This window comes from Aotus nancymaae, unplaced genomic scaffold (genome assembly GCF_030222135.1).
Source record: "Aotus nancymaae isolate 86718 unplaced genomic scaffold, 86718_ANA_hifiasm-v0.15.2.pri h1tg000002l, whole genome shotgun sequence".
NCBI classification, from domain to species: Eukaryota; Metazoa; Chordata; class Mammalia; order Primates; family Aotidae; genus Aotus; species Aotus nancymaae.
This window is the reverse complement of record NW_026988413.1, coordinates 18503669-18747461: the sequence shown is the minus strand read 5'-3', so window position 1 is coordinate 18747461 and position 243793 is coordinate 18503669. Positions and strand designations below refer to the sequence as shown.

General features: G+C 45.0%; 3 protein-coding genes, 3 non-coding genes and 1 pseudogene across 9 annotated transcripts; 1 reads left to right on the top strand and 6 right to left on the bottom strand.

Annotated features, from left to right (window-relative positions):
- Positions 1 to 1585: 1585 nt before the first annotated feature.
- ATP6V0A4 (ATPase H+ transporting V0 subunit a4) lies at positions 1586 to 95243 on the bottom strand. 4 transcript variants are annotated; one of them, XM_064373023.1, is made up of 21 exons: positions 95196 to 95243; positions 67612 to 67745; positions 65306 to 65384; positions 64926 to 65020; positions 59053 to 59178; positions 58496 to 58590; positions 56222 to 56348; positions 52188 to 52270; positions 51437 to 51530; positions 48810 to 49022; positions 45718 to 45868; positions 43699 to 43838; positions 40745 to 40902; positions 34708 to 34801; positions 28931 to 29049; positions 25387 to 25603; positions 21000 to 21101; positions 14026 to 14157; positions 9768 to 9885; positions 4722 to 4893; positions 1586 to 2146 (listed from the first exon to the last, which is right to left on the bottom strand). In XM_064373023.1, exons 2-21 carry the CDS (start codon positions 67726 to 67728, stop codon positions 2053 to 2055), a joined length of 2526 nt encoding a protein of 841 aa, XP_064229093.1. In that variant the 5' UTR covers positions 67729 to 67745; positions 95196 to 95243; the 3' UTR covers positions 1586 to 2052. The 4 variants fall into 4 exon arrangements, with proteins under 4 accessions (XP_064229093.1, XP_064229087.1, XP_064229100.1 ...); XM_064373017.1 differs by lacking the exon at positions 95196 to 95243 and adding an exon at positions 83115 to 83173; XM_064373030.1 differs by lacking the exon at positions 95196 to 95243 and adding an exon at positions 83115 to 83173 and having other exon boundaries at positions 14026 to 14151.
- On the top strand, positions 95115 to 104086 carry TMEM213 (transmembrane protein 213). Its single transcript, XM_012447586.2, has 3 exons — positions 95115 to 95307; positions 98458 to 98529; positions 100277 to 104086. Exons 1-3 carry the CDS (start codon positions 95226 to 95228, stop codon positions 100444 to 100446), a joined length of 324 nt encoding a protein of 107 aa, XP_012303009.1. The 5' UTR covers positions 95115 to 95225; the 3' UTR covers positions 100447 to 104086.
- Positions 104087 to 126569: 22483 nt separating this feature from the next.
- KIAA1549 (KIAA1549 ortholog) lies at positions 126570 to 235703 on the bottom strand. The gene is made up of 21 exons (XM_012447576.2): positions 235677 to 235703; positions 213732 to 216419; positions 209392 to 209480; positions 208116 to 208293; positions 205992 to 206122; positions 203912 to 204095; positions 200268 to 200327; positions 198891 to 199039; positions 193424 to 193601; positions 188873 to 189057; positions 175412 to 175608; positions 173555 to 173670; positions 170465 to 170479; positions 165014 to 165219; positions 163386 to 163609; positions 162142 to 162295; positions 155043 to 155360; positions 144930 to 144976; positions 133696 to 133853; positions 128887 to 129032; positions 126570 to 126925 (listed from the first exon to the last, which is right to left on the bottom strand). The coding sequence occupies exons 2-21, from the start codon at positions 216136 to 216138 to the stop codon at positions 126671 to 126673; spliced, it is 5397 nt and encodes a 1798-aa protein (XP_012302999.2). The 5' UTR covers positions 216139 to 216419; positions 235677 to 235703; the 3' UTR covers positions 126570 to 126670.
- Positions 140103 to 144558, bottom strand: LOC105713776 (small ribosomal subunit protein uS15m-like; annotated as a pseudogene).
- LOC135274275 (U6 spliceosomal RNA) lies at positions 156403 to 156509 on the bottom strand. Its single transcript, XR_010342118.1, has one exon. It is a non-coding gene; the product is annotated as a U6 spliceosomal RNA (small nuclear RNA).
- Positions 170181 to 170287, bottom strand: LOC135274288 (U6 spliceosomal RNA). The gene has a single exon (XR_010342140.1). It is a non-coding gene; the product is annotated as a U6 spliceosomal RNA (small nuclear RNA).
- Positions 188035 to 188153, bottom strand: LOC135274562 (5S ribosomal RNA). Its single transcript, XR_010342360.1, has one exon. It is a non-coding gene; the product is annotated as a 5S ribosomal RNA (ribosomal RNA).
- Positions 235704 to 243793: the final 8090 nt, after the last annotated feature.

Sequence of the window (243793 nt, the reverse complement as noted above, 5' to 3'; positions counted from 1 at the left end):
ATTTAATCAGTTCTTCTGGAACTTTACGAACAGCGAAAATTTAGAACTGGCCAGGCGTGGTGGCTCACACCTGTAATCCCAACATTTTGAGAGTCCGAGGTGGGTGAATCACTTGAGGACAGGATTTCAAGACATAAGCCTGGCCAACATGGTGAAACCCCATCTCTACTAAAAGTACAAAAATTAGCCATGCGTGGTGGTGGTTGCCTGTAATCCCAGCTACTCAGGAGGCTGAGACTGGAGAATTGCTTGAACCCCAGAGGTGGAGGTTGCAGTGAGCTGAGATCGCACCTCTGTACTCCAGCCTGGCCCTGAGACAGAGTGAGGCCCTGTCTTTAAAAAAAAAAAGAAAAAGAAAAAAAGAAAAGAAAATTTAAAATTAAATACTATTAAGTACTTTGTAAATTATAAAAACACTACCAAAAAAGATAATTATACTTAATTCTACTGGTATAGTTACCATAAAGATAATAATCCACATGGATAAAGGCTATTCAGACAAAATAGTCAGTGAGGCCAGGTGCTCACACCTGTAACCCAAGCACTTTGAGAGGCTGAGGTGGGAGGATTGCTTAAGCCCAGGAATTCAAGACCAGCCTGAGCAACATAGTGAGACCCTCCTACCGACAGCACCTCTACAAAAAACTAAAAAATATTAGCTGGGCAGGGTGTATGCACCTATAGTCCCAGTTACTCAGGAGGCTGAGGTGAAAGGAATATTTGAGCCCCGGAGGTTGAGGCTGCAGTGAGCTGTGATCACACCACTGCACTCCAGCCTGGGCAAGAGTGAGAGCCTACCTTTCTCTATATATATGCAAACATATATACATATATATATCTTATTTTGTATATCATATATACATATATATGTGTATATCATATATATATGTATATACGTACATCATATATATATATATCTTATCGGGCTCTTAGGAGTTTGCTAGTGCAGGTACTTAAGAAATGACTAATGACTCTGGGGCCCACAGAGCCAGAGAGTAACAGGCCAGACCGCCTGTCAGCCGGAGAGCCAGGTGCTCTCCCTCCCAGCACACCAATTCCTGAACTCGTCTCCCAATCTCTTTCTCCAGCATAACGTGCATGGACAGTAAACAAATGATGATATCATGTTACCACACTTCATTTCACAGGATTTAGCAATCCAGAGAGACACGGGGGAGGCCCTCCCTTCAAACAGAGAACATGATCTGTTCTTCCTCAGTGAAAATTCATGAGAAAGTTTCTAAGCTTGTAATACTTAGCCCTCAACAAGGGAAAAAGGTGTTTGAGGAAGGAGGAAATGAGGAAATGGAATTCGCGTGATCCTTCTCTGGGATTAGTGTGTGTAGCTCTATTGTTCAGCTTTGGCCTATAATTGTCCATACTAAATGGTATGGAATAATTTTTTCTTTTTTTTTTTTTGAGACGTAGTCTCACTGTCACCCAGGCTGGAGTGAAGTGGTGCAATCTCAGCTCTCTGCAACCTCCACCCCCAGGGTTCAAGCTATTCTCCTGCCTCAGCCTCTGGAGTAGCTGGGATTACAGGCCCTTGCTGCCACGCCCAGCTAATTTTTGTATTTTTAGTAGAGACAGGGTTTCACCATGTTGGCCAGGCTGGCCTCGAACTCCTGACCTTGGATGATCCACCCACCTTGGCCTCCCAAAGTGCTGAGATTAGAGGCGTCAGCCACTGCGCCTGGCCGAATAAAGATATCTTAAGGAAAAAGTGAAAGACTCAGATGTTTATTTTCTCAAAATAATATTTAAAATATTGCAAGAAGACATCTGTTTAGTATTCTCCCCTCATTTCTCAATTACTTTATTATTTGAGAATTAATACCCCACACGAAGACAAAATAACTTGCCAGTCATTCCTCTCTGACATGATTAAGTCATACCCAATCCACACGCTGATATCCAAATAATACATAGCTTCATGCTTCAGGTGAGCCAAGAACAATCTTTCCATTGAACGCCATGCACAGGCTGATATCAAAGACAAGACTGAACTTCTTTCATTGGCACAGAGACCGCTGCGGGAGGTGTGGCCTCAGCCTACTCCTCAGCTGTGCCATCCAGGATGTGTTTAAAGGAGAATGGGGAGAACTTGTAACCATCCCCGACATAGAACTTGTTCTGGAACTCGACCCTGTTGTCGAGGGGAGGGCATGGGGTGAGAAAAAGCAGATTGAAACACATCAGTCAGAGGCTGGAAGGTGGAGGGAAGGAGGAAGCAGAGCATTTGTAAAATCAAGCACAAGGTCAGAAGGGTCGGCCACGGAAGGCACCCAGGCTGACGGCTGCCATGAGAATCCTGAGGATTTTTTTTCTTTTTTTTGAGACAGAGTCTTGCTTCATCGCCCAGGCTGGAGTGTAGTGGTGCGATCCTGGCTCACTGCAACCTCCGCCTCCCAGGTTCAAGAAATTCTCCTGCCTCAACCTCTCAAGTAGCTGGGACTATAGGGGCATGCCACCATGCCTAGCTAATTTTTATATATATATATATATATATGTATATATATATATATTTTTTTTTTTTTTTTTTTTTTGAGATGGAGTTTCTCTCTTGTTGTCCAGGCTAGAGTGCAATGGTACGATCTTGGCTCACCTCAACCTCCACTTCCCAGGTTCAAGTGAGTCTCCTGCCTCAGCCTCCCGAGTAGCTGGGATTACAGGCTCCTGCCACCACACCCAGCTAATTTTTGTACTTTTAGTAGAGACAGTGTTTTGCCATGTTGGCCAGGCTGGTCTCAAACTCCTGACCTCAGGTAGTTCAGCCGCCTTGGCCTGCTAAAGTGCTGGGATTACAGGCATGAGCCACCATGCCTAGCCTAATTTTTATATTTTTAGTAGAGACAGGGTTTCATCATGTTGGCCAGGCTGGTCTCAAACTCCTGACCTCAAGTGATCCACCCACCTCAGCCTCCCCAGATGCAGGGATTACAGGTGTGAGCCACTGCGCCCAGGCCATGAATCTGAGGATTTTTTAAGCCCTTCTCTCACATGTCTCTGACCGCCTTCCCCTTCCCCTCCCCATCAATTCCTCAGGCCTCTCTGCTTGTGGGCTCATAGCCACAATGTAACAACTCTTCCCTCCTGCGAGAGCTTCCCCACCCCCATCACAAGCCAAGATGCCCTCACTGTTCAGCACTGCCTAATGCCATTTTCCATTTCCATCTAATTCTAAACTGTGAGACTCACAAAGACCCTGAACCTGTACTTTTTGTAACTTACATAACTGGTATCATGTAGTATCATTTATGTTTTATTAAGTTATGGAGTTCGGTTCATCTCCTCAACGACATGGAGGAAAATGATGACATCACAGAGGCAGGGGAAGCTGTGACTCTCCTCACTCAGAACAGGAAGTATAAAGGCTTCCTTATGAACAGTGGCCATAGAGCGAGGAAGAAAACATTAGGGCAAACTGGGTACCGTCTGTGCAGCTGAAGGGCATGTACCACACACTCAGAATTTTTGGCTGAAATGTAACTTGGAAGACAACCAGAGGTCTGAACACATTTCCGTATTCATCAACCTAGTGACGACGGCTGATTGTCACTGGATACATCTGTGTGTGTCCAGGGCTTCCTGTGAGCGTCTCCCTCCTGGTGGTACCCTCCTTCTCTTTCCACTTTTGAGACTTTCATACCTTGTTGGTATAACTCCTGCACTCAGCAACAAGAGCCAAACATCCCAGATTCACCAGGCACAGTGGCTCGCGCCTGTAATCCCAGCACTTTGGGAGGCTGAGGCGGGTGAATCACTGGAGGCCAGGAGTTTGAGACCAGCCTGGCCAACATGGGGAAATCCCGTCTCTGCTAAAAATATAAAACTTAGCTGGGCGTGGTGTTGGACACCTGTAATCCCAGCTACTCAGGAGACTGAGGCAGGAGAATCGCTTGAACCTGGTAGGTGGAGGTTGTAGTGAGCCAATATTGCACCACTGCACTCTAGCCTGTGCAACAGAGCGAGACCCTGTCTTAAAGAAAGAAAAAAAAGCCAAACATTCCAGATTTGCTAAGCGTGCCTTCTCTGAGCCTATCTCAGATGCCACCTTACCAATACTTGGAAGTGTCACTTGGTTAAAGCCAATTATAATAACAAATGAACACTGATCATCTAAAAGGGAAGGAGTAAATGAAAACTAAGATTTAGTGTAGATATGAGTGTCTGAGTAAGTACGAATGAGTGTGTGTGTGTGTGTGTGTGTGTGTGTATATATATATATATATATTACACCATTTAATTTTTTTTTTTTTTTTTTTTTTGAGACGGAGTTTCGCTCTTGTTACCCAGGCTGGAGTGCAATGGCGCGATCTCGGCTCACTGCAACCTCCGCCTCCTGGGTTCAGGCAATTCTCCTGCCTCAGCCTCCGGAGTAGCTAGGATTACAGGCACGCGCCACTATGCCCAGCTAATTTTTTGTATTTTTTTTTTAGTAGAGACGGGGTTTCACCATGTTGACCAGGATGGTCTCGATCTCTTGACCTCGTGATCCACCCGCCTCGGCCTCCCAAAGTGCTGGGATTACAGGCTTGAGCCACCACACCCAGCCTACATAATTTAATATCATACCAACAGATGACTGAACTAAGGCTCCAAACAGGTATGTAAGCTGCTGATGTCACACACAGGTCAAGCTTTGAACCCAGTCGGCTGGCCCCACAGCCCACCCCCTTTCCCAACACCACATCAAGCTTCCATGGGACAACCATCCTTACCAGTGCAGTCGCAGGGCGTGCAGAAAAGCAGAAAGGCCCTCCATGATCAGAAGGATGGCTACTGTCAGGACAGCAAATACGGCAAAAATAATAAAAACCCCGACGATGCCTCCCCAGCCTCGCACGTGAAGGCCGTTGTTCATCACCATGGTCCAGAGCACTTCAGACAGTTCTGCAAGGTGAGAGAAACCACTGTGGTTATCTTGCAAATGCAGATTGTTATTTATTTTTTCATCTTTTTAATTAAAAATATTTATATATATATATTTTTAAAATAGAGACAGGGTCTCACTATGTTGCCTAGGATGGTCTCCAACTCCTGGCCTCAAGCAATCCTCCTGTTTCAGCCTCCCAAAGTGCTGGGAAATCAGGCAGGAGCCACCACGTCCAGCCCAGATTATTATTATTATTATTATTTGAACAGGTTCTCACTGTTATCACCCAGGCTGGAATGCAGTAGTGCAATTATGGCTCATTGCAGCCTTGACTTCATGGGCTCCAGTGATCCTCCCACCTTAGCCTCCTAAGTAGCTGGGACCACAAGAATGTGCTGCCACTCCTCTCTGTCAATTTTTTTTTTTTTTTTTGAGACAGAGTTTTATTCTTATCACCCAGGCTGGAGTACAATGGCATGATCTCAGCTTACTGCAACCTCCGCCTCCCAGGTTTAAGTGATTCTCCCACCTCAGCCTCCTGAGTAGCTGGGATTACAGGCACCCACCATCATGCCTGGTTAATATTTGCATTTTTAGTAGAGATGGGGTTTCACCATGTTGGCCAGGCTGGTCTCAAACTCCTGATCTCAGGTGATCCACCCACCTCAGCCTCCCAAAGTACTGGGATTACAGGCATGAGCCAACGCGACTGGCCTTGTTAATTTTTTTTTAATAGAGAAGGGGTCTTCCTATGTTAGCCAGGCTGGTCTTGAGTCTTGAACTCCTGGACTCAAGTGTTCCTCCCATCTCAGCATCCCAAAGTGCTGAAATTACAGACATGAGCCACCATATCCGGCTATAAGTGCAGATTATTTTTACATTATAATCCTAAATCTGCACCTCCTATGATTCAACAATTCCACTCCAAGGTGGAGAAGTTGGGCACGTGTGCGCTAGGGCATTGCACGAGATTGTTTCCAGAAACTTTGTTCCCAAGGGTGGAATTTTCATCAAGAGGAAACCAGACAAATACGTGGAGGCATATTATTCACCAAGGAAAGCAAGCAAACTATAGCTACTGGTGGCAAAATAAACAACTACCAGTAACACAATTCATACGCAAAAAAGCAAAACCATACAAGTCGTTAAAGATTGAATGTTTGTGTCTCTCCAAAATTTGTACGTTGAAGGCTAACCCCCAAAATGATGGTATTTGGAGACAGAGCTTTTGGGAGGTGATTTGGGTTAGGTGAGGTCCTGAGGGTGAGGCCCTCATATTGGAATTAGTGCCCTTATAAGAAGAGACACCAGGCAGCTTCCCCTCCATTTCTCTCTGTCTCTGTTCCCCTCTCTCCACCATGTGAGGACCCAGGGAGAAGGCCGCCATCTGCAAGCCAGGAGGAGGGTCATCACCAGAACCCAATCTTTCTGGCTCCCTAATCTGGGGCTTGCAGCCTCCAGAACTGTGACAAAATAACTGTCCACTGCTAAGTCACCCAGCCCAGGGTGTTTTATTATGGCAGCCTGAGCTAAGACGTAATTCTATTCACATAAATTCAAACAGATGCAAAACTACACTAAATTGCTAAGGGATAAAAGCATGTTAAAATGCACAAAATTTGCTATTATAAAAGTCAAGAGTGTGGTCAATGCCATGTGAGGATACAGGGAGAAAAAGAAATCCTCCTGACTCAGCCTCCCAAGTAGCTGGAACCATAGGACTACACTTGTTTAATTTTTTTTTTTTTTTTTTTTTGAGACGGAGTCTCACTTTGTAATAACCTACCCTGGGCTAGCATCACTGACTCCATCTTAGCTGTAAACTCCAACCTGGCTTCCTCCTCCCTACTACAGTCCCCTCGGGTGCATAACTGGGTCATGCTGCACTTAGAAGCATTGAAGCATACTGTTCCTAACACTTGTCACCATTGTAACCGCATCCTGCCTGGCATACCCGCCCTCCGCTATTGTAAGAAAAAGTTTCCCTTTGATCATTGTGTAGAAGGAGCCTAATTGCCCCCCTTCTTGGACCACTTGTGCCCGCAGCCCCTTCCTCTAACCTGCATTTCTGCTTCTGTAAAATTCCGCTTCAGCTAGGTACTCCCCTCCCCTACCTAAATCAAAGTATAAAAGATAATCAGGCCCCTTCCTCAGGGCCGAGAGAATTTTAAGCGTTAGCTGTCTCTTGGTCGCTGGCTAATTAATAAAGGACTCTTAATTTGGAACTCAGAGCATAGCGCATTCCTTCTAACTCGCTCGGTTACAACAGCTTTGTTGCCAGGCTGGAGTGCAGAGACGCGATTTCAGCTCACTGCAACCTCTGCCTTCTAGGTTCAAGTGATTCTCCTGCCTCAGCCTCCCAAGTAGCTGGTACTACATGCCATCACGCCCAGCTTGGCCAGGCTGGTCTCAAACTCCTGACCTTGTAATCTGCCCAACTTGGCTTCCTTAAGTGTTGGGATTACAGGCGTGAGCCACCGCGCCCAGCCTTCCCCATTCTTCTGCATTACCTCTTTAAGCAACTGTGTCAGTATGGAGTGGAAGCCACATCCAGCAGGGACTTCTGGAATGACCCAATGGGTGAACCAGGCCTGGCAGCCATGAACCATATGGGTTTTCAGGAATCAAATGACCCCCTCAGTGTACATGGGCTGGACAGAGGACACCCTGACACATAGTGCCAAACTCTGGCCCAGAGACCAAGAATACCAAAACTGCTTCTCCTGTCTCATGTAGACTCTGCCCTATTCTGACTCAAGTCCTCCAGCTATTGCGGCCTTGGAGCTGAAGACCAACATCACCACCACTGACTGCACGAAGTGCTGAGATCCACTTTAAGGAGCAAAGTGGGTGACAGTCCTGGGATAGCCACTTCACATGAATGCACAGCACTGAACAGGAGTCAAAACGTGCTTGTGGGTATCTGTGCTATAGGCACTTGTAGGGCTGAGTGTGTGGATCTGAGCATTCAAGTGCACATGAAAGTGTGTGTGTGTGAGTTTGTGTGAGGAAACGAACATAGCCTGAGCTGTGAAGGTCACACAAATGCTGAGCTCTGGAGTCTGAATAATCAGACATACTTTGTTGTTGTTGTTTGAGGTGGAGTCTCGCTCTGTTGCCCAGGCTGGAGTGCAGTGGCTCGATCTCAGCTCTTCACAACTTCCGCCTCCCGAGTTCAAGCGATTCTCCTGCCTCAGTCTCCCAAGCAGCTGAGATTACAGGCATACGCCACCACACCCGGCTAATTTGTTTGTATTTTTAGTAGAGACAGGGTTTCTCCATGTTGGTCAGGCTGATCTTGAACTCCTGACCTCAGGTGATCTGGCTGCCTTGGCCTCCCAAGATGCTGGGATTATAGGCGTAAGCCACCGCGCCCAATTGTTGGGGCTCGGATCTTTATCAAAATTATATTTCCAATGCCTGAAATCACAGCAGTTTGGGAGGCTGAGGCAAGAGGATTCCTTGAGGCCAGGAGTGTGACATTAGCCTGGGCGCATAGTGAGACCTTGTCTCTTTTAGATAGACAGACAGACAGACAGATGATTGATTGATTAATTGATGAATAATAGACAGATACATAGATGATAGACAGATAGATGATAGATGATAGACAGATAGATGATAGATAGACAGATGATAGATAGATAGGTAGATGATAGATATATAGATGACAGATAGATAGATTGACAGACTGATAGATAGATAGATAGATAGATAGATAGATAGATAGATAGATAGATAGATAGATAGATAGATAAATTGTATTTCTGGGCCTGGCCCAACTGACCCTGGACTGCTGTGCATTCACAAAGGTGGTGAGCACTTCCTGATGGCCAGCTCAGCGGGCAGCCAACTGACTCCCAGCCATGCTCCTAATCAAAGCAGGCCTTCTCTTACAGGTCAGCACCTTGCAGGACGGCATGGTAGCCCAAAAAACAGGTTGCCCCATCCCCAAAGATGTCCACATCCTAATCCCAATAACCTGTCAAAATGTTATATTACATGGCAACAGCAGACTTGCAGATAAGATTAAGCTAAGAGTCCTGAGAGTGGTTGTCATCCCGGATTATCTGGACACTCCCAAGGTCATCACTAGAGTCTTTGTAAGAGGAAGGCAGGAGAGTTGGAGTCAGAGAAAAAGGAAATTTGATGCTGGAAGTAGAGACTGAAGTGATGCGAAGAGGAGCCACGAGCCACAGCGTGCAGGCAGCCTCCAGAAGCTGGAAAGGCCAGGAAACGAATTCTCCCTGCAGCCTCCAGCAGGAACACGGCCGCCCACGCCCTGATTTTAGGACTCTGGCTTCAAAAACTGGAAGACAACAAATTCGTGTTGTTGGTTTTCTGTTTTTTGTTTTTTTGCTCTGTCACCCAGGCTGGAGTGTAATGGTGCAATCTTTGCTCACTGTAACCTCTGCCTCCCAGGTTCAAGCAATTCTCCTGCCTCAGTCTCCCGAGAAGCAGGGGTTACAGATGCCTGCCACCACGCCTAGCTAATTTTTGTATTTTCAGTAGAGACAGGGTTTCACCATGTTGGCCAGGCTGGTCTGGAACTCCTGGGCTCAAGAGATTCACCTAAAGTCTGTCTCCCAAATTTCTAGGATCACAGGTGTGAGCCACCGCACCCAGCCAATTTAAAACTTGTGTTGTTTTAAGCCACGAGGGTTTGTGACAATTTGTTACAGCAGCAGGAGAATATTAATACATAGAGTGACCACCCCAGCAACGTGCAGCCAGACCCACGGAAAAGGCACCTCTGTCTAGGAAAGAAGAGCCGTTCTTTTGGCAAACATCCACAAACAACTCGAGAAGGCTCCTTTACCTCCAAATACATTGCACCTATTTCCTGGGGTGTGGGGGAGAGCTACTGCCCCCTGTTGGGCAGCTCACTCACGTGCATGAGCCAGGCTGAGGGCCCAGAGCCGCAGGTAGGAGGCTGTGTTTGAGATGCAGCCCAGGCAGTACTCGATGGTGTGGATGGCCTGGTGGACAAAGATGTCTCCAAAGTTGAACTGAAAGACAGAATTGTTAACTTTACTTCATTGAGAACTTTCTTTTTTGTTGTTGTTTTCCTTTTTTTTTTTTTTTTGAGATAGTCTCACTCTGTCGCCCAGGCTGGAGTGCAGTGGCACGATCTCAACTCACCGCAACCTCCGCCTCCCGGGTTCAAGCGATTCTCCTGCCTCAGCCTCCCAGGTAGCTGGGACTACAGGCACGTGCCACCACGCCAGGCTTTTTTTTTTTGTATTTATAGTAGAGATGGGGTTTCACCATGTTAGCAAGGATGGTCTTGATCTCCTGACCTCATGATCCGCCCGCCTTGGCCTCCCAAAGTGCTGGGATTACAGGCGTGAGCCACCATGCCCGGCCCTTCATTGAGAACTTTCTATACAAAAGTTATTAGAAATGATGCGAAGATGAATAAGACATGGGCTTTGCTGTCCAGACACTTTCAGCCTAAGGGAAAAGAAATAGTAACAGACTTGGAGAAAGAGAATTATCAGCATGAAGTCGGGTATGTTATATGTGCATTAATGTCCCTAGCAATGGCTGAAAAAAAGCTCAAAGATGCCATCTGGGTGGTAAGGGGAGATGAGGTTCGTGCTGTGCCAGGAAGGCTGGGTAGGGATGTGATCCTGAAGGAGAAGAAATTGTTCCTGAGGAGGAAAAGGATCCCTGGTTGGGAAAAAGCAGGTGGCTGGGAATATCACCAAGTCAAGTTGGAAAGGAAACAATCTGGCGGGGACTGGGAGCTTGGTTAGGTGAGGAATAGAAGACAGTGCTCCTGTGTGGAAGTTTCTAGAAATGCAAACTAGCGTAAAGTGAAAGAAACAATCTGGATGCAATGAGGAGCCACAGAGGCAGAACTGGTAGCATCATGGATTAGAGAAGGGACAGCCTTAAAGAAAAAAAAAAAAAAAAAAAAAAGGACACTTTGGTGATGAGCTCAGTAATACAGGAAAGAGGCGAATAACACAGAACGAAGACAGCCATGGCGCCTTCTCCCCTCATGCTCTCTGATGTGACAGACAGTTTTTTGGGGGGAGGGCGCAGGGTCTTGCTCTGTCACCCAGGCTGGAGGGCAGTAGCATGATCACGGCTCACTGCAGCCTTTACTTCCCAGGCTCAGGTGATCCTCCCACCTGAGCCTCCCGAGTAGCTGGGACTACTCGGCGTGCATTACCACACCCAGCTAGGTTTTGTATTTTTGTAGAGATGGGATTTCACCATGTTGCCCAGGCTTGTCTGGAACTCCTGGCCTCAAGCAATTTGCCTGCCTCAGCCTCCCAAAGTGCTGGGATTACAGGCGTGAGCCACCATGCCTGGCCACGAGGGACAATTTGACTGGTGCTGTACCTGCCCTCAAGTTGCTCACAGCCTACTCAGGAGAATATATAGAAGAGCTCCCATGCCACACTCTGGAAGCACAATGACCAGGGCATGCTGTGGTATCGTGGGAACACAGAGAAGGCCCCTTACCCACTCAGGGCCAGGGCGGCCAGGGCTTTGAGGCTCCTAAGCCTGAGTAGCTGGAAAAATGGCATTGACAGAGGAGGGGAGCAGTTGGGTCTCCCACATCCTGAGTTTCAGATGGCAGTGGGCCTCATCAGTAGATGCTCAGCACATGGGAGTACAGGTGGAACTACGGGGGCTCAGAAGGAAAGTCCAGACTGGAAATGAACTCCCGAGACCACATCTGCAGGAGAACAGAGGAGATCAACAAGGGAAAGTTCAAAGAAAGAGGCGCTCCCAGCCTTGGGAAACATCTTCATTCAGAGATAAAGAAACAAGGCTGGGTGCGGTGGCTCACGCCTGTAATCCCAGCACTTTGGGAGGCTGAGGCAGCTGGATCACTTGAGGTCAGGAGTTCGAGACCAGCCTGGCCAACATGGTGAAAGCCCACCTCTACTAAAAATACAAAAATTAGCCGGGCATGGTGGTGCATGCCTGTAGTCCCAGCTACTTGGGAGACTGAGGCAGGAGAATCGCTTAAACCCGGGAGGTGGAGGTTGCAGTGAGCTGTGCCACTGCAATCCAGCCTGGTTGACAGAATGAGACTCTGTCTCAAAAAAAAAAAAAAAAAAAAAAGAGAGAGAGAGAGATAACAAAACAAGAAACTGATGAGGAAAGGAAAAGATCAAAGAAAAAGCAGCTGGGCCTGGTGACTCGTGGTTCATGCCTGTAATCCCAGCACTTTGGGAGGCCGAGGCAGGCAGATCACCTGAGATCGGGAGTTAAGACCAGCTTGACCAACATGGAGAAACCCCATCTCTACTAAAAATACAAAAAAAATTAGCCAGGTCTAGTGGTGTGCAACTGTAATCCCAGCTACTTGGGACGCTGAGGCAGGAGAATCGCTTGAACCTGGGAGGTGGAGGTTGCAGTGAGCCGAGACGGTGCCATTGCACTCCAGCCTGGGCAACAAGAGTGAAACTCCATGTCAAATAAAAAAGAAAAGATCAAAGAAGCTGGAGCAGTCACGCTGCAGTCAAGGATGTCTGCAGAGGGAGACATCCAGTAAGTAAGGAAGGAATGGGGGTGCAGTCACTGATGTCCGAGGTTATGGGGACAAGACAAAAATGAGAACCTTGATTCAGCAATGCAAGCAGCTGTGAGGAACTGAAGGGATGTGGATGGGCAGAGATGGACGGAGTAGGCAGAGTCAAGGTCAAGAAGAACTGTGTAAGAAAGAATTCATCTTGGCCAGGTGTGGTGGCTCATGTCTGTAATCCCAGCACTTTGGGAGGCCAAGGCAGGAGGATCACTTGAACCCAGGAGTTCAGAACCAATGTGGGCAACAAACTGAGACCCCACCTCTACCAAAAATTTTAAAAATTAGCCAGGTGTGGTGGCATGCACCTGCAGTCCCAGCTACTCGGGAGGCTGAGGCAGGAGGATCGCTTGGGCTCAAGAGATCAAGGCTGCTGTGAGCCACGATTGTGCCACTGCATTCCAGCCTCAGCAGCAGAGCAAGACCCTGTGTCAAAATAGTAACAACAATAATAATAATTAACCTTCCTGAACAGGACTGGCTTTGTCTTGGCTCCTGGGAGGTAACCTTTAAACCACTGGCATTTCCCACGTGAAAGGCTCTTTGTTATTCATGCTGGGCCCCGTGACCGCCCCTGATGGTTTATGCTAACACAGTGGCTGAAGCTGGGCACCTCATAGTTGAAGTGGGGTCTGGCCACACTAGACCACACACAGCTATCAAGAGAAAACTTTTTAAAATAAGTAATTAACACCACAAATGGAGCCATTTATAGCATCTCTGGCCCTCATGGGAACTCAGTCACCACTCCCAAATTAGAACAGAGCTCCAGTTAAAGCCTCCAGCCTGGGATTCGTAACTGTGTCTGACTTCAGTCAACACATGGGACAGACAGCTGCCTTCATCTGGGAGGATGTGGCACAGGCTCCTGAGGGGCAGTGGCTGTCCTTGTACAGGCAGGGGCAGGGAGGGATGAGGGAACAAAACCATTTATGAATTCACACAAGAGGCAGATAACGTTATAGAGATCGTAGTGGGCCGGGCGCAGTGGCTCACACCTGTAATCCCAGCACTTTGGGAGGCTGAGGCGGGTGGATCACCTGAGGTCAGGAATTCAAGACCAGCCTGGCCAACATGGTAAAACCCCGTCTCTACTAAAAACAAAAATTAGCCGGGTTTGGTGGCAGGTGCCTGTAATCTCAGCTATTTGGGAGGCTGAAGCAGGAGAATCGCTTGAGCCCGGGAGGCAGAGGTTGCAGTGAGCAGAGATTGGCTCACTCTAGCCTGGGCGACAGAGCGAGACTCAGTCTCAAAAAAAGAGCTCATAGGGGCGTGGTGCTGAGTCAAGGAGGCCTCGGTGACATGCAGGACCTTCTATGTCACTAGATCTGAGGCTGATATTCACCCCACACTTATAGATGTAGCAGTACTTGGACTAAAATATTGAAATGTGCCCAGATTGGCTGATAAATCGCTGTTCGGATCCTCTTAGACCAACTATTAGATTCCCTTCCCTGAGACTTTCCCAGCCTTCCAGGACTCAGCAGTGACAGGGCTGCTGCCCAGTAGGGCCCTCCATACCCACCCAGCTCTACTGCCTGTGTCCATTCTAGAATGTGTATAAACAGGAGTCTTCCTCTGGGGCTCTCGTCCCAGATACCTCCTCCTCCTCATGGTTGTCCTGAGTCCCGTGGGCATCTGCAGAAGTCCTCTGGCCAGAATTGCTGGAAGGGCTGAAGCTGTCACCTTCAATGTTCTCAGTGACCTCTTCTTGGATCCTGGACGCCTGCAGCTGACAACAAGCAGGAAAATGAGGAATGCGCTCAACTCACCCTGAGAATTCTAACAATCCTACACAAATAAAGGGTCTCTCCTCAAATCCTACCTATGTATCAGACACTGTTCTAAACACTACACTAGCTCGTTAAGCCCTCACAACAACCATTTTATGTAAGCGCGATTATCACCCTATTTTACAGAGAATTAAGCTGCAGCACAGAAAGGTTAAGCAAAGTGCCCAGTCAGGCACAGTGGCTCACGCCTGTAATCCCAGCACTTTGGGAGGCCGAGGCAGGCAGATCAGTTGAGGTCAGGAGTGCAAGACCAGGGTGGCCAACATGGTGAAACCGTGTCTCTACTAAAAATACAAAAATCAGGCCAGGTGCAGTGGTGCCTGTAATCCTAGCACTTTGGGAGGCCAAGGTGGGTGGACCACCTGAGGTCAGGAGTTTGAGACTAGCCTGGCCAACATAGTGAAACCCTGTCTGTACTGCAGATACAAAAATCAGCTGGGTGTGATGGTGTGTGCCTGTACTCCCAGCTACCTGGGAGGCTGAGGCAGGAGAATCACTGGAACCCAGGAGGTGGAGGCTGCAGTGAGCCAAGATCACGCCACTGCACTCCAGTCTGGGTGACAGAGTGAGACTCCATCTAAAAAAAAAAAAAAAAAAATTAAAGGCCAGGTGCGGTGCTGAGTGCCTATAATCCCAGTGCTGTGGGAGGCCAAGGTGAGAGGATCACCTGAGGCCAAAAGTTCAAGACCAGCCTGGGTAACATAGAGAGATCCCATCTCTATAAAAATGTAAAAAATTAGTCAGGCATGGTAGCACATGCCTGTAATCCCAGCTACTCGGGAGGCTGAGGCAGGAGAATGGCTTGAACCTGGGAGGTGGAGGTTGCAGTGAGCCGAGATCACACTACTGCTCTCTAGCCTGGGTAACAGAGTGAGACTCTGTCTCAAAAAAATTTAAAAAAAGGAAAACAAATGTGCCCAAGATCATCCAGCTGGCAAGGCTGGTGAGTAGCAGAGCCATGATTCAAACCCAGCTGCCTGACTCCAGGGCATGCGCTTTTTCTCCACAATGCTCCAGAATGTGCCAGATTATGTAGTCTTGACAATAAAGCAATGCAAATACTAAAGTGCCTTTCCATTGTCAGAAGAAATATACACAGTCATAAATCATCAGTCATACCTTCCATGTAGCCTTGTGAAATTAACTATGAAAATAGCTTAGGAAAAAATTCAAGGAAAAAAAAAAATCTAGGCATAGTCACCATTCAACTTGGCCTGGCCTGGTTTTACCCCTAAATTTGAATGGTATATTTCTTTCAAGTCACCATGAAGCTTAATGTTCCATGTCCAGAGTTTTTCTAGAATGATTTCATGGGAGGGATATTGTAAATTAGGCATCAACATATTTGTCCCCTTCTTTCCTTTTTTTTTTTTTTTTTTTTGAGAAGGAGTTTTACTCCTGAGTAGCTGAGATTATAGGCACATGGCACCGCGCCCAGCTAATTTTTGTATTTTTAGTAGAGACAGAGTTTCACTATGTTGGCCAGGCTGATCTTGAACTCCTGACCTCAGGTGATCCACTTGCCTGGGCTTCCCAAAGTGCTGGGATTACAGGTGTGAGCCACCGTGCCCAGCCAGGACCCTCCTTTCTTTAGCAGGTCTGCATTCAACATTTGCAGGGCTCTGGGCAAGGGCGAAGACGGTAGTTCACAGGCCATGTGTTGAAATATTTAAAAGTTATACATCAAGCCAACAAATTCCTAGATAAATTATGTTCTATGCTTAAGCCCAGGAGTTCGAGATCAGCCTGGGCAACAAAGGGAGATCCCATCTCTAAAAAAAAATGTAGCCTGGCTTGGGGGTACCCCTGTCCCAGCTACATAGGAGGCGAGGGCAGGAAGATCTCTTGAGCCTGGGAGGCTGAGGCTGAAGTGAGCCTTGTTTGCACCACTGCACTCCAACCTGGGCGACCAAGCAAGACTCTGCCTCAAAAAAAAAAAAGTGTACAGTGGGGGAGGGGCAGTTCTCACCTCCTAGCTTAAAAAATAAATTCTTGTAAAAACTGGGAAGTCTCTGTTCAAATTCAGAATTTACGCCACGCCATGGCAGCGTGGGAGCTGGCCCCGGACCAGGGATCCTTCTTTTCACCTCTGGTTTCATCCTGTATCATGAGGACCTTGTATGTGTACACAGACACCCCCACCCAAAATGTCTACATTCCACCCACATTCCCCACAGACAGCTGTCCCCTGGCTACCTAGGGACTCGTGGTGCCCATGCCAGTGGCCTGGTCTGCCCTCAGGAGACTGAGGAACGAGGCCTCTGTAGGACCCAGAAGTTGGCTTAGGTCCATCTAGACAGGAGTTCAGGGTGCCAGGTGCCAAGAGCCGGCTTCTGGGTAAGTCTTTCCCCAAGGCCTTGTGGTTCTTTATCCCACGGGGGGATGTGGCTCAAGTTAACATTTTATTTGTCATCTGGAAATCCTATTTTCTCTCTCCTTCTACTTAAAGAAGAAAATATCAAAGGAAAAATATATTATGGTTTCTCCATTTCTATCCTTAAACGCTAACCCTTTCTGCTCATTATGCTTGAATTAGTTAAAATGAACATGAATAATTCTGTAAAAGTGTGATATTGGACTTTTTTTTTTTTTTTTTTTTTGAGATGGACTTTCGCTTTTTCACCGAGGCTGGAGTGCAATGGCACCATCTTGACTAACTGCAACCTCTGCCTCCGGGGTTCAAGCGATTCTCCTGCTTCAGCCTCCTGAGTAGTTGGGATTGCAGGTGCACGCCACCATGCCCAGCTAATTTTTATATTTTTAGTAGAGACAGGGTTTCACCATGTTGGCCAGGCTGGTCCCAAACTCTTGACCTCAGGTGATCCACCACCTGAGGACCTCCCAAAGTGCTAGGATTACAGGCGTGAGCCCCCTCGCCTGGCCGATATCGGACTTGAGAATCTTAGTGACTATCTTCCTTCCAGATAAGACACAGTTGCCGTCCTCCCACTAAAATCTCACAAGGCTTAAGCTGGGTGCCGTATGAAGTAAAACATACAGCAATCAGTGTAAATAAGTATAAGTAACCGGCAACTTTGTAAAAACACACATGGCTGGGAACAAGGGCTCACACTTATAGTCCCAGTACTTTGGGAGGCAAAGGCAGGAGGATCACTTGATGTCAGGAGTTAAAGACCAGCCTGGGCAATATAGCAAGACCTCATCTCTACAGAAAAAAATTTAAAAATAGCCAGGCGTGGTGGTGCGGGCCTGCAGTCCTAGCTACTCAGGAGGCTGAGGTGGGAGGGTTGCTTGAGCCCAGATGAGTCAGCTATGATCGCACCACTGCACCCCAGTCTGGTCAACAGAGCAAGACTCTATCTAAAAATACATATATAAAATTTTAAAAAATTAAAATTTTTGCCAGGAGCAGTGGCTCACACCTGTAATCCCAGCACTTTGGGAGGCCGAGGCGGGTGGATCACAAGGTTAGGAGTTCGAGACCAGCCTGACCAACATGGTGAAACCCCGTCTCTACTAAAAAAAATAAAAAATACAAAAATTAGCTGGGTGTGGTGGCACATGCCTGTAGCCCCAGCTACTGGGGAGGCTGAGGCAGGAGAATCGCTTGAACCTAGGAGGTGGAGGTTGTAGTTAGCTGAGATTGCGCCACTGCACTCCAGCCTGGGCAACAAAGAGAGAGACTCCATCTAAAAAAAAAAAAAAATTAAAACCCATGTGCCGAAAGGTATACACAAGGATGTTTATAATATCATTATTTGTAATTTCTAACACCGCAACGTTGGATGAGAGAGGACAGATCCCAAAGAAGACATTTGGATGATTTCATTCACATAAAGTTCAAGAACAGGCAAAATGAACCAACAGTACTGGAGGTCAGGACAATGTTTGCTCTTGGGATAAGAGTGACAGGAAGAATGCACAAAGGGATTTTTTGTTTATTTGAGATGGAGTTTCATTCCTGTCACCTAGGCTGGAGTGCAATGGCAGCGATCTCAGCTCACTGCAACCTCCACCTCTCAGGTTCAAGCGATTCTCCTGCCTCAGCCCCCCAAGTAGTTGGGGTTACAGGCACCCACCACCACGCCCAGCTAATTTTTGTATTTTTAGTAGAGACGGGGTTTCATCACGTTGGCCAGAATGGTTTCAAACTTCTAACCTCAGGTGATCCACCCATCTCAGCCTCCCAAAATGTTGGGATTACAGGCGTGAGCCACTGTGCCTGGTCAGGACTTTCAGGTTCTAAGGATGACCTGTTTCTTGATTTGAGTGCTGGTGACATGAACACATTCATGTTGTGATACTTCACGGATTGCTGCCTTGTTATTCATGCACTTCTCTGTATGTTATTTATTTCAATAACATTTACCATAACAAATGCACATGTCAACATGGAAATTTTAAATAGAAACACAGTTATTTCACTGTGACCTGAGACGTGGGAGTATGAGGGAACCTGGGTTCACAGCAGCAAGATGGAAGGGGAAACAGAATGTGGGGTGCCCAGTGGCTGGCCACAGGGCTCTCGGAAGGAGATGTGTACTCATTGGCTGCCCACAGGGCATGCCACCAGGGCCATGCCACAGCGGCCCTCTAGTGGAGAGGTTCCCAGGACACATTCTGCAGGAACCCAGAACCTAGGGTTATAGGAAAGGCTAATTAATAGACAGGACCCCTGCTCATATCACCTGAAGTCCATCAGAACAAACTGTTTATGTATTAGGTCTGTAAGATTTCACAAAGGAGAGGTGGAGAGGGGCAAATAACACCACTATAGAACCATCTGTTGAATGGAGATGTTTCTAACATGAAAAAGAAACACCAGGACCCTAAGCAGCAGCCTGAGGAAACAGTCAACAGCCGTGCATCCCTAGGGCCGAGGAGACAGGAGCTTCAGTTACCAGTCAGTTTCAGAACTATCATCCATGAAAGCAGACTAGGAAAACCCTCTCTCTCCCTCCTTCCCTCTGCTTATGTCATCTGGCGGAGCTAAGGAGAAATCTACCACTTTGAGATCAGCAACTGTTTAAAGAACTTGTGTGGTGCAGAGCAAGACAAGCTATTATCTTACAGTCCTGGGACTCAGGACAGGCTGCAGCAACCCAGCTCTTGGCTTATGGACAGATTTAGATCCTAGAAAAAAAATTATAGTCACTTGAGGCCATGAGTTCGAGAGCAGCCAGGCAGGATAGTGAGATCCCATCTCTACAAAAAAACAATGCTGAGGCAAGTGGCATGCCTGTAGGCCCAGTTACTTGGGAGGCTGAGGCAGGAGGATGGCTTGAGCCCAGGAGTCAGAGGCTACAGTGAGCTATGATTGTGCCTGTGAATAGCCACTGCACTCTGGCCTCAGAGACAGACAGAACTTGTCTCTAGAAAAAAACAAAACCAAATAAAAAAACTTGTGTCTACTTCTCCCAACAGGTATTTGTCACCCTCTTTGAAACAGCTGGTCACCTATCTGGACAAGCATCCACCTCAACAGCCCTCAACCACCTTGATCTTTCGCCAGTAGGCCAAACAATAACCAAGTCTTCCTTGCTTTGTCTTCCTCTTCATGAAAATCTCATATAGATCATGTTTCAGCTAAGCTTTGGAACTAGTTCAGACCGGCAAGAAATAAGGAGACAGTGGGAGGAGAGGCAGGTGACAGAGAAACAGGGCGTCACATAGGGACAAACTTCCTCAACTCAAGTCTCGTCATGTCTAAGTCCCTGACTCTGCCGCCCTCCAGCTCAGTAGCCAACAAAGATCTTAGAAAAACAGAATTGAATCTGAACACATCTACAACCATTTAAAACATACATGGTCTCAGCACATTCCACTTAACCGTTTGTACCGACAGAGGAAAGCAGAGAACGACCATCTCAAATCGTCTGTGTTATAGCTAGACGCTGATGTCCTCTGGAAGGTTAATCTTCCTAAATCCTATTTGGTTCAGCATGATATTAAACTCTGCTTCACCCCCTGAGTACATATGAGGCTCAGGGGCAGTTTAGACAAAAAGAGAAAGCGTGCTCAATCTGGTACTTGGCAACAGGAAAAAAATCACAAATAAACAAGAACCGACCTAATTCAATTTGTTTACTCTTCTAATTCTCTGACACAATCTGTAACAATAAAGTCTCATAACCTTAGAATATTAATGAAAAACAACTTTTAATATTTGTTTTACATAATAAAATATTATTTATGACTAATAAAACCACCGCATTCAGATCCTTATAAATCATTAACTACCACTAGATTCAACACACATACACCCTGAACAGAGTCTTCAAGACATAAGATTTATTTTATTTTGAGATGGAGTTTTGCCTTTTCGCCCAGGCTGGGGTGAAGTGGTGCGATCTTGGCTCACTGCAACCTCTGCCACCGCCCCGCCCCGGGGTTCAAGTGATTCTCCTGCCTCAGCCTCGTGTATACTGGGACTACAGGTGCGTGACACCATACCTCGCTAATTTTTGTATTTTTAGTAGAGACAGGGTTTCACCATGTAGGCCAGGCTGGTCTTGAACTCCTGACCTCGGGTGATCCACCTGCCTAGGCTTCTCAAAGGGCTAGGATTACAGGTATGGGCCATCGTGCACGGCTAAGACATAAAGTTTAAACGTGCTTGCCCTTAATAGAGCATCTTGCTGGAAATAAGAGGACCCAGTGGAAAAGTCTAGCTCCATAGAAGGAAACATACGCCAGGCAGGTCAGTTCCTCAACACCATTCTTTGGCTCTGGCAGCCCAGCATTCTCTCTAAACCCCAGATTTTTCTTTCCAGAAACCCACATTCCTATGCAAAGTTGGGTGAACTGAAACAGCCCTTACCCGGGATTTCCGAAGACTGGCTCTAAGAATGAACGGCTTAATCAGAAGCATCCACGGCACAGAGATCAAAGCCATAACCACAAAGAAACTTTGGACTTCTTGCTGCAAGACCAAAATGGTGAGATTCCCATCATTTTCACATGACAGAACAGCATGTCTTACATGAAAAGTGACCTCACTACCGGTCACTTCACTAGCACTTTATTTTGAGAGATCTAAAACATTTCAGTGAATCCATTCACCTTCATATCTGGCACATTCTCCTTTCAGATAGAGAAATATCTGTCCAGTGTGTCCAATGCTCAACACAGGGTGGATGCTGGAAACTCACTCTCTGTATTCCTTATCTCTGAGGAGCTGCTATACCATATGTAACCAGTCTTTTGAACAAGAAGTACACATAATAAAGGCATCCCTTGTCTTCAACTCTGTTCCATGGGGTTCTTTTTCACCTGGGTCTGGATGAAAACTATGGCAGGCCTCATGACTTCACCAATCACTCAGTGGTACTCAAAAGTCCTTGGGTCGCTTTAAGTCACAAACATTATTCAATCGGTATTTTTTTTCTTTTTTCAAACAGAGTCTCACTCTATTGCCCAGGCTGGAGCGCAGTGGTGCAGTCTTGGCTCACTGCAACCTCCACCTCCTGGGTTCAAGCGATTCTCCTGCCTCAGCCTCCCGAGTAGCTGGGATTACAGGCCCCTGGCACCACACCCAGCTAATTTTTGTATTTTTAGTAGAGACAGGGTTTCACTGTGTTGGCAAGGCTGGTCTTGAACTCCTGACCTCGTGATCCACCCGCCTCGGCCTCCCAAAGTGCTGGGATTACAATCGTGAGCCACCACGCCCAGCCTCAATCGGTAATTTTCTATTTTGAGTCCTAGATAATTATCTGAGCTCTCTTGCTCCTATCTCTTTAAAAAAAAAAAAAAAAAGAAGTTCCTCACAGTTGATACCTGACTTTCACCCCTTCAATGTGGGTGAGTTACCCAACAGGCTCCGGGATACCCACTTTGAACTCACTCTCGGTCTCTCTCGCCTTCCCTTTGGAGAGAGGCATCTGCAGTGTTCAGGCCTCTGCTGAAACCCTGGAAGAGTCCCTGTTATCTTCCTGCTCCAGATCGCCTTTCACAGCCTCATGCCCCTGCCTCCTTTTTCATACACACCCCACCGACCAGTTTAGAGGAGTGACTCACAGCTGCTATGGTCAAAAGAACCAGAAGGCTCAGAAGGCTCGGTCAGAGCGGCTGAGAAGGACTGAGAACAGGGTGCTCGAAGGAAATAGAAAAACGTTTCTTGAGCCTTCACGTTCCTCCAAGCGTTCTGACCAAGGTGGCAGTAAATGCTAGGAGATGAAATTATCCCAACTGTAACAAAGTTTACCCTGAAATAGTGGGAGCACTATTTGTTCCATCTTCCCCCTCACTCCACTTTCAAATGTCCAAAAGAGGAAGGGAGACCATGGGAACCCAGGCTGAACTTGCCCGTCCTAGCACCTGCACGCGATGCTGTCTCATGGCCCTTTGTCCATTTTTACACAACAGGATTTCCCCCCGATGATGTACCATGCAATGGTGTGTGTGCACGCGCGCGCGCGTGTGTGTGTGTGTGTGTAGCTATCCTCTGATATTCAAAGACAGGCAGGACAATGTTGGAAAGGGACTTTTTTTTCTTTTGAGATGGACTTCTGCTCTTGTTGCCCAGGCTAGAGTACAGTAGTGAAATCTCAGCTCTCCAGAACCTCCGCCTCCAGGGTTCAAGTGATTCTCCTGCCTCAGCCTCCTGAGTAGCTGGGATTACAGGCATGCACCACCACGCCTGGCTAATTTTGTATTTTTAGTAGAGACTAGGTTTCTCCATGTTGGCCAGGCTGATCTCAAACTCCTGATCTCAGGTGATCCACCCGCCTCAGCTTCCCAAAGTACCAGGATTATAGGCAGGATCCACCTCTCCTGGCCTGGGAAGGGACTTTATTAACTTGTATTGTCTCTGCCAGCTGCACAACCCCAACGTGAGGTTATGAAAACTTCAAACTGTGTCAAGATAATTAATCTTTATACTAGGGTGTGGGGAAACCAGCCAACTCCACATAATGCTTTTAAGGAGAAAAAAACCTGGAAAAGCCATGCACTCCCTGTGCAGTGCTCAGTGCACATTCCAGACTAAGCGAGGCCTTCAGTCTCAATGAAAGTGGTTAGTACACGGACTATTTTGGTGAATCTGAGTTCTCTGCCTTAAAATAGAAGAATTATTTGGGAAATCCAAACAAACATTCATTTAGATCCAGCACTGAGTAGATGAACCTTCAAAATGCATTCAGTTCATGCCAACATGCTGGGTATGGCTCACGGCTACCATCTATGGAGGACAAAATGGTCCCCAACGGTCATCGGTCATGTGCCTGTTTCTTCTGATTCTTCTTCTTTTTTTTTTTTTTTTGAGACCAGTCTCGCTCTGTCACCCAGGCTGGAGTGCAATGGCGTCAGCTTGGCTCACAGCATCCTCTACCTCCTGGGTTCAAGCGATTCTCCTGACTCAGCCTCCCGAGTAGCTAGGATTACAGGTGCATGTCACCATGCCCACCTATTTTTTTGTATTTTTAGTAAAAATGGGGTTCCACCATGTTGGTCAGGCTGATCTTGAACTTCTGACCTCGTGATTCACCCACCTCAGCCTCCCAAAGTGCTCGGACTACAGGCATGAGCCACCTCGCCTGGCCTCTGATTCTTATCTAAACTCATTCCTTATGAAAATCCAATTACAAGGCATTTTTTCTTCTTCTTATTGATACTCAGTTAGGGAAAGAGAACACAACTAGGAATCAAACCCATGAGGAGGGGCGTGGCCATAGAAGCATGACATTAAATGGGACATCCAAGGCGCAATCGCCAGCAGAAAACCTTCACAATGAAGGGCAGCTGGCCTTGTGGAACAAGCCATAGGGCTCCATCCAGAGGAATCAGCACCTATATAAATTGGTCTTTTTTAGTGAAAAATCTACCCTCAGATAATATGATCAGGTTAATCACTGGCAGAGGCCCGGGGGAAAAAGCTACTGTTACTTATGTTATCAAATAACTACACACTGGGTTATTTTTCTATCCCGCTCCAATAGGATTTTTATATCTTTTAAAAATAAAATATTGGCTGGGCGTGGTGGCTTACACCTATAATCCCACCACTTTGGGAGGCCGAGGTAGGCGGATTACCTTCGGTCAGGAGTTCAACACCAGCTGACCAACATAATGAAATTACATCTCTACCAAAAATGCAAAAATTATCTGGGCCTGGGGGTGGGTGCCTGTAATCCCAGCTGCCTGGGAGGCTGAGGCAGGAGAATCGCTTGAACCCGGGAGGCTGAGGTTGCAGTGAGCCAACATCATGCCACTGCACTCCAGCCTGAGTGACAGAGTGAGATGCCATCTCCAAAAATAAAAAAGAATAATAAATAAATAAATAAATAAATAAATAAAATATTAACTTGCTAACAAGGCTAAAAGAAATGGAAGAAATCAGAGTGGCAATAATTGGGATGAACTGTCTCTGGAAGAAGAGCAAAAAATAAAAAAAACAGCAGCTCCCACCAGCTTTGGAAACTCACAGAAGAGCAACAGTTTGATTTGTCATTTTCCAGAAACGATCTATCCATGTGAATACAGGGCTTTTTCTTCTTGATTCTGTTTCAATTATTATTCTTGTTAATTTAGCTAGAGTTCACTCTTTGGATTAAAGATTATTAAGTATTAAGGTGCCATATAGAACACTTTACAGTTCCAAGTCCGTCAATGTGAAGAGTTTTTTTTCCTTTCTTCATAGCCCATGTAGAAGACAACCTTCAACCTCTCTGCAATAATCCCTCTCATGTATTACCCCAACAAGAACTGCTGGAGCCACACCGTAGTCCGCAGTGCTTGTGCCTTCATTTAATAAGACCCTCTTGAAATGTAAAGGATGTAACACCCTTCACTGGATGCTAAGATGGCTCAGTTTTACAAATAACTACTCTTTGCAACACTCAAGAGCAGGAGAGAGGCCAAGTGCAGCGGCTCATGCCTGCAGTCCCAGCACTTTGGGAGGCCAAGGTGGGTGGATCACTTGAGGTCAGGAGTTGGAGACCAGCCTGGCCAACATGGTCAGACCCTTTCTCTACTAAAAATACAAAAATTAGTCAAGCATGGTGGCACACACCTGTAATCCTAGCTACTCAGGAAGCTGAGGCAGGAGAATCGCTTGAACCCGGGAGGCAGAGGTTGCAGTGAGCCAAGATGGCGCTACTGCACTCCAGCCTGGGTGAGAGCAAGACTCCATCTCAAAAAAAAAAAAAAGAGTAGGAGAGAAATTTTACATAAACGAGTAAATAAAAGAAGACTTAAAAAAGCAGGAATACCTGATATTTGTAGAGGGGTGCGTTAGAAGAGTCACTGTAGTTAAACAGAAACATGTTGATGAAGTGGATGAGGATGCTGGGGGCATGCTGAGACACATGGACGTCAAAGTGGCACCATTTGAAAACGATCATGAAAACCAGGTATCCAAACAGACACAGGATAAAAATCATCTCAGGGATAAATTGCAGAATGATGTTGAGAGTTCTTCTGAAGTATCTGGGGGTGGAAAACACACACATACACAAGACAGAATATCAAGGGAACATTAGGACTTCATTATTCTCTCAAAGCACAAAATGCATTTTTTTTTTTTGCAACGGAGCCCCACATCCCCCAGCAAACAGCAATCCTGAATTGATACATAGAAAAGAATACAAAAAGGAAATACTGTGCTTTTGCACAAAAGAGTCAGAGAGAACCATGGTCTAGAAGTAACATCTAAAGCAAAGGTCACGCCCACACAGAGAGGGTGGTGATCTGACCACAGCTTCGCATGCAGACCTAGCTCACAGTTGCACATTCAAAGGCAAGAGGATAGAGAATGGGGGACTTGGAAGCTTTTTCCTAAGAACGCTCTAAGATAGGGCTCGGCAAACTGTGGCCCGCAAGTCAATTGAGCCTAACACCTGATTCTGTACAGCCTGGAAGTTAAGAATGGTTTTTACATTCTTAAATTGTTGAGGTGAAAAACTCAAAAGAAGTCAGGCACGGTGGTTCCAGCCTGTAATCCCAGCACTTGGGGAGGCTGAGGCAGGTGGATCACGAGGTCAGGAGTTCAAGACCAGCCCCGGCCAACTTGGTGAAACCCCATCTGTACTAAAAATACAAAAAAATTAGCCAGCCATGGTGGCGTGCACCAGCAATCCCAGCCACTCAGGAGGCTGAGGCAGGAAAACTGCTTGAACCTGGGAAGTGGAGGTTGCAGTGAATCGAGATCGCGCCGCTGCACTCCAGCCTGGGCGACAGAGTAAGACTCCATCTCAAAAAAAAAAAAACCCAAAAGAATATTTTGTAATACATGAAAATTACATAAACGTCACAATTCAGTGTTCACAAATAAAATGTTCTTGGTGCACAGCCACGTTCACTTGTTTACGTATTGCCTACGGCTGCACTCCTACTACGACACCAGAGCCGAGCACAGATGGTCCCCAACTTACCACAGTTCAACTTATGATTTACGATGATACCCATACAACCCTTCTGTTTTTCATTTTCAGTGAAGCATTCAGTCAATTACATGAGATGTTCAACTATTATAAAACAGGCTTTGTGTTCGTTGATTTCGCCCAGCAGTGTGTTCATTTAAGTGTTCTGGTAACATTTTAAGGTAGTCTAGGCTAAGCTATAATGTTTAGTAGATAAGTGTATTAAAAGCATTTTCGGGTCAGGCACGGTGGCTCACGTCTATAATCCTAGCAGTTTGGGAGGCTGAGGCGGGTGGATCACTTGAAGTCAGGAGTTCAAGACCAGCCTGGCCAGTATGATGAAACCCCATCTCTCCTAAAAATACAAAAATTTGCCGGACGTGGTGGCGCACACTTGTAGTCCCAGCTACTCAGGAGACTGAGGCAGGAGAATCACTTGAGCCCAGGAAGCAGAGGTTGCAGTGAGCCAATATTGCACCATTGCACTCTAGCCTGGGCAACAAGAGTGAGACTCCATCTCAAAAAAAACAACAAAAACAAAGAAATTGATGTGTAACTCACCCCCTCCTTCTGCTGTGAGAACTGACAAAGTTCCAGGTGGGGGCTGCCCAAGCCTTGGGGGGCCCATGATGGACATGTGTTGGTCTTAAGCTACTGAAATTTGGAGGCTATCTGTTACTCACAATAGCCTAACCCATTCTGAGTATGTATTCCCATTCTGTAAAAATAATCATCTCAGACACATTAAGCAATGACTGACTCTATGATCACGCAGCTACTAAGAGGTAGAACCAAGACTTAAACTTCTGATTCCAAACACTTCATCATTTCTGTGGCGCCATGGTGTCCCCGCACCGCTCACCTCCATAGAGGTGGGATCTCAACAGCGCCTACAAGTCAACAGCCATGTTCACAAAAGGCACGTGTGAAAGGCACATTTGAAGCTGTTTGCAAACATTTATACCTTTACCATAAATAAGCTTAAGATGTTTTCCAATGATGGATCTTGATAGAAGGAAAAGAACAGACATGGCACCATCAACAGCCAAAGAAGTGACAGAAAGGCTGCTGCCAGCAGGAAGAAATGTTACCGAGTGGAAGGCAGGACCTGAGGGCATCACGGCCAAAATTCACATATATTCCTCTTGGCCCATTTGGTGGGATCTGAGCTTGGAGACAGCACCAATCAAGGCCTTTCAGGTTGGGGAGAACACAAGATGCTGTGGGATTTCCAGTCTTTTTTTTCTTTTTTGAGATGGAGTCTCACTCTGTCACCCCAGCTAGAGTGCAATGGTGTGATCTCAACTCACTGCAACCTCTGCCTCCCAAGTTCAAGTGATTCTCCTGCCTCAGCCTCCCAAGTAGCTGGGACCACAGGTGCCTGCCACCATCCCTGCTAAATTTTGTATTTTTAGTACAGACTGGGTTTCACCATGTTGGCCAGGACGGTCTCGATCTCTTGACCTCCTGATCCACCCGCCTCGGCCTCCTGATGTGCTGGAATTACAGGCATGAGCCACTGTACCTGGCCTTTTTTTTTTTTTTTTTTTTTTGAGACAGAGTTTCGCTCTTGTTACCCAGGCTGGAGTGCAATGGCGCGATCTTGGCTCACCACAACCTCCGCCTCCTGGGTTCAGGCAATTCTCCTGCTTTAGCCTCCTGAGTAGCTGGGATTACAGGCACGCGCCACCATGCCCAGCTAATTTTTTTTGTATTTTTAGTAGAGACGGGGTTTCACCATGTTGACCAGGATGGTCTCGATCTCTTGACCTCATGATCCACCCGCCTCAGCCTCCCAAAGTGCCGGGATTACAGGCGTGAGCCACCGTGCCCGGCCTCCTTTTTTTTTTTTTTTGAGATGTAATCTTACCCCGTCAACCAGGATGGAGTGCAATGGTGCGATCTCAGCTCACTGCAATCTCTGCCTCCCAGGTTCAAGTAATTCTCCTGCCTCAACCTCCCGAGTAGCTGGGATTATAGGTGCCCGCCACCACATCTGGCTAATTTTTGTATTTTTAGTAGAGATGAGGTTTCACCATGTTGGCCAGGCTGGTCTTGAACTCCTGACCTCAGGCGATCCACACGCTGGCTTCCCAAAGTGCTGGGATTACAGGTGTGAGCCACTGTGCCCAGCCTCCAGTGTTTTTTTGAACCCTCAAGTATTCCTTGGGCCAGAGGAGCACTTACCTTGGAGAGACTCTGCTCAGGAGAAACGGAGGTGCTGCCATTTCCAGCCAACCAGCTTGTGTTGGCTCAAGCCAAGATGCACAGGAAAGTGCCCCTTACAGGTAGAAAACTTGTACAGAGAAATGCAGGTCCCAAGCCAGTGGTTCTGTCACCATTCATCATCAGTATGATTAGACAGAACAGGCAGAGAGTGAATCAAGAAACTTACATGTGATTGAAAAGACTGAGGATGACACCAAAAACCATCTGGACGATTCCCAGGACCACCGACATCTTCATTTTATAGGAGTTCAAAAATGTGAGTTTGTTTGAAGCCAAGTTCCAAATCTGGACGAGAAATGGGACAAAAAAAAACCACATGAGAGAGAGTCTTAGAAGTTCGACTGGAGTTGAGGGCCACAGCACAACTCTCCCCGAGCAAATCGCTCGGGAACTGCACTTTCATGTTTCAGTCCCACTCAATACATGCATTTTGGTCTCCAAAAAGGAAAAAAGGATGAAGCCCTTTATAAATGCAACTTTAATGACAAAAATAACAGGATCCTTCGGGCTATTATCATAGCATGAAGCACTATGATGAAAATAGCACATATTTTTCTCCCCTGTTTTGCTAGAGGAAAACAGGGGAGAAAAACCCTACGTGAAAAGATAATTTGGGAGGCCAAGGCGGATGGATCAGTTGAGGTCAGGAGTTCGAGACCAGCCTGGTCAACAGGGTGAAACCCCGTCTCTATTAAAAACACAAAAATTAGCTGAACATGGTGGCACGTGCCTGTAATCCCAACTACTCAGGAGGCTGAGGCAGGAGAATCACTTGAACCCGGAAGGCGGAGATTGCAGTGAGCCGAGATCATGCCACTGCATTCCAGCCTAAGCAACAGAGTAAGACTCCAGCTCAAAAAAGGAAAGATAATCTGTACCATTATGCAAAGATCTCAAACTTGCCTCAGTTTCCTTCATCATGGCCTAGAGATCACTGGCCCATGGATGTATCCAATCCTTTTAAACAATACCACCTCTTACTCTGAAAGTCTATAGTGCTTCACGTTACAAAGCATTTCCCCAGGCCCTTCTCAAGAAGCCGTTCCTGTAATCAGTCTTTGTAAGCACAATGGGTCAGATGCAGTTCCTGCCTTCTACACAGCCCCTGTTTTAAACAGCACCGCCAGGTGGGGATCATGTGTACCTGTCCTGCCCCAAACGATACCGATGATACTGACAAGAGAAGAAAGCACACTGGGTGGTCGTGCAGGGGGCAGGTGGGTGGAGGGGGGTGGTTGGGATCTGACGCTGGCTAATGACCAGAGTTGCTAATATTCCTCTTCCCCATTTAAATCTCAGCAGCCCCACAGTCTCCACTCTTACTCCGTGGAAATGGTTCCAAGTCCTTGCTCCTTCCCCTGCCCCACCTGAACTTGAGGTACATCCCAAATTGTCTTCAGGCTTCCTCTGGGACATGTCAAAGGCGACAAAGGTACAATGTCATTCTCACCTTTGCTCCTAAATGACTTCCTCCTCTAAACTTCTTTGCTTCTGTTAAGGGGCCAACATCCAATCAGACACAACCTCAAACACAATCATGTTGCTCCCTCCATCACACATACACACGTGCTCACACGGTCGGGTGATAATTTGCACTGATTCTTCCTTTGCAATGACCTGAGCTAGGCCGGAGGGGCACCCACTGAGGAGGCAGTGAGGGCAGGTCTGTCTGCTAGGATACTTTAGATCCAGCCAAATCTGACATATTAAAAATGTTGGCCAGGGGCAGTGGCTCACGGTTGTAATTCCACCACTTTGGGACGCTAAGACAGCAAGATCACTTGACGTCAGGAGTTTAAGACCAGCCTGGTTACAACTGAGACCCTGTCTCTACAAAAACTTTTTTTTTTTTTTTTTTGAGACAGTCTTGCTCTGTCACTCAGGCTGAAGTGCAGTGGCATGATCTCAGCTCACTGCAACCTCCACCTCCCGGGGTCAAGCAATTCTCCTGCCTCAGCCTCCTGAGTAGCTGGGACTACAGGCGTGCGCCACCACGCCAGGCTACTTTTTGTATTTTTAGTAGAGAAGGGGTTCCACCATATTGGCCAGACTGGTCTCAAACTCCTGACCTCATGATCTGCCCGCCTCAGCTTCTCAAAGTGCTGGGATTACAGGCGTGAGCCAACGCACTCAGCCTCTACAGAAACTTTTTTTAAAAATTAGCCCAGCATGGAGTGGCATGTGCCTGTAGTCCCAGCTGCTTGGAGGCTGAAGCAGGAAGACTGAGCCCAGGAGGTCAAGGCTGCAGTGAGTCATGATCATGCCACTGTATTACAGCCTGGGCAAGAGAGCAAGACCCTATCTCTAAATAAATAAATAAAAATGAAATTTTAAAATGTTAATAGTTAAGTACCAAGCACATACTAAGCAATTTAGATATGTGTATCTCATTTAATTCCACTAAAAACTCTATGAGATATAGGTATTGTCATTTTACAGATAAGGTAATTTATTACAACTTCAGGAAGATTAAGTTACTTATACACCTAGGAAGAAATGACATAAGAATAACTAAAATTCAAGGACCATTTGCCACATTTGTGCAGCAGACTCTGTTCTGGGGGGTTTACGTGTAAAAATAATTTCTTTTGCTGAGCAGTCCCAGGAGTTAGTGCTATAATGTATTTATTTATTTTGAGATGGAGTTTCGCTCTTGTCGCCCAGGCTGGAGTGCAATGGCGCAAGCTCGGCTCACTGAAACATCTGCCTCCCAGGTTCAAGCAATTCTCCTGCCTCAGCCTCCGAGTAGCTGGGATTACAGGTACCTGCCATCATGCCTGGCTAATTTTGTATTTTTAGTAGAGCAGGGTTTCACCCTGTTGGCCAGGCTGGTCTTGAACTCCTAACCACAGATGATCCACCTGCCTCGGCCTCACAAAGTGCTGGGATTACAGGTGTGAGCCACCCCACCTGGCCTAGGGCTGTCATTATATGCATTTTATAGGTGAGGAAACAAACAGAGAGATGTTAATATGCTCAAACTCACAGAGCAAGTAAATAGAAAAGCAAAGATTTAAACACAGACATTCTGATTCCTGTGTGAAGAGCTCAGACTCTTAATCATTTTATTATGTTCATTTGTCATAAAATTTGCAAAAACACCTGAGGCCAGCTATGAGGAAGGCCAAATATTTCGTGATTAGATTCACAGATAGATGCCAAATGCAGTCAGTAAATGCACTGTAGAAATTAGTGTTATATAAAAGGTAAGCCCTTATTAATATACATATGACACAAGTACTAATATAGGCACAGACATTGATATGGCTTGGCTGTGTCCACCCAAATCTCATCTTGAATTGTAGCTCCCATAATTCCCATGTGTTGTGGGAGGGACCCGATGGGAGATAATTGAATCACAGGGGTGGTTTCCTCCATACTGTTCTTGTAGGAGTGAATAAGTCTCATGAAAGCCGATGATTTTATAAGGGGAAATCCCTTTCACTTGGTTCTCATTTTCTCTCTTGCCTGCCGCCATGTAAGATGTGCCTTTCACCTTCGCCATGATTGTGTGGCCTCCCTACACTATCTCTTTCTTTATAAATTACCCAGTCCTGGGGATGCCTTTATCACCAGCCTGAAAATGGACTAAGACAGACATGTTCTGTTAAAGTGGTTATCTCTGAGGAATAGGACTGCAGGAACCGGAGAAGTAGGAAAGGAAAGGCAACTCCTGCTTTGCTTTTCTTTGAGACAGAGACTGTCTGTGTCACCCAGGCTGGAGTGCAGTGGTGCAATCTCAGCTTACTGCAACCTCTGCCTCCCAGATTCAAGTACTTCCTCAGCCTCCTGTGTAGCTGAGATCACAGGCATATACCACCCCATGCTGGCTAATTTTGGTATTTTTACTTTCTTTTTTTGAGATGGGCTCTCACTCTGATTGCCCATGCTGGAGTACAGTGGCGTGATCTCAGCTCACTGCAACCTCCACCTCCTGGGTTAAAGCAATCCTTCTGCCTCAGCCTCCCAAGTAGCTGGGACTACTGGCATGTGTCACTGTGCCCAGCTAATTTCCGTATTTTTAGTGGAGGCAAGGCTTCACCAGGTTGGTCAGCCTGGTCTTGAACTCCTGACCTCAAGTGATCCACCTGGCTCGGCCTCCCAAAGTGCTTGGATTACAGGTGTGAGCCATCACATCAGGCCAACTCCAGCTCTTTGTTATATAATGTTTTGTGTTGTATAGATTTTTTTTTATCACATATATGTACTATTTCAGGATAGAAAGGCCAGAATTTTTCAAAATTCTAAATGTTCCTAGGAACAAATTTCATTATTTTCAATATCCCACATTCTCTTTCACCCTGATGTATTTTCTTTCTTATCTAACTTGTGGGCAGATGACAAAATTGCATGCAGAGCAGAAACTCAGGATCACTCAGCTCTGCGATATGAAATACTGTAGCCCCATGCTGCCTGAGGAGCAGAAATGGACAGGCAGGATTTGCTGATGAATTAACCGTGGGCCACAGAGGGGAGAGACAAGACTATCGGAGCAATGAGATTCCAAACCAAGGAAGATCAACCAGACCCTAAGATCATCCCTCTAGATTCCTTCTCCACCTGCTCACTAAACCTGAAATGCCTTTGACCACAACAAAGTCTTGCAGGCCACAAAAATAATTCAAATTGGTTTTTAACACTTTCCAACTTACAAACCAGCCTTCAAGGACTTCACCACTTTTGATAAAACTTAGAATGCAAGTGTGCCTGGATGGCAAGCATAAACAAATCTCTGGCAAAGTTTCTGTTTTCATAAAGGCGGGGAGGCAGGAGACAGCAGGATGACCCAGGAAGACTTAAGAGGAGGTGATGCGCACGACAAGAGAGACTGGAGAACCAATTTTAGGGCTAGTACTATTTACTCCCAACTGTCAGCAACACAAAGTGAGGTCTCAGGTTCTCTCGTACAAAGAAGAGAGCTTAGAAGAAACATTTACAGACATTTGCCAAGTTCAGTTTTAGTTCAGTTCATGCTCATTTGGAGCATAAGGCCGCCACCTGGTGGCAGCATGCACTGGGCCAATATAAATAAATGGCTTTACATGAATGGGCATGTGTTATGGCTCCTCAAAACCCCTTTACATCTACAGGCTTTGAGGAAGTATCATTTTGCTTAGCTCGAATCTAGTTGACTGAGATATATATAACAAACAAATAAAATGAAGCAAATACTCTTTTAAAAAAAAGTGTCAATTCTGTGCAGTAAAACAAAACAAAGCCAGGCGCAGTGGCTCATGCCTGTAATTCCAGCACTACGGGAGGTGGATCACAAGATCAGGAGTTCAAGATCAGCCTGGCCAAAAGAGTAAAACCCCATCTCTACTAAAAATATAAAAAATTAGCCGGCTGTGGTGGTGGGCACCTGTAGTCCCAGCTACTTGGGAGGCTGAGGCAGGAGAATTGCTTGAACCCAGGAGGCGGAGGTTGCAGTGAGCTGAGATCACGCCATTGCACTCCAGCCTGGGCGACAGTATGAGACTTCATCTCAAAAACAAAACAAAACAAACATAAAAGCAAATCTACACTTTTTTAGAAAAAAGGAAAATGTTTCCCACTGCAAGAAAATATCAAGCAGGGAACTTGAACTTGATTAGGATGCTAAATAGCTTATCTAATATGCATACTTCCCAGGCAATCAAGTGCCTTTTAAAGAAGCGATTATTAACCACCAGGGATGTAATTGATGGAGAAAGAGGCAGATGTTTGGGGAACTGCATGGAAAATGGGGCCGGGTAGAGGGTGCAGATAGAATATTTATTTGAATCTGGCTCTGTGTGTTACAAAAACCTCAGCAAAAGTTATTTTATCTCAACACAAGTTTGTTGATTTGACAGGCTTTGCTGGCCTTCTCTTCTCTATCCAGAGGTCTCTTCCACAAGACAGTTGTGGAATATTTAAAATATTTATTAAAAATAAATATTTAACCCAAGACGACATTATTACCGGATCAATCCCAAATGGGTATGGATTTCCAGAATACACTCCTGGTATGGCTGGGTCCAGCTGCAGATACGGATTTTCCTCCATTACATGAGTGCTTTAGAGAGAGAAAGGGAGAAAAGCAAAAATGAGCAACCAGAGGCAGAAAAAAATGCTATAGAACCACCAGTCACGAACTTGCCTATCAAAGCCCCACTACTGATGCAACTCATCAATTTGGTTGATTCAATATCTTCTATGCATCAAGTATTGCCCTAAGCACTGAGGAGACAGAAATTACCATCTGGCCCCTAAGGAGGTCACAGCCTGAGTTTCCAAAGAGATCTCAGCCTGATGTGCTATAGTAAAGAAAATCAGGGCCAGGAGCAATGGTTTACACTCATAATCCCAGCAGTTTGGGAGGCTGAGGCCGGAGGATCCCTTAAGCCCAGGAGTTGAGACCAGCAGGGTGTGGTGGCACATGCCTTTCATTCCAGCTACCTGGGAGGCTGAGGCGGGAGGATTGCTTGAGCCCGGGAGGTCAAGGCTGCAGTCAGCCATGATCACACCACTGCACTCCAGCCTGGGCAACAGAGTAAGACTCTGTTGAAAGGAAAAAAAGAGTGGGGAGGGGGAGAAGGAGGGAAAAGGGAAAGAGAAAGGGAAGGAAAAGAGAAAGGAAAAGGAAGGGAAATCAGGACTCATACTACATCAGAAATAAGGTAGAAGGCAGGGATTCTGGGAGCATGAAGGAAAGAAACCCCAGCCCACGGACATGCTTGGGAAGTCTCCCCTGGGAACATGGGGGCTGTTTCTGAAGGACAGATTGGTGTTTTACATATACACCTCAACTGCTATGAAACTTACCTCGAAAAACATGTAGCCCATAGACTCTTTAAATCTGTGTCCCTTTACACCCAGAAGCATGCATGTGAATGGGAAGAAATTTCTTTTTTTTTTTTTTTTTTTTTTTTTTTGAGACGGAGTTTCGCTCTTGTTGCTCAGGCTGCAGTGCAATGACGTGATCTTGGCTCACTGCAACCTCCGTCCCCTGCCCCCCACCTCGCACCCCAGGTTCAAGCAATTCTCCTGCCTCGGCCTACTGAGTAGCTAGGATTACAGGCATACACCACCACATCCGGCTAATTTTTGTGTTTTTAATAGAGATGTGGTTCACCATGTTGGTGGTCAGGCTGGTCTTGAACTCCTGACCTCAAGTGATCCACCCACCTCAGCCTTCCAAAGTGCTGGGATTACAGGTGTGAGCCACTGTGCCTGGCCCAGAAATTTCTTACTCTTTACCTTTGCAAGCCTTAAGGGGATGAGAATATTGAGTTAATTTTTTTTTTTTAAATAACCTGCATCTGTGGAAGGGCCCAAGGAATGAGGATTTGAAATGATGAAGAACAGGCCTGGCATGGTGGCTCATGCCTATAATCCCAGCACTTTGGGAGGCTGAGGTGGGTGAATCACTTGAGGTCAGGAGTTCGAGACCAGCCTGGCCAACATGGCAAAATCCTGTCTCTACTAAAAATACAAAAATTAGCTGGGCACTGTGGCACATGCCTGTAATCCCAGCTACTCGGGAGGCTGTGGCAGGAGAATCACTTGAAACCAGGAGGTAGAGGTTGCAGTGAGCTGAGATCACACCATTGCACTCCAGCCTGGGCTACAGAGCGAGACTCCATCTCCAAAAAATAAAATAAATAAAACAGAATTTAAAAAATAATGAAATGATGAAGAACAGACAGCAGACAGTCTTGCCAGGCTGCCTAGAAATACAGTCCCTCAGCTGGGCGCAGTGGCTCACGCCTGTAATCCCAGCACTTTGGGAGGTCAATGAGGGCGGATCTCTTCAGAGTAAAACTCTGTCTCGAAAAAAATGAAATACATTCCCTCCCTTCCGCAATGAGGCACTGGGGGCCTTAGGTAGCAGTTGAGGGAATCGGGAAGCCTGGCCCTACTGTCCTGGCCTTCCATATACAGTGGCAGCAGCTGACTGTGACTCAGTCTCCCAGTCACGACCCCCATCCTAATGGCATGTGTCAGTGCGGACAGCTGGATTTCCACAGTAGAGAAGTGCTTGCGTATTCACAAAGAGGAAAGTCACCCCAGACAGGAGGGAACTGGCCTGGCACCCACGGCTAAGCCATCATGTCTCCTGCTGAGCAGAAACAGCTTCACAGAACACCACCGTCAGACAAGGCCACCTGGCGACTCCGACAGAGAGAGAAAACAAGATCATTCCACAATCACACCCGGATACAGGCAGAAAGAAGGACACGGTCCAAATCACAGAACGACCCAGCATCCCCGCATCCTAACACAGGCCAAACGCCCTAAGCCCTTTCTAACACCCTCCCAACAGAGATGGTTTTCCCAATGGTGCACCTTCTCCCTCGTCGAGTCAATACGCCCAACTCCAGTGACTGCAGGAATGTTTTCAGTGGCCTTTCAATCATCAAGGAAGCAGGCTCAAAACCCAGGTTGCAGCTGGTGACCAGAATCAGCTCACTGTGTACTTCAGCTGTCATTTTCTTCTGCCACACTGATAATGAGGTTCTTCCTTATACTACTGACCCTTCACATGTGCCTGAGCATTGCTCCAATTCAAGACCAAAGAGTCCTGAATTGGGGAAGAAGTCATTTGCAGATGCAGAAGAGAACAACATTCACACCAGCCAGGCACGGTGGTTCATGCCTGTAATCCCAGCACTTTGGGAGGCCGAGGCGGGTGGATCACTTGAGGTCGGGAGTTTGAGACCAGCCTGACCAACATGGAAAAACACTGTCTCTACTAAAAATACAAAATTGGCCGGGTGTGGTGGTACATGCCTGTAATCCTAGCTACTTGGGAGGCTGAGGCAGGAGAATTATTTGAACCCAGGAGGTGAAGGTTGCAATGAGCCAAGATCGTGTCATTGCACTCCAGCCTGGGCAAGAGAGCAAAACTCTGTCTAAAAAAACATAAACAAAACAAAAGAACAACATTCATACCCACGTCTACAGAATGATAACAAGACAGTTAACTTGGGCCTTTCGCAGTCACACTCCAGGGGAAATGGAATTTCATGTTGGTAGTCTGGTGAAATTATGCAGATTGAACATGTTTCAAAACTCATCTCAGCCAGGCGTGGTAGCTCACACCTGTAATCCGAACTCTTCGGGACGCCAAGGTGGGTGGATCACCTGAGGCCAGGAGTTCAAGACCAGCCTGGCCAACATGGTGAAACCCTGTCTCTACTAAAAATACAAAAATTAGTTGGGCTTGGTGGCACACACCTGTAATCCCAGCTACTTGGCAGGCTGAGACAGGAGAACTGCGAGAACCCAGGAGGCTGAGGTTGCAGTGAGCCAAGATTGCACCACTGCACTTCAGCCTGGGCCACAGAACGGACTCCATCTCAAAATAAAAAATAAAAATAAAAAATAAAACTCATCTCTATACTTACGACTTTAAATCTAAAGAGCAGAACTAAGTGTAAGAATGTACATGTTTGTTTGTTTGAGACGGGGTCTTGCTGTATTGCCCAGGCTGGAGTATAGTGGTGCCATCCCGGCTCATTGCACCCTCAACCTCCCAGGCTCAAATGATCTTCCTGCCTCAACCTCCCGAGTAGCTGGAACCACAGGCATGTGCCAAGGAGCCCAGCTAATTTTTTTTTTTCATTTTATATAGAGAGACAGGGCCTCCCTATGTTGCCCAGGCTGGCCTTGAACTCCTGGGCTCAAGCAATCCTCCCACTTTGGCCTCCCAAAGTTCTGGGATTACAGGTGTGAACCACTGTGCTTGACCTAATTTGTTTTTACATTTATGGAAGTTTTGTTTTGTTCTTTTGGGCATCTCTTTAGAATACTAACTGCAAAGCAAAAAAAAAAAAAAAACAAAATAAAAAACACACAGCTATAGCTGTCTGTATGTCATTCTGGAAAACGTTTTATCCTTTATTTTTCTGTGTTTATTTAAGGTGGGGAATCCCATCTCTACTTCAGGGAACTTAGGCCTAGCAGAGAAACGAGAAGGGACTGAATTAGAATCTCCGTGCCCCACAATGAAGATTGCTACGGTCTCTTGGAGGCTCTCTGTGCCAACATCAAGCCCCTCAAATGCTCTCAGGAAAGCTCTGTCAAAAGAAAACCAGGATTGGGCCAGGCACGGTGGCTGACGCCTGCAATCCCAGCCCTTTGGGAGGCCAAGGCGGGTGGATCACGAGGTCAGGAGATCTGGCCAACACAGTAAAACCCCGTCTCTACTAAATATACAAAACTTAGCCAGATGTAGTGGCATGCACCTGGTAGCCCCAGGTATTCAGGAGGCCGAGGCAGGAGAATTGCTTGAACCTGGAAGGCAGAGGTTGCAGTGAGCTGAGATCACGCCACAGCGCTCCAGCCTGGGCAACAGAGCAAGACTCCGTCTCAAAAAAAAAAAAACAACCAGCAACACAGGATTGAATCTTTTCTAACTGAAAAACTCTTGGATAAAATTCATTGTTCATTCTGTCCCTCATTTATGATGTTCACGACAGATTTTGGTGAGCAAGTAAAACCCTAAGGTTCCTTCCTTGGGAGAGGAGTAACGGGAAAAGAGATTGTGAACAGTCTACCCAGCTCAGCCTTCTCTTTTGCTCGTCTTCTCTCATCTGTTCAAATCGAAGTTCCAGAATGAGGTGGGGAAATCTTAAGCTGACCCAAAGAAACCGGGCAGAGACACATGTTAGGAAATATCACCAATGACATGTAGGTTTCACAAATTAGCCCTCACGCTACTATGGGACTCTCGGGTATGTGATGCCCACAGCCTAAGATTCCCCCCAAAAATCACAAGGCCGTCGCGATTTCTGCTTGTTCGCTTCACAGTCCCCTGTCCTCCAGAGTCCCCTGTTCTCCTCAGTTCATTAAACTGACCTACCTCTCAAACTCTAAAATCTTCCTCCCTCCCCATACAAGTCTCCATGCCTGAAAGGTTGTGCTTCCATTCTAAAGACTGCGTGTCTGCTGAACTGTATAAAATCACTGTGGAACGCACAGGGGAAGTGTGGACCGCGGGGATCTAGAGAGCTTCCAGGCCTCCCTATCCTACAGTCCCCAACCCCCCACTCTGACAGCCACAGGACAAATCCAGGGAGACAGCATTGCAAAACCAACCCCTTCCTCATTTGCATTTTTTTTGTTTTTGAGACAGAGTCTTGGCTCTGTTGCCCAGGCTGAAGTGCAGTGGCACGATCTTGGCTGACTGCAACCTCCACCTCCCGGGTTCAAGTGATTCTCATGCCTCAGCCTCCCGAGTAGCTGGGATTATAGGCACGCACCATCATGCCTGGCTAATTTTTGTATTTTTAGTAGACACGGGGTTTCACCATGTTAACCAGAGTGGTCTTGAACTCCTGACCTCAAGTGATGCTCCCGCCTCGGCCTCTCAAAGTGCTGGGATTACAGACATGAGCCACCACGCCCAGCCTCTCATTTGCTTTTGTTTGAGACAGCATCTTGCTGTGTTGCCCAGGCTGGAGTGCAATGGTGTGATCGTAGCTCACACAGTCTTGACTTCCTGGGCCCAAGCCATCCTCTTACCTCAGCCTCCCAGGTAGCTAGGACTACAGGCCAACATGCTTGGCTAATTTATTTTTTTCTTTTATTTATTTTTTTATTTTTTTGGAGATGGAGTTTCACTCTGTTGCCCGGGCTGGAGTGCAGTGGCATAATCTCAGCTCAGTGCAACCTCTGTCTCCCAGGTTCAAGTGATTCTCCTGCCTCAGCCTCCTGAGTAGCTGGGATTTCAGGCTCCCCTACCACCACACCTAGCTAATTTTTGCATTTTTAGTGAAGACGGGTTTCACCATGATGGCCAGGCTGGTCTCAAACTCCTGACTTCAACTGATCCAACTGCCTCGATCTCCCAAAGTGCTGTGATTACAGGCGTGAGCCACCGTGCCTGGCCTATTTGTTGAATTTTCAAGTGCACCTCTGAGTTGAGCTAGGAGTAGACTCTCCCTACCATGAAAACAGCCACCGAGGCCACCTGGCTGGCCAGCGAGTGCACCATCTCTGTCCATCAACTCACTTCCAGGTGGCGTTTCTGAACATGGGTTGGACACTCCAAGAAGAGCCGAAGATGTTCAGAGACTTGGAGAAGCAGTCATTGTAGATCAAGCCCGTGTAGATGGAGAAGATGCCCATCAGGAGAATCAGATAGCGCCCGTGGAAGAAGGTGTTCCAAATCTGGCCTCAGAGAGACAGAGAGGATGATTGTCAGTGGGCTCTGAACGAGACCCCGGAGGGAAGCATGCCACAGGATGTCTCCAGCTTCACCGGCACAGGTACCCTTGGGGTGGGCCACATGACACGGCAGACATCAATCACCCAGATAGGAAGAACACAGCGTCCTGGTTTTTGGAACATATAGGTGCACCAAAATGTCCTAGACTGGTATTTGTTATCGCGGAAATAAAAACCATATAGGCAAAAATTTGCCAGGTGTGGTGGTACATGCCTGTAATCTCAGCTACTCAGGAGGCTGAGGCAGAAGAATCACTTGAATCTGGGAGGTGGAGGCTGCAGTGAGCCAAGATCGTACCACTGCACCCCAGCCTGGTGACAGAGCAAGACTTTGTCTCAAAAAAAAGGCCAGGCATGGTGGCTCACACCTGTAATCCCAATACTTTGGACATTGGGAGGCCGAGGCAGGCAGATTACCTGAGGTCAGGAGTTTGATACCAGCCTGGCCAACATGGTGAAATCCCGTTTCTACTAAAAATTAGCCAGATATGGTGGTGTGCACATTAGTCCCAGTTACTTGGAAGACTGAGGCAGGAGAATCACTTGAACCTGGGAGGCAGAGGTTGCAGTGAGCTGAGATCATCCCACTGCACTCCAGCCTGGGTGACAGAGCAAGACTCCATCTCAAAAAAAGAAACACATATAAGCCTCAGCTCCTTCCATCATGCCTGCATCAGAAAATAAACTAAGGGCAAGCATGGCCTCATCTGCTTCGGAAGGGACCTGAAAGTAGGTGGCTTTGTCTCAGGTGCTTCCAGGAGACAAGCACTGACCTGGCTTCTCATGGCTGCTACGTTTATGACAAGTCAGATCTATACTCATTTTGTGACTTGTCACTGTAGAGTCCCTGTCTGACTATGTCTGCTGAGAAGCATAAGGTGCTTTCTCATAATACTGAATGATGTGTGCCAGTCATTCCAAGCGGTGCTGAAGGGTAACTCTGAAACTCAAAATGTTTACCATAGAAAACTACATCTGTTAAGCTTGGCATGGAAAAATATATTGGTCATAGATGAATTCTGCCCACTAACCTGGACATCGCTAACCTAGCTGTAATTAATTCAACCTGTAATCAAACATTGCAGATATTCCTTTTTTTTTTTTTTTTTTTTTTTTTTTTTTTGAGACAGAATCTTGCTCTGTCACCCAGGCTAGAGTGCAGTGGCATGATCTCGGCTCACTGCAACCTCCACCTCCTGGGTTCAAGTGATTCTCCAGCCTCAGCCTTCTGAGTAGTGGGAACTACAGGTGCCCGCCACCATGCCTGGCTAATTTTTGTATTTTCAGTAGAGGTGGGGTTTCACCATGTTGGCCAGGTTGGCCTCGAACTCCTGACCTCAGGTGATCCGCCTACCTTAGTTTCCCAAAGTGCTGGGATTACAGGCGTGAGTCACAGTGCCTGGCCTGCAGATACTGTTAAAATCAGAGCACAGCTAAAACATATTTCCCCTTTTTAAACTTAAAAGTGATTAACTTCAATTAACTGTTAAACTTTTTTTTTTTTTGAGACAGAGTCTCGCTCTGTCACCCAGGCTGGACTGCAATGGCGAGATCTCGGCTCACTGCAACCTCCACCTTTTGGGTTCAAGAGATTCTCCTGCCTCCGCCTCCTGTGTCGCTGGGACTACCGGCACCTACCACTATGTCTGGCTAATTTTTGTATTTTTAATAGAGATGGGGTTTCACCATGTTGGCCAGGTTGGTCTCGAACTCCTGATCTCAAATGACCCACCCACCGTGGCCTCCCAAAGTGCTGGGATTACAGGCATAAGCCACTGCGCCCGCCCAGCTAATAAACTGTGAACCAATGCACCCTCTTGAGTTGTCCCAGCCTTCACAGCACTCTGCGAAGGGACCTCGAGAAAGGCAGAGAAACTTGAAGCTAAGAGTGGGAAACGATAGGCAGGGTTTCTCAGTGTTCAAAAGAACCCTGGTCCCAGGCTGCTTCTGCCAGGAACAAAAATATTCATGATATTTTAAGGAAAAACAATACAAATACTGTGCACTACTTGATGCCAGTTTTTGAAAAATTGGTGTATACGCACGAAAAAAATAGAAAGATATCCAAAACCATTCACTGTGATTTTTCTCTAGGTTACCAGATGGTTGCATTTCTCTAATTTTTACAATGATTATGTATTGCCTTTTTTTTTTTTTTTTTTTTTTTGAGACGAAGTCTTGCTCTGTCACCCAGGCTGGAGTGCAATGGCACAATCTCGGCTCACTGCAACCTCTGCCTCCCGGGTTCAAGTGATTCTCCTGCCTCAGCCTCCAGAGTAGCTGGGATTACAGGCATGGGCCACCACGCCTGTTTTTTAGTAGAGACGGGGTTTCACCATGTTGGTCAGGCTGGTCTTGAACTCCTAACCTCGTGATCTGCCCCCCCACTCCACCCCAGACTTCCAAAGTACTGGGATTACAGGTGTGAGCCACAGCGCTCAGCTGTATTGCTTTTATAATCAGAGAAAAAAATCAGGGAAAAAAAAATACATAATGAAAAAGAAAAATTGATGCATTACCAAGTCATGAACAAAAACTCAAAAATGCTAAAAGGAACAGCAGCAAAGCATCCAAAGGAATTACCTTGGCCAGAAGCTCTAAGTTAATTTTGGCTCTTTTTTACTTTCCTTCTTTCCCTTATTTTTCATAAAAACGTGTTATTTCTATGGTGAAAACCACATACAGATTTTCCTATTCTGAAAATCAATGAGGCAAGACAGTCAATGGATACTCACTCACCTCATTGTCCGTCTTCTGGGAGAGCAAGCGTCTCTCATTCAGAATCATCCAAAGCGCAGCCAGGAGCATCACAGTTCCGTGACCACAGTCTCCAAACATCACAGCAAACAGGAATGGGAATGTGATAATGGTGTAGGGGGCTGTGGAGGGGAGACGCACAACACCTGAGGCCCCAGCACAGCTTCCCTGCCACAGCTGCACAATCTGCACGCTGGTTTCCTTAAAACTTTCTGCTTGTCTTTTCTCACCTTCTCGACCCTGACACTTGCTTAGCTGCCACATAAATGAGCACATCTGTTTCTAGGCATTCTTTTTTTTAATTTTTTTTTTGAGACAGGGTCTCACTCTGTCACCCAGGCTGGAGTGCAGTGGCACGATCATGACTCACTGCAACCTCCACCTCCTGGGCTCAAAGTAATCCTCCTACCTCAGCCTCTTGAGCAGCTGGAACTACAAGTGTGTGCCAGCATGTCTACCTAATTTTTAAAATTTTTTGTAAAGATGAGGTCTCCCTATATTACCCAGGTTGGTCTTAAACTCCCGGTTTCAAGCAATCCTCCCACCTCGGCCTCCCAAAATGTTGACATTACAGGTGTGAGCCACCGTGCCCAGTCCATGAGTAGGTAATCTTAGTCCCCACTCTACAGATGTGCTGAGGCATAGAGAGGTTAAGTGACTTGTCAAAAATCACAAAGACTTACCAGGCGCAGTGGCTCATGCCTGTAATCCCAGCACTTTGGGAGGCCAAGGCAGGCGGATCACCTGACGTCAGGAGTTTGAGGCCAGCCTGGCCAACATGGAGAAACCCTGTCTCTACTAAAAATACAAAAAAATTAGCCAGGCGTGGTGGCACATGCCTGTAATCCCAGCTACTCAGGAGGCTGAGGCAGGAGAATCGCTTGAACCCGGGAGGCTGAGGTTGCGGTGAGCCAAGATCATGCCATTGCACTCCAACCTGGGCAACAGAGCGAAACTTGGTCTCAAAAAAAAAAAAAATGACAAAGTCGAAAAAACTCGTAAAGTTTGATGGAACTTAAGATCAGTTTTCTCTTAGTAGGTGCTTTTTATACTCTTCTCCACGCGCATCTTTTGCCTGTTTCTCCACCATTCACATGCACCACACACCACCAGCAGTTTGCTCGCAGGGACCCTCAACCCAGGAGGCTCCGGCATTACAGGTCACAAATTAGACTGGGTCTCAGGCTGGAGAAGAACAGCGCTGTGCACTGCTTGGATAAAGGGTATCTAGTCCACCCTTTTGTTTTATTTTATCTATTTTTTGAGACAGGATCTCACTCTGTCGCCCAGGCTGGAGTGCAGTGGCATGATCTCGACTCACTGCAACCTCTGCCTCCTGGGTTCAAGCGATTCTCCTGCCTCATCCTCCTGAATAGCTGGGATTACAGGTGCCTGCCACCGTGCCCTGCTAATTTTTGTATGCTTAGTAGAAACAGGGTTTTGCCATGTTGGTCAGGCTGGTCTCGAACTCCTGTCCTCAAGTGATCCACTGCCTCGGTCTCCCAGAGTGCTGGGATTACAGATGTGAGCCACTATTCCCAGCCCACTCTTTATTTTATTAACCAAGCCTGCAAGATCCCACAGCTTAGGACACCAAGAATCGAGTCTTCTAAGTTCTGTGTGCTTGTGTCTTTCCCACACAATAGCTACAACAGTGAAGATGCCAAGATAAGGCCCTCATCGAATTGGGGAAGGAAACAATTACTGACTTCAGCTGCCTGATGAGGTTGTAGTTTAAGGGCAAACAGGTGAAGACAAAGAACAACTCTTTCACCAGTCGGCATTTATAGACGACACCCCAGGGTATTAGGAAACCGAGCAGGATTTAGGAATCCTTCCACTTGCCCCTACTATCCTACTTCTTTCTCCGATTCCCACAGCTACTAACCTAGCCCCAAGCCTCACAGTTTTAACAAGTTCACCTCCTCAGTCACTCAGGGGTACATCTTACCCAGTTTCCACTTTCAAGCTGCCCAGTTGTGCAATTTACCAGATCTTTACCTGGGTTTATCTCCCGGTAGCTGCCGACGCCATATGCATCGACGATATTCTGGAAGCCAGATGTGAATTTATTGGTCCTGTTAAATGTGGGCGGGGCTGTTTTAGATTGCACTGTGGTCATGATGGGGGCCATGGAAGAGCCACTTAGTTCCTGCAAAAAAAAAAAAAAAGGCAACAAAGACGTAAGGAGAAGAGTCTTGGGCTGGGTGTCACACACACAAGGTCACAGTCCCAGCTCCTGCCGTCTCTCACTAAGTAAACTTGGGGCAATCCCTTGATCTCTCTGAGACTCAAGACCTCATCTGTAGAGAGTTAATACCTTCCCAATACTTATCCAATCCACCTCACAGGAGGGCTGTCAAGAGAATAGAGAGTCTCTGGAGTCTCTGACGATCTCCCCTTTCCAGCTCCTGTAAATGCGAATGTTATGACTCGTGGCCCTCTATGCTTCCCCTCTCTCTGCTTTCTCAATTCATCCCTCTCTTCCAAATGGCCTTGACCCTTCCCCAATTTTTTCCTAAGTGCCTGCTCAGACTTCAAACTCCAATGTGTCACCAACACCACAAAATCCAGGAGCCTAAACCTGCATCCATCAACTTGCCCCAAAGCCAGGTCCCTTCCTGGGTGAGAACAGCGCCATGTCCTCTCTCCTCCTTCAGCACAGCCTCCATTCTCCCATATTCCTAAAACCTTAGAATCATGGATGTGTCCCTTCTCTGCTTTCAGTCAGTCGATCACCCACCGAGGCTTGCTAATCCTCCCTTCGGAATCCTCCCTCCAATTCCCACAGCTATTGCCCTAGCTCCAAGCCTCAGCCTCTCCGCCAGCCTCTCCCGTCTCCGTTTATCTAACACCCTGATTGCTTAAGCACTCTTTTAATAAAACAAACAAAAAAGAACTATTTTACTCATGTTACACTTCTGCTTTAAAATATTCAAAGGCTGCCTATCCCCTAAAGAATGAAATCAAAACTCTTTAGTCTGCTGATCAGGACTACTTAACAATATTGCCTTAATCCCCCATTCCCGCCTTCACCCCTCCCCACACGTTCCCATGGAAACTGGCCATGTCTGCACTAGCCACCTCTCTCCTCCACTCACTCAAGTCTTTTTTTTTTTTTTCCTGAGACAGGGTCTCACTCTGTTGCCCAGGCTGGAGTGCAGTGGCACAATCATAGCTCACTGCAGCCTTGACCTCCTGGGCTCAAGCAATCCTCCCGCCTCAGCCTCCCAGAGTGCTGGGATTACAGGGTGAGCCACTGCATCTGTTCTACGTACTTGAGTCTTTTTGTTTTCTGGGGAATTTTTTTGAGACAAAGTTTTGCTCTTGTTGCCCAGGTTGGAATGCAATGGTGTGATTTCGGCTCATGGCAACCTCCACCTCGCGAGTTCAAGTGAGTCTCCTGCCTCAGCCTCCCGGGTATTTGGGATTACAGGCATGTGCCACCATGCCTGGCTAATTTTGTATTTTTCGTATAGATGGGGTTTCTCAACATTAGTCAGGCTGGTCTCAAACTCCTGACCTCAAGTGATCCAACCACCTCAGCCTACTAAAGTGCTGGGATTACAGGCGTGAGCCACTGCGCCCCGCCTCCACTTACTCGAATCTTAACAATTCCTAGTGCTCCCTGTCCAGGAACCACACAGCCACTGCACACCCAGTAGCACTTGCCATCTGCATACCTAGTGGGACCTGACCCCAGCTGGACGAGTGCTCACCGTCCCACCTTCAATCCTCCGCTGCCTTCAGGAGGCCCCGCTCCACCCCACCTCCCTCCACCTGCTCCCTGACCAGCCTTCCACCAATGCGCGCATGCTCCCCTTCCTCAGGGATGCACCCCTGCCCTACTCAGCCTGGTTGAAATACTTTTTAAGTGCCCCATTTAGGTGGTTTTTGGACCATGATGTAGGGACATGGGAGGGTATGAAGAACAGTTTCTCTATTCAAATCCTGCCTCCGGGCTATAGGACTGAGGTCAGGTTACTTCTACATTCTGTGCCTCAATTTCTTTATCTGCACAAAGGAGATAAAGAAAGTTCCCGCCTTCTAATCCATTCCTTCGGCAAGGCCTTTACCTTCAGACACCTCTGCCTGAAAACCCTTCCTCCCGCCTCCAATTTTCCCATGGTATCAATGCCACCCACTAGGAAGCGGCCACTTTAGATACCATGAGACCCCCTGCAGGGCAGGCTTCCCACCCAGCTAGTTCCCCATTGGCGAACCAGCTGCATACCACCCAGTCCTCAATCTATCAGTTTCACTCCTGCCACCCTGTGAAATGATTCAAACAAGCTCATCACATCCTCCTGCAGGAACAAAAGGTCACCTCACTCTCTTTCACTACAGAGCTGCCTCTGCCGGTTCACCCGGCTCCCAAGCGCCGTTCCCAAAGGCAAGCCCTGTGTGGCCCTACATGGCGTGCGGTGTCCTCGGTGTCCTTCTCCCCTGGGCTCTGAGTATGAGTGACTAAACACAGTAATCCCAGCTACTCGGGAGGCTGAGGCAGGAGAATCACTTGAACCCAGGAAGTGGAGGTTGCAGTGAGCCGAGATTGTGCCACTGCACTCCAGCCTGGGTGACAGTGAGATTCTGTCTCAAAAAAAAAAAGCTCAATATATACTCACAAAAGTTCAAAAAATGGTGAACAACTGTCAAACACTGAAAAAACAAAGGAATTTCTTTTTTTTTTTTTTTTTTGAGATAGAGTCTTGCTCTGTCGCCCTGGCTGGTGTGCAGTGGCAGGATCTTGGCTCACTGCAACCTCCACCTTCCAGGTTCAAGCAATTCTCCTGTCTCAGCCTCCTGAGTAGCTGGGATTACAGGCACACACCACCACAGCTGGCTAATTTTTCATATTTTTAGTAGAGATGGGATTTCACCATGTCGACCAGGATGGTCTCGATCTCCTGACCTTGTAATCCGCTTCTTTCATGTCCTCGAGTTGGGCTGAGAACTGAAGACACAATGATGAAGAAAACAATCCTACCACCAAGTCACTTGTGAAGTTCATGTGACCCGTGACGCCGACACCCTCTGAGAGCCCAGCAGAGGGACTGACTCATCAGACCCTCCCAGCTTCACCTGCCACGCACCATGCCTTGCTCCAGCGCCCTCTTGATACGTGTGGCATCTGCCACCGGGAACCAGATCTCAGCGATGACACACTGCTGGGTGACGTCGATGTTGCACATGTTGAGGATGTGGTAGACGGCCTTCATCTTCTGCACCTTGATGAGCCAGGAGTGCCAGTTGGCAGCCGCTTCCTGCAGCAGGCACTGGCGGTGAGACTCTGTTTGTGTTATGACCTACACGAAAAACAACGCACAGGACACAGGGAACATTCCTAGAGCTGTTCACAGCAGGCTCCTTTGACCTGTGGCTCTCACCTGACCTTTAATTCTCCTGAGCACCTTTATCTCCCCTACCAGAGGCTCAAACCCTTAGGCAGAGATTATATCTTCCTTTTCCTCTAAATTCCTCATAGTCCTATTGTTATGGCGTTGAATCGTCAAAATAAAAGATAAGTGGAAGTCCTAAACTCTGATACCTGTGAATATGACCTTTTTGGAAAGAGGGTCTTTGCAGATGGAATCAGGTTAAGATGAGGTCATACTGGATTGTAATGGGCCCTAATCCCATATGACCACTGTCCCAATAAGAACACTAGGAAGAATAGCATGTGACAATGGAGGCAGAGACGGAAGGAGGCGCCCACAAGCCAAGGAATGCTGAGGATGGCCACAGCACCAGAGCTGGGAGAGGCAAGGAGGGAGCTCCCTTCATGTCTTTGGAGGGAACATGGCCCTGCTGACACCTTGATTTCAGACCTCTGGCCTCCGGGACCCCGAGAGAATAAATCCCTATTGTCTTAAGCCGCCCAGCTTGCAGTAATTTCTTACAGCAACCCTAAGAGATTACTACATCTACCACATCCCTTTATATACATAATCCCTCCAATAAATGACAAGTGAATGAATGAAAGAAGGAAGGAATGGATAATCTGGCCCACACAGAATTTATTTAATGGAAATCGTCTTTATGTTTTGTTGATACAACAAACAGGGTAATCTGTTTCAGGCTCTAAGATTAATGAGAGCCATGAGGCCCAAAGCGTCTCACAAGCCCAGTACTACCTGTCACTTAGCAGTGTAATGCCACCTGGCCTGGGGATTTCCAGGAAACAAGACCACCTCAGCACAGATGTGACTTTCAGAAGCCAAATGCCTCAGCATCAGATAGTGTCTAAGATTCATCATTGGCAGAGACTGAACCAAAGGAAAGAAGCTGTCCCTGCAGAAGCCACTCAGCTGGGATCACCTGAACCCACCGACACAGCAGCTACCAAGTCATACTAAATCTAAGCATACGTTTAGCAGAATTTCTTTTCTATTCTCCTCACAAAGTTTTCATAAAATCAAGCATGGAGTATCAGGGGAAAAGGATTTCAAGGATAATGGCTTCAGGGGAAACAGTCTTCTTGACAAGTGACAAAGAAGGAATAGAGAGGATTAAAAAATTAAACACAGATTTTTCTGGAAAACCCTCCATGCTAGCCTAAGAGTTTTGAAAGATACACACACCTAGTTTCTTAACATACTTCTTGAGCATCTAAAACTGTGTTGACTTCTACCATAGCCACATGCAGCTACTAAATTTTATTTATTTTATTTCCTTTTATGTTATTTTATTTTGAGATGGAGTCTCGCTTTGTTGCACAGGCTGGAGTGCAGTGGCACAATTGGCTCACTGCAACTTTTGTCTCTTGGGTTCAAGCAATTCTCCTGCCTCAGCCTCCCGAGTAGCTGGCACTAGACTACAGGTGTCTGCCACCACGTCTGGCTAATGTTTTTATTTTTAGTAGAGATGAGGTTTCACCATGTTGGCCAGGCTGGTCTTGAACTCCCAACCTCAAGTGATCCACCCACCTCAGCCTCCCAAAGTGCTGGGATTATAGGCATAAGCCACCACACCCAGTCCTAAAATTTAAATTGAATTAAAATTAAATAAAAATAAAAACTCAATGACTTAGTGGCACTAGCCATGTTTCAAGGGCTCAGTAGCCACATGTGGCTCATCACTGCAACATTGGACAGCACAGGCCACGTGGCCCTTTCATCACAACAGAAAGTTCTATTGCACTCTAGCACTGATGAGAACTTTCCAGCTGAGGGAGGCCCGGCTTTTTTCAGTGATCACTTTCAAAGCTGCTGTGATTGAAGAGAGCGTTCTGAGTGTCACCCTGGATGGTGACAGACTTTACAAAGGAATTGAGTTTGGGATGAATGAACGTTCACACGGTGAAACTAGACTGACTATTTTTACAGAATTAATCAGTCAGCTTAAACAGCGGGGCAATTCAGTGGGAAAAGAATCAGTCAAACTGGTTGTTCAACTTAATTGGCTGGGTGGTTGTATCATAGATATGGTCTAGGCTGAGGATGGAAATAAAGGGTGGCTTTTATCAGATCGGAGTGGCCACCCGAAGGCTGACTAGGGCTGTGGTCAATTCTGAGCCTGGGCAAAACATTCTCAACCTGTACCATCATCCCCTCTAGCTCATCTAACAGTTTCCCAGTTGTGAAACCTTCCACAGCCACAGCCAGAAGGCATAGCCAGCATTCCAGCCAGACTCCCAGCGAGAGCCGCGGGGGGCAGGGCTTTATGGAAACAGTAGAGGCGGCAGCCCCCTTCGGATCAGGAGCCCGAACCCTTCACTCACAGTGATTAAATCTTCCAGCCTCACATTGACGCTGTCCAACATCTCTCTGCGCTCCACAGCGGGCTCCGGGCAAGGGTAGACTGTGGCTCGAAACCTGTGTTTAATATATTCCAAGGGACACAGGTGGGTTCTTGCTACAGAGCATTCTGCACCCCCTCTTCTGCCAAGACATCATTTGCTGACTTTGGTTAGAGGGTCAGCCTATCCTAGAATAACTGCATCTTTGGCCACTGGAAAAGGAGTCCCAGTCATAAGCGTTCCCAGTACATCACTGTGCTGTGAATTGAGGCTGCAGTTCTGTTACATGAATGAGCTTCATTCAAACCATAAGATCTGCGAGTTGTCAGGTAAATAAGACTGCAGGCTGGACTTGCCTGTTCCTTTTAGAATCTATTAATGTATTAATATCCTCTGCACTGAGTCACTTCTGCTTCTATGGAGCTACATGTAACATGATTCTATAAAATCAGAAGCAACTTAGCCATGCAGCTGGCTTACTCTTCAGCAGCTGATGAAGAGTCTAAGATGGAATAAACCGAAAGGGGGACCGTGTCCACTTTTAGTTACCCTCACATTCTGCGTATTCAAGTTCTCCCTATTCATATTCTCGCAACTATTACAAGTCAGCTGGGGCTGACTTTTATGTGAGAAAGTTACTGACCTCTAGAAGCCACAGTCATGTGCATTTGGCATTGCACGTCTCTTTACCTGGCCCAAATCCCTGAAGAAAGAGCCATTCACTCCCTCTTACCCATCACAGATCTTCTTGATTTTCTGCCTGAGCTGCTCTCCTTGATAGAATATGATGAATATGTTCTTCTGAATTTCTTCTCTCTGGAAAATCAGAATAAGTTAAAAAAAAAAAAAAAAAGGAAGAAGGGGGTTTCTTTTTGGTTAAAATATAATAGAGAGAAATGTAAAGTCCTGTTTTTAGGCTTACAAAACTCATAAATTTAAAATTGGGAAACTGTAACTTTCCCCAGTTCATCTAAGTTCATGGCTCACAGTTGAGAGCAGGGCGGTCCAGAACTTCACAGAGGCTGATGCAGCCTTTAGGTGAGAGGCTCCCTGTTCCCTATGCTGGTTGGACCACAGCCAGACCTCATATTCAGCTCTAAGCCCCGCACTTAAGAGATGTGATAATAAACAAGAAAACATTCAGAAGAGAATATCGCAAGGCTTGAAGCGAAGCTAGCTGGCTGATACACTGGCTCACCGGAGTTAATTAACAACACTGACATTTTGGGGATGAGTAAGTGTTTGATATTTAACAAAGGTAAAGCCATGCCCAAGTTTTGACTCATACATACAGTTGCTCAGATTTTTTGACTCACAGTTGCTTGTGTGCCGTAAGATTGCTGCTTACATCGCACCTGTCAAGTCCAAGTTGGACAATTCTCAAGAAAGGAAGAGGTGTTCCACAAGCATACATGCAAATGTTTAACTCTAACTGTAAGCAGAGAAATGTGAACCGAAACAATGCATTCTTTCACTCTTATTTAGTTTGAGGGGGTAAAGGTAAAATTACAAAACCCAGGCCAGGTGCAGTAGCTCACACCTATAATCCCAGCATTTTAGGAGGCTGAGGTGGGTGGATCGCTTGAGCCCAGGAGTTCAAGACCAGCCTGGGCAACATGGTAAAATCCATCTCTGCAAAAAATACAAAAATTAGCCCAGTGTGGTGGTGCACACCTGTGGTCCCAGCTACCAGGGAGGCTGAGGTGGGAGGACTGCTTGAGCCCAGAAAGTCAAGGCTGCAGTGAGCATATCACTATACTCCAGCTTGGGTGACAGAGTGATATCCTATCTCAAAAAAACAAAAAAAAAACCCACTGCTGGAAAAGTTGTGACGAATCTAATAGACTCATCACATACTACTCAAGGCAGTAGAATCAGAAAAATCACTGAAAGACCATTTGTCAGGGGCCATTGTGTGTCATTAAAATGCACACACCCTTTAAGCCAGCAATCCTACTTTCCTTGAATTTGTTTATTATGGAAGTAATTCAAAAGCAAATAAAAATCCACATGCATAAAGATGCTCATAATGGTGTCTACATTCTGGAGAAAATTAGAAATAAGGTGTCCAAAATACATGGTTAATATCACAGCAACTCAGTGGAAACATGAGGCATCCCTTAAAATACTATCAAAATGAATCCTCTCTGTAACAGTTGCCTACAGGAGCAGGTAGGGATGTTTCAGGATTTTCAGAGCTGCTGTGTTACATCATTTCCAAAAGGTTTCTTTCTTTCTTTCCTTCCTTCCTTCCTTCTTTCTTTCTTTCCTTCCTTCCTTCTTTCTTTCTTTCCTTCCTTCCTTTTTTTTTTTTTGAGACGGAGTTTCACTCTTATTGCCCAGGCTGGAGTGCAGTGGCATGAACTTGGCTCACTGCAACCTCTGCCTCTTGGGTTCAAGTGATTCTCCTGCCTCAGCCTCCCGAGTAGCTGGGATTATAGGCATGAGCCACCACGCCTGGCTAATTTTGTATTTTTAGTAGAGACAGGGTTTCACCATATTGGTCAGGCTGGTCTTGAACTCCCGACCTCCAGTAATCCGCCCACTTAGGCCTCCCAAAGTGCTGGGATTACAGGCGTGAGCCACCACATATGGACTCAAAAGGTTTTTTTGCCCGTGGAGTCTACCCTGGTCCTTCTCTGAATCTCTTGGGTTTTCTTTTCTTCTGATCCACCAGAATCAGGAATCTGTTCTAATCTCATGATTCCCATTTGGTGACCTTCAGCATCCATGTTCATCTTTTTTTTTTGAGTCGGAGTTTCGCTCTTGTTACCCAGGCTGGAGTGCAATGGTGCGATCTCGGCTCACCGCAACCTCCGCCTCCTGGGTTCAGGCAATTCTCCTGCCTCAGCCTCCTGAGTACCTGGGATTACAGGCACGCACCACCATGCCCAGCTAATTTTTTGTATTTTTAGTAGAGACGGGGTTTCACCATGTTGACCAGGATGGTCTCGATCTCTTGACCTCGTGATCCACCCGCCTCGACCTCCCAAAGTGCTGGGATTACAGGCGTGAGCCACTGCGCCTGGCCCCATGCTCATCTTTTTCTAGATGCTTATGCTTTCTCTCCCACCATGACTGTTACAAGTCAGAACAGGATTATGAAAAGTGATGATTCAATGTCAAATTTAAAAACTAATCTTTACAAGAGATGCATAGTAATATGGGGAGGGATCGCATATTAGGTAAAACAAAGAGGGGAAAAAAATTTCCATATATACTACAATCATATAAATTTATACCTGTCTATGGCCACAGAGAAAAATAGTACAAGAGCCAAAATAAAAATAAAGACATTAAATTGATGATGGGGTTTCTCATTTTTTTCACAATCTTTCTTATTTTAAATTTCATTTATTTTAAAGTTGTTTTTCATCAAAATGAATTTTGTTGTTTTTCATTAATTTTTTTTAGGCCAGGTGTTGTGGCTCACGCCTGTAATCCCAGCACTTTGGGAGGCCGAAGCAGGTGGACCATGAGGTCAGGAGTTCAAGACCAGCCTGGCCAATATAGTGAAATCCCATCTTTACTAAAAATACAAAAATTAGCTGGGTGCAGTGGCACGCGCCCGTACTCCCAGCTACTCGGGAGGCTGAGGCAGGAGAATTGCTTGAACCTGGGAGGCAGAGGTTGCAATGAGCCGAGATCATGCCACTGCACTCCAGCCTGGGCAACAGAGCAAGACTCTCAAAAAAAAATTTTTTTTAAATTTTTTTAGCCTTTAATCTGAAAAAGATTATAGACACTCATAAATAAGCCTAGTTTCTTGGAATTAAAGAGTAAGTGGATTAAATATGAACTGGAAGGTAAGACAGCAATACCCAGAATTCAGCAACATTCCCAGCAACAACTGCATGGCACTCAGGGACGAGCCCCTCAAAGCCTTGTTGTTTGAAGTGTGGAATCTATTGGCAAATATATCATCAGTGTTCTCTGGGAGTTGAAAGAACTGCAGAGTCTCAGGACCCACACAGACCCACTGAATCAGAATTTGCTTTTTTTTTTTTTTTTGAGTGAGTCTCACTCTGTCACTCAGGCTGGAGTGCAGTGGTGCGATCTCGGCTCACTGCAACCTACATGTCTCGGTTCAAGCGATTCTGCTGCCTCAGTCTCCCAAGTAGCTGGGACTACAGGTGTGTGCCACCATGCCTGGCTAATTTTTGTATTTTTCATAGAGACAGGGTTTCACCATGTTGGCCAGGATGGTCTTGAACTCCTGACCTTAGGTGATCCACCCACCTCAGCCTCCCAAAGTGCTGGGATTACAGGCAAAAGCCACTGCACCTGGCCTTTTTTTTTTTTTTTTTGGAGAGAGAAAGGGTTTCACTCTGTTGGCTAGGCTGGAGTGTAGTGGCGTGATCATCACTCACTGCAGCCTTGACCTCCTGGGCTCAAGCTGTCCTCCCATCTCAGCCACCCAAGTAGCTGGGACTATAGACGCTCACCACCATGCCCAGTTAATTTTTGTATTTTTAGTAGAGATGGGGTTTCACCATGTTGGCCAGGCTGGTCTCGAACTCCTGACCTCAGGTGATCCACCCACCTTGGTCTCCCAAAGTGCTACGATTACAGGCATGAGCCACTGCGCCCAGCTAAAATATGTATTTTTAAAAAGGAACAAAGTAAAAGGAAAGAAAAGAAAGGAGAAAGAAAGAAAATAGATATTAGTCTCATCAAACTAAAGACTCCATGTTTTGGGAGAACAAAGTGCTTCTAGTGAGGGCTATGGAAGCCTCAGAGAAAGTTCTCGCAGCCCGAGGTTCCCACCGTGACAGGATCCTCCAGAGGGGTGTCCATCTCACTGAACTTCAAGAAGATGTTTCCTCGGCAAACTCGCCACAGCAACCGCTCAAAGGAAGCCATCCTCTCCCTGTTGATCACACCGGCTATGAACCTAGGCAGCCAGAAGGGAAGGCATTCCTGAGATACAGGGACTGGGGTGCAGAGAGAAGGCCCTGCAGGATGTGAAGACGGACCACGAAAGGAAGGGCCATTCAGTCTGTGAGCAGAGGGACACCGACACAGCTCTACCGACAGGGATCCCAAGGCCACCCTGCATCCAGCCCCGACCTGCCCCACGTCCCTTTGACCTTTTGTTTTCTTTGATATCTTGAAATTTCCTTAATCATTCCAATACTATATCTTCACTAATTGCAGCTGAGAATATGATAGACCAGCCGGGCATGGTGGCTCACACCTGTCATCCCAGCACTTTGGGAGGCCATGGTGGGCAGATTACCCAAGATCAGGAGTTTGAGACCAGCCTGGCCATCATGGTGAAACCCTGTCTCTACTAAAAATACAAAATTAGCCAGTCGTGGTGGTGAGCGCCTGTAATCCCAGCTACTTAGGAGACTGAGGCAGGAGAATCGCTTGAACCTGTGAGGCGGAGATTGCAGTGAGCCAAGATTGCGCCATGGGCACTCCAGGTTGGGCAAAAGAACGAAACTCCATCTCAGAAGAAAAAGAATATGATAGACCATCCATGGCTAATGGTAGCAAATACTCAACAGTGGTCTCTATGCATTTTTCCAAAAATATTTTAATACTAAGAGGGAAACATACACTGATGTCTATATATCTCTGGTTTTCCCATTATCCAAGAATATAGCTAACTGCTGACTCAAACTTCTCATGTTAGCCAGTGACTTTCACCGGCTTATTACTTTAAATGTACATTGATCCTGCTTTACCTTCTGATCAAATATTTTCAATAAACATTATTTTTAATTCAAATTTAATGCCTAGTGCCTCAAATATCAGGCCCTCAAATATCTATTGAATAAATATCATAAATCCCAAACTCACAACTTTCAGAAATGCTTTCAAATGCATCAATTTCACTTAGACACTGAACAAAATTCCACCATTTGAATCACCACATTATTTTCATGGCTATCACACATCGTATTACTGCTTCTTGGAAATAACTTGATTGCTTAACTATCCCATTTCTTTTTTTCTTTTTTAATTAAAAAAATGTTTTGTAGACATAGAGTCTTGCTGTTTTGTCCAGGCTGGTCTCAAACTCCTGACCTCAAGTGATCCTCCTGCCTCAGCTTCCCAAAGTGCTGGGATTACAGGCATGAGCCACCACATCTGGCCTCCATTTCTAATTACATTTAAAAACGTATCCCAGGCAACACAATGAGGCCTCATCTCTACTAAACATTTTTTAAAAAGTAGCCTGGCATCGTGGTGAGAGTGCCTGTGGTCCAGCTACTTGCGAGGCTGAGGCAGGAGGATCGCTTGAGCCTGGGAGGTCAAGGCTGCAGTGGGCTATGATGGCACCTCTACACTCCAGCCTGGGCAACAGAGCAAGACCCCATGTCAAAAATAAAATAAAAATTCAAACTCCAAATGCATTTTATTATCAAAGTAATATTTTATTTTATTTTCTTGAGCTGGAGTCTCACTCTGTCACCCAGGTTGGAGTGCAGCAGCATAATCTTGGCTCACTGCTACCTCTGCCTTCTGGGTTCAAGCAATTCTCCTGCCTCAGCTTTCTGAGTAACTGGGATTAAAAGTCCATGTGACCATGCCCAGCTAATTTTGTATTTTTAGTAGAGATGGAGTTTCACCATGTTAACTAGGTTGGTCTCAAACTTCTGACCTCAATCGATCTACCCACCTCAGCCTCCTAAAATGATAGGATTACAGGTATGAGCCACCACATCCGGCCCCCAAAATAGTATTTTAAAGAGAAAGGAAAAACGTATGTCCCCATAGCCTTGTTCCAACGCCAGGGAAGAGTTGTGATAACCATCTCAACAATGGGACCCACAGTTTCCCATGTGGGGGCAATATAAACATTTCAGTCTTCAGGCTCAAGAAGGCTAGCATCACCACTAACAAGAAATTAACACCATTTCCGACTTCACCAACCTAGTAAGTTACATGTGGGTTTATTTCTCAGCAAAGGCTTTGCATCCATAGGAAACAGTCCCCATTCCAGCGGCTATTTGTTCCCCCATTCATTCACTCACTCAGAAATCACACGCCAGGACCAGGGACCCATCTACACAGAAGAGTTACACTAACCCCAACTTTCCAGTCATATATGCAGGCACCACTTTCAACTCCAGGAGGCCGGAAGTGTCCTCAGTAAAGAAATCATCAGCTAGATTGGTTTCCGTCTGAAAGTCAAAGCACTATGATTTTCATTTAAATATATTTAGGGAGACTCAAAAGGCACCCACACCTCAAGATTTCATCTGGTTTTAGTAAAGCATTAATTTTCCACAAAAAGTTAACACAAGTCAGAAAACAGAGTGCTGGCCTGATCAAAAAGCTTCCCTGATCTCTTCCTACCAAAACCCTAAAACTTCTCAAACCAACTGCTGGGCTTGGTCCTGACTTCCCTTTCTGCCTGAGCCATTTTAAGTACATACATTTTACTGAACACCATTATATTTTTGCCTTCAATTCAACCAGCACTACAATTATTCCACCCAAAATACTCTCCCGCCCTTACCAATAGCCCAGCCATGGAACAGAAACAGAGCGATTTACTCAAATCCCAGGCCAGCCAGTTTCCAAAATGGAAATCTGAGGTTCTGAGGAACAGCCCCTTTAGTAAATCATCCCCACATGACCACCTCAAAGAAGTCCTGGGTTTTCTTCAGGAGGTATTTCAGTTCCGTCAGTTCTAGGAAGCTTTTTTTCAAAGCCTGCTGATTCTGGTTGGCTTCCTGTAACTCTCCTTCCAGTTTTTCTAGAACAGTCTGTGCCAGAAGGAAAAAGAACGTAAGCCAGCAGAAAGTACTATGACATTCCTAACATAAATTACCCACAACAGATGACTTAAAAAAATCAAAGGTATCAGCACATAACATGATTGCGGACTCTTAAGACACACACACACAGACATACACACACAGACACACACACACAGACATACACACACAGACACACACACAGACACACACACACAGACACACACACATAGACACACACACACGTGCACACTCTCTTAGGAATTCCACCACCATATGAGAGGATTAGGAAGTACTTGGAAGAGTGGATGGCCACTTCATGGAGAAGTCAAGACATTTTGGCAAATCACGCCTCTCCTCATTTAAAACACTAGGCCAGGCCGGGCACGGTAGCTCACACCCGTAATCTCAGCACTTTGGGAGGCTGAGGTGCACAGATCATTTGAGGTCAGAAGTCGAGAACAGCCTGGCCAACGTGATGAAACCCCATCTCTACTAAAAATAGAAAAATCAGCCATGCATGATGGCATGCGCCTGTAGTCCCAGCTACTTGGGAGGCTGAGGCAGGAGAATTGCTTGAACCCGGGAGGCCAAGGCCGCAGTGAGCTGAGACTGTACCACTGCACTCCAGCTTGGGCGACAGAGCAAGACTCCATCTCAAATAATAATAATAATAATAATAATAAATATAAAACTAAAAATAACTTCAGAAACATAAACCAATATGGAGTCTTAAAATAGAAAATGAGGGGCCGGGTGTGGTGGTTCAGCCTGCAATCCCAGCACTTTGGGAGGCTGAGGCAAGCGGATCACTTGAGGTTAGGAGTTCAAGACCAGCCTGGCCAACATGGTAAAACCCCGTCTTTTAAAAATACAGAAATTAGCCAGGCGGTGATGCATGCCTATAGTCCCAGCTACTCGGGGAGCTGAGGCAGGGGAATCGCTTGAATCTAGGAGGCAAAGGTTACAGTAAGCAGAGATTGTGCCACTACACTCCAGCCTAGGTGACAAAGCTTTTTTTGAGACTCAGTCTCAAAAATAAAATATATATACATACACACACACACACATATGTATATATATAATATATATGAAATGATAAAATAATAAGTTGCAGAAGAATAAACAATATAGTTCCATTTAGAGAAAATTTTTTAATGTATAAAGCTACATCATAAGTTATTTAGAAAAATAAATATGTAATAAAACTACGAAGAAATAAAGAAAAATACAAAAATTAGGATAATGATCTTGAAGGGAAGAGGGGAAAGGAGATCAAGGAGGGTGAGGAAGGGCACCCAGGTTTTCATGAGTGTCCCTGTGGGTACTGATACCTTACACAGGGCAACAGACAACCTTACAGGTATAAAAAGAATAAAAATTCTACTAATTTCTTTGGGAGGTCAAGGTGGGTGGATCACGAGGTCAGGAATTCGAGACCAGCCTGACCAACGTGGTGAAACCCCATCTCTACTAAAAATACAAAAATTAGCCGAGCATACTGGTACACGCCTATAATCCCAGCCACTTTGGAGGCTGAGGCAGGAGAATCGCTTGAACCTGGGAGGTGGAAGTTGCAGTGAGCCAAGACCGTGCCACTGCACTCCAGCCCGGGTGACAGAGCAAGACTCCATCTCAAAAAAAAAAAATTATACTAATTCAATTTAATGTTCAATAGAAGCAATAACAAATCCACAACAGGAGTGAAACTATAGAACCGTTGTACCCGCGCGAGTCAAGGAATGCGCCAAACTCTGAGATTGAATTATGAGTCCTTTATTATGCTGGTGACCGAGAGGTGGCTAACGCCCAAAATTCTCTCGGCCCCTAAGAAAAAGTTAGGTGGTCTTTTACACCCTAGTTTTGAAGGCGAGGGGGGAAACCTAGCTGAAGCAAATTTTTCACAAAAGCAGAGTGAGCAAAAAAGTTAAAAGATAAACTGGTACATGAGACAGTGCCAGGTGCGAGGGGTAAAGCTGTCATGAAAAACATACAACTTACAGATAATGGGGGCTCTGGGCGCTCGACAGCACCTGCATTCCCAGGCTCTGCTGGTACCACTTAACTCAGCCTCTTATCAACAAATGCGTTCCTGGAGGTGCCCAGTGTCAGCCCGCCCCAGCTGCATACTACAGTTACATACTTAATGGTGGGAAAATAACTAAAATGAAGAAGCTAAGATGGAGTCTGTCCGGCTCAAGGAGCTAACGTAAAGCCTGAACAGCTTTTAGTCTGAGTAAAAGAGAGAGTTAGTTTTAGCTGGCAAAAAACAGGTTATCACAGAACAAAGACAAAACCTTAAAGGGAAAAAAAGGACATATATCCACAAAGGGGTGATCATTGAACCAGCATCAAATATTATGAGAAAAATTGAGTGACTATGTGTCTTAAGGTGTCAAGTGTAACTGTCATCTGTAGCTTGCACACCAAGGGGTAGTGGGGAAGGGCTGGCAGGTATTTCAGAAAGACGGGAAAGGGAAGGGAAGTAAGAAACAGAAGGAATGATATAGCCCAAAAAGCCAGTGAATCAGCAATCACAATAAATGGGAATGGAGTAAGGTCACCTCTTAAAGAGATCATCACACTAGATAGTTTTCAGTCCATCTAAGACATCCAAGAGATGCTGTTAACAGAGTTTTTTTGTTTTTTGTTTTTTTCAGACAAAGTCTCCATCACCCAGGCTAGAGTGCTGTGGCGCAATCTTGGCTCACTGCAACCTCTGCATCCCAGGTTCAAGTGATTCTCCTGCCTCAGCCTCCCAAGTAGCTGGGATTACAGGTGTGCATCACCAGGCCCAGCTAATTTTTTTGTATTTTTAGTAGAGATGGAGTTTCACCATGTTGGCCAGGCTGGTCTTGAAATCCTGACCTCAAGTGACCCACTGGCCTCAGGCTCCCAAAGTGCTGGGATTACAAGCGTGAGCCACCACGCCTGGCATAAAGAGATTTTTTCAATAACAATAAAAAATGATAATCTTGTAAATGTTAGCTCCCCCTGAAATGCTTAGGATTAGACAAAATTGAATTACTATGGAAAATTTCAAACACACACTAGCAGAGCAAATCCCATCCACCCATCATCTAGCTGCAGTTACACTCCGTTCCGTCCCCTCACAGAACCAGCCATTATCCTGAATTTTGAACACTGAATATAATGACACAAAGTTGGGGAGAAAAGTAAATCTCCATTTCCTAATCATCTCCTCTCTCCACTTAATGATACCAAAAAATAATGCTGCCATTACCATACATAATGGATATGTAATCACATAAAAATATACCTGCATGAGAATAACGCCTGAAAACAAGGAAAAGTCATGGTAGTTTCTGCTGGGATGGCTCTTTTTTTTCCTTCCTCCTGAATTAGTATTTCCTCTAGGACTGTTATAAAAGACCTTTTAGAAACTGACAAGGCAGGGACCCAGAGCCATTGGTGTGCTCTTGCCAAAGGATTCGACTCTCTAGCAATGCTGGGGGAACACAGCTAACTGCAGGATTAGTCATATCCATCGACCACCAAATCAATCCCCGTGAACAATGAATGGCAAAAGATATTACTCTCCTCATTTTATGCTGGTGTTTTTTGTTTTTGTTTTGAGACAGGGTCTCACTCTGTTGCCCAGGCTGGGTACAGTGGTGTGAGCACAGCTTACTGCAGCCTCAACCTTCTGTTAGCCAATATCCTGCCTTAGCCTCCCAAGTAGCTGGGACCACAGGTACACACCACCACATCCAGCTAATTTTTTATTATTATTATTTTTTGTAGAGACAGAGTCTCACTATGCTGGGCAGACTGGTCTCAAACCCCTTAGCTCAAGCAATCCTCCCGTCTTGGCCTCCCAAAATCTTGGGATAACAGGCATGAGCCACCATGCCCAGCCCTGGTGCTGTTTTAATTTCATTTTTACAGCAAATAACATTCAGAAGAATAACACTAAGGAAAGACTTGTGCACACATCTGATTGCCCCTTATCCAACTATTCCTACAAAGGTGTAGAGCTTTAACACCTTAAAATAGCATGCTAGATTTTTTTTTTCTTTTTTGAGACACAGTCCCGCTCTGTCACCCAGGCTGGAGTACAGTGGGGTGATCTCAGTTCGCTGCAACCTCCACTCCTGGGTTCAAACGATTCTCCCACCTCAGCCTCCCAAGTAACTGGGATTACAGGCATGAGCCACCACATCTGGCTAATTTTTTTTTTCGTATTTTCAGTAGAGATAGGGTTTCACCATGTTGGTCAGGCTGGTCTCAAAACTCCTGACCTCAAGCAATATACCTGCCTCGGCTTCCCAGAGTGCTGGGATTACAGGTATGATCCACTGAGCCTGGCCTATTATGCTAGATATTTCTTTTAGTCTATGGGCATGGTGGTGCGTGCCTGTAATCCTAGCTACTCAGGAGGCTGAGGCAGGAGAATCACTTGAACCCCGCAGGGCGGAGGTTGCAGTGAGCCGAGATTGCGCCACTGCGCTCCAGCCTGGGCGACAGAGCAAGACTCCATCTCAAAAGAAATATGACAAGGTCCAAAATATTTTCTACAAGATGGCAATCTAATATTTTGATGTGAGTATCAAAATTTATACTACTGATGGCTTTAAATTTTTCAAGAATTTGAAGTTATCTTCAAAGAAAAAAAAAATCCCAGCTAGAGAAAAGGCTCAGCTCAGTGAAGCCTTGCCTACCTGCCTATACCCTGAATGAGGATATAATAGCTGAGGATATTCCACCGCTGAGGATAAAATAGCTGCTTTTTTAATTAAGCCCCCCAGGGTCCTCCATGGTCTGGCTCTGCCTATCTCTTTACTTCCTCTCCCAGCCCTGCCCCTCATTCCTGTTCCCACCATCTGCTCTACAAGCCCTTGGAGGACACGGTCATGTTTACTTTTCTCTAAGGTACCTCGCACATGGCAGGGATTCAGTGTTTTTTGTTTGTTTGTTTTTAGACAGAATCTCTCTCTGTCACCCAGGCTGGAGTGCAGTGGCGCGATCTCAGCTCACTGCAACCTCTGCCTCCTTGATTCAAGTGATTTTCCTGCCTCAGTCTCCCAAGTAGCTGGTATTACGGGCACCTGCCACCATGCCTGGCTAATTTTTGTACATTTAGTAGAGACGGGGTTTCACTATGTTGGCCAGGGAGGTCTGGAAGTCTTGACCTCATGATCTGCCCACCTCGGCCTCCTAAAGTGGTGAGATTACAGAGGTGAGCCATCACGCCCAGCCAGTATTCAGTGTTTTATAAAAGACAGAGGGTAAGGAAATAGAAAAGGAAAGGAAAGAGGGAGAGCCCCAGCAGCTGAAATGGCCTTGAAAACGGAAGTCTTCTCCCAGTTGACCTATAGAAGCCAGTCAGAGGAGCGGCCTCCATCTAGAATGGGTCCAACCCATCAGCTGCTTCCCCAGACAGAGAATGAGAAAACATCCATTAAGCCCACAGTCAGCCCATTCAGCAGGACCCCATAGATGACTCCACTGCCTGTAAGAATCATAAGCCCACAAAAGCAATCACTCCTCAAAGTGGGCTAAGCTTCCCTCAGGATATGCTGAGAAAGGAAAACAGCTCTCACCGGACTTAAAAACTGCACACTGGGATTTTCCTGGGGCCTTCACCCTGAGAAGAGGACAGTCATGCAAGCCTGCCGCCTCCGTGCCTTCAGCAACCAGGCACGGGACCTGCGAGCGGCTCTCAGAGCTTTCAAGGAGACAGGCTTCATGACTGTCCTTAGCTTGGGAGGCCAGCAAAGTGGAGAAGAACTTACCTCCAGGGTAATCATTTCCCGTGGGAGCGGGGTCGGTGGGCATTTCTCAGGCAACTGAACTGCAATCTCATTTTGCATCTCATCTTCCAGAAAATCTGAGGAGTGAAAACCCACCAGAAACCCCAAGGTGACTGTGTTTCCTCATGACTAAGAAACGAGTTCAAGCAAGATGTGTGCCTTTCGCTCACCTCAGCTGCCTGAATTGTCCCAGGAGCTGCCACAACTCCTGGATCCCACCCCCAACCTCCCCCATTCCCTCCAGGTGGGCCTCCAGGACCACCTCAAAAAGTATTGCAAATAGGGACACATTTGTTAACGTGCAAACTCTTAACCCCCTTGCCAGTTCACATTTGAACAGTAAGCAAAAAAAATTGGCTTACGGAGGATTCTCTCCAGTGATTCACACCTTCTGACTTCATTCACAAATTTCCTTTGAAAGCTGTTCACATTCATATTTAACTAGGGGAGGAAAAATCACAAGACACACATTAGTAGCAACAGCTGCCAATATATTCCTTTTGGTTTGTTTTTTATTTTTTTTTGTTTTCTTTTGAGACAGAATTTCACTCTTGTCACCCAGGCTGGAGTGCAGTAGTGCGATCTCAGCTCACAGCGGCTTCCACCTCCTGGGTTCAAGCGATTCTCCTCCCGAATAGCTGAGATTACAGACACCCACCACCACGCCCGGCTAATTTTTATATTTTTAGTAGAGATGGGGTTTCACCATGTTGGCCAGGCTGGTCTCAAGCTACAGACCTCAGGTGATCCACCCACCTCAGCCTCCCAAAGTGCTGGGATTACAGGCGTGAGCCACCACACCCAGCCCCCTTTTGGTTATTTTATTGTCTTTTTAATGCTAGAGAAGTTGCTGGAATTATCTTAGGAATACACACTTCCATGCACAAGACAGGTGAGTTACAGGCAAAACGCCTTGGTGTGTTGTTTTTTTTTGTTTTTTTTGAGACGGAGTTTCGCTCTTGTTGCCCAGGCTGGAGTGCAATGGCGCGATCTCGGCTCACCGCAACCTCCGCCTCCCGGGTTCAAGCAATTCTCCTGCCTCAGCCTCCCGAGTAGCTGGGATTACAGGCGCGCGCCACCATGCCCCGCTAATTTTTGTATTTTTAGTAGAGACAGGGTTTCACCTTGTTGACCAAGATGGTCTCGATCTCTTGACCTCGTGATCCACCCGCCTCAGCCTCCCAAAATGCTAGGATTATAGGCGTGAGCCACCGCGCCCAGCCGCCTTGGTGTTTTTATACTCAATCGCCCGAATGCTTCAACTTTCACCCTACCGTTTCTAAAAGAAACAAAGTCCTGGCCAGGTGCAGTGGCTCATGCCTGTAATCCCAACACTTTGGGAGGTCGAGGCTGGTGGATCGCTTGAGCCCAGGAGTTCGAGACCAACCTGGGCAACATAGCGAGTTCCTGTCTCTATAAAAAATTACAAAATTAACCGAGCGAGGTAGCACGCACTTGTAGTCCCAGCTACTCAGGGGGCTGAGGCAGGAGGATGGCTTGAGCTTGGGAGGTCGAGGCTGCAATGAGCTGTGATTGCGCCACTGCACTCTAGCCTGGGAGACAGAGCAAGACGCTGTCTCAAAAAAAAAAAAAAAAAAATTGGACTTAATCAAAATTTAAAATTTTTGTGCATCCAAGGACACTATCAAGAAAGTGAAAAAATTCCACAGCATGGGAGAAAGTCACATATCTGTTATTTTCAAATCATGTATCTTTCAAATCATATATCTGTCACAGGAAGGAAGGAGGGAGGGAGGGAGGGAGGGAGGGAAGGAAGGAAGGAAGGAAGGAAGGAAGGAAGGAAGGAAGGAAGAAAGAAAGAAAGAAAGAAAGGGACCTCCCTCATCTAAGTTTACCTTATTTCTCTGGCTTGGCTATCTAAATGAGCCTGAAAATCCTCAATGGGGTCATGAAAACGACCAGGCCTTGAAGACTACACAGCTCCATGTAATGTATCACAGTCATCAACAAAACTTCAACTCTCAGCTCAGCTCAATAAACGTTATTGAGGACCTGCCTCATACGAGGTCCTGTGTGAAGAACTAGGGATGTGAAGAACAAGATATGATCCTTCCCTGCAGGAGCTTAGCTCTGACCTTGACCTTAGTGAAGAAGTAAAGAAAGACTGATTTTCTAAATTAGACTAAGAGTTTGGTGAGGATCTAAACTGCCCCTGGGAAATGATACTCCAATGTCATAATCAAGACACCCCAACCCTAGAATATCACTCTGGACCTCAACCCCGAGTATTACAACCAATTCTGGACTCCAGAATGCTTTGTCCTCGACTTCTCGAGTCAGGAAAAATAGTTTTTATGGTTAGAACAAGGTTTGGTAATCTACATACTCATTGGCTATATTCAATGTTTGAAAATGCTACACAAGAAAAAAAAATTCCGTGACATGTAGCATGTAGTGATTGCATTAGAGCTTCAAGACGTTCCTATAGAGGAGACAGGCACGGAGGGAGGAGTCACACATTTTTTAATGACTTGCCTGGTCATGACAAATCCCAGCAATAAGCACTAGAACTACAGAATTTCATCAATTTCAGCTCACGGCTCCTCTGCCTACAAAATGGTTACTGTTCACCACAAAGAAGTGTTGTGCAAGAGTTATCTACTCCCGCCCCTGCCTTCCTCTTATCTCCGAAGAACTCAGTACCTACATCTTTGAACTGAACCAATCCCAGCTCTCCGAGCTCAGCCACACAGCAATATGCAGCTTCCACCTGGAGAAACAGTTGTGACAAACACATCTCCTCGCTTCGAAACACAGACGACATCTTGGCCCAGCCTCGGTCTATAGGAGAAAAAGATATTAACGTTTAAGGTAATAAATGTGTGAAAACCTTAGGACAAATTTTTTTTTTAGACGGAATGTCACTCTTGTTGCCCAGGCTGGAGTGCAATGGCGTGATCTCCACTCACTGCAAACTCTGCCTCCCAGATTCTCCTGCCTCAGCCTCCCGAATAGCTGGGATTACAAGCATGCACCACCACGCCTGGCTAATTTTGCATTTTTAGTAGAGACGGGGTTTCTCCATGTTGGTCAGGCTGGTTTAGAACTCTTTACCTCAGGTGATCTTCCCACCTCAGCCTCCCAAAGTGCTGAGATTACAGGCATGAGCCACCACACCCAGCCTGGATGAAATGTTTAATTTAAGATAAATCAAAATCTAACTGGGAAAATAAATGCATTAGCAATCACTCCTGATTTGGGGAGACTTTTTTTTTTTTTTTTTTTTTTTTGAGACAGAGTCTCACTCTGTTGCCCAGGGCTGAAGTGCAGTGGTGCAATTTTGCCTCACTGCAGCCTCAACCTCCCAGGCTCAGGTAATCCACCCATTTCAGCCTCCTGAGTAGCTGGGACTATAGGTACATACCACCATGCCCTGCTACGCTGATTCCAAAAATATAAACAAAAACAAGACAGCACTTTATGCCCTCCATCAGACTGGCAAAATATTATACTTTATTTTCAAAACAGAGTCTTGCTCTGTCACCCAGGCTGGAGTGCAGTGGCTCAAACACAACTCACTACAGCCTCAATCTCCTGGGCTCAAGAGATCCTCCTACCTCAGCCTCCTATGTAGCTGGGACTAAAGGTGTGCACAACCACATCTGGCTAATTTTTTAATTGTTTTTGTTGAGACTGATCTTGCTGTGTTGCCCAGGCTGGTATTGAACCCCTGGACTCAAGTGATCCTCCTACCCTGGTCTCCCAAAATACTGAGATTACAGGCATGAGCCACTGCACGCGGCTGGCAAAATATTTAGAAATACGACTAAAGACTTGGGTTGTAGAGAGTATGAGAAAACAGGCCCTTTCATACACTAGAATGTCACTCCGGAACTCAATCCTGGGTATCCAACCAACTTTGGATTACAGAATACTTTGTCCTCAATTTGTCTAGTCAGGAAAAATAGTTTTTGTCATCAGAACAAGGTTTGGTTAATCCGTATGCCTATTGGGTATATCCAACGTTAAAGTGTAAATTCTTTGTAGCTTTTTCAGAGAGCAATTTATCAATGTCTATCAAATCTTATATCCCTCATACCCACAAATCAAGATTTCCACTGCTATTTATCCAGACAGACCTGGATATGTAGGGAGAAACAGATGAATGAGGATGTTTCTTATAACATCGTATGTAATAATTATAATAAATGGATGTAACCTAGATATCCATCAATAGGAGAATGATTAAATAGAGCCCTGCACAGTCAGCAGGAATAAATCTGTATGTCCTATATATGGAAGAAGGACACCCACGGGTGAGTGGGGGAGGGGAATGCTGTGAGTTAGGTTAGCCAAAACTGACCTGCAAGATACAGTTCCACATACAGTCTTAAGTGCGTATCGACGCTGCTGATTAAAAAAAAAAAACTAAGACTTACACTCCTGAAAGGGGAATTTCAAACATATAGACCGAAATAGATTAAAACATCCACCATGCTCTAACAGATGGCACATCCAGAGTTTAACTGTGAAACTGGGAGATGATCTCCAAGCCAGTGCCACCAGCCCGCACACAGCATACACAGCCAGGAAACCCAGCCCCGGTGCGTCAGAGGCCTCCCAACAGCAATCAATGCATTCCAAACCCTGGGGTGTAGCAGTTTGTCACTCCTGAACATTTCTCCATTCCTTAATAGACCATCAAAGTCATGCTGTCCGTTGGACTGCCTCCAGTGTCACTTGAGTGACAGGAGGCCGGGAAGGACACCTCCCAGGGGTTGGAAGGAAGTGAAGCTCTTCCCAATGGCTCAGTTGAAGGCCGTATGAGAGCCAAGGGCAGGACGAGGGCACAGAAGCTATTCCCAAAGATCCTGATGGCCTTCCTGCTGCCAAACCACACTGTTTCCCCCCAAGTCAACCTTCTGGAAGAACTTCCACACCTCCAGAGTCGATTTAATTTGATCATGTACAGAGTATCTCCTGGGCCGATCCATTGTCCCGGTTCCTCACAGGACCAACTCTAACGTCCTCAAGCTGCCCAGCCAACGGCTGCAGGACCTGGCCTTCTCTGTGTTCTCCTCCAGCTTTGGCCTCTCCAGGGACCCTGCGTTTCTCCCCAGCTCCCACCCCCTTCAGGACCTTTGCCCAGGCTTTCCCTGGGTTTGGAACCTCAACCTCATCCTCTCCACCGTCCATCCCACGCCCAGCATGACCCTGTTACTCCTCCAGTCTCCATGTAAGGATCTTCTTCCTCCACAAGCCTTCCCTGGCACCCCCAGCACCCCCAAGGAGCTGAGCCCCCTCCTACATGCTCCCAGAAGAGCAATCATTTGCAATCGCTTGTTTAACTCCCTGGATTCTCCACACACAAACCAGTGAAGTCCATGAGGCTAGAAGCTGCCCTGTTTCCACTCCCACACCGGTCTAGGTCAATAGGACCACAAACTGGGCGCTCCAGAAGCATTTTCCCATGTGTGGACCAGAGGATAAACAACATCCCTCAAGAATTGCATGGTTTGGCCCCATATTTGTACCTTTTGACTTCAAGATGAATTCAAAGCTTTCCTACTGCCCTGTCTAGTAACTACAGCCAAGGGAACATAGACCAGAGACCCCAGGCATTTGCTTCATGCAGACCAAAAGCACAGCATCAACACCCTTCTTACCCCAGCTTCCTCCAGGCCGGTCCTGGGTGGGGGTCTGGGGTAGACAGTGGTTTCCCCGACCTGATGCGGCGGACCAGGAGCCACAAGTCTGGCGGCCCTACGGGCTTGCCAGCAGTCCTGGGCGGAGCTGCAGCCGGTGAATCCACAGGTGGCCTCCCCGCAGCGCCCCTCCCGGCTCCTTCTCCTACCAGGCTCCCAAAGAGCCAGGAGGCGGCTCTGTTGTATCAACACGGACCTGTTGTGGGTGAGGACAAACCTGCCCCACCGGCCAGCCCGCTCGGCCCCGCTCCCCTGTGCCCTCTGCCATGACCTTAAGTCCTCAGCAGGAAGCATTCATTTGTTTTCTAATGAAAGTAACTTGCCCCTCAGGAAGCTGAGGGTTGAGGACAAGATTCTTGGAGGCTTTAAAAGGACCCCGGCAAACCAAAACATCCCTTTAACTTGTAAAAACAAAATAACGTTTAAAAACGGGGCCTCGGAGGCTAACACGGGTAATTCTAGTATTTTGGGAGGCTGAGGCGGGCGGATCATTTGAGGTCGGTCGTTTGCGACTGACCTGGTCAACATGGTGAAATCCTGTCTGTACTAAAAATACAAACAGAAATGAGCAGAGCGCTGTGGCGCGCGCCTGTGCTCCCAGCTACTCAGGAGGCTGAGGCAGGAGAATCGCTTGAACCCAGGAGGCAGAGGTTGCAGTGAGCCGAGATCACTGCACTCCAGCCCGGGTGACAGAGCCAGGCTCCATCTCAAAAATAAAAACAATACAAAATGAAAAAATAAAGATAGTTTTGGAAAATAGAAAAATCACACCATCCTATCAACTATTAACCAAAACATTCTACTTTCAAAGAAGAATAGAAGACTCCTTATGAAATGCCCAATGGCTAAAATTCAGCTTCCGCTGTGGCCCAGGTAAAAAGAGACAGAAGCAAATGTGATATGTGCCCTTTTCCTTCGGAGGGGGTCTTGTCTTTTCCTACTATTTGATAGACGGTGGGTGGGGCAGAACAAGCCAATTAAATAGTTTCTCTTGCCCAGGGGTGGGGCGGCTGCAACAGACACTGCATCTTTTTGAGTGAGCTTTGCTTCTCCAGAGCAATGGCACAGATCCCCTGCGGGGATTCTCCCCTGCGCCCCCCAGGGGGCCTTAGAAGGTACCCCAGAATGAGTGAGGGGCGTCCTTTTTGTTTTTTTAACTTTTTAGTATGGAAGCATTAAAACACCTGCAAAAGTACAGAAAATGGTACAGGGAACCCCCATGTCCACCTCACTCGGCCACGGCAGTTAGTTAATGTTCTATCATCTACACCCCGCCCACTTCCCCTACCCACCTCTGAATATTTGGAAGCAAATCCCACACATATTATTTCTTTCAAAAATATTTCAGCATCTATCTCTAAAAGATAAGGATTCTTTAATACACACACACACACACAAAATACCAGTCACTCCTAAAATTCAATAATTCTTAAATTTGCCTTAATATCAAATATCCCATCAGGATTCCAATTTCCTAGATTGTCTGAGATTTGCATTTTTTTTAAGAGACAGGGTCTTGCTGTGTTGTCCAGGCTGGAGTGCGGTGACACAAACACCGCTCACTGCAGCCTCAACCTCCTGGGCTCAAGCGATCCTCCCACCTCAGCCTCCTGAGTGGCTAGGACTACGGGTGTGCATCACTATGCTTGACTAATTTTTTTATTTTTATTTTTATAAAATATTACAACATAAAGATAGGGGATCACTGTGTTGCCCAGACTGGCCTCTAACTCCTGGCCTAAGTAATCCTGCCACCTCTGACTCCCAAAGTGCCGGGATTACAGGTATGAACCTTGCCTGGCCAAGATCTGCATTTTTAATAAGCTCCTCAGGTGATACTTATGCGTGATCATATTAGAACCATTGTTTAGAGAACACAGAGTGAGAAATCAAACTTTAGCTTGGGAAGCAGCTGGGTGTAGGCGGTTTGGGAAAATCAGCTAAGGAGACACAGCAATTGTGAACCTGGGCACTGCAGCCCCAGGCCTCTGAGGGAGCAGGTGTTCTGTACTGAGGCCCCAGAGGAAGGGAGCTGCTTGGGTTTGAGAGGCAGAGCTGCACCCGCCCATCCAGCCAGGGCGGATCCGCCCAAGAATCCAGACTCACCTGGATGGCGTTCCAAAGGCTGAACTCAAGATTTGCAAAGGAGAGCAGGAAGATAAGAACTGAAAACTGCAAAAAGGCATTACCAGTGTTCACTCTACCTCTCCCTTTGTATGAGCTCCGGAGGCACTAGGAGCCCTGGCCTCAATTCGGGCCTCCCACCCCGCTCACCCTCATCCTGCTCTTCCCCAAGGCGGGCATTTGCGGTGTCTCCCAGCCAGTGGGTGGGGCAGTAGTTTTTAAACGTCTGGGTGCTCAGAAACCACCCAGGAACATAAGGGAAAAATAGTACATCCTAATGGTTAAGAGCAGAGGCTCCGGCCCAACAGCCAGAGTCAGGATCCCAGCTCTGCCATTTACCGTGCATGACCTTGGGAAAGCTATTTAACCCCAGGGCCTCAGTGACTTTATCTGAAAAATAGAAGAGGCTTACTTAGAAAGTGGAAATAGAGCGGGATGTGGTGGCTGACACCTGTAATACCAGCGGTCTGGGGACGCGAGGCCTGCGGATCACTTTGAGGCCAAGATTCAAGACCAGCCTGGCGAACGTGGTAAAACCCCCACCCCTTCTCTACTAATAATATAAAATTAGCCAGGCGTGGTGGTGCACACCTGTAGTCCCAGCTACTCAGGAGGCTGAGGCGTGAGAATCGCTTGAACCCAGGAGGTAGAAGTTGCTGTGAGCTGAGATCACACCACAGTACTCCAACCTGGGAGACACAGTGAGACTCCCTCAAAAAAAACAAAAAAGAAGTATGTGCGTGGGATGTCAGACTAGGAGACTGAGGCCACACCACGTGAGGTCTGCAAGACATGTGAAGTCTTCTGGGCCAATTAGAAATTTGGCTTTTATTCTAATAGCATTGGGAATCCCTTGGAAAATTTTAAGCAAGGGAATGGTATCACCTGGTTCACATTTTTAAATATATTACTTTGCGCCAGGTGCAGGGTGGCTTACACCTGTAATCCCAGCACTTTGGGAGGCCAAGTTGGGCAGATCATGAGACCATCCTGGCCAACATGGTGAAACCCCAACTCTACTAAAAATATAAAAATTAGCCAGGCGTGGTGGCGCGCGCCTGTAGTCCCAGCTATTCGGGAAACTGAGATAGGAGAATCACTTGAAGCCAGGAGGCAGAGGTTGCAGTGAGCCGAGATTGCACCATTACACTCTAGCCTGGGGACAGAGCGAGACTCTGTCTCAAAAAAAAAAAAATTACTTTGGCTTCTGCATCTGGAAAAATGGAGTAGAAATGCTTTTTCTTCCCAGTCAGTAAAAATAAAAACCCTGTAGAGTATATGCACAGAGAACATAAGCAGACTATGAAAGATGGACAGAAGATAAACCCTCTAGGAATCTCAAGATGCAAGGAACAACACAGAGGTTGAGTTCTCTGGGTTTTCTTGTTACTTCCTACAGATTGAGCCGAAGCGGGCAGATTACCTGAGGTCAGGAGTTCAAGACAAACCTGGCCAGCGTGGTGAAACACCGTCTCTACTAAAAATACAAAAAGATTTAGCAGGGCATGGTGGCGGGCGCCTGTAATCCCAGCTATGCAGGAGGCCTGAGGCAGGTGAATCACTTGAACCAGGAGGCAAAGTTTGCAGTGAACCGAGATCACGGCACTGCACTCCAGCCTAGGCGACAAAGCGAGATTCCATCTCAAAAAAAAAAAGGAACATACATGACTTCTGTGTTTAGACTTAGGTCCCATCCCCACGACATCTCACATCTCATTATATATATGTGCAAATATTCCAAAATCTGAAAAAAATCTAAAACACTTCTGGTCTGAGCATTTCAGATAAGGGATAGATCAACCTGTATATTCCAGACTCAGTGCAGCAGAAGCCAGCAACATGTGCAGCAGAAAAGTTCCAGAGAAAGCCTGCTCACTCCAGCAAAAGGACCAGGAAAAGCGCAGCCTACCAAGAAAGAAAACTTTCAGAGAATCAGCACTCGAACCTAGCTAAACGCCACCCCATTGCCAGCAAAGCCCAAGTGGGGAGCCTAGCCTTCCAGGCTGCGTGGGGAGTCTGAATGTCAGCCCCACTCTGTGGTAACAAGGCTCCCTTGTTCACCCCTGTTGGGGGTGTCAGAAGAAACCTAATCAGAACTGTTACCCCACCCATTGGTAATAAGCTCCCCTCCCCATCACTGGTGGTGAACATCACATGCGACGCAGTAATGAGGCATCTCCGCTCCTCTAGCCCAGGTGGTATCAGCAAAGATCTGGTGAATAGAATAAAGTGGGAGAAACACTCTACCAACTTTAAGGCTTACTGTAAGCACCAGTAATCAATACCGTAGTATTGAGCCAGGTGCGATGAGTTGCACCTGTAATCCCAGCATTTTGGGAGGCCAAAATAGGCGGATTGCTTGAGCTCAAGAGTTTGAGACCAGGCTGGGCAACTCAGGGAGACCATCACCTCTATGAATAATAATAATAAAGATATTAGCCAGGTTTGTGGTGTGTGCCTGTGATTCCAGCTACTCGAGAGGCCAACCTGGGAGGAGTACCTGAGCCTGGGGAGATCGAGGCTGAAGTGGCCCACGATCATGCCACTGCACTCAGCCAGGGTGACAAAGTGAGACTCTGTCTAAAAAAAAAAAAAAAAACTAAGGCGAGCTCAGGGAGGACAGAAACCTCCCGTGGAGCAGAAGGGCAAAAGCTCACCTGATCTAGATTTTCAGCACAAATACAAACTGTGAAAGCGGGGCCTCACGATCCTTCTGACCTTTTGGGTTTTAAGCAGGAGGTGTCAGAAATTTTATCTTTTTTCTTTTAAATTGAAAAATAATAATATTTAAAAAAAGAAAAAAAAGATTGTGGTATTGGTGGAAGGATAGACACATAGATGGAATATCTTCTTTACTCAGTCTACCAGTTCAAATGCTAATCTATTCGAGAAGTACTCTCACTGGCACACCCAGAAACAATGCTTTACCAGCTATGTGGGCATCACTTAGCTCACTCAAGTTGACCATAAAAATAACCATCCTAAGTCCAGCCCTTGTCAACTTGGCACCTATACGCAACATTTTTTTTTTTTTTTGAGACGGAGTGTCGCTCTGTCACCAGGCTGGAGTGTAGTGGCGCGATCTCAGCTCACTGCAACCTCCGCCTCCAGGGTTCAAGTGATTCTCCTGCCTCGGCCTCTGAGTAGCTGGGATTACAGAAACGCATCATCACACCTGGCTAATTTTTTTGTATTTTTAGTAGAGACGGGGTTTCACCATGTTAGTCAGGATGGTCTTGATCTCCTGATCTCGTGATCCGCCCGATCCCAAAGTGCTGGGATTATAGGCGTGAGCCACCGTACCAGGCCCTACACAACTCTTAAACCACATTTAATTTCCAAATAAAGACAATGATAGGGTTATAATTCCATCCAACACGATATGACTAAAACTGCACTAATCTCTTCCCCAGAAGAGGTGGTAAACTCCTTGAGTGGTGTTTATTCTTCTCCTGTACCCCATAATTTCATTACTATGATGTAAAATTAACAATACTTAAATACTGATATGAAATCAATACACCTTATGTTTCATGATAAGGGGAAAAGAGAGAAAACTGCTTAATATGTGTATACATATGCACAAGTGTGTTCATAAAAAATAAGGGAAAAGGCCAGGCGCGGTGGCTCACGCCTGTAATCCCAGCACTTTGGGAGGCCGAGGCGGATCACCTGAGGTCAAGAGTTCGAGACTAGTCTGGCCAACATGGTGAAACCCTGTCTCTAAAATAAAAAAAATAATAATAATAAGGGAAAAGTTTCTGATTGATGATGATAGTCTTTGTTTCTGGAACTGGCGATGTGGTTGTATCGAGTTTTTATAACTACCTATACTACAGAATACCCATTCAATATTCCCTTTACCTTCAGCAAGCACCTCAGCTGGTCATGGTTCTTTTTTTTTTTTTTTTTGAGACAGAGTCTCACTCTGTTGCCCAGGCTAAAGTGCAGTGGTGTGATCTCGGCTCACTGCAACCTCCTCCTGAGTAGCTGGGATTACATGCACCCGCCACCACGCCCAGCTAATTTTTTTGTATTTTTAGTAGAGACAGGGTTTCACCATGTTGGTCAGGCTGGTCTCAAACTCCTGACCTCATGATCCGCCTGCCTCAGCCTCCCAAAGTACTGGGATTACAGGTGTGAGCCACCGCGGCCGGCCCTGGTCATGGTTTTTTACCGGGTGGAGTGACCCGAACTTTCATTCCTGAAGAGTGTGGGCCATTTGTAGTCCTGCCTGGCTGGTGTTGTTGCAGCTTCCCATTGACCTTAATTAAAGAGCAGGGTCACACTAAGAGATGCAGTAAGGCAGCAGTCCCCAACCTTTTCGGCACAAGGGACCTACTCTGTGGAAGACAATTTTTCCACAGATGGCTGGTAGGGGATGGTTTTGGGATGAAACTGTTCCATCTCAGATCACCAGGCATCAGATTCCTAAGCAACACACAACCTAGGTTCCTCTCATGCACAGTTGACAATAGGGTTCACGCGACTATGAGGATCTAATGCCTCTGCTGATCTAACAGGAGGTGGAGGCTCGGGTGGTAATGCTCACTCACCTCCTGCTACATGGCCCAGTTCCTAACAGGCCATGGATTGGTACCAGTCTATGGACCCCCAGTACCATAGCTGGCTGATCACCCCAGGGGAATAGTGCCATCTTGAGGGCTCAGTATTGGTCTCTACTGCTGGCAGATTGGGCACTCAGGAGGGGCCATAGCCAGGTTGGTCTTGGCGAGTGGAAGTCCATGTTTCTGAGCCCATGAGCATCTCCATCCCTACCACCATGGCCACTTTGTTCATGAGCCCATTGGGCAATGTCAGGGATGGCTGGGGAAAGAGTTTCGGACCAGCCCGGGCAACATAGTGAGACTTCATCTCTATGAAAGTCTGGGCATGGTGGTGCATGCCTGTCGTTCCAGGTACTTGGAAGCTGAGATGAGAGGATCAATTGATCCCAGGAGGTCAAGACTGCGATGAGCTGAGATCACGTCGCTGCACTCCAGTGTGGTGTGACTGGACTTCGTCTCAAAAAAGCCAGACTGTCTCAAAAAGAAAAAAGAAAAATAAAAATAATAAAATTTTGGTGAGAAGGCCCATAAATTTTTGTCTAATTTATTCCTCTGAATCCAAATGTCTTATCAATAAGTCTATGATAGTTGTTATTCTTGCTCACTAGGTCCAATCAGTATATTGTCATCAGTGTAACAGAACACTGATATTTTATGAACCAGAGAGATGATCAAGATCCTTGCAAACTAAATGATGGCACAAGACTAGAGAGTTGATGTTCCCTTGAGGTAGGACAGTGAAGGTGTATTGCTGGCCTTGCCAGCTAAAAGCACCCTGCTTCTGCTGGTCCTATGGACAGGTGTGGAGAAAAAGGGATTTGTGATACAAAATCTAAACTAGTTCCAAGAAGGCTTTTTTGTTGTTGATTCTTTCAAATTTTCTTTCTTTCTTTCTTTCTTTCTTTTTGAGACAAGTCTCGCTCTTGTCACCCAGGCTGGAGTGCAGTGGTTCGATCTTGGCTCACTGCAGCCTCTGCCTTCCAGGTTCAAGCAATTCTCTGCCTCAGCCTCCTGAGTAGCTGGGATTACAGGCACCGGTCACCACGCCAAGCAATTTTTTTTTGTATTTTTAGTAGAGACGAGGTTTCACCATCTTGGCTAGGCTGGTCTTGAACTCTTGACCTTGTGATCCACGCACTTCAGCCTCCCAAAGTGCTGTGATTACAGGCATCAGCCACTGCGCCCAGTCTCCTTCAGATTTTCTATATAGGCAATGAAGTCATCTGTGAATAAAATTTTACGTCTTCCTTCCTAATCAGTATGGTTTTCATTCCCTTTTCTTATGGCATTAGTTAGGACTCCAGTATGATGTGAAATGGAGTGGCGAGGGAGAATGTCCTTGCCTTGTTCTTAATCTTCTCAGCAATTGTTTTTAAGAAGTTTTCTCTCTCTCTCTCTTTTTTTTTTTTTTTTTGTAGAGTTGGGATCTCACATTGTTGCCAAGGCTTGTCTCAAACTCCTGGCCTCAAGCAATTCTCCCACCTTGGCCTTCCAAAGTGCTGGGATTACAGGTGTGAGCCACTGAGCCTGGACTCCAGTAATTTTTAACAGTGTCAGGCCGGGCGCAGTGGCTCACGTCTGTAATCCCAGTACTTTGGGAGGCTGAGGCAGGTGGACCACGAGGTCAGAGGTTTGAGACCAGCCTGACCAACATGGTGAAACCCTATCTCTAAAAAAAAAAAAAACAGCATAAAGAGGACCTGAGACCAAAACACTGGACAACCACTAGCCTGAGGAGCGGAATGTGTGTATGAGTTTCCTAGGACTGTGGTAGCAGAGTGCCATAAACCAGGTGGCTTAACCAACAGAAACGTATCACTCAGCCCTGAAAGTTGGAAGTCTGAAATCAAGATGGCAGGCAGGGCTGGTTCCCTCTGAGGGGTGTGAGGAAGAACCTTCCATGTCTCTTGCCTGGCTGCTGGTGGTTGCTGGCAATCTTTGGCATTCCTTGGCTTGCAGAAGCATCACTCCAAACTATGCCTTCACCTTCACATGAGTGTGTCTGTGTCCAAATCCCTTTTTATAAGGACACCAGTCATATTGGATCGGAGGCCCACCCCACTCTGGCATAATCTCATCTTAACTAATTACCTCCACCAAGACCCTGTTTCCAAAGACGGCCACATTCTCAGCTCCTCAGGGTTAGAACTTCAACATATGAATGGAACGGGGTGGCACACTTCAGCCCATAGCTAGGGAGAGGCAATGGGGGTCTAAGCCTGAGTACAGAAAAACTCCAGGATTTCAAGGCTGCTCAGAGGGGATGTGGGCAGCAGAAAAGTCCCTTTTTAAAGTTTATTTTCTTGTTAAAGAATAAATTATAAGTGTGCTAATAGCTCTTTGTCAAGCCCTATCCTGTGTAGTTGTTAGACATGCTGTGTTTACAGGCACATAGTAGATTCTATGTCCTTGTACTTTAACCAAGATATGTGTGCTGGACGTGCTCACAGGCATGTCCCAGCTCTCCACTGCTTTTACCTGTTTAGAAAAGTTTTAAGTTGTTAGCCAACCAGGTTTTAGTTTAGATTGTGAGGTCTGGCTCCAGTCAATGAAGATCAGACATAGCAGTAAGGACCACTCCGAATGAGTAAGGGACAAATTTGTGTATTTTTCTTTATTCACTGTACTCTTGTGGCATGATGGCTAGCAAGGGTACTCTTCCTGCAGTTCAGGAAGTAAAAATTAGCTGAAAGATCCTTTGTCTCAGTGCTAATTTTTCTTTGCGGCACCAACCAGGAGACAAACAAGAAACAGAGGGAGGAGGATAATCAGAAGAATGAGAACTCAAAAGAAGAAAATGTCTCAAGAATCATGGAGTGTTCGTGAAGGGGAGAGCTGAGAAGGATCTGGAGGTTACTGAGGACCCCGTGGATCCACTTCAATGGATTGAAATGGGCAGGATTCAAAGTAGGAACTGGGGACTCAAAGTCAGTGGCGGGTGAAGAAAAGATGGGCACAGAAATTGGCCAGACATGATGGCTCACACCTGTAATCCCCGTACTTTGGGAGGCCAAAGCGAGAGGATCGCTTGAGGTCAGAAGTTCAAAACCAGCCTGGCCAACATAGTGAAACCCCCACCTCTACTAAAAATACAAAAATTAGCCAGGCGTGGTGGTGCACTCCTGTAATCCCAGCTACTCAGAAGGCTGAGGCAGTAGAATTGCTTGAACCCAAGAGGCGGAGGCTGCAGTGAGCTGAGATCATGCCTGGGCAACATAGCAAGACCCTGTCTCTATTAAAAAATTTTTTTTAATGTAAAATTTAAACAATGGGGCCAGGTACATGGCTCATGTCTGTAATTCCATCACTCTAGGAGGCTGAAGCAGGAGGATTGCTTGAGCCCAGGAGTTTGAGACCAGCCTGGGCAGCATAGTGAGAACCCCTCTCTACAAAAAAATTTAAAAATTAGCTGGGCATAGTGGTGCACACCTGAAGTCCTAGTTCTCAGGAGGCCGAGGTGGGAGAATCACTTGAGCTCGGGAGTGCAAGGCTGCAGTGAGCCATGACTGTGCCACTGCACTCTAGCCAAGGTGACAGAGTGACACCTTGTCTCAAAAAAATAACTTTTTCAATGGGAACGCCCACTTTTTCTGACTCATGATGTACATTTGAGACAATCTCTTTGAACCATGACGTCTTTGACATTTTACTAGAAGTTTCCTGTCTGAGCTCAATTTTTCTCTGTGCAACATTTCATAGCATTGCTGATTCATGGAAAATTGAAACAGGCCAAGCATTAGCAAACACAGTCCGATCTGTCCAAAACCAGAGTCAACTTTCTTTTTTTTTCTTTTTTTTTTTGAGATGGAGTCTTGCTCTTGTCACCCAGGCTGGAGTGCAATGGCACAATCTCAGCTCACCGCAACCCTCCACCTCCCAGGTTTAAGCAATTCTCCTGCCTCAGCCTCCCAAGTAGTTGCGATCACAGGCCTGCACCGCCATGCCTGAGTAATTTTGTACTTTTAGTAGAGACGGGGTTTCACTATGTTGCCCAGGCTAGTCTCAAACCCCTGACCTCAGGTGATCCGCCTGCCTCGGCCTCCCAAAATGCCGGGATTACAGGAGTGAGCCACCGCACTCGGCCCAGAGTAAACTTTCTAAGCTCCCTATGTGAACCTCAAGAGTAAAGGAAGAAGGAAAGGAGGAAAGAAGAAACGAACTTAGCTCTGGCCCCCAAAAGGGTGTCCATTGACAGGTGGGATATAGATGATTTAGTTCAATACACTCTTGCAGAAAAGGTACAGTGAGGATAAGTGACTTGCCCAAAGCCACATAATAGTCTTATTTCTCTAATTGTGTCATTGAAAGTCATCCTCTTATGAATCCTTAAATAGAATATTTGTATATACTCTCAAAGTCAACTCAATCAATACTTTGAAGGAAAATAATACTTCAATTCAGCATTAGGTCTCGAGAGAAACAACTTTCTTAGGGCAGAATTGATCCTCTATATTATCCAAGTGAACACTGCTTTGGACATTTGGTGTTTCATGCCACTGTTACCATTCTTTAGACAAGGCTGGGGCACACTGCCAGTTCCAAATGCTTTACACTTGGCCTCAAAGGTCCCTGGCAAGGCACTTTCATGCCCTGAGGACTTTCTACAAAATGGCTTTTGAGGGTTAAGAGATGAGCATTCCACTTATGTTCCTTTAAAGTGGGCATTCCTTTAGACACAGGGCTTCCTGTGTTCTCATCCTTGTAACCAGGATTAGGAAGATATTGTGCACGATCACGTGTTCAGCTGTACAAGATCAATTTACAAGAGGATGACAAAGGATAAATAGAGAGCCAGCTAAAATATTTGCAAGAAATTTAATCCAAAAATAATAATCTAGCTGGAAAAGTGACAATCTGAGTTTTCTAAAAACAGCGTCTAATTTTTCTGAACTGAATTCTCACCAGACTGCCTTCATTCAAATAATTGATTTTATCACCCACTCAAGTTGAATACTTTTTTTTTTTGAGACAGAGTCTCGCTCTGTCACCCAGGCTATAGTGCAGTGGCGTGATCTCAGCTCACTACAACCTCCACCTCCTGGGTTCAATCAAGCGATTCTCCTGCCTCAGCCTCCGGAGTAACTGCGACTACAGGTGTGCGCCACCACACCCAGCTAATTTTTTATATTTTTAGTAGAGACAGGGTTTCACCATGTTGGCCAGGCTGGTCTTGAACTTCCGACCTCAAGCAATTTACCTGCATCGGCCTCCCAAAGTGCTGGGATTACAGGTATAAGCCATCGAGCCTAGCCAAGCTGAATACTTCTTCATCTTTGGCCAGGCACTGACTCCACCACCCACCATCCATTACAGTACGCACTCAGACAAAGTGCTTGAGACAGAAAAGAATGATCGGAGGTTGCTAAAAAAAGAGGGCATGACATTCAACTTCTTCCATTGTATGCGCGCACACACACACACACACACACGTGCAATTGAATGCAATTCATTAATAGTAAGGTCCAAGAGTTTGTGAATCAGCACACTGAGATCAAATCTACGGATGTTGGAACCAGGATCATCCGAGCCATGCACATTTCCACTTCCTCCTGGCCATGACCTTTTCCAGGAAGGTGTCTCAGTGCTCACTGCTGCCATCCAACGTCAGCGGGGCCCTCCCTGCTTTTCTACCACTTTCTATCCTCTAGATCACATCCTAGGACACAGAGCCCTCCCAGTGGCTCTCAGACAGCTCCGTTCTCATCCACCCTCCACTCCTCCCCACTCCCCTCAGCGCACGACCACCTCATTCCTCAGAAGATCCTCCTCTACCACGGAGCCCTCCAGCTTTCCTCTTCTCCACCTCAGCGTACCTTGGCTGTGTCTCTTTCTCTTCTTCTCTTCAGAGCAAAGCTGCTTTACATTCCTTTCATTCCTGTCTTCAACTGGAAATGAGATTTAGTAAAATGAAGTCTTATCATAGAGAGAATAGAACGGGCTGGGCTCGATGGCTCATGCCTGTAATCCCAACACTGTGGGAGGCCGAGGTGGGAGGATTGCTTGAGACCAGGAGTCTGAAACCACCCTGGGCCACACAGCAAGACTCTGTCTCTACAGGAAACAAACTTAGCTGGGCTCACGGCGTGCACCATAGTCCCAGTTACTCAGGAGGCTGAGATGGGAGGATCATTTGAGCTGGGGAGGTCGAGGCTGCGGTGAATGAAGATTACACCGCTGCTCTCCAGCTTGGGTGACAGAGTGAGACCTTGTCTCAGAAAAAAAAAAGAGAGATAACAGAACGCCCTGAAGTTTATCATGGATGGATTTTTTACCTATAGCCTAAGGTTTAGAGAGCGAGAGAGAAGAGAGAGAGAGAGAGATGGACTCTCACTGTGTTGCCCAGGCTGGTCTCAAACTCCTGAGTTCAAGCACCCTTCCCACCTCGGCCTCCCAAAGTGTGGGAATTACAGGCTTGAGCCACCATACCCAGCCCTCGCCTAAGTTTTTCACTTGAGAGCACCGCCCTAGTTCTTTGCGTTTTCTATAATAATATTTACACTCAATTACACAAGTAAGTTTCATACTGGGATTTCCACCTCCACTTTCTAAAAAAGAAAAAAAAGAATTTAAATGTAGTGGCTTGTTTCTCTTCTTTCTCCACTTAATATCCTGCATTGACTACAGAGTCATAGAAATCTACCACTGGAAGAAACTTAGGGATCATCTCATTCAGCCTCCTCACTTTAGAGACGAGAAAACAGAACTCCAGGGAGCGGATGCAATTTGCTTGAGGTCCCGCAGGTAATTGGTGGCAGAGCCGGAAGCAGAACCCAGGGCTCTGCATTTCAGGGTCTTTTCGTGCCATCACTATAGCTTTTCAGTTGTTTCTCACAGTACTTATGCCTGTGTGTTAGGAACTATATATAGCAATCCCCTTCTGGGCAGCATGTATCCCCTCTGCAGAGTCCTGTGGACCCCAGAGTAAAGTCCCCTCACAAAGGATGGAAGGCATAATTCCCCCAGATTTTCCCCCTTGTGTTCCCCTCCTAGAACGTCGCATCAATGCCAAGGTTACATGACTTCTCCAAGGTCACGCTAGGCATGGTGGTGCATACCTGTAGCCCCAGCTACTCAGGAGGCTGAGGTGAGAGGATCACTTAAGCCCAGGAGTTTGAGGCCATAAGAAACTGTGATTGCACCTGCGAATAGCCACTGTAGTCCAACCTGGGCAACATAGCAAGACCCTGTCTCTAAATAAATAAATAAACAAAATGAAACATATGGGCAAAGCATTTTCAAAAAAAGAAAAAAGAGGTCAGGCACGGTGACTCACACCTGTAATCCCAGCATTTCCAGAGGCCAAGACGGGAGGATTGCTTGAGCCCAGGAGTTCGAGACTAGCCTGGGCAACAGAGCAAGACACTGTCTCTACTAAAAATAAAAAAATTAGCTGGGTGTGGTGGTGCATGCCTGTAGTCCCAGCTACTCAGGAGGCTGAGGCAGGAGGACGATTTGAGCCCCAGGAGGTGGAGGCTTCAGTGAGCTGTGATTGTGCCACTACACTCCAGTCTGGCAGATAGAGTGAGATTCTGTCTAAAAAAAAGGAAAAAGAAAAAAATAGAAAGAAAGACAATGAAAGAAGTTTTAGAAGAGGCCAAGAAACACAGTGGGAGAGAGATCTTTGGATGTTGGGAGGACGGGGCCAATCTTGTCTATCTGGTTCCTTTCAGTTTTATGTGAACAAAACTGGAGAAGAAAAATCGGTGGAATGTTTATCACAAACCTGCAGCTTATTTCCAAAAACCTTAGCTTAAAGTTACTCTTTGCGAACACACATCTCTGTTTATTAAACAAAAGATGAATCTGACCACAGGCTCAGCTTGTTGTGCCAACAGAAATATTTCGCACAAATGATAAGACTAATTGTAGGGAACCAGAAATTGCCAATCACAGAGTTGAGAGCTGAAAAGACCTCCCTTCCAATTGTGTATTAACTTCACCTTAAAATGCCCTTACCTGTTTGATGCCGGTAACTCACAAACTTTTCTACCCGAGCTATCCCACAGAAGAATGGGCTGTCTTAAAAATTAGTGAGAAACTGGTCACTTGAGGCATTTAAGCAGAAGTCGAACTAACAACCTTAAGAAGCAGGACAGGTCAAAGGCAGCTGTACGAAACTCTGTAACATCCTACTTTCTTTATAGGAAGGTGATACGGTTTGGCTGTGTCCCCACCCAAATCTCATCTTGAATCGTAGCTCCCATAATTCCCACTTGTGGTGGGAGGGACCCAGTGGGAGGTAATTGAATCATGGGGGTGGGTCTTTCCCGTGCTGTTCTCCTGATAGGAAATGAGTCTCAGAGACCTGAAGGTTTTATAAATGGGAGTTCCCCAGCACAAGCTCTCTTGCCTGCCCCCATGTAAGATGTGCTTTTGCTTCTCCTTTGCCTTCTGCCATGATCATTCGGCCTCCCCAGCCATGTGGAACTGTGAGTTCATTAAACTTGTTTCCTTTATAAATTACCCAGTCTCGAGTATGTCTTTATTAGCAGCCTGAGAACAGGTTAATACAGAGGGCATTCTTCCGAGGTTAAAGATTGGCCCAGATGGTCTCTGAGGTCGTTTTCCAACACTGAGATTGTAACTGCAATTCTATGTTATATCCTGTATCTTCTTTCTAGTCTTCTTTGTGTCCTGACCATTCCTGGATATGTCTGTACATTCCATTGTGACCGTGAGCACTCCAAGAGCAGAGGCTATGATAGGCAGTAATCTGTACCGTGTGAAACTTAAAATGCAAGGTTTTTTTTTTTTTTTTTTGGGTCTTTTTTTTGAGACAGTCTCACTCTGTTGTCCAGGCTGGAGTGCAGTGACACAATCTCAGCTCACTGCAACCTCCACCTCCTGGGTTCAAGTGATTCTTCTGCCTCAGCCTCCTGAGTAGCTGGGATTACAGGCACACACCACCACACACAGCTAATTTTTGTATTTTTAGTAGAGATGGGGTTTCACCACATTGGGCAGGCTGGCCTTGAATTCCTGACCTCAAGTGATACACCCGCCTTGGCCTCCCAAAGCGCTAGGATTACAAGATTCCCTGATATTGAAAATTTTTCCCAGGTAATGGGACAGATACATAAAATGTGGTCTATCTGTTTCATTGTCACTATATTGCTTTCCTGTGAAATACTTGTTGAAAATGTATTAACTTAGGCCATGCACACTGGCTCACACCTGTAATCCCAGCACTTTGGGAGGCTGAGGCGGGTGGATCACCTGAAGTCAGGAGTTCGAGATCAGCCTGTCCAACATGGTGAAACCCTGTCTCTACAAAAATACAAAAATTAGCCAGGTGTGATGGCGGGTGATTGTAATCCCAGCTACTCAGGAGACTGAGGCACCAGAATCACTTGAACCTGGGAGTCAGATGTTGCAGTGAGCCAAGTTCACATCATTGCACTCCAGCCTGGGTGACAGAGCAAGACTCCTTCCCAAAAAAAAAAAAAAAAAAACAATATACACATTCATTATTTTAAAATGGAAACACAAAAAAGTATTAAAAAGAAAATTGAAACCACCCAAAATTGTACATCCTAGATATGACCACTACTGACATTTTGAGAGGATGCATTCCAAACATTTTTCATTGTATATGTGTATATATTACAAAACTGGAATTATTTTGAGATGTAGATTTATATCCTGCTTTTTCTGTTTTGTATAATACAGCAAATGTTTTCCCAAATAATTAAATGTTACCCAATAATTTTTCGTTGTTGTTGCTGTTGTTTTTTTGAGATGGAGTCTCGCTCTGTAACCCAGGCTGGAGAGCAGTGGTATGATCTTGGCTCACTGCAACCTCTGCCTCTTGGGTTCAAGCGATTTTCCTGCCTCAGCCTCTTGAGTAGCTGGAATTACAGGCACACACCACCAGTCCTGGTTAGTTTTTGTATTTTTAGTAGAGATGGGGTTTTGCCATCTTGGCCAGGCTATTCTCAAACTCCTGACCTCAGGTGATCAGCCCAGCTTGGCCTTCCAAAGTGCTGGGATTACAGGCATGACACCATACCCGGCCCCAAAAACTGTTTTAATAGCTACCCTTTATTTTATCATAAGCTGCTTCCAAGCTTTCACTTTTACAAACATTGTAATATTGAGATGGAGAACCTTGGATATGCATTTTGTGCTTATCTCTGGTTATCTCCTTGGGGATAAAATTTCTAAAGGGCTACATGACAGAAGGAAAGGTACCCAAAATAAACTGACACAAATCATCTCGATTCCTGAGACTGGAATGACATGATAGCAGGTTTCTGTTGCTCCCACGCACTCGCTTAAAGCAACAACAATGAAAATCATGTCTACAGGAAGAGAGCATTTTCCTAGGTCTCAAGTTATTTCTATAAACAATTGTGTGTAATTGCCATTTCGCGCACAATAAAAAAATAACCAGGTATGCAAAGAAACATGACCACATGATTGAAAACAAAAGAAATAATAGACAATGGAAATGAACTCATGGGAGAAAAGTGGCAAAGACTGAGGTTATCAGACACATATTTTAAAGGAATTCTATCCCCTCTACTGATGAAGATGAAAAACAGGACTGAATAGCCTGGCAGAGAAAAAATATAAAAAAGAACACAATGGAAATTCTGGAACTAAAACTAAGATAATCAAAATTAAGAACCCAATGGGTAGTTATAAAAGGGGATTAGATGCAGTTGACAAGAGATCTAATAAAAGATAGGGCAGAAGACAATATCCAGAGTAAAGCACAGGCAAACAAAAAGATAAAGAATAAAGAAGGGGCCAGGCGCAGTGGCTCATGCCTGTAATCCCAGCACTTTGGGAGGCTGAGATGGGCAGATCACCTGAGGTCAGGAGTTCAAGACCAGCCTGGCCAACATGGTGAAACCCCATCTCTACTAAAAATACAAAAAATTAGCTGGGTGTGGTGGCAAGCATCTGTAATCCCAGCTACTCGGGAGGCTGCAGGAGAAGAATCACTTGAACCCAGGAGGTGGTGGTTGCAGTGAGCCAAGATTGCACCACTGCACTCCAGCCTGGGCAAGAAGAGTGAAACTCTGTCTCAAAAAAAAAAAAAAAAAAAGAATAAAAAAGAAGGTAAGGGAATTAGAGAATATAGTAGAAAGAGCAAACCTATGTGTAATCAGTCACAAAAAGAAGAGAATGGGTTCACAAGTAGTATTTGATGGCTGAGAAGTTTTCAAAATTTATGAATAACATCAAGCTCCATATCCAATTGTCTACAAAGCCAAACAGGACAAAAAAAAGGAATCTATACCTGGGCACATCAGAGTAAAACTGCTGAAAACCAAAGGCAAAGAAAATTTTAAAAACAACCGAAGAAATAAAAGACAAGTTATCTGCAAGGGAGCCCCCGTGAGGTAGACAGAGACAATGGTGGTCAAAAGAAATGAAATGTTACCTTTAAAGCACTGAAAGAAAATATCTGCCGACTTTAAATTTTGTACCCAATGAAGGTATTTTCCAAGAATGAAGGAAGAATAAAAACATATCCGGACAAACAAAAACAGCGTGTTAATCGTTCCAGTGAGGGAATACTAAATGGTATTCTTCAAAGAGAAGGAAAATGATCGCAGATGGAAGATCAGCACGCAGAAATATATCAAGAACAATAAACTGATAAATATGTAAATAAATTTAATACATGTCACTCACAATTCACTTGGAAAATAATAATAATGACTTATTGGGTTAAAACATATGTGAATAACTAACATACGTGACTATGATGGCATAAGAATCAGGAATAGATAAACAGGGTTAATGTTCTGAGGTCTTCATATTATCTGTGAAGATGGTAAGAGTGTCAATTAATATTAGACTCTGATATGTTAAGAATGCACTTGTGAGAATGTATATTCAGGGTAACTTAGATGTATGCTCCTGGGTTCCAGAATAAAATAATCTTTACAAACAACAAAAAAGGAATGCACATTGCAATCTCTATAAAATGGAATAACAAAAAAGCTCCATCCAAAAGTAGTGAGAAAAAAGAAACATAAGCTGGATGGGAAGAGAACAGCACATTTGGTAAGATGATAGACAGATTTGTTTGTACTGTTTTTAAGTTTTAGAGATGGGCTCTCATTCCATCACCTCATCATGGCTCCCTGCCACCTTGGGCTCAAGCAATACTCATAGCTAAGCCTCCTGAGTAGCTGGGACCACAGGCTTGCAACACCACATTCAGCTAGTTTTCTTTTCTTTCTTTTTTTTTCTTTTTTTTTTTTTTTGTAGCAACAGCATTTTGCTACGTTCCCCAGGCTGATCTCACACTCCTGGGCTCAAGAAGTCCTCCCACCTTGACCTCCCAAAGTGTTGGGATGACAGGTATAAGTCACTGGCCCAGTCAGTAGAAGGACAGATTTAAACGTAAACACGTCAGTAAATATATCAAATGGAAATAGATTAAGTGGCCAAATTGAAGACAAAAATTGTCAGACTGGATTTTTAAAAAAATTTTAACGCTGTATTTTCTTAGAAGGTAGGTATCTGAAACATAGCACGGGGTTTTAGAAACGTTGAAGGTAACATGATGGCAAAATGATTTAGCTTGCCAAACAAAACAAAGAAGCCTGTAGTAGCTCTGGCAATATCAGACAAAGTAAAGTTTATGGCAAAAAGCATTACTAGAGATAAAGAACGTTCTGGGCAGGTGGATCATTCCTATAATCCCAGTACTTTGGGAGAGTGAGACAGGGTGAATCACCTGAGGTCAGGAGTTCAAGACCACCCTGACCAACATGGTGAAACCTCTGTCTCTACTAAAAATACAAAAATTAGCCGGGCGTGTTGGCACATGCCTGTAATCCCAGCTATTTGGGAGGCTGAGGTGGGAGAATCGCTTGAACCTGGGAGGCAGAGGTTGCAGTGAGCCAAGATCACGCCATTGCACTTCAGCCTGGTGACAGAGTGAGACTCCATCTCAAAATAAAGAGATGAGGGATATTACAAAATGATCTTTCAAAGAAGGTTCAATTTGCCGGGAGGGTGTGAAATATATAATGCAAAAGCAGACAAAACTACAGGGAAGAAAGAAACCCACAATCATCTCAGTATTCCATAGAATAATCAGACCGCATTTGTAAAAGACAGGAAAAAGTGTAGACGTTCTGAACCACACCATTAGTACCCTTGATCTAATGGAGTTGCCTAGAACACTGAGCCCACAACTGCATGACACATTCAAGAACGACAAAAATTGGTCCTATGGTGTCTTTTAAAGAATATCAAAAAATAGAAATCATCCAAGTATATTCACAGATCACAGTTAAGCTAACAATCAATAACAAAAAGATAGGAGAAAACCTCCGTTATGTTTGGAAATTAAGAAATATACTTCGGAGAAGATGGAAGGGATAGGATACAGGACCCAGATGGAAGGTTGCTTTCGCCAAGAGGAAGGACCCCCTTTCATTAACCTCCAAGTGTCTGTGCCATAGTTGCACCTCCTCCCGGTACAATTTTGAACAAGCTGAATTAATCATCCTGGGAAGTGTCCTGAAATGATTCCAAGTGGTAGACTCCAGGCCTTCCGTGCTGACTGTTACTTTCATCAACTCTATGGCATGATCTTAACAGCTGTAGTTCTCACGTTTTCCTAAAAGAGAACTTCTCCTCGCCAAGTTATAGACCCATCACGGAGGGGCAAGGAGTGAGGTTAACCCCTCCACAAACTAAGTGCAGCTCAGGTCCACATCTAGATGTTTCAGTGCCACAAGCACCCAGAGCCTGATATTATTTTGTAGAAATGAATCCTGACAGAGCCAGGAGCAAGAAGAGCCATCAACCCCATCTCTACGAGAGAGCTGCAGCTTGGCAGGCACAGGCCCAGTTAGGGCCACAATTCTCCTCTGAATGGATTTTGGGTTAACTGGAGATGAAGGACCCAACTTCAAGGCCAGAGGTCTTTCTCTGAGATGGACAGGCGGCAAAGGGGCCTATCAGAATCACAAGAGAAGCTTCTTTACAGTATAATATTCTTCCCATAGGCAGGGGCCATTCCAGCCCACAGACTGCAGATTTTCCATCTTTTCTGCCCACTTCTTTTCTCTTTCACATGAAATCTTATCAGGAATAACAGGTGAAACTGGAACCAATGAGAGCCCTGGAATCCCACTCTCTTGGCCACCCCCTCTCCAACCACCGCCATGGCGCCTGGCCGCAGACATTTCAGCCTGAACTTTTCAAAGAGTATGTGTAACCAAATACCTATCTCAACCATTAAAAACAAAAAAAGTCTTGAGAAAGTCTAGCTTTGAGGAAGGCAACTTCCTGGTACGCCCTCCAAAGTAAACCTGATGCAAAACGTATGAGTGAGGAAACGCTAAAAACAGCGAATACTGGTGACACTCGGAAAGTAAAAAGTGGCCACACACACACAGCCCTTTCTTTGGGGTTAATAGTTATCAGTGGCCAGTCCAGCCCCATCATATTTTGTTTTGTTTTGTTTTTGAGAAGAAGTCTCGCTCTGTTGCCCAGGCTAGAGTGCACTGTCACAATCATGGTTCACTGCACCCTCCACCTCCCGGGTTCAAGTGATTCTCCTGCCTCAGCCTCCCTAGTAGCTGGGATGACAGGCACAAGCCACCACACCTGGCTAATATTTTTGTATTTTTTTTTTTTAGTAAAGACGGGTTTTCACCATGTTGGCCAGGCTGATCTCGAACTCCTGACCTCAAGTGATCCGCCTGCCTCAGCTTCCCAAAGTTCTGGGATAACAAGCATGGGCCACCACGCCAGCCCCAGCCTATCCTATTTCGGAATAACAAAGTTCTTCCATCTGTAGATAGGAGACTGTTTGTCCTAGAAACAGCTCATCTAAAACAGTCACATAACATCACATAACAATGATAAAATAGGGAGGGAGGGACAACACATTATCCCCTCCTCCACATTCACTGCTTCCCAGAAAAGCTTCCCTGATAGGACTTGATAGGACCATCTCAGCTTAGGCTGTGGATGCTGTTCAATCCACCATACAGCAACCCCAGACAGGCCATCTTACATATCTGTATGCCCCAGGTTCCGGTCTCATAGGAGGGACAGGCTCTGCTCGTGTCAAACACATTAAAACGCACCCAACGACCCACATGACATCATTTCTGTATAAACATTTCAAATAAACTATATAACTTTGCTTTTGAAACAATTATTCATCTTGCCCAGTTTTTTGTTGTTCAAATTTTTGTTTGTTTGGGGACAGGGTCTCCCTCTATCAGCCAGGCTGGAGTGCAGTGGTGCCATCTCAGCACACTGCAGCCTCAACCTCCTGGGCTCAAGTGATCCTCCCACCTCAGTCTCCTGAGTAGCTGAGACTACAAGTGCACGCTACCACACCCGGCTGAATTTTTATGTTTTTTGATTTTTTTTTTTTTTGTAGACACAAGTCTTACTATGTTGCCCAGGCTGGTCTTGAACTCCCTGGCTCAAGTGATCCTCCCACCTCGGCCTCCCAAAATGCTGGGATGACAGCCATGTGCCAATATGCCTGGTCAGTTGTTCAAATTTTGGATCCCAGAACATTTTCTCAGGTCTCAAACATTTTTGAGATCCTTGAAAATCTTGGAGATTCCATGCATTGCTATTATCCCTAGTACCCACTGGATAAATCAGCCCTGCCCTGTGAATCTCCCTGCAGGGTTTAGGGGGCAGCGTCTGTTCTATTAAGCAGTGTCCTCTCTGTGGGGACCCTGAGTTCCTTGAGCACAAGGGCTGTGTGGTCTTTCTCACCCCCAGGTCCCCACACTAAGAACCTGGCATGCAGCCGCTACTTGGCAACTGTTTAATGTTCAACTAGTGGTAATGCCTAAACTGGACCTGTACACTCTACCTGAAAATCAGCCTTCCTAAAACACATTGGTCCCGTCCCCAAATCCAGGAACACAGGCCACCACTATTTTATATCCTTGAGCAAATTAGAAAAAACGTGCCTCCCCTGGGCTGTTACACTCCAATAAGAAATCCTTCCTTGGGGCATACTCACGCCTTCCATGTCTTTCCACAGAGCTGGAGTCTACCCCTCACCTTACCAGACCCATACATGTGCAGAAACACATCCACACGTGGCAGGCTGTGTGCACACAGACAGTTCCCTCACCTTTATTTGTGCTATTCCTTTGACTTGAAAAGCCCATCAACTCTAATCTGCACACACAAATTTCAACACCCAGTCCGAATGTCACTTTCTCTGGGAATCCTTCCCCTTCACCTCTCAGGCAGATTTCATCACTTCCGCCTTTTTATTCCCATCGCGGTGGAAGGCACCCCTATTTGAATCTTGCCAGACTGCATCAGATTTCTTTCTTCCAGGTTTGGCCCCTGCTGAACTGTGCTCTCAAAGGGAAGAGCTGCATCTTAGTCATCTCAGTCTCCAATGCCCAGGATGAGACTTTTTTTTTTTTTTTTTGAGATGGAGTTTCACTCTTGTTGCCCAAGCTGGAGTGCAATGACAGGATCTTGGTTGACTGCAACCTCAGTCTCTCACGTTCAAGCGATTCTCCTGCCTCAGCCTCCTGAGTAGCTGGGATTACAGGTGTATACCACCACACCTAACTAATGTTTTTTGTATTTTTAGTAGAAACGGGCTTTCACCATGTTGGCCAGGCTGGTCTTGAACGCCTGACATCATGATCTGCCCGCATCAGCCTCTCAAAGAGCTGGGATTAGAGGCGTGAGCCACCACACCTGGCCAAGACCTTGTATGTACATGGTGGGTATTCAATAAATGTTTTAGACTGAATGCAGAGCTCTGGTCAAGTTACTACTCAGCTCAAAATCTCTAAAGAACCTTCCCTTTTGATTCCTCACTTTGTTTCAAACTTCTCTACCAGGCACGCAGAAGCTCAGCCCACGGCTCTCCTCCGTTCGCCTCCCCATCTCACCCTCCTCGCTCACCTGCGCTTCTGGGTGCTGTGGTCACAGCGGACCTCTGACACCTCCTTACCTCCGGGCCTTTGCTCATCTGTCCCTCTACCTACAATGCCATCTTCCCCTCTCCCCCTGTCAAAATTCTAGCCATCCTTCAAGGCCTCAGTCAAATGCTATTTTCTTTCATTCTTTTTTTTTTTTTTTTTGAGACAGATGTTGCCCAGGCTGGAGTGCAGTGGCATGATCTCAGCTTACTGCAGCCTCTGTCTTCCGGGTTCCAGCAATTTGAGTAGCTGGGACTACAGGTGTGCACCACCACACCCAGCTAATTTTTGTATTTTTATTAGAAACGGTTTCACCATGTTGGCCAGGCTGGTCTCGAACTCCTGACTTCACGTGATCTACCCACCTCAGCCTCCCAAAGTGCTAGGATAACAGGCGTGAGCCACCATGCCCAACCTCAAATTCCATTTTCCTCTTGAAGCGTCCCATCAGCAGATGCAGCCTCCGCTGTTGAAACCCAGTGCTTTCTCATTCCCACGCCATTCCTCAAACCCTGCTCTGAGGTTGAATCATGCGTGTTTGTAACGAAAGCACTTGGAGAGCAGGCATCCCCCAACTTTAGCAGAGTGCAGTCAATGCCCGCAGTAGCTGCTCAGTGAATATTGGACCAAATGGAATTGGGCATCCATGCTACACCTGCAGATGGGAGCGGCAGCCAACTCATCCCCAGGAACCAGCATGGCACAGATATCTCTTGCCCTCTTCTTCTTTCTCAATAAGGACAAAATCTGTGCTCAGGGGAGAAGGGCATAGCTTGCCCCTCCCTTCCCTCCTCAGCCAACAGTTTGACTTCCCTTCTAGAGAGGTGAGAGAAGGTGTGACAGGCCAAGTTTCCTTTGCTCCACCCCGTCGCGTTTTCCCCAAACACCCAGCACAAGTTCACCTCTGGCAGAGCTGCTTTCCAGCTCCTGCAGGTCGGACTTGGCTCACCTGCACCTGGGACTCCGCACACCCCCGAGGGACCGGCTCACCTGCACCCGGCGCTCGGCACCGCCTCCAGCATGCAGCGCCTCACCGCTGCCACCAGGGCCGCCCTGATCCTCAGCCTGGCCTTAGCCTCCTTCCACTCGGCTTGCTCGGCAGGTAGGGTTGTGAGCTTTATTCATGGCCAGGCTGGGAAGGGGGAGGGAAGGAGGGAAGAGAGGTGGGAGGGAAGGAAGGGGAGGGGGAGGATTCCTTGGCCAGGGTTGGTCCTATACAAAGGAAGGAGGAAACAGAACTTTCTCATCTGGAGGATTAGGCAGAGGGTGGGAGGTGGGCCTAGGGGAGCGGGGAGGCGAGGGTAGGTCGTAGGTTTGCCTAAGACAGAGATCAGATACTCAATTCCTCAGCTGGGGCAGGAGCAGCCACCTCCGTCGGCCACAAAGAAAGGAAAAAGTTTTTTGCTGTAGTGTCACCTATCAGGAAACCAAAATGACATCTCTTGGCCCGCTGTGTCCCAAAGGCTCCTTCTCAGCCTTCCCCAGGCTGCTGTGCTTTGCAGTCCTCCCTGTGCACATTTGTGTCTGGCCTTCCCTTTCCGAAATCCTCCATCCCTCCCTGCCCCTTGTACTTTCTCTGTGACTTTCACAAAACCTGACTGCCACAGGGCTGCCATTCGCTGTTCCCCACCCTCCTGCCTCCCCAGGGTGCTGGAAATGCTGGGTTACCTCCCCGTTTTCCTACGGAGGCTGGAAGGCTGATCTGTCCCCGGCTCTGTCCTTCCCAGCCAGGCTCTGCAGCTCATGGTAGAGGGACCTTGGTTATCATCTCATGCTCCTAGCGTTGATCTTGTCCTCAGCTACCTCAGAACAATGCAACACCCTCTGTGCCCTGCAAGACTCCCCTTCTCAAAACCAACCCTGCCCCGCAAAGTCCTGTATCTGCCCCTGTCATCCTCAGACTCTCTTCTGTCGCCACTGCCAGGGGCGTTGGCGTGGACATTCAAGACGTGCCCTCTTGAGCCACTGAGCCTGAACTCAACCCCAGTGTCCGTGACTCAATCGCTATGCGACCTCCAGCAAATTACTTTACCTCTCTGTGCCCGGTTTCCTCCTTTATCTTATGGGGACAATCACAGTGCTTGTTCACAGGGCTGTTGTCAAGAGGAATTGACATAATTGCACGTAAAGAACCTAGAAATAGCTCATAGAACACACATGTGAATGTCAGCAACTGTGGTGAACACATTGGTTTTATTTTCCAACTTCACCCCTCCCTAAAAAAGAGCGCTGAGTTTCTTTCCACTTACCCTGACAGTGCCTTGCTTACGACAGGAGCTCAAAAACAAAAGCCAAGTTTAACTGCACTGAATTGTTGGGCCTTCCCAGCAGCTTTTCCTGTACCAAGTGGGACCAGTCCCTGCCTTGCTTCTGGCTCTGTTTATAGGGGAGGAGGGTGATGTCTAAATTCTTAGGAATTTTCACCAGGGCTATTTCCTTTGAACCACAGAAAATTGCTGATTTTGAACAATTTTGACCTATAGCAACGGCAATTTCACGAGCTTGAACCTAATCCTAGCATTCAGCTAACTAGGGCTTTTTCCCACTCACTTTGGAAGAGGACGCCTCCATTCTGGGTGTAGAGGTGAAATGAAAGTCAGGACCAAGGAAGTTATTTGAGTCAGAAGGAAAATTAGAATGGCGAGGAATCAGTTTCTCCAAAACAAATAAAGACCAGGCTCGAAGCCATTTAGCTGTAAATAATTTACAGTAACAGATTGCATCGAGGCCATTACTATACTTAAGCAGGACATTGGAGTGGCTTGGGGGTTGAGTGGCATAAAATTAGTCTCAGCAGCAATTTCATGGCTTTAGCTAAACTGCAGGTTTATTAACTCGTCCTGCTGTGTGACAACAAGCACCTTTGAAGGACATACTGACTCACAGTCAGGGGAGCCTTGAGAGTTTCCACACCCACCACCTTTTTTTTTTTCCTTTTCGCATTCCCAAAGAAGCAGACTGAACAGCAATATAATTTCTGGGAAGGTTCGTCCCATCCGTCTCTTGGTTCCCATCTACCTAGATCAGCATTAGCACTGTCTAATAATAGAACTTCCACTGGGGTGGAAATGTCTCATGTCTGAGTTGTGCTATCAGTATGGTCGCCACTAGTCACATGCACTGATGGAACCCTTGGCATGTGTCTAATGTAACCAAGAAGCTGAGTTTTTTACTGAATTTAATTTTAATAACTTTGAACAACCACAAGTGGCTAGTGGCTGCTGTATTGAATGGTATGGACTGAGAGGTCATCTCTCTCCTCATTGTCAGTTATGGACGGGAACCTGGATGCCTTGGATCTCTAACCCAATCCCACACCCCAAGCCAACAGGACTTTAAGAATTCATGCTAAAGTCCTTTTTATCTTTCCACTCCTTGCTCATGAATCAATCTATGCGCTGCGTATTCTGGCAATCTCTGGGCTTGCGTGTATGATGTTTATTTATTTATTTATTTTGACAGCCATCATTCTGGAGGGTGGAAGTCCAAGATCAAGGTGTTGGAGGGTTTGATTTCTCCTGACACCTCCCTCCTTGGGTTGCAGATAGATACTTTCTCAATGTGTCCTCAAGTGGACTTTTCTCTGTGCATGTGCAATGCTGATGTCTCTTCCACTTCTTTTTTTTTTTTTTTTTTTTTGAGACAGAGTTTTGCTCATGTCGCCCAGGCTGGAGTGCAATGATGCGATCTCAGCTCACTGCAACCTCTGCCTCCCGGGTTCAAGTGATTCTCCTGCCTCAGCCTCTCAAGTAGCTGGAATACAGGCATGCACCACCACGCCCGGCTAATTTTTGTATTTTTAGTAGAGACGGGGTTTCACCACATTGGCCAGGCTGTTCTTGAACACCTGACCTCAGGTAATCTGCTCACCTCAGCCTCCCAAAATGCTGGGATTACAGGCATGAGCCACTGCACCTGGCCTCTTCCACTTCTTATAAGGACACCTGCCATATTGGATAAGGGCCCACCCATAGGACCTCACTTAAGCTTAACTACCTCTTCAAAGGTCCCATCTCCAAATACAATCATATTGTGGGTTACAACTTCAATATATGAATCTGGGGAGAGGGGAACATAATTCAGCCCCGTAACAGAGAGTTAGCTTTGTTGCATAAAGCCTCAATATGCCCACGCTGGAGCTTTTATAATACTTTCATAATGCTCACTACTGATTTCCAAAAAAGATTTCAAAATCTATGCCTGGGAATGGCTTTTGCTAGTGCCTGAGACTATCTCCTGTCTTTTCTTCCAGAAGCGAGTGGCAGCAACAGCTCAGCCTTGACCGCCCACCGCCCAGACCCGGGGACCCTGGAACAGTGCCTCAGTAAGCTTCTCCTGCCGACCACTCTAACGCTAGAACTGGCCCTCGGCCTGGGTGGGAAACAAAGGCCTCCCCACTTTCCATTGATATCAATCAAGTGGCCAAGGGCCTGCCTGGCCTTCCTGTGCACCAGTGTGGTTTGTCCCAGATCTATTTGCAGAGCAGGTCTAAAAAGCTTTCTTGGCTCCGATCCCCATCTGGGTGCACGATCTTTGGCACAGATGGCTTTAATGACTCATCCCAGGTCAGCAGCTAACGATGACCTAGGTTCAAATGCTTGAAGAAGTTTGGAGGTGGAAAGGCCATAAAAAATCATCGAGTGCAACTTCTACCCAATGCAAGGGCTTGGTTTTGGTACCCTCGGCATGCATATTTCTTCTTCTTCTGTGCATGTTCTTCCTCTTCATGCACTTCTAGCCACAGGGAGCTCAGTAATTCATAGACCAACCACTATTATGCATGTCTAGCTAATAGAAAGTTTTGCTGCTGGGCACGGTGGCTCGTGCCTGTAATCCCAGCACTTTTGGAGGCCGAAGCAGGTGGATCTCCTAGGGTCAAGAGTTTGAGACCAGCCTGACAAATATGGTGAAACCCCACCTCTACTAAAAGTACCAAAAAATTAGCTGGGTGTGGTGGTGTGCACCTGTAGCACCAGCTACCAGGGAGGCTAAGACAGAATTGCTTGAACCTGGGAGGTGGAGGTTGCAGTGAGCCGAGATCACGCCACTGCACTCCAGCCTGGGTGACAGAGTGAGACTCCATCTCAAAAAAAAAAAAAAAAAAAAAACGGGCCAGGCGCAGTGGCTCACGCCTATAATCCCAGCACTTTGGGAGGCCGAGGAGGGTGGATCATGAGGTCAAGATTGAGACCATCCTGGCCAACATGGTGAAACCCCGTCTCTACCAAAAATACAAAAATTTGTTGGGCATGGTGGCGTGCACCTGTAGTCCCAGCTACTTGGGAGGCTGAGGCAGGAGAATTGCTTGAACCTAGAGCAAAACTCCATCTCAAAAAAAAAAAAAAAAGTTTTGCTTTATTTTGTCTGGTTCCCTTTATCCTGCCCTCATTGGATGAAGGAATGCATTAACTTCTGGGCACTTAAAAGGGTAGGCTGGGCATAGTGGCTCACGCCTGTAATCCTAGCACCTTGGGAGGCCAAGGTGGGTGGATCACTTGAGGTCAGGAGTTTGAGACCAGCCTGGTCAATATGGCAAAACCCCATCTCTACTAAAAATACAAAAAATTAGCCAGGCGTGGGGGCTGCTGCCTGTAATCTCAGCTACTCGGGAGGCTGAGGCAGGAGAACTGCTTGAACCCAGGAGGCGGAGGTTGCAGTGAGCTGAGATCGTGCCATTGTACTCCGGCCTGTGTGACAGAGTGAGACTCTGTCTCAAAAAGAAAAAAAGAACAAAAACAAAAGGAAGGGTGATAGGGAATAACACATAGAGGTTAAGAGTATGGCTTTGGAGTCTTGCAGACTTGGGTTTGAGTTCTCCTTCTGCCATCTTGTGACCTCAGCCAAGTTACAGCCTTAGTTTCTTCACGTGAAACGAGCATAAACACCGCACCTGTCGCTCTGTGAGGCAGGCATGAGCTAACGTGTAAAAGCACTCAGCACAGTGCACAGCAGGTAGGAGCCCCTCAGCAATGCCTGCTACTGTGTCGATTGCTCTGTGAATATTCACGGTAGAGAAGCCTGGGCGGGGCTGGCGGTGCCTGCAGTCATCCTTGCTCTCCCTTCCCCACCAGACGTCGACTTCTGCCCACAGGCAGCCCGGTGCTGCCGCGCAGGGGTGGACGAGTACGGCTGGATCGCGGCGGCGGTTGGCTGGAGCCTCTGGTTCCTCACTCTCATCCTGCTCTGTGTGGACAAACTGATGAAGCTGACTCCGGATGAGCCCAAGGACTTGCAAGCGTGAGACCCAGGCTCGGTGCACAAAACGGTGATCGCCACCAATCTGGGACTAACTGGAGAGGGGAGTAGGGCTAACATAGTTTCTACTGTTTAAAAGTCATTTTCACCTTTAAGCTTCAGTTACATTTACAAGGGAAAGAAGAAGGAGTAGGAGAACCACATAAGGCAAGCCAAAGCTGCCCTCGCACCTCGCTCCCAAGGGCCTCCGGGGCTTCTGTGCCCAGATGGCTCCTGTCTTAAGATCGTCCCTCTGGAAATTGCCCTGTTTTAACCTTTCTTCTAGGCACCAAGGGAGATGCACAAGAAACATAAGACAGTCTCATCATCAACACGTTCAGAAACACACACATAACCTTCTCACCAAAACCGGGTCATCGGCTTCTGTCCCTGGCTTGAGTCCAGGGCTTAACTGTCATTTCAGAATGTGAGAACTGGTGAGATGACAGGTGGCTCATGCCTGTCATCCCAGCACTTTGGGAGGCCGAAGTGGGTGGATCACTCAAGGTCAGGGGTTTGAGACAAATTTGACCAACATGGTGAAATCCCGTCTCTACTAATAATACAAAAATTAGCCAGGCGTGGTGGTGCATGTCTGTAATCCCAGCTACTTGGGAGGCTGAGGTGGGAAAATCGCTTGAACCTGGGAGGCGGAGGTTGCAGTGAGCCGAGATCGCGCCATTGCACTCCAGCCTGGTGACAGAGCGAGACTCTGTATCAAAAAATAAATAAATAAAAGAATGTGAGGATCAGTCGGGCATAGTGGCTCATTCCTGTAATCCCAGCACTTTGGGAGACTGAGACAGGAGGATCACTTTAGCCCAGGAATTTGAGACCAGCCTGGGCAAGATGGTGAGACTTTGTCTCTATTTAAAAATTTTAAAATTTTAAAATAAAAATGTGAGAATCCCCTTGACACTCCCACCATCTTCACCCCCACCTGAGGTCCTTCTCCAGCTCTCCTTCTGGCTTCCTCCTGCCTTCCACAGCTCTCCTGCCCACCCATCCTCCCCGCCGGCACCCTACTTCTGGCCTTCACCGCCTTTCCCTAGACCACATTAGGGGTATTGCATTCTGTCCTCACGGCCTTGAGGATCTTCCTCCCCAGCTCACCATTCCCCATGGGCAGCTACCAGGATAGGCGCTGTCACCCTCTGCTGACAACAGTCAGTAGCTCCTAAGGACTAAAACTTCTCAGCCAGGCACTCAGGTCTTTGTAGGACTCCAACTGTCTCCCAGCACATCTGGGAATAAGGACTCTGACTGGCCCACTCCTCATTCTGGTGTCCAGCTTCTCTGCTGTCATTTTCTTTGCTGGGATGGCTGCCTCCCAACGCCACCTCGAGAATCAAGGACATTCTTCCAAGCCCAGCTCGAAAGCTTGATCTGCCTGGAGCCTTCCCGGCCATCCTTGGGTGACCTGGAGCTGGTGCTCTTAGAGCACTTCTGCTCTGCCCTGACATGTGAATGGGCCTCTCCAGTTTATCCTTCTTCACACCTCTGGGGCATAGTACATATTCAAGTTTGTCCAATGAGTGCATGGGAGAATGAATGAATGAACAAATGAGTCTCTGCTCTAGATGACTTAAGATCCCCCTCTGCATTAGGAGCCTCCATTTTTCCCCAGATGGCTGAAATAACCAGCCTCTGAAGGAGCCAATGGTTTGCTCACTGCTCCCTCAGCAAATTACAGTCACTGTCACTTAGCGTGGAGAGTGGACCTTGCACATCACCGTGAACTCTTGCAGAGGAGGGGAAGGCAGGTTTATCAGAAGAAAGAAAGGACAAAATGACTAATTATGAAGCAATTTCTGCCCTCTGTGAAAAAACATGTATTTAGATCGGATAAACTCTAAATAGTCAAAATACAAAAAAGAAAAATGAAAGGCCTCTGAAACAGAAACAATCTCTCGAGTAGGCAAATGACTCAGAACTGCTCAATTGCTCTTTCAGAAAATCTAAGTAAATTTCCCTGACAACAGGAACTGGAGAGATTGCCTGGTTCATCTTGTAGTCTTCCAAAAAAAACAGATAATTTCTGAATCTCGGATGTTGAATCAGTACAATGGGATGAATTTCTTGTTCCAAAGTGTTAAATGATCATGTATATAGAGGTGTCTGAGCTTGGGCAACATAGTGAGACCCTGTCTCTACAAAAAAATAAAAACATTAGCCGGGCGTGGTGGTGCACACTGATAGTCCCGCTACTCAGGAGGCTGAGGTAGGCGGATCACTTGAGCTAGGGAGTTCAAGGGTTCAGTGAGCCATGTTTGTGCCACTGCACTCCAGCCTAGGCGACACTGTCTGAAAGAAACAAAAGTGTCTGCATAATACCTGGCGCATTTTGTGGATATATCATATGAGTATATGTTCCATATTTTTAGAAATTCAAAGGAAGAATTTCTACAATATGTGATGGTTTATTTCCCAAGAGATGAAAAGATTCATTAAGGAGCATGCTTTAACACCTGCAAATATTTAAAAAATATAACAGTGTGTGACATAGCGGTGAGAGTTACCTTTTTGGAAAGGGAAATTAAGATTTATTTCTGGTCAATGCGAACAGAAATAAGTCACTTTATCTCACTGGGCAACAATTTTATAAATGGAAAACAGAAGAATTGGACCAAATGAGCAGTTTCAAGCTGAGCTGCAAAAGTTCACGGGGCCATTTCAGTCACTTCATGGAATCGGGGTGGGCATGGGGCTCACTGTTCTTCCAACCCGAAGCAGCTTGGCTCTTGTGCCATACATTAAACCTTGTGGTAGGTTGTTTTTTTTTTTCTGCTTTATTAAGTGAAGGGTCAGGGCACCAGTTGGTGTCTGAGATGCCCTCCAGTCTGGGGAACCCCGCAGATTCTTAGACTACCTTGAAGTGAAGTATGTGGAGTCTCTGCCATCTCACATTAAAATGTAGGCATTTTGTCAATTGCTTTTCTTTCATCTGCACAGGAGGAAGGGCAGAATGAACCAATACAGCCTCTCTTTTCCTTGAGACTGTAAAGAAAAATGGTTATAGAGTCTGCTGGTTCTACTTCCAAGATGCTACCTCTCAGATTTAGCCTCAACAGGAAATTTCTTGATTATAGCAGACCAGATCTTTATCTGTCAATAAGTTAAAAAAGATAATCTGGGCTGGATGTGGTGGCTCAAGCCTGTAATTCCAGCACTTTGGGAGGCCAAGACGGGAGGATTGCTTGAGCTCAGGAATTTGAGACCAGCCTGGGCAACATGGCGAAACCCCATCTCTACAGAAAATACAAAAAAATTATCTGGGCCTGATGGCACATGCCTGTAGTCCCAGCTCCTTGGGAGGCTGAGGTGGGAGGATCATTTGAGCCCAGGAGGTTGAGCCTGCAGTGAGCTATGATCTCGCCGCTGCACACCTGCCTGGGTGAGAGTGAGATCTTGTCTCAAAAAGAAAAAATAAAGAAAAAAAAATGAAGAAAATTTGAGAGGAAAAGCAGGCATCAAGTTCCAGGGATCTAATAAAACTTTCTAACTTAAAGCAACAAGACTTGCCTAACAGTAGATGAACTTTTCATTTTAAAACTTTGCCTTTAGCAGCGGACAGTGTCCTCAACACAGCTACAGTTTATGTAACACAGGGTCAATACGATACGGGGCATGTCTGTATCAAAATGTCATATGTAGAAATAAAGTATTAAATATTAAGGTGTGGCATAATTATCTGTCTTCAAAAATCACCATTTAGTGGCTAGGTGCGGTGGCTCATGCCTGTAATCCCAGCACTTTGGGAGGCCGAGGCGGGGAGGGTATCACCTGAAGTCAGGAGTTCGAGACCAGCCTGGCCAACACGGCGAAACCCCATCTCTACTAAAAATACAAAAATTCTGCCAGATGTGGAGGTGCCTGTAATCCCATCTACCTGGGAGGCTGAGACAGGAGAATCGCTTGAACCTGGGAGGCAGAGGTTGCATGAGCCAAGATCAGGCCACTGCATGCACTCCAGCCCAGGCAATAGAGCAAGACTCTGTCTCAAAAAAATTAATTAATTAAATAAAATAAAAATCATCATTTAAAAATCTATTCTTTTTTATATGCATGACACCTAAGGCAAACAAAACAAATATGCAATTTTTATTAACAATTAAATGTTACAGCATGCAAGGTTAATCAGCTGGACCCAGTGGTACACATCTGTGGTCCCAGCTACTGTGGAAACTGAGGAGGGAGGACGGCTTGGGGCCAGTGATTAATTGCTTCGAGGGTGCAGTGTCCAATGAACATGACCGTGAGTAGCCACTGCACTCCAGCCTAGGCAACATAGCAAGACACTGTCTCTAAAACGAATGAAGCAAAACAGAAAAGAATTAATCAAAAACAAGTCTCAAGATAGCTTAGGCTTTGTCTTAGTCAGTTTGGACTGCTCTAACAAATTATCATAGATGGGTGGCCTCTAAACCACAGACATCTATTTCTCATGGTTCTGGAGGCTGGAAGTCTGAAATCAGGGTGCTAGCCTAGTTGGTTTCTGAGGAGGGTCCACTTCTTGGTTCATGGACAGTGGGCTTCTCATTGCATCCTCACATGGTGGAAAGAGGGCAAAGGAGTTCTCTGGAGCCCCTTCTATAAGGGCACTAATCCCAATTGTGAGGGCTCCACCCTCATGACCTAATCACCTCCTAAAGGCCCCACCTCCAAATGCCATCACCTTGGGCACTAGGATTTAACATGAATTTTAGGGGGACATAAATATTCAGTCTATGGGAGGCCTCATTTCCACAAAAATACACAGAAGCATGTTTTTAAACTTGGGAAAATATTAATCTAGATGTTTTTGATGAAGAAACTGCTCTGTCTGAAGCCCGGCATCTGTTTTGAAGTCATGTATCTATGGGGGATCTTCCTCGCCGTGTGGTAGGAGTGCCTGTAAACACCCTCGGCCTGGCATCTGCTTCCAGCCTTCCCTGGCTCCAGCCCCTCCTCCTCACTTCTTTGAGAGTGATCTAATACATAAACAAGCGATCAAATCACCCCCTCCAAAATCCTTCTGTGGCTCTGCACAGCTGACGGAACAGGATTTTTACTCAGGTTGAGCCAAAAGAGCTCTGTAATTGGATCTCCAGACACTTCTCTAGCTTTACCTCTTGCATATCCTTCGTGCAAACCGGGTTGGAAAAGATTTCCATTCCCTAAACACTCTATCCTCCTGGCCTTCATTTTTGCATGTTCACATGGCCTGGACCCTGTGTACCCTTCCCCAGAGGCAGATCCGCCGTGAACACACAGAAGGTTAAACTTCGGGCCCCTTACTTGAATGAGCCCCTCCGGGGCCCTCAGTCTAATACTGTATTCCTAATTTTGCATTTTTTTAAAGACAACCTCTCCTTAATTGTCTACATTTAAGGTCCCATGAACCTGGGCCTGCCCTTGCTTCCCCTCCTCCTCCGAGGCTCCCTACTCCTGGTTGGTTTACTGGGATTGGTCTTCCAAGTCAAGCTGCCTCCTCTCTGGATAGACACACACACACACACACACACACACACACACACACACACACACACACACACACACACACACGTACGTCCTTGAGCAAACTCTAGCCAGGCATTTTTTTGAGCCCTCTTCTCCACTAGACCTTAACCTTGGCTTATAAAAACTACAGATCCGCAGCATAAATGATTTCATCCACCCTCTTCCCCTCACATTTAAAGACCTGAACAAACACTAACACAGCCTCTAACAGTTCCAGGCCGCATCCCTAGGATGAGCAGGAGGTGGAGACCCTGCCTGGGAGATGCAGCTGGAGGTGAGTGATGCCAGGCCAGGTTCCAGGCACATCATGTGCATGGCACAAAGGTGCTGTGCCCATCCAAACGGAGCTAACCTATGTGAGTTGGGGGGGGCAGGGTGGGAAATCCAGGACTCTCATCCAAGTCCTGGGGCAGCAGGAAGCCCCCTCCCAGTAAACCCCTCTCATAAACCCCTTGCGCACATGCACACATACACATACACCCCAGCGCTTTGTCTTGGCCATGCTCTGGGGATCCCTGAGTTCACTTCCCTTCCCTGCCCACAACCTATAGCCAATTCCACCCCTGCCTGAGTCAGGACCGCAGCAGGGAGTGCAATGCCAAGTGTGTGAGGGGCAGGTGTACTTGGCTTCAGGATGCATGGGAGTGTAAAACTCAAGCATGCAAGGCAACCATGCTGCTGCCCGCTGAGATCCAGAAAGCCCTCCAATAAAAGCCCATGTTGTTCATAACACACTCAGTTTCCTTAAGGAAGAGGCACCCTTTAAAATGTGCATAGCAGTTCCTAAGAGCTGCTAAAACCTAAGGAAAAAGGAAACCGCACGTAAGATCTAACACTAGCTAGGCGTGGTGGCTCACGCCTATAATCCTAGCACTTTGGGAGGTCGAGGCGGGTGAATCACCTGAGGTCAGGAGTTCGATGTGGGGATCGCTCCAGCGTTGAGACCACTCGGTGTCCCCGCCATAATGGAACTTGAGCCCGGACATGTTTCTCACCCCCTGGAAGCAGTCGAGACCAGTGAAAGAGAGATTTAATAGAAGTTTGAGTTTGCAGAAGCCTATTTCTGGTCCACTGACCTAAAAGGCTAGGTGAAGGCTGTGTGGTTTTACTAGGCATTGTTTCTTGAAGTACCTGCTCTGGGCTAGTTTTATGACTTTGTTTACCCTCTATTGATGGGTCCCATGCTTGTTCCTGTGACTGCTATTTGCAAAGTTAATGGGTCTATCGCCTCTCTGATGACTTGCATAGATCATTAACATTTTAACTATAGGTTTCCTCACCCTGATAATGAGACCCACCTCCGTGACTTGATTGTACCCATTGTGTGACTTGATTGTACCCATTGTGTGTTTTCCGCTGCCTAAGCTTGTAGCCGATGGTTCTCTTCCCTTTATTAAGATAATGGCATCTGTTCTGATAATTGAGATGGGACTAAGAAAGCTTATGTAAATGAGGTGGGGCAAAGAATGTTCCTGTAAAATGAGGTAGGAAAAGATATATATACTAACTCAGTGTACAATAAAGTTGCTGGTTTTAGGGCCAGCCCTCCAGACTCCAGCTGTCCTGTCTTTTCTTTTCTTCTGCGCACTCTCTCTTCCAGGTATTGGGACCCTCTTGCAGGTCGAGAGACCCCGGCAGACGTGCCGTTTATACCGGCCCCCGACAGTTCGAGACCAGCCTGGCCAACATGGTGAAACCCCGTCTCTACTAAAAATACAAAAATTAGCCGAGCATGGTGATGCACATCTGTAATCCCAGCTACTCAGGAGGCTGAGGCAGGAGAATCGCTTGAACCCAGGAGGTGGAGGTTGCAGTGAGCTGAGATCATGCCACTGCACTACAGCCTGGGTGACAGAGTGAGACTCTGTCTCAAAAAAAAAAAAAAAAAGGTCTACCACTTGGCTTCCATTACATGCTTACCTGGTACAAAGCACACTTGCTACATGGCATATTTGCATATGTGTTGTTCAAACTGTGATAAAAACAAAGACTCAAGTTTAAAAAAGTTGATTCCAAACCATAATCAATCTCAGGGCCAGACTGATCAAGAGCCATTGATGAAGAAGCCTAGTGTGGATGACAATCCCATCCCACAGGCTGCAAATGTGGAGTTTCAGTTTCCCATCCTGAGTGCAACTGATGTGAAATTGCACTTCATGTGCAATTTCAGTGTACATAGCAGCACATTTCTCTTTCCTACTAACACAGATAGGACCAAAGTGCGATTCTCACATTTCTTTCATGACATGTTGATTTCTAACAAGAAAAAATAAGGACCAAAATGGTCATTTAAAAACAAGCAAATTTCTCTCTCTTTTCATTGGTTGAGCAAGTGGCTTCTTTCCTAAATTTGTATTATTATAAACAATATATGAAGTACAGAGAATAATTAAATTATCAAGCCATGAAAAGACACAGAGAGCCAGGCTCAGTGGCTCATACCTGTAATCCCAGCACTTTGGGAAGCTGAGATGGGAAGATAGCTTGAATACAGGAGTTCGAGACCACCCCAGGCAACATAGCAAGACCCCCCCATCTCTACAAAAAAAAAGGAAAAATCAGCCAGGCGTGGTGGTACATGCCTGTAGTCATGCCCGTAGTCCCAGCTACTCAGGAGGCTGAGGCAGGAGGATCCCTTGAGCCTGGGAGCTTGAGGCTGCAGTGAGCTGCGTTTGTACCCCTGCACTCTAGCACGAGTAATAGAGTGAGACTCAGTCTCAAAAAAAAAGAAAAGACATGGAGGATATTTATTTGCATATTACTGAGTGAAAAAATAAGCCAATCTGCAAAGCCTCCATACTGAATGATTCCAACTCTAAGACATCCTGGAAAAGGCAAAACTATGGAGGCAGTAAAAAGATCAGTGGCTACCAGGGGTTTGTGGGGAGGGAGGGATGAATAAGCAGAGCACAGAGGATTTCTAGGGCAGCAGAACTACTCGGATATTATAATGCTGGGTACACGCCCTACGTTTGTCCAAACCCACATGGACAGCACCAAGAGTGAACTCTAATGCAAACTCTGGACTGTGGATGATACTGATGTGGCAATGCAGGCTCATCAGCTGCAACAAATGTACCAGGCTAGTGGGAGGTGCTGATAGTGAGGAGCTGTGCATTGGCAACAGGGGATAGGTGAGAACTCTGTGTTTTCTGCTCAGTTCTGCTGTGAACCTAAAACTGCTCTAAATATAGTCTATTAAAAAAAAAAAAACTGTTAAGAGCATCTCAGAGTCTTAGTACCCACTCTAGAAAAGGGTAATATTTATGCATCAAATCCCCTAAATTTAAAACAACAACAACAACAAAACGTGCTGGTAGAAAGATAACTTCTGTATCTTACATACTAAGAGCAAACTTTAACACCTAAATTCATTTATCAAGTCCCTTCGTAGAAGCACAATCAATTAGAAGTGGCTCATTTACTCTTCAGAAAACTATTCTCATCTATTCTGGAAAAATATACGACATGCAGCCAAAATGTATGACATCCCAGCCCCAGCCTCCCAAAGTGCTGGGATCGCCGGCGTGAGCCACTGTGTCTGGCCTCATTTCACCCTTTAATCCCTTTTATTCCCATCCCCACTCTCATTCTCCTATGGCTACTTCCCATAGGCCCAGCTCTTCTTCACATGAAGTTTTATTCATCTAACCCCAGCTTTCTGATGTCTGGGCAGACACTCTAGTTTATCATTCCTCTTAGTTCCTGTCACTCTGTCACCACGGGTCTCTGCAAGGTCCTCTCATTTCACTTTTTTTTTTTTGAGATGGAGACTCCCTCTGTCACCTAGGCTGAGACCAGTGCAGTGGCGTGATCTCAGCTCACTGCAACCTCCGCCTCCTGGGTTCAAGGGATTCTCCTGACGCGGCCTCTCAAGTAGCTGGGATTACAGGCACCCGCCACCACACCTGGCTAATTTTTGTATTTTTAGTAGAGACAGGTTTTCACCATGTTGGCCAGGCTGATCTCAAACTCCTGAACTCAAGCAATCCACCCGCCTTGGCCTCCCAAAGTGTTGGAATGACAGGCTTGAGCCACCGCGCCCGGCCTCATTTCACTCTTTAATCTGTTTTATTCCCATCCTCCTCTCTCATTCTTCTATGGCTATTTCCCCAAGGCAACCATATGAGCCCCTGTATGTGTCTTGTGAAATGTGAAGTGTTATAATAAGTTCAGGTGTTTGCTTTTACATTGGCGCTCATGCTGCTTCTTAGTGTTTTCACTGAGTAGTAATATTTCCAAGAACTCCTTAGGCTGCTACGTGCCTATGGTCAGGAGCTTCCAGTGGCTGCAGAGGGTTCTATCATGTGAGCTCACCACAATTCATTTCTCTGTTCTCTGGTAGACCGACTCCTCAGCTGCCTCCAAGTCTCACTTCATATCACACTGGGATGAAAATCCTCACCTGTTCATTCATGGGCCTGTGATTGGATTTTCCTGGAAAATAATGCCAGATGCAGTATCACTAAGTCACAGCAGAAACAGCTTAATTAAACTCAGTACTATGGGATGACACACTTCTCAAATTGACATAAGGATCTTTGATTCAGTGGACCCAGAAATGGAAATTGACTTTTCGTTGTTTCTTTCTATCTTGCTATTTCATGATAGACATCAGTCATGTTTATGCCTCACCTAAGAATAATATGCACGGTATTCCCATGGTTAGATATGAAATGCAATTTATTGAATCCAATTTTATTTTGAATCTAAAGACAACATTGCTATCAATTTGCATCATAGTTAGCATATTACTTTTAACATTTTTTTTTTTTTTGAGATGGAGTCTTCCTCTGTTGCCCAGGCTGGAGTGTAGTGGCACAATCTCAGCTCACTGCAACCTCCACCTCCCGGGTTCAAGTGATTCTCCTGCTTCAGCCTCCCAAGTAGCTGGGATTACAGGCACCTGCCACCACGCCAGCTGGCTTATTTATTTATTTATTTATAGTGGAGACAGGGTTTTGCCATGTTGGCCAGGCTGATCTTGAACTCCTGGTCTCAGGTTATTCGCCCACCTCAGCCTCCCAAAGTGCTCGGATTACAGGCATGAGCCACCGTGCCCAGCCTAACATGGTTTTTAAGAAGATAGTTATGAATAAAATTCTAGGGAGTGTGCATTTTAGCTGAATTAAATAATAAAATGTCCTCCCTCTTACTATATACCTGTGGGTAGATTTTTTACCTGTAGACCTGAGGCCGGGTTATTAAAATTAAAAATAAATTTTCAGCCTCAGATAGGCTGGCATCACGCCAGATTTGGGGAGATACAAAGGAAGAAAATGCATTCGAGACAGCAACCCTGTTGTTGACTTTTTTGGAACTCTGTATGAAACCACAGTGTGTTTTTCCCAGAAATGAACTAAAATGCAGATACTATCACTCCATTCTGAAAGTCTGTCTGGAGTGAGAACAAACAATACAACCAGGTTAGGAGGGGAGAAGACAGCTGTGTCACACACCAAGTGGAGAGAAAAACCTCTAGCATTGTGCCCTAGAAGGCTTACACTAGAATGTACACCAGGTAGGCAGGAGTTTTAATAATTTTTAAACGACTTTTTTTTTTCTTTTTGAGACAGAGTCTTGCTCTGTCACCCAGGCTGGAGTGCAATGGCATGATCTTGGCTCACTGCAACCTCCTCTGCCTCCTGGGTTCAGGCGATTCTCCTGCCTTGGCCTCCTGAGTAGCTGGGATCACAGGTGCATACCACCACACCCAGCTAATTTTTTGTATTTTTTTTTTAGTAGGGACAGGGTTTCATCATGTTGGCCAGGCTGGTCTTGAACTCCTGACCTCAGGTGATCTACTCACCTCAGCCTCCCAAAGTGCTGGGATTACAGGTGTGAGCCACCACGCCCAGATCTTTAAAATAACTTTTAACGGGTAAAAATAGTTTTCATAGACTTGATACGTCACCGCAAGAGCTAAATTTTCCCGGAGACAAATAAAACCTCCCATAGTCTCCCAGCATCTCCAGTCCGCTTCCAGGGCTGGCAGCTTTCCAATCCATCTCTGGATGAAGACCACATGAAATGCAGCCAAATCACAGGAGCAAACAAACCTGTCACCTCCCAACTTCCTGAGGGCAAGGGCAGGTGATTCCCTTTGAAAAGCCCTGGGGTGGGGACGTAGGTGAGCGGGTGCTGGCCAGGGGTCATCTGCATAAGATCTGCATGATGGGAGGAATTTGCATGTAAGGCAAATCAGACCTTAATGATTATCTAAGGGTGATGACATTTTAATTTTTTACCCAGAGATGTTCAGCTGAACATTTCATGTTGGTCACGTAATTTATTTTTTACTTGTATCTATGGCTTTCCATGAAACCCAAGGAGATAATAGGAGTTGGTCAAAGTCGCATCAGGTTAAGCAGCTCAGCATGGATATTTTTTAAAGTAGCTGATCCTCTCCAGGCTAGAAATTCTCTGCTTTAAACCCTCATCCGCAAGACTGCTTTAGATACTGGGACAATATAGTGAGTCACAGAATCTGAGTTGAAAGTAACATTAGAAGTCAAGTTCCATCTTCTCTGCTCTCTCTATCTCTCTGACTCTCTCTCTCTCTCTCTCTCTCACACACACACACACACACACACACACACACACACACACACACCCATTTAGCCACACCTCAAGAAAGATGGTCTGTCTCTATTTGGTAACCAGTGAATGACAGTCAACACATTATAAAAGAGTCTCTTAAAATCCTATTTACTGAAAACATCCACATCTTATGACCTAATTTTAATAATTTGCCTAATAGAAAAATAATTCAAAGGAAAAAAAGCTAAAAGCTAGGGAGATAATCTGGAAAAATAATAGTTGTTTCTAATAATTTGCTATTCTAGATAATGCAATATATTGGGAAAAGAAATTAAGTATCAAATAATAAGGTAATGGCAAAATAGTATTACTTGGGATATTGCATAGCCACAAATGGTAACTATGAAAACTGATTAGAATTTTTTAATTGACCAAATTATAAAATGCTAAAAAGTATATACATGTAGTCCTAATGCCTGGTGAAGGTACAGTTAGACGTATTGTCAAATATGAACATTAGGGGCATACCTTTTTTTTTTAGGGAAATAAGTTTAACCAGGATTTCTGAACTGTAATCGATATTTTGGAATAAAATCCTTTCAATCTATTCAGGCCATCTGCTTCAGTAATTTTACCTCCAGGAATTTATTCTAAAGAAATAATATGACACTGGCCAGGCACCATGGCTCATGCCTGTAATCCCAGCATTTTGGGAGGCCAAGGCCTGTGGATCACCTGAGGTTGGCAGTTTGAGACCAGCCTGACCAACATGAAGAAACTCCATCTCTACTGAAAATACAAAATTAGCTGGGCGTGGTGGTGCATGCCTGCAATCCCAGCTACTCAGGAGGCTGATGCAGGAGAATTGCTTAAACCCAGGAGGTGGAGGTTGTGGTGAGCCGAGATTGCACCATTGCACCCCAGCCTGGGCAACAAGAGGGAAACTCTGTCTAAAAAAAAAAAAGAAATAATATGAGACCTAGACAATTTATACAGAGATACAGAGATAGCACCCCATTATTTATAAGAGCAAAACATTAAAAACAACCATATGTTTAATATTAGGGGAACAATTGTGGTAGATCCATCCAAGGAAATGTTATGCAGAAAAAATTATACAAATCTGTATCTCTAGGTACACATAAGCACGCCTCATTCTATTGCACTTTGCTTTAATGCGCTTCATAGATAATGTAGTTTTCTACAAATTGAGGATTTCTGGACTGACACTACACTTTTTGTACAAATTGAAGATCTGTGGCAACCCTGTAGAGCACATTGGCGCCATTTTTCCAACAGCACATGCTCCTGGGTCTCTGTGCCACATTTTGGTAATCTTGCAACATTTCCAACTTTTTCATTATTATTATACCTGTCATGGTGATCTATTATCAGTGATCTTTGATATTACTACTGTAATCATTTGTAGTACCACAAACCTCACCCATATAAGACAATGAACTGAATCAATAAATGTTGTGTGTGTTTTCACTGCTCCACTAACTGGCCATTCCCCGATCTCTCTCCCTCTTTTGGGGCCTCCCTATTCCTGAGACACAACAATATTCAAATTAGGCCAGTTAACAACCCTACAATGGCCTCTAAGTGCTCATGTGACAGGAAGAGTCCTATGTCCTTCATTTTAAATCAAAAGCTAGAAATGATTAAGCTTGGTGAGGAAGACATGTCACAAGCTGAGACAGGCCCAAAGTTGGGCCTCTTGTGCCAAATAGATGGCCAAGTTATGAATGTAAAGAAAAAGTTCTTGAATGAAATGAAAAGTACTGCCTCGGTGCACACACGACGGATGAGAAAGTGGAATAGCCTTATTGCTCACATGGAGAAAGTCTGAGTGGTCTGAATAGAAGATCAATCTGGCCACAACATTCCCTTCAGCCAAAGCCCAATCCAGAGCAAGGCTCTAACTCTCTTCAATTCTATGAGAGCTGAGAGAGGTGAGGAAGCTGAAGAAGAAAGGGCTGAAGCTAGCAGAGGTTGGTTCATGAGGTTTAAGGAAATAAACTGTCTCTATAACATAAAAGTGCATAAAAGTAAAGCAGCAAGCACTGATTTAGAAGCTGCAGCAAGTTAACCATAAGCTCTAATTGAGAAAACTGATGAAGATGAAATCTGTAAAGAACAAATTTTCAGTGTAGCTAAACAGCCTTCTACTGAAGAAGATGCCATCTGGTACTTTCATAGCAAGAGAGGAGAAGGAGAAGTCAATGCCTGGCTTCAAAGCTTCAAAGGACAGGCTGACTCTTGTTAGGGGTGAATGCAGCTGGTGAGTTCAAGTTGAAGCCAGTGCTCATTGAGTATTCTGAAAATTCTACGGCCCTTAAGAATTATGCTAAATCTGCTCTGCCTGTGCTCTATAAATGGAACAACAAAGTCTGGATGACAGCACATCTGTTATAGCACAGTTTAAAGAATATTTTAAGCCCACTGTTGAGACCTACTGCTTAAGAAAAAAGATCCATTTTAAAGTATTGCTGCTCATAGACAGTGCTACTAGTCACCCAAGAGCTCTGATGGAGATGTACAAAGAGATTAATGTTGTTTTCATATGTAACACAATATCCATTCTGTAGCCCAGGAATCAAGGAGTCATTTTGACCTTCAAGTCTTACTAAGAAATACATTTCAGGCCAGACACAGTGGTTCATTCCTGTAATCCCAACACTTTGGGAAGCTGAGGCAGTTGGACTGCTTGAGCTCAAAAGTTCGAGACCAGCCTGGGCAACATGGCAAAACCCCGTCTCTACACAAATTCCAGAAAAATTAGCTGGGTGTGGTTGCATGCTCCTGTAGTTCCAGCTGCTGGGAAGGCTGAGGTGGGTGGATTGCTTGAGCCTGGGAGGTTGCAGTAAGTACCAATCACACCACTGCACTCCAGCTTGGGTGACAGAATGAGACCCTGTCTCAAAAAAAAAATACATTTCATAAAGCTATACCTGCTATAGTGATTCCGCTGATGGATCTGGGCAAAGTCAATTGAAACCCTTCTGGAAATGATTCCTCACTCTAGTTGCCATTAAGAACATTTGCAATTCATGGGAGGAGGTCAAAATATCAACATTAATAGAGGTTTGGAAGAATTGATTCCAATCCTCATGGATGAGGAGTTCAGGACTTCGGTGGAGGAAGTCACTGCAGACGGGGTGGAATCGGCAAGAGCATGAGCAGTGGATCCACAGATGTGACTGAATTGCTGCAATCTCATGGTCAAACCTGAACAGTTGAGGAGTTCTTATGAATGAATAAAGAAAGACAGTGGTTTTTGTTGAGATGGAATCTAGTCCCGATGAAGATGCTGTGAACATCGTTGAAATGACAACAAAGGATGTAGAAGATGCAGAATATCCCATAAGCCTAATTGATAAAGCAGTTGGCAGAGTTTGGGAGGACTGACTCCAATTTTGGAGGAAGTTCTACTGTGGGTCAAATGCTATCAAACAGCATCACATGCTGCAGAGAAACCTTCCATCAAGAAAGAATCCATTTGTGGGAAGTAGAAACTTTCCTTTTTAAAGTTTCCTTTCTTGTTAGAGAATAAGTGTGTTAATAACTTTGTTAAGCCCGGTCCTATGGAGCTGTTAGACATGCCGTGCTTACAGGCACGTAGTACACTCTATGTCCTTGTACTTTAACCAAGATATCTGTGCTGGATGTGCTCACAGGCATGTCCCAGCTCTCCATTGCTTTTACCTGTTTAGAAAAGTTTTAAGTTGTTTTAGTTTAGATTGTGAGGTCTGGCTCCAGCCGACAGAGATCAGACACAGCAGGAAGGACAACCCCAAATGCATAAGGGATAAATTTGTGTGTGTTCCTTCATTCGTTGTACTCTTATGGCAAGATGGCTAGTGAGAGTACCCTTTCTGCAGTCCAGGAAGTAAAAATTGCGTTGCTGAAAGAGTCTTTGTCTCAGTGCTAATTTTTCTTTGCAGCATCGAGCATCTATTTCCAACACCATTGATGTGGCAAAGTTCATCTTAAGAAATTGTGCATTTTAAGAAGTTGTGCATTTTAAGAAATTGTCACAGCTACCATCAACCACCGCCCTGATCAGTCAGCAGCCATCAACAGGGAGGCAAGACGTTCCACCGGCAAAAAGATTACGACTTGCTGAAGGCTCAGAGAATTGTTAGCATTTTCAACAACAAAGTATTTTTAAATTAGAGCATGTACACTTTTTTAAAAAACAGAATAGTACTGCACACCTAATAAGCTACAGCATAGTGTACATACAGCTTCTGTATACAGTAGAAAACCACAAAGTTCATGATTTGCTTTACTGCAGTGGTCTGGAACCGAATCTTCAGTATCTCCAACGTATACCTGGACTTACACTAATGCGTATTTTCAAGATACTGATGGAACAAGAAACAACTTCCAGGCACTCAGAAACAACTTCCCGAGTTTTCCAAATAGGTTCTGTGTTTTACACTTCTGTAATGCTATACTTTGGCACAAGTACAACAAATAATAGTTCAGCTACACAAATGTGGTTTAACTAGGTTGTGGCTACAATTTTTCAAGTCTTTAGCAGTAGAGAAATCAAACTCACCCACCTCTATTTATTCCAGGATGGGTGTGGCAAAGTGCTACAGTTCTGTAGAGGAAGCAAGTTACTTAATAGGGCATCATCCAATGAGAATTTTTCATTAATTACCTAACTTAGAAGCTGAACAAAAGGAGCTCTGTTCTTGTTATTCTTTTCTTTATACTTTAAGCTCTGCTTGGCAGCTGCAAAGAGGAAGAGGAGAGAGAGAGAGAGAGACAAGAAATGCCAGTTATGGCTCAAATCCATATTTATTTATTTATTTATTTGAGACGGAGTTTCGCTCTTGTTGCCCAGGCTGGAGTGCAATGGCACAATCACTTTGTACGCTTTTTCAAAAAACAGAATAGTATTGTATTCTGCACTACTGTACTCATTGCAACCTCCGCCTCCCGGGTTCAAGCGATTCTCCTGCCTCAGCCTCCCAAATAGCTGGGATTACAGGCGTGCACCACCACACCCGGCTAATTTTGTATTTTTAGTAGAGACAGGGTTTCTCCATGTTGGTCAGGCTGGTCTCGAACTCCCAACCTCAGGTGATCCACCTGCCTCAGCCTTCCGAAGTGCTGGGATTACAGGCGTGAGCCACCACGCCCGGCTATATTCATTTAAACTCTGGGTTCAGGCTGTGAGTGTGGGACCAGCCTGCCCTTTCTTGTAAGTCTTAGCTGTTTCTAGAAACTCTTTGCTCTTCTATCATTTCCATTTGCATTTGGAGCATATAAAACCTTGTAGGGTAATAAGTTCTACTAATGAGTTTCCACTATTTTTGTTGTTTTCCATCTAAAGTTAGATTAAAACATAATATAAAGTTATTAATTAAAACTGTTATAATTATTTCTTCAGATATGTGTAAAATATTAAAATATCTGACCATCGTGTGTATATTGTGTTTTTTAAAGATTTCTTTTCTGGCTGGGTGCAGCATGACTCATGCCTGCAATCCCAACATTTTGGGAGGCTGAGGTGGGTGGACTGCTTAAGACTAGGACTTCGAGACCAGACCATCAACATGGTGAAACCCCATCTCTACTAAAAATACAAAAATTAGCTGGGAGTGGTGGCAGGCACCTGTAATCCCAGTTACTTGGGAGGCTGAGGCAGGAGAACTGTTTGAACCCGGGAGGCAGAGGTGGCAGTGAGTTGAGATTGCATCACTGCACTTCAGCCTGGGGAACAGGGCAAGACTCGGTCTCAAAAAAAAAAGTCCTTTTCTTCTAAGAACTTATTTTTGGTTTTGGCAAATTTGCTTAGACCTTTATGTAATATCCTGTTCTTAGTTCTTTTTAACCTCTTTAAACATCCAACATTATTTATCTCTTTCATACTGGCCTATTTTCTTGAATTTTTAGATTTAAATTATCCTTTTGGTTGATCCCATGAGCTCTCCTTCTTGAAGGCTTATTTTCTGCCAAGACTTGCAATTGTTAACTGTGGTTTCAAAGTTAGCAGCTTGCCCTGAGAAGTACTGCAGTCACTGGGCGGTGGATGCACAGGCCAGGATTACAGTAGCCTCTGCAGAAGGTCTGTGGGCTTTAATCTGTGCCAGATTCCTGTTTATATAAATATATATAATAATTGGTTTTTTTTTTTTGAGATGGAGTCTCACTCTGTCACTCAGGCTGGAGTGCAGTGGTGTGATGCAACCTCAGCCTCCCAGGTTCAAGTGATTCTCCTGCCTCAGCCTCCTGAGTAGCTGGGATTACAGGCATGTGCCACTGCACCCGGCTAATTTTTGTAATTTTAGTAGAGAGGGGGTTTCACCAAGTTAGCCAGGTTGGTCTTGAACTCCTGACCTTGCAATCCACCCGCCTCAGCCTCCCGAAGTGCTGGGATTACAGGCATAAGCCACCACGCCCGGCTCATGTTTATAATTGTAAATACTTTTAGAAAAAAAAAAAAGATGCAAAAGTGATTGAGGGTTTCAGGATACCTTTTATATAGCTTCCTCTAACATTAAAATCTCAATAACCATAATAAAGTTAACAAAACCAATACATTAATCTTTGCACAATACTGTTAACTATAGACTTTATTTGGGTTTCACGTTTCCCTACTAATGTTCTCTTTTGTGATTGCTGTCATTACAAGATCCTATCCAGGATTCTGCGTCATTTAGTTGTTATATTCCACTGTGTTTTGAGTTCCTTTTCCTTTTCTGAGTTCTGTTTTTGGGGTTTTGTTTTGTTTTGAGACAGAGTTGCACTCTGTCGCCCAGGCTGGAATGCAGTGGCACGATCTTGGCTCCCTGCAACCTCTGCCTCCTGGGTTCAAGCAATTCTCCTGCCTCAGCCTCCCAAGTAGCTGGGATTACAGGTGCTCACCACCACGCACAACTAATTTCTGTTTTTTGTACTTTTATTAGAGATGGGGTTTCGCCATGTTGGCCAGGCTGGTCTCAAACTCCTGGCCTCAAGTGATCCACTCGCCTTGGCCTCCCAGAGTGCTGGAATGACAGGTATGAATCACGATGCCCATCCCCTTTTCTAAGTTTCAAGGGATTCTTGTTGTCTTGGGTCTTGTAAACAACTCCAGGTTTACCCTATTACCTTTCAAGTCTGTGTGGACTTTGATCTTCTCCTCTTTCTAAATTGTATGGTACTAATCTTTTAATTCCAAGCTGAATCTGCTCTTAGGGGATCCATCCATTTGGTAAGGGGGTAGCAATCAAATTAAACAGAGTAGAAAGGAGTGGCACAGGCAAACAGGAGTGAAAACAAGTCTGCAAATTCCACACACTGAATAGAATACCTTCAACTGAATTCCCTGGACAATGAAAGTGAGGCAGGAAAATGGGGTCCGGAGACAGGGAACGTAAGGCCGAGTCACACTTCAGCTAGGACAGGAAAGATCTTCTCCACGGGGTATACGCTGAGTAAATGACCACGTGACTTTACTTAATCCTCTTCATTTACATAGGGCATACACCAAGTAACCAATGGAAAGCCCTAGAGAGTGTTTAAACCCCACAAATTCTGTAACGGGGCCCTTGAGCCCCCATGCTCAGGCCCGCTCCCACACTGTGGGGTGTATTTTCATTTTCTACATATTTCTTCATTCCTTCCTTGCTTTGTGAGTTTTGTCCAATTCTTTGTTCAAGACGCCAAGAACCTGGACACCCTCCACCAGTAACAAAAGTACCAGGTGTTCTCACCAGAGACACAAAATTAGAGAACGGAAGGATCATCTCATCCAGCGTCTCAGGTTTTACAAACAAGAAAACGATCATGTTGCAAAGGAAATCAACAGAAAATATCACTTTGACACCAATTTATAGCATTTATTGACATTTCCATTTAAAATGCTAGGAAAGCTGTATAAACTGTAAACATGGAAACCAAATACTTGCATAAATTATTTCAAAAACTCTACAGCACATTAGAAAACAGTGCAGCTATTGAAGGATAGAAACATAACCGACAAATAGAAGGGAGGGGTCGATTATTAAATCGTACACCCACACTGAGATTTAAGTGCCTGTTTGTGACCAGCAAGCCATGATTGTCAAGTTTAAGTTGCAGTATTGATGCCACAGGTGGCCTCAATTTGCTCTGCACATTTTCGTACATGAACGCTCATAATCTAGGAATGAGTGTGCAGAAGAGCCAGAAAAACATGGACCTTGACAAAGGAGGGGGAGACAAGTCAGCACGCCAGGCAGCTCTGCCGAGCAACCTTTCCTGTTGACGCTAGCCCAGGCTCCATGCGTCCCAGAGATGCTCCGGAGGAGGGCAAAGTTGACGGTGTTTCTACTCCCCTTCTCTGAAACGAGTCCTCTGGTACTTAGAGCAACTAAATGAATGAGTGGAGCCTCAGTTCCTCTAGCACCTCCCTCTTCTCTCCCCGCATTTGCAGGAGGCACAGTACAGGGTATGTGACTTGAACTTCGCTCTGTACTGTTCCCAACTTGTACACTTAGGGAGTCAAGTTATGAATACTTGAAATCTGGCAAGTACTAAAAGACTATTCCTGATGCTTCAAGTAGCCCAGACAGGTTCTGTGTAATCAGGGACCGTAAGACACTCAAATCACTCAAAATTTCACCTCTGTCCCTTTTACCTATTCGCTTTTTTTTTTTTTTTTTTTTCAGAGATGGGACATCACCCTGTAGCCCAGTCTGGGGTGCAGTGACATGATCATAGCTCACTGCAGCCTCCAACTCCTTGGCTCAAGCAATCCTCCGGTCTTAGCCTTTTGAGTAGCTGGGACTACTGGCACATGCCACCATGCCCAGCTAATTTTTAAATTTTTTTGTAGAGATGGGGTCTCACTATGTTGCCCAAGCTGGTTTCAAACTCCTGGCCTCAAGCGATCCTCCTGTCTCAGCCTCCCAAAGTGTCGAGATTAGAGGCGTGAGCCACCAGGCCCAGACTACTCAGTTTTTCAGAAATGTGAAGCGACCCCTGAAAGACCTGGAGGAAGAAGGAAAAGTAAGGATCCTGGATAATTCTCTACCCTGTGGGAAGCCATTTTAACTATAGTGCATTAAGACATTCATTGCTTGTCACTTTCTCACTGGCTTCTAACTTTATTTCATGTTTCCAAAGGCATTTAATATTCTTTTCCTAAATTTCAATGCTGCTGTGTTTTAAGATAAATTATCAAGTCTACTGTCACACACACAAGCATGAACTTAGCAATGTACCATGATGTTGCCATTTTCAAGTCATCTTCGTAGTGAAGAAAGTAGTCCTATTTAAACACTGACAATCACCTCCAAGAATATCAAAAGAAACCTGAAGTGCATACACTCCTTGTTCATTAGCTAACAAGTGTTAAGTCTATTACATTTTATGTTACAGCAGCTGCTCATAGAAACCCTGTTAGAATGTGTTAACATGTTAAATGTAAAAATGAAGTTCAACTGACTATGCCATAAAAATGTGTTTTGTGTTCACATGCTGTCTGCTGGTGCAGAAGCGAACTTTCTCTTGCTCTCGGTCAGGGCGAATGTGGATAAGCAGGCTCTGGGACTGGTGTTGGAGCCTTGCTCCGGAGGTAGAAATGACGACAGTGAAAACTCCACTAAAGTTAGCATGGGAGTTAAGACTGGAGTTCCCCTACCCCTGTGCCCAGAACCTTAACCAGCTTTCCTTCCCAACGGCAAATTCATTCATGTCTGAGAATCTAGTATGAAAGGGGTAAGAGAGGCTTATGTAATGATTAATTTGTGAATTACCACCAATGCATTGCAAATCAGTGTCCCAATGACTGGTTTGGTTACTGTAGCACTTATTGTGCAAATGCAGGAACAGTGACCCCGTCCGCAGGAAACGAGAGACTCCTACAGCACAGAACTGCTGGTTTTAGCCCAAAGCCTTTTGTGCCTACCTTCACCTGTGCTTTGCCTCACAGGCTGCGTGCCAGGAAATACCTGGCTGGCAAACACCCACAGCTTAAAAGCCACCCAAATCAAAACACTATGAAATTAATATAATGTGGAGAAAACCTGTAGGTAGCTGTAAAGAAGCTGAATGTATATATTGATAGCTCACTATGCTCCACAAAGGATTTGGCGTGGCCAAACGCTGCTGAGATCGGCTGGAAACAACGACCTCAGTGTCATTCTCATCATTTTCGTCCTCTTCCCTTGCCCCCACCCCAACACTGGAGCACTTCCTCTGTAGATCTTCACAGCCCTAGTCATTTCCTTGCTGTATGACTGCAAAAGCATCCTCCGAGCACCTCTTCCTTCTCTTCTAAAACTCCCTCAATAGTGCAGTTGGGGATTCTGTCCCCTTACTAAGGTGGATCAAGATCAGGTTCGTTTTCACTGGCAGCTGCACCCCATGCCTATAGCCTTTCCTAGGCCCATGCTCAGCTCTTCCTTCCACACCATTTGCTTGGGTAGCTGCCCTGCCTTCAAAGTCACTTCTGAAGTTGACGGCTCCCCAGATCTCGCATTTCCAAACATGCAACTTCCGCAACTTCTTCTGGGTACCTAATGCATTTGTGTCTTTTTTTCTTTTTGAGACAGACTCTTCCTCTGTCACCCAGGCTGGAGTGCAGTGGTACAATCTCAGCTCACTGCAATCTCTGCCCCCCAGGTTTAAGCGATTCTCATGCCTCAGCTGGGACTACAGGCATGTGCCACCACACCTGGCTAATTTTTGTATTTTTTGGAGAAACGGGGTTTCACCATGTTGGCCAGGCTGGTTTCAAACTCCTGATCTCAAGTGATCCACCTGCTTCGGCCTCCCTAAGTGCTGGGATTACAGGCATGAACCACCACGCCTGACCTCTTTGAATGAATCTTATTGATCTGTATCTATTTATCTGTATCTTCCATCTTTTATACCCATTCGTACTATCTTAGATTCTAAAATCTCAGAAGGCAAGGCTCATGTCTGCTGGCTTATTTGGGGCCAGAGACGCCAGAAAGTCAGGAGCAGAAAGATGCTTAATAAATGCCATTTGAAAATTAGTGAAGAAGTGAATTTAAAGCAAAATGGGAGTGAGGAAGATGAGTCACAGGGAACTTTCAGTTTTGCTCATCACCCATGTGTGAAGCCACTCACTGCAGGGGCGTAGCGTATCACAGCGCTCATCCTAGGGCATCCACATCGATAGCACGTTACATTTTCACGGTGCTTTATGCTCCCTCCTCACAGAACATTTGCACACATGATTGCATCTGATTCTCACAACTGGGGAGCCTGGAAGGTGGCGGGGGAGGCCTGTTCTTGTTTGGCTGATGGGGAGAATGAAGTTCAGAGAAGGAATCTGACACGGTCAGTGAGTGACAAAGTAGACTCTGAAAAAACAAATCATGTCTCCAAACATTCTGACTCAAATGTACAGTTTGTGTTACCACTAGAACTTTTTAAAATAGGAAAAAAGAATAGACACAAAATTCAACTGTTCACTGTAGAGTGCTTCCAGAAATGGACTCCAAAGTCACACACCGTCCACACGAGGACCTTCTTTTCATGGATCACGTTAACTGAGTGTCTGAAGACGCCTGGGGGAATGGTGCTGCCCACACAGCTAATTTGTTCTGAGTTTGGTGATTGGTGAAACTGTTGTGGCAGGCCTTGAGAGGAAGCAAGTGCACACCACATGTGCTTTATGACCACCGACAGAGTGCCGGTGATTGGGGCACCCGGGGGCCTGCTCACACCACCCCATAATCACCGGCCGCTTATTACACATCATCTTTGGTCTGGACGTCTGTTTAAAGGTGTATTGTTTCTAAGAATAAAAATACAGTTAAAATCCCTTTATCGTAGTTTGAAAGGCATCAAAATTGCTGTTACAGTCAGCCCACTTTGAAACAGAGCCCTCTTTCTGCAATGCTCAAAGGAGGTCACCATGTTTAATATACTCTATGTGCAAACCCTTATGGCACCGAGCAGAACTGGGAGAGAAGGGGCCATTTATCCCATTTGCCGTCACATGATTTGAATTCATTATATGGTGTCCAGAATAAAATTCTGCTTGGATATCTGAAGTTCTTAATACAATATTCAGCAAACCTGGTATTTTTGAGTGACATGCAAAGAGAATCCTTCAGTTTGGGGAGAGTCTAGTATTAAACCAAGACCAAGATGTCAAGCCCAGAAGGGGGCCTTCTCTCCAATGTTCCTTGGAGCCTCTGAGGATCGCCTGACAAGATGTCGCCCCTCCTTTATCATCCTTGAGAGACTTACTCTCCTGCACCCCTTCTGTTTCAGAGGTGTCCAGATGAAAACTGGCTCCACTGTAACTCCCCAGAACCAACTTTCCTCATATGTTAAGACTCTAAATCTGTACGACAAGGCCTGAAACACGGTTTTGAAATCCAGTGACTCCATTTTGGAAACCTGTTTTAGGGATCTCAAAACTTGGCACGGATACACAGGTTTTGACTAGTCAGAGCCCCAAATTCTAGCCCCTCACCTGTTATTCAATTAAAAGTACAGTCATGCACACATAAGGATGTTTTGGTCAATGACGGTCTGCACATTGATGGTAGTCCCATAAGATGATAAAACTGTATTTTTACCATACCTTTTCTACGTTTAGATATGTTTAGATACACAAATATCACTGTGTTCAGCACAGTAACATGCTGTACAGGTTTGTAGCCTAAGGGCAATAGACCACATCACACAGCCTAGGTGTGTAGTAGGCTAGGCCATGTAGGTTGTGTAAGTACATTCTAGAATGTTGGCACAGCAACAAAACAGCCTGATGACACATTTCCCAGAACGCATCCCCATTGTTAAGCGATGCATGACTGTATTCGTTGATCTAATAAAAACGGGTTCGTAGTGAAAAATCTCTTAGCTAAGCCTGCTTTTCTTCTGAGTTTCACTCAGGTACCAGAAAACAGAATGGCCCTTGTCACTGTTTTCTTTACCATGATTTGGAACGTGGGGAAATGTTACATCAGGAGTAAATCTTCATCAAGATGATCCCCTCTTAGGCCCAAAGAGCGTAAGACAATTTTAATAGCCACTCGACAGAATAATAGCACAATAAAATCAGAAACGAGAAGCAACTCTCTCCTTTCCCTTGAAGTCTCAAAGCTCTTTTACATTGCTTGATTCGTTACAGAGAGGCTGAACTGAACTCAATTTCATTTCCAGGTTTTGAACACAGGGCATGTGACTGGTAGAGATGTATGCATAACAATTTGGTGGTCCTGGGAATTATTACGTAACTTTTGCTTACAGAAGATTTCTCATTCAAACATAATTTGTGAACAAATCAACAGCAAAATGGAAGAAAGGATCAGTGAGGACCTCTCAAAAGCCTCATTTTATAGGATTGGGCTTAGCGATCAGTGCTGAACTGGGATGTGGCCAGGAGTTACGTGTGCTCAATTAAGAAACAGCAAAAGTAATTAAGAACGGAGATCTAATCTGCTATCCATATTTGGGATAACCAAATAAATATTCAGCTTTTTGCCCTGCTTTGGGAGGGATTTTTTTTTTCTAGGACAAAATGAAACCTTTAACTTATTCTTCCACTGAAAAAGCCAACGTTGCGTTTCAGACATGAAGGGGAAGGGGCCTTGGAACTGTAGCACCAGAAGGAGGAGGAAGAATGCAGGTGATGGCTTCGCGTGGAGTCATCAGGCTCTACAACCTGTCATTTGGTTTCTCACTAGTAGCTTTTTAAAATTCCCAAACAGTCTTAGTATTCTTGTTGTTAATGTTACTATTAAAATAAGTTCCTATGGAGTAAAAGAGAAAAATCAGACTGTTCATAAAACGTCTTCAAACCTCTTCTCAGAAAACAAAGCAGCAGGTTCATCGTCCACGTACCAGTCTCCAACCCACGGAAACGCTTGGTTCCTTTCATCCCTACGCCGTCTATACATTTTAATCACTGCCTTTAAAAAAGAGACGAATGCAGTCCTTTTGTTAGCTTAGCTTTGTGTTTTGTTTTTGTGAAGTGCTGCTGGCTTGTGGCCAAAGTACATATATTTTAACCGAACCCAAGTGGTCACACAATTGCCAGCCCAGTGAAAGGCTCAAGAACTGTCACATGACTTATGGCATCTTGTAAATCGCAACTTGCTCCCTCCGGCGGGCAGGCTGCCCAGGAGGCGCTCCTTCCTCTTACAAACACCCACTCGGTTGATTTCCTTTTGGTCTTGCTTCCACGGGAAGCGGATACTTGGCCAATCTGCAAGGCGGGCCGATCAGCTGTGGAAGTTCTGCACGGTGCTCTGTTTCTGGGAGAGCCGGAGGAGCTCCTCGCGGATCGCTTTGATGAGAGAGGCTGAGGAGTGGCCGGGCTGCAGGTCTTCCGTGGAGCTGGTGGGGTAACCCAGCCCAGGGCCCTGCAGCCCCCGGTGGGGGAGGTTCCCGGGAGGAGCTGAGGGCTCCCTGCCTGAAGTCCTTGGCACCTGAAATAGCGGTGAAGAAGAATACTCTTGATGTCCGAGCATGTGTGTCTGAAAAACACGGCAAACGTTACTGTACTTCCTACAGAAGGAAAAGCGGGAATGTCAAGTGCAAACTGGCTCTGGGAAGGTTCCCAGGACCGCCCACATCCCTCCACGAACTCAGCCCTCCAACAGGGCCCTGCCGCCTATGCCCCCGTGTGGAGGTGAGGGGTGAAGACACCAGGGGCCTGGGGAGAACAGGGAGCGGGGAGGCTGGAGTACCCCAGGGGGTGAAAGGCCGCGTGATATCTGATTGCTGAAGAAGGTAAGCTGATCCACAATCCACGCAAGACAGACAAGGGGGACAGCTGCCTCTGCCCTGGCCTAGAGCCCACGAAACCACCATCTTCCGCTTTATCTAGCTGCTCTGTGTGTGTGTGTGTGTGTGTGTGTCTGTCTGTCTGTCTGTCTACTGGGGGCTCTGTAGAGCCTTTTCTTTAAAAAGTTATCTGCACTAAAGCATAAAATAGTGTTGCTGATATTTGCAGCATACACATTAATTTGGCAGTAGTTTCACAAGAATTATTACACTTTTCAGAATGTTTTTCATGGTTTTTTTCTCAGTGGAAAAAAATGTCTCTTTGCATTTATATGTAAGAGTACTTAAATCTGTGTACTAAAAAACATACGCTGGGGCCAAGTTATTCATGAGTCAAAGACAGCATTCCAGCTCTAGGTTCTTTCTACGTTCCACTTCTCCAAATAGTGACCAAGTGGTGCTCCAAAGTGGATGTGACAGGAAGATCTTAACATCCCACGCCAGGCACGGTGGCTCACGCCTGTAACTCCAATCCTTTGGGAGGTCAAGGAGAGAGGACTGCCTTGAGGCCAGGTGTTCGAGATCAGCCTGGCCAACATAGTGAGACCCTGTCTCCATTTTTTTTTAAAAAAAGCAAAACACCAAAACCAACCCCAAACACCTCATGAAGCTAAGCTGGGCAACATGAAGACAAAAAAAGAGAAATGGCGGCAAACTCAAAGCAGATACCTGAGACTATAACAACGTCTCTTTTAGGGAAACGCCATATTCTAAAGTTAGTGTCCTTTCATTAAGCAAGAGCATCCAGCTATGAAAGGAATTTAGTGTGTCTGTTGGGAAGGTACAGAAATGCAACGAACGCTGTAGCATAACGATAAGGATAAAACAAAAAGTAATATTCTGGTTTTCATTTTCAACTTCATTAATTTATTCCCCCAGGATGTACAGTTCTTGAGAAAAGCACACTGGTGCTCAGACTGAGTGAGCGAACAGAAGTCTCAAAAAGAAAGCCTGTGTCTTAAAATGTCCCCAACTGTGTGCTTATTACAAAATTACCTACTCATGGTCACAATACAAATGACGTTAATAAACCCACAATGAATCACAAATGCTGTGGAAGAGCAGGAATTTCTATACGGCGATCCCACCAAACATGAACTCCAGAGTTTAGTCAACTATAGATTCAAATTTACTATTGAAAGCTTGAACGCTGCCTCAAGAAAAATTATATGCTTCCCAAAAGCGAGATGCTAAAACCGTAAACCGAAACACAAGTAATTGGGAGATTTAAAGTTTTTTTGACGTCGGTTTTAAAAAGGGACCCGCAAAGCAGAAGCTGCTAAATTGAGGGATTATGTGTACATTTGTTTTTCTTTGAGACAGAGTCTCACTCTGTCACTCAGGCTAGAGTGCTGCGGCGCGATCTTGGCTCACTACAACCTTCGCCTTCCGGGTTCAAGTGATTCTCCTGCCTCAGCCTCCCAAGTAGCTGAGACTATAGGCGCCCGCCACCTCGCCCAGCTAATTTTTGTGGGGTTTTTTGTATTTTTAGTAGAGACCTGGTTTCACTGTGTTGGCCAGGCTGGTCTCGAACTCCTGACCTCATGATCTGCCCACCTCAGCCTTCCAAAGTGCTGGAATTACAGGCGTGAGCCACCGTGCCCGGCCTATATCTAAATTTTAATTGACGACTCAAACAGGAGATACTCACGGCCTCTCTTCGCCCCGTGTCATCTTCCCCGTACGAAGGCCAGCCTGGCGCCCCATACTGGCTGCCTCTGCTTGATGCGATTTCTACTGGCTGAGCTCCCATTCTGCTGGCAATTCCCACCTGCGTCAGGTGTTGGATCTGGGAGCCTGGAAGAACATGGTGGAGTGGCCTGGTCAACATTTTAGGAGAGTGCAGCTGCTGAGGAAGACACTGTCAGCTCTGACCACTGCACTCCTTCAGGACTAGGGGTCATGACTTGGTACCAGTTCTAGCTCCAGAAATCTCACCTCAACTGCCACACTGTCAGCATTTCCTGAGGGTCCGGTAGGTAGGGAAATGCACCACAAAGCAACGTGGACCAAGCGATCAGAATAAACAAATGAAAGAAGAAAATCCCATTGCAAAAAAGTCTGAAACAGAATTCTTGACTCCCCGACATTCACCCGTGCCTAAGCCTGTCCCCCATTTCACCATCCCCATTTCCACACAGGACTATGCAGTCCTACTTGCTCAGATCTAAAAAACTATACCCTATGCCCAATTCCTCTTTCCTGCGCGTTTCCTAGCAGCCCATCAGAAAGCCTTCTGGCTCCTCTCCTGAAGTGCTGCGTGAGGGTGACCCCTCCTCCCTGTGAGCACAGCAACAGCCCAGTGGAACCCCCATCCCAGCCCTGATAAAACTGTTTCCCCACAGGTTCCCCATGCCTAGACAGGGTGTATTCCCCCAAAAACACCCTGTCAGAAGACACTCTCAGCTCTGACCAGCACACTCCTTAAGGACGAGGGATCACGACTTGGTACCAGTTATATCTCCAGAAATGGTATTTCCTAAGAGAAACAGATCATGAGCTTCTTGGTTCCTGGACTCTGATTTCCTTTGAATTCAGAGGCTGACAGTGCTTGCCCTTATTTTCGTGGCTAGACATCAGGACTGCAGATAAATGGTACAACAGAAGGTTCTTCCATTCATCTCTGTCGAGGTTACCAATAAGGAGCAGCTCATCGATTAAGAAAGGAGTGAAAGGTTTGGAGTCATCGTGAAGCTGAAGCCTGGCTCTTTCTTGCTTGTGGCTTTGAGATTCACAAGGACCTGGATATATAATATGCTTATTTTTTTCCTTAAAAGGCAGGATATATATGTATTTAAATTCAGCATTTTAAAGTATATTTTCATAATAACTCATATTTTGTCTGTAATGTAGCCACAATATAATTAAAACCAGTCCCCCAGTTTGAATGGTGCAGTGAGCTGGTGACAGAGCCAGAGGACTCTGTAGAGCAAATTACTCTGCTACACTCATACGCTCAGACATCTGCAGCCTCTTGTGGCTACTGAAGCCAGGTAATAAACAATATTTTTCTCCCTCATCAACTTGTGGCATATGGAAATACACCTATACTGCAAATTAAGGGAGAAAAAAAGTGATTCTTAAGTACTGTGAAATAGAATACTTATTTCCGGCTAGGCACGGTGGCTCACGCCTGTAATCCGAGCACTCTGGGAAGCTGAGGCAGGTGGATCAACTGAGGTCAGAAGTTCGAGACCAGCCTGGCCAACCTGGTAAAACCCTGTCTCTACTAAAAATACAAAAATTAGCCTGGCCTGGTGGCAGGCACCTGTAATCCCAGCTACTCGGGAGACTGAGGCAGGAGAATTGCTTGAACCTGGGAGGCAGAGGTTGCAGTAAGCCGAGATCATGCCACTGCACTCCAGCCTGGGCCACAGAGTGAGACTCCATCTCCCAAAAAAAAAAAAATTTCCAAATCTGCTATCATCAAACTCACCTGTGAAGCTCCAACTGGAGCTTCAACGGCTCCAAGCGCCCAACGCTAAGGGAGGCACCTCCTCCATCTTTAAGTCTATCCCGACTCCAGCTGCCTAATTAACAACCTCAATTCTCTCAATTCTTTAAGAGATGGGGTCTCACTATGTCGGCCAGGCTGGTCTTGAACTCTTCCTAGCCTCAAGAGATCCTCGCATTTTGGCCGCCCACCACAATGGCATTACAGCTGTGAGCTACAATACCTGACCAACAACCTCCAATAATCAACCACATTAAAAAAAAAAAAAGAAGAACTCCTTAATGGTTTTATTTGGATATTTAATGATAATTAAAGTCAGGAAAAGCTGTCATGGCTCTGGGCAGAGCAATGCACTGTTCTGGAGCACCAGGTCAGTTATTGAAAAATCCGAACGGTATTAAAATGATCAGGACTACTGGCACTCCTTGCCCAACAGGCATTGTTTGAGCAAATCTTGCAAAATGCTGTCAGAGCAGTGCAGTGCAGCCACCATTTCCAAAGGCTCAACCAACTGCACAGGGAGAAAAGCACATCTCCTGTGTAAAGCCACTATAGCAGCGGAAATCATCATTTGGTAGGATTTTTGTATCCTGCGTTGTTCACGTAACAATACAGCACAGGCTTCCCCCATAAGTCAGCACTGAGCCCAGCAAGCCGGGGTTTGCATTCCAGCTCAGTCACCAACAAGCGCTGCGACCCTGAGCGACTGGCTAAGGCTACCGCTGAGCCTTGATTCCTCACTTCTCCAACAGGGTTAAAAATCTACCTCAGCAGAGCACGGTGGCTCACAAGGCAGACGGATCACCCGAAGTCAGGAGTTCACAATCAGCCTGGTCAACATGGTGAAACTCTGTCTCTACTAAAAATACAAAAATGTGCCGGGTGTGGTGGCATGCACCTGTAATCCCAGCTACTCAGGAGGCTGAGGCAGAAGAATCGCTTGAACCCAGGAGGCGGAGGTTGCAGTGAGCTGAGATGGTGCCACTTCACTCCAGCCTGGGTGACAGAGCAAAAACTCCCTCTCAAAAAAAAAAAAGAAAGAAAGAAAAGAAAAAGAAAAAAAAATCTACCTCAGAAGGTTATTTCAAGGATTAAAAAGAGATAAAACAGATCAAGCATCAAATGCATAGGAGGCAACTGGTAAATCTCAAATTCCCCTTTTCTGGCTTTTTACGACCTCTTCATCTTAAGTAGCTGCACAATTTCCTCAGGGATGGCTTTCCTACTAGGTATATCTAGGGAACCTAACAATATTTTGCTATTATACAAATAATGCTGTGGTAAATATCTTGACACATGTCGTTTTTCCGCAATATTTTGGATTTTAGGAGAGTGAGCCTGGATTTCCAAAACTGGAATTACCAAATCAAAAGCTTGGTAAGTCCTACTGCCAGATTGCTTTCCAAAAGTTTAATAATTTACGCCACCATTGAGAATAATAGTGACGACAGTCATGGCAGCTGATATTTATTCAAAGTTTATGCTATGCCAGGCACTATCTCGAGTACTTCTGTCATCTTCTTTTATCAGCCAAACCACCAAGGAGGTGAGTGCAAATATCCCTAGCACAGATGAAGAAACTGGATGCTAATTTTACCATACCAGATTATAAAAATAATTTCATGATTGAAATGGTGCATTATGGTATTAATTTGCATTTTTAAAATAATTTAAAAACTGGACCTTTTTCCTTTTCCCACTGACCTTTTCAGGTTGGCCCACTTAATTTATATGAGGTATCTTCTACAATAAAAATATTTCTTGATCGTGAGGTACTATAAATTTCTCCTAGGTACTGTTTTCTTTTTTTGAAAATAATTGGCAATTTTCAGACATATGCATGTTTCATAAAGTTCTATAGTTAAAAAGGTAATCCTTCTAATCTTAAACATTTTCCATAAATTTTTACATTTCATCTAATAGAAATTTAAAAATAATTTCCTTTTGAATGTTTGATATATGTAATTTCTATATTCTTTCAGATTTTTAAAAATTTATTTTATTTATTTAATTTTTTTTAGAGATGGGGTCTTGCTATGTTGCCCAGGCTGGAGTGCAGTGGCTATTCACAGGTGCAATCCGGCTACTGATCAGCATGGGAGTTTTGACCTGCTCCGTTTCCGACCTGGGCCGGTTCACCCCTCCTTAGGCAACCTGGTGGTCCTCCGCTCCTGGGAGGTCACCATAGTGATGCTGAACTTAGTGCGGACACCCGATCGGCATAGCGCACTACAGCCCAGAACTCCTGGGCTCAAGCGATCCTCCCACCTCAGCCTCCGGAGTAGCTGGGACTACAGGCATGTGCCACTGTGCCCAGCTCTTTCAGATTTTAAATTAAAAATTAATACATCTGAATTTTTCTTAGTATATATGCCATGTAGGGAGGTTCAAAGATCTACCAATTAACAGGGGAATCAAGACTCACTGCAGACCAAAGCACCTATAAAGTTCAGGAAATCCTATAGGATTCCAGGAGACGTGATTTGTTTTGCAGACTAATAGACAATGCAAAATAAAAGAATTTCCTAGAAAAATCATAATGAAAAAATATCAATCAATTATTGCAAATTTCGAATTGGCTTAAACTTGCTTTTGTTTGGTTTTGAGATAGAGTTTTCTATGAGAGTTGTTCGTTACAAGCTGAAAAACGCACTTTCTTTAAAACTAACTCTTGTTTTCATGCCATCCAAAGTGCTCAGAGTGAGATCTTTCATTTACAGTAAGGATTTGGAAGCGTTTTTCCTGGAGGGAGCGTGCTGTGAATTTCACACGAAGGGGCTGGTTCCAGAGCCAATCAGCAGACAGCAGCTTTGGGAGCTTAGCCTCTCTCTCCCTTCCCACCTCCATCTCCATCAGGATCTGAGTGGAAACATCCCTGGAAAATGACAGAGGCCCCTGCACGCTGGACACTGACACTCTGAGAAGCCCCAAATCAAGTTTCTTTCAATTTAGTCAAAAAGTAAATGTCCCATAGCTCAGAAATGCAAGCTAAACAGCCACATATACCTGTGGTGCCCCCGACAGGCCGAGGCCGGGCCACCGACGGCATCTCCTCTGAGTAGATCCCTCGGGCAGCAAACGGGGCTTCGGCGGACGCCTGTGACTGCTGGGGGTCAGGAGGCACCAGCTCTGAAGACTGCAGCAAACCGGGGCCAAAACCTGGTCTGAAGGCAAAGCAAACAGGCACATCACGACTCCACTGCACCCTGGCCCTGGTATTTCATGAGGTCCACCCCCAACTGTACAGAAAGGTAACACTTATTTGTCTACCTGCTTAACCATCTCCCCTCCTGGAAGGGGAAGAGATGTCTCTCCTGCTCCCTGAGGGAAGGGACTTCTCTATTTGTTCACTGCCCTACCTCCAGCACTCAGAACAGTGCCTGCAATACAGCTGATACTGACAAACCCAGGGCCTGCTTGTCTCCAGCATCTGCCTAGTGCTGTGCTTCCTTCCCCGGCTACATGTTGGCATCACCTGGGGAGCCTGAAAAAAATCACCACGCTCATACTACATCCAAGATGAATTCAAACAGAAGCACTAAAGGTGAGACCAACATGGCGGTAATTTTTAAGACTACACATGATCCTGGTGTCCATTAAGGCTGAAAACCAGTGTTCTAAAGCAGCAATCTCAAACTTTTATTTCCAGACCTCTTTTGACTCATAAAAATTATTAAGGACCCCCAAGAGCTCTTGTTTATGTGGATTGTACTGATATTTACCAGATTAGAAATCAAAATGGAAAAAAATGTAAATACTTATTTTTAAAATTTATTTACAAATAACAATTAAACATGTATTAACATAACTTTTATAAAATTAACTATATTTATCAATCCCCCCTCAAAAAAAAAGTAGTGAGAAGAGTAGCACTATATTGTTCAAATTTCCTTAATAGAAGGATTCTCATATAGTTTGTATCCTGTCAGTTGCTGGATGTTAGGAAGAAAATCTGGCTTCACAGAATACATAGTTGGAAAAGGAAGGAGTGTTTTAATAGCCTTTTCGGATTTTTTTTTTTTAAATTTCAGCTGGGCGTGGTGGCTCACACCTGTAATCTCAGCACTTTGGGAGGCTGAGGCGGGCAGATCCTGAGGTCAGGAGTTTGAGACCAGCCTGGTCAACGTGGTGAAACCCCATCTCTACTAAAAATACAAAAATTAGCTGGGCATAGTGGTGCATGCCTGTAATCCCAGCTACTCAGGAGGCTGAGGAAGGAGAATCACTTGAACCCAGGAGGTGGAGGTTGCGGTGAGCCGAGATCATGCCACTGCACTCCAGCCTGGGCAACAGAGTGAGACTGTGTCTCAAAAAAATAAAAAATTCAGACATTCTTCTTGACCACACCAAAATTCAACAAGTGGCAGTTCTTCAGGGGTCAGTTGCGATGTGTAATCTGAAATGATATTGGTGAAATTTTCATACTCTGTTACACTAAAACCCAAAGCTCCCTCTTGCACTTTGAATGGATCTCTAACCCATGCCTGATCTTATGATGTCCGTCATTTGGAACATAGTTCACTGAGTTATGCAAACTTTCTCAATATTGTTACCTCTCATTTTGCAGCATTGAAAAATCCCATTCACTAATCTCATCATCGAACTCAGCCAGAAAGGTACTAGGAAGTTGTCACGTTCACAGTGGCAGGCAGACAACTTTCCAAAATTCAAATTTTCACTTGAAAGCTCATTTTATCATTAGCAACAAAGACTGGCAGTTGTTTTTCTAGAAGTGACAGGCTCACTTCATTCATTTTCAAGACAGTACTGCCAAACATCCGGGTCTGAATAACCACATCTCCCAGCTGTTTGTTCAAGTAAAAAGCATAAAAGCAGTTGGTTCAGTTCAGTCTTAAAGAATGGGAGCAAGGGCTTTTCCTTCAAAATTCTATATTCCACAGAAATGCTTTCTATGTATTTCCTCTTTTGTCCCACAGACTACCAAAGACTTAAGAGTCTAGGTTTAATAAGATTTATGATTTTGACTATGTCACCAAGGGCATGCTAACATAAAACCGGCATTTTTAAAACTGTGATGACAGAGCAGTGAAGAATACGATGACTACTCATACAATTTGGTGGCACTGCCTGGATGCACGCTGAAGACTAGCAGTTTTGGCTGGACACGGTGGCTCACACCTGTAGTCAAGGTGGGCAGATTACCTGAGGTCAGGAGTTCGAGACCAGCCTGGCCAACATGGCAAAAACCTGTCTCTACTAAAAATACAAAAATTAGCTTGGGTGTGGTGGCACACAGAAGTAATCCCAGATACTCAGGAGGCGAGGCATGAGAACTGCTTCTGGGAGGTGGAGGTTGCAGTGAGCTGAGATCATGCCACTGCACTCCAGTCTGGGCAACAGAGCGAGACTCTGTCTCAAAAAAAAAAAAAAGAAGATTAGCAGTTTCACCGACCATTGCTTTGTACTTCAGTACAAATGTCAATACAATGGAAAAAGGAAAGTAACATCTTATTAATATGAAAACTGTCTTGATCTCACAGACTTCCCCCGTCCCCGAAAAGGTCTCAAGCACGCTCCAGGAGTCTCAGAACCCCACCCTGAGGACCACTCTATAGTTCTTTGCAAGTGATGCTGAACCAGTAATTCACAGATTTCACCAGTTTGGTCAGAATGTAGACCGACCTGCTCTTATTGTCCAGTGTGATTTCTAGACTGTACCTCATAAACTGAAACCCAGGTTACCTGTGTCACTCTTTTTAAATAACTGCTGCTGTTTTAGATTGGCCTCAGAGAGGGATGTGTGACACCCCTGACTTTATACATCTAAGAGCTTCCCATGAGGCATGCTCCTCCTTCAGGACCTGTAAACTGGAGTCCACACCTCACCTAACCACAACCTCTGGACCGTCCACCCATGACATGGGAAGAACTAGCTCTTCCCATTCACTTAATTCCTCCTTCTTTCCCCCCACCTCTTGCCTACATTTCCATCTCTTTATTCTTAACACGGTTTGCAATCCAACACTCTAAAATCCTTTAAAGTGGGTGATCATACGATTCATCATCCACACCACAACACTTTTGAGGGTGAAAGCTATTAATAATGGGACTAACCTGGGTAACTGGACCCGTTTATATGGTCATGGTCCCCATCTCTAACTTCTGCCCTGCATCACCTGACCTCACCTTGCCAGTTTCACCTTTGCTGCTTTTGGACCATAGAGCTGTGTGGTAGGGGAGGAAGGCTGGAAAAAAGCAAAGCAAACCGCTCTGAAAATGATGACAGATTTTTAAAAAAATAGAAAAGAAAGTAGGAAGCAGATAACATTCCTTCTTCTGTGTGACTTCTGGTCACTGAAGGGATGGTTGGGTTTGATTTCTGAGATTCACTCTGTTTTACTGCGATGCCAGCTTTGTAATAAACCAATGTACACACATAGGTGGTTGACTGGTCTATTTCCCTTGCCTCACCACAATGCTGTACCATCTTAGTCACTTGACAGTAATGTACAACATTTAGAATGGTCCAATACCTTCTTCTTCTCTCTCAAGGTATCTGGGCTATTCTTGGCCCTTTGTATTTGCAGATAAATTTTAGAATCTGTCAGTTTCCACATATTAAAAAGAAATTACTGAAATTTTGAATGGGATTGCATTGAATCTACAAATCATAGGAGGAGAGATAACATTTTTAAATATTGAGTTGCCCAATCGGTGAACATCTTTCTTTAGAGGGCTTAAAAGTCTTTTCTGTTTGTTGCTTATATAAAACAGATTTTTGTAGACTGATTTTATATCCAGTTATTTTGCAATTTAGTTGGCTTGCTATTTAGCAATTTTGCTAAATTCCCTAAATTCTAACAATTTGTGTGTTGACATTTTAGGATTTGCTACTACAGAATCATATCATCTGTGAATAATAACAGTATTACTCCTTTCTTTGAATTCTTTACTCTTTTCATGTTTTTCTTGCCTTGTTACAGGGTAATTTTGAATAGAAGTCATATGAGCAGGAAAGTTTGACTTGTTCTTGCTCTCAGAGAGAAGGCTTTTTAACGTTTCACCACTGAGTAATATTTGTCAAGATACCTTTTATCAGAATAGACAAGTTCACTTCTATTCTTTTTTTTTTTTTTGAAGAAAGAAAGAAAGAGAAAGAGAAAGGGGGAGAGAGAACAGGATTCTTGCTCTATTGCCCAGGCTGGAATGCAATCTAAAAATAGGTATTAAAAACCTCTTTTGTGCCGATAATTGTGCTTAACAGCGGAGACAGGAAGGAATAAGAGAAGAAAATAACAAACAAACAGCCAACCAATATTTCATTTAAGTCTGTGAAATGCTATGCAAATGCTGAAGAGTGATTTACTTCCAATTATGTGGTCACTTTCAAAATAGGTGTAATGTGATACTGAGAAAAATGTATGTTCTGTGGACCTGGGGTGAAGAATTCTAAAAATATTCACTGAGTTTACTTGTTCCAGGTCTGAGTTCAAATCATAGATGTCCCTGTTAATTTTCTATCTTGTTGATCCGTCGAATATTAACAATGCGGTGTCAAAGTCTCCTGCTATTACTGTGCGGGAGTCCAAGTCTCTTTATAAGTCATTAAGAACTTGTCTTATGTATCTGGGTTCTCCTGTATCGGGTGCATATAGATTTATAAGCATTAACTCCTGTTGTTGCATTGATCCTTTTACCATTATGTAATGTCCTTCTTTCTTTTAGTCTTTGTTACTATTAAAGTCTATTTTGTCAGAGACGAAAGTTACAACTCCTGTTTGTTTCTTTCTTTCTTTTCTTTTTTTTTTTTTTTTGCTCTCCATTTGATTGGTAAGTCTTCCACCAACCCTTTGTTTTGAGTCTTAGTGTGTCCTTGCTTATGAGATGGATCTGGATATAGCATACTGATGGGTTTTGACTTTTTATTCTATTTGCCTGTCTGTGTCTTTGATTGGGGCATTTAATCCACTTAAATTTAGGATTAATATTGATATTTGTGAGTTTAATATTGTCATTTAATGCTAGCTGGCTATTTTTCCCATTAGTTGATACAGATTCTTCATTATGGAGATACTCTTTACCTTTTGGTAAGTTTTTGGGATTACTGATACTGGTTGTTCCTTTCTGTGTATAGTGTTTCTTTCAGAAGCTCTTGTAAAGCAGGCCTTGTGGTGATGAAATCTCTGAGTGCTTGCTTATTCGTGAAAAATTTTATTTTTCCTTCATTTATGAAGCTTAGTTTGGCTGGATATGAGATTCTGGGTTGAAAATTCTTTTCTTTGAGGATATTGAATATTGACCCCCACTCTTCTAGTTTGTAGGGTTTCTGGTGAGAGGTCTGCTGTGAGTCTGATAGGCTTCCCTTTATGGGTAACCTGACCTTTCTCTTTAGTTGCCCTTAGAATTTTCTCCTTTATTTCAACCCTGGTGAATATAACGATTATGTGTCTTGGGGTTGCTCTACTTGAGGAATATCTTTGTGATGTTCTCTGTATTACCTGGAGTTGAGTATTGTCCTGTCTTACTAGGTTAGGAAAGTTTTCCTGAATAATATCCTGAAAAATATTTTCCAGCTTGGATTCATTCTCTTCATGACATTCAGGTACACCTATCAATCGTAAATTAGGTCTTGTCACATAGTCCCGTATTTCTTGGAGACTTTGCTCATTCCTTTTTACTCTTTCTTCTCTAAACTTGTCTTCTTGTTTCATTTCATTAAGTTGGTCTTTGACCTCTGATATCCTTTCTTCTGCTTGATCAATTCGACTGTTAAAACCTGTGCATACTTCGCGAAGTTCTCCTATTGTATTCTTCAGTTCCATTAATTCACTTATATTCCTCTCTAAATTGTCTATTCTCGTTAGGATTTCGTCAAACCTTTTTTCAAGGTTCTTGGTTTCTTTACATTGGGCTAGAACATGTTCTTTTAACTCACAGAAGTTTCTTATCATCCACCTTCTGAAGCCTAATTCTGTTAATGGAATGCACTCGTTCTCCATCAGGCCTTGTACCCTTGTTGATGAGGAACTGTGATCCCCTGTAGAGGGAGAGGCATTCTGATTTGGGGTATTCTCAGCCTTTTTACGCTGTTTTCTTCCCGTCATTGTAAATTTATCCACCTGTCGTCTTTGTAATTACTGACTTTCAAATTAGGTCTCTGAGTGGACGTCCAACTTGTTGATTCCCAGCGCCAGAATCTGAGCAACCCACTGCACCGGCTAAAACAACGGTGTTAAGATTCATGGTGCTTTTCTGCCTGGGAATCTACGGTCTGGCTTCCTTCTTGAGTCCCTTTCTCAATCAGCTGAATAGGCGACTCTGCCGTCCTGGAGCTCCAAACATCGACCAAAAGGGGACCCAGTCCCGTTTACTCTGCACTGGGAACTGCCACGCCTGGACACTGGCAAAACCACCACGCAGGTCACAAGAGTTGTGCTGGCGACCTGTGGGTCTCCACTGGGAATCTCCTGGTCCGTGAGCAACAAAAATTCATCTGAAAGTGTGGCATCCTCTCGTTCTCTGCGCTTTCACTGGGAGCTACAATCCCGAGCTGCTAGTAATCAGCCATCTTGGATCTCTCTCCCACTTCTATTCTTTGTTTGCTAAGATTTTTACCATGATTGCATGTTGAATTTTACCACCCACTGCATCTATTGAAATGACAAGTTTTTCCTCCTTTATTCTCCTTAAAGTAGTAACTTACACTGCTTGGTTTTTAAATGCTAAATCACCCTTACATTGCTGGAAAGAAATCCAATGTGGTTGTAACATGATATCCTTTTGTACCTACTGCTGAGTTATGCTCACTGATATTTAGTTTCAATTTTTTTATATCTACGTTCATGAGAAACTGGCCCTCAATTTCCTTCCTGCAACGTCCTTGTCCTTCTTGCCCTTGTGCCTGGTATCAAGGAGATATGGGTTTCATAAAATGAATTGAGAAGTGTTCTTTTTCTATTTTGTGGAAGAGTTTGTATAATACTGGTAACTCTTCCTCCTTCAGTGTTTAGTAGAATTCATTGTTGAAGCCCTCTGGACCTGGAGTTTTGTTTGTGGGAAGAACTGTAATCATAATTTCCACTTTAAACGTAGTTAGAGGACTATTCAAGTTTTCTCTTTCTAGAAATTTTTCCATTCCAAGAAAAAAAAAAAAATGAGACAGGGTCTCACTATGTTGCCCCGGGTAGTTTCAAACTCCTGAGCTTAAGTGATTCTCTCATCTCAGCCTCCAGAGTGGCTGAGATTACAAGCATGCACCACTGCATATAGCCCCAAATTTATGAAGTAAAATGGGTTTATAAAATGTCCTTTTTAATGTCTGTAAGCTCTGGATTAATGTGTCCTTTTAATTTCTCTTATTGATAATTTGTTGCACAGATTATTTGATCAAGCTTGTGAGAGTCTATCAATTTTATTAATTTTAAAGAACTAACTTTTGGCTTTATTAATCCTCTCAATGTGGTATTTATTTTCTATTTCATTAATTTATATTATTATTAGTAGTATTTCTTTACTTCTACTTCCTTTACATTTAATTGGATCTTCTTTTTTTATATCTTGAGGTGGATGCTTAGATCACTGATTTTCAGCCACTTTTCTTTCCAATATATGCATTTTAGACAAGAAATTCCCCCCAAACACTGCTACAGCTGCATCTCACAACTTTTGATACACTGTATTCTCATTATTATTCATTTTAGGATGTTTCAATTTCCATTTTGATTTCTTCAGTGTACCATAGGTTATTTAGAAGAGTACTAATTAATGTGCAAATAGAAATTTTTCTTTTTTAACTTTCATTTTAGGTTCAGGGGTACACGTACAGTATGTTATAAAGGTAAACTCATGACACAGGGGTTTGTTGTACAGATTATTTCATCACCTAGGTATTAAGCCTAGTACCCAACAGTTATTCTTGCTGCTCCTTTCCCTCTTCCCACCCTCCACCCTCAAGTAGGCCCCAATGTCTGTTGTTCCCCTCTTTGTGTCTGTGAGTTCTCGTCATTTAGTTTACACTTATAAGTGAAAACATGCCGTATTTGGTTTTCTGTTCCTGCATTAGTCTGCTAAGGATAATGGCATCTGGCTCCATCCATGTTCCTGCAAAGGACATGATTTTGTTCTTTTTTATCGCTGCATAGTATTCCATTGCATATGCATACCACTTTTTTTTAATCTAGTCTGTCACTCCTGGGCATTCAGGTTGATTCCATGTCTCTGCTATTGTGAATACTGCTTCCAGGAATATTTGCATGGATGTTTCTTTACAGCTGAACAATTTATATTCTTTTGTGTATCTACCCATTAATGGAATTGCTGGGTCAAAAGGTAGTTCTGTTTGTTTTTTTTTTAAACATCAATTACATTACATTTATTTAAATATACTAATCAAAACACATCTTATGAAGCATCTTTTCTGTGACAATCTGGTCTGTGCCGGATCCACTCTGTGCCACTGTTTTCTGACACCAGTTGGTAGTTCTGTTTTTAAGTCTTTGAGGAATCGCCACACTGCTTTCCACAATGGTTAAACTAATTTACACTCTCACCAACAGTACATAAGCATTCCCTTTGCTCCACAACCTCACCAGCATCTGTAATTTTTGACCTTTTAATAATAGACATTTTGACCTGGTATGAGGTGGTATCTCATTATAATTTTGATTTGCATTTCTCTAATAACCAGGGATATTGAGCTTTTTTTCATATGCTTGTCGGCCGCATGTGTGTCTCCTTTTGAAAAGTGTCTGTGTCCTTTGCCCACTTTTTAATGGGGTCGTTTGTTCTTTTTCTTGTAAATTTAAGTTCCTTATAGATGCTGGGTATTAGACCTTGGTCAGATGCATAATTTGCAAAAATTTTCTCCCATTCCATAAGACAGACAATCTACAGAATGGGAGAAAATATTTGCAAACTACAGCCTTTGCTGTGCAGAAGTTCTTACGATTAATGAGATCACATATGTCAATTTTTGCTTTTGCTGTGATTGCTTTTGGTGTCTTCATCATGAAATCTTCACTCATTCCTATGTACAGAATGCTACTGACTAGGTTGTCTTTCAAGGTTTTTATAGTTTTGGGTTTTATCTTTTATGATTTGTTCTAACTTAATTCTACTAGGATTAGTAAATACACTCTGCGTGATTTCACTTCTTAAAATTTGTTAAGATTTGTTATGGTCCAGCATATGGTAAATTTTTAAAATATGTTTTAAAGGAAGATGTATTTTACAGGTGAGTCTAGGGTTCTATATACATCAATTAGGTCAAATTGATTAATCATGTTGTTCCAATCTTCTACATCCTTTCCGTATCTTTGTATTTTCTGATGTGTTACTCATAAGTCAAATATATTTTTTAAAAATCAAATCTAATAACCTTTGTTGTTTAATTGAAATATCTGGTTATTAACATTTAATGTAATTAATTATAGATCTGGATTTAGGTATCTACCATTTTAAATTATCTTTCTGCATGTCTTGCAAATTCTAAGTTCTTTCTTCTCCTATTTTCTACCTTCTTTTGGATTCTTTATTTTATTCTTCCTTATTATTTTATATTTAAGCATTCTTTTAGTGAGCCTAGACCTACACTAGAATCCTTCACTTATAACAGCCTAACATCAAGTAGTACTTTTACACCTTCCTGGACAATGGACCTTAGCTCCATATTAAGCCTGAGTGTAATTATTTTAAAATCTGTGTCTGATGACTCCACTGTCTGGATCCAGTGTAGTTCTGCTTCTATTGTCTATTTCTTTTAATGTAAAAAAAAAACTGTATTTTCTTTTCTTCTCATATACCTGGGGGTGGGTGTGGGTGTGGGTGTGGGTGTGGAAGCGGGGGCTACTGTAGCAATAGCGTAAGGCCCAGAGTGATGTTATCTTCTTCTAAATGGGATGTTCATTTGTTTCTGCCAGGGAGCAACCCCAATCAACTTTCAAATACTCCCTGCAGGGACTGATCTACTTATGACTCACCCTTACTCCTGGAGCATAACCCCTAAAGGTCCAAACTCAAACCTCTGGATGTTTACCAGGGTCTCCCCTCGTGCTCCCAGCCCCAGGATTCTGTCAAAGGCTTTGCCTGGCTTCCCAGCTGCCTCTTCTGGAATATGCAGGTGTCCTTGGGGAAAAAGTGGCCCAAGAAGCAGGGCTCATGCCTCTGGGTTTCCTGGATCTTGGTCCTACACTGCTTCACTGCCCTGTTAACTTTTTTTTTTTTCTTTAAATGATCAAACAGAATTTATTGGTTGTCTCTGAGTGTCTCTGGTCTGGCTTTGGTAGGACTGTCTGGGTTCCTCTGCTTTGCTTGTTAAAGAGGCTTTAAGGCCCTTTTCTGCTTCTCCAGCTTTTGAGTCTCCTGGAAAACTTTCTCAAAGACATCATAGTTGGTGTTACAGAGGTTTTTGAGCATCTTTTTCCTCTGGTCAATGCTCATCAGCAAATAGCGTTTGTGGGCTTTGTCCTCTCAATGTGTCTGCATGTGTTCTTCGTAACTGCTGATCTTGATGGCCAAGGGAACAATTCGAGCCTCCAGGGATCTGGTGTCCTCAGGGTTTGCAACAATCTTCTTCATCAACTGTTCTTGCATGACTTTTAGCTTCTCCTTTGTGTTGGCCATTTCCAAAGACAAGAGTTTTCTCATGACATCGTCAACCTTCTCAATTCCAGGGACATTCTGGTAGTCTTTGAGCAGCATAGAAGGAGGTGGATTATCATCTCGCCTGGGCTGGGCTGGTTTCTGGATGACGTACCTGCGCACGGCCTGGAGGAGGAGACTCCGAGGTTGCAGGCCCCACTGGCTGGAAGGAAACCTGGCGCTCCCACTGCCCAGCAGCCCGGGGACTGGGGCCTTGGTAACTGCCTGGGCCTGAATCAAACTCAGAGCCCTCCACGCAGCCCTCAGCATGGTGACCTCTAACCCCGGCGGGGTGCGTGCTGCGGCCGCCATTCCCTTTGCGGCACGGACCGGGTTACATGGGCACCACCATGCTGGCCCAAGCTCGACCAAAATCCTCTCTGGGGTTTTTAATGTTAGTATCTTGTTCAGCTTTTCCAGTTGTCCTCAGCAGGAGGATTGGTCCAAATGACCTAGTCTGTCATTACTGGAAGCAGAACTTAAATTCCAACTCTTTTTCCTTCCTCTTCTGGTTAGATCAAGAGAATATACAACTAAGAGTTTTACAACTGCTCATATTAGCTAAAATTAGTGAATTTATAAAATTTTTAAAAAGAGCCTATGTGAAAAAGTGATAATACATTTTGTTTTGAAAACCTTACCTTGACAACGGACCCGTTGGGGGAGTCATTCCATAGTCTTCATATCTCTGGAAGACATTCAAAAGAACATGAAGATTAATATTCAATACTTATTATAAAGTGACAACAGCAAACATAACTTCAGCTTTACAGGATCAACTTTCAAAAGAATTATTTTCTCATTAAAACTTAGCATGTTACCGGGCACTCTGCCACCAAGTGATGCTACAGCGTTCAGTTCAGGGACCTGTGCGACCAGACTTTAGAAAAGACACAACTAATTTCTAGATCTTTCCTTCTTTTTTATATTACAACTACAAATATAAATAACTGGCAGGCTTTCTGTATCTGCTCTTCCCTACAGATCCATCTGTATCTTCTGCTGCAAACCTGTATCTTCTGCTAAAAGGCAGGCATGAGAGGCCACATTTAGCACAGCGACTCCAACCACATGAGCCACAAAGATCAGCAGACCCAGTGGGTGCCCAGCACCTATTCAAATACCTCAAGCAACTAAAGTTCCAAATGCTGTCTCATGGTGTAGAATGCTGCAAAAAAATTAAACCAAAAACTAGGGAGGCTGTAAAAGATGAAGGCAGCACCTTCTGTTTCTGACTCGTTTTCTGGTCCCCAGGAGACCCAGCTATTATTTTCTGCCTGTAAGTTCCATAAGGTGCCCCCTGTATTTTTCAGTCAAGTCGCTTTACTTGAGCTAATGTGAACTAGCCAAGTGTTCTTTGACTAAAACAATATGCCACATGATTTAAAGAAATATACATCTAAGAAATCTGTTGTATTCCTCGTGAAATCAACATATCCTAACCCTAATATATGTGGGACTCTCATTTCAATATTTCGTTTCAATAACGTGAATTGTTATTTTTGGAATCAGATATTTCAGCAGAACAGTAACTATGGGCAGAGTTTGTCCATCTGCAATCAGTTGGAACCAATGGTTTGTCCGAGATGAATAAGTCAGCCTTGCTTCTGAAGTTGCGACGACATTTTTCTTTTTCCAAGCTGTCATTTACGGAATGAGTATTTTGTGTTAATCACTGTATGAGAATTAACGCAGGCCCACAACATCACTAACAAAGTACTCACTGCCTCTGTTTTATGGATGAAACCAACTCACAAAGAAATTAGGTGATTTCCTCCTGCAGTCTTTTGGACTCCAAAGACCATGCTTTTCACCAATCCCCCAGCACTGCCCGTGGTTTCCCAAACCAGATGCTCTCCTGTGAACAAATATCTATTTTGTGAGGAAAAAAGTAGAGGCTTTGGAGTCAGACAGACTGGCTTAACATCCCTGGGCCTATTCCTTTATGCCAAGAGAATACAATGATCTCCACATTCGTAGAGTTCTGAGGGGATTATTAAATATGAAACTGTGGTCAGATGACTTCACCTTCTGACCCTCTCTGCTTCCATCCCCTTGGCTGTCAAGTGGAACCTTGTGGAGTTCTCCAACTGAGGCAAAACAAGGGAAAGGCGGTGATGGAGGAAGGGAGGAAGAGAAGGAAAAGAAGCTTCCACTCTTTTTCCAAATAATTAAAGGGAGATCTGAGACTCCATAGAGATTATTCATGAGATGACAGTGGCTCCAACTAATGTCCTGGTATGGATGGATTTGAGAGGAAGAATCAGCAAAGCTCTGGCATGTTTAAATGGCCCTAGCTTTCCATACCTTTCCTTCGCAGAGCCTGGTCTGTCATTTCAACTGCTCCGTCTCACCTGCACATCACATGTGCCTGACAAAGCCCTGGTCTTCATCAATCCCAATGCCTATACTTGGGTATTGAATGTTCATCAATGAAACTCGAGAACTTTAATTACAGTCATTGCAATTTCATGATAGTCAATCTCAACCAGCCTCAAGGCTAAGAAATAATTCCTGTGTCCCTCATCTGTGCTGTCTCATTCTCCATAACAGGTCTTTCAAATCTCTACTTTCCCTTAAACCTCTGGCCCTACCACATTTCTCCTCTCATTCTCAATGGATGACTCTGCCTTCTCTGATGTGAGGATTAAAGTCCTGAGATGGCTGGTTCCTCAACCTCCTGCCAGCCATCTACAAGCTGATTTTACCTCTGCCCAACTTTCCTTCTTCTCATTACATTAGAAGAAGAATATCCCCTCATTTCTAAAGAAAGCTCCTCCACTGGTATCCCATATTCGTCTCTTCCCCTTTGTGAACTGTCAAACTCTTCTGCACTGGCTCAGTACCATCAGCCATTAAACATGTTGAAGACCTGCTGATTCCCCCTCTTGGATTTATCAACTGTATTGCACTAGCACGAGTCACCAACTCTCTCACCAAAGTATTACAACAGCTCTCTACTGGTCTCTCTGCTTCTAACAACCATTCTTCACTCTACAATGGGACTAATCTTTCAAAAAGGCATGCCTAATTATGTCTCCACCTGCTCAAAACCCTTTCATGTGCAGCCATCACCCTCAGGATGAGGTGTAGGCTCCATAACCATCAGGTTCTTGCTTTTCCTCTCCTGCCTCATGTCTCATCACTTTTAGTGCCCGCTCTGTACTACTCAGACAGAACTCATTCACTGCTTAGAACATACTGTAATGGTTAATTTTATGTATCAACTCGACTGTGCCACAGACACCCCAGATGTCTGGTTAAACATTATTTCTGGGTGTGTCTGGAGGGTGTTTCATGAAGAGATTAATATTTGAATTGGTGGACAGTAAGGCAGCCCTCCCCAATATGGTGGGCATGTTCCAATCTGTTGAAGGCCTGAATAGAAGAAAAAGATGGAGGAAGATTGGATTTGGGCTTCCTCTGCCTGACTGCATGAGCTGGGACATCAATCTTCTCCCATCCTTGAAGCCCCTGGTTCGCAAGCTTTCAGATTCAGACTGGAATCCACCTCTCAGGACTTCAGACTACACCACTGGCTTCCATGGGTTTGCAGTTTGCAGAGAGCAGATCATGGGATTCTCAGCCTCCATACTTACATGAGCTGACTCCTCATAATAAGTACATTTCTCTCTCCCCGCCTTGCTCTCTTTCCACACACACACACACACACACACACACACACACACACACGGGGGCACACATGCACACCTAGTTCTATTTCTCTGGAGAACCCTATTTTAAATAGTAGAACCTACATGTGAATGGATAAACAAATGTGGTATATCCATACATGGAATACTATTTTATGCTGCTATTTTCTTTGGGTCTATTTTAAATAAATCTATACAAGTCTCTATATGAAAATATGCTTTTGTTTCTCCTGGGTAAATACTTAGGAATAGAATCCTGGTTCATATGGCAGGATATATATTTAACTTTTTAAAGAGACTGCCAAACTGTTTTGCAAAGTGATTGTGCAATTTTACATTTCCACCAGCAGTTCATAAGACTTCCAGTTGTTCACATTCTCATCAACATAATTGTAGATTTATTTCTACATGCAATTTTATCAGTTTTTGCTTAATGTATTTTGAAGCTCTATTCCTATGTATATAAACATGTAAGACTTCATGTTTTCCAGATGAACTGACCACTTTATTATGAAATGATCTTAATCTTTAATAATATTCTTTACTGTGAGATCTACTTTGGCTAATTTAACATGGCCACTCCAGCGTTCTATGATTAGTGTTAGTATGGCATGTCTTTCTCCAAACTTTTCCTTTTTACCTATTTGTATCTTTGCATTTAATGAAAATTTCTTGTAGGCAGCATATACTCAAGTCTTTCTTTTTATCCAAACTGACAAGCCCTGCCCTTTAATAGGGATGTTTAGACTACTTATATTCAATGTGATTATTGATAGGGCTGGATTTAAATCAACCATATTGGTATCTGTTTATAATTTTTCTCATCTGTGCTTTATTGCTTTCACTTCCTTTTCTGCCTTATTTTGTGCTTTTAAAAAATGATTTCATTTTGACTCCTTTGTTGGTTTATTCATGGTTTCTATTATGCATTTTTCACTTATCACAGTCTACCAGTAAGCACTATTATTCTGCTTCATTAGAACAATAGGACATTAAAATAGCAAACTTCCATTTCTCCTTTCTTGGCCTTTTGTGCTGCTGTTTCATATATTTACTTCTATATATTTATTACCCCCCACAATATATGCTAATTAACTTTCATTTTAAATAGTCAATCTTTTTTAAAGTTTTAAATAATGAAGAGAGGGTTTTAAAAAATAATTCCCCACACACATATTTACATTTCCACTGTTTTTCATATACTTATGTAGATTCAGGTCTTCATATGGTATCATGGTACTTCTGCCTTAAAGATTTCTTGTAACATTTCTTATAATGCATGTCAGCTGGTGATGCATTATTTCAGCTTCTATGAGTCTGAAAACATTTTTATTTCATCTTAGTTTTTGAAAGATATTTTTGCTAGATACAGAATTCTAGGTTAATCATTTGGTTCTTCAGTTCTTTGAAGATTTGTTTCACTGTCTTCTGGACAATGAGATTTCTTCTGTCATCCTCATCTTTGTTCCACTGTATATAATGTGTTCTTGTTCTCTGGCTGCTTTTAAGATCTTTTTGATTCGTCTGAAGCAAGTTAGACTATGGCATTTTTTGGTATAGTTTTCTTCATGTTTCTTGCACACAGTGTTCACCAACCAATGGATCTGTGGATTTTCAGTTTCCACCAAATTTGGAAAATTTTGGGCCATTATATGTTTTTAAAAACAATTCTATTGGGTATGTTTGAGGTTTACAACATAATAGTACTGGCTACATACAGATAGTAAAATGGTTACTTACAGTGAAGCAAATTAACATATTTATCATCTCACATACATTTTTGGGACAAAAGTAGCTAAAATCTACTTATTTAACAAAATCCCCAATATAATCAAATTTTCTTAACTATAGTCCTCACTGGGTACTTTAGATCTCTAGACTTGTTTATCCTACACATCCCCTACTTTGTATCCTTTGATCTCCATCTCCCTTCCTTTCCCCTCCCACCTTCAGTACTTTTTTTTTTTTTTTTTTTTTTTAAGATTTCACATGTAAGTGAGATCATGCAATGTTTTTCTTTCTGTTTCTGGCTTATTTCACTTAGCATAATGTCTTCCAGATCCATCCATGTTGTAGCAAATAGCAGGATCTCCTTTTTAAAGGACAAATAATATTCCACTGTATACATATACAACATTTTCTTTATCCATTCATCCATCAATGGATGCTTAGGTTATTTTCCTATCTTGGCTATTGTGAATAGTGCTGTAATGAACATGGGAATGCAGATATCATTAAAAGATGGTGATTTTACCTTCTTTGGGTACATACCAGGAACACGGATTGCTGGGTCATATGGTAGTTCTATTTTTAACTTCTTTAGGAACCTCTACACTATTTTCCATAATAGCTATACCAATCTACATTGCCATTAACAGGGTATGAGGGTTCCCTTTTCTCCACACCCTCGCTAACATTTATTATTTCTTAACTTTTTTGATAATACTCATTCTAACAAGTGTGGGGCAGTATCTCCTAAAGGGTTTTGTTTTGTTTTGAGAGACAGAGTCTTCCTCTGTCACCCAGGCTGGAGTGCAACAGCATGATCTTGGCTCGCTGCAACCTCTGCCTCCTGGGTTCAAATGATTCTTGTGCCTCAACCACCTCAACAGCTGGATTACCAGCATGCACCACCATGCCAAGCTAATTTTTGTATTTTTAGTAGAGACGGGGTGTCACCATATTACCCAGACTGGTCTTGAACTCCTGAGCTCAAGCAATCTGCCTGTCTCAGCCTCCTAAAGTGTTGGGATTACTTACAGCCATGAGCCACTGCACCCAGCCTCACAGAGGTTTTAATGTGTATTTCCCTAATGACTAGTGATGTTGAACACTGTTTCATATACCTGTTGGCTATTTTCATGTCTTCTTTGGAAAAATGTCTGTTCAAATCCTTTGCCCACTTTTAAATTGGATTATTTATTTTTCCGCTATTGAGTTGTAAGAGTTTTTTAACATAAATTTTTGATACGAAGTCCTTATCAGATATGTGGCATATGAATATTCTTTTCCATTCCGTAGGTTGCCTTTTTCACTGAAACATTTTCAATGTTTTCCTTTGCTGTGCAGAACTTTTTCGTTTGATGCAGTACCATTTATTTATTTTTGCTTTTATAACCTGAGCTTTTGGTGTGATATCCAAAAAATCATTGCCAAGGTCAATATCAAAGAGCTTTTCCCCCATGTTCTCTTCTAGGAGTTTTATAATTCGGTTCTTACACGTAGGTCTTTTATTCATTTTGAGTTGATTTTTGTGTACAGGAGTCCAACTTCATTCTTTTGCATGTGGAAATCTAGTTTTCCCCTCATCATTTACTGGAAAGACTGTCCTTTCCTCATTGTGTCCTCTTGGTGCCCTTGTCAAAAGTTAGCTGACCGTACATGTGTGGATTTATTTGTGGGTTCTCTGTTCTGTTCCACTGGTCTATGTTTCTATCTTTATGCCACTACCATACTGTTATTCTTACTACAGCCCACTAATTTTTTCTTCTGCAATATGCAATCTGCCTTCAATCCCATCCAGTATATTTTTTCATCTCAGAGACTTGTAGTTTTTATCTCTAAGCTTGATTTTTGTCCTTTAATATTTTCAGTGCTTCTAGTTAATGTGTATACTCTTTCCTCTAGCTTCTTTAATCTATGGAACTCCATTATAAGAATTCTTTTATTGGGAGGCAGAGGCGGGTGGATCACGAGGTCAAGAGATCGAGACCATCCTGGTCAACACGGTGAAACCCCGTCTCTACTAAAACTACAAAAAATTAGCTGGGCATGGTGGTGCATGCCTGTAATCCCAGCTACTCAGGAGGCTGAGGCAGGAGAATTGCTTGAACCCGGGAGGCAGAGGTTGTGGTGAGCCGAGATAGTGCCATTGCACTCCAGCTTGGGTAACAAGAGCGAAACTCCGTCTCAAAAAAAAAACAAAAATAAGAATTCTTTTAATATCCTGTCTACTAGTTCTTTTTTCTTTCTTTCTTTCTTTTATTTTTTTTGAGACAGGGTCTTGCTCTGTCACCCAGGCTGGAGTGCAGTGGTGCAATCGTGGCTCACTGTAGCCTCAGCCTCCCAGGGTCAAGTGATCTTCCCACCCTAGCCTCCTAAGTAGTGCTCAGCTAATTTTTATATTATTTTGTAGAAACAGAGTCTCACTGTGTTGCCCAGGTTAGTCCTGGGCTCAAATAATCCTCCTGCCTCAGCCTCCCAAGGTGCCAGGATTACAGGTTAAGCCACTGCACACTGCTTGTCTACTAATTCTATCATCTGTGTCACTTTCCTGCTTCTTCGTTTGTCTGTTTAGTTTGATTTGATGCAGACGTTATTAATTTTACCTTACTGGCTGCTGCATATTTTTGTGTTTCTATAAATATTCTTGAGTTTTACTTGGGTTTAGATGTCATGCTTTTGTGGTTTGTTAGGTGGAACCAGAGCAGCTTTAAGGCAAAATGCTTCCGAGTACTCTAACTGATGTTGCATGAATCATGCAATTTCCACCGACTGCTGGGAAAGAAACTGTATTCACCTGCCCAGATGCCATAACAAAATACCTTAGAACTGGTGAATTAAGACAACAGAAACTTATTTTCTGGTAGTTGTGGAGACTGGAATGTCTTACATCAACGTCTGGCAGTGTTCAGTTTCAGGTGAGGGCTTTCTTCCTGGCTTGCAGATAGTTGCCTTCTCTGTGTCCTAACCTGGTTGGACAGAGAGCTCTGGAGTCTCTTCCTCATCTTCTAAGGGCAGCCGTTCTATTGAATGGGGACTCTACCCCTACAGCCTCATTTACTCTTAATCACCTCCCTAAAGGCCCTTATCTCCAATGCAGTCACACGGGGGGTTACGGCTTCAACTTGTGATTTTGGGGAGGACACAGTTCAATCCATAGCAACAGCTTACTCCCAGGCCTGTGTGAATTTTGAGGATTGTTTTTTCTGATCTTTTTGGGCGCTCTTTTGGGTAGTTTCTGTGTACCCATAAACCAATCAGTACTCAAAGATTCTCTGCAGATGCCTACAATACTGCTCGGGGCATCTCTCTCCTTTCCTGTACTCTCTCTTGTGAACTACAGCTGCCTTTTCCTCCCCTGACTTCCAAACTCCATTTCTTCAACTCAGGGAGACCACGGGGCTCTGCCTGGGGTACTAGCCCCTGCACCATGACTATAAACTCCAGACATAAGCTGGAGCAACTGGAGGGCTCAATTCACTTCTCACTGATACCTGTCCCTTCTTGCATAATGTCTAATGTCATGTCACCCAGATACTCCTTTCAGTGTTTTTGTTTTCCTTTTTTTTTTGAGATGGAGTCTCGCTCTTTCGCCCAGGCTGTAGTGCAGTGATGTGATCTCAGCTCATTGCAACCTCCACCTCCTGGGTTCAAGCAAGTCTCTGCCTCAGCCTCCCGAGTAGCTGGGATTACAGGTATGCACCATCATGCCCAGCTAATTTTTTTGTATTTTAGTAGAGATGGGGTTTTACCATCTTGGCCTGGCTGATCTTGAACTCCTGACCTCGTGATTTACCTGTCTCAGCCTCCCAAAGTGCTGGGATTACAGGCATGAGCCACTTCGCCCAGCCCTCCTTTCAGTGTTTTCATGTTTCAGGAAGGAAGGTAAACCCAGGCTCTGTTCCTCCCTCTTGTCCAAAAGAAGCCTGTCCCATACACTTTAATTTCTGTGTCTCGGTTATACTTCCCACCACCTGCAACATTCTTCAACTGACAACCACTAATTATCCTTGAGACTTCCACAGAGATGCCATTTTGTCCAGAAAAGTCCTTCGCAAAAGACCTCAAGGCTCTGCGAGATGCCCCTCCCACATCACCTCCTCCCGCCATGGCACCTTCCACGCTGTACTGGAATTACACAGAGTAATTGTCCCCAGAGCCTCGATTGTCTCAGAGCCTCCAGTAGAATGCAAGAACCGGAGGACAGGGGCTGTACTGGGCACTACTCTATCTCCAGCACCCAAGCAGAGGACCTGCAATCCAGCCGGTGCTTTGTAAATATATTTGACTGGATAAGCAAATGAGAAAAGTTTAGTGACCAGATTGCAGCAGTATCCACGTTTATTTTATCACCAAGGTTTGCTCTGCACCACACATTTCCTGAATTATAAACCAGTTGTAATTTTGAAGATATCTGTTGGAACAAGCTATATTTTAAAATTAAAAACAAGAATGATTCAATTGACTGGTATTCCCATCCCACCCCACATGACAGCAGTTACCCATACTGTAGGCTCCATGCCTCCCATGCCTCGAAGGAAACAAGGTATTGCTAAAGGCCTACTTTGAAAATTCAAACCCATTTCAGAGGTAAAAAATATTTTACCATATGTTTATTGCCACTCAATTTCACCATCACAAGGTGGACCAGTATAAACACTCCCTGTCTAATAAATTCATACCGTGACCTATTAGCTTCTCTTCAGTGTCAAATCTTAGTCCAATCATTTCACCTGAAATTAGCAGAAAGTAACGTTAGCTTTACTTCCTTGAGTTTTACTTCTACTCCATCTCTCAAGAAGGTAAATTTGAAAAGACTGTCTAAGAAAAACATAAATGATAACCAAGACAGACGAAATGCTGAAATGTCAACCCCTAAGATGGGAAGCTGACATTTGAAGGTGGCTGTCACTGCCCATATGGGGACTGGCTGCCTACAGTCCCAGAACCTCAGGGGTCTCTCCAGTACCAGGTGGCTATACAAGAAGCTGAATGATCTGGATACATTCTAAACTGCACCTTTTCTGGAGACATCAACAAGGATGCATTCGACAGTTACCCTACCTCCATTCTGTGACACTGTGAGGAACCCAGAAAGAAGCTTCCATAAAATCCCCCTCCATTCCTCTGCAAAGCAAAAGTCCTCCCGCCTTGGGCTCCTAAATTGCTAGGATTACGGGCATGAGCCTGTAAACCTGCATAAAAGGATACTTCCAACATTAAGAATTAATTTAGTAGAAGATCAAAACTAAGACCCATCATCCATGTTTTAATTCTTATCAAATGCAGCCACAGTTTTGTGTGGAGCTTCAAAGTGAGGCAGTCAGGCAACAAAGCTTTAACATCTTGCCCACCAGAGAATTCTAGGCCAGTACTTACACTGCAGGGGTTGTTGGTCGTCTGGGCTGGGCTGTAGAAGGACCCCCACTGGGTGGCTCGCCTCTCTTCCCGGGAAGGGGTGCTGTTCACGGGCAGGCCGGGTGGGACTCCTGGGCCCGCACCCGCGGCGTTGGCAGGCTGGCTGCTGGGGGCCACGAGGGCAAAGGCATCGTCCAGGAGGGAGTGCATGGTCTGACGTGCCTCCTCGATGGATGGCTGGGGCGGGATGTACTGGGAGGCCGGGAAGGGAAGGGCTGGATACCTCCCCAGTTCCACCGAGGATGGCGTCTGCACATCGGCTGGGAGGTCAGGATCCGACTGCAGTGGGAAATGGCAAAGGAAGAATCACACATGAGTTTTTGTGGCAACCTTAAACAGTTTTCCTGACACTGAGGAAAAGTTCTATCCTAAGAATTAAAAAATGACAGTTGACGCTGCGCACAGTGGCTCACACCTTGAATCCCAAGACTTTGGGAGGCTGAGGTGGAGGCGCACTTGAGGCCAGGAGTTCAAGGCCGGCCTGGGCAACATAGTGAGACCCCAGCTCTAAAAAAAGAAAGAAAGAAATTAGCCAGGTATGGTCATGTGCACCTGTAGTCCCAGTTACTTGGGAGGCTGAAGTGAAAGGATAGCTTGAGCCCAGGAATTTGAGGTTGCAGTGAGCTATGATCACATCATTGTACTCCAGCCTGGATGACAGAGTGAGACCCTGTCTCAAAAAAATTTTAAAAATGACATCTGAGGAATGTGCATTACATTTCATGTAAGGAATGGGGAGGCTTGAATCAGAAAAACATTGGCAACATTCAACAATCAGTTTTTCAATAACATTCTATTTACAAAGCATTTCAGTGCCTGGAAGTGAACACTTTTACTGAAAGCTCCTAAACAGCCAAAAAATGTGTTTCAAAGTATATATACTGAAAAAAACTAGTAAATTTTCCATAAATAGAAGCCAAAAAGTAAAGCAGTCTATTGACTGTTAGAAAATAGCCTTACATACCCTTAAAAGATCAAAACTTTTAAAATTATGCATATTAAAACTACGTATGTGGGCTGGGTACAGTGGCTCACACCTGTAATCCCAGCAACATGGAAGACCAAGGCAGGAGGATCATTTCCAGGGAGGCCAGGAATTTGAAACTAACCTAGGCGACATAGCAAAACCCCTATCTTTACAAAAAATTGCTTAAAAGTTTGCTGAGGGTGGTGGTGAGCACCTGCAGGCCCGGTTACTCGCGAGGCTGAGGCAGGAGAATCTCCTGAGCCTAGGAGGTGGAGGTTGCAGTGAGCTATGATTGCCCCACTGCACCTCAGCCTGGGTGACAGAGAGACCTAGACTCTTTTTTTTTTTAAATTTTTTTCTATGGAAAACTTCACGAATTTGCGTGTCATCCTTGCGCAAGGGCCATGCTAATCTTCTCTGTATCGTTCCAATTTTAGTATATGTGCTGCCGAAGCGAGCACTCTAGACTCAAAAAAAACCCCATATATTGTGTAAGCAATTACAATATTTTATGAAAACTATTCAGAACCACTTGTCTTTAAAATGAAGGTATCTCTGGATCACATGAGTCATTAAGAAAGGTTTCAATTATGTTCTCTACCTACTGTTTAAGAGGTAGAAATATAAGTAACAATAAAATTTTTAAAAGTCTCATTTTGTGGCTGGGCACAGTGGCTCATGCCTGTAATCCCAGCAATCTGGGAGGCCGAGGTGAGCGGATCACGAGGTCAAGAGATCAAGACCATCCTGGCCAACAGGATGAAACTCCATCTCTACTAAAAATACAAAAATTAGCTGGGTGTAGTAGCGAGCGCCTGTAATCCCAGCTACTTGGGAGGCTGAGGCAGAAGAATCGCTTGAACCCGGGAGGTGGAGGTTGCAGCGAGCAGAGATTGCGCCACTGCACTCCAGCCTGGGGACACAGTAAGACTCTGTCTCAAAACATAAAAAGAAAAGAAAAAAAAAATCTCATTTCTCAGTACTGTTATGAGCAAACCATGGTCGTAATCTATACTGGGCAAACTGCAAGAGACAAAATTAGGAACCAACGGATGGAGAGTCCTTTCTGGTCTTACATGCTCCATAAGCCCAAACAGCAAGGTGACTGCAGCAGACACAGTGAAGAGAGAAGAGGTTCTGCTCGAGGGGCTGGGGACCCCATCCCCTCTGTGAGGAAGGGTGGGCAGCTTCTATCTAGAACGCTTCACTTGCTACATGCCTGCAGTTTAGCACAGCGAGTTGGACCATCATACTCAAGGGGCCAAGGAAGACATTCCCTTACCATCTGGATCAGTGAGTCTATTACAAAGATAAACTACTCCACAGACATAACCTTAACCTTAGCCCCCTGTCTGGAAAATACTTCCTAACAGGTGATCAGTTATTATTCCTGCCAGCGTGAAGGCCAGTAGGTTCTTAACTCCAAACTGAGACAGAACCAAACTCGTAAAACCACGGTCAGCTCACAGACAGGTTTTGCTTGGCAGGCACACTCTTTTCATTGATAACCATTATTTTAAACATCTGGAAATTTCATATTAACACTCAGACTTCTGGGATCTCTTGGTAGAGTCTGAGGCTCTGGCATGACCAGGCCCTCACTCCACACAGGAACCACCAGCTGCCATGAAGCAGCGACTGCCCTCGTGGGGTGGGGTAGGTGCTCTGCTCTTCTCTCCACAGCAGTCTCCACCGGCGACCTCCCTCTCATGCACGTGACACGCTTGGGCTTATGAGTCCATTTCCCCCAAACGGCAATATCCCAGTAGAGGTTCTACTAAGTGAGATTCGTCCTTGAGGAATTCTAAGTGAGAATCTGGGGCCCCAAGGTGGCCTCTGGTTGATGATGTCACCTTGGAAGAAACCTGTGCTCCTTTCTTATGGGGGATAAAGGTCCACAATCAGGCCCTTCTCCAATTCTTGATTTTCTTGAGGAGCAGATGAGGAACCCTGGTCAGCAATGTACCATCAACCTACAGCTCACGGTGGGAAGAAGGGAGGGCGTGTCTGGAAGAATAGCCTACTGATAAGTAAGAGGGTTTCTCCAGAGACAGAAGCGACGTTCCTGGCGGTGATTCCAGCAGCTGCCTGTGTGGCTCTACTGCAGCATGGTGACCAAAAAACTGCAGGTGAAACTGAGATTCCACTGTGGGAAAGGATCTCAGATGCTTGAGGAGAGTCCCCAACGGCTACAACCACCGCCAATCTCATTCTTGGCAGGCAGTCAGAATTTCAGAGAAGGCTACATACACTTCTATACGAGAGAGACGACCTGCAGATGGGAAGGATGGTGCCCTTGGATTCCCATTGGGCCCCATGAATCCTGCCAGAAGGCCAGGAGCGCCTGGGCCAGGAGCTTCCGCTTCCTGTCCTTCCTCTTCCTGTTTTCTCCTCATTTTGCAGGCAAGACTGTCAGAACTTACAGACCAAGAAGAGGTTTTACTCAAATTTCTATATTCTAACATCTATATTTAGAATATAGATGTTTCATATAGAGATGTGTTCAGATACAGTTTATCTATCATTCTTCAGAAAGAAATTTGCATGTTTTTATTGTTAATCATCAATGTTACGTATTTTGGTGCCAATTTTGCAGTCCTTTGTGGGTGTTGTAAGAGAGTAATCGCACAGCCTGGTTGTCCAGGACCACCTCAGCTTATGCCTGTTGTCCCACTATGATGTAGTACACCCCCTTACACTTTCAAAAGTGTCTGGATTGGATGATAAATTACATTAAACTTTTTCTGTAAAGTACCAGACAGTAAATATTTAGGTTTTATGAGTCATACAGTCTGTCGCAACTACTCACCTCTGCCTTGCAGCAAAAACAGTCATTGATATCAAGCTAACAAATGGGTGTGGTTGTTGCAATAAAACTTTATTTAGGCCAGGCTTGGTTGGCTCATGTCTATAATTCCAGAAATTTGGGAGGCCGAGGCAGGAGGATCACTGAGCCCAGGAGTTTGAGACCAGCCTGTGCAACCTGGCGAAACTCCAGATCTACTAAAAATATAAAAATCAGCCATGCAAGGTGGCATGCGCCTGTAATCACAGCTACTTGGGAGGCTTAGGTGTGAGGATCACCTGAGCTTGGGGAGATCGAGGCTGCAGTGAGCTGTGATTGCACCACTGCACTCCAGCCTGGGCAACAGAGCTGAAGTGTCTGGAAAAAAAAAAAATTAATTACAAAAAAAGGCAGCTGGCTGGATTTCCAGTGAGGCCTGAATTATAATGGTAACCCTCATTACAAGGAACCAAGGAATATTTATCTTGGTCTTAGTAGAACAGAGCCCTCAAGAAGAAGTTATATTTGAAGGAAAAGTGGAAAATTCAATGTAATTCAAAAACACATAGTACTTCCCTAGTATAGGCTTCAAGATGAAAAAAAAAAAAAACAACCTGTACATGTACCACTGATTCTCTAATAAAAGTTGGTGTCGGAGGGGCTGGAAGATAAACTACCTAAGAAAAGATGATTTCTGAGAAAAGCATTATCTTTGAAAGTAAGGGTTTCAGAATTCAAAATATGAGGAAGATTTTTATTTTGGGGAAATCTTTGAAAGAAGGAGTCGCTAAAGGCAAGAAGCCTCTGGGGTGGTGTTTTCCAGGAAAAGCTGCTCTGCACCAACAGGAGGAAGAATCTGTACTCTCTGCTAAGGAAAAAAGGAAGAAAAAAAGATGGTGCAAGCCACCGTGAAAGAAGCTTGATCTAGGGTCACCGAGGCAGGCAAATGAAGACAGGTTCCTCCCCATAGAAAACTCAAGCATTTAAAAAATCAAAGGGAGGGGGCTGAGAAGGCTCCCCACAGATTCCTTTGAGAGAGGAGCCCAGGTTGGCTGGGGAAGTGAAGGGGAAGAAGGGAGGCTGCCCGTTCTATCTGTTAGTTCCACACCACACCAAGCCTCCACTTGGCAGACAAAAGCTGTGGGTGACAACCCTGGGAACCTCTTCCCAGATCAAGCCAAACCCCACAGATGCCCAAATGCCCCCAGAACCCAACACAGCACAAGAGCACCACCTACTGTAAGAGCAGCCAAGCACTACATCTAAAAAGTAACAGGAACTAGTCAATTCATTCTGAGGAAGAGAGTAGTTTAATATATAGAGGGCCCAACTCTCTGGAATCGCACCAATCCTCATGAGTAGATCAAGAAGGTCGGTCTTCAGGAGCCTAGTAATACCGTAAGTTCCTAAGGAAAAGTCTGGTTCTTTCAGATGATCATAATTCAGTTGTATTTAGGCCCCATCTCAGTATAGTATACTATATATACGCAGTATGTATAGTATACTATATATACGCAGTATATATAGTATTTGTGTAATTATATTTAGCATCTTTAAGTGCTTGTTAGTTGTATAATTTAGGAGAAAAATACAAACCTCAACTAAGACATGGCTGCTCGCATAAGCTCTATCTAAAGCGATCACATCCATCGTGAATCCGTTCCGGAAGGGTGTGCTTTTTGCTAACATGTCTCTAAACAAGGCTGGCCCTGTGAGTACCTCCAGGAGGAGAAAGAGGCCTGATGCAGCAAGGCAGGGCTCTCCTGGCATGGAGTTCAGGACGCCCTGTTTTCCAGTGCTGCCGAGGTTAGCTGTATCTGGCTCGTCCTCTCTGTCTTGGGGTGTCTTTGTGTCTGTATTTCTCATGGGCATTAAGTGAGGCTGGTTCTCTCTCCCCTACTCAGTGCAGTCTGTGTGTATGCATCTTATGCTATCAATATCTGCCTTTAACACTTGAAGCAAAGTTGTCTGGACCTCTGTTAATTTAGAAAAAAAAAAAATCCCTGGCCGGGCGTGGTGGCTCACGCCTGTACCAAGCACTTTGAAGGCCAAGGCAGGTGGATCACCTGAGGTCGGGAGTTCATGACCAGCCTGACCAACATGGTGAAACCCCGTCTTAAAAAAAAAAAAATCCCTTATTTATTTATTTATTTAAAGCCGGGATCTTGCTCTGTCACCCAGGCTGGAGTGCAGTGGTGCAAAATTCTCACTGCAGCCTCAACCTCCTGGGCTGAAGCAATTCTCCCACCTCAGCCTCCCAAGTAGCTGGGATTACAGGCATGCACCACCATGCCTGGCTAATTTTTGTAGTTTTTGGAGAGACAGAGTTTCGCTATATTGCCCAGGCTGGTCTCCAATTCCTGGGCTCAAGCGATCCCCCTACCTCAGCCTCTCAAAGTGCTGGTGTTACAGGTGTGAGCCACCATGCATTATTTCTTAATTTCCATTAACCTCTTTCCCCCATAAAAGTAAAATATATATAAGCAAATACACTATCTCATTAGCACTCTAAGGACAGTACAGGGAAATAAAACCCTAAATATCCCTCCTCCCATTAGGAAACCCAGCTGGGCTAGCTCAGTCAGTACAGCACGAGACTCTTGGTCTCAGGGTCATGCCCTCACACCTGTAATCCTAGCACTGTGGGAGGCCAAGGTGGGAGGATCACTTGAGGCCAGGAGTTTGAGACCAGCCTGGGCAACATGCTGAGACCCCATCTCTACAAAAAACATTTTTTAATTAGCTGGGTATGGTGGCGCACGCCTGTGGTCCTAGCTCTCAGGAGACTGAAGTGGGAGAATCATCCCCAGGAGGCTGAGGCTGCAGTAAGCCTTGATCACACCACTGCACTCCAGCCTGGGCAACAGAGTGAGATCCTGTCTCACAAAAAAAATAAAAATAAAAAACAGCAAAACCAAATAACCCTCTGACTAGGGAAAAGGAAAGAAACCCTGAGGATATTTCTCTCTCTCTCTCTGTTTTCCAGTTAACCTCAAACATGTCCCACTGTGAAGTCTGAGAGAGCAAGGCTTACGTATAAAGAGGAAAAATAGTGTGTTTCCAGAGGTGGCACTCAGCAGCACCCTGGTTGACGGGACTCAAGTCTCCCTTTAGAAGGGGTGGCCACCCCACCCACTTCATGACCTAGAGGGCCCTGGCGCATCAGCCGTCAGGCGTGGACACCACACAGGGCGGCAGCCAGCGCTGCTTCTCCTCCCTCTTTGGTGCATCTTCTAGGAGCCGCCCCGCCCTGCCCCACCTTGCCCCACCCTGCCCCGGTTTCAGAAGCCGGAATCAGCAGCACGCACTGGGCATCCGATGTAGGCCGAGTTGTGGACGCCTGGGGGCCTCCGGTAGGTGCCATCGCTGTCCGTGGTGATGAGCCTGTCCTTCTCAGCATCAGCAGGGCAGCCGTTGACCTGGTGTTTCCGGCGAGGCTTGGGAGAACGTTTTATCCGTGAGCTGCCAAGTAAAAGAGAAATTATCTTCGTAGGAAATAACCCTTTTTGCCACTGGTTTATCAACTAAACACTAAGTACCCTGAGCACCCAGCATGCGCTGGCCACTGGAGTAAATATCCTCTAGGATATAAACGGCACCTACGACACAGCCTCTGCTCTAAGGAAGCTCAGCACCTACCCAAACAGACCTATTAACCCATGGGAGCAACACAGAATGATACGAAGCCCTCTATAATCATGACATCATTTAGCCGTACAGACGTTCAGAAAAGGAGAGGTCAGTGAGACTCTAGCCCCATGGGCCGGAACGGGGTCTTAGAGAGTGAACAGGACCTGCAGCCAGGGAGGGATGTGGGAAGCGGGTGCCAGGGGCAGAAACTGCAGGCAGGTGAATGCCCAGGGACTACCAGGCGGTCTCCTGGGTGGCAGTTCTGTCCGTGTGGCTGACCTGTGGAAAAGAGCTGGAGTGGAGGGGCAGGGCCAGCCTGTGACAGGTACACAGGTCCCACCTGGCAGGCAACGAGAGCCACCCCGGGTTTTGAGCAGAGAAAGATGTATATGGGCGCCGTGTTTAAGGAAAACGCATCTATGTCGGGGCGGGAGTCTGGGAGGCCGGGGGAAGGTGAGACCCCAGACCCTGCAGGCAGCTGTGAGAAAACCAAAGCAGATCTGCTGGGCGCTGGCCTGGGTGGCTCCTGGAGATGAAAATAGTGGAGGTGACAGAGTGGGAGGCGAGGAAGAGCCAAGGACGCCACAGAAGGAGCCGGGGTGGGACGGAAAGGGTGAGTACGGTTTTAGATAGGCTCAATTGGAAGAGACAGATGAAATCCAGAGGCAGGCGGAGGGGCAGAGGTGAGAACAAAGCCGACACCTCCCACACCAAGGTGACCCTCAGCCAGAGGACGTCTTCCGAGTGGCCTCCACACCCTTTAGTGCAGGGACCCCTTCAACTGTTTTCAGTGACCTCCACGTGAACGCGGATGGGGTCCTTCTGCCACAGGCCCTGCAACAGCAGAGGGGCTCCTGTCCTGCTCCTGTGCCCCCGAAGCACGCGCCCTTCCCAGCCGCCCAGCCACAGGCGCCCAGTCCACCTCTTTCTGGGCTCTATGAACACGGAGGGCACGCTGGCCGTGGGGTCCAAGATCTTGTCGATCTGCATCTGCGCCCTGCGGTACACCCGGTGCCGCTCCTTGGTGTCGCCCGAGGACAGGTCGTCCACCACCGGGAACTCATAGTGGCCGCGGCGCTTGGCGCGCAGGCGGATCTTGTTGCGGTGGTGCTCGATCTCGGACTTGTGCCGCAGCGCGGTCTGAATCTGAGGAAGGGGGACAGGAGAGAACGACAGCGGCGGAAGTCCTGGGAGGCTTCTGGGACACACGCTTCGCAAAGCCTTTTATTTTTATTTATATATTTTTTTGAGACAGAGTCTCACTCTGCCGCCCAGGCTAGAGTCAGTGGCATGATCTCAGCTCACTGCAACTTCCACCTCCCAGGTTCAAGCGATTCTCCTGTATCAGCCTCCAGAGTAGCTGGGATTACAGGCGCTTGCCACCATGCCTGGCTCATTGTTTTGTATTTTTTAGTAGAGACGCGGTTTCACCATGTTGGCCAGGCTGGTCTTGAACTCCTGACCTCAAATGATCCACCTGCCTTGACCTCGCAAAGTGCTGGGATTACAAGCATGAGCCACCGCGCCTGCCAGCAAAGCCTTTTAGGAAAGCCTTTCTGCTTTGCTCATCTCGCCCACCCTTAATTTGCTGTCTGTAGGTTCCACAGAGTCACCAAGAGGGTGACAGGCACAGCCCAGGCAAGACCAGAGACCCAGCCATCCCATGAGCTTTATCCCCAAGCACTGCGTGGTGCACTGGAGTCTTGTCACCATCCCGAAAGCAGGGGGAAGAAAATCACTCGAACCTTGGAAATCGGCTGGTGACAACTTTGAAGACACATCTGATAGCTAGATATAATATGCCCTGAGACGAGAAAATTTTCCTCCTTTAAAGATGTTTAAATAAGACTGAAAGATATAAGGAAGATAATTACCTAGTGTCACTGAAACAAGTTCCCTGACATGAGACCCTCCTGCCCCGCAGAGTGTCATCCCCAAAGATGGAGACCTGAACTGGGTCTTAGCGTGAGGAGGATCAGAAGCTGAAGTGGCTCCTTCTGAGGACAGCAGCCCCTGGTCAGCCACGCTAACACTTTTCTGCACGTCTGCCAATGCGCCCCACAGTTCCATGCACAGTATCTGATCTCCAACAAGCATGAGGTTTTACATTAAGAATCCTTGTCAACAGCTTATGCCTTTAATAACCTGCTGCTACTGTAACTTGCACTCATTTTCAAACACTGACCAAATCAGAGTGTCAGAGTGTGAGGTTTTTTTTTTTTTTTTTTTCGAGACAGAGTCTTACTCTGTCACCCAGGCTGGAATGCAGTGACATGATCCCGGCTCACTGCAACCTCCCCATCCCGGGTTCAAGTGATTCTCCTACCTCAGCCTCCCGAGTAGCTGGGATTACAGGCATATGCCACCAAGCCAGGCTAATTTTGTATTTTTATAGAAACGGGGTTTCACTATGTTGGGTAGGCTAGGCTCAAACTCCCGACCTCAGATGATCCACCTGCCTTGGCCTCCAAAAGTGCGAGGATTACAGGCGTGAGCCACTGTGCCCAGGTGAGTTTTTTAATTAACAGACTTTTTAATAAAAGCAAATACCTCTTTGTTGATTTTATTGGTTTCTGCCACTCGGTCAGCTGGGGAAGGGCGCTGCACAGGAGGTGCTGGGATCGGCTGCATGGCGATAAGCTGGATCTTACTGGGGACCCTCCGGCTAGCCTCCAGGGGGCGGGCGATCCTGTCCACATGCTCGAAGATGGAGGCTGATGAGTGCTGCTCGTTTCCTGAACTGGGCAGTGGTGGTCCTGGAACAGAAGGAAAAGCAAAACATATACACAAAGTCATCTAAAGAAATAGCAAATAATCAGAATTGTGAATTATTCTTTAAATAATCCTTGGATGGGGCCGTGACCAAAAATACATCCCCACTCCAGTGGCAGAGTACTTGCAATTTCACTCTCTGAGCTTTAATCGTCTGGGCTATATACTGTATCCTCTAGCTTCATTAAAAATTACAAGTGCCCTGAGAAAAGATGTGAGGAAATCACTATGATACTGTGTCAAAAGCTGCACTGTTTTGTCTAACTGTGGTTCAAAATCTTCAGCCAGAAAGAATACAGGCCAGAAGGAGCCTGAAGTTGCTCAGTTGTCAATAAGCCATTCACAGAACTTTTAGAAAATGTATTTATAGCAGTTCTGAACTCTTGCTACCATCAGGGAGGGAGCTTGCTGGAGTGATACACATTTAGTTGCCAAGGCAATGTCGTACTACAGAGAAAACGGAAGACGAGAACACGCGGGCATGTACCAGTTAACAACGACTTTTCAGTTCTGATGTGGAAAGAAAACGAAGTTGAAGACGCATGAAAAGAAAAAGCTGTTGCTTGCAGGGAATTAGTTCCTACTTATTTATTTTTAAAATTTATCATTTATTTATTTTTGAGACAGAGTCTCACTCTTTTTCCCGGGCTGAAGTGCAGTGGCACGATCTCAGCTCACTGCAACCTCCACCTCCCAAGTTTGAGCAATTTTCCAGCCTCAGCCTCCCGAGTAGCTGGGATTACAGGTGTGTGCCACCACACAAGGCTAATTTTTGTATTAATGCTTTTAGTAGAGACAGGGTTTCACCATATTGGCCAGGCTGGTCTTGAACTCCTGATCTCAAGTGATCCACCTGCCTCAGCCTCCCAAAGTGCTGGGATTATAGGCAGAAGCCAACACACCCAGTGCTAGTTCCTATTTTAAAAACAGGTGAAGAGTATATGTAAAAATGGTTACACAGCAGATTTTAGGCTATGTATATTTAACTGTAATAATTTTCTTAAAAACTAATCAGACCTGTGGAAAAAAAGAAAGTTAAATGCACAAAAAAAGACAAAAAATAAACACTTAAAAATTTTAACAGAGACTGAATCTTCACATGATGGGATATTTTTCCCAATGTCTTTTATTTTTGATAATAAGGATTTTCTGTATTATTATTTTTATAGTAGAGGTAATCCAAATAGATTTTAATTTTGAAAAGAGAAAGAGAAAAATAAACAGCGGCTGAGTAGAAAGAGCTAGTTAGTCACACTTAAGATCAGCTGGCCGGGCACAGTGGCTCATGCCTGTAATCCCAGCACTTTGAGAGGCCAAGGCAGGACTGCTTGAGCCCAGGAGTTTGAGACCAGTCTAGGCAATACAGTAAGATCTTGTCTCTACATTTTTTTTTAAATTAGCTGGGTGTGGTGGCACATGCCTGTAGTCCTAGCTACTCAGAAGGCTGCAGTGGGAGGATCCCTTGAGTCCAGGAGGTAGAGGTTGCAGTGAGCCGAGATCACATCTTTGTACTCCAGCCTGGGTGACAGAGTGAGACCCTGTCCCCTGGCCCCACCAAAAAAAAAAAGATCAATTTGTGCCCTTCCTCTAATCAGCCACAGTCACTTCTGGATCCTGCTTTCAAATAAATGGCCAGCAGGCTGACAGAGGGAATGAGTCCATGCAGAAACTGCCTCTAAACAAAAGCCTGACATCTGAAACTTCAAAGCATAAGTGAAAAATACAAAGGTCTCTCCTCAGTGTAGAAAATAGATGAGAGCAAAGCAGTCATTGATATTTCATATAAGGAAAGCGCAGCATTGGTAAGTACGCCTGTATTTTCTCTCAATTTGAATCATATTCATTATCCCAAGCAGTTAGAAGTTATTTGTCTGACTCTGAACCAATGATGTCTCTCTTAGCAAGGGGGCACCACTGTCTGGATTCCAGCTATGCTCAAGCTTTCTTTCCTGGCCCCACACCTAGAAGGAACCTGACTGTGCAGTGGGAGCACAGCCGGGCACCACCATTCATCAGTGGCAGCTACTCAAGTTGCAGGCATAATGCCTAAAAGAAGATCATTAGCTTCGCCAGACAGGCTAGCCCTGCTAACCCAGACTATAGAGTAACAGCAAATGTCACACAGGGTAGCCCATTAAGCTACTGATACCTAGAGGTGGGATCACTTTCCTCCAGGGTGGCAGAGACCTCTGGGTTGCAGGGAGACAAGGGTGACAGGCATAAAAACAAAACAGGCCCCTCCCCACAGTGCTGTTAGCCCTGCTTGGGTACCACTGGAGTGGCAGCCTGACACTGGACTCCTGTCCACAGCCCAGCCACCCCCTCCCCACTGCAGTCACGGTCCTTGCTTCATCCTCGCTTAGTTGTTCACAGACTGCAACCAGAGAAGGAGGGGATGCACAGACCTCGGGCCACTCTACAGAGCTGAGGGGCTAAGCAGAGGAGAGGAAATCAGAGGTGCAGAAAATCTTTCTGCTTCCATACTGCCCGGAGCCCAGCCTTTCAGCATGGCTGAAAAGAGGGGCTTTTCATTTTTTAACATATACATATAATATATGTTATATATCATATATATTATAATTATATTTCGATTTGTAGAACTATATATAATGTAAATATATATTATATAAATATATAACATAATATAGTATAATTAGTAATATATATTATATTCATAATTATATATTATCTATCATATATTAATACATGTTATAATTATATAATACATATTGTTTGCTATGCATTGCACAATGTTTCTAAAAAAGCTACTTGTATAATAATGATTAGTACACAGTACAGTGGACACACAGAGACTAGTGCTGTGTGAATTCTGCCTTAAGGCAAGTAAGAACCTGGGATTAAAACCCCTTTCTCTTCAATTATTTTTTAAGAGTAATGATATCAATTTTACTATACAGTCAAGATACCTATTGCACCTTGTGGTAACTATAAATAATAACAATATACTGTATACTTGAAAACAGCTGAGAGTGGATTTTAAGTGCTATCACAAAAAATAAGCATGTGAGGTAATGCATATGGTAAACAGCTTGATTTTGCCCTTCCATAATGCATACATATAGCAAAACGTCACCATTTAGCCATAAAAAAGAATGAAATCCTGCCATCTGCAGCAATATGGATGAGCTTGGAAGACATTAATAAGCCAGGCACAGAAGGATAAACAGTGCACTGTTCTCGCTCATATGTGGAAGCCAGAAAGCTGATCTAGAGTGGAGAGTAGACTCATGGTTACCTGAGGCTGGGAAGGGAAGGGGAGGGACAAAGGCAAAGGTTGGTTAACAGATACAAAAACACAACTAGAGGCTGGACATGGTGGCTCTCGCCTGTACTCCCAGCACTTGGGGAGGCTGAGGCGGAAGGATCACTTGAGCCCAGGAGTTCTAGACCAGCCCAGGTAACATGGCAAAACCCCATCTCTACAAAATATTATCTGGCGTGGTGGTGTGCACCTGCAGACCCAGCTACTCGGGAGGCTGAGGAAGGAGGATCATCTGAGCCTGGGAAGTCAAGGCTGTGTGAGCCATGATTGCACCACTGCATCCCAGCCTGGGCAACAAAGTAAGACTGTGTCTCAAAAAATAAAAATAAAAGTGCACAGCTAGAGAGGAGGAACATGGGTCTAGCACCTCTAGGCACTGTAAGGTGATTCTACTAATTTATTGTATATTTTCAATTAGCTTGAAGAGCAGATTTTGAATGTTTCCAAGGTAATGATAACTTTGTATGTCATGACAGATATGCTAATTACCCTGATTTGATCATCACACAGTATATTCATACATGGAAATACCACAGTGTCCCCTATAAATATTTGCAAGTATTATGTGTCAACTAAAAATAAAAGCAAAAGTACATCATGTTGTACACTATAAATATATATGATGTTTTATCCTCAGTTAAAATATAAATAAAAATCTTAAAAAGAAAGAAAAAGACTGGGCATGGTGGCTCATGCCTGTAATCCCAGCACTTTCGGAGGCTAGGGTAGAAGGATTGCTTGAGCCCAGGAGTTCAAAACCAGCCTGCGCAACATGGCAAGACTTCAACTCTACAAAAAGTAAATAAAAAATTAGCTGGGCATCGTATGCTCCTGTAGTCCCAGCTACTCAGGAGGCTGAGGTGAGAGGACTGCTTGAGCCCAAGAGGTCAAGGCTGCAGTGAGCTGTGATTGTGCCACTGCAGTCCAGACAGGGTAAGCAAAAAAATAAAAATAAAAAATATGTAATCGTTTACAGGATTGTATAGAATAGGATAATGCCAACAAAGCAGAATGAAAGAGAAAAGTTCAGTCTGAATTACTGAAATGTCAAAGCAAGAGAGCATTTTTAAAGAAATATTTCATTATCTACAAATAAATATAGTCAAACCACATTCTTCCCCCCGAGACAGGGTCTTGCTCTGTCACCCAGACTGGAGTACAGTGATGCAATCACAGCTCACTGCAGCCTCGACCTCCCAGGCTCAAGCGATCCTCCCACCTCAGCCTCTTCAGTAGCTGGGACCACAGGCACACACCACCATGCCTGGCTAATTTTTTCTATTTCTCGTTGAGGCAGAGTCTCACTATGTTGCCCAGGCTGGAAAAATCGCATCTTTACCAATGTGTGAAAGCTACGTTACTACCCTGTGAGACAGGAATCACATTTGTCTCATCTTCACTGTGTCGCCAGCACCTGATACAGCACAGGCGTTTAGTAAGCATTTGCTAAATGGATGACTCAATGACTACAGTCATATCCACTGTGTTTATAATATTTTACCTTGAAAAGGTCTCTGGGAATCTGCCTTCATGAAAAGATGAGAATTATATTTTATGAACCCAATCATTTTATATATGGGTACTCCCAAATTGCTTGAAAACCTTCAATGTTATATGAACTCAATCTCCTTTAAACTATTTGGCAAACTCCTTTAATTTTTAAAAAATAAGGAATGCTTCCCAAGTTTGCATGTCATCCTTGTGCAGGGGTCATGCTAATGTTCTGTGTTGCGTTTCAATTTTATTATATATGCTGGTTAAGTGAGCACTGCAAACTACTTAGCACATGCAAAAGTCAATGGCCACTTAGTTTGCATGTGAAATTCTAGAATTTGGAACTTGTGGAATGCAAATGAATCAAGTTTTGACTACTTAAAAATCACACACTTGCACACATGCAATCTAAGGAGAGCATAAAAGAATGCTGAGTATTTTGCAATCCTTACCTACTTGGTATATTCCTGATGATAAAGAGGAGAGAGAGAAAAACTACAATTACGCACAGACACAGCAATGGCAGCACACTCCTACCTCATCTCTCCCTTCCCATCTTCACTAAAGGTAACCAGGGGTTAGGATGTGAGTTCATCTAGAGCTGCAATAACCGTGAACACAGTGACATCTGAGTAAGTAATCTCTTAAGGGTCCATGGATGGCCGTAAGGGTATGTGTCACGGTCTAGTCACCTTCCAAAAACAGTCAGCTGGCAAAGGAATCAAGCACAACCTCCAATTTACCAAAACTGAAACAAGAGTCTTCTCTCAGCTTCCACTGCAAGGTGGGTCCTTAAAATGCCACATGACCTGGGACAGTTGTCAAAAGCCTTGCCAAGAAGCCTGAGAGCCGGTAGCTGTGCCACCCGCAGGAGTGAGAGGGAACGCTGATCCCAGGGCAACACAGAAGAGGGCTCCAGAATAGGTCTCAAGCTGCCTCCCTGCCCTATGCCTCCATTAATTTTTACTTCATTATGACTTGCAACGAAAGAAAGATTTTTATGTGAATTATAAAATAGGCTGGACGCGGTGGCTCATGCCTGTAATCCCGGCACTTTGGGAGGCCGAGGCAGGCAATCACATGAGGCCAGGAGTTCGAGACCAGCCTGGCCAACATGGAGAAACCCTGTCTCTACTAAAAATAAAAAAATTAGCCAGGTGTGGTGGCGTACGTCTATAATCCCAGCTACTTAGGAGGCTGAGTCAGGAGAATCATTTGAGCCCGGAAGGCAGAGGTTGCAATGAGCCAAGGTCGTGTCACTGCCCTACAGCCCAGGCGACAGAGAAAGACTGTCTCAAAAAGCAAAAGTTTTTTAAACATTAAAAAATTAAGTAACAAAGGACAAAAACTCAGAATATTTTTAAATAGGATATTTAAGTTTCTATGCAAGCAATAAAACACTTATACGGCAGCATTAAAGCTATCTTATAGCACCTTTCAAGAAGTAAGCAACGTTTTCAAAGTATATTGATATTTATAGTGAGAAAACTATCTTTCTACAACATGAAAATAATGTACAGATTCTGGTATCTCTTCAAATTATAACAGCAGCATCTGAGCTTCTAATATTCACAAAATCATCTAATTCGTCTCCTTCACATTCAACTCTGGGCCCCAGAGCTGTAATGCTGGCTACCTGGATTCTGAACCTATGTCAAGAGTGGTGTTTGATTTTTGCTGTTTTTATAGACTGGTTGTAATACCATCAGAAGGAGTTAAACACAGGCACTGAAAGAAAGGGTTGCTCAGATAAGCAATGAACAGAACTTGATAAAATCCAGAGCTCTTTTTTTCCCCCAAATATTTCTTTCCCAAAACTAGATTCTAATCCTGTCTATCTGAAACAGCATCTGTTACCATAGTGCTAAATAATTTTTCAGATTTTGAAAAACTAGATCGAAAGAAAAACCTCTTCCCTTTTTCTAAGGGGACGTCCTTAAGATTACAAAAGAACCAAGTGGAAGGAGCCGGAAGAACTGCAAGGACTGGCGAGTGCAGTCCCACTGGAGCCTCGAAGGCTGAGCGACCCGTGAGGCCACAAGCGCGTCAGGGAGAGGAGAGGCCCCTGGGCTTCTGTCCAGAGTCTGTTCATTTCTAGAATACAGTTTGCGCTGTGCTGCATTTCCATACACAGAAATTTATGATTAAAAACTGTAAGTATAAAAATTCCTATTAAAAATAATATCCTAGGCCGGGCGCGGTGGCTCACGCCTATAATCCCAGCACTTTGGGAGGCCGAGGTGGGTGGATCACGAGGTCGAGATCGAGACCATCCTGGTTAACAAGGTGAAACCCCGTCTCTACTAAAAATACAAAAATTAGCTGGGCATGGTGGCACACGCCTGTAGTTCCAGCTACTTGGGAGGCTGAGACAGGAGAACTGCTTGAACCCAGGAGGTGGAGGTTGCAGTGAGCCGAGATTGCGCCATTGCACTCCAGCCTGGGTAACAAGAGCGAAACTCCGTCTCAAAAAATAAATAAATAAATAATATTCTGGCTGGGCATGGTGGCTCATGCCTATAATCCCAGCACTTTCAGAGGCTGAGGCAGATGGATCGCTTGAGTCCAGGAGTTCAGGACTAGCCTAAGCCACATGGTGAAACCCTGTCTCTACAAAAAAAGGACAAAAATTAACTGGATGTGGTGGCACATGCCTGTAATCCCAGCTACTGAGGAGACTGAGGTGGGAGGATCACCTGAGCCTGGGAGGTCGAGGCTACAGTGAGCCGGGACTGCGCCACTGCACTCCAGCCTCAGTGATAGAGTAAGACGCTGTCTCAAAAACATAATAGTAATAATAACATTCTGAGGCCTCTCAATTATCTTTGTATTACTGAAATACAATCCTTAAATAAAAATAAACCTCCAGCAAATACAACAGCCGCAGTAGCACATCTAATTAATACAATCTATTACACTAAAAACAAGCTACCGTGCTATCATTCCAAAAAAAATGCTCCCAAGTCTAAAGACCTATAGGTCTCATTTTCTAACAGGGCATCAGTCGTCACAGAACAGGAGTGAAGCTCATCTCATACCTGGCCTATGAAGCTATATGGGACCCCACACACAAACATGATAAAGCATCTGCTCACACTAACCCCCTACTGGAAGAAAGATCTAGGGACAGGACTAAACATAAGGGACTTGGGCCGATGATAAACAAACAACTTCCTGACAGTGACGGCTGTGAATCCCTGAATTGGTTCCTATGAAAGCTACTGAATCCTGGGGGTGGTTTTTGAGACTCTGGTTTCAGTGTACTTCCTCCTTGACCTCTGGACAGGAAAATCATGAGGACTCTAAACCAGAGTGAAATGAGGCTATTCACCTTAATATGTACCCCCAGTGAATCCCAAGCCCCAAAGCAGACACCAATACCACATTAGATGGTGACAACTGGTGCTGAGCAACATGGGAATGATGAATGCCCCATTTCACAGATATTTTTAAGGGTTTGGCATTTGAAGTAGTGTAAGGCCTCAGCCTTCGGACTCTCATAGGGACTACTTTTAACAGGAAGAACCAGAAGAGTCACAGACCGCTCTGCGGGGCTCTGTGGGATCCGCCGTCGTTGATGGCTCCCGGTGTCTTATCTCCTGCGTCCCTGTCGCTGGACTCTTCGCTGACCGTAGAGTCAGCATCTGAGGGAGAAACTCTGCAGACACAAAACGAATTGCAAACGTTAGAAACAAGAAAGAATGAAAAAGAAAAAGTCACATTAATTTGGGTGTGGAAGTCAGACTTCCAGGCAAAACCAGCAGAAATGAAACAGTCGAAAAAATTATTCCACAGCACAGTGTCTTCAAGGATGACATTAATACCACATAGTCACCTCCTGAAGACAGATTAATGCGGCTTACTAAATGGATCAGCGGGCTGCATTTCAACAAGTGCCAGACAGCAGGATGGTCCCACAGCCACCAGGGCACAAGCCCCAGCCCCTGGCCCTGTCATTTCTGGACCAGCAGTCTGGGTTTAGCATGAGTTGGATCAAAGAGGACTTGGAGTTCAGGATTAACTAGATCTGGAGAATCCCCAGGAAGCTGGCGTAGCCCTGCAGTCACCCCAAATAACTCCAGATCTTTGGGATGTGCTTATACTGAGATTTGATTCTCTATATAAAAAGCAAGGGTATTGTGGCACCCAGCTTGCACCAGGGAAAAATCCTTCATCAGTTAGCTCCCTGATTCCTTAGGCTCCCTGGCTTCAAGGACAATGTGAAATGCCAAGATATGCTGGTGCCCCAAAAGATGCTAAAACATCGTATTAACCACGCAGACCACTGAGCCGCCGTGACTAAATGTCAATGACAAGACGACCAGACAAGAAAAAAAAAGACTTTGCAAAATTTTACTTGCATATCAAATAATCTTCAATGATTCCATTTATTCTTAGCCAGCAAAATCATTAAGCAAAGAGCATCTCTCTACATAACTCGTTTTCTTTTGTAAAGATCATGCTCTGACATCTATTAGATTCTTAAAACTAGGCCAGAACCCCCGGGGTAGGTTTTCTGATAAGACAGAAATCATGACATCGTTTCAAATGTTGGTATGATCACACACTTTTTTTGCTCTTAGCAAGAAATCAGGATTTAGAGTTCCAAAGCTCAAAGAAAGGCTGACAACAGGAGGCTTCAGTAGCCAAAGCCTGTGATCAACAGTCAACTGAACACACCCAATTCTGAACTGTGTCTTCTTTCACAGAGCTACAGCCCTTCTCACAGGGTCAGAGGGTGATGAGGGGCTTCCAGGTAGTTTGGAAATTTAATGAGCAATTCTCTATGTGCTATACTTTAAGAGGAGGAAGGGAAATGAATTGGGAATGGGGAGCGGGGCAGGGAGGAGGTGGTAAAAAGTCCTGTGTGATATCCTAACAAAGATGACACACATGAGCAGCCAGAGGAAAACAAAGAAAACACAGGAGGACGTGATGAAGGTCACCTGCAGACAAAGCAATGCAGTCACAGCAGCTGCCGGCATCCCAGACATGGACACAGAGGCTCACACAGGCTGAGCATGTACTGGGTGCTGTGCACTCCTTATATGTTATTGCTGATATTATCTCCACGGGGCCTAGCATGCTCCCCTCGGGATATATACACGTGAGCTGGTCAATCCCTAATCAAGTCTGACAGGGGCCGCCAAACTATCACAGATAGTGATTCATGATCTTCAACCATGTGGGGAAAGAAATCACACGGCCTTCTTTGGCAGCCCATGAGAGTGGCTCAGAAACATTCTTGGGCTCGTGTGTGACTTTGGGGAAGTCATCGGTCTCCCAGGCTGCAGAGGCAGGGCTGGACTCACCATCAGCCCTTGCGACATTGGAAACTGACAGCCTCATAACAGAAGCATGCCTGCAACTGAGAACAATACAGAAAGCCCAGTGATAACCTTCCTCTGTGACGGACGTTCTTGGATGGGATCTTTGACTTGGGGCTTGGCACGTCTCCATTTTCCGAGGGCGTGGTGTGGTCCTTTACAGGTCCTGGCAGTGGCGCTGGCTCATGAATAATCAATATGTCGTCTTTATTGTGTTGACCCAGATGCTGCTTAGCAAAATCGAAACCCTTCACACTAGGGATCTGCAGCTGAAACACACACACACAAACAAGATTGTTAACCCCGAATCCAAAGCTCATGAGAGGAACACAACTTCTGACCCAAGACTGTGCTGGCAATTCCACCACTCCAATCCAACAAGCATCACTGAAACATGGACTGCGTGCCAGGTTCTGTTTATACCCAGAGTTTGAGGAGCAGACAGACACTTGTGAAAGATTAAACAAGAGTACAAGGATTAAACAGCTAGAGCCTAAGACAACACCTGATCCGCTGTCACGGCAGCACACCATGTGCCATGTGGCAGGAGCGAGATATTCTTTATAGGATCATGGGGACCAGAGCCAGACCTTGAGGACAGACAGGACTTGGAAGCAGAAAGAGGAGGCTACAAAGAGCATGTTCCAGATCATATCAGGAACCAGAGAACACTGAGGCCAGGGAAGAAATCACACAGGCTATGCTGGATGGGTCAGAGCACGGGAGCATGAGAGAGAAGTCCAGCCTGTGTACGGATGACTCCAAAAATGCCAGCTTCCAGACTTGGCCCTCTGGAAAATCAGAAAACCACTAAACATTTCTAAACAGGCAGGTTTCTAAAATCCAAGTACGCAGGATACCAAAGAAGCAGGAAGACAGCCTGGCCATGGCATGTGCATAAAATCACGAAGACATGAGCCCCAAATCTTAGCAGTGAACATGGGAAGGAATGAACAGCTCTAGGAATCAGGCAGAAAGACCTAGAAGCCAGACAGACACAAGAGGCAAAGGAAGAGAAAGCAGCTGATGAGGACATAAATTTTGGGGCAGGGCATCGTGAAGCATGGAAGTGACACCAAGAGAAAGAAGCAAGTCACACAGGAATGATGGCTCGAGACAGAATGACAGGCTTCATTTCAAACACGCTTAATTTGAGGCCCCAAAGGATGTCAGCTTGGTGTAGCCGGAGATGGGGAACCATGGCCTAGGGGAATGTGCAGGCTTAGATGTGACTTCAAGAACCACCCACATAAAGGTAACAGTAAGGGAGTTAAGTTTTTCAACATAAATACAGATTCTGTGGATAAAGTGTTGGAGAATATCTAATAGTTTGGGGCTAAGAAGAGAAAAAGAAAGCAAGGAAGAAAATAGAATGTGATTTCAGAGAAACGGAAGAATCTGGAAAGTTCCATGTAATAGAAGTCGAGGGAAAAAAGAATTTCTAGAAAGAAATGGTCAAGGGAAGTAATGGGGCACAAAACTGAAGGAGAAAGGGCTCTTCAAAAACATCCCCACTCAAACTGGTGGATGCAGGATTCCTCTCCAGGGATACGTGGCATCACCCCACACCAAACCCATGACAGACCCCTGAGCCTGCAATTAGGGATGCCAGGCCTTAGCTTCTACAGCTGTGGTAAGATACTATGTCATCAAAAATGCTATTTGTTGGCCAGGCATGGTGCCTCATGCCTGTGATCCCAGCAGTTTGGGAGGCCGAGTCAGGTGGATCACTTGAGGTCGGGAGTTCAAGACCAGCCTGGCCAACATGGTGAAACCTCGTCTTTACTAAGCAAAATACAAAAATTAGCTGGACATGGTGGTGCACACCTGTAATCCCAGCTACTCGGGAGGCTGAGTAAAGAGAATCACTTGAACCTGGGAGTCGGAGGTCGCAGCGAGCTGAGATCGCATCACTGTACTCCAGCCTGGGCAAAAGAGTGAGACTCCATCTCAAAAAAAAAAAAAATGCTATTTGTTACTGTCCACAATTCTTTCTTTCTTTTCTTTTTGAAGGCAGACTCTGGCTCTATCGCCCAGGTTGGAGTGCAGTGGTACAATCTAGACTCACTGCAACCTCTGCCTCCTGAGTTCAAGTGATGCTCCTGCCTCAGCTTCCTGAGTAGCTGGGATTATAGGCGCGCGCCACCACACCCAGGTAATTTTTTGGTGTTTTTAGTAGAGCTGGGGTCTCACTATGTTGCTCAAGCTGGTCTCCAACTCCTGGTCTCCAATTCCTGGTTTCCAGTGATCCACGCACCTCAGTCACCCAAAGTGCTGGGATTACAGGCGTGAGTCACTGTGCCCTTGGAAAGACTCTCCAAGATACACAGAAATGTACACAATAACAGTATTTCTGATGACATGGGAAGTGCCAGGGTATTAACAGTTGTCTTAATTGAAGCTTGCAAAGCAGAGGGAAATCAACTGCACGAAACAGCCATCCCAAGGGGCCTCCCGCATGGAATGCCAAAAGCAAACCAAAGCCCTCCCTCCTGGCCAGGATATTCCACATCCACACGGTGACACTCTGAAACCCTTATCTGGTCTTCACCCCCATTTCCTGGGGTATATCTCCTAAAATATGCAGAGTCTCCAAAGGATGTCTTTTTGTAGGCTAGTGAGTTGACTGATGGCCAGCAGCCCCAAGGTATCACCAGTTGATCACAAAGGATATGTTAACAGAAAAACCACACTCTGTAAAATATCTTAAAGAGATTTATTCTGAGCCAGCATGAGTGACCATGGCTCTGAGAAAGCACAAACCCAAGAAGCTGTGAGTCAGTGGTCCTGAGGTGGCAAGATTATGGTGATGCTGTTGCCATCGCATCTGGCTGGGGATGGCAGGATGGGGGCTGTTCACGACAGAGCCCCAGGCAGGATGCAAGGCCCAGGGCTTTCGGCCCCAACCCCCAACCCTCAGGGAGGGGAGTTGGGCTGAAGGTTAAGTTGATCGCCCATGGCCAGTGGTTTACCAAACAGGCCTATGTACAGCAGCCTCCAGAAAAACCCAAAAGGGCAGGGTCCAGGGAGCTTCTGGAAGGTTGAACACTGTGGAGGTTCCTGGAGGGTGGCACCCCCCGGGAGGGCACGGAAGCTCTGCACCTCTGATTTCCCCCACACCTCGCCCTATGCATCTCATCTGTGCCCTTTGTAATATCTGTAAACTAAGAATTAAATCCTAAGCTCCCAGCCTACTGAACAGGCCCCCTCTTGGCCAAAGGGACTTCAGAGAAACCTGAAGGACTAAGTTTTTGGTGGTAGCAGGAAGGGAGGTGGGACAGGTGTCATCACAGCCCCTCTCCTTTAGAGTTTAGGCAAAACTGACCAGCATTATTATTAAAACAAGATTATAAGACTGACAGAACAGACTCTTTGTGGTACTAAGATACCCAATTATAAACAAGACCTAAAGCTATGCACAGCAAGGGTTAAGTCGCATCCGACAAACAATAAAATCTGGTTAAACTGTTTTGTTTTTAGTTAGCCCGGTAAAACGTGGCTTACTTTTTAACCTGACACTGGTTTAGCATCACATGGCAGACAGCAGATCCCTTATCTTAAGCATTCCTTTGAACTGACTTTCAGTCTTTAGACAAAACTTAATTCTCTCAACCCATTGCAAACTAAAGAATCCCTAAGATATACCTAAGACTTCTAAGCCCCTCATTTCAAGATATCCCACCTTTTTAGGCTGAGCTTCTATGTATTGGGTTATTTCTTTTCCTGTAACTCCTGTCTCCTTAAAATGTATACGTGGAATCCTGATAAGTAACAACGCGGAAGGGATACCAGGTAGGGGAGAATAATTGTTCTGAGAAATGGCTCATCACAGACAACCTGCTGGTATGAGATCCTGCTCCCAAACACCTGGTTCTGTATATAGCCCCAGCAGCATGACCCAATAAAGCTTCCCTCCTGCCCCCATCTCTCAGCCGACAGCCCCTTCTCTGCTGTGCTGGCCACTGCACCCTTGCAACATTCCTTCATACTGTCGCTAATAAAATTGCCCCCCTCCCCCACCGCCGCCTTTTTTTTGGAGACGGAGTCTCACTCTGTCACCCAGGCTGGACTGCTGTGGCATGATCTTGGCTCACTACAACCTCTGCCTCCCGGGTTCAAGTGATTCTCCTGCCTCAGCCTCCCGAGTAACTGGGACTACAGGCACGTGCTACCACACCCAGCTAATTTTTTATTTTTAGTAGAGACGGGGTTTCATCATGTTGACCAGGCTGGTCTCGAACTCCCGACCTCAGGTGATCCACGCACCTCGGCCTCCCAAAGTGCTGGGATTACAGGCGCAAGCCACCGTGCCTAGCCAAATCTGCCTTTCTTTACCTACAACTGTCTTGGTAAATTCCTATACCGCCCACAATGACAGGCCCAGCCAGACACAATGGCAACAGCATCAACCCAAACCATAATCTGACCCCCTCGGGGACATTTACTCACAGCTTCTTGGGTTTGTGCTTTCTCGGGGCCATGGTCACTCATACTGGCTCAGAGTAAACCTCTTTAAGATATTTTACAGAGTGTGGTTTTTCTGTTAACATATCCTTTGTGATCAACTGGTAAACATAAGTGTTTCCTTAAGTCCTGTGAACTGCTCCAGCAAATTAATCAACCCCCAAAAGGGATGGTGGGAACCCCAACTTGAAGCCAGTTGGTCAGAAGTTCCAGAGACCTACGCTTGTGACCAGTGCGGACGGAGGAGGACAGGCTTGGGGACTGAGCCCTCCACCTGTCAGATCTGAGGCTACCTCCCAGTGGACAGCGTCAGAACTGAATTCAAGGACACCCAGCTGATCGCTGGGGCTTGGTGTGTGAGGAAAGCCCCCATAAATTTGGTCACAGAAGTCTTCTGTGATGACTGCTGTGTGGTGTGAGAGCAGAGGAGAAACAGGGTTTGAGTTTTTCCACTCACACACACACCCCTTCAGAGTCCTGTTGGTCAAAACACAAAGCCCAACAGACGTATGGAATGATTTTAGATAATGGATTACACACAGACACAAAAGGCTTTGTCGTTTTTGTGCTAACTTTATGCACAAATGAGTGACAACATCAGTGGCTTAGGTTTGTGACCGAAGGTCTTTTTTTTTTAATTTGATGTGGCCTCACTCTGTCACCCAGGCTGGAGTGCAGTAGCACAATCTCAGCTCACTGCAGCCTCAATCTCCCAGGCCCAAGCAATCCTCCCAACTGAGCCTCCTAAGTAGCTGGGACCACAGACGTGTGCCACCACATCTGGCAAATTTAAAAAAAAATTTTGTAGATACAGGGTCTTGCTACATTGCCCAGCTGGTCTTGAACTCCTGGGATCAAGCAATCCTCCTGCCTCAGCCTCCCAAAGCACTGGGATTACAGACGTGATTTTTCACGCTAAAATTCTCAGATCAATGGAAGGAATGTCATCTGCAATAATAATTTCTGCCAGCAGAGGGGGACAAAACTTACAATAAATACAGTTTACAAAAATGAAACAAAAAGTGAACACTGACTCCCTCTGTTTTCCAATTAGTGAGCTCCTGTTACAGGAGTAGTCCACTCCACCACTTCAGCAGTACATGAGCATACAGCCCCTCAGCCCAAGAACACTATTTTGCGAATGACAAACCCAAAACTGCTGCTCCAATGCATGTCCCGTTTATATAGTATTTAAATGAATTTATTTATTTATTTTTTTTGAGATGGAGTCTCAATGTGTTGCCCAGGCTGGAATGCAATAGTACAACGTCAGCTCACTGCAACCCCCACCTCCTGGGTTCAAGCGATTCTTCTGCCTCAGCCTCCCGAGTAGCTGGGACCACAGGTGTGCACCACTGTGTCCAGCTAACTTTCATATATATATTTTTATTATACACAGGGTTTCATCATGTTGGCCAGGCTGGTCTCAAACTCCAGTCAGATCACTCTGGTGATCTGACTGCTTCAGCCTCCCAAAGTCCTGGGATTACAGGTGTGAGCAACTGCACTCAGCCTATTTATTATTAAATTTTTATTTAAATTAAATTTATTAAGCATTTGTATAAATTATTAAATATTTAAATTAAATAATTTATTATTAAGTATTTACATAAAACACATCATTAGATATTTATTTAAATACATGTATTAAACATTCTGTACATGTACCCCAGAACTTAAAGTATAATTTTAAAAAATTAAAAAATAAAATAAATAATTTTTTTAAAGTATTTAAATAAAATTTGTTTATTTACTCATCTGTGATCCATGGACTAGTATCCTGAGTTTCAACTGGTCTACCCAAATCCTGGGGCGCAGACTCACACTTTTCTAGGAGTAGGCGGCCCTTTTACAGGGATGATTCCAGATGCACACCTCTGTACAAGCCCCCACCTACCAGTGATTTTCCTGAGAGCTGTCAAGCAAGAGCCTGTGGTCCGGGCAGCACGCTGGCTCCCCTCCCCCATCCCCTCCCGAAGTCCTCCCCCTTTACAGAAGAGAGGCCCGCCTGTCATCCATGCAGCAGATTCCTGCGGTGCTCTGCCCAGAGATGCAGAAACCTCGGGAACATCAAATAAATCACAATTCAAAATGCAGGTCTTGGTGGATCAAGAGACAATCAACTTGTGGTATGGTTTGCTTTCTCTCTTAAAGAAATGAGAGAGAAATAGAGCCAAGAAATAGGACGATTCATTCCATGTTGGGAAGCTGTGAACTTAGATATTCTGTAGAGGAGGCAGCGGCGAAAGCAGCAGCAGTGAGGGTTTTATTTCTCAGCTTCCCCTCTGCCATCTCCAGCCATCGAAGAACACTTCACTCCCGCAGAAGAATCCAGTGAGAACAGAGAAGAGGATGGCAGTGAGAAATCCCGGGGGCACTGTCTCATCTCATCCAGGGGATAAACTCATGACAGGGCTCTGTGCTTTATCTCTCTATATGACAACTGTAATGTTCCAGATCTGTGCAGCAGTGTGTGCAAAACCCGAGGTGCCACGAAGCACGTGCTTTCTGCGAGCTCACCATCCTCAGGAACGAAAGCCTGGCAAGCACCCCTGTTCATGGGGACTCAGGTGGGGTCTTAACAACATGTTTTGTATCAAAAGGAAAAAGGAGCGAAAAGGTCCATGTTTACTTCTGAAAGATCAAAACTGTAACTTCAAAGGAACAAATAGGGGAGCGCTGAGTTAATACTGTCTACTTTCCTGCACATTTCCTCAGACTTGCAGGATATTTTCATTAACTTCTTTCAAATGATTACTGGATACTGCATATCTGTGTCCAGGTCGTTTGAATGCCAGTCTCCTGTTCACTGGTCCATGGCCCCTCTCTCTGCTGGTTTATTTGTTGTCCCTGTGTACTTACTAGATTTGAATTAACTACGCAGCAACACGTTTGGATTCAACCATAATGAACTTAACAGCAATCATCTATGTGTCTTTTCTAAACCACACACTTACTAGTCAAATACTTTTTCCTTTTGTTGTAAATTTCCACAAAGAGTCAACTGCTTTCTTAAAAGCAAATCACTGATGAATGCATGGGTGGATGAAAAATTAGGCAGGCTAAGAGGTAACACTCCTACACATTAAAAAACCCGTTCTGTGTGATTAAGGTGATTCCTTTCTCAGACTTTGACATGCGGTCCTAATTTATGAAATATATAATTATAAATATTATTTTCATCTTGAAAAGAAATACTAATCCATCCATATAATCTCAAATGTCCACCTGTCAAGGCTGTTTCAGATGGCTGAGAAAATTGAAATTTGATGCCACTTATTCACAGCTGATGATAAAAATCCTAGCAGGAGCAATTTCCAATTTTATGGGGTTGTTTTTACCCTAGCAGCACCTCATTTAACTACATACAAGGTGCCTCTAAGTGAAAGAAAACAGATACAATACGCAGTCCTTTGATCATCGCCTCCATCATTTAGTAAATCTTACTAAAATCCTTTTTTGGTAAACTTCCCAGTAAGAAAGTGAATGCCTCTAATGACTGGGCAACTGTTCTGTTTTGTTTTTAACAGGTTAGGTGGTTTGCTTTCCCAAAACCGGAGGAGGAGCTACAGATGGCCTCCCCGAAGCATAGGTCTCCAAAGTGAGTAACGCAAAAATACAAATAGCATTGCCTCTATAGGGCAGTCTTCGCAGCCCAAGCCTAGGCATCTAAATGTCTTTCCTCACAGACTCTCCGGGCCTGTGTAGTAAAATACATGCTAGTATACATGAAAATGCTTCCTAAATGCCAACGTACCGTACAAATGATGCTGACAGCATTATCATTACTGTTGATTGATGAAACATCAAGCAGTTAATATACAACTAAGAATTCTAAGGCATCAGATCTAGTTGTAAATAAGAATTTGGATACAATATTTCCTTAAGGCAGCAACACGACGTGACCCAGGGTCCCTCAAGAAATATCTGATGGTCCAATGAATTTCAAAATGGTCAACCGAACTACCAAACTTACTGGTTTTTATGGGTAACCAAGAAAAGGGCACGAGTCATAAATGAAATATACAAGCCCTGTTGACTTATGGTTGATTCTGACCAACATCTTTAAATATATCCATTAGATCCTGGTACTTCTCACAAGCGGAGTGAGCCATCACCTTCTATAGCAATAGAAATGTGGCAACCAATCTTATGATGCACAGAACAAAAGCATCTACACACAAAAGGGAAAACCTAGAGGAACATTGCCCCTCCTCCCTTCTTTTGTCTCATCCCTATTTGCCAGATCACTTTTACTAGATTTTCTACTTTTAAAATAGAATCTAGAGTTCGGTCTGGCTGGGTACCATGTGTCCAGCTCCCTCCCTCACTCAGCATAGGTTAAATCAGTATTTTCTAAAAGAAGGGTCAAGATTAATTAGAGTATTCAATATTCATATTAGGACCGAGTTATTTCTGAAGAAGGATGGCTCTTTTGTTCTTTCTTTCTTTCATCTATCACAAAGGGAACAGGCCACAGTGTCTGTGTCCCTCTGGAATACGTCGCCAACAAGCCAAGGAGACTGGCTGGTGGGCAGGTCAGCCAAGGAAGAAGAGAGAGACGCCTGGTGACTGTAAACACGTCGGCCATGAATGCAATACAGCCCAGGTGGCACCGGATGCAGTGAAGCCCCCGGTATTCTGGTTAGCCTTAGCCCCTGGGAAGGAGCAGTTAAGAAGACAACAGAAACATAGAGCAAATCCCAAAAGTGTCTGAATAAAAATGTGCCATCATGTAGCCACTGCCATTGTAAGCATGTATTACCTGATTGATGTCATTTGTGAAAAGTCACCACAGCCTCCATGCTGTTTCCATTTAGAAGGTGGAGACAAGGCAGAGTTATTGCCATCTGTCTGTCTTCAGGGCAGGCCTCCCCCGGGGACTCCTGTAACCCTGCGGTCCTGGAGTTTGGGAGAACAGTACTCCCAGCTTCTCCCACCCACAGGTGACACCCGGCACAGTGGGCCGGCTGTGGGTGGACCAAGACCACCTACACGTTAGGTGTGATGGGGACCTTTGCAGAGAATCAAACAGCAACTGCAGGGAGTGAGCTGACCTTGGCCGAGATGGAACAAAATGCTCACAGAGCCTCTCTTCAATCCACTGTCCACACTGCCTCCCAAAGGGATCATTCCAAATGCAAATGTGTTCAAGCTGCTCTCCCTGCTGAAAACCTTTCAATGGCTGCCCACTGCCTACAGCGTAATTTGCAATCCCTTCTATGTCCTGAGAACCCCCCGGGGCCTGGCTCTCTGCCACCTGAGTTTTGGCTGTACCCTTTTTTTACGACCTTTGCTCCAGCTTCCTGAGCTGCCCGCTGCTCCCATGCTGGGCCCACCTTCATCTCTACCATGAAGCTTCAGCCCTGGCGTCACCTCCTCGAAGAAGGTGGAGGTACCCCACCACTGCGAGTGGCCTGCACCCCTCCTCTGCGTTCTGCAGACATCCTCATACTCCTGCATGTCTGCTTCTGGACGGCTTGTCCTTCTCCCTTGCTAAAGCCCTAGAAGGCAGAGATCGCATGCTATTTGTGTTGGTAACTGAGCCGGATCTGGCCTGGCTCAGAGCAAATGCTCAGCGTTTGGTGAGTGACACCCAGTGTTGGAGGCAGCTCCAGCCGGTTGCTCAAAGCGCTGCCCTTTAGAAGCAACCAAGGGCAGTCAGGAGCTCGGCTCTGACACCAATAACGAGGTGTAGACTATCTCCCATCAGAAGGAACAAGTTTCCACGAGGATAGTGGCATCCAGCCAATGCCATTCATGATGAAGAAGATCCAAGCTGGAGTTTTTCAGGCAAGAGTAACAAATGACAACTTTAGTCTACAGATAGAGAATACCGATAAAAGAAAGCTACGTGGGTTTTCTTTATTATTGAAAATAAGCAAAGGCCGTGCTTCAAAACAAGACAGAATGGCCTCTCCCTCCTATCATATTTCAAAATTAATCTACTCCCAGACAATCTGAAGAAGTTTCTTTCTTGTTACAAGGGGAAGGGGGTGTGGATTTTAGGTCAGCAGATTTATTGTTTCCAGATGTTTGCAGCTCTGGGATTTGCTGAAGGATTTCAGAGAGGAGCGGGGAGGCGCATCAGAAGGTGGGGTGAGCAGAATGGAGACAGAGACAACAGCCACATGAGCAGGAGAAAGAGCTCTTGAAGTCACAGGGGAGGGTGGCATCTCTGCAAATTACCCTGAGGACGAGGCTAGAGGCCCTTCACTATGGCCACATGGCCTTAAAAGAAACACGTATGAAGTAAAGCCATTTGTTGTAAAACTAAATGGAGAGTGTCATTATAAACACATGACAAAATCTATAGGGTGGGTTCCTGTGCCAAGCAAAACGAGCCCGAGCTTCTGCAACACTGGCAAGGCGTTGCCCTCCTAACGGTATCAGAAGAGAGTTCATCTTTTGGGGAATCCTCCCTGCAGGGCCTTTTCTGTAAATGTGTTGTCAGAATGTACGTGCAGATCTTTGCAGACCTGGAGGAAAAAGCAATTCTAAGCGCTGGAAGTTCCATCTGAAACTCTGTCCGTTTGACTCACAGCAATATCCGGGACCTGAAAATGCTTAGGAAGTAAAAGTGAGAGAAGGAGAAAGCTTGGGGAATATTCTGTTTTGAACCCAGGAGACGCTGTCCTCTGACAGTTTCCTGAAGTAACAGATAATAGATGGACTTCCAAGGCAGTGCTGACGTTAGAAAATGTGGTCCATAAAAGACCTAAATACATAACCGTCTATGTGGGTTAACTCTCTGTAACAACACTCTTCACCAGAACGAAAACATTTCCAAGCCTACCATTGATCTTTTTTAGGATGAAATTCACACTATGAATCATTTAGTATACCAAGCACCTTTTCTTCCAGGTTTCTCCATGCCATTCACCAGCGACCCAAGAACAACAAAAAAACCTTAGCAGACTATGTAAATAAGAAACGCAAATAGGTAACAAGCATAATATTAATGTATCAAATGTTTTTAATGTATTTGACAGCCGTAAGCTTGCAATTTAATCAAGATTTTGTATTTCTTGGTTAGTTCATACAAAAAAAAATACGCTTTTACAAAAGTAAAATAAATTCTAAAGTAATGCATTTTTTGTTTCATTCAACAGGTCTAGGTTTGTAAATACAGAATTTTTCATATCAAGATAACCAAAATAAAGTTTAACAATAAATAAGGAAATATTTTAATCTTTATTTACTTAATTATTTATTTATTTTTTTGAGACGGAGTCTTGCTCTGTCGCCCAGGCTGGAGCGCAGTGGCGCGATCTCAGCTCACGGCAACCTCCACCTCCCTGTTTCAAGCAATTCTTCTGCCTCAGTCTCCCAAGTAGCTGGGACTGCAGGCACACATCACCACACCTGGCTAATTTTTGTATTTTTAGTAGACACAGGGTTCCACCATATCGGTCTGGCTGGTCTCAAACTCCTGACCTTGTGACCTGCCCACCCTGGCCTCCCAGAGTGCTGGGATTACAGGTGTGAGCCACTGTGCCCAGCCTATTCTTTGTTTTTTGCCTTTTGCTTTTTTATCAAGCTTTGAAAGCAGAATGAGTCCTCCAAATGCGGAAGACCCACAAAGGGTTCATTTAATCCAGTAGAGTGTTAATAACAGTGGACTGACTACCACGTTCCACTCCCTTGGTAAACAGGCTGACTGATACTTACGCTGTGCTAGTAAGTTCTCCTCTAGGCCTCTGGCATGTTTTTCTCATACCAGGTGAGCTAGATGTTGACCAAAAGTCAATTTCTTTGCTCTGAAACCTGATGTGACCCTCAAATACTATGGAAACTGCTGAAACATATGTGGGAAAAGAAAATTGCTATTTCTATAAAAACTAAGTTGAATGCTTTGGAAAGACATAGGAAAAACGGGTTATTCAAAATCTGCTGTCAAATTAGGTGTAGGTGAATCAACTCAAAAGTCTGCAAAGTTAGGAGACAGGGAGTGGGGAAAGGTATTAAAAAAATCTAGAGAACTTTGCATTCAGGTAGCTTTGCTCTTCTCTAAAGAAACCCAAACTGGAACCTGAAACTGATACATTATGGGTGTTGTTTATTACAAGAAAGACCATACATGATTCCTCTCCGTAAACTGACACTCAAAGCAAAACAAGACTTGGGATATGCTGAAGGATTGGCAAATAATATCCATTCATATATTTGAAGTTAAAATATTCAAGGTATGTACTGTTTGTTTTTTTTTTTTGTTTTTTTTTTTTTTAATAAGCCTACAGCACCCGGTATTCCCAGGCAGTCTCCCATCCAAGTACTAACCAGGCCCGACCCTGCTTAGCTTCTGAGATCAGACGAGCTCGGGCGCGTTCAGGGTGGTATGGCTGTAGATGTACTGTTTGGTTTTTAAGGATCAAGGTGGATAAATGGGCTTCCAAATATGATGAACAGAAAATAAAGCAGCTGACCTATGGAGTGGCATATGAAATAAACAGATCTGAGAAAGTCTCCCTTGGCTCCTGTTCTCCGAAAATACCCAGGGGTAAAATAAATCAGAATTCGGCCTGGCACAGTGGCTCATGCCTATAATCCCAGCACTTTGGGAGGGCAAGGCAGGCAGAACTCTTGAGGCCAGAAGTTCGAGACCAGCCTGGCCAACATGGCAAAGCCCCGTCTCTACTAAAAATACAAAAATTAGCCAGGTGTGGTGGCACACACCTGTAATGGCAGCTATTCAGTGGCTGAGGCAGGAGAGTTGCTTAAACCTGGGAGGCAGAGGTTGCAGTGAGCCAAGCTCGTGTCACTGCACTCCAGCCTGGATGACAGAGTCAGACTCTGTCTCAAAAAAATAAAATGAAATAAAAATCACAGAACCCAGCGTGCATATCATGGATAAGCTTGTATACGGCTTCACGTTCTTGGACTATATTTACTCACCCAGAAGCAAAGTTTCAGGAAGCAGAAACAAGGCAAAGCGATGCCATCATTAAAGCCAGAAGATTTCTATAATGGCCCTCTTCCCCGTCTTTCAGTATCAAGAGCATAAACTCATCCTATCCCTGCCCCGCAAAACTGCTTATGGGAACACTGGGGGAAGAGGCTGCCCCTTACCTTCTGACGCTGCTGAATGTTGGCCACGGTGTCAGGCTGAAAGTCCAGCTTGTCTGTGCGGCAGAGTTTCCAGTAGAGGATGACAACAATCACCATCACCACCAGCACCGGGATGACCACGCCAACAATGACCCACAGGTTGTTGCTCTGGGATTCCGGAGGTGGCCTCTTCACTCTGTCCACAGCTGCGGGCAAGGAAGAAAGGCCTTTCAATAACTCCTTCTTCACTCATTTACTAGACTGCATGTCTCTTCTATGAGAAACTCAGAAGTCCCTGACATTTCAGCTCCAGATAACTGGTTCCAGGTTTTAATCTCCTGATGACAGGAAATGTGACCAACAGAGAAACACAATATACAAGGTTATGGCTAGAATACATCACGGATCACAGTGATATATGTGATATATCCAAAGGTACATGGCTGAATTACCACCACCACTAGGTTAATTCCTGGTCTCCTGACTTCCAGTTTTTCTACTAGCTCACCCCTAACTTTTCACTGCAGGACATTTCCATGCCAAAACTGGTTCTGTACAACTCGGTACAAAGGCAGTGTCCTTCAAAAGTGGAGAGAAAAACAGCTATGTCTCCAGAACACAGTCCTGACCGCTGCATCAGGTACAGCAGGACTGACACCCTCCCAGATCGCATAAAGCACATGCATCTCCACTAGGGGTTTATGGAAGAAAGCCCTGTACCTCCTTCTCCCTCCCCTCACTACAAGTTTCTCATGCTCACAAATGTTTATTAAGTGTGCTGGACACAGCTGGAAAGTTGAGACTCGATATGAACAAGTAAAGTCCCTCAAGGTGCTTAGGTCCTAGTGGGGGAAGGGGAAAATGCTCAAGTAAACGAATCATGAATAATTTCCTATCATCCTAGTACCATACACAAAGCAAAACAGAGTGAGGAGATACGACGTAGGAACCAACGTAGCAACTGGTCGTTTCCCCTTCAGCAATGGAAAATGACAGAGATGCTGATGTTCATAGCAGCGTTATTCACGATAGCCTAAAACATGAAAACAACCCAAATATCCATCCATAGATGAATGAATGAACAAAATGTGGTATAGCCATACAACGGAATATCATTCAGCTTTAAAAGGGAAGGAAAATCTACACTTTCTGCTACCCAGAGGAGCCTTGAAAACATCATGATAATGGAACAAGCCAGTCATGAAAGGACAAATGATGTATGATTCTACCTATATGAGGTAGCTAGAAAAAAATCATAGAAAGTTTCTGCTTGGAATGATGGAAAAGGTGTGGAAATGGATAGTGGTGATGGTCACACAGCGCTGTGAATGTACTGAATGCCACTGAAGTACACACTTAAAAGTGCTAAATTGGTACATTTAATGATATATATTTGACCACAATAAAAAAAAGAAGGGGCTGGGGTTGGTGGCTCACATCTGTAATTCCAGCACTTTGGGAGGCTGAGGCAGGTGGATCATGAGGTCAGGAGTTCAAGACCAGCCTGGTCAATATGGTGAAACCCCGTCTCTACTAAAAATACGAAAATTATCTAGGTGTGGTGGCACATGCCTGTAATCCTAGCTGCTCAGCAGAGACTGAGGCGGGAGAATCACTTGAACCCGGGAGGCAGAGGTTGCAGTGAGTTGAGATTGTGCTGCTACACTACAGCCTGGGTGACGGAGTGAGACTCCGTATAAAAAAAAAAACAAAAAAACAAAGAAGGAAGATGATTCTTATGTTTTCTGAAATGAAGCTTCAAGGTGTTAATTTTGAAACTAACTCCTAGTAAGTATCCCATAGGCACTGCTCTCCTTACCACCCCCCACCCCCCGCCCCGTCTCTCTCCCTAAAGCTTTGAAACATGACTCTTTATTGAAATGGTGTTATTTAAGGTACCAGTTGTCAACTTTACAGGAAGCAAATCTTACTCATTTTGGATTCGCCACTCCCTACCCTGCTGCCACCCCCACCCCACCCCACCTCCACTCCTCCTCGTCCATGGCCTAGGATAGTAGCACTTCAACTCCTCGGCCACCCTCATGCCCTTCACTAGCTCTTTGTTTTGCACAGGGCACCTTACTGCTCATTTAAAATGCTTCTTGTCATATAAATGGATCATCCGCGATGTGCTACACTTCTGCGCTCATTCATCCAGTCCTGCAGCCAAGTCTTGTCTCTTCAAAAACATCTTAGTTGTCACAGGCAGGGACTAAGTCTTATGAGGTAATAACAAAAAAGGTTCTTGGTGCTGGTTCAACTTTGGGTTTAGACACCTGGGGGAGGAACAAGGGAGGGTGCAGGCATTCTAAATCAAACGCACCAGGAAAAAAAGCACAAATTAGAGCAGAGGCTGCATGGGATGTGGTAAAAAGCAACAAAGTGTGAAAAACTTGTATTTTTTCATCTGGGCTGAATATAGTTTATATATGTAGCTCACTTTGCATAAAAGCAACCGTCAATACAGAAGTAGGGATAGAATCAAACTGAGAAGCTGAAACAACTGGATACTCTTCTTAGTTCTTTTGGGAGGGTGGCTGTTTTTCTTTTTGAGATAGGGTCTCGGTCTGTCACCAAGGCTACAGTGTGGTCGTATAACCAAGCTCACTTGCAGCCTTGACCTCCTGGGCTCAGGTGATCCTCCTGCTTTAGCCTCCCAAGCAGCTGGGACCACAGGCATGCCCCACCATGCCCGGCTTGTGTATTATGATTATTATTTGTAGATATGGGGTCTTGCTATGTTTCCTAGGCTGGTCTCGAACTCCTGGGCTCAAGTGATCCTCCTGCCTCTGTCTCCCAAAGTACTGAGATTTCAGGTGTGAGGCTTTGTACCTGCCCTCTTTTTATTCTAAGCTAGGAAAACCCTGATGAGGCAGAATCTGATCAAACTGGGCCCTAACACCAGTGTCCCGGGGCTGCCTTTCGGTTTTCCCTGGTGTTGGCTGAAGCTTCCTTCAATTGCCAGCCCTCAGATCCCACGATCTTTACCCACGTGATTTTCAGTACAAAACTGAGGAAAAGAGGTGCAAGATCAGATCTGAAAGGTGCTCATATCCTATTGCAATTAACTATTTAATGTCAAGTGCTTGGGTGGAGTAGGACACATCTCCTACAATCAGGAATAGCATATATGAAGAAACGTAGGAAGTGCTTTTGTTATTTTTTGCTCACTGCTTTGGAGAAGAACACATCAATATGTGATCATATCTCAAATACACAAACACAAACCCCAATGATTATTTGCTTATACTCTCCCATCATCTTCCTTAAAACAGAGAAATTATGCCCATCAGCTCTCATCTTGGTTGGCCTCCAGGGACAAGTACAGATTTCACAAAAACCTTCCACTACCAAGGATAATTTTAAAGTGGTCTTTTTTTAAAAAAAAAACTGCCTTTATCTCCTACATGTTCTCCAGAGTTTTTCTGTATTCTTTGATGCTGGATTCCCTCTAAATGTTTACTTCTCCTTTTATTGCTGGGAGCAAGTTTCACCAAGCTCTTACCAAGACTGCTTGCAGAATCATAAAGGAAAACCACTGACATTGAAAGAGGAGTCTGGGCCAGGCACGATGGCTCATGCCTATAATCCCAATACCTTGGGAGGTCAAGGCGGGAGGATCGCTTGAGCCCAGGGGTTCAAAACCAGCCTGGGCAACATGGCAAGACCCTGTCTCTACATATGATAAGAAAAAGAACAGCCACGTGTGGTGATGGTGACTGTGGTCCTAGCTACTCAGGAGGCTGAGGCAGGAGGATTACCTGAGCTGAGGTGGTTGAGGCTGCAGTGAGCCGTGATCGTACCACTGCACTACAGCCTGGGTGACAGAGCAAGACCCTTTCTCAAAGGAAAAAAAAAAAAAAGAAAGATCTGATTCATACCCTAAAGGTATATTTAGAAAAATACACTATTCCATGTGCCTCCTTTTTCTTCACTTTTAAATACTCAAAATCTGTGTGGTGGAAAGTACTGAGAGCAGCCAGAGCCAGGCAGGCAGGAGTGAAATCTTCCAACAATAATAAAGAAACATCAGAACACCTCTGTCTACACTGCAGAGTGGGGTGAGGATAGGTGGGAGAGAAACAGGATTGAAAAGGGGAAGGATCAAGGACTTCTTTGTGTTGAAAGACCCTGAAGGAAGCCAGTAAATCCAGGGTGTACCTCTCCGCTTCCTGCATGACTCACTGTCCCTGCCAATGTTCAAAATATGACACAGAAGATTCTGGAATAAATACAGAGCAAACACATTACTTTGCCTAAGACAAAATTTATAATAATAAAAAAAGAAATAGTAGAGGAATGAGGGACAGATATTAAAGCTGATGTAAGGTAGTATAAATCACTGTAACACCCCACACGTAAAGCGCTAGGTAGAAAAAACAGCAGTGTAGGCTAAACCTACAAGCAACTGAAATCCAAATAAAGAAGGTCTTGGTGAATGAATTTTAACAACTGGCACGTCACCATCAGGGTTTACACACATCAGAATGCTTCACATTGAGAGCTCACTGTCAGGACAAGCCTGGCTTTGGAGCCCAGCACTGCCCAGGCGACAGCACCTCAGGCACTTACGCTGGGCAATGGCGCCTTGAATTCGGTAACCCAAGATAATGGCTGCTCTCTGGAGGTCCATCTTGTTAATCAGGTCCGAAGACTTGACTGCACTGAGTCTTTCTCCATCTTGATCCTCCACAAAGTAGATGAGCTGTACAGGATTGTCATCTCCCTCCAGCCTCGACACGTTTACCACCTGAAAGATAACAGAAACCATTCACATTGCAGGAGCTCGTGTTTCTAGATGTCCTCTCTCAGGTCACTGGATCCTGACTGTGTCACTCAGGATTTATTCCAATTCTCATAATAAGCTCTGTAAGGCATCCAGGGGCCCAGAATCACCACAGTGCTCTCTGTTGATGGGAAGAGGGACAGTGGAGAGTTCCTCTATGTGCAGTAGCAGGTTGCTTGATCTCACTCTACGTCTTCTCTGGGGCAAAGGGGCAGGGAGGATGCACAGAACCAGGCTGGCGAGTCCAGGTGGTCTAGAACTGTCCCCACAATCTCTGACGTGCTGATCACATCATAAGAGAGCACCATCCTCCCAACATTAACCATGGGATTAGATACTTCCCTCGTTCTCTGAGACTATTAATGGTTCTGCCCAATCCTTTCTTTTTTTTTTTTTTCTTTACAGGAGGAAGGAGGGTTTATTTGGCCAGGAGCAAGGTGGCATAGTTGCCTAACAGCCAAGCTCCCCTAACAAAGGAAGGTTCCGTCTTTCTTGAGTCTACTGATATTTCCTCCTCATTCTTCTAGGGTAGGGCTTCTCAACCTCAGCTCTACTGACAATCCCTTGATGTGGGCGGGCATTGTAGATGGTTAGTGGCATCCGTGCCCTCAACCCACCAGTGCCCCCACCCCGCACCGCCCAAGGTACAACCCAAACATCTCCAGACACTGCCAGATGCACCCTAGAGAACAAAATCACCCCCACCACTACTGGTCTACAGACAATAAACCTCATAAATTCACAATCTTGTGGGTCAAATAACACTTTGATTCATCCCAAAACTTCTCTCTCTCTCTGGTGTTAAAAGGCAGTCCTTTTATACCCTTATTTCAAAATCTAGCACACTTGACCTGTAACACCTTTTCATTTCACTCTATTTCTCTTAATAATATGCAACAATTTTATTGCCCCTTCAGACTCTAGGAAAACTCCAGACTTCTGTCCTAAGAAAAGGATCAATGATGGCTACAAGCTCCTTATTTTACACATGCCATTTAAATATTTGGTCTCTACATTTCCCATTGGCAAAATGCAACTGCTACTTCCCTGTCCACACGTGTGGATGTGTGACGCCGCCCTGTGCTCTGGAAAGAGCTGTTGGACTCCTCCTTCACCATGGGAAACTTCTGGCAGATGAGCAGTTTCATGATTTCACTGTGAACTCCTTCTTCCAGATCATGTCTAAAGATCCTTAACAGCACACATCCAAACCCTCTTCCCCAACAACCTGTTCTTTATGCTTCATCCTGAGAAGGACTCATTGTCCTGCCCTCTGGCTGCTGTTTCAAAGCCAGTCAGGAGACTGGCTACTCCCTCCCTGACAATGGTGTCGTGGTGATTAACTTTTCTTTTTTTTATTTTTATTTATTTATTTTAAGAGACAGGGTCTCGCTATGTTACCCAGGCTGGAGTGCAGTGGCTATATACAGGCTCGATCCCACTACGGATTAGCATGGGAGTTTTGACCTGCTCCATTTCCGACCTTGGCCGGTTCACCCCTCCTTAGGCAACCTGATGGTCCCCAGTTCCCAGGAGGTCACCATATTGATGCCAAACTTAGTGAGGACACCCGATTGGCATACTGCTACAGCCCAGAACTCCTGGGCTCAAGCGATCCTCCCACCTCAGCCTCCCAAGTAGCTGGGACTACAGGCACGCGCCACCACGCCCGGCATGATTAACTTTTTATTAGCTTTTAGAATGAAATGCTATCAAAGGGCTACTGAAAAGGAAGTAGATTACATCCACCTGTCTCTCTACCCATGTACCTACTTATTGCATTTTAAAAGTTCTAGGCCAGGCACGGTGGCTCACACCTATAATCCTAGCACTTTGGGAAGCCGAGACAGGTGGGTTGCGTGAGGTCAGGAGTTCAAGACCAGCCTGACTAACATGGTGAAACCCTGACTCTACTAAAAATACAAAAAATTAGCTGGGCATTCTGGTGTGTGCCTGTAATCCCAGCTACTCTGGAGGCTGAGGCAGGAGAATCGCTTGAACCCGGGAGATGGAGGTTGCAGTGAGCTGAGATCACACCACCGCACTCCAGCTTGGATGGCAGAGCAAGACTCTGTCACGCAAAAAAAAAAAAAAAGTTCTAATAAATTTTAAATGTATGGTTTCTTCTTGTAGAAATCACAATCCCCACAAACCCAGTGATACCCACCTTGAGGAAAGATTCTACAAGTTTGCCTACTGCTGCAGTTTGGATGTTTGACCCCCTATAACTCTCCATGTTGAAATGTGATCCCCGGTGTTGGTGGAGGGGCCTGATGGGAGGTATCTGAGTCAGGGAGGCAGGTCCCTCATGAATGGCTTGGTGCTGACCTCGAGGTAATGAGTTCTTACTCTGCTAGTTCCTGAGAGAGCTGGTGTTGGAAACAGCCTGGCACCTCCCTCCCCTCTCTCTCTTGCTTTCTCTCTTGCCATGTGATTTCTACACTGCCTTCCCTTCGCCTTCCAGCAAGAAGGGAAGCAGCCCAAGGCCCTCACTATGTCACTGGCACCATGCTTTTTGTACAGCCTGAAGAACCATGAGCCAAATAAACCCTTTTCTTTACAGACTCAGCCTCAGGTATTCCTTTACAACATCAATGAACTAAGACATCCAGGAGGAAAGTGAGCCAGGAAAATCAAATCGCAGCATTCTCTCTAGACCTATCAGATTCCTATCTGGAACCCTCATAACCATGGTATTATGGAGTCATCATCACTTTGGTTACCATTTTCTGTTTCATTTTTAAATTTATCTTCTGAGCAAAATCACATCACTCTAGAAATTACAGAGCCAATTGGAGAAATGTTGAAAAACATATGCAAAAAAGATAGAAAGAATAAAAATGAAAATCACCTAAAATTCAACCAACCAAAGAAAATCATTGTAAACACTTTAGCATTTTCTTTCTATCCTTTTTTCTCCATGAATTCTCTATTAACATTTGGATTACACGGCATAAATACTTCTGTAACCTCTCTTCGCTTGAGCTTTGTTGTTGTTGTTTTCTGTTTGTTTGTTTGTTTTTTGAGACAGAATCCTGCTCTGTCCCCGAGGCTGGAGTGCACTGGTGTGCTCTTAGCTCAGTGGAACCTCCGCCTCCTGGGTTCAAGTGATTCTCATGCCCCAGGCTCCTGAGTAGCTGGGATTACAGGCACAGGCCCCCAAGCCTGGATGATTTTTATATATTTAGTAGAGATCAGGTTTCACCTTGTTGGCCAGGCTTGTCTCAAACTCCTGGCCTCAAGTGATCCACCCATCTTGGCCTCCCAAAGTGCTGGGATTACAGGTGTGAGCCACTGCACCCAGACTACTTGAACATTTTTCTTTATCACTCGCTAATTTTTTTTTAAATGGCTGCATAAAATTCCAACACAGAAAGATTTACTATAATTTTATTTCCTCATTCCCCAGTTGCTGGATATCTAGGTTGTTTCAACATTTTCACTTTTACAAATTAAGTTTTGATGGACAGTCATGTACCGCTGTACACAAATGTTTTTCTACATCTTCCTGTTTCATCACTCTAAGTGGGAAGAGAAACAGAGCACGGCTTATAAGCAATCTACCAGATGGCACATTCGCCTGGATAGCTTGGTTAACTTTCCCAAACCTGCATGCCTACTTAGGGAGCTTGTATGTCAAATTTAGCACCGTATTATATCCTTTTATGGTATCCTGTAACAGTTTTATGTGTATAAGTGAACGCACACCTAGGCCTTAGGCTCTATGAAGCCAGGAATTGTTGAATGAGGTAAAGCTTTTATAATTCATTCTAATTTGTGTTCTTTTTTCATACTTATTTAATAATTACTCCCAGTTGTGATTAGTTTTTAAATTTCTCTGTAACTTACTGCATCTGGCAAAGGAACTATTTTAGAAACCTAAGAACTACATTTCTGGGAGGGGGGCAAAGGGTAATGATGAGAGGGACACACTTGGTAAAAGGGCTAGAGGACAATGATGCAGTTTGAGGCAACACGTCCACACCCCCACCCAGCCACCCACAGCCAATGTCATTTGCGTCTTTTTCTCTAATGCCTCTAACCCACCCACCTCCCCACCCTGCCTGCCAGCCCACACCCCCTGCTTCAGAGTTCTACCCGGGTTTCCTGTTTCTGAAATGCCATAGCTCTAAATATCCCAGTTTTGTAGCTCAACAAGTCAGCAATAGGTAAAGAAAAAAATCCATGTAATTCATATGGAGATGGAAATTAATGACAGCCCCAACCTCCAACTTCCTGTGAGTATGAGCATTTCTAAATGGGTCACATGTCAATTCAAACGAATCTGTCTTTTGTACCTGTCTGCCAGTTTACCAAGTAAGGAAGATTTAGGGTAATATGATACAACCAGGTGTCTCTGGTGGTGGGCACCTGTAGTCCCAGCTACTCAGGAGGCTGAGGCAGAAGAATCACTTGAACCAAGGAGGTGGAGGTTGTAGTGAGCTGAGACTGTGCCACTGCACTCCAGCCTGAGCAACAGAGCGAGACTCTGTCTCAAGAAAAAAGAGAGAAAGAAAGCAAGCTCAAGTGAAAAGAGGCTACAAAAAGATGTACGCAGTATCATCCAAATGTTAATACAGAATTCACGAGGAAAAAATAATGGAAGCAAATATGCTAAAATGTTTACCGTAATTTTCTTCGGTTGATTGAATTTTAGGTGATTTTCGTTTTATTCTTTACACATCTTTTACATGTCTATTTCAAAATTTCTCTAATTGGCTATGTAATTTCTAAAGAGATGTGATTTCACTCAGAAAATAAATTGAAAATCTTAACCAAAGTGATGACTCCATAATACCATGGAAACAGAGAAAATGAAGTGCTCAAGCAGAGGGTGGCATATTTCCCTCTATCTGATCTACAGTCTCTTCCAGTTGAATGATATATCACTATGGTGCTAGCAATAATATGGACCATTCTATCAAACAGGCTACACTTTTGTTAATTAAAAGCTACTATTTGATAAACGAGGTCCTATGATAGTATGGCCCCAGTCAGACAATCCTGCTCTGCTCCCCAAGGTCTATTGTTATCCTACTACTTACTAAGGCCTTGGTAAATATTTGTCTAGACGCTAGTTGAACTGAAATGCTGCCAGATTCACCTGCTACCCAATATAGAAATCAGTCAAAATCAGAATTTTCTCATGGCACTTCTTACTGGCATAAAAATACAGGGTTTCCAATGGTGTGTGCACTCACACAAGCTCTCCCTCTCCTTCTCTCCTTCCCCTCGTCCTTTGACGTGGAGTACCTGCACCACACTGTTCCCTGCAGCTACAGTGGCCCTTCTCCACATCCGGCGTCTGGTGGAAACCTCACTGAGCAGCTGGGCCAGCTTGCGTTCCATCTCGGCTTGAAACACTTCATTCTGGAGCTGCTTCTCCACGACACCCAGGAGAACTACATTTAAAAGAAAACACATGCGGCGCCCAAAACAAGTCAGCAGTAAAAAAACGGGGCGGGGGTGGGGGTGGGGGTGTGTGCATATGTGTTTGAAATTAATACAAGACTGCCACAAAACGCCAATCCCTAGATGGGAGACATTAAAAGGAAACACAGTGGTCAGGAATGGGGAGAGTCCAGGAAATGCAGCCCATACGTCTTATCTAAGCTCCAAGCTCTCGGTGTTACTTCTGGCTGACTTCTGTCAGCCAGAAGTCCCAGGAACTCAGCACTGCAGGAGCTCTGGCGCGAAGGACGCCTACACAAGATCAAACATTTCGTCTGCACTTATCTCAACACTTCTGGAATTGGTGTGAGTTCATTACCTTGCCCTGAACTTGGACTCACACACTAACTTGAAAAAAGGGAGCCTCCCCATCTTTAGTTATCTACTTCAGACAGGATTATCTCGACAGACAATCGCTTGCCAGCATGGTCTAGGAGGAAGGAACATGTGTTTTTCAATCAGAACTGGTTTAAGTTCTTTGAGATACGACCATGAGCAAGTTACTTAATTACTATGGAAATTATCTGAAAAAGACTGCTGAAGGCACCATGCAAAGAAGTGGGGCCTTGACATGGGATGCTGTGTGTTCAGCAAAGAGAACTTGCAAGGCACAGGAACCCTGTGAATGGTGACTATCACTACTCCACATGCTCTCGTGCCCAGCTAGTTCCTGTGCTGCATGCACGTTGGGCAGCTAAACGTAGCTACTGTTCAGACTTTTGTGCACTACATTAGAAAGCCTTTAACTGCAATGCCATACCTCTAAATATCTGACCCACTCCCCTAAGACAAAAAAAGAAAAAAGCTTCCTAGGTGCAAGCCACCCTGCTTGTCCTTATTAAACTAAACAACACTTTTAGAAAAAAAAAAAAAAAGAGAGAGAGATCCTTGCTTCTGAACCTCAGCCTGTTTTGGGTCAGAAGATCGTCAGTTCCTGTTAGATTCTGCCCCGAACTTGATGTATGAATTTTAAAGAAAGTCAGTCCTTTTTGTTCTATAACTCAGTGGGATACATTCCCACAGCCAAATTTGAATCCCTTTCTCATTCATTCTTTGCCAAGAATTTGAGGTACATTTTGCCCTAAATTTAGGAAACAGGAAAGGCAGCATCATTCTCAATACGCCTGCATAGACTGTGTATCCTTACAGCGCCCAAAACACGACATAAGTTAAACATACCTGTTCTGACCCAAGAGGACTTCAGCAACTGAGATAAGTTGAGCTGTGGATACTGGAAGGCTACAAAAGGGAAAGAATTAGGGAAGGAGAAAAAAAATCTGTAAGAAAAAAACCTCAGGTTTACAACAAAGTCACAACACATTGTCTTTACTATTTAACTCTAAATATGAAAGAACAAAATGTCAGATTAGTGTGAGTACATGGACAGGAGCAATTTCTGAACACATTTGTCTCAAGAACAAAGAGAGAGAGAAAAAGAAATGAAGGGCTGGCTCCAGCCACATCATAGGACACTGCTGCACAGAGGTCACCTGCAAGATCTCCTTTGAATGTCACTGTTCCACAGCAAAGCATGTTCACACTGTGTACCGGACAGCCTGGCTTTCCCAGCCATGTCTCAGGGTAAAGTGATCACATGTGTCGACTTGCCCCGGGCCAGTTAGTGGGCTCCACTGTCCGGCAGACTCGTTGCAGGCATACACGCACCATGCACACTGAAAGCTGCTCTTGGTAAATAACAGCTTTATCTCTGTCTACTTTCATACAGAATAACTTGTAAAGTTCTTCCTTTTAATTAACAATATGCTGAAATACATTACAAATCATTAGGCCATTTGGTTGTTTCGTTTTGAAAAGAATTTGAATTTTTTTGGCCTGACTTCAACTCTGGAATCTACTATATATTTTTTTAATAAATATCTCCCCTTCCCCACCCCCCACCCCCTGCCCCCCACCCTGCCCCGACCCAGCCACCTGCCTTCCATTTGCATTGTGAACCTACTTGCTTTGGCCAAGAAGAAAGGTTTCATGTTTTCACTTTTTATTTTTTTAATTTACACAGTAAAAGTCACTCTTTTCAGCATACAGTTTTAAGGGTTTCAATAAATGTATATATAGTCACATAATCATCACCACAATGAAGATACAGAACAGTGTCATCGCCCTCAAAACACTGCCTTCTGCAGAACAGTTCCATCGCCCCCAAAACACTGCCTTCTGCAGAACAGTTCCATCGCCCCCAAAACACTGCCTTCTGCAGAACAGTTCCATCGCCCCCAAAACACTGCCTTCTGCAGAACAGTTCCATCGCCCCCCAAAACACTGCCTTCTGCAGAACAGTTCCATCGCCCCCAAATCACTGCCTTCTGCAGAACAGTTCCATCGCCCCCAAAACACTGCCTTCCGCAGAACAGTTCCATCGCCCCCAAAACACTGCCTTCCGCAGAACAGTTCCATCACCCCCCAAAACACTTCTGCAGAACAGTTCCATCGCCCCCAAAACAGTCTTCTGCAGAACAGTTCCATCGCCCCCCAAAACACTGCCTTCTGCAGAACAGTTCCATCGCCCCCAAAACACTGCCTTCCGCAGAACAGTTCCATCGCCCCCCAAAACACTGCCTTCTGCAGAACAGTTCCATCGCCCCAAAAACACTGCCTTCTGCAAAACAGTTCCATCGCCCCCAAAACAGTCTTCTGCAGAACAGTTCCATCGCCCCCCAAAACACTGCCTTCTGCAGAACAGTTCCATCGCCCCCAAAACACTGCCTTCCACAGAACAGTTCCATCACCCCCCAAAAAACTGCCTTCCGCAGAACAGTTCCATCGCCCCCAAAACACTGCCTTCTGCAGAATAGTTCCATCGCCCCCAAAACACTGTCTTCTGCAGAACAGTTCCATCGCCCCCAAAACACTGCCTTCCGCAGAACAGTTCCATCGCCCCCCAAAACACTGCCTTCCGCAGAACAGTTCCATCGCCCCCAAAACACTGCCTTCCGCACAACAGTTCCATCGCCCCCAAAACACTGCCTTCCGCAGAACAGTTCCATCGCCCCCAAAACACTGCCTTCCGCACAACAGTTCCATCGCCCCCAAAACACTGCCTTCCGCAGAACAGTTCCATCGCCCCCAAAACACTGCCTTCCGCAGAACAGTTCCATCGCCCCCCAAAACACTGCCTTCTGCAGAACAGTTCCATCGCCCCCCAAAACACTGCCTTCCGCAGAACAGTTCCATCGCCCCCAAAACACTGCCTTCCGCAGAACAGTTCCATCGCCCCCAAAACACTGCCTTCTGCACAACAGTTCCATCGCCCCCCAAAACACTGCCTTCTGCAGAACAGTTCCATCGCCCCCCAAAACACTGCCTTCTGCAGAACAGTTCCGCCCCCAAAACACTGCCTTCTGCAGAACAGTTCCATCGCCCCCAAAACACTGCCTTCCGCAGAACAGTTCCATCGCCCCCAAAACACTGCCTTCCGCAGAACAGTTCCATCGCCCCCCAAAACACTGCCTTCCGCAGAACAGTTCCATCGCCCCCCAAAACACTGCCTTCCGCAGAACAGTTCCATCGCCCCCAAAACACTGCCTTCCGCAGAACAGTTCCATCACCCCCAAAACACTGCCTTCCGCAGAACAGTTCCATCGCCCCCAAAACACTGCCTTCTGCAGAACAGTTCCATTGCCCCCCAAAACACTGTCTTCTGCAGAACAGTTCCATCGCCCCCCAAAACACTGCCTTCCGCAGAACAGTTCCATCACCCCCAAAACACTGCCTTCTGCAGAACAGTTCCATCGCCCCCAAAACACTGCCTTCTGCAGAACAGTTCCATCGCCCCCCAAAACACTGCCTTCTGCAGAACAGTTCCATCGCCCCCCAAAACACTGCCTTCCGCAGAACAGTTCCATCGCCCCCAAAACACTGCCTTCTGCCACCCTTTTGTAGTCAAACTTTCCCGCTGCCCTTAAGTGCTGTCAACCACAAATCCATTCTCGCCCCCTACAGTTAGGCCTTTTCCAGAACTTGTGTACTTTTTAATAGCACCCATGTATTCTCCGAGTAATAAAGCCAGGCACAGTGGGTAAGCAGGGCTCTGCAGACCCACCTGGCTTGAATCCAGTTTTATCAGATTTATATTCTGGCACTCAGTCAGACACTTCATTTGAAAAAAACTTGTCTAGGTGGAAATACTCTGTATGATACTAAAATGGAGAATCCATGCCATTTGCATGTCGTTACACATTCATGATATCCAGAATGAACCCTAATGTCAACTATGGGCTCTGGGTGATGACGATGCGTCAATTCAGGCTGGTCCCAGTAACAAATGGACTACTGTGCTGGGGGATGCTGATAATGGGGGAGGTGACGAATGTGCGGAAGCAGGAGGTATATGGGAAATCACTCAACCTTCTGATCGTATTTGCTGTGAATCCAAAACTTCACTAGGAAGATCAAGTCTTACACTATTATTCTAAGTGAAGTAAACTCAGGAATAGAAAACCAAATATGGTATTTTCCCACTGATATGTGGGAGCTAAGCTACGAGGATGCAAAGGCATAAGAATGATACACTGGATTTTGGGAACTTGTCGGGGACAGTGGAAGGGGGGCGAGGGATAAAAGATTACAAATATGGTGTCGTGTATACTGCTCGGGTGATGGGTGCCCAGGATCTCAAAAAAAATCACCACTGAGAACTTACTCATGCAACCAAATACCACCGGTACCCCAACACCTTAAGAAAAAATAAAATGATGTTTTAAAAATCAAGTCTTTTAAAAACTAAAAAAAATTTCTGAAGAGGTCTACCAGCAAAAATGCCTGCCACATGACCTCTCCAGCGTGTCCAAGGGGGCCGTACTCACGCTCTGCAATCTGCAACACCGGGTATCCCAGATAGAAACTGAACTCCACCACACTCAAGTTCCTCAGCAGCTCGCTCACTTCCGACCCATTCAAGAATCCCTGTGCGCTTCTAACTGCAAAGGTGATGTTCACCGGGCCCCGCCGAGGAGTCACCCTTGAGGAACTGACGGTGATATTCAAGATCTGAAAGAATGAAGCCAGAATAAGCTTCAAAAATAAAACATTCTGCTGAGGGCTTAACCCTGATCTCTCTCTCACAGGTCCTCTGATTTTTTAAAAGGAGGTAAAGTATTTAAAGGAAAAATAACTGGCTTTCTAACCTGGTTCCCTTTTGTAAGAGTTTAAATGCTCAGTTTACTGAAAATGTTTCTTATGTTAAGTGATGAACTGAGCACATGTACAGCCCCTCCTACCCCAAATCCCAGTAAAATAACAATAAGCTGAACAAAGGGGAATAAATCCACACCTGCACTGAGAATGGAAGAAAACCAGTGATTCCATCAAACCTCTGGGGTAGGGAGAAAGGATGGGACTGGATTGATATAAACCAGAAGGGAGGGAGCCAGGATCCAACACACACACAAGCACGGGCTGCAGCAGAGCCGAGGGCCACACTCCCCAAGAGGACCAGAAGGGGCTCCGTGGTGGAGTCAGCAGGCATGAGACCAAGAGCAGGCTCCACAGTGGTAATCGGTGTAATTAATCACAAGCCTGTGCCAAAGAGCTGAGTCCATTGCCTTCCTCCTCAGTCCTTCCTAACTGTCACACCCAGGCCAACACAGGGGTGCTAGCAGCCGCTAGGCCCTCACCCAGAAAAGGCCAAAGAACTGCTCCTGGGGAAAACACACCCCTGCCTAAGAGGACTATGGCAGGTCTGGGCCCTAAGCAAGAAGGTGGGCAGAGACTAAGACAACTCCCGTGCACACCACAGACAAGGAAAGAAAATGAATGAAAACACAGCTGGCTCTGCCCTGAGACACACACTAAAGTGCCCCGTCCCCCGGGAAGAGCCTTTTTATCTTGACGCTGGAAGGAGGGGGTTCCCTGTCTGCTTGCCTCTGACCACACACCGCACCCAGAGAGAAGCCCACCCTGACATATTCCGCCCCGGACCCAGTGCTCCAATGAATTTTCCCATCAGGAGATGGAGCTGACATAGAAAGATATCCCACAACTGAAGGGGAGAGCCGTGCCAGCTACTAAAATGAACAACTTGGTTCTTCATTCCTAACAACAAACCAGCGGTCTCCAGATTGACAGAAACAGCACAAAAGCAAAGGACAGAGATCAACACACAGAGCAAGGACTGCAGAGAAAACAGGAATGACTTAGGGAACAGGAGACGCATTTTAACAATTCTAATTAACGTCCTCAGAGACTTTCAAGGCAATACTGCATCATCACAGGAAAGCCTATGATGGAAACCGAGCAAAGAACAATGAAAAAGAAGCTAAAAAATTCAATAGACAGATTGCATAACATAACAGACACAGCTAAGGACTAAATTAATGACTTGGAAGATGAAATTTAGTAACTCTGTAGAAACAGAGACTAAAAAGAGATGGAAAATACGAGGAAAAAATAAGAAATATGGAAAGTGGATCCAGGAGCACCAAAATCTATTTTGACATCCATTTTGGAAAAAGAGAGGAAAGAATGTAGACAGAAAAAATATCAAAGAAATATAAAAACATTAGCAGTTTCCATGCAATACGTACAACGCCTGTTCTTAGTAGCTGTACGGAAACAACAGTATGGGTAGGCATTCCCCCACTGGATACTTAGGGTGATACCATTCCTTTCTAGCTAATTCTTGAATTTCCTGAATATGGTCACGTCTCTTCAGCTCACCCTATCTGAGTTCCCCGGGTATCAGCTACCCTACAACCTTCAAAGCTGCTCAGCCCATGCACGCTATGCCGACCCTACGCCATAGGAAGAGATCCATCCCGACCCATGTAAACTGGGTTTCCGCCACTGGAGGGAATAAGAGTTAAGTGCATCCTAAATTAAATGATGTGGAACAATTTCCCCTTTAAAGGCTAAAGCCGTCTGTTCTGCGTTCAGTGACGTTCTCACCTGCACCGTGAGGTTATACGTTCCCTGGTGGTGTTTTCTCACTTCAAAGAGAGCTGTCATTAGGCCTTTCTCGATGCGCTGGGTGAAGTTGCAGAAGCCGGTATCCACGCTCGGAGGCACAAACTGAAGTACTGAAAAGAAAAACAAGCAAAGTCCCACCAATGAGGTGTTCCTGCTTCTGGAGTATTTAGAAATCAAGAGAGAGAAACATAGTATCTAAATCAACTAATTCATCCACAGCATGGGATTAAGTACTGTGATGTACCATTTCTACTTATTATTGCATGGAAATGTAAAAAGCAACTTTGCAGTAAATGAAGACATGCAATGTGAGGATGACTGGTATCATTTTAAAATGAAAAATAGATATCTAAGATAAGAATGTGAGGACCAAAAGACGCAAGGGATAGAAACATTTAAAATGTATATAAATTCACTGTAGATTAATTCTTAAGTATTTATGGGTGAAATTACATGACATATGGCATTGCTTTAAAACACTCTAGTGTCCATAAAAATGTTCATGGGGGATAGATGAAACAAAATTGGTGATGCTGATAATTTTTTTAAGCTTAATGGTGGATATATGTAGGCTTAGTATGTTACTCTCTCTACTTTTGTAAATGTTTGAATATGTCTACAGTGAAAAGTTAAATACATTTAGAAATTATTGTTAACTGCCAGGCATGGTGGCTCACGCCTGTAATCCCAGCACTTTGGGAGGCTGAGGCGGGCAGATCATTTGAGATCAGGAGTTCGAAACCAGCCTGGCCAAAATGATGAAACCCCATCTCTACTAAAAATACAAAAATTAGCCGGGCATGGTGGTTGGCACCTGTAATCTCGGCTACTCAGGAGGCTCAGGCAGGTGAATTGCTTGAGACCGGGGGCGGAGGTTGCAGTGAGCAGAGATCGTACCATTGCACTCCAGCCTGAGCAACAGAGCAAGACTCTGTCTCGCAAAAAAAAGAAATTACTGTTAACTTCATATACATGTTTAAAGTCTTTCTTTTTAGAGGCTATATAGGCTGAACTTTGTGTGGGTGAGATGATACAATGCCTGAGATTTACTTCAAGATAGTGCAAGAGGAGGGGAAGCAGATGGTAGATGGGGATGTGGCCACAACAAGACTGGCTAGGAACAGAAAAATGATTGAAGACGCACAATGAGTACATGGTGGCCTGTTAAACTATCCTATGTACTTTTGTATATGCTTGAAATTTCCCGTAATTATAAACACTTTTGAAAAGTTAAATAATAAGGTCGGATGTGGTAGCTCACACTCATAATCCCAGCACTTTGGGAGGCCAAGGCAGGAGGATCGCTTGAGCCCAGGAGTTTAAGACCAGCCTGGGCAACTTAGGGAGAACCTTGTCTCTACAAAACATAACTTATTTAAAATTTTTTTTTTTTTTTAAGACAGTGTCTCACTCTGTTGCCCAGGCTGGAGTACAGTGGCACAATCTTGTCTCACTGCAGTCTCCACCTCCTGGGTTCAAGTGATTCTCCTGCCTCAGCCACCCAAGTAGCTGGGATTACAGGAGTATGCCACCATGCCCGGCTAATTTTTGTATTTTTAGTAGAGATGAGGCTTTGCCATGTTACCCAGGCTCATCTCAGACTCCTGACCTCAAGTGATCCGACCACCTTAGCCTCTCAAAGTGCTCAGATTACAGGCATCAGCCATCGCACCTGGTCTAAATTTTTTTATTTTTTGTAAAGACAAGGTTTCATCATGTTGCCCAGGCTGGTCTCAAACTCATGAGCTCAAGTTATCTGTCTGCCTCAGCCTCCCAAAGTGGTGGTATCACAGGTGTGAGCCACCACACCTGGTCTAAAACAATAATTTTCAAAAAAATTAGCCAGGCATGGTGATGTACACTTTTAGTCCTAACTACTCAGAAGACTGAAGCAGGAGGATTGTTTGAGCTCAGGGGTTTGAGGCTTCAATGAGCTATGATCACACCACTGCATTCCAGCCTGGGTGACAGAGTGAGATCTTGTCTCTAAAAATCATCATCATCATAATCAATTCTACAAAAGATTTCCAATATTTTTAAAATACAGAAAAATAAAACGAAATTCTTTTTACAAATCAAAACAACTCTGTTGACTTGTCTCACCTGTTTGAACTTGGAACCTGGACTCTGGCACAAGGAAAGAAGGTTTCACAGACAAGATTAAAGGAGTCTGGTCACGCACAAGCTTACTGTTTATAAGCACATTTATGACCGATATTGCCGTGTAAACGAAAGGACCGGATGTTACCAGGAAAGTGAAGTCAGTAAACAGTTCATAAACCTAGGGAAGTAAGAAATACAAAGACAATTCAAACTTAAAGGAAGCTGTGTTAGAAAAATTAAAAATTATAAATAAACTAAAAAACTGGTAGTTTCAAATGAAGGGGCAGCGCATCACAGATCATCAAAATTTCATTTTAGTTACTGCTTTTACTCTCTGTCAATCTTTGCAAAAACAGCACAAAATTATGAGAGCAGCAAGAAGGAACAGTCAGTAACAAGAACTGAATAATGAGTTATAGGGCATTCAAGGTGTTTGTTGTGTTTAAAACACATAAAAAGGGATACTTACACTACTGAGCAGCACTGTCCAAAATAAATATACAAGGAGCCACTCATGTAATTAAAAAATTTCTAATGGCCACATTAAAAGACATAAGAACAAGTGAAATTAACTTTAAATGCATTTTACTTAATATATCTAAAACATCATTTCAACATGAAGTCAATACAAACATCATTAATGAGATATTCTACACTCCTTTTTTCACTGCATTTTTGAAGTCTGTCGTCTATGTCTGTCTATATGTATGTATTTTCCCCCCATAGCTCATCTCGGTTCGGACGAGCCCCATTTCACTGCTACATCGCCACGCATGGGCTACAGTTCTGGTTCCGGATGACTCTGCTCTAGATGGACGTGGCTTTCTGGGATCATTGAGGAGAAGTGGTACCAGCATGGGATCCAGTCCAAAAGATTTAGATCTCCATCTCTGTCCCACAAATGTCCAGAAAGGTGCACCTGTACTCACTCTAACATCTAATGTAAACATGAATCCAAGTCTTTTCGTGTAAATCAAGGTAAGTAAAATCATGTAGATGATTTTACTGCTGCTCTGGTCTGAGAGCCCTTTGTTCCAACTCTGCCCACACATCCCCCAAAGGACTAACCCTGACCTCATGTGGGATCAGGAAAGGCCTTTCCAATGTAGTGACAGTGGAGTGAAGATCCAGATGATGAGCAGGAGTTACCCAGGAGACAGGAGGGAAGAGAGGAAAGAAAATGATTCCATGGCCGTAATCACCTGCCTCTAACCTGGGGCTCTCACATCAGCCCCGGTCCCATCAAACATCATACTCCTGAGCCTCTGGGACTCACCTTCAGTTCCACTGCACGGTTGAAGTGAATCCTCAGTACTTCTTTGATTGCTGTAATGATGTACTCCTGCACAGCTCTTCTGGCCAGCACTACAAATTAAAGCCAACCACCAAATGCATTTTAATGTCATTATGAATCACACCTCTGGAACCCAGCACTGTGCCAAAATGCGTTAGCAGCTCCAAAAGTCTTTTTGTAAAACAAAGGCCAGACCAAGACAGAACAGGGGTTAAGGATCTAGTTGCTGCTAACTACCTGGAGAAGAACAGCAGTGGGGACTTTGAAGACACGAGGTCAACTCTGCATGGCATCAGCTCAACACACTAAGAAAACCCTCTTTGCCCCAGACAGGTTAGATCAGGAATCAGCAGCAATGACACAGCCAGAGGACAAGGTGCTTCTAGTTCTCATTTTCACCTGGACAAATTCCAGGCTGCCTCTTGGTTCTGTCCCTGACAACAAAACAGGAGGCTTTAAAAGCTCTCAGAAGTAACATTTTAAATGACCTTAAGATGTTACTCAACAAAACCAGATGACACCTTCCTCTGTAAAATGAGGTCTCCTACCCTAATGTTACAAGGCAAAACGTGAAGAGTTTTTACCACTAATAATAAGGAAAAAAATATTTCCACAATTCCCACATATTAAAATTTATGTAGAAAATAAAATATTTCTCATAACCAAAGTCTAGCTCTCTTTAACTTTCTTCACATTTTAAAAGTTTCATTTAAAAATCTGTACTAATAAGCCTGTCTCAGTGTTTAGTAAGCTTGTTCTTCTTTTCCCAATTTTTTCTCTCCTCTTCCATCAACTTCCCATAATGCAGAATTAGAATACACTTGATACTGTAATTGCTTTCCATTTCCTGATTTTAATTTTTAAAACTGGAGACAGAATCACTCTGCATTCTTTAAAAAACAAATATTTAAGTTACATTTGATTGTTTTTTCCTATGAATCAGTGATCTGAATTGTTTTTAAAGCTGGGTGGGGGCTTCTTTATTAGTTTATGAGGCCATTGGAACAAATCTACAGCCCCTAACCACCTTGCTGAGTCATAACAGCAGCCAATTCCGCATGGCCCACATAGGCTCCAAGTGGGTTGGACTATGCCATAGATTTGAAAGGGAAAGATAAAATGAGTAGGAAGGAAAGAGGGAAGAGTGGAAAGAAGAAAAAATGCCTTATTTAAAGGAGGAAATGAAGAGGGTGGGAGAAATGAGGGAGGAGGGAGACAGGAAGGAGGTAACAGAAAAGGAGGAGGGAGGGAGAGGCAGGGGAGGGAAGGAGGGAGAGAAGGAAGGGAGGGAGGAAGGAAGGGAGGGAGGAAGGTAGGGAGGGAGAGGAGGGGAGGGGAGGGGAGGGGAGGGGAGGGGAGGGGAGGGGAGGGGAGGGGAGGGGAGGGGGAGGAACTCAAGAGCTAAACTTGGGGGAAATAGAGGCAGAATGAGAAATCAGAAACAGAAAACCCGTAAAGAGGAAAGCAGGAAGAATACATTGTAAGCAGCCCCACACAGCTAAAGACATCATCGGTCCAAATGTCACTCTGTAAAGTCCCTACAGTCACCACTATGACCTCCACCTTCTCTGGGGAATCTGAGAAAGATATAAAACTGCAACATTAGGATATGAGGACACGAGTCTTTGGGAAAAGGGATCATCAGCAAACAACTCTCTTACAGATCTTTTCCCAAATGTCTAGTTTTCCCAGAGCTAAGAGAAGAGAGGCGAGAGAGACTTTCAGAGGCAGCGCAGGGTCAGAAAGGCCCTGAGTGGAAGCACACCTCATGCCTCCCAGGGCACGTGCAGGCAAGTGCTTCCTCCGCCATCATGGATTCCCAGTACCCAGAGTGGTTCTGCTTTACCATCACAGAGCGCACATGAAGAATCCTTTCAGGGGTACGTGGAGTCACCTCAACCCCCTCACCACACTCTCTCACTAACGGATAACTATGAAAAGGACAGCAAGGTCCAATCTAAATGAAGATGAGAAATGAGCCGTTATTTCCTCTGGGTCAAAGGTATCACCGGGAGCAAATGATGGCACTTATCTCTGCTAAAAGACACAATTTAATAGAATGGACACTTACCCGCAACCCTGAACATTTACATAAACTGTTCAAGTGTACTTACAATGGCTGAATTTTACTCCAAAAAGCTGTTAAAAATACATGGATAACTAATAAAGGCACCAAATGTCATTAAGTGTAAACCGCATATGAAAGTTAAATCCAGCTATGAGGACTCCTAAAGAAGCTTTCAATAACTGTCTTAATAAGCTGCTTACAACTGACCCCTTTGTAACAACTTTGTACCTACTTTGTAATAATTTTGTAAAAAGGAAGAAAAGTATCATGTGCATGAGAAACGCTTTTCCCTCCTCCCTGGACTGCTCTCATCTTGAGAGTCAAGTTCATGATTTTGTTCCAGCTACGTTTCCTAGCATAATTACCTGCTCCTCCCATCACAGCGCCTCATCTCCAGACATGATGACTGTCTCCTTCCCCAGAAGACACTGTCTCTTCATCCTCAAATGACAATATTCTATTCTTCCTTTTGTGGGAATCTCCAGTTTCACATTCTTCCGAACCCGTCCCTGATCATCCCAAATAGCCACTCTTGGAAACTCCGTGGTAAGCACCGTTACTCTGTGGCTCAGTACCATCTTCCTGGGCCCTGAGCTGCTCAAAGGAGGGCTTGTATTTTACCCGTCTGTATATCCCTAAAAGCTTCCAGAAGCACCGCAGACATACTAAGTGCTCAATCATCCCTTGTCACATAGAATAATGAATGTTTCCCTTTGGGGTGTAGGGAGCAAAGGCTGTCCCAGCCTCTTTCTCCAAAGCCATTCCCCCGGTACGGTGTTGATCACTGACACGTACATGCCATCAGGATCCTTGCTCCCACCTGCTTACTCAGAGGGACGTGGCACTGTGAGCCCCTCCCAGCCCCCTGCCCCAACCACAGGAGGGAAAAGACCCACCATTCTCCTCCTCTTCCCCCTCCACATTCTCTGCTCCTCTCCTTCCTGGCCCACTCCACCCACTCCTCTACCCCTTCTGCCATTTTTGTCCCCTTTTCCATTTCTGTGCTCCACTCCTACCAAAATCAACCAAGCTGTGGTTCAGACACAGTCATGGCCCTGAAGACCACACACACCTGTCATCTCTTGTGAGAAGAAATGCAGAGACCCTGACCAAGCAGGCCACCATTGCAGGATGTTACCCTTAAAATAAGTCTACCTGTCAGGCATGTCCTTAGGGGGACACCAGCTTCATGTGGCCACGACAGCCGTGCCACTGCAAGGGTAGCTGCTGGCCAGTCTGCTAGCAACCCAGGCTGCCCGGGGAGGGAACCATAGGCTGAAACTGGACTCGGAGGACATTTAGTTATACTACTTTACTACTTTTCTTTTCTTTTCTTTTTTTTTTTTTTTTTTGAGATGGAGCTTCACTCCTGTTGCCCAGGCTGGAGTGCAATGGCACGATCTCAGCTCACCACAACCTCCGCCTCCCCAGTTCAAGCGATTCTCCTGCCTTAGCCTCCCGAGTAGCTGGGATTACAGGTATGTGCTACCATGCCTGGCTAATTTTTTTGTATTTTTAGTAGAGACGGGGTTTCTCCATGTTGGTCAGGCTGGTCGCCAACTCCCGACCTCAGGTGATCCACCTGCCTCGGCCTCCCAAAGTGCTGGGATGACAGGCGTGAGCCACCACGCCCGGCCTCTACTTTTCTTTCCTCAGGACCAAAGTACCATTTACAGGGACTTATGAGAGCAAAGCGCAGTCTGCTTTCAAAGAAAAGTAAGAAGAGTAAATGAGTAAGAAATTGCAAGGGTTACCCTTACGTAGTTGCCCAACTCATTGTTTGAACTAAACAAAAAAGTGTTTTGCTTAAACTATGTCATCTATGCACCTACTGGGTTATGGCAGGACAAAGATCCTACCAAGAACTTCCAAGGCTTGTTTAGTTCTTGGATTTGTTCTAATATTTGTTCTCCTTGTGACTGCTGACTAATAGGCATCATCCCGTGCGTGCCTCTGACGTGGTAGGCAGGGGCGGAGTGTGCTGCAGGCACTAATGCATTTATATCTGAACATCAGCCCAACAAAGCAGGTTCAACTAAGCTCCTTGTTTAATGGGTGAGGTAGCAGACGATTAGAGAGGCTCAATAACTGTCCCAAGAACTCGCAGGAGGTAAGCGGAGGAGTGCTACCTGGGAGTTATCTGAGCCCAGCGCCTCTGCTCTTAACCACAAAGCTCCAGGCCCCAGAGGCACTGCACACAAGCTCCTTAGACAGACTGCCCACCCCAGAGAGGCTGCAGGAAGCTGGGACTTACCAGTTGTGATCAGATAGGCATCAGGGACTGTGATATCACAAACGTATGGCGGCTTGGCAGTGGCCAGTGTTGGTGTGTCGACTGTTGCTTCGAGAGTGAAGGCGGTCACGGGGCGCAGGGATGGCAGGGGAGGAGCAGTGCTGCTCTCTGGGGGGCTCTGACTTAGGGCGTTGCTCATCAGGGTGGAGTCGAGAGGACCAGCAGTGGCAGCACCCGTGCTGGCTGGGCTCACTTCCGTGGAGCTGTTCAGTGGCACCTCTGTGGGTGTGAGCAATGGGTCCACGGCGGTCAGCTCTGTGGGCAGAGGGAAGGGGGTCGCTTCAGAAACAAATGAGGACCCTGCTGGCGGGTATGTGTCAGTGATCAACACCATGCCAGTGGGAATGGCTTTGGAGAAAGAGGCTAGGACAGATGCGTGACCGTCTGTAGCACTGATTTGATCATCAGAAGGTGTCAAAGTTGAGAACAAAGAAAACGCAGGTAAAATGGGCGTTGTGTGGACAGTGGTCAATGGTGAAGCTGCGTGAATCCCGGCAGTCAAGATGTCAAAAGACCCAGAGCTGGGGGGCACCAGTGTGGTGACGGCGGATTCAGGGAAAGAGAGTGAAGACTCAAGAGAGGAGGTAGTTTCAGTGAAAGCTGAGGTAAAATGAGCTTCTGAATCCGTCAGTGAAACCATCGACGCTTCAACAAAAACCAGAGAATCAGAAGGGAAGCTTGACCGTGGCGACGCTTCAGAGAGACTAGGTAGGAAAGTGACGGTGTTTAAAGGCAGCTCAGAACTTGGCTGCAGCTGCGAAAACTCAAGATCTGTAGAGCTGGGAAGAGACAGCCGAGATGACTGCAGATCACTCAAGTGGAACAATCTAAATGTCTCAACCAAGGTAGAAAAAGGCTGAGACGTGAAGGGGGACAGGTCACTTGGCATCAGAGACAGAGACGCTTCTGAAGGTGAAGAGATGGAGCCGCTGAGTTCCAGCGGGGGCGTTGAGAAAAAGCTGGATGCGAAATCCAAAGCACCTCCGGGTTTATAATCGGAAAAACTGGAAGAACCTTGGTCAGAGAAAAGTGAAGACTCCACTGAAGGAACCACGCTGTAAGGCGTAAAAACACTCGGGTCTCTGACAGCAGGTGATGGTGTGTTTTTGTTCGCTATGGCAGAGAGAGATGAGTCAAGGAGAATGCTGGTGATGACCGAGAAGAATGCAGCGGTCACGCTGGATGGTATCACCTGCGTTTCTGCAACAGACGAGGAGCCAGCAGTGGAATGGAGTGACGCCGGCACAGAGAGGTGGCCATGCGCAGGGGGAGCCTGTGTGGTTGTAACGCTGCTCACATCCACCTCGGTGGAAACACCAACACTCATCTCTGAGATTTCCATGGATCTGGAAGAAAGTGGGACCATAGGTCTGGAGGGGAAAAGCGTATTAAACACTGGAGGATCTTCCTCAAATTCAGAGAGGTCTGCTACAACGCTATTCATTAGAGAGATGCTGCTTTCTTCCAGCACGGCCATGGTCAGGGTCTCTGCACCATCCCCTGATCCCACGTCTTTCTCCACGAGGCTTGTGGCCAGAACGTGCTGAGGTGAAGCCACAGTGCAGGCTGCGCACCAAGTGTATGGTCTGAATGAGGATACTGGGCTCAGGAAGGGAGTGCTGTCCACGAGACTGGAGAGAGCTGAATGGCTGAGCAATTCTGACGTCTTGCTGGAGTCACTAGGGAGAAAGGGCTTAGATGAAACATCGGTTGGTGGAGCAGAAAAGGACACAAATGCAAGAGAGGTTGAAAGCAACGCAGAATGTGTCCTGCCAAACGCAAGGGCAGTGTGCGATGCAGTCACAGTAGAGTATGTTCTTGGAGAGGTGGTTTCTTCTAGACTTTGACTCAACACAGTGGTCACATCAGGGTATCTGTCTGTACTTGTGGCCCAAACCTCCTCTGGAGGCTGTGAGACCTCCCCCAAGGAGGGAAACGGTCTAGTAACACCATTGCCTAATAGCTGCGGCATTAAAGACCGGGAGCTTAAAAAAAGGGGGGTTTCCACACCCTCTGTTAGGGAAGTCACCATCTCTGGCAGAGTCCTGCCTGATAAATGACTGTAAGCATCAGTAGGATAAAGCACCAAATTCCTGCCAGGAGTTGGAACGATGCCCTCAGAGGTGCGAAAAGCTGACCGAAAGGCGTGGAAATGACTGGCGGACTCAGCATATGCTGCTGGTTGTCGCGTTGTGTTCTGCCAGCCCGATGTCACTTCTTCATCTTGTAAAGAAACCATGGGTAATGACGGAGTGAGCATGGGTTCCAACGCTCCCCCGGGCAGCCCCAGTGGGCTGACAGTGATATACTGTATTGGAGAAACCATCCGTGGAGTGGCCCAGTGAGTATCTGGCAGAAAGTTATCCATCTCATCGTCATCGACGGCCACCTCATTACTCGTCACTGACACGTAAGTTGCCACAAAGATGCTGTGAGCTGCTGTACTTTCGGTCTGTTTTCCTTGGTTAAAAAAGGCTGTATCAAAAGTAGTGGCAGATGGTGGGGCTGTGACATGGAGAGGACTGCTGTGCTGGGACTCTGGCGCGGTTTCTGTTAAGGCCACTTGTGCAGCGCTGTGCCCAGTGCTTTTCTTCAGCACGAGCTCCACGGAGTATAAGGAAAGGTTGTGCTGTTCCGGAGAGAGCTCATCTATCGAGAAAATCAGAGCTGCGTTAGCGCAATGCATTGGAAGCCACGTGGCTAACGTTTTGTTTCAGGCATGAGAATTTACTCATCCAACAAACATCCATTCACCATAAATATCCATGAATCATGGTCAGAACTTAAACAGCTAGTTGGAAACCAGAAATTGACAGAATTACCATCAGGACAATATCTGCAAATATTCCTAAACTTGGCCACTGTTTTTAAACTAAGCTGTGTGTATTTGGGGGTGGGGGGGGTTACACATTCACATAGTTTTTCCCACAGAACCATGGGATACCAGAAACATAGGAGGCTGTTTAGTCCATTTTCTCTCATTTATGACTTGAGGAAAGAGAGATTTCCCAAAGGTAAATAAATCAATTTCAAGACCACCCAGACAGAGTGGAGCTGGTATCTGAATATAAGGCTGCCTTGACTCCAGAGCCTGCGTGTTTTCTCTTCCATGATAGAAGCTGGCTTCTAAGAGAAATGAACACAGCAACTCATTACATTAGTCACTACCCAAGTAAGAGAGCTCCCCTATTCCCCAGCTGTGCTCCCCAACACAGTGGCTGTGGCTTCCACACGAAGGCCCCAGGCTGCCTGCAGGCTCAGCTTCCATCATTTCCTGCCCGACTCTCAGGCCTTCCCAGCTATGCTCTGGAACCTGCAGTTCCCCAAACCCAAACACCCTGTGGGCTCCATGGCTGTGCACATTCTCACCGCCACCTGGAATGTGCTTCCCCGGTTCTCTACCTGGATGGCTCCTGCTGGCCCTTCAGATGCAGCACAGATAGGAGCTTCATCCTCGATGCTCTAAAGCTGGGTTGGCGCCTCGCCCTAGACCTCTCCCTGTCCTTATCGTGCCCACTGAAATGAACTGTCTGCTCACTAGATTCTGGGCTTCCTAAGGACAGACACTGTTTACCTGCCTCCCCAGTGCCCAGCACAGTAAATGATCTATAGTAGGAGCTCAATCAATAACAGCTCGATAAATGAATGGAATCCAAGGATACCAAGCTCTGACAAGTGCCAACATTATCCCAACATCTGTTCAAAAGTGTTTATTCCTTAACCTTGTGACAGTTGACATTATTATTTAATAACCTGAGGCCTCTCCACCTGTAATTCAGATACAACGTAGCCTAGAGAAACAGGACAAGTGACAGCCCAGCCACTGAAGAAAGCCCAGGGCCCAGGGACTGTCCTCTGCAGCCCAGGCCGGGGGACTGCACAACTATCACAATCCATAACAACATCTCATTTCTCTAATCCCAGCAGTCTATCAGAACATAGCTGTGTGAAATGGTATAAGAATAGTCTTGAGTTCACTCTATTTTTTTTTAAGTAAGTCATTTCTATTCTATTTCTAGCAATACAGCAGACTAGAGATCTTAAAACTCTCTACTTCAGAACATTTAAGATTACTTAAGTAATGTTTGAAAACCATCTTCTAAGTGACTGGATGGCCTGCAAGACAGTAAGGAGAAAGTGCTGAGTGCGGGAATAAAACTGGAGCTGCCTTAGGGCAGAGACTGGGGATCCAAGGCAGGTACTGGACCAGTTGGCCTGCTGTTTAGGCCACAGGGGACCAAGGGACAAGTGTTAGCCTAGACAAGGTAAGAACCCAATTGAAGACCATTTTCCAAAAGTGGAGGCAGGAAGTGTCATAATCTCAGAGAAAGAGTGAGTTAGGAGGAAATACGTCCACTTTTCAGAAGACGGCAAAAGCAGCTACTGGCTTCCAATACGGTCCGACTTGAGAGCACCCTGGACTGACTTTCCCTTTTCCCTGTTGGACTCTCCTCAGTCTCTCGCTTCTGTTCCTCAGGATCATGGCCTAGAATAAAATATGCACATAAACCCATGTCTCAGGCTTTGCTTTCTGGGGGTTAAACCCAGGTTAAAACACTGCTATGACTTGTATTATGTGCTCCCAATACTCCTATATTGAAATTCCAGCCCCCAGGACCTCACAATATGACCATATTCGGCAACAGGGTCAGTGTAGATGTAATCAGCCCGGATGAGGTCATACTGAAGTAGGGTGGGTCCCTCAACTAATATACTGATGACCTCATAAAAAGTGGATATTTGGGCCGAGCTCGGTGGCTCATGCCTGTAATCTCAACACTCCGGGAGGCCAAGGCAGGTGGATCACAAGGTTAGGAGTTCGAGACCAGCCTTGCCAACATGGCAAAACCCCATCTCTACTAAAAATACAAAAATTAGCCGGGTATGGTGGCACATGCCTGTCATCCCAGCTACTTGGGAGGCTGAGGCAGGAGAATCGCTTGAACCTGGGAGGCAGAAGGTTCAGTAAGCTGAGATCACGCCACTGCACTCCAGCCTGGGATACAAAGTGAGACTCCGTCTCAAATAAAAGTGGAAATTTGGACACAGACATACACAGAAGTAGAACACCACGTGAAGATGAAGGCAGATATCATGATGATGCATCTACAAGTCAAAGAACATCAAAGATTGACAGCAAATCACCAGCAGCTAGGGGAGGGCGCTGCAGCAGATTCTCCCTCACAGGCTTCAGAAGGAACCCACACCTTCAACTTGGACTTCTAGCCTCCAGAATGGTGAGACAATAACTTTCTGCTGTTTAAGTCAAACAAAGGAAAAAATATACGTCTCAACTTTGACTTTGTATAGCCATGGTACGAAACATCGTCCCTGTATTACTTGTATGGTCCTGACAATTGTACGCTTGAGTCATAATTTAAAGTGGACCAGGTCTCTAGCACCTGTCAGAAACTAACATACATCATACCCAGAAGAACACACTCACAGTCTGGTTTCAAAGTATTCCTGCAGCTAAAGCTGCAGAGCACAGAATTAGAAATTATAAAATACATAGGAAAGCAAAGTACCATGAGCAAAAGTCAAGAGAAATACCATGAAATAAGTATTTTTTAAAAAGGCCAACTAAGTTGAATCAGATCTATAAAGACTTTAGATACTGGAATTATGAGATCTATTTTTTAAAGTTCTATTCAATTCATTTATAATAATAAAGAGAAGACTGAAAACATAAGTAATGAGCAAGAGACTATAAAAGTTGGCCAGAAATATTTTTAACATATTCAGAAATAAAAATTTTATAATAAATTTTAAACTCAATATACATGTAAAACAGCAATTTAGACACAGCTGAAGCAAGACTTAGTGACCTGGGGGATAGGTCTGAAGAAATTACTCAGAAAAGGGCACAGGGAAACAAAGAAATGTGAAATATTAAAAAAAGAAGTTAAGAGACATGGAAGACAGAATAAGACAGTCCAACACACATTTCCTCAAAGTTTTAGGAAAAAAAATAAAAGGGAATAGGGTAGACATAATATTCAAAGGCACAGTGCTAAGAATTTACCAAAATTAATAAGGGACATGAACCATTCAATTCAGAAAGACCAAAAAATCCCAAGGAGAGTGAATTTAAAAAAAAAAAAAAACACCCATATCTATACACATAATGATACCATAAATTAAAGACAAATTGTCAAAGCAGTCAGAGAAAAAGGAAAAACAGCAACTAAACTAGCAAAAGTAACTGCCTCACAGAATTAGAAGCCAGATGACAATGAAACAAAATCCTCAAGGGCTGAGAGAAACTATCTCACATCTTAGAGGTGAATAACCAGGAAAACTCTCTATCAAGACATTTTCAGCTTAACAGTGGTTAAACCAACAGAAGACCCACAGTAAAGGAGCTTCTAAATAAGGATACCCTTCAAGAAGAAGGGTTATTATCTCAGCAAGAAGATCTGAGAATAGAGAATAAACGATAAACATATGGCCAGATGTGGTGTATCACACCTGTAATCCCAGCACTTTGGGAGGCTGAGGCAGGTGGATCACCTGAGTCAGGAGTTCGAGATCAGCCTGTCCAACACGGTGAAACTCCATCTCTACCAAAAATAAAAAATTAGCTGGGTATGGTGGCACGCACCTGTAGTCCCAGCTACTTGGGAGGCTGAGGCAGGAGAATTGCTTGAGCTGGGAGGCAGAGGTTGCAGTGAGCCAAGATCACACCATTGCACTCCAGCCTGGGCAACAGAGCGAGACTCTCTCAAAAAAAAAAAAAAAAAAAAGATAAACACATGGTTAAATCTAAACAAATATTGATGGTATAAATGAACAGTAATACTGCTATGTAATTTGTGAGTTTACAAAAGACATATTATATGGAATTAAAATAGTTATGCATAGAAGCTATAAGAGGGACAGCCAGAAGTATTATCGACTCACTAGCAGAGCCAGAGATCAAGAGTTAAGACAAAATTCTGTAGATAGATTTTTGTTTCTATATACCAAAATTTGTAGATAATATTTAGTGCCCTAGATAAAATATTTCTAGCTGGTTCTCCTAGCATCTGAAAGTCACCAACTTAAACCATATATAAAATGCTTAAAGGGTCATATTTCTTTCTCCATCATATAAACTTTTAAAATGAATAAACAATATAAAAAGGATTTTTTCATCAATATTTTAAGTTGTTTCATAGCAATACTATAAGGCATTTGTTGTCTTCCACACACCCCAGCTCTAGGATTCCTTGCCTAAGCGCTTGTATCACTTACCTGTCACATCCCGAGCACAGGTGAAAGAAAACATGATACTTATTATGACCACAGTGACCACAGTAAAATGGCAGCTGTTCTTTTCTACAGCAAAGGCTTACAAGTTATACATGTAAGAAGTAATAATATCACAGTTCTGTCCAATCGGGTGCTGCAAAATTCTGAACGTTTTCCTAAGGATAAATCATTTTATGCGTCTCTTTTAAAACTTCTATGTTATCGTTTGTTTTGAAATATTAGATCTGAACAAGGAGCAAGTTCTCTTTTAAAACAAATCACAAACACATTTGGAAGTGAACTGGAAGACTGCAAGAGATAAAATAACAAAGAAAAGCCATGTTTAGTGGCTAATTTATGAACCTAGGTATCTCATGCAAGGTAGAATTAAATCAACTCTGCCTTCTAAGGACAGGGAACAGGGAAGGCAAAGTGGCCATGGGGACAAAAAAATTCTCCTGACTAGAAAATGATGGGGACAAACACTTCATATGAAGAAATGGAAGGCGTGCCAAGCTGGGATGCATTTTTTCCTTCTTTCTCTCTGCCAAGCCCCAGGAGGGACAAAGCAGCTGCAGTATCAAGGGGAATCGCTTCTGCAGTTAACTCAAGAGGAAGCTAGAAAACCCAGGCAAGTCTCTCACAGCATAAAAGGCATCAGGGACTCTAATTTCAAGCCCTGGAGATCAATTTTCAAGCTCTAAAGCGTAGGTTCACAAAAGAGGGAAAGCGTCTCTCTTGGATGACAGAGAAAGGAAAGGGGTTGGGGTGAGATGGGTGCTTCTCAGACTGTGACACCCGCCTGAATAACGCCGGACCCTGGACTCCTGCACCGCTCCCAGCTGACGCGTCCCTGCCACCCATTCCAAGTAGCCAGCATTGAGGCCTCTTCTCCAGTTAGGCAGCAAATCCTTGTTCTCTGGGACCCTACCATGCACCTGCACCTGGCCCTGGCCAGGTTCTGGCCATGCTGGACGTCACAGCAGGGAACCATGCAGCGCTCTCACTGCCAGGTCACACCAATTCCACGATGACACATTAGTGAGGAAGAGGCCCAGCTGTCTCCAAAACTTGTCTGTTTCAGACTCTCACAAGCAAGACCAAGTAATGCCCTTATATATTTTTTTTTAAGTCATGTTTTTCTATCTGGAAATCTTCCTGAACTATAGTAGTTAATTCATGGAATCACGTATTTTTCTAGATTAATGGATCCTTTAGGACCTAGGTCAATCCCTCATGGTGCAAATAAGGCTCAAAATAGCACCTGGAAGAGCCAGCACAGAAAGAGGAGGGGTCCTGCATTCCTAGCAGCTGAGGGCTCTTCATACCACACCGAGTTTTGTCAGGCCACAAAATTAAAGTTGCTGGTGAGGAAATTTAGTTGAAAAACATGCTAGGGCCAGGCGCGGTGGCTCACGCCTGTAATCCCAGCACTTTGGGAGGCCGAGGCAGGAGGATCACCTGAGGTTGGGAGTTCGAGACCAGCCTGACCAACATGGAGAAACACCATCACTACTAAAAATACAAAATTAGCCAGGCATGGTGGCACATGCCAGTAATCCCAGCTACTTGGGAGACTGAGGCAGAAGAACTGCTTGAACCCGGGAGGTGGAAGGTGCAGTGAGCCGAGATGGTGCACTGCACTCCAGCCTAGGCAACAAGAGAAAAACTCTGTCTCAAAAAAAAAAAAAAAAAAAAAAAACAACAACAACAACAACAAAAAACATGCTAAATGGCCAGGTGCTAGTAGCTCACCCCTATAATCCAAGTACTTTGGGAGGCCGAGGTGGGCAAATGGCTTGAGCCCCGGAGCTGGCCAGCCTGGGCAACACGGTGCAACCCTGTCTCTACAAAAAATCAAAAATTAGCCAAGCATGGTGGTGAGCACCTGTGGTTCCAGCTACTTGAGAGGCTGAGGTGGGAGGATTGCTTGAGCCCAGGAGGTGGAGGCTGCAGTGAGTTGAGACTGTGCCACTGCAGTCCAGCCTGGGGAACAAAGCCAGACCCTGTCTCAAAAAAAGAAAAATAAAAAACCTAAACTATGTTAGAGTACAACTGAGTTGAAAGCACTTGCTAAATTCTGTTACTAAAACTTACGGGCAGGCACATGCTTTGGACTCCGAGGCCCTGCAGTCCACCTGGGGACAGCTCACAGCTGCAGGCACAGATGCAGGGAAAACACCACCTCCCCTGAGGACTGGCCTGGGAGGCCCAAGGGACAGCAGTGTCAAGAGTCTCTAAAGAGCTTTCATCCAGACAGAAACATTATTTTTGCTTCTTTGCTAAATTGTGGAGTTTCTAAAACATGATGAGTCATCTCAACTCTCTGTGGATTTGAAATCTAAAAAACAATGGCTCCTGGCCCCCAGGACTTCTAAGAGTTTATAAACAAAAGCAGTTGATCATTAAACCACCCCCCAATTTCACAAATCTCCAGCAAATTTTTCTGTTTTTTTTTTTTTTTTTGAGACAGGTTTTGTTGTGTAACCCAGGCTGGAATACAGTGGTGCGATCTCGGCTCACTGCAACCTCTGCCTCTTGGGTTCAAGCGATTCATGCCTCAGCCTCCAAAGTAGCTGGGATTACAGGTATCCACCACCACACTCAGCTAATTTTTGTATTTTTAGTAGAGATGGGGTTTCACCATGTTGGTTAGGCTGGCCTCAAACTCCCGACCTCAAGTGATCCGTCTGCCTTGGCCTCCTAATGTGCTGGGATTACAGGGGTGAGCCACCGTGCCTGGCCAACTTCTTCTTCTAGTTCTCAGGTTGTCCTAGGCAGATTTTTAGTGCCGTTACTAAAACCATCCTTTCCCCTTCCCCACCTTCTAGTTTTCTTCCTGGTTTAGAAAAAAGTGGCTTCGCCATGTTTCTCCAACGCCAAATGGACACCAATACCTTCTACCAGGTTACCTACTTCTCCAACTGGTACTGGTTTTATTATCAAATATTAAGGAGATAATACTATTTATAAATATATATACATATATAAGTTATGTAAATCATACAAAGAACACTTGAGTACCCATCACCCAGTTTAAGAATATTACCCTTATCAGTGAGGTTCCCAGTGTAACCCTTCCCAACTCCCTTCCTTCCCACTGAGGTAGCCACTATTTTAAATTATGCATTTCTGAAATCCGAGCTATTCTTTATAGTCTGACCACATATATGTGGCCCTAAATAATAGATTCTTTAGCTTTGCATGTTCTCAGACTTCATCAAAATGAAATCACATTGCACACATTCTACTGCAACTTATTTCACTCCATATTGTTTTTTTTAATTCATCTATGTCTTTTTTTGTACACAGCTATAATTTTTTCATTTTCACTTCAACGTGAATTCCACCATAAGAACAGACCAAAATTTATCATCTATAGTGGATGGAGGGTTGGACTATTGCCAATTTTTGTTATTACAAACATTTCCGATATGAACTTTCCTACACATTTTCTAGTGCACATATTTAAAGTATGTGTCATGTACATGTGTGCGCATGTACATATGTGTATGTGTAGGAATGCAATTACAGGATCAGAGGATATGTTTACCTGTAACTTTATTAAATAATACCAAATAATTTCTCAAAGTCGTTGAACCAATCTATGCTCCCATGAGCAAAATATGAGAGCTTGATGGCAGCAAATCCTCACTACGACTCGATAGCCCCAGACTTCCACATTTTTACCAATCTGGCTGGTGTGAACCTTGTGGTTTTAATCTGCATTTCCCTAATTATAATAGGTTGATCACCTTGTCAGTATCTGCTGGCCACTCATGTTGCCTCTGCTATTGTCTTTTCAATTCTACTGCCCATTTTTCTTCTGGACTGTCTGTCTTCTTCTTTCTGATTTAAAGGCATTTTTTTTTTGAGATGGAGTCTCGCTCTGTCACCCAGGCTATAGTGCAGTGGCGCGCGATCTCAGCAACCTCCGCCTCCCGGGTTTAAGCAATTCTCCTACCTCAGCCTCCTGAGTAGCTGGGAATAAAGATATGTGCCATCACGCCCAGCTAATTTTTGTATTTTTAGTAGAGAGAGGGTTTCAGCACGTTGGCCAGGCTGGTCTCAAACTCCTGGCCTCAAGTGATCCACCCAACTCAGCCTCCTATAATGCCAGGATTATAGGCGTGAGCCACCACGCCCGGCCTAAAGGCATTCTTGACATATAAATATACCTTTGAGATTTGCAGATTTGGTCCTAGACCAACTTAATAAAGCGAATATCACAATAAAGCAAGTTAAACAGATTTTTTGGTTTCCCAGTGCATATAAAAATTACATTTATACTATCCTGTAGTCTATTAAGTACACAATAGCATTATGTCTAAAATATATATATATGTATATATATATATACACACACACTTTAACTAAAAATACTTCATTGCTAAAAATGCTAACAATTATCTGCTTTTTTTCCTTTCCAGCCCTGGCCCCAGACCCTATAGCCGCTGGGATGTTGATGACTATGAAGAACTGGATTGCCATTTATGAACTGCTTTTTAAGGAGGGGAGTCATGGTGGCCAAGAAGGACATCCACATGCCTAAGCACCCACAGCTGACAGACAAGAATGTGCCCAACCTTCATGTCATGAAGGCCATGCAGTCTCTGAAGTCCTGAGGGTACGTGAAGGAACTGTTTGCCTGGAAACATTTCTACTGGTACCTTAGCAATGAGGGTTTCCAGTATCTCTGTGATGACCTTCATCTGCCCCCAGAGACTGTGCCTGCCACCCTACACCGCAGCCGTCCAGAGACTGGCAGGCCTCTGCCTAAAGGTCTGGAGGGTGAGCGACCTGTAAGACTCACAAGAGGGTAAGCCAACAGAGACACCTGCAGACAGAGTGCTATGCCCCCTGGTGCCAACAAGAAAGCCGAGGCTGGGGCTGGGTCAGCAGCTCAATTCCAGTTTAGAGGTGGATTTGGTCGTGGACCTCAGTAAAATTGGAGAGGATTGTTTGGCATTGAATAAACTTACAGCCAAAAACACTTTTAAAAAGTGCTAACAATTATCTAAGCCTTCAGCGAGTTGCAATCTTTTTGTTGGTGGAGTATTTTGTGTCAGTGTTGATGGCTGCTGGCTGATGAGGATGGGGTGGCTGATGAAGGTTAGGGTGGCTATATCTTAAGACAATGAAGTTTGCCTCATCAACTGATGCTTCCTTTCATGAAAGACTCCTCTGTACCCTGTGATGCTGTGTGGTAGCATTAGACCCACAGCAGAACTCCCTTCAAAACTGGAGTCAATCCTCTCCAACTCTGCCAAGTGCTTTATCAGCTAGGCTTATGGGATAGTCTACATCCTTTGTTGTCATTTCAATGATGTTCACAGCATCTTTACCAGGACTAGATTCCATCTCAAGAACCCACTTTCTTTGCTCATCCATAAGAAGTGACTCCTCATCTGTTTACACTGGACCATGAGAGTGCAGCAATTCAGTCGCATCTTCAGGTTCTAATTCAGGTTCTCCACCTGATCTGCAGCTACTTCCTCCAGCGAAGTCTAGAACTCTTGAAAGTCATCCATGAGGTTTTGAACCAACTTCTTCCAAACTTCTGTTCATGTTGATATTGTGGCCTTCTCTCATATATCACGAACATTCTTAATGGCATCTAGAATGGTAAACCCTTTCCAGAATGTTTTTGATGTACTTTTCTCAGACCCATGAGAGGAATCACTACCTATGGCAGCTAGAGCCTTATGAAATATATTTCTTTTTGTTGTTGTTGTTGTTTTTAAAGACAGTGTCTTGCTCTGTTAGCCAAGCTGGAGTACAGTAGTACAATCATAGCTCACTGCAGCCTTGAACTCCTGGGCTCAAGCAATCCCCCACAGCTCAGCCTCCCAAACAGCTGGAACTATAGGCATGTGCCATGACACCCAGCTAATTTATGTAATCTTTCTTTTGTAGAGACAGGGTCTCACTATGTTGCCCAGGCTAGTCTCAAACTCCTAGCCTCAAGCAATCCTCCTGCCTTGGCCTCCCAAAGTGAGCCACTGTACCCAGCCAGGAAATGTATTTCTTACATAGTAAGACTTTAAAGTCAAGTCTTACTTACATCATCCCCAGGTGATTCATGTGCCCATTAAAGTTTAAGAAGCACTAGCCTGAGATTCATTTTAGGGAAATTCATATGGTGATATTAAGTATGCAAATGGATATCCGAGCCTGAGATAAACCTGCAAATGTGAAGAGGAGAAGCCAGGGAGACTGGGGAAAACCAGGAACAGGAGGTGACAAGAACACAGAGAATCGGTGAGTGTTCGGGAAGGGTCGCTGTGCTGAATAACCCTGAAAGATCAAGCACATGCAGGCTGGAGAGGCCTTCCAGGTATGCACGTGTCTCACGGTGGCAGAAGCCAGGCTGACTAGCGAAGGGCGGCTGAGGAAACAGGATCCACGCAGACAACCTGATGAGCAGTTTTGCTGCATGAGGCAGGGAAGAGAGCAGACACCTGGAGGATCTGGGGAAGTCACTTGGTTCTGAGATGAGAGAGAAGAATCACCGAGGAGCTGGTTAAAGATGTAAGTTTCGAAAAAGCAAAGCAGCTTATGCAAAATGCTTCCTCTCATCATGAGGAAACATCAGATGGGCCCAGAACCAGGGATGTTCTATAAAATACTCAACTTTCAAAAATGCCAAAGTCATAAAAGGCAAGAAAAGACTGAGGAACTGTCATAGGCTCTACCAGACTGAGGAGCCATGTCAACTAAATGTGATGTGCGAGTCTGGACTGGGCTCCAGAACAAAAGAGGAAGAACTGGCAGAACCCTGTAAAGTCTGTGGTTTCATGGCTGGCATTGAACCAATGCTAACTTCATAACTGCACTATGATCATGTAAGATGTTATTATTAGGGGAAGCTGAATGAGGGTATATGGGAACTCTGTGTATTAATTTTGCAAATTTATGTCTAAAATTCTTGCAAAATAGGCCAAAGAGGTGGTAGTGGCTCATGCCTACAATCCCAGCACTTTGGGAGGCCAGGACAGGCAGATCACCTGAGGTGAGGAGTTCAAGACCAGCCTGGCCAACATGGCAAAACCCCGTCTCTGCTGAAAATACAAAAATTAGCCAGGCATGGTTGCACACACCTGTAATCCCAGCTACTCGGGAGGCTGAGGCAGGAGAATCGCTTGAACCTGGGAGGCAGAAGTTGCAGTGAGCCAAGATCGCACCATTGCACTCTAGCCTGGGCAACAGAGTAAGACTCCATCTCAAAAATAATAATAATAAAATGAATAAAATAAAATAAAATTCTTGCAAAATAAAAACAAAAAAAACCTCAGGTTCTCATTCATCAGGCTGGGCACGGGACTCAGAAAGTTATGTATAGGTTTTTGTTATTGTGGTTGTTCTTACTGGTGTTTTGGAACCTATGAGTGGAACAAAGGTTGACTCAAATGACATCAAAAGGGTGAGAGCACTGTCGATGGAGCGATGCAGAGGACAGGATGGCACCAAAAATGCAAGGACCAGCGAGGAGCCCAGGGGCTGAGAAGGAAGGGAGGGAGGGATGGAGGGAGAGAAGGAGGGAGGGAGGGAAGGAGTGAACCCAGAGAAGAAGTGGCCTTTGATCCTCCACAAGACACAGTGTCCCTGAAAATTACTACCATGGAGGACAGACTGAGAGAGTGCAGAGACCAGGAAACTTTACAGATTTACTTGTGAGTATTTGTGGGAATTGTGGTTAAAGGGCTCCTCTGGATATAGTATTTCCTATTTAAAAAAATTTTAAAAGTCCAGGACATCCACTGAAAATAGAGAGTGGTTGAGGGATGGGGCAGAGCACACCAGGTGAGAGGAGAATTCATGAAAGACCTGGAGGGGCAGGGGAGAGGGAGCCGTCCACAGAAACGAGATAGGATGGCCAGGCTCTGCCTAAAACTAGAAGACAGGTTTCCTATGTCCATGGGAGGAAAAACTGCTGTTTCCAGATCAGTGTTTCAGGCTGTAGTTGGATATGGGGACTTAATCTTGCAACACAGAAAATACCAGCCTGGGAGTGAATGAAAAGTAACTGACTGCAGCTCACCCCCTACTATTTTAAGTTCACAAATATTCTTAAACTTCATTTTGAAGTCTTCCTTTGACATCCTTTGTTTCTTGACTTTTATTAGGTCACAGATAACATTAAAATGTTTGAATTGCCATATGTCACATCTTTGATTCCTGACTCAAATAAGAGGCACCATGATGTAATAGAGAGTGCTGGAGATGAGAGCTTGCAGGCCTCAGGCCTCATCCCGGCCCACCTGGAGGAGCCGTTTCACATTCCTAGATCTCTGTTCCCTCATCTGCTAACAAGATATGCAGTCCCTGAAAATTACTACCTGAAAAATGGGTGTTGACGTCTGACTTCCCAAGTGGAAGGGAAACAGGACCCTGTGCATATGCTATGAGGTTTTCTCTAACCTTCAAACCATAAGGGGTTCCCCAGAAAGAGAAAGGGGAGCCCCAAAATGATAAATGGACATGACACCAGCAGTGGACAGCTTCAGTTTTAGCTGGAAAAATACCAGCTCATAAAAAGCACAGCTCTTCAGCACTGGCAAAACACAATCCCATCCAGTGAGGGAAAATGGGGCCAAAGTCTCCAGAACATTCCATAGAGAACAGAAGTGGGCACGTTCTATCTCCAACTTGCTCAGTTCCCCTGGAGAAATCCCTCGTAAGTAGTCATCCCTTCCATTTCCTTCTCTAAAGATGGGACACAGATAACAATTAGTGACCTCACCCAAACATGAAGAGAACTCATGTGTAACTTCAGAAAACAATGACTGTGACCAAACAATACTGAAATACAGATACTGCAAGACTTTTCAAAGATTCAACTATTCTACCTAAAACACCAGTTTAGGCTTCAGGCTGGGGTTTAGGGTCTATTTCTGTGCATGACATTTGAGGAGCTAAGGATATTAAAATGTTGGTTTAATTGAAGGCAAGGTACGCAGTATTTATTAGAAGATGTTCTGTTTTGCTTTGTTTTGCTTTATTCTTTCCTAAATAAAATGCAATCCTCTTTCACCAACCTAGAAAGCAAGATCGTCAGCACTTTCAGTAACCAAAACAAACTCAACTAAATAACTCAATTCACTAAGAACAAAGGCAAAAAAAATTCTCTGTCAACCATCTGTTTCTAAAATAATTTAATTTAAAACACAGTCCTGTAACAACAGGGAAAAGGACACCATCAGCTTCCAGATAATCTTCTGTCTCCTATTACGCTCAGAGCAGGGGTGGCACATGACATCCCATGACTAAGCATGAGCAGGCACTTTCCCTCCTCCCAACAGCAGGAGCCAGCAGCAATGAACACCCACATCAATGCCCAAGCAGCCAGGAGACACCACCACCTCCCTGGGGGGTATTAATTCCAACAAACAGTAAACAGCTTATGCTGCAGGCTCAATGCTTTAATTCAGCTCTAAATTATGCTTTTATTTTATATCAAGGGATCAGGAGACTTAAGGGAGAGAGGGGTCACACCAGTTGGAAGCAGCAGCACGGACAAAGGCACCATGTCTGGACAAAGTGGGATGTGTCTGGATTTGGTTGGAGAGAATAATACTAGAAAAGTTGGCCCAAGGGTGTGAGAACATCGGCAGACAATAGGGCGCAATCGGATATTTTGAGCACAGCAGCTTTTTGACCAAAGTTATCCTGCAGAAAAATCAATCTGGGAGAGCAGAAAGAAGCGTAAAATAGTGCTCCATCATACACACAGATATGCATGGTTGATGGGGCAAGGAGTGTGATCAGGACAGTGAAGGGAACAGAAAAGAAGTTCCAAGTCACAGAGACTGCACTAAGGTAAGATAGATGATAAAATTCAGCAGCCAATGGGATGGATGGGGAAGACAACAAAAAGTCACAGGCGATTCTAAGTCACAGTTCCAACTGCCCTCTAGGCAATTCCACTTGAGTATTCAGCAGGCTCCTAAAAAACTCTGACCCTCCCCCATATGCCACTTAATAATTCGTGCCCACAGCCAGGTCCTGCTAGCACTGTTGACCCTCACACGCCTTCCTCCCCACTGCCACCAATTAACTTAGGCCTTATGAAGTACCTGCTCAGAATCCCACCTTGCACAGCTTCTGTGGGAGACAGGCTTTCCACGACACTGGAGCGCAGGAGGCAGAGGTGTCCTGAGACCACAGACATTGCCTGCTTCCTCGCTCACTCTGAGTTTGGTTCGGAAACCAGGAGAGGCCACAGCATCCACAAACATCCTTTTAAATGGCTTTTATAGTGCTTCTTGGGTGGTGTCATAAGCCCTGTACGCAAAGGGTGGCAGCACTTCCAGCATGACAAGTTCCCACCTTGTCCAAACAGTGTCACTAGAGATGTGTGACACACACACACACACACACACACACACACACACACACCCCAAATGCTGGGGCTGTGGGCCAAGGGAAGGTGTGCTGAGAAACCCCGTCCTGTCACTGCTCTGGCCCTGATCAGAGGTGTGTGTTCCTGGCCATGGTAATCAGACAGGCTATGGTCTCTCTCTACCAGCCATAACCCACCCTAAGCTCTGCAGTCTCCTCTAGCCTATTCCAATCCATCTCGAGTTTTCTAACATGCAGAGCTGATCAATCCATTCTGTATATATGAAGTTCATCTAAAAGAAAAGAAACAATCGAACTAAGTCATTTATTCTTAAAATCCTCCAGTGGCTCTTAAAAGCCTTCAGAAATCCAAAGCCCTCAGCTGATACACAAAAGAGCCGTCAGCTCCCCATTCCTGCCTGTCCCACTAGTATTCCCCTCCCCCACAAGCAGCCCATGCCCCAGCCATTCGACGCACGCTCTGACGACCACGCTTTTGCAAAGACTGTTCCCTTTACTGGTACTGGCCTCTCCTCCTTCCCCTAACTCCTATCATACCCCAGAACCCCCTTTTCCATCTTCCCCAGAACGCTGCATGTGCTTTTCTCATGACACTGAAGTTGTATTCTTGGTTTACTCGTTACTCACTTGTTCCCCTCACCCCACCCCAGATCATGAGCTACTTGAAGGAAGAGGCTGTGTCTCATCAGCGTGCCTCCCACGTCCAACCCAAAGACTAACATGTTCATTCATTCATTCAAAGTCCAACAAATCCTACCAGCCATGTGAGCCAAGCGCAGGGTATGAAGTGTTAGCCAAGATGGAAAGGTCCCCTGCTCACAACTTTATGGTTGAGAAAACAAGACAGACAATAATGATGAACTGAGAAGACTGGTAAGGAAATAAGCAAGGTGCTGTGATGGAGAATGACAGACAAGGAAGGTCAGGAAAGGATGAGGAGCTGAGAGAGAAAGAGACAGGAAGGCTGCTGCAGGCAGAGGGGGTGTCGAGTGCAGCGGCCTGAAGTGGGAAGGAGATTGACAGATGTTCAAATGGTTGGTATGAATGGTGCAGGTCACCAAGGGGAACTTGTCGTTTGAAGCTCAAATGGAAGGTGAGGTGCCAACTCGGGGTGGATGGAAATGTGACTCTAGGGTTTGAAAGGGAAATCTGGGTCAACGATACGGATTGGTGATTATCTGTAGAAAGATGATCATTGGAGTCAAATGATACCATCAAGGAAGGTGGGGGGAGTTTGACTTCCAAGCCCTTCAGGAAAACGTTCATTTAAGGGTGCTCTGCCGCAGTCAGGAGGCGCCAACTTTAGCAATCATACTGCTATAGTCTGAATATTTGTGTCAATCTCAAATTCATATGTTGAAACCTAACCCTGAGGTGTTGGTATTAAAACATAGGGCCTGTCAGGCGCAGGGGTTCACACCTATAATCCCAGCATTTTGGGAGGTCGAGGAGGACAGGTCACCTGAGGTCGAGAGTTCAAGACCAGCCTGACCAACATGGAGAAACCCTGTCTCTACTAAAAATACAAAATTAGCTGGGCGTGGTGGTGGGTGCCTGTAATCCCAGCTACTGAGAAGGTTGAGGCAGGAGAATCACTTGAACCTGGGAGGCGGAGGTTGCGGTAAGCCAAGGTCTTGCCATTGCACTCCAGCCTGGGCAACAAGAGCAAAACTCTGTCTGAAAAAAGAAAAAAAAAAGAGGTAGGGGCCTTTGGGAGGTGATTAGGTCATGAGGGCCCCTAATCATGAAAAGGATTAGTGTTCTTATTAAAAAGGCCCGAGAGAGTTTGTTTGACCCTTCTGCCATATGAGGACACACAGGAGGCGCTGTCTAGGAGGAACAAGCCCTCATCAGAAACCAAGCCTGCTATGCATGATTTTGATCTTGGACTTCTCAGCATCCAGAACTGTGAGTGATAAATTTCTATCGTCTATAAATGGCCCAGCCCAAGGTATTTTGTTATAGCAGCCCAAACAGACTAAGAGACATACCACATTGAGTGCCGGTTACATAGACTTCTGTAATCCAATTCAGTCAAGCACACATATTATTCATTCTCATCCTTCCTTAATTTATTTCCATTCACTGGCAATCTTTCCCAAACCCCCTGTTCTGCCTGCTTATTGGTATGAAGAGCCTACTGATTAGCAATTATCCATAGCATTAACTCTCTAAGTGTCTATAATTATGACTTCTCTTGGTTTATTTGAGGGCTCTGTGGGACTCCATGATAAGGAATGACATGAAGTTAATATAAATACGAATTTGACGAGAAACTAACCAGATCGAATCTATAGATAAGCCAGAAGGCAATTTTCTAAAGCTGCAGTCCCTTCCACGTAGAGTTCTATGCTTGTTTTTGCTATTATAATAAAATGTTTAAATGCTGCCAAACAACCCAATTTTGGCACTTTAAACTTTTTATTATAGGCTAGGCACAGTGGCTCATGCCTGTAATCCCAGCACTTTGGGAGACCAAGATGGGCGGATCACCTGAGGACAAGAGTTCGAGACCAGCCTGGCCAACATGGCAAAACCCTGTGTCTACTAAAAACGCAAAAATTAGCTGGGCGTGGTGCCACACACCTGTAATTCCAGCTATTCCGGAGGCTAAGGCAGGAGAATAGCTTGAACCCGGGAGGCAGAGGCTGCAGTGAGCTGAGATCTCAGCCACTGTACTCCAGTGTGGGTGACAGAGTGAGACCCTCTCTCAAAAAAAAAAAATAAAATTTTTTATTATAAAATTTTCAGACATACACAAAAGTTGAAAGACTAGAACCCATTACTCACCTTCAACCCGAAAAACTTTATTTTTAAAACACAAATACAGCACATCCTAGACATCACTCATTTCTATACATACTTTAGCATCTCTGATAAGGATTTTTCAAAAATCATAACCACAATATAATTATCGCACCCAATAAAATTCAAAATAATTCCTAATATCATCTAATTATGCATTTCAAACTTGGTTTCCAAACTTGGTTTCCTTGGTGGCCTTTGGGAGGTGAATAGGTCATGAGGATCCCACCCTCATTAATAGCATTACTGTCCTTATTAAAAACGCCCGACAGAGCTTGTTGTTGTACAAAAATATTTTTGTATAACAGTACAATTGCTTTCTTCTAACCAGAAACCAAACAAGGTACATACATTGCTTTGGTTCATGTGCCTCTTAGGTCTCTTTAACTTTATAACAGTTTTCTCCTCTTTTTTTCTCCCTTTTTTAAGCTCTTACTATTTACTCGTTAAAGAGAGGACATTTGCCCCTGTAGACAGTCCACATTCTGTATTTGGCTGACTGTATTCTCATGGTGTCATTTAATATGCTCTTCCCCCAAATTTTCTGATAAACTGGTAGTTAGATCAAGAGGCTTCATTCGGTGCAGAATCAATGTTTTTGGCAAGAATACTCTCTAGGGGGTCCTCTGTAATTCCACTGTATCACAGCAGGAGGTGCCTGATTTCTCAATGTCCTATTCTGAGTGATACTAAAATTTGTCAAGGGCTTAAGAGGTGACAGCCCTCTCCATCCATTACAAGGCTCCTCATCAACTCTTCACATAATGACTAAGCAGTCACTGATCAACATTGCCTCCATCCATTATTTCATTAGGGAGGTTGGGTTTTTTAAGCTTGCATTAATAAGAGATGTTCCAGCCTGGCATAGTGGCTCATGCTTATAATCCCATCACTCTGGCAGGCCCAAGCAGGAGGATTGCTTGAAGCCTGTGGTTTGAGACCAGCCTAGGCAACATAGTGAGACCCCATTTCTATAAAAAAAATTTTTTCTTAAAAAAAATAATTTAAAAAGATATTCCAACACTAGAATTATAGAAAGAATAGTAATTTGGAGTCTGACAATAATTTTATTTGTGTTTTGTAAGAACATTTAATAAGTCATCTGATGAGGAATTCAATACAAAGATGCTGATTTCTGTACTGTTCTTTAAAAATATCACACACACATCACCGACCCTGTGAATGTATTAAAGTCCCCCTCTCCCGCCAAAGGTCACATTTCCATAAAGATAGTAAGTAAAGAATAAGGCAGATCTTGGAAATCATGACACTTACAAAGGAGGGAAGGAGGAAATAGCAATGTCAGAATATCTCCAAAGCAGTGCATTTATTACAGCACCTTTCCAAAGCACAGATTAAAGAAGTACTGAAATAACCTGAAGACACGATGGTTAAACAGTTTCAAATTCCTCTTCTTCCTAGAGTTCCTACAAAACAGCAAAAAAGAATCTGAATCCTTTTCTCCCTATCCCCTACTCAGAGAAGTGTTAATAAACAGTAAAATACCTGCATAAACAGAAGACTCCTCCTCCCTTCAAAAACAGAGGCCAGTTAATGCCTTCTGCATAATCACTTAATGACCCTGAGAAATCCTCTATTAATAGCCAAGCCTCACAGGTACCTACACTTCCCCCTGGGTTAAAGAACTAAAGAACTTCCACTCAGGACAGCAATTAGCACTCTGCTGAACTGAACTGCCCAGCCTGCTGCAAGAAGGTAGGGAAGGGAAGCAGGAGATAACCTTCAGGGACCAGTAAGATGAGGGAGCCTAAACTCTTCTAAAGAGGAAATAAGGAAATGTTAAAAACATTGTAATGAATGCCACTGAACTGTAAGCTTAAAAGTGATTCAAATGGTAAATTTTGCATTATGTATATTCGACCACATTAAAAGTCACGATGCTCAATTTTTATAGGTTAGTGTGACCAACAGCCATTCTCTGCCAGGTGCTATGCTCCACTATCCTTCTCACTTTATTGGTGAAGAACCTGAGGCTCCAAAAGATTAAGTAACTTGTTTAAGTCCCACAACTGGTAAGTGACGGACCCAGGATTCGAACTCGGATCCATCCGCTGCCAAACCCCCTTGCTCTGGGCACAGCACCACACTGCCTCTCTGAAGAGGTGTACTGAGAGTTTACAAACGAAGTTTCCAGAATATCATCCTTGAGCAGCTCTATACAAAAATTTTCCTAATTTAAGGCAAACGAGAATTCTATTAAAAACTACTTCCCAATTTAAAAACTCTACTCACTGCATCTCAACACAGGCCCATCAACTTCAGGAGGTTTAAACAACACGTAAAAGAGCAATACAGTGAAAACAGTATCCCAGATGCTAAAGCCAGAGAGGCATGAGGCTAGCTCCTGCCATCAGCTCTGCACCATCGCAGGGGGATGCTGCCACAGGAAAACCTGTAACCTGGTTCCAGTGGCTGAGGATCACAAGGAGACCCAAAGAGCAGAGGTATGAAAAGTTGGGAACTGTCCCAGCCACCAGCTTTCTCAGGCACTGCACTAGTGAAACAGCGCTCCCTTACCTGCAAAAGTAAGTTGGAGGTTGGACCAGAAGCAACAAAACTCAAGCAAGAAACACAATGGACCAAAGACCTGCCTGCTGCCCCCAGCAACCTACTAAGGGCCACCTGGGCCTCAAACAACAGATGAGCAACCAATGTATATCCCTGCAGACGGTCTGTCCTCCTCCAGAGGAAGCTAAGGCAGCTTGCTAGACCCACGGGGAAGAAGCAGAGAAATCATCACGGATCTCCTTGCTTGTGACCACAGTGGCAACGATGACTCCAGAGTGCTTGCTTTGTGCCCAGATGCTTCACGAGTCCCCCTCGAGTCCCACAAAGCCCGATGGTGAAGCCACTGTTCTCATCTCCATTTTACAGCAGGGCAGGCGGCACAGAGAGGTCGGGTTTACCCAAATCTCTACCAGAGAATGTGGACTAGAGCCCTGGGCTGTCTGCCCCTGGCGCCTGCAGTCTCAGTCACTGCACACGAAACTCATGCCTGTGGAGGAAAACACCACCCAAATGAATACATTTTCAAAAATTATTTCCTTTATTCTTTTCTGTTTTTATTTTCTTGAGACGGAGACTTGCTCTGCCACCCAGGCTGAAATGCAGTGGCATGATCTCGGCTCACTGCAACCTCCGCCTCCTGGGTTCAAGCAATTCTCCTGCCTCAGCCTTCTGAGTAGCTGGGATTACACACACCTGCCACCACACCCAGCTAATTAAGTAGAGAGAGGGTTTCGCCATGTTGCTCAGGCTGGTCTCGAACTCCTGACCTTGTGATCTGCCCGCCTCGGCCTCCCAAAGTGCTGGGATTACAGGCGTAAGCCACTGTGCTGGCTCCCCCCTCTTTTTTTTTTTTTAATAATTGACAAATAAGCTGTGTGTCTATTGTGTACAACATGTTTTGAAGTGTATATACATTGTGGCATAGCTAAATCCAGCTAGCTAACAAAGGCATTACCTCACATAGGTTAGTTTTTGTGATAAGAACACTTAATCTACTCTCTTAGCATTTTGTTTTAATAGAGACAGGGTCTCGCTATGTTGCCCAGGCTGGTCTTGAACCCCCCCAGGCTCAAGCAATCCTCCCACCTCACCCTCCCAAAGTGCTGGGATCATAGGTGGGAGCCTCTGAGCAGGACTCTCTTAGCATTTTTTATATATATTTTTTGAGATGGAGTCTCACTCTGTCACCCAGGCTGGAGTGTAATGGCATGATCTTGGCTCACTGCAACCTCCACCTCCCAGGTTCAAGCAATTCTCCTGCCTCAGCCTCCTGAGTAGCTGGGATTACTGGCACATGCCACTGTGCCCAGCTAATTTTTGTATGTATAGTAGAGATGGGGTTTCAACATCTTGGCCAGGCTGGTCTCGAACTCCTGACCTCGTGATCCACCCGCCTCAGCCTCCCAAAGTGCTGGGATTACAGGCGTGAGCCACCATGCCCGGCCCTCTCTTACCATTTTTAAAGATTACCATATATTGGTATTAACTGGCAACTATCATCACTACATTGTACAGTAGATCTCTTGAACTGACTGCTTCTAAGCGAAATTTTGTATCCTTTAACCAACGTCTCTCCAGCCACCCCAGCCCCCACACCACCCCAACATCTGAGTAACTTTTCACTCAAAAGCCATATAATTGCCAAGAAGTACATAGAAGGATGCTTAATGTTATTTGTCATCAAGGAAATGAAAATCAAAAGCACAATAAAATACCAATTCATACCATGGGATGGCTGTATTTTTTAAAGTGAAAAATAAGTGTTGGTGAAAATATAAAGAAACTGGAACCCTTATACACAGCTGGTGCTTCCACTGTGGAAAAGAGTTTGGCAGGGATTTGGTCTCTCAACAAGTTAAACATAGAATTATCACATGACCCACTAATTCCACTCCTAGCTATATGCCCAAAAAACAACACTGGAAGCAAGCATTCAAACCAAAATTTCTACTTCAATGCAGCATCGTTCACAAAAGCCAACAGATGATATCAACCCAAATGTCCACCAACTAATCAATGGATCAACAAAAGGTGATATATCCATAAAATGCAATGCTATTCAACCACAAAAAGGAATGGAAGACCAATGCATATGTCAACACAGATGAACCTTGAAAACATTATGCTAACTGAAAGCAGCCAGACGCATACACACACACACACACACACACACACACACACACACACACACACACACACACACTGTATGATTCCATTTACGTGAAATATCCAGAAAAGGCAAACCCATAGATACAGAAAGCAGGTTGTGGCTGCCAGGGGCGAGGAGGGTGCAATGGAACTAGACAGGGGTCTATTGTACCCTGTCCAGCCAGTCTTGTGGCTGCACAATACTGTGGATGCACTTGCTGTCACTGAATTGAATACTCTGAAATGGCTAAAATGGTAAATTTTGGCCCGGTGCAGTGGCTCACATCTGTAATCCCAGCTCTTTGGGAAACCAAAGCAGGCGGATCATGAAGTCAGGAGATAGAGACCATCCTGGCCAACATGGTGAAATCCCATCTCTACTAAAAATACAAAAATTAGCTGGGTGTGGTGGTGCGTGCCTGTAATCCCAGCTACTTGGGAAGCTGAGGTTACTAGAATCTCTTGAACCTGGGAAGCGGAAGTTGCAGTGAGCCAAGATCGGGCCACTGCACTCTAGCCTGGCAACAAAGCAAGACTCCATCTCAAAAAAAAAAAAAAAAGGTAAATTTTATGCTATGTATATTTTACTAAAAATATTTTAAGGCAGCCAATTGAAGGCATCCAATGCAAAAACCTCCTCGGTCCAGTTAGATACCCTTATCCCAGTTTAACTTGGGTAAGCTATTATTTTTTTAAAGTTCACTTATTTTCTACCAGGATAGTGTCTCTTAAAGAGGAGTCTTGCTCTCAGAATCACCAGGGGATCTTTTTTAAATATGCATCACCAGGTCTTTTCCCAGACTCTCTGAGGGGTTGGGGCCCAGGAATGCACATTTTTACACTCACGCCAGGTGCCTTAGCAGTAGCCCCTGTCTAAGACATCTCATCCCCAGCCTTCCAGGCAGTTCTCAGAGCTTCTTGAAGGTGTTAATCATCTCCTTATTAAAGCTCCACTCCAGCCAAGCTGACAGCTGCTAAGTACTACCTCTGGGCTGTTCGCATCTGCTGTGTTCAGGTCTCAGCTGCACTGTGCAAACCAAGGTACTTCGTGGGTCAAGGGCAGCTTCTGCCCTCAGCTGGCAGCTCTGTATCATTTCTGGTCCACACAGGTGATTATTTGCTTTTGAGCTGAGACTTTTTGGCTCTCTGTGCTCGCATTTCATCTATCAATTTTATGTATTGAAAGCATGAAGTCACTTGTGCCATCCTGCCCAAGACTGTGACTTCTGACCACCTCTACTTTAAAACCAGAATGCTAATATGTTTTCTTACAGGCATATTAAAATCATCCTTTAACACAGACCACTTTAAAATTAGATTATAAAAGATATGTATTTTTTTCATATGATGTGGTGATTTTAAAAAATATATCCACAAAGGCTGGACACAGTGGCTCATGCCTGTAATCCCAGTGCTTTGGAGGCTGAGGCAGGAGGACGGCTTGAGCCCCAGAATTCAAGGCTGCAATGGGCCATGATTGTACCACTGCACTCCAACCTGGGTGACAGGGCGAGACCGGATATCAAAAAAATAGAATGTCCACAATCGAGGTCAACAGGAAGCTTGAAAAACAGTATGTTTAAGAGGGTTCTCTTGGAATACTATGCAGCCATAAAAAAGGATGAGTTCATATCCTTTGCAGCTACATGGATAAAGCTGGCAACCATCATTCTCAGCAAACTGACACAAGAACAAAAAACCAAACACCACATGTTCTCACTCTTAAGTGGGTGTTGAACGATGAGAACACATGGACACAGGGAGGGGAACATCACACACTGGGGCCTATTGGGGGGTGGTGGGCTAGGGGAGGGATAGCAGGGGGTGGGGGGATTGGGGAGGGATAGCATTAGGAGAAATACCTAATGTAGATGACAGGGTGATGGATGCAGCAAACCTGCATGCTCTGCACATGTACCCCAGAACTTAAAGTATAATAATAAAAGAAAAAAAAAGAGGGTTCTCTCAACTCAGCTTACAAGTTCCCCTTCCCCTTCTCTCCTCCCCTCCGCCTTCCCCCACCCCTAAGCTCTCTCCACCCTTTGCCTGCCTCTCCCCAGTCCCATGTTCACACTGCCTCTCATCTGCTCTCTTTTCTCTTTAACTTGTTTAACATATCTTAATAATCTGAAGTCACATAATGTATTACATTAATTGTTACATTTACTGAGTGAGGCTTTTTATTCTCTGCTTTTAAACACTGGTTATAGTTTTCTCTTTAAAACATTGTTTTCTGCTTGTATGTAAGCCTTAGTTGATTTCTGCAGAGGAATCAGTGGTCTTTAAGAGAAAAAGACTCTTGATTACTGACCCTATTTAGATAAGAAACACAGGCCATCTTCAGTGAAAATTTAAACCACTCTACTGTCATGGCACAATTACGCTTTCTTTTGCTTGGCCATAGGGAGAAGAGGAAAAGTCTCTCTCAGGCTAAAGATATTCTAAAACAGAACTTTAAAAAAAAAAAAAAAAAAAAAAAAAGGCCTGGCCAGGCACGGTGGCTCAAGCCTGTAATCCTAGCACTTTGGGAGACCAAGGCGGGTGGATCATTTGGTCCAGGAGTTCGAGACCAGCCTGAGCAACATGGCAAAACCCTGTCTCTACCAAAAATACAAAACTTAGCCAGGCGAGGTGGCATGCACCTGTAGTCCGAGCTACTCAGGAGGCTGAGGTGGGAGGATCGCTTGAACCCAGGAGGCAGAGGTTGCAGTGAGCCAAGATCACATCACTGGACTTCAGCCTGGGTGACAGAGCGAGACCCTGCCTAAAAAAAAAAAAAAAAATAGGCCTAATAGCAGTTCTATATGGAGGCATCTAGAGGCCCCCAGTTCTTTGGAATCCCTGACCCCACCTCCTCTCCCCCAACTATGATGACAGCAAATGCTCACAGGCATTGCCCAGTGCCTCTGCAGGTGACACTGCCCAGCTGAGAACCTCTGGGGCTCACTGAAGCTTTACTGTGTGGCCTTCGGAGAGAGGCTGATGGGAGCAGGTAAACAACCCCTGGTCATCCAACAGCCCCCACTGCCAACGGGTGCAGGAAAAGCCACAGTAGAGCATCCACTGGGATTGTATTTACCTACATGTTCCCACCAAGCAGGACAGTAAGTTAACTCTAGCTCCCTTCCACTTTAAGTCCGTTAGTATAGAACCGCCGTTCATGCACTTGAGTAGCTGAGTTTCCTGGGTAATTTGCAGCCCCATGTTGACCAGCTGACCCAAGATTGAAATGTTAATAAAATAAGCTACCATGGAAAACCAGTGAACTTCTTAGCAACCATGATGGCTTCTATGTACTGAATGCTTACTATATGCCAAATTCTGGGCGAAGCACCTTCTGTCAGTACATCACTTAATTTCCCCACACCCACTTTACAAATGAGGAAACTGAAGCTAGAGAGGTTGAAAAACCCAAAAAGGCTGAATGTTAGTCAGATGTGGAGCTAGGGTTTGCATGCACCTGACCCCACCTAGCAGCCAGCCCGGGGGTGGTCTCACACTGCCTGGGTCCACACCCAATTAATAAAAAAATTCCCAAGTACACCTCCACATATATACTTTGTTTTAAAATTATATGCACAGACTACTGTTTTCATATGAAGAATCTTACAAAACATACACTATACCAAGTTTTAAAAGAATGAAGGAAACATACAATCAATAACCTCATAATATACTTGCTAACATCTGAAGGCAAAACCAAACTTTTCTGAGATTCCTTGATAATAACCATAGATGTAAAGTACACTTCCAGTCATTTTGATGCATCTGAATCTCAATATTCAGGGGCCAACATTTTTGTTTTTTTGAGACAATGTCTCACTCTATTGCCCAGGCTGAAGTATAGTGGCACCATCTCGGCTCACTGAAAGCTCTGTCTCCTGGGCTCAAGCAATCCTCCCACCTCAGCCTCCTGAGTTGCTGGGACTACAGGCATGCACCAAGAAGCCAGGCTAATTTTTGTATATTTTGTAGAGACGGGGTTTCGCCATGTTGCCCAGGCTGGTCTCAAACTCCTGGATCAAGCAATCCACCTGCCTCGGCCTCCCAAAGTACTGGGATTACAGGCATGAGCCACCACATCTGGCCTCAGGGACCGGCTTCTTATCACATCTGATTAGATAATCTCATGGGAGGAATTGTGTCTCCCAAAAAAGATATGTTGGAGTCCTAACCCCCACTATGTCAGAATGTGACCTTACTTGGAAATTGGGCCTTCATAGAGACAATCAAGGTAAACTGAGGTCACTGGGGTGGGCCGTAATCCAACATGACTGGGGTCCTCATGCAAAGGGGGAAATTCAGACACAGAGACAGACATGCATGGAGGGAAGACGGTGTGAACACATAGGACGAAGACAGCCATGTGGCTGGCGTGATGCAGCTATGGGCCAGGGAGTGCCCAGGCCTGCCAGGCAAACAGAAGAGGCAGGAAAGAATCCTCCCTGGAGCCATCAGAGGGAGCACGGCCCCGCTGATTTTGATTTGGACTTCTGGGCTCCAAAACTGTGAGAGTCAACCTCTGTCATTTAAGCTGCCAGTCTGTGGGACCTTGTTACACGGCCCTTGCAAACTAATAGATACTGTCACCGTTTTTATGGGGTAAGGAGGTGGACCTCTCTCTATAGCCAAGCAAAAGAAAGAGTAATTGTACCATGAGAGTACAGTGGTTTACGGGGTTTATACTGTTTTTATAGGGGGTAATGAGGTTGACAAGGAGCTCATACTAGGAGTAAGAGCTCTGTCATTTCTTACCTGCTTGTGTTTGCACTATTGAAATCATCTCCAATCTACAATTCTCCACCCCCTCAAAAAAATCGCTTTGAGCCATTTGTCTACTAAGGGAAAATTTGTTTATATAGAACCTGGAATTATTTCTATAATTTGAAAATTCACTTAACACAGCAGTCATCACCTTCATCTACCCCAAGTCACTGAAAGATAAA

What these genes read in the sequence shown, in the direction of transcription:
- ATP6V0A4 (XM_064373023.1), bottom strand. Translation starts at nt 67,728, where the DNA reads ATGTCGTCTGTGTTTCGAAGCGAGGAGATGTGTTTGTCACAACTGTTT. An exon ending in TATATGACTGGAAAGTTGGG is followed by an intron (nt 56,349 to 58,495) that starts GTTAGTGTAACT and finishes CTGGCTGCCTAG; the next exon opens with GTTCATAGCCGGTGTGATCA. An exon ending in CTACCGGGAGATAAACCCAG is followed by an intron (nt 43,839 to 45,717) that starts GTAAAGATCTGG and finishes TCCCCTCCACAG; the next exon opens with CCCCCTACACCATTATCACA.
- TMEM213 (XM_012447586.2), top strand. Translation starts at nt 95,226, where the DNA reads ATGCAGCGCCTCACCGCTGCCACCAGGGCCGCCCTGATCCTCAGCCTG. An exon ending in CCACTCGGCTTGCTCGGCAG is followed by an intron (nt 95,308 to 98,457) that starts GTAGGGTTGTGA and finishes CTTTTCTTCCAG; the next exon opens with AAGCGAGTGGCAGCAACAGC. An exon ending in GACCCTGGAACAGTGCCTCA is followed by an intron (nt 98,530 to 100,276) that starts GTAAGCTTCTCC and finishes CTTCCCCACCAG; the next exon opens with ACGTCGACTTCTGCCCACAG.
- KIAA1549 (XM_012447576.2), bottom strand. Translation starts at nt 216,138, where the DNA reads ATGGATAACTTTCTGCCAGATACTCACTGGGCCACTCCACGGATGGTT. An exon ending in CGACCAACAACCCCTGCAGT is followed by an intron (nt 144,977 to 155,042) that starts GTAAGTACTGGC and finishes AATGTCTTCCAG; the next exon opens with AGATATGAAGACTATGGAAT. An exon ending in GCCTGTCGGGGGCACCACAG is followed by an intron (nt 129,033 to 133,695) that starts GTATATGTGGCT and finishes ATGTTCTTCCAG; the next exon opens with GCTCCCAGATCCAACACCTG.